The sequence below is a fragment of the Homo sapiens genome, chromosome X (assembly GCF_000001405.40).
Source record: "Homo sapiens chromosome X, GRCh38.p14 Primary Assembly".
Classification (NCBI taxonomy): Eukaryota; Metazoa; Chordata; class Mammalia; order Primates; family Hominidae; genus Homo; species Homo sapiens.
The window spans coordinates 18,124,221-18,387,928 of record NC_000023.11 but is presented as its reverse complement, the minus strand read 5'-3'; the positions used below and the strand labels follow the sequence as shown (position 1 = coordinate 18,387,928).

Below are 263,708 nucleotides of genomic sequence, written 5' to 3'. Positions count from 1 at the left end.
CCTTCAAGATGGCTCTCAATAATCCCTGCCTCTCTCGATAGTTATGCCTTTGCCTAATGTCCTCCCAAATGGTATCAAGCTGGTCTGTGTGACCAGTAGAAGAATAAGGCAATCGTGATTGTGTGTGACTTCTGATGGTAGGTCATAAAAGGCACTGCAAATGCCTCTTGGTCTTTCCCTTGGATCACGCCCTCCGGGGGAAGCCAACTGCCATGCCTTTAGGAGAGATCCATTCATTAAGGCACTGAGGTCTCCTGCTGACAGTGTGGGGGTGAGGCTGGAAGTGGATTCTCCAGCCACAATCAGACCTTCACATGACTATAGTCCCAGCCGACATTTGGATTGCCACCTCAGAACCACCTAGCTAAGCCACTTCCAAATTCCTTATTTATTTATTTGTTTAGAGACGGAGTCTCACTCTGTCACCCAGGCTGGAGTCTAATGGCACAATCTCAGCTCACTGCAATCTCCACCTCCTGGGTTCAAGCGATTCTCCTGCCTCAGCCTCCCCAGTAACTGGGACTATAAGCGCGCACCACCAGGCCTGGCTAATTTTTTTTTTTTTTTTTTTTTTTGAGACAGAGTCTCGCTCTGTCAACCAGGCTGGAGTGCAGTGGCCCAATCTCGGCAACCTCCGCCTCCCAGCTTCAAGCAATTCTTCTGCCTCAGCCTCCCGAGTAGCTGGGACTACAGGCGCCTGCCACCATGCCCAGCTAATTTTTGTATTTTTTGTAGAGACGGGGTTTCACCATATTGGCCAGGCAGGTCTCGAACTCCTGACCTTGTGATTCACCCGCTTCGGCCTCCCAAAGTGCTGGAATTACAGGCATGAGCCACTGCGCCTGGCTTAATTTTTGTATTTTTAGTAGAGACAGGTTTTCACCATGTTGGCCAGGCTGGTCTCAAACCCTTGAGCTCAAGTGATCAGCACGCCTTGGCCTCCCAAAGTGCTGGATTGCAGGCATGAATCACCACACCCAGCCCCAAATTCCTGATTGTTTTGAAATGATGAGATTAAAAAATGTTTGCTATTACAAGCCACTAACTTTGGAGGTCATTGGAGAAGATAGAGTGCTAATATGGGAAAAATGGATATCTTGCTGATCCTTGAAAGGATGCTGGGCAGGCCCAAATAACAGCTGCCCAATACCATCCCTCATGCTGGGAGGAGTTCAGCTGACTGCCAGGGCTACAAACCTGCCAGGTGGGCCTGACACTCGCCGATGAACTGGACCCAGGCTCTAGTTACTGTTACTAATAGAAGAGTAATGATGAAACATACTAAGTTGGCTGGGCATGGTGGGCTCACACCCATAATCCCACACTTTGGATGCCGAGGTGGGAGGATGGCTTGAGCCCAGGATTTCGAGACCAGCCTAGGCAACATAGTGAGATCCCCATCTCCACAAAAACTAAAAATAAATTTAGGGCTGGGCGCAGTGGCTCATACTTGTAATCCCAGCACTTTGGGAGGCCAAGGCGGGTGGATCACTTGAGGTCAGGAGTTCGAGACCAGCCTCACCAACATGGAGAAACACCATCTCTACTAAAAATACAAAAATTAGCCAGGCATGGTGGTAGGTGCCTGTAATCCCAGCTACTTGGGAGGCTGAGGCAGGAGAATCGCTTGAACCTGGGAGGCAGAGGTTGCAGTGAGCCTAGATTGCTCCATTTCACTCCAGCTTGGGCAACAAGAGTGAAACTCTGTCTCAAAAAATAATAATAATAAAATAAATACATTTAGCCAGGTGTGGTGGCACATGCCTGTAGTCCCAGCTCTGGAGGCTGAGGTGGGAGGATCACTTGAGCCCAGGAGGTTGAGGCTGCAGTGAGCTATGATTGCGACTGTACTCCAGCCTGGACGCCAGAGTGAGACTCTGTCTAAACAAACAAACAAACAAAAAAACAAACCCACAAATATACTAAGTTATTCCTGGTCCTAATTTTCCCTATTACCAAGAGATTGGGCATTGGTGCCAGCTATGTAGTAACAGACAAGTTACCTCTCTAAGACTCAGTTTCCTCATCTGTAAAATGGGGTAACAGTTGTATCTACCCGTTAGGGCGATGGTAAAGATGAGATGAATGTACATGCTTAGTCCAGTACTTCCCAGTTGATGAAGCCCAGTGAATGCTGGCTGTTTGGATTATTTACATTCGTAATAAGCTAAATAATGCCCCCGAATATATCAGGTCCAGTCCCTGGAATCTGGGAATGCTACCTTATATGGCAAAGACTTTGCAGATGTGATTAAGCAAAGGAGACTGAGATGGGGAGATTATCCTGGATTATCCAGATTCTCCCTAAATGCAACTAGAAGGGTTCTTTTCTTTTTTTTTTTTTTTGAGATGGAGTTTCACTCTTGTCACCCAGGCCGGAGTGCAATGGCACGATCGCAGCTCACTGCAACCTCCTCCTCCAGGGTTCAAGCGATTCTCCAGCCTCAGCCTCCCAAGTATCTGGGATTACAGACAAGCGCCACCATGCCCAGTTAATTTTTGTATTTTTAGTAGAGATGGGGTTTCGCCATGTTGGCCAGGCTGGTCTCAAACTCCTGACCTCAGGTGATCCGCCCATCTTGGCCTCCCAAAGTGCTGGGATTACAGGCATGAGCCACTGCGCCCGGCCTTAAGGGTTCTTGTGATTTAAGAGGGTGGCAGAAGGAGATTATGCACACGCAGAAGAGGAAAAGGCAATGTGACTGCAAAGGCAGAGATTGGACCGGTGTTGCCCCAAGCCCAGGAATGCCGACAGCCACCAGAAGCTGGAAAAGGCAAGGAATAGATTTTCCTCTAGGACTCCCAGAGAGAGCCACCTTGATTTTAGCCCACTGAAGTGATTTCAAATTTCTGGCCTCCAGAACTGTCAGATAATACATTTCTGGTTTGTTTGTTTTGTTTTTGAGATAGGATCTCGCTGTGTGGCCCAGGTGAGAGTGCAGTGGTGCAATCACCACTCATTGTAGCCTTGAATTCCTGGGCTCCAATAATCCTGCCACCTCAGCCTCCTAAGTAGCTGGGATTACAGGTGTACACCACCACCCCCTGCTAATATTTTTGTTTTTTGTAGACATGGGGGGTCTCACTTTGTTGCCCAGATTGGTCTTAAACTCTTGGCTTCAAGTGATCCTCCTGCCTTGGCCTCCAAAAGCACTGGGATTACAGGCATGAGCCACCATGCCCAGCCACCTTCTTTTGTTAAGCTTGTAGTCATTTGTTTCTGCAGCCATAGGAAACTAATGCAGTATTATTATCTTTTTTGTTTGTTTTTTGTTTTTTTTGAGACAGAGTTTCACTCTTGTTGCCCAGGGTGGAGTGTAATGCTGCAATCTCGGCTCACTGCAACCTCTGCCTCCCACGTTCAAGCGATTCTCCTGCCTCAGCCTCCCGAGTAGCTGGGATTACAGGCTGGGATTACAGGCATGCGACACCACACCTGGCTAATTTTTGTATTTTTAGTAGAGACGGGGTTTCATCATACTGGCCAAGCTGGTCTCGAACTCCTGACCTCAGGTGATCCACCCGCCTTGGCCTCCCAAAGTGCTGGGATTACAGGCATGAGCCACTTCACCCGGCCTAATACAGCATTATTATCTAAAAGCCACCTGCAGCTGTCCATTCCATGGCACGCAATTTAAAAGAAGATGTAGAAATAGATGTGATCTAAGATTTCATGGTGATCCTTTGGGAAAAAAAAAAGAGAGAAATAGAAGTGATTTAGAAATTAGACTTCTTCACTGTTCCTGACCTTTTCTACCAAATATATAGAAATATCCTATATTACATTAATACAGATATTCATTTTTATCTTGCAAGCTAAAGAGATAAGAGAACTCAGCAGAAAATTCAATCTAAAATTCTAAGGAAAGAAGAAGAAATTCAAAAATGGTACTTAATACTTCCTTACTACGGCACCTACTCTCCTGAAAAACAAAAAAATTTTAAATTTTAATTTTTTTTTTTTTTTGAGACGGAGTTTCTCTCTTGTCGCCCAGGCTGGAGTGCAATGGCACGATCTCGGCTCACTGCAACCTCCACCTCCTGGGTTCAAGCGATTCTCCTGCCTCAGCTTCCTGAGTAGCTGGAATTGCAGGTATGTGCCACCACACCTGGCTAATTTTTGTATTTTTAGTAGAGACAGGGTTTCACCATGTTGGTCAGGCTGGTCTCGAACTCCTGACCTCAGGTGATCCACCCGGCTCGGCCTCCCAAAGTGCTGGGATTACAGGTGTGAGCCACTGTGCCCGGCCTTTACATTGTTTTTTAACACACTAGATTTGGATCTCTTTTTTGATGATCATCTATAGAATGCTCCTTTATCCACTTATTGTTATCACCTTCTAATTTTGGTAGACTGAAAATATTGCCGGTAAAGTTTGCCAATGGAGCAAAGATTCATCTAAACCATCTCTTCAAATCCCATTCGCAGGCTTCTATTTCAGGAATGTAATTAAAATCGGCTGCAACAGCTTGAATTCTCACTGGATAAAATCTCTGCAGGCCAATCTCTTTGGTGGATTGCATTTAAATTTTATGTTAATTACAAATTTTGTCTAATTAAAACTCCTACCTTGTGGTCCTACTCTGAACCTTTACGCCTTGATAGTCCAAGGTTGGACCTGATAGTGCTGGCTTTGTATGTTTCTTGTACTTAGGTTTTTTTTCTAGTACTTTCAGGCAGTTCCTCGCTGTAGAATATTAGAATTTGTGTCTTAAAATTCATATTGTCTGGGGGACTCTTTCCAGCAAACATTACTCCCATTGATGGGAGATTTGCAGGTATAATGTTTTAGCTCTCACCAGGCCACCCTATCCTGGGTGCGAGGGCGAAGTATGTTGGAACTGCAGGCCACAGCTGCCTGGGTGTTTACACCGACCAAAACTCAGAGGGTAGAGCCACAGAAACAGCAGCTCCTGCTGCTCATTGAGATTTAATTGTGTGTGGATGCAAAAATAGAAGTGGATTCTACCTTTCCCATTGTGGCTTCCCACTAATGACATAATGATGGCACCAATGTCAAAATTTCCAGAGCTTAAAAATCCCAATTTCACAGTCATTGAGTTCCTTGAAAACTGTCAGGACCATGTGACACAATGACAAAGGAGGTGGTTGCGAGAGGCACAAACCTAGCAGAAGCTACAGCAGACAAAAGAGAGAAGAATGCAGTTGCATGCCCAACACATAGACACCACACAAGGTCGCTGGATAGTAGGCCAAGGAATGTGAGATCTTTTTAAATATCAGATGAGACACCATGATTTCTGGTGTTTGCAGCTTCTGGATCTTGACGCCCTTATCTCATGGATGCTGAAGCTTTATCATGTCTTAAAATCTTGGCCAAATGCATATCGGGCTGAGTGCTATTTATCTTTGGTGGCTGACTCTGCTTTTTGGTTAGTGTTCAGTTTGTTCTAAATGGGAAATCAACTTACATTTAAAGATAACAGACTGGTCAAGGTCAGAGAATTGGTGGATGGCAGGGGAAGGAGAGGTCCTTGAAGCCAACTGGATTCTTCCACTATGCCACACTGCTTGCCCTAGAGGAGAGAAACAGATTTACCATGTAACCCATTACTCACTAGAAAATGCCAGGGCAATACAAGGAGGCAGGTTGTGATCTAATAATTATTTCTTTTCTTTTTCTTTCTTTTTTTTTTTTGAGATGGAGTCTCCCTCTGTTGCCCAGGCTGGAATGATCTCGGCTCACTGCAACCTCCACCTCCCGGGTTCAAGCAATTCTCCTGCCTCAGCTTCCCGGGTAGCTGGGATTACAGGCACACGCCACCACGCCTGGCTAATTTTCATACTTTTAGTAGAGACGGGGTTTCGCCTTGTTGTCCAGGCTGGTCTTGAACTCCTGACCTCAAGTGATCCACCCATCTTGGCCTCCCAAACTGCTGGGATTATAGGCATGAGCCACTGCGCCCCGCCCCACCAAAAACTTAAATTTTTTATTGTTAATCAATCTAACAGATTTGTCCAAAATAATAAGAGCAACAATGTAGTCAATTGTGTGTGCTTACATATATTGCTTATGTATAAGTGAAATGAATGGCAGCAGGGCTATCATGGATGGGAGGACAGGACTAGGATTATTTTGTTATTTTAAGGTACCTGCACTACCTGTAAAGTGGTATAGTGTTAGTTGAAAGTGGACTTGGATTAGTTGTAAATGCATATTGCAAACTCTAGGACAATCACTAAAAAAGTAAAAAGAAATATAATTGATATGCTAACAGAGGAGAGAAAATGGAATCATATAAAATGCCCAATTAAAACCACAAAAAGCAGAAAAAGCATGGAAGACAAAAGTAGAAACAGAGAACAAGGGCAACAAATAGCAGACAGTAACAAATATGGTAGCTATTAATCCAATTAGATAAAGAAAAATCACTTTAGGTTGGGCATGGTGGCTCATGCCTGTAAGCCCAGCACTTTGGGAGGCTGAGGCAGGCAGATCACTTGAGCTCAGGAATTCAAGACCAGCCTGGGCAACATGGCGAAACCCTGTCTCTACAAAAAATAAAAAAAATTAGTTGGGTGTGTTGGTGTGCTCCTGTAGTCCCAGCTACTTGGGAGGCTGAGGAGAGTGGATTGCTTGAGCCCGGGAGGTTGAGGCTGCAGTGAGCTGTGATTGTGCCACTGCACTCCAGCCTGGGTGACAGAGCAAGACCCTGTCTCAAAAAAAAAAAAAAAAAAAAAAAAACCTTGAATATAAATGATCTAAACACATCAAACAAAAGACAGAAATTGTCAAATGGATGATAAAACAAAGGCCAACTATATGTTGTCTACGAGAAATGTACTTTAAATATAAAGACATATATAGATTGAAAGTTAAGGGATAGAGAAAACTATCCAATGCTAACACTCATCAAAAGAAAGCAGGAGTAGCTGTATTAATTTCAGGCAGAGCAGACTTTAGAGCAAGGAAAGTTATCAGGAATAAAGAGGAGCATTACATAATGAAAAAGGAGTCAAAACTATAAGAGGGTATAACAATCTTAATGTGTATATGCCTAACAAAAGAACATCAAAATTACCTTACAACAGACACAAAACTTTTTGTCTCTATAAAAAATTTTTTAAAAAGTAGCTGGGCATGGTGGTGCATGCCTGTGGTCCCAGCTACTCATGAGGCTGAGGTGGGAGGACTGCTTAAGCCCAGGAGGTTAAGGCTGCCGTGAGCCATCGATCATACCAGTTCACTCCAGCCTGGGCAACAGAGTGAAACCCTGCCGCAAAGAAAACCCCCAAATAATATTTACATTAGCACCCCCCAAAAAGGAAATACTTAGGTATAAATCTAACCAAATATGTATGACATCTATATGAGGAAAAGTATAAAACTGATGAAAGAAATCAAATAATAACTCAATAAATGAAGAGATATACCATGTGCATGGACAGGAAAACTCAATATTATCAAGATGTCAGTTCTCCCCAATTTGATCTATAGATTCAACACAATCCTAATCAAATTCCCAGTCAGTTATTGTGTGGATATCAGCAAATTGCTTCTAAAGTTTATACGGAGGGGCAAAAGACCCAGAATAGCCACCACAATACTGAAGATCAGTGTTAGAGGACTGACACTACCTGACTTCAAGATCTACTAAAAAGCTACAGTAATCAAGACAGTGTGGTATTCGCATAAGAATAGACAAATAGATCAATGGAATGGAATAGAGAGCTCAGAAATTGACTCACACAAATATAGTCTACTCTTTTTTTTTTTTTTTTTTGAGACAGAGTCTCACTCTGTCGCCCAGGATGGAGTGCAGTGGTGTGATCTTGGCTCACTGCAACCTCCACCTCCCACGTTCAAGCAATTCTTGTGTCTCAGCCTCCCGAGTAGCTGGGATTACAGGCACGCACCACCACGCTCAGCTAATTTTTGTATTTTTAGTAGAGACAGGGTTTCCCCATGTTGGCCAGACTGGTCTTGAACTCCTTGACCTCAGGTGATCCACCCACCTTCACCTCCCAAAGTGCTGGGATTACAGATGGAGCCACCATGCCCGGCCCCCTAGGTTCTGACAAGTAGTCATCTTTACCTAAAACTCAGTTAACATGATTTGTTTTCATACTATTCATTCCTTTTGAAATTTTATTTAAAAAATTGATATATGATTCACCCCTGTAATCTCACATCTATAATCCCAGCACTTCGTGAGGCTGAGGCAGGTGGATCACCTGAGGTCAGGAGTTTGAGACCAGCCTGGCTAACATGGTGAAACCCCATCTCTACTAAAAATACAAAAATTAGCCTGGCGTGGTGGCAGCCACCTGTAATCCCAGCTACTTGGGAGGCCGAGGCAGGAGAATTGCTTGAACCCGAGAGGCAGAGGTTGCGGTGAGCTGAGATCTCGCCATTGCACTCTAGCCTGGGCAGTAGAGTGAGATTCTGTCTCAAAAAAAACAAAACAAAAAAACCACACAAAAACTTACAAAACATAACCTATGTACAAAAATGCATACTAAACATATGTACTTTTTATTTTAAAGGAAGAAACAATCTAATGTAAGTCACCTATGTCAACAAAACAGAATATTACAGAACTCCCCCACATGTAAGTAACCTCCTGGATCATGACTCTTAACCTCCTCCCCAGAGGTAACTCCTAACTCATAATAAATCCAGTTCTTGTTTTTCACATGTGTTTGTTTTTGTTTTACACTGAGGTGTGCATCCTGGATTTGAGTATTGTATGGATGGGATGGAGTCTTACCCTTTGGATTCGTTCTCTCTCTCTCTCCTTTTGCTGAACATTATGATTTTGAGGTATCATCCATGTCTCAATGTATAGTTGTGTATTTTCATTCTATAGAGTATTCATTCTATTGAACGAGTATGCCACAATTTAATTTGCGTTTTACTATAGATGGACTTCGGGTTTTCCATTTGGGGTTATTATAAATTATGCCGTTATGAAGTTTTTTTTGTTTTTTAGAGACAGGGTCTCGTTCTGTTGCCTAGGTGGGAGTGCAGTTGTGCTATCACAGCTCATTGTGGCCTCAACCTCCTGGGCTCAGGTGATCCTCCCTCAGCCTCCTGAGTAGCTCGGACTACAGGTATGTGACACCACACCCAGTTAATTTTTTGTATTTTTAAAATAGAGACAGAGTCTCCCTATGTTGCCCAGGCTGGTCTCGAACTCCTGGACTCAAGCGATCCACCCACCTTGGCCTCCCAAAGTGCTGGGATTACAGGCATGAGCCACTGCACCTGGAAAGATTCTTAAACACTTACCTTGATGTACAATGTGCATACACATGTTTCTCTGGGGCATAGACATAGGGTAGAACTGCCCACAGGCTATGCTCTCTTCAACTTTATTAGATAATGCCAAACTGAGCTCATATCCAGTTACTTGGGTGTGAGACTTCCAGGCAAAAAAGTTGTTTAAATTTTTTTTTTTTTTTTTTTAGAGACAGAGTGTTGCTCTGTCACTTAGGCTGGAATGCAGTGGCGCAATCTCAGCTTACTACAACCTCTGCCTCCCAGGTTCAAGCAATTCTCCTGCCTCAGCTTCCCAAGTAGCTGGGACTACAGGTGTGTGCCACCACACTCGGCTAATTTTTGTATTTTTTAGCAGAGATGGGGTTTCACTATATGCTGGCCAGGCTGGTCTCGAACTCCTGACCTCAGGTGATTTGCCTGCCTCAGCCTCCCAAAGTGCTGGGATTACAGGCATGAGCCACTGCACCTGGCCTAAAAAGTTGTTTAAAAAAGATAATGCCAAATTGTTTTCCAAAGTAGTTGTACTAATTTACACTCCCACCCGAGGCATATGACAGTTCCTATGCTCCACATTATCAGAACCTGATATTGTCAGTCTTTTCCCTACTTTGTAATACTGGAGCTGCACCTGCGCAACCTACATTTTGTGTTTTGGCAGCCGGCTCCATGTTATACTCTGCCAATAGGGGGCACTGAAGGACTTTTCTGCTTCCTGTTTGCTGCTTTGTTTCTCCTCACTGCTGGGACTCACTTGATGGGCGCAGTGTAGCACTGGCCCCGTGGCATTCCCTGTGCAGGCATCCGGTGAGTTTCCTCCTCACTGTGGTGATGGGTGGTGGCTTCCTGCAGAAGCTGCAAAATTCTTTTCTTTCCTTTTGTTTTTGTTTTGATACAGTCTCTCTCTGTCGCCCAGGCTGGAGTGCAGTGGTTTGATCATGGCTCACTGCAGCCTCGAACTCCTAGACTCAAGTGATCCTCCTGCCTCAACCTCCCAAAGTGCTGGGATTACAGGTGTGAGCCACCACATCCTGCCCAACATTTTTTTTTTTTTTTTTTTTAAGGCAGGGGCTTGCCCAGGCTGGAATGCAGTGGCCGATCATAGCTCACTGCAGCCTTGAACTCCCGGCTCAAGTGATCCTCCTGCCTCAGCCTCCCCAGTAGCTGGGACTGAAGACATGCACCACCACATCCAGCTAATTTTTAAATTTTTTTGCATGATGAGGGCTTACTATTTTGCCCGGGCTGGTCTCGAACTCCTGAGTTCAAGCAATCCTCCTGACTTGGCCCCCCAAGGAGCTGGGATTACAGGTGTGAGCCATCACTTCTGGCCTGCTTAACTCTCTAAATACTTTACCTACACCTGTTCCAGCATCTTATAGTCATATCCCAGTATTTAGTGGGGGCAGAATCAGGTAGTTATAAGTGGCTAGCTAGCCAGGAGGAAAGACTTGGTACTGATCCCTTCCTAGCTTGGGACAACTTTCTTTGGGGAGCTGGAGAGATAGTTTGGCTGGACAAATGAGGGGGCTCAGGGTCTAAGAGCAAATTACAGACAGAAATGGGATAGGTAATCCAGGATGAAGTAGCCAGCATGTCAATCAATCACAGTAGTCCTGTCACTGGAGTTGCCCAGGTTCTTGGCGTTTTGAACAAAGAATTGGACAAAACGCACAAACGAAGCAGTGAAAGAATGAAGCAACAAAAGGACAGATTTACTGAAACGAAAGTATGCTCCAGAATGGCAGCAGGCTCAAGCAAGTGGCTTGAGAGCACTGGTTACAGAATTTTCTGGGGTTTAAATAACCTCTAGAGGTTTCCCATTGGCTACTTGGTTATACCCTATGTAAATGAAGACTTGGCCAACGACTAGTCTGATTGGTCATGGGAGGCGAACAATCAGAGGCTGAAGTGAAGTTACAAAGGCAGTGGCTCACGCCTGTAATTCCAGCACTTTGGGAGGCTGAGGCGGGTGTTCGAGACCAGCCTGGCCAACATGGTGAAACCCCATCTCTACTAAAAATACAAAATTTAGCCAGGCGTGGTAACACGCGCTATAGTCCCAACTACCTGGGAGGCTGCGCTGAGGCAAGAGAATTGCATGAACCTAGGAGGTGGAGGTTGCAGTGAACGGAGATCGCACCACTGCACTATAGCCTGGGCGACAGAGTGAGACCCTGTCTCAAAAAAAAAAAAAAAACAAACAAACAACTTGGCCTGCAATCAGTCTGATTGGTCGCGGGAGGGGACCAATCAGAGGTGCTTTCCATTTTTCATCTGTGACGCAGTGGTAAGGGAGTAGCCGCTGATCCTTTTGTTACTTGGGTGTGGAGAGGTGGGGTTTTCCTTTTGATTCAGTACTAGGAAGTCAGTGTGAATTGGCCTTGGGTTCCCTGCCTCCAGACCCTATTCTCCTGCCTCATTTCCCCACTGAGAGATGTGATCCCCATACATTTTTATGGGAGGCAGAGGGACCAATGGTCTTTCTTATGTGACTGCTTCCAGCTGACTTGGGGTGTAGTCCCTACCATTGGGGATCACAGAACTCTCGCCGCTCTCTGTCTAGTGGAGACAGGGTGGCTTCTTGATGGCCAACAGTAGTGTCTTCAGCTGGAACTGGCTGGAAACCTTGTTGCATGATCATCTGAAGTTTGATGGTCCCTAGGCAAGAAGAAACGAAATTGGTTAAGAGATTTAACAAACATGGTCCAAAAACCAAGACAAGTATAATCATTAATAATTGGCCAGCCAGCAGAAGGAGCCATGAACCCCTACTTAGCATTTTTGGCCAGGAGCCCCATGACTTGGACAGCTGTTGTCGTACCTTAGAGGCCCAATTGGCTAGTTTTCTGGTGTCATCTCTTATTAATCCTGATTGATTGATATAAAAAAGCATTCTTCTAGGAAAAGACATAAGCCACCTTTTTCAGCAGTTAGGAGATCCAGTCCCCTTCTATTTTGTAAAGCAACTGCTGCTAAGGAGTCTATTTGATTGTGTATCTTCCAAGCTGTCTGAAAGCTTGTCTGAGTCATGGGGCTCCTGGTCAAAAATGCTAAGTTCATGGCTCCTTCCTCTGGCTGGCCAATTATTAATTATTACACTTGTCTTGGTTTTGGTTTTTGGACTTTATTTATTTATTTATTTTGGGACGAAGTCTTGCTCTGTTGCCCAGGCTGGAGTGCCATGGCATGATCTCAGCTCACTGTAACCTCCACCTCCCACGTTTAAGCAATTCTCCTGTGTCAGCCTCTGGAGTAGCTGGGATTACAGGCACGTGCCATCATGCCTGGCTAATTTTTGTATTTTTAGTGGAAACAGGGTTTCACCATATCGGCCAGTCTTGTCTCAAATTCCTGACCTCAGGTGATCCGCCCACCTCAGCCTCCCAAAGTGTTGGGATTACAGGCATGAGCCACCGTGCCTGGCCTGGACCATCTTTGTTAAATCTCTTAACCGAATTCATTTCCTCTTGCCTAGAGACCATCAAGCTTCAGATGATCCTGCGACAAGGTTTCCAGCCAGTTCCAGGTGAAGACCCTACCACCGGCCATCAAGAAGCCACCCTCCACTAGACAGAGTGGGGCGAGAGTTCTGTGACCCTTGGACAAGCATTGGTGATAGGACAGGGAAGTTGCAAGCCCACCAACTCCCATTCCTACTCCCGCTGTTATTTCTAGGCTTACCAAAAGGGGTAGGAGTTGGATGGCTCGTTTGTGTCTGGCGGTTGCAGTTAAAGGTATAATGAGGGATTGGTTCTTGGGAGCTATATTGATATCGGAGGCTAAATAAACAAGTGTATAGGTTCCAGTCCAATCAGCTGGTAATTATAAGTAAACTAGTCCCACACAGGAAAAAGGCTCCTTGTTTTTCAAGACAAAAATTGTTTGTTTGCTTTTTGAGCTGGAGTTTTTCTCTGTCGCCCAGGCTGGAGTGCAGTGGCGCAATCTTGGCTCACTGCAACCTCCGCCTCCTGGGTTCAAGTGATTCTCCTGCCTCAGCCTCCCAAGTAGTTGGGATTACAGGTGCCTGCCACCATGCCTGGCTAATTTTTTGTATTTTTAGCATAGACGGGGGTTTCTCCATGTTAGTCAGGCTGGTCTCGAACTCCTGACCTCGTGATCTGCCCGCCTCGGCCTCCCAAAGTGGTGGGATTACAGGTGTGAGCCACCGAGCCCGACAAAGTGTTCTTACTACAAAAGCAAAAACAGGGCTGGGTGTGGTGGCTCACGCCTGTAATCCCAACACTTTGGGAGGCCAAGGCAGGTGGATCACCTGAGGTCAGAAGCTCAAGACCAGCCTGACCAACATGGTGAAACCCCGTCTCTACTAAAAATACAAAAATTAGCCAGGCATGGTGGCAGGTGCCTGTAATCCCAGCTACTTGGGAGGCTGAGGCAGGAGAATCTCTTGAACCCGGGAGGCAGAGGTTGCAGTGAGCCGAGATTGCGCCACTGCACTCCAGCCTGGGCGACAGAGCAAGACTCCATCTCAAAAAAAAAGAAAAAGAAAAAAACAAGGAAACTTTAGCAGGTGTTGGACATGTATATTACCTTGATTGTGGTGATGTTATCAACTAGTGTTTGCATATGTCCAAGCTCATCACATTGTATACATGAAATATGTGCAGTTCTTCTTATGTTGATTATACCTCAATAAAGTTGTTGAGGAGGAGAATGAAGATGAGGAGGACGAAGAAGAAGGTGCCATCTAGTAGCTGCAGTTCCGGGGAAGCTCTCCAGTTCATGCAGGGATCCCAGGTTAAAGAAAAGATAGACTGTGAAAGTTATTAGAACCAAAAATGAGGGACAAAGGCCAAGGTAGAATCCAATGATAAGATCTAGAGCCCCCAGTAGGAGACTGAGATGTTAAGCAAGTTTCCAGAATAGGTACTTGGGGCAGTGACAAAGTAAGAATTCTGGATGTAAGAATTAAGGTCCCATATCAGAATCAAATGATGTGGAAGGGTAGCTGGATGCTTATGTCTGGCCTTCCAGGGGCTGGAGTCTGTTAAATGTCTCTTGCCTTAGGTTAGATCAATCCTGGGATTTGATTCAGTGTTGATTTTATGGGTATGGGCAAAACCTGGCACATTCCTTTCTCCTTGATAATGGTTTCTGCTGTATAAATGTCATCTCCTCCACTGGTCTGCAAGCTCTTGAGGCCAGGGCTTTCTTAGGTTTACCTTCTATTGTAGCTAACTCAGTGCATTGCACAGAGTGAAAGTGGCTGGTATTAAATAAATGTACGTTGAGAGAGGTGAGGAATAGTCCTGGATCTCTGGAGTGAAAAAATAGGGAATGGGGATGTGGTTGTTGGGGATGAAGAGGAAAACTGGCACAGGCAATGATTCAAGATGAGAAGCTGGGACTAGGGAAGAGTGAGTGAGATGCCAGGCTGGGGTGGGGTAAGCTGGGTTGAGCCAATGCAAACCTTACTCTGGCAAGGTCGGGAGAGAAAGGGAGTTGTGGGGCATCCCCTGGATAGCTATTCATATGAGGGAGCCTATCTATATGTGGAGGTCATATATACTATATATAGAGAGGTTGGAGAGTGGCTGAAAATAAAAAAACTTACTAAATATGTAAATTGGAGATCATTACATGTGCAACACAGTGATTATTTGCCTTACAGAAGGGTTCATTATAGGGATGCTATTAAAAACAAAAATAGGCTGGGCATGGTAGCTCACACCTGTAATCCCAGCACTTTGGGAGGCCGAGGCTGGTGGATCACCTGAGGTCTGGAGTTCGAGACCAGCCTGGCCAACATGGTAAAACCCCGTCTCTACTAAAAATACAAAAATTAGCTGGGCGTGGTGGCGTGCACCTGTAGTCTCAGCTCCTCAGGGGACTGAGGTGAGAGGACCGCTTGAACCCAGGAGGCGGAGGCTGCAGTGAGCTGAGATCACACCACTGCACTCCAGCCTGGGCGACAGAGCGAGACTCTGTCTCAAAAAAAAAAAAAAAATTAAGGGTCCACCAAGACATTTGAAATTTGATTCCTGCTCCCACACCTCCACTAGGCAATACTCTAATGCTGACTGTCTGTGGTGGCTCCGCCTGTGAAGCAGAGATTTCTGCCTGGGCCCCCATGCTATCCATAACATCCCTTCTAATCCAGGTGGAGGTAGCCATGCCCCCACAGCTCTTGCATTCGGTGAGCCTGCAGACTTAACACCATGTAGATGCTGTCAAGGTTTACTGCTTGTGCCCTCTGGAGTGGGGGCCCAAGCCATGCCTTGGGACACTTGGGCCACTTGAGACACAGCTGGGATGGCCAAGGGATGCTGCAGTGGAATAAGACCCAAGGCAGGCCTGGGCAGTGAGCCTTCAGGGGGTGCCTCAGGCCTGTTCCCTAAAACCATTCTGCCCTCCTAGAGCTCTGGGCCTCTGATGGGAGAGGCAGCCTCAAAGATCTTTGAAACACCTTTGGGGTAATTTTCCTGTTGTTTTGATGAACAGCACTTGGCTTCCTTCTGCCCATACTAGTCTCTTTAGCAAATGGTTGCTTGGCCACACCCTTAGTATTCTCTTGAGAACATGCTTTCTCACTCTTTACGTGGCCAGGCTGTGAATTTTCCAAATCTTTCTATTCTGCTTCCCTTATCATTATAAATTCTGTCTTTAAGTAGCGTGTTTGCTCTCACATCTCACTGTATGCCATTAAAAGTAGCCACACAGCAGCCGGAATGCTTTGCTGCTTAGATATTTCTTCCACTGGATATCCTAGTTTATCATTCTTATGTTCTACAATCTATAAAGTCCTAGGACGTGGACACAATTCAGCCAAGGCCTTTGCAACTTTATAACAAGGATGGTCTTTACTCTAAGGTAAGTTTCTAACACCTTGTACTCATTTCCATCTGAGACCACATCAAAAAGGCCTTTATTGTACATATTTCTACCCGCATTCTGATCACAATCACTTTTGTAATCTCTAAGAAGGTCCAGACTTTCCCTACAGCTCTTGTAATTTTTTTTTTTTTTTTGAGACAGAGTCTCGCTCTGTTGCCTGGGCTGGAGTGCAGTGGTGCGATCTTGGCTCATGCAACCTCGTCCTCCCAGCTTCAAATGATTCTCATGACTCAACCTCCCTAGTAGCTGGGACTACAGGCATGTGCCACCATGCCCAGCTATTTTTTTTTTTTTTTTGTATTTTTAGTAGCGAAGGGATTTCGCTGTGTTGGCCAGGCTGGTCTTGAACTCCTGGCCTCAAGTGATTCGCCCACCACAGCCTGCTCTTGTCTTCTTCTGAGCCCTCACCAGAATCACCCTTAATGCTCTATTCACAGTAACAGAGGCTTTTTCTAGCCTGCTCCTCCAAATTCTCCCAGCCTCTACGCAGCACCCAGTTCCAAAGCCGCTTCCACATTTTCAGGTATTTAGTACAGCAGCAACCCACTCCTAGTACCAATTTTCTGTTTTAGTCCATTTTCTGTTGTTATAACAGATACCACAGACTGGATAATTTATAAACAACAGAATGCTATTTGGTTCATGGTACTGGAGTCCAGGAAGTCCAAGAGCACAGTGCTAGCATCTGGCCAGGGTCATCCCATGGCAGAAGGCATCACATGGCAAGGGGGCACATGTGCGAGACAGAGAGAAAAAGGAGGACAAACTACTTGTGATAATGAATCCACTCCCGCAGTAACAGCATTCATCCATTCATGACCTAATCGCCTCTCTCTTTTTTATATTTATTTATTTTATTTTTATTTATTTATTTTTGAGACAGAGTCTCACTCTGTTGCCAGGCTGGAGTGCAGTGGCACGATCTTGGCTCACTGCAACCTTTGCCTCCCGGGTTCAAGCAATTCTCCTGCCTCAGCCTCCCCAGTAGCTGGGATTACAGGCAGCTAATTTTGTGTTTTTAGTAGAGACGGGGTTTCACCATGTTGGCCAGGATGGTCTCAGTCTCTTGATCTCGTAATCTACCAGCCTCAGCCTCCCAAAGTGCTGGGATTATAGGCATGAGCCACTGCACCCGGCATCTCTTTTTTATTGAAACAGGGTCTTACTCTGTCACCCAGGCTACAGTGCAGTGGTACAATCAATCCTAGCTCACCACAGGCTCGAACCGCTGGGCTCAAGCAATCCTCCAACCTCAGCCTCCTGAGTAGCTAGAACCACAGGTCCTAATCACCTTTTAAAGGTCCTACCTTTCAGTACCATTAAAATGGCAATTACTTTTTTTTTTTTTTGAGATGGAGTCTCACTCTGTCACCCAGGCTGAAGTGCAGTGGCGCCATCTCAGCTCACTGAAACCTCCTCCTCCCAGGCTCAAGCGATCCTCCCTTCTTAGCCTCCTGAGTAGCTGGGACTACACACCTGCACCACCATGCCTGGCTAATTTTTTTTATTTTTTGTAGAGATGGGATTTTGCCATGTTGGCCAGGCTATTTTCAAACTCCTGGGCTTAAGGGATCTGCCTGCTTCAGCCTCCCAAAATGTTGGGATTATAGGCATGAGCCATTGTGCCTGGCCTAGGTGATTCTTATGATCAAACCAGTCTAGGAAACATTGACTTAGACCAGTGCTTCCCAAACCTTAATATGCATACAAATAGCCTGGGCATTTTGTTAAAATGAAGATTCTAATTCAGTAGGCTTGGTGTGGGGCCTGAGATTCTGCCTTTCTGACAAGCTCCCAGATGACGCTGAAGCTGCTAGTCCACGCTTTGTGTAGCAAGGACTTAGAACAATTCTAATAGAACTTTCTTTGAGATGGAAATGTTCTGCATGGCCCAATATGGCAGCCACTAGCCATGTGTAGTCATATAGCATGTGAAATGAGGCAGATATGACTGAGGAGCTACATTTTAAATTGTATTTCGTTTAGATTAAACTTAAATTCAAATTGAAATAGACACATGTGGCTAGTGGCTACCATATGGAAAGCCAGATTCAGAACCTTCTTCAGGATAACTTGCTGAAGAAAGTGCTCCAGAATCATTCCAGGTTAGTAAGTTATGCTGGTTTTTCAAATCTTTGATTTAGAAATTAGCATTCTCAGGCCAGGCTCAGTGGTTCACGCCTGTAATCCTAGCATTTTGGGAGGCCAAGGAGAGTGGATCACCTGAGGTCAGGAGTTCGAGACCAGCCTGATCAACATGGTGAAACCCCGTCTCTACTAAAATACAAAAAATTAGCTGGGTGTGGTGGTGGGAGCCTGTAATCTCAGCTACTCGGGGGGCTGAGGCAGGAGAATTGCTTGAACCCAGGAGGCGGAGGTTACAGTGAGCCGAGATCGTGCCATTGCACTCCAGCCTGGGCAACAAGAGTGAAACTCTGTCTCAAAAAAAGAAAAAAAAAAAAAAAAGAAAAAGAAACTAGTATTCTCATACAGTAAAGACTGTGGGCGGTGTACTTTATTCCTGGAAGCCTCAATCGAGTCATGTTGTCTGTATAATGTGCTTTCTAGGAAATTTTCTTTATCTCAACTTCTGCTATTTGGTTTCTAAAGTTTGTTTCTCATTTACAAACTTTTCCAAAGTCATCAACATTTAAGAAAGGGAAATAGAGTAACTCATTTATTGAAATCTTTATTATTGAAAAAAATTCACCCTAAAATAATTCTGAATGTCCAATTCAGAAATAGCAAAACATATTTGGGACTGTTGGCAACTCTATTTACCAAGGAGTTGAAATACTTAAGGCTGTTCACGCCAGAAAACATTTGCAGTCATTTCCTTAGAGAGACTGCCAGAAAATTGGCCCATCCTGCCCTGCCAAAACATTTTATGAAAATTTGGAGCTTGCCTGTTATTTGTGGAAACTGTGCTAGCAAATGGGTAGACGACAAGGACTTCATTGTTCATGACACCAAACCTTTAATGTCTTATGTCGTGCTTTGGAAGTTTGCAGGCTTAGGCTTGGTATATTTTTCTTTCTCTATCCTAGCCAACACTACATAATAAAAAAGGTTTGAACACTGTGAGTTTACACAAAGCATCCCACAGAGCCACAGATTTCCATCTTCTTTTCTCAGGCACCTGGGTTGACGGTCCCCACCACTGGAGGGGAGAAGGGAAGCCATTGAGAGTACTGTAGTATTCAGGCCTGCTGGGTCCAGGTCTTTAGACCACGTGGTGGACTGACTCCCTCTCTCTAGATGCCTAGAGGCAAGGTTTGGAAAGACAACTTGCTGAAAATGTGTGAAGCAGAGTGTATTGGAAATTTCCAAAACTCAGGAGCTAAACGACTTCTTTAGGAAAAGGAGGAAAATGTCCTCTGAGTGAATTTCGTGTTAGCTTGTCTAATTTCACTGTGCTCTATACTCAAAGTCTGTAGGATTTTGCATGAAGGACTATTTGTGTTCATTTACATAAACATGTATGAGTCCATTTGCTTAACAAATGAATACCTATTTGTGCCTATGAGAAATGCGAGCAATGCGTTAACTTCATTGATAACTCTGACCATTAAAATTGCTTATTAATTTATCTGGAGATTATGTATGTATCGCAGGACGTGGTGTGTGGTAGGCTTAGTAAATACTTCCTGCCTGAACGTGGAATGAATGTGCGTGATGTTTCATGCAGATGAATTACAATGCTGGATGCTGGCTTTAGCTGGGTGGTCTGAAACAGCTCTGAGAGGGGCTTATGTCTGTGGGCTTTTCCAGTCATTATAGAGTCATGTTGCCCAGGCGGGAGTTCTGGTGCTCTGTTGCCCAGGCTGGAGTTCAATGGCGTGATCAAGGTTCACTGCAACCTCTGCCTCCTGGGTTCAAGAGATTCTTGTGCCTCAGCCTCCTGAGTAGCTGGGATTACAGGTGCCAGCCACCATGCCCGGCTAATTTTTGTATTTTTAGTAGAGACAAGGTTTCACCATTTTGGCCAGGCTGGTCTCGAACTCCTGACCTCAGGTGATCCACCCGCCTCGGCCTCCCAAAGTGCTGGGATTACAGTCGTGAGCCACCGCACCCTGCCTATCCTGTCATTTCTAAAAAGTAATTTGAGATTTTTAATTTTGACTTTTTTTTTTTGAGACAAGATCTCACCACGTTGCCCTGGCTGGTCTTGAATTCCTGGGCTCAAGCAATCCGCCTGCCTTGGCCTCCCAAAGTGCTGGGATTACAGGCATGAGCCACCATACCTGGCACAATTTGAAATATTTTAAAATGGTAAGTCTTTGGTTTTGAGTTTCTCTAATGTGTGTTTGTCACTGAAGTGGTGTTGATTCCATATTTACACCTTTTCAATTACTCACTTAAAAATATGTTTATGCTCCTCTGCCTGCCTCTTTTGAGCATGGTTTTATTTTATTTTGGAGGTTTTCTTACTTTATTTTGCCTAAATCCCTTTATGTAGTGTCAGTCTTAAATGTCACCCTTTGGCAACCGTTGATGAACAGCTTCTCAAACTTTTTTTCTTTTCTTTTTTTTTTTTTTTTTTTTGAGAGACGGTCTTGCTCTGTTGTCTAGGCTGTAGTGCAGTGGCACGATCACATCTCATTGCAGCCTCAAACTCCTGGGCTCAAGCAATCCTCCTACCTCAGCCTCCTGAGTAGCTGGGACTACAGGTGCACACCACCAACCCTAGTTAATTTGTTTAGTTTTTGGTAGAGATGGGGTCTCACTATGTTGCTCAGATTGGTTTTGAATTGCTAGCCTCAAGCTATCCTCCTGCCTCGGCCTCCCAAAGTGCTGTGATTATGGGCATGAGCCACTGTGCCTAGCCCTCAAACTTTAACCTGCATCAGAATTCCCTAGGAGATTTGTTAAAACACAGATTGCTGGACCTACCCCCTTGTTTCTGTTCAGTGAGTTTGAGGCAAAGCCCAAGAAATTTGCATTGCTAATAAGTACCCAGGTGAGACAGATGCTGCCGCTCTGGGGACTGCACTTTGAGAACCGCTGACCTGAGGGATCAAGGCATTGAACATCAACAGCTGCTGATGTCATGAAAGGAGAGACGACCAGGTGTTATGTGCCTCCTGATGAAAAAACACACTACCTACCATCTAGGAAACATTCTTGCCAAAAAAAAAAAAAAAAAGAACTTGAATCTTACCAAACCTCTAAACTACCAATTTGTAGGAAATATAGACAGAGTAACATATGGGGATGCAATTGGCCAAGTCCAGAACATGAGAAACCAGGATTCTTCAAATAACAAATTACAAAAAAAGAAAGAAAGAGAGAGATGGAGGAGGAACCCATAGATTAAAGGAGATTTCAGGCCGGGTGATGTGGCTCATGCTTGTAATCCCAGCACTCTGGGAGGCCAAGGTGGGTGGATCACTTGAGGACAAGACTTTGAGACCAGCCTGGTGAATATGGTGAAACTCCATCTCTACTAAAAATACAAAAGTTAGCCAGGCGTGGTGGTGTGTGCCTGTAGTCCCAGCTACTCAGGAGAGTAGCTTGGCAGGAGAATCGCTTGAACCCGGGAGGCAGAGGTTGAGGTGAGCCGAGATCACGCCACTGCATTCCAGCCTGGGCGACAGAGCGAGACTCTGTCTCAAAAAAAAAAAAAAAGATTTCAAAGGCCTATCAATCAACTGCAACATATGGACCATATTTTCTTCTAAAGCTGTAAAAAAATGTATATACATATATTTTTAAGACAGAGTCTTGCTCTGTCGCCCAGGCTGGAGTACAGTGGCACAATCTCGGCTCACTGCAACCTCCGCCTCCCAGGTTCAAGGGATTCTCCTGCCTCAGCCTCCCGAGTAGCTGGGACTACAGGCGTGTGCCACTATGCCCGGCTAAGTTTTTGTCTTTTTAGTAGAGACGGGGTTTTACCATGTTAGCCAGGATGGTCTCGATCTCCTGACCTCGTGATCCGCCTGCCTCTGCCTCCCAAAGTGCTGGGTTTACAGGCGTGAGCCACTGCGCCAGGCAAAAAATTTGTATTTTTATCAGAAAATTGGAAATTTGAATAGTGAGTGGTATCTTATGATATTAAAAAATTATTTTAAATTATTTAGGTGGCATTATGGTTATGTTGTGTGGTACATAGGATAATAGCTCCCCCGAAGATGTCCACATCCTAATCTCTGGAACCTGTAAATATGTGGCAGAAGGGACTTTGCAGATGTGTTTATGTTAAGGACCTTCTAGTGGGGAATTATCCTGGATTGTCTGGTTGTGTCCAATGTAATCACAGGATCCTTATGAAGGAAAGAAGAGAGTAGGAGAGTCAAAGTCAGAGAAGGGAATGTGACAATGGAAGAAAAGGTCAGAGAGAGTAAGAAAGAGGGCTTTGGGGCCAGGTGCAGTGGCTCGTGGCTGTAATATTGGTGCTTTGGGAGTCTGAGGCGGGAGGATCGCTTGAAGCCAGAAGGTTAAGACCAGCCTGGGCAACATAGTGATACTGCATCTCTATTAAAAGTAAAACAAATTAGCTGGGCATGGTGGCATGCTTCTGTAGTCCCAGTGACATGGGAAGTTGAGGCAGGAGGACTTCTGGAGCCCAGGAGTTGGAGGCTGCAGTGAGCCATGATTGCACCACTGCACTAAAGCCTGGGCAACACAGTGAGACCCTGCCTGTAATTTTTTTTTTTAAAAAGGAGAGAGCTTTGAAGATGTTAGATTGCTGGCTTTGAAGATGGACAAAGGACCACAAGCCAAAGAATGCAGGTGGAAAGGACAAGTTAGAAGTTGGAAGTTAGAAAGGACAAGGAAGTGGATTCTCCCCTAGAGCCTCCAAAAGGAATGCAACTGGGCTGACCCATTCTGGACTTCTGACCTCCAGAACTTTAAGATAAACTTCGGGTTTTTTTTTTTTTTTGAGATGGAGTCTCACTCTGTCACCCAGGCTGGTGGCACAATCTCGGCTCACTGCAACCTCTGCCTCCTGTGTTTAAGCAATTCTCCTGTCTCAGCCTCCTGAGTAGCTGGGACTTCAGGCACACACCACCACACCTGGCTAAGTTTTGTATTTTTGTACTTTTTTTTTTTGAGATGGAGTCTCACTCTGTCGCCCAGGCTGGAGTGCAGTGGCGTGATCTCGGCTCACTGCAACCTCCGCCTCTTGGGTTCAAGCGATTCTCCAGCCTCAGCCTCCCGAGTAGCTGGGATTACAAGCACGTGCCACTAAACCTGGCTAATTTTTGTATTTTTAGTAGAGACGGGGTTTCACCATGTTTGCCAGGCTGGTCTTGAACTCCTGACCTCAGTTGATCCGCCCTCAGGTGATCAGCCTGCCTCAGCCTCCCAAAGTGTTGGGATTACAGGCGTGAGCCACTGCGCCTGGCCTGTAATTTTTTTTAGTAGAGACGAGGTTTCACCATGTTGGCCAGGCTGGTCTCAAACTCTTGACCTCAAGCAATCTGCCTGCCTCGGCCTCCCAAAGTGCTGGGATTACAGGAGTGAGCCACAGCGCCCAGCCAACTTCTGTCATTTTAAGCCACTAAGTTTGTGATAGCAGCAATAGAAAGCTAATACAGTTATGCTATAAAAAGGGTCATCAGCCGGGCATAGTGGCTCATTCCTGTAATCCCAGCAATTTGGGAGGCTGAGGCGGGTGGATCACCTGAGGTCAGGAGTTTGAGACCAGCCTGGCCAATATGGCGAAACACTGTCTCTACTAAAAATACAAATTAAAAAAAAATTAGCCGTGCATGGTGGTGGGCACCTGTAATCCCAGCTACTCGGGAGGCTGAGGCAGGAGACGCGCTTGAACCCGGGAGGCAGAGATTGCAGTGAGCCGAGATCGCATCACTGCACCCCAGCCTGGGCAACAAGAGCGAAACTCTGTCTCAAAAAAAAAAAAAAAAAAAAAGCCATCTTTTAGAGATGCATAATTAAATACTTACAAAATACATGATATGTTGTCTGGAATTTGTTTCAAAATACTATGGCAGTGGGGAGAATAGAGAGAGGTGTGCAGGGGCAGAATTGACCATAATTATTGGGGCTGAGTGATGAGTGCATTCTTTGTGTATTTTAAAAATTGAACACAAATACATACACACGAAAAAGAATAGTTACATCTAAGTGCTATAAACCAAAATACTTCTGAAGACCTAGGTTGGTGAAATCCAAGCTGGTCTCACCTAGGGGTGGTAACACAGCCAAAGTGGGAGTATTATAAGGACTGAAGTGAGAGGGACCATTCTTCAAGTTGGCACTGGAATGGGTGAAGACATAAGGGGCCCAGCCCAGGAAAGACACAGGCTGGAAGGGAAATGAATGATGTGAGGCTCTAGGAAAGTGGAAGAGTTAAATCAGCAAATACATACAGGGAACAGAAAGACAGTGAAATGAACCAGTCAAGGAGAAAAATTGTGCCTTGTTTCATAGAGCCAAATGTTCTACTTGCCCTCTCTTAGGCTCTGGGTCACCTTGGTGTTGAAGAGTAGACAGATGCCCACTTCCATTCACCATTTTGCTTCCTTTTGCCCCCTTTTCCAGTTCTTTTGAACCCATGCTCCCTGAATTATAGCCTTCCCTTTGTCAGATACTGTTGCTTCCTATTTCCATGATTGCCTATTGTATTAGGTCATTCTCACATTGTATACAGAAATACCTGACATTGGACAATTTATAAAGAAAAAAGATTTAATTGGTTCATGGTTCTGCAGGATGTTCAGGAAGCATGGCACTGGCATCGGCTAGGCTTCTGGTGAGGCTTCAGGAAACTTCCAATGACGGTGGAAGGCAAAAGGCGGACTAGTATATCATATGGCAAGAGCAGGAGCAAGAAAGAGAGGGAGGTGCTACACACTTTTAAACAGCCAGATCTCGCGAACTCATTCATCATCGCTAGGACAGCACCAATGGGTTGGTGTAAACATTCATGAGAAATCCACCTCCCACCAGGCCCCATCTCCAACACTAGGGATTACAGTATAACATGAGATTTAAAGAGGGCAACATCTAAACTATATCACCTATATTCATTTGACTTTATGCCTTTCCAATCAATTTTTCTTGGTTGTTTGCTTTATTTTTTTGCTTGTTTTTGGCAAGACAGAGGCAAACAAACAGAATAAAAATGCCCACATAGGTGGTATACATGGAATGCAAAGGGCCTCTAAATATGTTTTTCTTCCCAACCACCACACTGGTTTACAAGTCTGTATTATTTTTATTTTTATTTTTATTTTTTTGAGACGGAGTCTCGCTCTTGTCTCCCAGGCTGGAGTGCAATGGCACGATCTCGGCTCACTGCAATCTCCACCTCCCAGGTTCAAGCGATTCTCCTGCCTTAGCCTCCTGAGTTGCTGGGATTACAGGCGCCCACCACCAAGCCCACCTAATTTTTATATTTTTAGTAGAGACGGGGTTTCACCATGTTGTCCAGGCTGGTCCCGAACTCCTGACCTCAGGTGTTCCACACGCATCAGCCTCCCAAAGTGCTGGGATTACAGGCGTGAGCCACCATGCCCAGGTATTTTTAGTTTTTTGAGATGGATTTTTGCTCTTGTTGCCCAGGCTGGAGTGCAATGGTGCGATCTTGGCTCGCTGCAACCTCTGTGTCCCAGGTTCAAGAGATTCTCCTGCCTCAGCCTCCCGAGTAGCTGGGAATACAGGGGTGTACCGCCACGCCCAATGAATTATTGTATTTTTAGTAGAGACGGGGTTTCTCCATGTTGGCCAGACTGGTCTTGAACACCTGACCTCAGCCTGCCTTGGCCTCCCAAAGTGCTGGGATTACAGGTGTGAGCCACCGCGCCCGGCCTCAAATCTGTATTTAGACCGAGGACTCTAAGGGGAGGAAGGCTCCACAATTTACCTACACAATACCCTGCACAGGTGTAAGGTGAAAACTGCTGTTGGCTGTGAATTAAAGCAAAGTTTTCATTATTAAGATGACTAAGATTTAATATAATTGGAGGCCTTAATGAAAGATAATTCACTGTAAGAAGGAGGAGAAAATAATTGGAAGGCAAATTACAATAGCTTTAACAAAAAAGAAGAGGGGTACAGGGAAGTTGTCTGCAACATTTCCTAAAATGAGGGTGATGCTTTACCAGCAGGGATGAACGTCAAGGACATAATGTTTAGTGAAAGAAGCCAGGCTCAATAGAGGACATATTATGCGAGTCTATTGATAAGATATCCAGGAACAGGCAAAACTAATCTATAGTGATAGAAATCAGAATAATGGTTACCTGAGCAGGAGGCATCATGAGAAGATTTTCTGGGGTAGTCGAAATGATTGTTTGTTTATTTATTTGAGACAGGGTCTCGCTCTGTCACCCAGGCTGGAGTGCAGTGGTGTGATCATAGCTCATTGCAGTATTGCACTCTGGGCTCAAGGGATCCTTCCACCTCAGCCTCTCGAGTAGCTTGGGACTACAGGTATGCTAATTTAATTTTTAAATGAGCTGGCCATGGTGGTGCACACCTGTAGTCCCAAGTATAGTGGGAGATATATTGCCCAGGCTGGTCTCGAATTCCTGGCCTCAAGCGATCCTTCTGCCTCAGCTTCCCAAAGTGTTGGAGTACAGGTGTGAAGCACCGTGCCCAGCCAGAAATGTTTATAACTTGGTGTTGGTGACAACAAGTGGCTGTATGCATATGTAAAAAATTAAGCTGTAGATTTATAATTTCTGCACTTTACTATGTGTAGGTTAAACCTCAACTGAAGAAAAAAAAAAGGATGATACCACACTTGGCCTTGTGGATTGCTAATCCAGCTGGCTCGCTGCCTACTGTGCTGTGCGTCACTCTCCCTGTGACCATGAAACTCAAACTGCCCTGACTGTTCCCAGCCTCTGCCCGCTCCAGCCAGTGGTCCCCTGTCAGTGCTCATCCCATCTCTGGCTGCTCTTGCAGACATCACGTTTCCACTAGGAGAGGTGGGCAGAGCCCTTGGAGTGGTAGCAGCAGCTAGAGGGGTGGTGGGATCTGCAACTGTTTCTACAAGTTTTCTGCTTAATAACCATCAATGGGTCCCCATTCCCCACAGAATGAAGTTCAGACACCTTAGCATAGCACTCCAAGTCCTGTCTAAATTGACCCCTTCTTCTTATTATGATTATTTTTTGAGGCAGGGTCTTACTTTGTCACCCAGGCTGGAGTGTAGTGGCGCGAACTCAGCTCACTGCAACCTCTGCTTTCCAGGCTCAGGCAATTCTCCTGCCTCAGCCTGCTGTGTAGCTGAAACCACAGGCGTTCACCACACGCCTGGCTAATTTTTTGTATTTTTGGTAGAGACGGGGTTTCACCATGTTGCCCAGGCTGGTCTCGAACTTGTGAGCTCAAGCGATTCACTTGCCTCAGCCTCCCAAAGTGCTGGGGTTACAGGCGTGAGCCACCGCGCCTGGCCGCTGCAGTGACTTCTCATTACTTTGTGCACATGCTGTTCTCTATGCACTTCTGTGTCTGTCAAACTGCATTCTTCCCCTCTCAACTCAAATGTCACTTCTTTTACCCTCTTAAAAAATAGGCACATGAGGAACTAACACTTGTGGAGTGTCTGTTATCAACCGGACAGCATTTAGGTGCTTTTCATACCTTATCTTCTTTAACCTTCACTCTAAGACACTTTCTCCAAATCAATTTTATCCACTCGTAGTTCATAGTATTATAGTGCCTTCCATAAAACAGGCTGTGAAATCTTTAAGTGCTATGGACACAGTGCCTCAGGTCTCTACGTTCTCAAACACTTTACAGAAATATTTGAGGCTCCCAGCCCCACAGTTGGTTGGCTTGAAATATGAAAAGAAAACTGTTTCAATAATGGTCCCAGCAGAAACAGAAGATGTAGTTATAAGTGATTTTGAATTTACTGGGTTATTTACAGAGGTGTGGGTAGCTTCCAGGGAACTAGCAAAAGATGCTGAAGGAGCCAGGGACTGGCGGAAGCTGGAAGGTGTACCTGCTTCTCCCCCAACCCCTCACCTTCCTGAAGACGCAGTGAGTACCAAAGTTGTGAAAAGGGGACCCCTGCCAGGAGCTGTCATTGTACTGCCACTGCCACCGTCACTGCCAGGACTGAGGTCCTAGAAGAAAGGGCCATGGGTGAGGGGGAAGGACTCAAATGGAGAATAATCAGAACAAAAGGTGTAAAATAAATTTTTTTTTGTTTGAGACAGGGTCTCACTCTGTCACCCAGGCTGGAATTCAGTGGTGTGATCTTGCTCACTGCAGCCTCGACCTGCCTGGGCTCAAGCCATCCTCCCACCTCAGCCTCCTGAGTAGCTGGGACTACAGGCGTGCACCATCATGCCCAGCTAATTTTTGGATTATGTATGTATGTATGTATTTATTGTGTAGAGACGAGGTTTTGCCATATTGCCCAGGCTGGTCTCAAACTGCTGGGCTCAAGTGATCCACTTGCCTCGGTCTCCCAAAGTGCTAGGATTACAGGCATGAAAATCAAAATGATAAATGTTTTAGTGAAATGTCCAAAAGGCCAGTTGTCAGCTGGTCAACTCTAATTCCATTCATCTAGTTATACAAAAAATATAATATAGGTACATCTAAAAAGGTTCGATATGGGGAAGGGTGTGGTAATAGATCCTAGTTCCTCTGAAGATCTTAAAACATACGTCTATCTATCTCTGTCTCTCCTCTTTGGATGGGGTGTAAACTCCTGGAGTATTCAAACTGTCTTATTCATCCTGGTATTCTCACTTCTGGCAGAGTGGCACATAAGCATTCAATACATCACTGAATGAAGGACTGGCTGAATGTAATAATGGTCAAATGTAGCGTAGTGTTCACTGAGGTTATGTTAGTTTTCACAGCATATAAAACACTTGACTTGGCCAAAGTCAGCTTAGGTGTCATGCACTTTGTTGGTAAAAGGCTAATGTAATTTTACTTTTTTAAATGTGGGGATTTGTTAAGCAAAGACCATGTGGTTTTCTGATAGATTTGACTAGTATTTTCCCCATCTGTGAAGTAAATGTAGCAGATTTTATTATCCCCATTAAAAAAATTAAAACAATCTGAGGCATGGAAAGGTTCTAAAGAAATACAGTTAGTTAGTTGAGATAGACTAATGATAGACTTGAGATTCCAGACGAGAGACAGGGCCGGTCCTCCTTTTGCTAGAATACGATGCCTTCCTGTTAGACTAGCTTCTCTGTCTTCCTATTGCACTTCACTTCTTGATCTTTTTCCAGGGAAGTTACTATTTTGAAGTTAAAAGAAGAGGTTTATTGTAAGCAACCATAACAATACTGAAAACAATTTATATCTTACAGATATGTGCTCTTGGTTTAATGGGGAAAAAAGGGCAAATTGTTAGAAACAGGGATCTGAAGATATTTGTAAAGTCACTATTTTAAACAATCAGTTATTTAATACCCATTCTATGGATTTTTACACTAAGGTAAAAATATGAATAGTGGGTTTACTAGTTACAACTTGGAGCTCCAGTCTCTGCCAGGCTTAGTTAGGCTTCTGTGTTTTAGGGAGAAAGATGCCCATTTAGTAGGAAAACTAGAGGGAGTCTTCACTCATCCTAAAACGTTAACTTTATGTATGCAAATTACATTGTTTCTTTTTTTTTTTTTTCCGAGACGAAGTTTCGTTCTTGTTGCCCAGGCTGGAGTGCAGTGGCACGATCGCGGCTCACTGCAGCCTCCACCTCCCGGGTTCAAGCGATTCTCCTGCCTCAGACTCTCAAGTAGCTAGGATTACAGGCGCCCGCCACGCCACCTGGCTAATTTTTGTATTTTTAGTAGAGACTGGGTTTCGCCATGTTGGCCAGGCTGGTCTCAAACTCCTGACCTCAGGTGATCCACCTGCCTCGGCCTCCCAAAGTGGAGGGATTACAGGTGTGAGCCACCGCGCCTGGCCGATATTGTTTCAACATAAGCATGTGTACTGATGAAGATCTAGATTAAACTTGCTTATCTAGGGAAGATTATCTTTTCACTCTCACTAATATTGAACTCTAAAAAAGGTACAAAAGGAAGCAATAAAACACACTTGAAATACAGGAGTATTTTGCCCTGGACTTGGACTGGGTGGGGTGATGTGTTTTTTTGAAGGTTGTCACAGGTTTGGTGCCAAATCAGGAGAACTATAAGAGCAAATTCACAGGAGCAAATCTGAGGCTTGAAAAATAAATCATGAAAACTTGGATTTTACCAGCTTTAGTTCTTATTCTTTCAGTTCACAGTTTCTTTATTTTCATGTTTTCTAGGCAAAGTTAATCGAACATAATAACAGTAGGTATTCATTTATCCATTTATCTATTCACTCATTCAACAAATATTTACCAAATTCCTACTATGGGCAAGAGACTTACATATAATGTAAGAGAAACGGTGATGTTCCAACCTGTGTTAACATTATGAAAAAACTGTCTCAAATTTATTTTGGCAAAGGTGGAAAAGCAGGGTATAATAAAATAATTATTGAAAAGTTTATATACGTAGTGGATAAAAGCACAATTGATGACAAGGGTGGAAGGAATTATTAGGACATATTTGAATATATTAATATATTCAAAAGCTAACTGCCACTTATTTGCTGTGTATTAATTTATTTTCCTCATCTGTAAAATGGGAATGAGAGTACCTACCTCATAGGAAAGTTGTGAAAGAACATTGCAAATATTGGAAATTTATCTCTAAAGAGACTAGCGTGATTCTCAGCACATGCTCAATAAATGGTAGCTATTGTTATTATCGATAACTCAGATTTAATATAACGAAGAGTCACACATCTATAAATCCTTTGGTGAGGATAGTAACTGAGAAGATGTTCTAGGATAGATAATTCAAATTTCATTTTTAGAATAAGGGCTTCAGTAATTTCATGTTAACAGAAATATGAAAAATAGATTAGGCATCAGTGAGCCAGGCAATTCAGCAATCATAGTAGAATTCCTACAATTTAATAGAATCCATAGACGTAAAAAAGGTATGTGACAAGCCAAAGTAAATCTTTCTTTTTTTTTTGAGATGGAGTCCCAAATAAATCTTTCATACATAGAATGTAGAGATGAATTTCAAATATTTCCATTGCATTGGGATTAGAAGGACAGTGGCCACTAATTAAGAATTTATGTCCTCCTCAGCCCTGCTGGTGCCCATAATAAGGTTTGTTTAGATTAAACCTCTGTTTAATTTCTTTCTGTTAAAGATCTCCTTCTGGCTTTTTTTTTTTTTTTTTTTTTTTGAGACAGAATTTCGCTCTTGTTGCCCAGGCTGGAGTGCAATGGCGCGATCTCGGCTCACGGCAACCTCTGCTTCCCAGGTTCAAGCGATTCTCCTGCCTCAGCCTCCCGAATAGCTGGGATTACAGGCGCGTGCCACCACGCCCGGCTAATATTTTGTACTTTTAGTAGAGACAGGGTTTCTCCATGTTGGTCAGGCTGGTCTCCAACTCCCGACCTCAGGTGATCCACTCGCCTCGGCCTCCCAAAGTGCTGGGATTACAGGCGTGAGCCACCGCGTCCGGCCTCTTTCTGGCTTTTGAAAACATGTTTGGGCCGGGCGTAGTGGCTCACGCGTGTAATCCCAGCACTTTGGGAGGCAGAGGCGGGTGGATCATGAGGTCGGGAGATCGAGACCATCCTGGCTAACACGATGAAACCCCGTCTCTACTAAAAATACAAAAAATTAGCCGGGCCTAGTGGCACGCGACTGTAGTCCCAGCTACTCAGGAGGCTGAGGCAGGAGAATCGCTTGAACCCGGGAGGCGGAGGTTGCAGTGAGCCGAGATCGTGCCACTGCTCTCCAGCCTGGGCGACAAAACGAGACTCTTGTCTCAAAAAACATGCTTGAACCTTCATCTTAGGACACTCCAACATTTTCTCCTATGTGATATACATTATAGAATTGATAGGACCAAATCTCACTTTAATATTTGCATATCATCAACCTAGTCTTTCTATTTTCGCCTTAAAGTTTACTTGAATTTGGCATTAACATTTAGGTTTTCATTTTTAAAGCATTAAATAATAGATCCATTTGATTCTGTGCCACTTGCCAATGTTTAGATATAATAAACACTTTGACTTTTGCTTAATACTGCAGAAGCTGCAACTGGAAAATTCTATCCTGCGTTGTAGACAATGGATATATTCCACAGGAGTTTTTTGTTCTCAGTTTTAAGCTCTGATTTCCAAATCATGATTTAAAAAGTATATCATGCCCTCTGCACTAAGTTAGGTGATCACAGATGCAAAACCTACATCCAGCTTTGGAAAGAGTTCCAGAGAGAGAAGCCCTAGCAATGGTTTGTTTTTGGCTAACATAGCACATTGTATTATTTTTCAAACAAAAGTTTGAAATCAGCTTATACCTAACCTGAGAACGAGGGACAGATGTTTTTCTCCGGCGTTCTGTTTGCTGTAATTTGTGCTGAGAGATTCACTGGTCGTTTTAAAGCTGTTTTTACGCCCCCTCCTTTGTGCGACCTCCACTTGCGCTATGGGCCTTGCCCGGTGGGAAAGGGAGCGTGCAGAAGGGACCCCAAAACGCACTCTCGGGGATGCTCCTGAGTCAGTAAGCAAGTGATTTCCCCCTGCGGGTTCATCTAGTTCCCGTTAGCTCAACCCCGGGTTTAGAGGAAGAACGAAATCCAGAGAGTGAAGCTGGGAGGTGAATGCGTGGCAAAAACTCATGGAAAAAAAAAAAAAAAGCAGTTTCAAGGACTATGCTGCAACCCGCCAAGCAGTGGCTTTCCTCAAGCTGCTGTAACCAGCTGCTTCTCCCTGCTCCTCGAACTTGCTTGAGTTCCGAGGGAAGCGCCTGCTTTTTGGGTGCGTGGCCAGGGTGGGTGGTGGCCAGGATTCGAAGGCGACAGTGAAGGGGAGCGAGTTCCCGGGATGGAACTTGACGTGGAACCCGGGGTCCCATCGAGGGGCTCCCCACGGCCTCGGGTGCTTGGGCTGCGACTGGTTTTTCATTTGGCGTAGGCGTGGGGGGTAGGAGGCAAAGTGCCAAGGGCTTTCCCGGGCTCACAGTGTCTCATGGTCCGCCACTGCCTGCGGTGGCGCTCGGCTTGACCCCGGCTCGGGCCCCGCACGCGGCGGCGGTCAAAGGGCGTGCTCGCGGCAACCGCAGGGCACGCGGGCCGGCCGCGCGGGGGGCGGGGCGGCAGTGGCGGTTGCGGGGCATGCGCGGCTCCGCGCGCGGCTTCTCAAACATGGCGGCGGCGGTGTGAAGCTCGGTGCCGGCTCGCGCGATCGGTGGGACAGAATTTCGTTGTTTTCACCGACGAGACTGGAGGTACGTGGTGATTCCGGGCCCCGTAAGGAATGGAGAGGCGGAGGTGTGTCCCGGACCCCGACCGTTGTCCGTGGGCGGGCGGGTAGAAGCCATCAGCGCGCGTCCCGTGCGAGGAACGCCCCCTTACGATCCCGCCTATGTCCCATCTCAGTTCGGCTTCGCGATAGGGTATCCCGCCCCCGGCGCCTTCCGCGGACGCCCTTCAGCCGATCTCGCGTTTCCCCTCACGCCGCCCCGGGGCCTTTTCGCCGCCGCGGGGTTTGGGCGCCCGGCCGATAGCTTCCACCCGTCCCCTCGCCTGCAGCGCCGACAGCGCCCTCCGGCGCATCCTCCCTGCCGTGGGTAGGGCCGGGCTGGGGCCTGGGGGGCATCACGGTGGGTGGCGGGGCGGAGGAAGGAGGTAGACTTTGCCTGGTCTGGGCTGAGATAACTTTTGGAGTTTGGGAGGGAAACGTCGGCCCGGAAGGATGCGCCTGTGGCGGCGTGCGGGCGCAAATCCTGGTGCCAAGGTGCGCGCCGCCGGGCTCCTGGCGGGGGCTGGGGGCGCCGGTGGCTCACCCTAGCGGTGCAGCGGGACCGGAATGCGCGTCCCGTCCGGGGCTGGCGGGGAGGCGAGGAGGGGCTCTAAGCCTCCTGAGGGGCGGAGAGGCGGCCTCGCGGCCTGACCGAAAAAAAGTTGCTGCCGTCACTTAGAAACAGTCTCGAAATGGTTTCTTACCTTTCTCGCTTTTTCCACCTGTATCGTGCTTGCGCCCCATCCAGGTGTGAAGAGCCGGAGGGAGAATGGGTCTAGGCGAATTTGCTCGATTTTGCGCCTCAAGGTTGTACATAGATAGCTTCCTGGGCCGACTTGTAATTCGGCTCCCCCAAACCCCAAATGTTTGGGCAGCACAAGTATTTACTTACAGGCTCCCATTTGAGACTATTTATTTTTTAAAAAGAGGTTGTTAAACATTTGTCAAGCATCACAAAGTGTGATTGCAACTTGAAATTTGCTTCTTGTTTGTAAATTAGGAGATTAACGTTTATGACTTACTTTAGGTCTTCTCTGGAAAGTTAATGGATCGATTAGTGGGGGTAAACTGAGGCAGGGAAAGTGAATAAGTTGCTTATGATCATATGATTTACAAAAGTATTGGAGATAGTTGTTTTTTTCCCTAAAACAGCTTCAGATGCTGCTACATTTTAATGCCCCCAGAGCTATTCATATTTCTGTTTTGAGGGAAAAGTATTTTAAGATGTACAACATTTATGGAGTACAGCTGCCTATGATGAGCAATTGTTTTATAACAATGGTTCATAAACGCATATTTAATTCTTTTCAATAACAGCGAGGGAAATGTTTTTCAATAATGACGATTTTGCCTTTCTTTTATTTTTCTTAATTACTCATTAAATAAAATATTTCCAATTACGAATGTGCTTTCAGGCTGTTTGTGTGTTTTTTTTTTTTTTTTCTATTTAATGGGAGGAATGTGAAAATAAGCTTTTGGAAATGAATCCAGTGGGATTTTTGAGAAAAGATTGAGTTTATGAGTATTCACCTGATGCCTTGTGTTTAGCTTTATCTATAACCTTTAAAACAGTTTGATAGAATGTAAAGAAAAAACACCATTTAAACTGGCTTTGAAAGTTTTGAATGAACTTTATATATACATCATGCAGCCATATGAACTTCTTAAGGATGTATACTTGTTTACCCCAGAGAACCTGATTTGCTTTGGAATTGGTAGTTGGAAAAAAGATTACTGTAACTCTACTGCATTATATGTGCGGGTGCTTTAAAGTTGATAGTGTCATAACGTTCAAAAATCATTACAGTCAGTCTAAAAAAGGTGTATCAGTTTTTCTCATGAGGTGGTTGATCAGTCCTTTTGATTTATGATTCCATCAACACATCTTTATTAAGCACCTGTGCTGTCTTTACTATGGAGTTCAGTTTATTCAGAGCCCACTACGTGTGCTAATTTCAGGGTGTTTAAGGCTTTCCACCCATAGTTTATTCCTGAAAATTTCAGGGAGTTATAGCTAAAAAAATCAATACGAATGTAGAACAAGTATTCCTTTCATTCAAAGGGCGAACTCGAGAAGTCAGTATTTTTGTCATAATTCTCCAAACAAAATTCTGAGTGTAGCTGCAAACTATTTCTGACTTACGTGATGTTAACTTTGTGATTTTTTGGTTAGGATTATATAAAGCTATATATTTTCATGAGATTATTTTCTGGTTCAAATAGATAACATACTGGTTAAGCTTGAGGGGAAAAATGAGTTGCTGGTATAAATGGAAATCAATATGTGCTCTGAAGATTGGGTATTTTTTAATACTAAGCAATTTCTATTACTAAGTAGTTTAAGCTGTAATTAAGTTTTAACTGGTATTTTAAAGCACTTTGTTTTTTCAAAATGTTGCAGAAATCTCTGAGCTCAGAAATAACAAATAAGGGTTATGATCCTCAGCTATAAGCCAGATGTGACTCTTATTTTCTTTTGGGCTTGTTCCTTTTTAGCTGCCTGCCTGTTCCTCCCAGATGCTTCCTATCACCCCTCTTCCTGCCCCTGTTCCCTTTGCTGTTGGTGTCTGTTTCCGCATCAGTGAAATGGTCAGGGTAATCCTTTGCTGCTTCACTGAGAAATAATTAATGATGGTAAAGTGCCTTGAAAAGGCTGAGTAAATACCAAGTCTTTTGAATTAACTTGATGTAGCCACTTGTTCCATTTAAGGAAGAGCCAAATCCCAATTTTAGTTTGAGCTCTTGGGGGTGCGAGAGAAAAGTTTCACTTGACTATTTTACTGCCTTTCTTTTGGGGTTAATAGCAATGACTTTTGTAACTCTAGTAACTGGAACACGGGTGGATACAGCAGTATCCTCTGCTGTTTGCCTTATTAGTCACCTCTAGTCTTTTTTTTTTTTTTGCCTGGTTATTCTGTCTGCCATTTTTCTCCCTCTATTCTCATTCCACTTGTGAATGGAAATCGGAGGTCCTCTCTATTAGCTACCCTCTCGGGGTGGGGAGGGTAGGTCTCACTGTCTCCTCATAGTCATATTCCTGATTTTTAGGATATACAAGAACAAAGTGGGCTCTGCCAGCTATCAGCCTTAGAGCTATGAGCTGTGGTGCAAAGATTAGTCTGTCATTGCCAGAAGGTGTTTTGTAGTTTGCAGTGGGCAAATCAAGCATCCCTAATAATTTTAGAACCATTATTAATGTCTGAGAATTACTACATAATACCTTAGAATTTGAACTGATTGTTGATTCCAGGAACTAAAAACCTGGACATTTTGAAAATGGCAAATGTTGGTGATGTTTTTTTTTTTTTGAGATGGGCTCTCGCTGTGTTGCCCAGGCTGTAGTGCAGTGGCGTGATCTCAGCCCACTGCAGCTTCTGCTTCCTGCGTTCAAGCAATTTTCCCACCTCAGCCTCCTGAGTAGTTAGGATTACAGGGGTGTGCCACCATGCCCAGCTAATTTTTGCATTTTTAGTAGAGACGGGGTTTCACCTAGTTGGCCAGGCTGGTCTCAAAACTCCTGACCTCAGGTGATCCTCCTGCCTTGGCCTCCCAAAGTGCTGGGATTACAGGTGTGAGCCACCACGCCCGGCCGTGTTGGTAATTTTGAAGGAAGAGTTTATACCCTTCCCTGGCTTTGGGGCTTAATATTCAGGATCTCTTTGTCTTGGGGAAATAGATAAAAGAAACCACTGGCGTTTATCTTAGATTAAAATGGCATAATTTATACCATTATATAAATACTGGTATAATTTAGTGGTAAGTACATTTTTTAGACTCTAAGTACCTTAGGCTTTGGTTACCATTTATAAAAAGAGTTTGTGGTAGTTCTTTTTTTGATACGGAGTCTTGCTCTGTTACCCAGGCTGGAGTGCAGGTGCAATCTCGGCTCATTGCAACCTCTGCCTCCTGGCTTCAAGCAATTCTCCTGCCTCAGCCTTCCCAGTTGCTGGGACTACAGGCATGTACCGCCACACCCAGCTAATTTTTTTTTTTTTTTTTTCCGAGATGGAGTCTCGTTTTGTCACCCAGGCTGGAGTAGAGTGGCACGATCTCAGCTCACTGCAACCTCTGCCTCCCAGGTTCAAGTGATTCTCCTGCCTCAGCCTCCCAAGTAGCTGGGACTACAGGCGTGCGCCACCGAGCCTGGCTAATTTTTGTATTTTTAGTAGAGATGGGGTTTTACCATGTTGGCCAGGCTGGTCTCAAACTCCTGACCTCAGGTAATCCATCCACTTCTGCTGCCTCTCCAAGTGCTGGGATTACAGGCATGAGCCACCGAATCTGGCCTTTGTTTTTTTTGAGAGTCTTGCTCTGTCTGTTGCCCAGGCTGGAGTGCGGTGGTGTGATCTTGGCTCACTACAGCCTCTGCCTCCTGGGTTCAAGCAATTCTTGTGCCTCAGCCCCTGAGTAGCTGGGATTACAGGCGTGCATCACCATGCCCACTAATTTTTGTATTTTTCATAATTTTTGTATTTTTAGTAGAGATGGGGTTTCACCATGTTGGCCAGGCTGTTCTCGAATTCCTGGCCTCAAGTGATCCTCCTGCCTTGGCTTCCTGAAGTTCTGGGATTACAGGCGTGAGCCACCTCGCCCTGCCAATGGTGGTTCTTAAAAATAACTTGAAAAAATTTTAGAAGCTATCAAGATTTGAAATGTGTATGTGTTCTTTGGTTTTCATGAGAAAGGCGATTTTGTTTATTTTGTCATTATGTTGTCTATTTCTAGGGTTACCTTGGCAACCTTAGAAATAATACTGGGTTTTTTTTTGTTTGTTTTTTTTTGAGACGGAGTCTCGCTCTGTTGCCCAGGCTGTAGTGCAGTGGCACAATCCTGGCTCACTGCAACCCCCACCTCCGAGGTTCAAGTGATTCTCTTGCCTCAGCCTCCTGGGGAGCTGGGATTACAGGCGTGCGCAACCATGCCCAGCTAATTTTTTAAAAAATAATTTTAGTAGGGACGGGGTTTCACCATGTTGTTCAGGCTGGTCTCAAACTTCTAACCTCAAGTGATCCACCTGCCTTGGCCTCCCAAAGTGCTGGGATTACAGGCGTGAGCCACCACGCCCAGCCTGGAGAGGTGTTAACATAAGCAATGGAGATATCTTATTGTGTGAAAAGTGAAATATTTGAGGATCCTGTAGCAGTGAATATGATGGTGCTGTTCATCTTAATATCATGATCATTTGACCTAGACTACATGAATTCCTTATTTGAAGAGTTAAAACTTATAGAATAAGCTGTGAGTAAAGACCTGGGAAACTGAAGATAGCATTTGATTACCTACTACTTGTGACCTGTGTTTATGGCTATGGCTCTGCCTCTTCCTAAGTTTATAGGAGCAAATTGTTTTAAGAGGGGAAAGAGAGTGCCCACTTTTAGTGGTAACGTACTGTTGTAAACTTCAGAAGGGACAGATATATTACAATTCTAGGGCATACCTTGAAGATGCTTTCATTTCTCAGAGAAAAGTTTGCGGGGCTCTCTTTGGTTGTGTTTAGAATACACATTTGATTTTTCGCAACCTCTGTTTCTCATAAAGATTAACTGGTGGCGAATTATAGACAAACAGCTCCATTTGTTTGGTATGTACCTTATAGCCTTGACATAGTTTTTTAAGTGTATTGACAAAGTGCTTGTTTTTTTTGGTTAACATTTGGCCACTTTTCCTACCTTTCATCAGTTTTAGCTGGTTTAAGGTTTGATTATATATTTATTTTTAAATGCTGAATCAAATGTGTTTCTTCTTTTCAGTTCTCTTCCTCTTTGAATACATTTGGAAACATGTGCCCTTTGCTATGAACTGTTGCTTTTTTTTCTTTGGAAATATTTTTTAAAATGTTATTTGGAGTATTTTTCTCTTTAATGTTATTTGAAAAGCAATATAGTCAGTATTAATTTTTAACTAACTTGATAGAGTTTCATAAATCTGTTCAAATGAAACACGGCATCTTTGGTCATTAAAAGAATTAATATATAGTAGGCAATAGTAAGTATATTTAGATATTGTTTGGTTTTAGATTACTTTAGAGACTCTGATTTGAGATTTTTTTTGTGTTGAAATTTGAGAAGTTGTAGAAATATTTGAATGGGTAATTTGCTGACACCTGCCTCATGTTTGAGGTATTTTCAAGGATGTTTAGTTTTCTGGTTTCTTCAGATTGTGGTTTATTGCATGCTTTTCTGCAGTCTGTTGTCTAGTGGGGATTGTTGTTGTCATCATTTCCATTATTTCTTGTAGGGCCGGTGTTAGAAACCATAAATCTAGACTGCAGTGATAATAGGAACAGCCTGTAACCAGATCCAGTTCTTTTGTCAAAAAGTTGCACCATTAGCTGCCTGTAGTATATTGACATGCCCTGCCATTAACTCAAGTCCTTCACAAAAGTCAGTGGGTAGCAGGTCTTTGGGCAGTTAGCCTGTAGCTGTGCTTTAAAACCTCAGGAATTTACAACTATAAACTGGGATTTTGGCAACCCTTGACTTATCTTTCGTTTATCTGTTTTCTGACATGACATACTTCTTCACTAAATACATAGCTTTCACATAAATCATTTTGAAATTGCAAGTGATTAACTTACAGGTTTTTTGGGGGGTAACTTAAATTAGAAATTTTTGAAAATAGTTAAGCCTTCTTAGGTTTGTTTTGACACAGAAAAAGATTAATTACTAATTTGTTGGGGTGGACTCTTTACTAAAGCATAATTTAAAATTGCTCCTTTAGAAACCTTAATTTCCTCAAGAAGGCTTGATTTGATAAATTATTGCTACCAAAAATGTTCTTTGATTTTTTTTTACAGATTTCAGAAATATGGAGATGAAAATGTTCTTTTTTTTTTTTTTTTTTTTTTTTTTTTTGAGACGGAGTCTTGCTCTGTCACCCAGGCTGGAGTGCAGTGGCATGATCTCGGTTCACTGCAGCCTCTGCCTCCCAGGTTCAAGCAATTTTCATGCCTCAGCCACCCGGGTAGGTGAGATTATAGGTGTGTACCACCGCAGACGGGGTTTTGCCATGTTGGCCAGGCTGGTCTCGAACTTCAGACCTCAAGTGATCTGCCCACCTCGTATTCCCAGAGTGCGGGGATTACAGGCATGAGCCCCTGCGCCCGGCCTAAAAATGTTCTTTTTTTTTTTTTGAAATGGAATTTTACTCTTGTCACTCAGGCTGGGGTGCAATGGCACTATCTTGGCTCACTGCAACCTCCCCCTCCCAGATTCAAGCGATTCTCCTGTCTCAGCCTGCCAGGTAGCTGGGACTACAGGTGCCCGCCACCACACCCGGCTAATTTTTGTATTTTTGGTAGAGACGGGGTTTTACCATGTTGGCCAGTCTGGTCTCAAACTCTTGACCTCAGGTGATTCACCCGCCTCAGCCTCCCAAAGTGCTGGGATTACAAGCTTGAGCCACCGCACCCGGCTTGTTCTTTCTTAATATTGATTAGTCTTAATTCAGAGATAGAATTTTAGTTTTAAATGTAATTACAGTATTAGAATTTAGTGTTTTTCTGATTACTTTTATAACTATGTCAGAAAATGTGACATTTGATTATTTACTTGAGTGAATTGAATAGATACTTGTGGAATCTTAATGTGATGACTCATGTTCAATTCCACAAAATTATGTATGGTTATACAATGGAATATACACTTTTTCTATCCTGTATTAGGATAATCACTATTACCAGAAACAAAATCTTAGTTGAAAGAGAGAGCTTCTCTTGGTCAAAGAAAAAATACATAACTACAGTGTATTTTAATTAAATCAGTATTTTTTTTTGCATTTAGGCATAAATGTGAAGTACTTCTTGAAACAAAATAATAAACTATTTACAAGTTAAAAACATAAAGGTGTTATTTTATGCAGTTAACTCAGACCTTCCCCTTCACAATAAAGGACAGCGTTTTTGTTTGTTCAAGTCTAAAAGTAGTGTCTTTATAACAAGATAGATTTTAAAAGGAAAAGAACCCTTTCTACCTGTGCTATTTAATTAATCTCTGGTAAATTGTGTATGTATAATAACTTCCGTCACTTATTCCAACATTTTCTTTAAAACACCAGCAAACGTATTTGTGAATCTCTCTTATCCTTGAAACTTCTTATGCTGTTGATAAACTCAAGGGGCTATGATGAAACATTTTTTTCAATAGATTATTTTGTGAATAGGGACTTGGCTTGTTGTTTCTTTTTTTGGTGAATATTGGTTTAAAGCACATGTTTTAGTTATACCTGTTATGTAGTTGGCATTTATAAACTGAATTCTATAATGGTAACTCATACGGAGCCTGACTTTTTGAGACCATGAACATCCTAGAAAGAGATAAAATTCAGAGTAAAAAAAAAAGGCCAATCAACTTCTGGGAAAGAGAGAGATATTGGAGGTGGGGGATTGTCTCAGATCTCACAGAATTTTCTCCTTGGCCCATTGACTTAGACTTGTGTGTAAATTAAGACAGCTGATTTGATATTGCAGGAAAGAACAGAGAACAACAATGATGGCCAAAAGAAAAATCTCGGCCGAGCGCCGTGGCTTACGTGAGCCTGTAATCCCGGCACTTTGGGAGGCTGAGGCAGGAGGATCATTTGAGCTCAGGAGTTTGAGACCAGTATGGGCAACTTAGTGAGCCATCGTCTCTACTAAAATTAAAAAAAAAAAAAAAATTAGTTGCTGAGCTTGTTGGCACATGCCTATAGTCCCAGCTACTTTGTGTGTGTGTGTGTCGGGGGTAGGGGGTGTGCAGGGGGTGTGCTGAGGCAGGACAATCACTTAAGGCCGGGAGGTCAGGCTGCAGTGAGCCCTGATTATGCCACTGAACTCCAGCCTGGGCAACAGAGTGAGACCCTGTCTCAAAACAAAGAATAAAAGAAAAATTTTATCAAAAAATTGTTTTAGTCCATGTGTGGTGGCTTACACCTCTAATTCCAGCACTTTGAGAGGCTGAGGCAAGAGGATTCATTGAGCCCAGGAGTTTGAGACCAGCCTGGGCAACATGGAAAAACTCTGTCACTACAAAAAATACAAAAATTAGCCAGGTATGGTGGTGTGTGCCTGTAGTCCCAGCTACTAGGGAGGGTGAGGTGGGAGGATCACCTGAGCCCGGGGAGGTTGAGGTTGTAGCGAGCTATGATCACTCCACTGCACTCCAGCCTGGGTGACAGAGAGACCCTGTTTCAAAAAAAAAATTGTTTTTAAAAACCACAGTATTCTGGTTCTATATAGTTTAGATACAAGCAGCCTATAGCACAGCAGAGTTTACTCATTCAGCAAACATTTTGGGGACCCTAGTATGTGATAGACACTGTGCTCGTTATTCTGAAGGATATAAAGAAGAACGAGATGTGATACTGCCCCCAGGAGCTTATTGTCTAGCACGGGAGAAAAGGCACTTACACAGTTAAACACAACAAAGGCAGTTTTAGCACAATGGTTAAGCATTCATGAACCTAGATTCAAACCTAGCTGGGTGATCTTGGGCAGGTCTTTGAGCCTCAATATCCTTAACTTTCAAATGAACATTAATGGACATTAATAACAGTATCTACTATGCAGGCTTGTAATAAGCTTTAGATAAGAAAAAATACATATATAAAAGCCTTAGGGTAGGGTACCAGGCATTCATTAATAGCAAGAGCTCAGTAAGTAACAGATCTGAGTAGTAGTATCACCACTGCCAACACCATTATCATTGAATCTCTGGGAACATAACTTTTGTTTTCTCCTGCCCTCATGGATCCGTTTTGTCTAGGGTATCTGGTATATTATAATATCTCCTTGTATTAGTCTGTTTTCACGCTGCCGATAAAGACATACCTGAAACTGGGCAATTTATAAGAAAAAGAGGTTTAATGGACTTACAGTTCTACCTAGCTAGGGAGGCCTCACAATCATGGTGAAAGGCATGTCTTACAGGGCAGCAGATGAGAGAATGAGAGCCAGGTGAAAGGCGTTTCTCTTTATAAAACCATCAGATCTCCTGAGACTTATTCACTACCATGAGAACAGTGTGGGAGAAACCACCCTCATGATTCATTTATCTCCCACCGGTTCCCTCCCACAACATGAGGGAATTATGAGAGCTACAATTGAAGATGAGATTTGGGTAGGGACACCAAACCATATCACTCCTTATTTCTCCCTTTCAAAGCACATACGGTGTATTGGAGCCTTGTCTTTTGGCATTTGACAAACCTCGATTTGAATCATTTTTCTTTCACTACCAGCTTCCTGATCTTGAGGAATCAAAATAACTTGGTAACTGATAAGACAGAAGAGGAGGGGAGTCAAAGATGACTTCTAATTCAGAAAGATTGAGGGTTTGTAATGCTTTTAAAATAAAATGCAGAGGAAGAGGAGCTCATTTTGGATGGCAAGAATTTGGTTATTTATGTATTTATTATTTTATTATTTTTTTTTTAGAGACAGGGTCTCACTATGTTGCCCGGGCTGGTCTTGAACTTCTGGGCTCAAGCGATCCTCCTGCCTTGGCCTCCCAAAGTGCCGGCATTACGGGCATGAGCCACTGCACCTGGTCTTTTAAAAAAATTTTTATTTTTTAAGTTTCCCACAAGTCATAGGGAATGAGAGTTTGGTTTCGTAGTTTTATTTTATTATTTTTTCTTTTCTTTTCTTTTCTTTCTTTCTTTTTTTTTTTTTTTTTTTAAATAGAGGCAGGGTTTCACTGTGTTGTTCAGGCTGGTCTCGAACTCCTGAGCTCAAGCAGTCCTCTTGCCTCAGCCTCCCATAGTGCTGGGATTACAGGTGTGATTGTAATCCGGCCCAGGTTTTTTTTTCCTTTTCTTTTTCTTTTTTTTTTTTTTTTTTTGAGACAGAGTCTCGCTCTGTCGCCCAGGCTGGACTGCAGTGGCGCCATCTCTGCTCACTGCAACCTCCGCCTCCCGGGTACAAGCAGTTCTCCCTGCCTCAACCTCCTGAGTAGCTGGGATTACAGGCGCCCGCCACCACACCTGGCTAATTTTTGTATTTTTTAGTAGAGACGGGGTTTTGCCATGTTGGCCAGGATGGTCTTGATCTCCTGACCTCGTGATCCACCTGCGTTGGCCTCCCAAAATGCTGTGTTACAGGCGTGAACCACTGCACCTGTCCGTATTTTATTGATTCTTATGTTCTCTCAGGTTGAAATTCTACAGTTGTATTCATTTTATAACATCTGACCAATGGCCTAAAGTTGAAACAGGCCTTGGGAAATCTCTCTCTCTCTCTCTTTTTTTTTTCCCTAGTGAAATTGAACTGAACCTGGAACCTGGGATATTTCTTGCTGTCAGATTTATTCAGTTCCTGTCCTTGTCAAAATGTTTACCCTTACTGAAGATCACTACTCTTCAGGTAGTGATCTTTAGAGACTCAAGGTGTAGCTTACCTTATCTTAAAAACAAAACAAAATAAAAAAAAAAGGGAGGTGGGGCACACGAAAGGAAAAAAATAAAAAATAAAAAAGAGAAAAGAAAAAGAAAAAAACTCTCCAAACAAAAAACCCCAGAAAATAAACAAATAATGGAAAGGCCCTATAATCTTAGAATTATAGACCCATTAGTTTGTTAAATAGTACTTTAAAACTGTTTTTCTCAACAGATTGTAGAATTTTCTCCAGAATCAGATAAGAGTAATGGGAGTTTTAGGCTTAATAATTCCACTATTAATCACTGTTTACATTGTTTAATTGTGTTGAGAAAATGGTTTAAAACAAGACTTTTCAAAGCATTTGTTGATCTTTTATCAGCTCTTAATTCTGTAACAAGATACAATCTGCAAAACAAATGGTTGTGTAAAAGATTGCAGATTGTCCATACTTGTTCAGAGCTTCTAGATGCAACTGCTAGATTTAGTATAACTGTAGTCTTTTTTTTTTTTTTTGAGATGGAGTCTTGCTCTGTTGCCCAGGCTGGAGTTCAGTGGCATGATCTCGGCTCACTACAACCTCCACCTCCTGGGTTCAAGCAATTCTACTGCCTCAGCCTCCTGAGTAGCTGAGCTTACAGGCACTCACCACCATGCCTGGCTAAGTTTTGTATTTTTGGTAGAGATGGGGTTTCACCATGTTGGCCAGGCTGGCCTTGAACTCCTGACCTCAGGTGATCTGCCCGCCTTGGTCTCCCAAAGTGCTGGGATTACAGGCGTGAGCCACTGCGCCCGGCCCAACTGTAGTCTTTTGGTAAGTGAAATTTCAATGTCAGGCGCTATGAAATACTATTAACCTAACCTTTTTTTTTTTTTTAAGGCTTACTTACATTTGAATGTTTTTTCACACAGTGGAATTGCTCCTAATATGCATTAAGTGAAGCAACTTCTACTCTTTATGTTGCCAAAAACAAAAACAAAAGCCTGAAGCTTTTAACTTTTTTTAAAACCAAAAATTTTTCTCCCATGTATCAAGGCAAGTTACTTGAGGGTCTTTTTTGAGCCTTTCTTATAATGCTGAAGCAGGTTCAAAGTATATTGAAAGCAAAGATAAGCTTTTTTGCAGTTTTCCTTGCAGACTACCACTGTGGAAATGTGTTTCTAAAAGAACTTCAGGCTTCTAATTTTTCCCAGAAAGAGCTGTGCTGTCTGCATCTATTGCCACCATATTTTTCTATTTGAGACACTCTGAGGATTCAACTAAGAATCCGTTGATGCTATCCAGCATTTACCAATAGATTATAGTACTCTTCTCTTCCCTTTACATCTATAATCTCCATCCTTGTGACTGAAAGACAGGTGAGTTACAGTGTAATGCATTTTAAGAGGGACAATAGAACGTTTTATTTTTTCTCAAGTTATAGTCAAAGATAGTTTCTATTAAATTAGTCAATATTCTTTTACATCAGGATCTTCGCAGATTCTTCCTAGTATTCAGTCCTAGGGAAATGTTTGTCTTTTTTTTTTCTGAATTTGTGTGTATATAACCCAAGTGTTTTCCTTTTTGCTTTTATCTACTAGGAAGCCCAGAGGGAATTACTAAATTTTTCCCAACTAACTAGTACATTTTTATTTTATTTTATTTTTTGCCATGAGCTGTGTTTTCATTATTCACGCAAATAATTTTCTATAATATCCCAGGGCAAACCAGAGAATTTGGCAGTCTGATTGGACCCATAGGGACCCTCAGGCTGGTGGCATCAGCACGGAGTGCCCAGGTTCACGTCACAGTTTGTGGCTTGTGTCCATCTTGTGGTGATTCTTCCTCCACATTACTACTGGGGTCTCGAAGATGACAGGGGTAGGGAATCCTCCAGGCTCTTAGGAAATTTCACCCGCTTCTCCTGCTCAATGGCCTCTTTGGTCAGCAGGGTGTTCTCCTGCATCTCTGTTTTCTTCAGCTTGGCCTTATTGAAGCTGGCGATTTCCCCTATGTCTGGTTTGTCTGCCATTTTCTTAAAACAATCCTAGTGGGCAAACCAAGGCTCTTGGCCTGGGGCTGGGGACCAGTGCTCCCTTCCGCATTCCCTGCCAGTGCCTCTCACCATGGCACTCCTGCTGGCAGCCCCAAGGCCTAGGTATTTGCTCTTATTAATTCGAACAAACAAATAAAACTTTACCCTAAGTGTATTTTTATATTGGGACTGCTAATCCTTTTTTAAAAACAACAAAGTATAAGATACAAAAATTATATAGGAAATGATGAAAAGTTTTGGTGATCAAACATTATCAAAAAGCAGTATTTGATAAATATAGTTATGAACTTAAAAATTATGCTAAGAGTCTAGTAAATAGATTTTCATCTGCCTTATTGTTTATCACATTTTATTTATTTATTTAATTTTTTTTTTTTTTTTTGAGACGGAGTCTTGCTCTGTCACCCAGGCTGGAGTGCAGTGGAATGATCTTGGCTCACTGCAGCCTCTGTCTCCTGGGTTCAAGCAATTCTCCTGCCTCAGCCTCCTGAGTAGCTGGGATTACAGGTGCCTGCCATCACGTCTGGCTAATTTTTGTATTTCTAGTAGAGATGGGGTTTCACCATGTTGGCCAGACTGGTCTTGAACTCCTGACCCCAAGTGATCTGCCCGCCGTGGCCTCCCAAAGTGCTGGGATTACAGGCGTGAGCCACCACATCCGGCCTTGTTTATCACATGTTAGATTGCAAAATAAGCAGTAACTTCTGTCCTGAGCGTCAATCTTAAGAATAGCGGAGATTTTCCTTAAGGAATTAACTTTTTACATTTTATGTATTAATTTTTGAGACAGGGTCTCACTCTGTTGCGCAAGCTGGAGTGCAGTGGTGTGATCTCAGCTTACTGCAACCTCTGCCTCCCAGGCTCAAGCGATCCTCCCAACTTCCTGAGTAGCTGGGAGTGCAGGTGTGTGCCACCATGGCTTGCTAAGTTTTGTATTTTTTTGTAGAGATGGGTTTCACTGTGCCGCCCAGGCTGGTCTGGAACGCCTGAGTTCAAGCAATCCTCCCACCTTGCCTCTCAGAGTGCTGGGATTACAGGTGTGAGCCACTGTGTCCAGCCTTTGGTATGAACTGGCATTTATTATTCATTGTACATTTCATTTTAGCTAAGAAATGTTGGCTTTATGAATTTATTATATAGAGAGAATTTCATTTGAAGATTATCGATATATGGAATTTGGTGGTATATATTTAAAAGTGGTTCAAATATATGTTGTATATGGGTTTACATATATGATTTTTTAAAATTTGAAGGGTGTACACCAGATGGTTAACAACAGGTATTGTTTGGTGGTGGAGTTATAGGTGATTCTTTCCCCCTTCTTTTTGCTTATCTGTGTTCTCATTTATTTTCAATGATGATGAATGTGTAAAAAGAAAAAGAAAATTCTGGTTTCTAGGAGTCCACAAGGATGTTTTGGCTCATAAAGGGCCAAAAGCCACCTTCTCTTCTTTTTAATTTAATTTTTATTTTTAGAGCTGGGGTCTCACTCTGTTGCCTAGGCTGGAGTGAAGTGGTGGTGTGATCATAACTCACTGCAGCCTTGAACTCATGGGCTCAAGTGATCCTCCCTCCTCAGCCTCCCAGGTAGCTGGGACTGTAGGTGTGCTGTACCACGCCCGGCTAATTATTTTATTTTATTTTTCTGTAGTGATGGTGTCTTGCTGTGTTGTCCAGGCTGGTGCCAAATTTCTGGCCTCAAGTGATCCTCCTACTTTGACCTCCTAAAGTGCTGGGATTATGGCATGCACCATGGTGCCCGGCCCAAAAGCTATTTTCAATACTCACCTACCTTAAAGGAAATAATATATTAATGAATAATTACCTAAAAGTCATACAGCATGAGATGATGTCAAGTTTCCTTTGGCTTTAGCTAGAATGTATAACTTTTCTGATAATGCTGATTAGTAGATGACAGCTGCTTTCTTTGATAGTGATATGTCTGGTTGTTATAAATATATACATTTATTTATTTCAGCTTAATATAAGAGCAATTTAATTTAGAGTTCCTGTTTTGTTAAGCAACAACTCTTTGGTCTGTACTTTGGAAGAGTAACCAAGTAATGCTTGGAAATCCAAGTTGGAACATAGTTTCATTTTACAACATGATTAATGTTAAATGTTAATGCTAAAACTCACTAATTTCAGGAAGTTTTCATTAGGACAGATGGAATGGGATAAGGAACAGTCTTTGAGCTTCTACTTGTTTGAGATACTATGCTGGGTGTTCCTACACTGCCTCATTTTCTTTTCTTTCTTTTTTTTTTTTTTTAATGAGACAGGGTCACCACACACTGTCACCTGGGCTGGAGTGCAGTGGCACGATCATGACTCACTGCAGCCTCGACTTCCCAGGCTCAGGTGATTCTCCTACCTCAGCCTCCCAAGTAGCTGGGACTACAGGCATGTGCCACCACACCCAGCTAATTTTTGTATTTTTTTGTAGAGACGGGGTTTTGCCATGTTGCCCAGGCTGGTCTCCAACCCCTGGGCTCAAGCAATCCTCCTGCCTTGGCCTTCCCAAGTGCTGGAATTATAGATGTGAGCCACCACACCCAGCCCCTCCTGTCTAACCTAAACTTTTTACACTTTGACCAACTCCCCATTCCTTGCCCCTTCCTCCCCAGCCTCTGGTAATCATCATTCTGCTCTGTACTTCTGTGAGTTCAACTATTTTAGATTGCACATGTAAATGAGATCATACAGTTTGTGCCTGGATTGTTTTTTTTTTTTCTTTTTTTTTTTTTTAAGACAGAGTCTCCCTTTGTTGCCCAGGCTGGAGTGCACTGGCGCAATCTTGGCTCACTTAAGCCTGTGCCTCCCAGGTTCGAGCAATTCTCCTGCATCAGCCTCCCGAGTACCTGGGACTACAGGCATGTGCCACCATGCCCGGCTAATTTTTGAATTTTTAGTAGAGATGGGGTTTCACCATGTTGGCCAGGCTGGTCTCGAGTTCCTGGCCTCAAATGATCCTACCGCCTTGGCCTCCCAAAGTGCTGGGATTACAGGCGTGAGCCACCGTGCCTGGCCCTTTCATCTTTTCTAATATATGCATTCAATGTTGTAAATTTCCTTCTAAGTACTGCTTTCATTGCAATGGACAAATTTTGATAAGGTGTATTTTCATTTTCATTTAGTTGAATTAAAAAAAATTATCTTGAGCTTTCTTCTTTGACCCATGCATTATTTCAGAGTGTGTTGATTAATCTCCAAATATTTGGGAGTTTTTCAGCTTTCTGTTATTGATTTCTAGTTTAATTCCATTGTGGTCTAAGAACTGAAACATTGTATGGTTTCTATTCTTTTAAGTGTGTTAAGGTGTGTTTTATGGCCCAGAATATGGTCTATCTCAGTGAATGTTCCATGTGAGCTTGAGAGGAATGTGTATTCTGCTCTTGTTGGATGAAGTAGTCTCTAGATGTCAATTATATCCAACTGATGATGTTGAGTTCAACTATGTCCTCGCCGATTTTCTGCCTGCTAGATCTGTCCATTTCTGATAGAGGCTTGTTGAAGTCTCCTACTATAATAGTGGATTTATCTATTTCTTTTTTAGTTCTATCGGTTTCTGCCTCACATATTTTGATGCTCTCTTGTTAGGCATATACACATAAAGGATTGTCATATCTTTTTTGAGTATTGACCCCTTTATCATTATGTAATGCCCGGCTTTATCCTTGATAACTTTCCTTGCTCTCAAGTCTGCTCTGTCCGAAATTAGTATAGCTATTCCTCTATTCCTGCTTTTTTTTGATTAGTATTAGCATGGACTTTCTCCATCCCTTTACTTGTAGTTTATATGTGTCTTTATATTTAAAGTTTTTTTTTTTTTTTTTGTAGCCAACATACAATTGGTTGTTTTTTTTTTTTTTTTTTTTTTTTTTTTGAGACAGAGTCTTGCTCTGTCGCCCAGGCCGGAGTGCAGTGAGTGGCGCGTTCTTGGCTCACTGCAACCTCCACCTCCCATGTTCAAGTGATTCTTCTGTCTCAGCCTCCCAAGTAGCTGTGACTACAGGCACACATCACCACATCTGGCTAAGTTTTGTATTTTTAGTAGAGCTGGGGTTTCACCATGTTGGCCAGGCTGGTCTCGGACTCCTGACCTCAGGTGATCCACCCGCCTTGGCCTCCCAAAGTGCTGGGATTACAGGCACCCAGCCTAAAGTAATTCTTGATATAGTTGGATTAATAACTACTGTATTTATTGCTGTTTTCTGTTTGCCCTTGTTTTTTATTCTTATTTTTGTTTTCTACATTTTCTGCCCTTTGTGGTTTTAGTTGACCATTTAATATGATTCAGTTTTTTCTCCTTTGTAAGCATATTATTCTTTTTTTTCCCACTTTTTTTTAGCGGTTGCCCTAAAATTTGCGATATACATTTACAACGAATCTAAGTCTGCTTTTAAGTAACAGGACCATTCTTTTCTTATTTTATTTTATTTATTATTTTTTTTCGAGACGGAGTCTCGCTCTGTCGCCCAGGCTGGAGTGCAGTGGCGTGATCTTGGCTCACTGCAAACTCCGCCTCCCGGGTTCACATCATTCTCCTGCCTCAGCCTCCAGAGTAGCTGGGACTACAGGCGCCCGCCACCATGCCCGGCTGATTTTTTGTATTTTTTAGTAGAGACGGGGTTTCACCGTTTTAGCTAGGATGGTCTTGTACTCCTGACCTCGTGATCCCCCCGCCTCGGCCTCCAAAAGTGCTGGGATTACAGGCATGAGCTACCGTGCCTGGCCATTTTTTTTTTTTTTTTGAGACCGAGTCTCGCTCTTTCGCCAGGCTGGAGTGCAGTGGCATGATCTCGGCTCATTGCAACCTCCGCCTCCTGGGTTCAAGTGCTCCTCCTGCCTCAGCCTCCCAAGTAGCTGGGACTACAGGTGCATGCCACCACGCCCAGCTAATTTTTGTATTTTTAGTAGAGACGGGGTTTCACCATGTTGGCCAGGATGGTCTCGATCTCTTGACTTCATGATCTGCCTCGGCCTCCCAAAGTGCTGGGATTGCAGGCATGAGCCACCATGCCCGCCAATGGGATCATTCTTTTAAAAATATTTTTCTTTTTCCCATTGGATTACCTTGTTCCCTGAGTTGAAAATCAATTGACCAAATATTTGTGGGTCTATTTCCGGACTGCCTAGCCTGTTTCCACTGATCTAATTTGTATATCCTATGCCAATGTCACACAGTTTTGAATACCGTTGCCTTATACTATGTCTTGAAATAAGATGATGTAAATTCTCCATCTTTGTTCTTTTTGAAGATTGTTTTAGCTATTCTAATCTTCTCCATTTTCAAAAATATAAATTTTAGAATCAGCATATTTCTCTGAAGACCCTATGAGGATTTTGATGATCAGTTTGTTGGTTCTGCAGATTAATTTGGGGAGAATTGACATCTTAAGAATATTGAGTCTTCCAGCTTGTGAATATGGTGATTTATTTAGGTTTTCTTCAAGTATGTATTTTCGATCATCTGTATACGTATTTTCACTCCTTCCAGGATTACAAAAATAACTTATTCAGCCAATGGAAGCAATTGCTACCAGCTGAGTTAAGCATTCAGCTATGGGTTAGATATTTGAGAGAACATGGGAACCTGGTTATATCTTCTGTGTGTGACCCATCCCTCAGTTTATTGGACTGAATTCATTTGTATAGTAATAAGACTATTTATTTATTTATTTTTTTGAGGCAGGGTCTCACTCTGACTCCCAGGGTGGAGTACAGTGGCACAATCACAGCTTACTGCAGCCTGGATTTCCCGGGCTCAGGTGATTTTCCCACCTCAGCCTCCTGAATAGCTGAGACTACAGGCATGTACCACCACACCTGGCTAATTTTTAAATTTTTTGTAGAGATAGAGTTTCACCATGTTGCCCAGGCTGGTCTCGAACCCCTGGGCTCAAGTGATCCACCCACCTCGGCTTCCCAAAGTGCTGGGATTACAGGCATGAGCCACTGTGCCCAGCCTGATAAGACTCATTTTAATGTAATTCACAGGTTTTTGCTCTTTGATGAGAGTCGGTAAGTACCTTCACTTACTACCTGGATTACAGTGCTTTATCATCTGTGTGGATTCAACACCCCGTATATATTTTACTTTCTTGTCTGTTTCTTTAGCCACTGGGCTATAGTCTTTAATTGATCAGTGTCTCTGATGCTGAGTGTCCCAGGCTGATCTTGAACTGCTGGGCTCAAGAAATCCACCCGCCTTGGCCTCCCAAAGTGCTAGGATTACAGGCATGAGCCACTGCACCCAGCCTATGAATGTATTCTTCATAGGTTTACTTTAAGTGCCAGATTACCTTCAGTTATACACATCATCATGTTCTTATTACAGGCACATGGAGTAATGGCGGGATAGATAGCCTTTTGCCATATTAGGTTTATCCATGTACATATTTTTTTATAGCACTTATATTGTGTTTTGTTCATATGCTTATTTCTGACTAGACTGGGGTCTTGGAGGCCAAGGACAGCCTGTTATTTATCTTTGCTGCAGAATGTCTGGCATATTGAGGACATGCAGGAAAAGTTTGAATTAATGAATTATAGCTCAAAATACACAAGGCTTCTAACAAATAATTCTTGTTAGACTTGACTCTTGCAGTTCTTACAGGTTTTCCCAACACGGTCATAATTCTTGTACCTCTTGGCAACATGATGTAGCAGAAGTGGGCTTCCTGGAATAGGCCTCAGTTTGAATCCTAACTTTGCTAACCTACCAACTGTTCTTTTTTACTCAATTAATTTTAAAAATTGAGTCAAAATTTGCATACCATAAAACTCACCCTTTTAAGGTATACAATTCAATGATTTTTAGTATTTTCACAACAAGGCGTATAACCATCACCACTATCTAATTCTAGGACACTTTCATTATCCCACAAAGGAAACTTCATACCCATATTCATGCCCCTTAGCAGTCACTCCTCAATTCCTTCTTCCTCCATTCCCAGGCAACTAGGCATATACAAATCTTATCATTTTTGTTTAAGGGAAACAGATTAAATTGATCTGGCCTTATAACTGACTTCTTATCCTTCAGAAATCTAATATGCTAAAAGGAGGCATTAATTGGTTTTTCTCCTTGTAGGAAACAACACCAAATAGGGATACCATGGGACAAACAGTGAATGAAGGTAAGATTTACTTGTTAAAGGCAATAATGTTTTTAGTTACTCATTTGGAATGAATATCTTCTGGTATACTGAACTTTTGAAATAAAGCCTTTAAAAAATAAATTTATAGGAGATGCTAGGTGCTTAGAATTTGAATTTTAGAACTGAATAGCTATTAAAGGTCATTGTCTTTCCTTGCTAGTTATATAAATGAGAAAACTGAAACTTAGAGAGGTTAAGGTCATACAACAGTTTGTGACAAAGCCAAGATTAGAATCCAAAGAGTGATTAAAAAATGTTTCATCCTGTTTTGCTCTATGAGAAGTCTGCTCACTATTCCATGAATATGCCACACTCATTTGCAGTCAGCTTTGTGTTGTATCTTCCTTCCCATAATACATTCTTTACATATTGGCCTTCCTACATCCTGTTTCTCCTTCAAGCGCTGTATCTCTCATGACTTTTCCTCTGGCTGAATGCTGAGTACTAAATGCTGTTCTCTAATTTTAAGTGTATCAGTTTAGTGTAGTCTCTTGACTAGATTCTTAGCTTCTCTAGAAGCTAAGCATGCCTTTACAGTTTTACTTTGTTTTCTTTTAGAAAAATCCTTCTGTAGAACTATTTAGTAAATACAAATTTGTACGTTCTTTGTACAGATTCAAGTTTGGCTTTTTGGTGAGAGAGGAGAGGATAAGATGACTTCATAAGTGGTGTTGTGTATTTCTCACAGGAGACTCCTAATATCTAGTTATCTCTCTCTGTCTTTTTTTAAATTTTTATTTTTATTTTTTTTTGAGACAGGGTTTTGCTCTGTTGTCCAGGCTGGAGGGCAGTGGCACGATCATGGCTCATTGCAATCTCTGCCTCCTGGGCTTAAGTGATCCTCTTGCCTTAGCCTCCTGAGAGGCTGGGGCCACAGACGTGAGCTACCACACCTGGCTAATTTTTTGTATTTTTAGTAGAGACAGGGTTTTGCCATGTTGGCCAGGCTGCTTTCGAACTCCTGACCTCAAGTGATCTTCCCGCCTCGGCCTCTCAAAGTGCTGGGATTACAGGCATGAACCAACGTGCCTGGCCTTTTTTTAAAAAATATTTTTTTACAGAGATGAAATTACTCAGACTAGAGTGCAGTGGCGTAATCATAGCTTACTGTAACCCCAAACTCCTGGGCTCAAGTGATCCTCCTGCCTTGGCCTCCCAAGCAGGTGAGGCTGCAGATGTGTGCCACCACACCTGGCTAATTTTTTAAAAAAATTTTTGTGGAGACTGGGTCTTGCTGTGTTGCTCAGGTTGGCCTCAAACTCCTGGCCTCAAGTGATCCTCCCTCCTTGGCCTCCCAAAGTGGTGGGATTACAGGTGTGAGCTGTCACATCCAACCTAGTTATCTCTTTTTGTGATGTGAAAAATCACAAAAAGTCATGGATGGCTATTCCCTGGATCCATTCATTTATTAGTAGTTGTAAAATGAAGGTATTCTATCATTCTTTATTGGCCAAAAAATTTCTATATAGAGAAACTACCTTTCTTCAACCACTCAGTTGAAATCATTTAAACAGAAAGCAGCTCATATATCCCTCTCAAGTGTTCACACATCTTGAAGAGTCACTCAGTCATAACTAGTAAGTAGATCTGTTACGTTGAATGGCATCATTCTTAGATCCTTCTTTAAGAAGTTTGTCACTTGACAATTAGAACATCGGTAAGGGTAAAATAGCAACACAAGTATGTTTAAATCCATGAGTTCATAATGATAATAAAAAGCAAAACAAATAAAACTTACTGGTCATCTGTGGAGAATGCTAGAGATCCAGCTCATCACTTTGAAAACTAGAAATACAGGAAAATAATAAAGTGCTGATTGTGATTTCTCTATGTGATCCGTGCCTTAAGGTAACTGAATGGTTGAAGCATGGAAGCTTCTCTCTATAGAAGTTTTCTGGCTAATAAAGAATGATAGAATTAGAATACCTTCATTTTGCAACCATTAATAAACGAAAGGATCTAGGCAATAGCCATCCACGACTGTTCACATCACGAAAAGAGAGATAACTAGATATTAGGAGCCTCCTGTGAGAAATACACAACACCACCTATGAAGTCATCTTATCCTCTCCTCTCCCACCAAAAAGCCAATCTTAAATCTGACCAAACTCTTCTGGATTGAAATATGAATGCCAATTTAAAGAAAATACAAGAAACAGAGGAACCGAACTCTGTGGGGAGGTAGTCAGCAAAATCCAGACTGGAAAACTTGAAAGGACCAACCAACTGGTATTGTCAGCAAAAAAATTGTAAAGGGGAAGAATAAAAACGAGAAGAAAGGAGGAAGACACCTGTAGATCAAAAGAGATGTAAGAGACATATCAACCATTGCTATGTGTGTGGACTTATTTGGGTTCTGAATCAAGCATACACACTAAAAATAGTTAAGACAATTGGGGAACACTGGTTATTTGATGATTTTAAGGAATTATGGTTAATTTTTTTAGATGTAATAGAAATATTATGCTTAAGTTTTTAAAAATGAGTCCTTTTAGAGATACATACTATAATACATGTGGATGAAATGATACATCTTAGATTTGGTGAGGTTACCAGGTCCAGTGTTATTTGAGCTCTTTAGCTTAGCACCAAGAAAATCTCTGCCCAGTCCATTGAATTACAGTGTATTGTAGCTTCTCTGTTATGTTTTGAACTCTCAAAAGCATCTGTTTTATTTCTAGGACATGTTAATTTAAACATTGTAAAGATCAGCTCATTTTGATTTATTGATGCACTGATTTTTTTTTTTTTTTTTTTTTTTTTTTTTTTGAGACGGAGTCTCGCTCTGTCACCCAGGCTGGAGTGCAATGGCACGATCTCAGCTCACTGCAACCTCTGCCTCCCGGGTTCAAGTGATTCTCTTGTCTCAGCTGCCCGAGTAGCTGGGATTACAGGTGCCCGCCACCATGCCTGGCTAATTTTTTCTATTTTTAGGAGAGACAGGGTTTCGCATGTTGGCCTGGCTGGTCTCAAACTCGTGACCTCATGTGATCTGCCTGCCTTGGCCTCCTCAAGTGCTGGAATTACAGGCGTGAGCCACCACGCCTGGCCTGATGCATTGATTTAACAAATGCTTGAGAGTGTTGCGATGCCAGGTCCTGTTTTAGGCGCTTGAGGATACCACAGTGAATGAGATAGACAATAAAATAAATAAATCTCTGCCCTTTTGGAGATTTCATTTGAGTAGAGTGAGACAATAAATGAGCAGATTATAAAATGCATAGTACATTAGAAAATGGTAAGTCCTACATAGAAAATGAAGATATTATAAAACTAAAATTGGCTCTTTAAAGTTTTTTAATTTATATTTTTCTGAGTGCTCTTTCAAGCTGTTGCTGTGGACTCCCAGTATTGCTATTTTCTTTTTTATTAGATTCCATGGATGTCAAGAAGGAGAATCAAGAGAAAACTCCTCAGTCAAGTACATCTTCTGTACAAAGGGGTAGGTTTTAAAGTAATTTAATACAGCATAGTTTTCTTCCTCACTAGTGTTAAAATTAACTTTAAGTGCAAATTTTCTTATTGTTTTGATTTCTTATTGTACAGTCTGTATACTGTAAACTTCTGTAAATACAAAATGTAATAAGAAAGGTCAAAAATTGTATTTTATTTTGAAAATTTTACTTAGAGATAAGTTGACACGGATTAAGTAAAAGGGTAACTTTGTATATTTCAGTGCAAATTTTCCTAAATTATAGGTATCTAGTTATTAATTGCCATGTATTACCAATTTAAAATAATTTGGTTATTAGCAAAAACCCTTCTAACGTTACAGTCAATGTGAAAGCTTTTTTTTCATGGTCAGAAGACAGTTCAGTGGTTAAGAGCTTATAGGCATTGTGGTGAGTCCGACAGATGTGTTCTGGAATTCTGTCCTCACTCCTTACTGGCCATGGTGACCTTGGGCACATTACTCAACAGCTCTTAGACGTTTTTTCTTCTTCTTTCTTTGAGACAGAGTCTCGCTGTGTCACCCAGGCTGGAGTGCAGTGGTGTGATCTTGGCTCACTGCAACCTCCACCTTCCGGGTTCAAGCGATTTTTGTGCCTCAGCCTCCCGAGTAGCTGGGACTACAGGCATGCACCACCACGCCTGGCTAGTTTTTGTATTTTTAGTAGACATGGGGTTTCACTGTGCTGGCTAGGCTGGTCTCAAACCTCTGACCTCAGGTGATCCACTTGCCTCAACCTCCCAAAATGCTGGGATTACAGGCGTGAGCCACTGTGCCCGGCTCTTTTTTCTTCTTTATAACACAGGGATAATGATAGTACTTATCTCATGGCACTACTGGAAATAAATAGAGGAAATGAATTTAAAGCACCTAATATAATGCCTAGGCATATAGTAAGTGTTCAGTAAATGTTAACTTTATTAATTCATGTTCCTTATTATGAACAGTACATGTATAATATTGCATCAGAGACACTCAGGAGATGTAATAGAATCTGATGCATTGGCTTGCTCTTAAATGAGAAAATAAGTCATATGTACACAAAAGGCATTAAAAAATAACGTAGCAAACTATTGTTTTACCAGACATTTCCAGAGATTTCTTGCCCCTTGTGTTTCTGTTGTATCTGCCCTGCCAGCCCCAGTGCAGAGCAGTTCACCCTATGACCTTCTGTTCCTACTTGAAGATTGCCTATAGAGGTAATCCCCACGGAATTGTTGTTCTCTCACTGTAGCTGGGCCCTCAGTGCTCCCTTAACTTTCTTTACCATGGCCTTATTTGTTCTTCAACTCTTCCCTGGGACCCCCAAATCCTCTGAGGAAATGGAGGCCATTGAATTAGACTGTTCCTTATCCCTACAAACTCCTCTCCATCTGTTTTTAAAAATATAACAGCTTTACTGAGTTATAATTCAAATATCATATAATTCACCTATTTAGAGTGCACAATTCAATGGTTTTCAGTATGTTCACAGAGTTGTGCAACCACCACCACAGTCAATTTTAGAACATTTTTATCCCCCTAAAAAGAAATCCTGTACCCATTAACAGTACTCCCCATTTCTCCCTAGTGCCTCCTGTCTCCCCCAGCTCTAGGCAAACACAGGTCTACTTTCTGCCTCTATAGATTTTCCCATTCTAGACATTTAATTAAAAAAATAGATTACTTAAGTTGATAGCCATCTGCAGATACTTCTCAGGCCTGGGCCCTAACATCCTATTTTAGAAATCAGTGAGTGACTACCAGAAGGTAAGCTCCAAGAGAGCCAGGGTTTTAATCTGTTTTATTAACTCATGCATCTGCAGTACCTAGGACAGTGCCTGGCACATGCTGATGACCTGCTATGGGAATCCAGTTACGAACAATATAGACATGATTCCTGCCCTCTTTTATTGACTGACTGATTGAGACAAGGTTTTACTCTGTCATGCAGGCCAGAGTGCAGTGGCATGATCATGGCTCATTGCAGCTTTGACCTTCTGGTCTCAAGTGATCCTCTCACTTCAGCCTCCCGAGTATGTGGGACCACAGGCGTGCACTACCATGCCTGGCAATTTTTAACAATTTTTTGTAGAGACGGGGTCTCTCTGTGTTTCCCAGGCTGGTATTGAACTCCTGGGCTCAAGCGATCTGCCCGCCTCAGCCTCCCAAAGTGCTGGTATTACAGGTGTGAGCCACTGCACCCAGCCTCTTACCCTCTTTGAGCTTAGTGGGCAAGATAGAAATTAACAGATGCCTAATTGTAGTTGTGATAAATGCTGTGAATTAGTGGATGCTGATCATTCAGCTGAGAAACTTCTATCTCTAGGTATTTTGCCCATCTTCACATAGCAAGGGATCCCAAGGATAGCACTGGTGGAAGACATGATTCTGATTTACTCTAGAGAAGACCAGGGGAGCTCATATGGGTTATATTCAGTACAAAAAGATGTTGGAGCTAATGTGTAGACTAGAATAGAGTACAAATAAAAAAAGAAGAGACCATGGGCACATGTGAATAACAATCAGATCACAAGGAGATATATATATAAAATCATATCAGTTCCCAGGCCTCTCTTCTGAGATAGAATACTGCCCCCATCCCCAGTCTGTCAATGAAGACATGATGCAGAGGCAGACTGGGACCTCAGGCTTAACTAAGACTTTCTGACTATTTTGGCTTCTGGTTGGGAATTCCAATGGTGGTATTGACGTAGATGTGTCAAGTCTAAATTAGTAAAGCCTGGAGCTTTGTGTGTTTCCCCTATGTTATGAACACGTGGGCAGCCAAGATGAACAGTTTTATCAAGATGATTAAGAATTTTGCCTTATGGAAAAAGGGGAAAAGAAAACAAACAAAAACCAACGAACCTGAGGCTCCAAATGGCAAATGCTGCATATGGTCATTAACCAGTAATTTGATAGAAAATTATATTGTAGAGCACTAGTATAAAGGATTTGCTAGCTCAGATTGTAGCCCATTCAGACACAAATGGTAATAGAATATTTTAAAAATTTGTGTTATGGAGATGAATTAAGTATTTTCTAATATTACTGAAAAATTTTACAAATGTCATTGGTTTATGGAAGAGTGTTAGTTCTTTGGGTATTCATTTCCTGCTTGTTATTTCTGACTTACACTATTTTCCTCCAGGGTGTCAACTTCTTAATGACATCCATCCATCCCAACTAAATGTTTTGTTTTGTTCTTTTTTTGTTGTTGTTGTTGAGACGGAGTCTCCCCCTGGTTGCCCAGGCTGGAGTGCAGTGGCGCGATCTTGGCTCACTGCAACCTTCGCCTCCACCTTCCGGGTTCAAGCGATTCTCCTGCCTCAGCCTCCCAAGTAGCTGGGAGGCACCCGCCACGATGCCCAGCAATTTTTTTTTTTTTAGTAGAAACGGGGTTTCGCCATGTTGGCCAGGCTGGTCTGGAACTCCTGACCTCAGGTGATCTGCCCACCTCGGCCTCCCAAGTGCTGGGATTACAGGAGTGAGCCACTGCGCCTCGCCCGTTTTGTTCTTTTTTAATGCTCTCCAAGATCATATGGTAGTAGAGCTTCACTTAGAATCTGTAGTGCTAGGGGGCAATCACTGAAACATCTGGTCTGTTTAATTTTGAAGCCGTGGATTTCGGTTTTCACTTTTGACAAAGCTATTCTGTATTAATAAATTTGAGCACAACTATGACTTCTAGTTTTATAACGTGCCATTTATTGAGTGACTTACATATATGCTACTTTATTTAGCTCTCAACATATCTAGTACCATGTACATTACTTTTCCCGTTTTATAAATGAAGGAACTGAGGCTAAGAAAGTGAATGACTTGCTCAGGGTCACATAGCTAGTAAGAGGTAGAGCCATACTGGAAGTAGGCAGATCTGACTCTAAAGCCCACATTCTTTTTTTTTTTTTTTTTTGAGATGGAGTCTTGTTCTGTTGCCCAGGCTGGAGTGCAGTGGTGCGATCTTGGCTCACTGCAACTTCCACCTCCCGAGTTCAAGCAATTCTGCTGCCTCAGCCTCCCAAGTAGTTGGGAATTACAGGTGCCCACCACCACATCCGGCTAATTTTTGTGTTTTTAGTAGAGATGGTGTTTCACCATGTTGGCCAGGTTGGTCTTGAACTCCTGACCTCAGGTGATCTGTTCACCTCAGCCTCCCAAAGTGCTGGGATTACAGAGCCACCGCACCTGGCCCTAAAGCCCACATTCTTAACACTCTCTCTGATGCATGATTTTCAATGCTGGTAGTGCTTGCTTCACATCATCTGGAAGTGGAATCAAACCCAGTATTTTCTTTTAGATGAAACGGTCTCTTAGATCTATTAACCAAAAGCAAGGTGCAAAATGTTACATGTGACATGCTTAATACCACATATAATATGTATACATACATATAGAAATGCATACACACATATGTAATGGTGGTACACTGGAGCTGGCTCACACCGGCTTGGGAGAGCCAATTGTGTACATCTTTTCCCAATTTCATGGTTGGTGGTTTTACCTTGGCACCTTACAGTCAACCATGGTGGTCATATTTACATCACGGAAATCTGCAAACGCTGTCAGTCAGGTTTTTTGTTGTATTTTCCAGAAAGCTGGTTGTTAAACATTATCAGCACTCTGTAGGTTTTTTTGTTTTTTGTTTTCTGCAAGGGGGGAGTCATCTAAGTATAATATCTTTTGAAGGAAATGTAAGAAGCTGGTAAACGTAGATTCTTCCAGGAAAGAGAACTGTCAAACCCAATATTTTTATAGTGAGGAAATTTAGCAAGAGTATAGAAAAGCCTCATGAATGATGAGAATTAAACATCATGTGAATTACTAGTTTGTTCACTACTACTGTCAAGTCTTTTTCTCAGTGTCTTGACAGTCTGGCTGGCACAGTGAAATGATACGTTCAAGCCAGGCAATGTGCTCTGCTTTCTGATCTTCTCTTCTAACATTATAATATGTCATGAAAACTAAGTGAGGAAGGACAGCAAGAGTCTGTAGAAAATGTAGGTCATTAAAATAATCCATATTAGTGACTGTACTGATGACTGGTTTATTGCTTTGTTCTGCCACCATCTTCTTGACACTCTGAATAGAGATCTAATAGTCCATTGAGAAACTACTCTGGTTACCACATTTTTTTCTTTCCATAAAGCATTGCAAGGGTAAAATTCTGTTTGACTGCACACTAAACCTTTAGCTCCCCATGAATAACAAAGAAGTGCCTTCACATTAATGGAATAAAGTGGTGAAAACATATTTATTGAATAAATTTATATTAGAGACAGATGGGTAGACTTCGCTATTACTCTAAAACAATTTCTTTAGTTATTTCTAACGTCCACATTTTTAGAATCACTGTGCTGTAGTCCACATTACAATGAGAGTATCTAGGTTATAATTTATTTCTGAGCCATTATTATCAGGATATCGTCTTATTTTTTATTTTTATGCTGGTCATGAAATGTAGATCAGGATTTTTGAATCTACTCTTTTGGAAGTTTTTTTTTTTTTTCTTTTAAGAGGCATGGAACTAAAACCCATTTTAATCCTGAAAGTTGTATATACTAAAAGTTACATTGTATATGCTTTAAGAAACTATTTTGCACATGTGTTTTTTCCAGATGATTTCCACTGGGAGGAGTATTTGAAAGAGACTGGGTCTATAAGTGCTCCTTCAGAGTGCTTCCGTCAGGTATGCCAAGATTCTGTAGCTGTTAGTTAATGTAAACTATTAACTTGTTGGAGGACGTCTGTGTGATTGTTAGATTCTGGTAGTGTGAGGAGATAGTGGGATTGTGGTAGTGCCTCTTAAGAGCCAGATGGTCTCTTTGCATTCATTAAGAACTTACTCTATGTCAGGTATAATAAGCTTTATGATTGCCCATCTGGCAGGAAAGGCAGACATATAAATAAATAATTATGAGAAGTGTGATAACTCCATACTGGAAGGGCTCACAGGAGCGATGCTATTTGAGATGGTTGGAATGGGAGGAAGGATAGTCCAGGCAGAGAGAACATCCAAAGCCAAGGCACATGGGCATGAAAGAATCTGAGTATTAAGGGATGGCTTGGGGTGGCTGGAGCACAAAGTGGATAGAGGCGATAATGTGGAAATGAGGTTAAAGGTGTGGGGGCATTTAAACTGTGCTGAGGAGTTGGACTTCATTATAGGCAGTGGTGAGCTGCTGGTTGGCTAATTTCAAGGGGAATGGTCTAATCAGATTCTTACTTTAGAAAGCCACTCGGTATATTTTAGAGGCTGTATTTGGGTTGCCTGGAAGTGGGCAGATGAGTGAGAACAGCAGCGGGTAGTGTTTTTATGCTGCATGTCAAGCCAAGGAGAGAATTTTGAAGATCTTTTCCTTGACTCTTACAGCTCTGACCTCACTCATCATCCACTGTGACTGTTATTTAAAATGTTCCTCAGGTATTCTGGTGACATAGCTGTCCATGTGTCTTCTCTTATAGTTGATGCATTTTAACCAAATTTTATTTATATATATAGTCTCAGATTCCACCTGTGAATGATTTCAAAGTTGGTATGAAATTGGAAGCCCGTGACCCTCGCAATGCCACTTCAGTATGTATTGCTACGGTTATTGGAATTACTGGGGCCAGGTTACGGTTACGACTGGATGGTAGTGACAACAGAAATGATTTTTGGAGGCTTGTCGATTCCCCAGACATACAACCTGTTGGGACATGTGAAAAGGAAGGAGACTTACTTCAACCTCCACTAGGTAAGAAGAAAGTTTTAAAAATAGCGTATTCTTTCTAATGTGATATTCAATAGAAATGGCTTTAAGTGGCCTTTTAAAATTTATTTTCTTGGGCATTCTTGCAAATAGATGGTCAGGTGGTTGCTGTGGAGAATGTATGATGAGAGAGGAAATCAGCACCATCTGTTGTGGAGTTTTGCTTAAGTACATATTTGGCATATGTGTGTAGAAGTTTTCTCCACTCCAGGGCAAGACTCATGCTAGGTCTTCAAACTTGAAATGTCAAAACCAGCTCTACTAGATTACATATGCAGATTCAGAACTCCTTCTGGGGAAGAACTTTGTAGCGTTTGATACAAGGCACATGCTCTCTCAATATTGTCCACTGAGCCATTCAGCAATTTTGGTATGGGGATAAGCCTAGGGGAAGGGTATGATTCCACATTCAGGTTCCAGTTTCAAACTCAAGAATTTCATTTCACCTACAGTGGGAAGAAATCAGAGCGAGAGGGACAGGAATTAGTACCTTTAGGTCTTTGAAAAGGAGAAAATGGAGATTTTAGCAAAGATTTTAAGGTACAAAATATGTACTTTAATTTTGGCCACATTTTTGAAAGGTAAAAAGGGTGTAACTAATTTGGGGCAACATTTTTCTTTTTAAAATGTAAGCATACCATGATACTCTGTAGGAAAGAAATGATTTAGTTTATTTAGTTGCTGTTCTATACTTTGAGTGAATGGTGGGCATTTACTTTTATTTGGTTCTTTACAGTGCTGAAAATGAAAATTCCTTGTTGCAAAGCACAATAAAAGAATGGATTTTTTTGTTTTCCTATTAGTGAAAAATTCCTTTTTCACTAATTTAAGTGAAAATTTTTCACAAATTTAAGATATTAACAATAGCCACTCTTTAGTAATATATCTTTATGCTGTCCTTGTTCTATTTGTTCGTTATAACTAATTTGGTTTAAAAAATATTTTTTTTTGAGATGGTTTTCACTCTTGTTGCCCAGGCTGGAGTGCAGTGGTGTGATCTCGGCTCACTGCAACCTCCGCCTCCTGGTTTCAAGCGATTCTCCTGCCTCAGCCTCCCGAGCAGTTGGGATTACAGGTGCCCGCCACCACGCCTGGCTAATTTTTGTATTTTTAGTAGAGACGGGGTCTCACCATGTTGGCCAGGCTGGTCTCAAACTCCTGACCTCAGGTGATCTTCCCACCTCGGCCTCCCAAAGTGCTGGGATTACAGGCGTGAGCCACTGTGCCCGGCTAAAATATTTTTAAAAACTAGTTGGAGATATGTTATTCCAAGAAGATGGTTTGGGGCATGTTTGTTTTTTGCCTTTTGCCTTCTTTCACTCACGTCTTTTGTCGTTTATTTGTTGTTTATAATATTTCTCAAATTACACAGAATTCTATGTGAAAGATAAGTGCAATCCTAGGCTTAGTGCTTCCCTATTTGGATTTTATTTCTCTTGTTGCAATATGGTATGTTTTTGCAGTTTGTTTAAAGGAGATGCTGCTGTTGTAATTGTCAGCATTTCAAATACATAACTAGATTTATGGTCATTCTTTTTAATAAAATTCTTAGACTTTGTTTTATTTAAAAATATGAAATGTATAGAAATATGTGCTGATTAGTATCTGTTTTGGCAGTATATTTAAAAATGCACCATTGGTGCCAGTTTGCTTTTTAGGTACTTTTGAATAGTTTAACTTCCATTTTAATACAACTTATTTAGTTTTCCTTTTAAAAAGATTTATTTGTTTAAACTTTAAAGGTTATTATTAAAAGATTTTATAAAGTTTTAACACACAAACTGAAAGGTGTACAGGTCATAAGTATATAGCTTATAAATGAACACATCTGTAAAGCCATCATCCAAATCAGAAAATAGAACATTATCAGCCCCCCAGAAGACCTGCTCCTGCTGATAACCAGCCATAATCTCTCCTTTCCTAAAGGTACTACCATCTATACTTCCTAACCTTATAGATTAGTTTTATCTCTTTTTAAAGTTTTTATATGTACCTTAATCCAATTTTGGTCTTTTAATCTATGTTTGACTTTAAGCAATTACAGAATTAAGTAAAATGTTACATTTAGGAAAATCTGGGCACATGATGGAATAGGATAATATGGGAGTTGAGAGAGAGGCTTAAGGACCAGAGAATGATTCTTATGCAATACTCTCCACAGAATGGAGAATAATAATGTTGATTTATTATAAGGGAGTATGTAACAAATCTCCCCCCACCCCTGTTTTTTTTTTTTTTTTTTTTTCAACAATTGTGTCTCTGGTCAGATTAAGGGGATTTTGGTACAGGATTATTAGAGGATGACTTTCCATCTTACCTTTTTTGTATGTTTTGTTTTATTGATGGAAAATAGGACAAAACCTGCACCCATTGCCAATGATTCATGTGCCTCCCTGTCTTAATGTATGCATGCATCAGGGGCGCATACCAAGTTCTTTCTAATTCTGGCATTGAGGCAAGCAGGTGTTGCATGAAACAGATTGCCCCCAGAAAGCAGTAAAACTAGCAGAACCCTGCTCCCTGCTGCATATGCCAGATGCTGTGAAGCCATTAGTTGGTGAGATCTCTAGAAAAGACACCTGTTGAGTCTATTTTGATAGCATCTGATACAAATTCTAAAAGAAGATCATTTTTAGTATGTATTAAGATTGCTAAAGTGAGAGCTGTCTTTTTTCTAACACATTTTATGGAGAATTTCAAACATACAGAAAAGGTGAAAAAATTTTACAGTGAGTACCCCCATGTCCAGTTTCTAGTTTCTACCATTATCATTTTATTATATTTACTTTATCACATATCTGTCTATCTATCTGCCCTTCTATTTATTCATCAATCCTTCTTATTTTTTAGTACATTTCAGAGTGAGTTGTTGGTATCAGTGCACGTCCCCTAAATATTTTAGCATATATATCATTAACGAGTCAATATCTATAGGTTTTTTTCTTTTGAGGTAAAATTGCATGCAATGAAATGTACTGTTGTGTGTGTATATGTGCTGAGTTTGACAGAAAACTGTCTTTCTGAAGTGAAAGAAGCCTGGGGCCCTGAGGAAAAGGGGGCTAGAAGTCTTTTACAGCCTTTGCCCTTGCTTGTGTGATTGTTGGTGGTGGAATGGAAGCTCTCCTAGGCTCCAGCTTAGATCACCCCTTGTATTATATACATGTTTGTTTGTGAATTCTAGCTAGTGACTTCTCTTAAAAGGAGAGTTTCTATCCCCACTGTAGCATTGTTGCCAGACAGTACAGTGGGGACACTAGCAATGAGAGGAGGGTACATCTGCTCCTCTTGCCCATGTTCAAAGTTCTTAGATAAGAAAGTCATTCTCTCGAGAAGAATGGTGAATGAAACCTATTTTTTATACCAACTTGTTAATAGTATCACAAGGAGGCTTTTTCATGATACCTAATTTATTTTATAAAACAGGGTACCAGATGAATACATCCTCCTGGCCGATGTTCCTCTTAAAGACACTAAATGGGTCTGAAATGGCATCTGCCACATTATTTAAGAAGGTAAGAAAGATGTTATAAAAAGCTGCCATGTTTTTATTGTTTTAGTGGGAATGCTTAAATGCTTAATCTTCTGTGACATGGAAAAGCAAACATACTTTTAAAATTACTGGATTGGCAAGTGTATTAGTTTGCTAGGGTTGCCATAACAAAGTACCACAGACTGGGTGGCTTAAACAACAGAAATTTATTTTCTCAGTTCTGTAGGCTGTAAGTCCAAGATCAAAGTGCCCTCAGATATGTGCAATGCTCCACCATTAGCATATAGACATGTTTGTATCTCCACACCTTCACTAACATTGAATATTATTCATCTTTTAAAATGTTGGGAATCTTTTTTGTGGGGGAGTGGTGAAGATGAGGATGGTATCCCATTGGTTTCTGGTGAGATCTCTCTTCTTGGCTTCCAGATGGTTGCTTTCTTGCTGTGTCTTCACATGGCCTTTTCTCTATCCATGCACATCCCTAGTGTGTCTTCCTCTTCTTATAGGGACACCAGTCCTATTGGATTAGAGGCCGACCCTTATGACCTCACTTAACCTTTATTACTTCCTTAAAGGCCCTATTTCCAAATACATATATGTTGGGGGTTGGTGCTTCAGCATATGAATTTTGAGATGATACAATTAAATTCGTAACAATAGCTTAAATAATAGAAATATATTTTCTCACAGTTGCGGAGGCTAGAAGTCTGAGATCAAGGTGTCAGCAGGTTTTTTTTTTTTTGTTTTTTTTTTTTGAGACAGAGTCTCACCTGTCACCCAGGCTGGAGTACAGTGGCACGATTTTGGCTCACTGCAACCTCTGCCTCCCAGGTTCAAGCAATTCTGCCTTAGCCTCCCAAGTAGCTGGGACTACAGGCGTGCACCATCATGCCCAGATACTTTTTTTGTATTTTTAGTGAGGTGGGGTTTCACCATATTGGCCAGGCTGGTCTTGAACTCCTTTTTCTTTTTTTTTGAGACTGAGTTTTGCTCTGTCACCCAGGCTGGAGCGCAGTGGTGTGATCTCGGCTTCCCGGGTTAAAGCAATTCTCATGCCTCAGCCTCCTGAGTAGCTGGGATTACAGGCGCGTGCCACTACACCAGGCTAATTTTTGTGTTTTTAGTAGAGACGGGGTCTCGCCATGTTGTCCTGGCTGGTCTTGAACTCCTGGGCTCAGGTAATCTGCCAGCCTTGGCCTCCCAGAGTGCTGGGATTGCAGGCATGAACCACTGCCCCTGGCCAGGTTTGGTTTCTTTTGAGGCCTCTCCTTGGCTTATAGATGGCTGCCTTTTCCCTGTGTTTTCACGTGGTCTGTTTATTCGTGTCCAATTTGTTCCTCTTATAAGGATGTCAGTCATATTGGATTAGGGCCTACCCTAATAACCTTATTTTAACTTAATTACCTCTTTGAAGACCCTGTGTCCAAATACCATCACATTCTGAGGTACTGGGGGTTAGTGCTTCAACATACAAATTTTGGGGGTGACACAATTCAGCCCAGAACAGCAAGTCATAAAAAAGTCTCAATTACAATAACCCACTGGTCCAATTTCATTAGCAGCCTCTTTCTTGACTGTAGATATAAAAAGAGTGCTCTACTGGAAGCAAATATTCATTGCTATTTTTTATTTGCATTCAGAAGTGAAGCTTCCCCTCACTTTACTGTGTTAGTCCCTTTGATATTGGAGAAAAAGATGATGGGCCAAAAAATCACTCGAAAGTTAGTTGGAGAGATTTGGTTTCAGAAGTAATGTTAAAAGCAGTCATCAGAAAGAATTTGTTATGAGGAAATACTTGGTATATAAAAAAAGAGGAAAAATTTCCAAAGTAGTTTATGTTCTTGAGAAAATGTTGAAGAGTATGTTAAGAAACAATAAAAGCCACGTTTTAGTTAAATTATGAGTCAGAATATTTCTTTCTCACCTTTTCTCCTGATTGTTTTTCAATCACTTAACTTTTATTACAACTATACTTGGAATGGTAAGAATTGATTGTTGTTTTAAAAAGCTTTTGAAGAAGATTGAAGGCATAAGGATGTGAAACATCAATTACTATGCCTCCATTGCAAAGAAAAATTCTGTGGGTACGCCTCTGAGTAAGATGAATGCAGAAAGTGGACTTGCCCTACCTGCAAGGGACACAGGCAGCACAGGCCCTTTGGCCAGTGGTAAGCCATGTGTGAGAATAGCCAATTAAAAAATATTTAGCAGAAGTCTTTATTTATTGAACACCTATTAGCTTGGGCTGTGGCTTTAGAAAAGCCATTGGATCTGTTTTACTAGTCAGATTGCTTAATCAGCATGCCACACTTGTCATACACATTATATTTTCAATTTTTTTAATTATAAAAGTAATTCATGTGGTGGGGGGCAGGGGATGGGAATCAAGCTATACTCTTAGCTAGAGTGAAAAATGCATCTCCCTTTGTCCCAACCATTCCTTCATTCCTCTCTTCCCTCCAAATTGAAGTTTTATTTGTTCTCCCAGACCTTTTTCTTTTTTTTTTTTTTTTTTTTGAGACGGAGTCTCGCTCTGTCGCCCAGGCTGGAGTGCAGTGGCGCGATCTCGGCTCACTGCAAGCTCCGCCTCCCGGGTTCACGCCATTCTCCTGCCTCAGCCTCCCGAGTAGCTGGGACTACAGGCGCCTGCTACCACGCCCGGCTAATTTTTTGTATTTTTTTAGTAGAGACGGGGTGTCACCGTGTTAGCCAGGATGGTCTCGATCTCCTGACCTCGTGATCCGCCCGCCTCGGCCTCCCAAAGTGCTGGGATTACAGGCGTGAGCCACCGCGCCCGGCCTTTCTTTACATTTACAAACAAATATGGGCTTTTATTTTCTTAAACATCAGTTGGAATATATTGTACATATTATTCTGTGGTTTACTTTTTCTCCTAACAGTTTTGGAAATCATTCTATTTCATTTCATATATATTTTAGCTTGTATTGTACTCTTGTGTAGTATGGATCATCAGAATTCATTTAACCCTAGAATTGACTTAACTGTAAGGATGGATGATTGGGTCATCTCCACATTCTTGTTTAGATCAGCTCTATAGTGAGCATTCTTTTAAAGAGCTTTGTGTATAAACGTGAACGGTTGCATTCTTGGAACTAGAATTGCTTGTTCAAAGGGATGTATGTTTTGGCTGGGCATGGTGGCTCACACTTTGGGAGGCCAAGGCAGGAGGATCATTTGAGCCCAGGAGTTAAAAACCAGCCTGGGCAACACAGGGAGACCCTGCCTGAAAAAAAATTTTAAAAATTATAAAGAAAAAACAAAGGGGTGTATGTTTTAAATGTTGATATATACTGTGAAATTGCATCCCCAAAGGGTATTCTAAGGCAGCAGTCCCCAACCTTTTTGTCACCAGGGGTCAGTTTCGTGGAAGACAATTTTCCCATGGATGGAGGGGTGGGTGGTTTCGGGATGATTCAAACGCATTGCGTTTATCATTAGATTCTCCTAAGGAGTGTGCAATGTAGATTCCTCGCATGTGCAGTTCACAATAGGGTTTGCACTCGTATGAGAATCTAATGCCTCTCTTGATAGGAGACAGAGCTGAGGTGGTAATGCGAGTGATGGGGAGCAGCTGTAAATACAGATGGAGATTTGCTTGCTTGCCTGCTGCTCACCTCCTGCTGTGCCACCCAGTTCCTAACAGGCCACAGGCCAGTACCAGTCTGGGGGGTTGGGGACCCCTGTTCTAAGCTATGCTCCACCATTAGCCCATAAACATGTTTGTATCTCCACACCTTCACTAACATTGAATATTATCCATTTTAAATTTTCATGACTCTTTTTTTGGAGGGAGTGGTGAAGATGAGGATGGTATCCCATTGTTTTAATTTGCATTGCACTGATTACTAGTGAAATTGTGCTTTTAAGATTTGTTTAATGGCCTTTTGTTTTTCTGTGAATTGTCTGATTATAGCCTTTGCCTATTTTTCTGTTTTGTTTTTGAGACAGAGTCTCACTCTGTCTCCCAGGCTGCAGTGCAGTGGCGTGACCTCAGCTCACTGCAACCTCCGCCTCCCGGGTTCAACTGATTCCTGTGCCTCAGCCTCCCGAGTAGCTGGGATTACAGGCATGTGCCACCACACCCAGTTAATGTTTGTGTTTTTAGTAGAGACAGGGTTTCACCATGTTGGCCAGGCTGGTCTCGAATTCCTGACCTCAGGTGATCTGCCTGCCTTGGCCTCCCAAAGTGCTGGGATTACAGGCGTGAATCACTGTGCTTGGCCCTTTGACTGTTTTTCTATTGGATTTCTTTTCTTCTTAGAATCATCATCTTAAATCCTCACTTTTCCTTGATTTTGGCCTCTGGAGGTCCACTCACTTAGGTTCCTAATTATTTATTTGTCCTGTTTCTTTCTAACCTTACCACCACTGCTCCTTGGGCAGACTGTCAACCTAAAATAACAGCAGAGAAATAGGCTCTCCAAAAAAAAAAAAATAGTCTATTTGGGAACGAATGACAAGGGATTACAATGCAGGATGTTTGTGCTGTGATGGATCATTGGCATATCTGGTGAAGGTAAGGCAAAGGGAAGCTTTTAAAGGCAAAACAAGGAAGGTTACATAAGTTGTTTTGAAACACTTATCCTTGGCCACAAGGATCAATAACAAGAGTGGTATCTGGGGTTGAACGGTTACTGGATAGATGTCCTTGCAGGAGTATTCTTTGTGTGAGGTTGTGGTTTTCAGAGAGTCCTTGTAATAGTTTTTATCATAGGCGTGTGTACATGAGAGCCCCTCCTCTATGGTCCATTTTGTTAGGGTTTGGCATAAGTGACTCCATTTTGATTCTGACAACTTTTATAAGGCTCTCCTCTTGCCTGAACTGTTATGCTAGCCTTTTAACTGCCTCTAATCTTCACCCTTTCACACAGCCGCTAGAAATGTGTATCTTATACAAAAACCTTACCATGTTATTCCCCTGTTTAAAACTCTTTTGAAATTCCTGGTTATACTCAGGAAGAAGTATAAGTTTTTCAATATGGCCTGTTAGGTCCTGTGTGATCAAATTTAGGGATGCCACTCCCTGCTTTGGATGTTATGTTCTTAAATTGCTTGTGAAAGCTTGTAGATACCTGTTTATTTTTAGAGCTCTGTTTTGACTCATGTTGGTTTTTCCTGGTTAGCTCCTACTTTTTAAAGATTCAAGTCAGATGTTAAATCCTCCAAGATAATATCCCTAATTCCCCTTCTCCATTCTTCTACTTTTTTTTTTTTTTTTTTTTTTTTTTGGTGAGACAGAGTCTCCCTCTGTTGCCTAGGCTGGAGTGCAGTGGTACAATTTCACTTCACTGCCGCCTGCAACCTCTGCCCCCTGGGCTTAAGTGATTCTCCTGCCTCAGCCTCCCAAGTAGCTGGGACTACAGGCACCTGCCACCACGCCCGGCTAATTTTTTTTGTAGTTTTAGTAGAGACGGGGTTTCGCCATGTTGGCCAGTCTGGTCTCGAACCCCCAACCTCAAATGATCCACCCACCTTGGCCTCCCAAAGTGCTGGGATTACAGGTGTGAGCCACTGTGTCCGGCCCATTCCTATACTTCTATAGCATTGTATATATCCCAATCTTTGTATGTGTTAGATTATATTATTATTTTTACTGTCTCTCTTCCTGGACTGTGAGTTCCTTTTGAGCAGTTAGCATGTTTTTGTATTGTCAGTGCCTATATTAGTTTCTGGACACATACTTGTTTGTTAAAAGAATGAAGAAAGGATAAAAGAATACAGGAAGATAAATATTTATGGAAGGAACAGATGGGCTTAGTTTTGAACGTGTTGAGGTGTCTCTGGGAAATTTGAGTAGTGATGACTATCAGGCTGTTGAAAGTAAATGGTTTAGAACTTAGGAACAAAGTTTGGCTTGGGCACATGGATTTGGAAATTTTTAGCAGAAATAGTAGTGATAGAAGCTTTGAGCTTAAATGAGCTAGTCCAGAGAATATATAGAAGGAAGAGAGAGGAGTGTCAAGGTGAGAGCCTTGAGAAATACCTACCTACCTTATAGGGTGGGTAAAGGGATAGGAGCAGCTCTAGAAATGGAGGAGGAAAACTAGAATAAGCCAGTGTCATTGAATCCAGTGGGGCAGAGTTGCAAGGATTAGGGAGTGGTTAACAGTCTCAAGTACAGCTTAGAATTACACAGTGCCTGGCCCATATCATGTACTTAAGGAAGGTCATTTATGAGGAAAGCTGATTTTTGACTATTTGGTAGATAGAAAATCATCAGTTACATTAGCAAGAGCTAAAGTCCAGGTGAAAAGTGTCCTCAGCTAAATTTATAATTTTGGGCAGACTATATGGAGATCATTCCTGATGGCTTCAATTTACTATTTCTATAAATAGACCTCAATGATGGGAAGATCACTTGAGTCTGGGAGGTTGAGGCTGCCATGAGCCATGATCTCGCTACTGCATGCTAACCTTTTAGCCTAGGTGACAGAGTGAGACCCTGATTTAAAACAAAACAAAACAACAACAACAAAAAAACAAAACCTCAAATTCCTATTTCTGCAAAGTAGGAAACTGGCAAAGGCTGGAAGAAAATTCATACATACTGGTTGGGGATAAAGTCAGTTAACAAAATAACAAACATATAGTGAGGCTACATCATTTATCTCAAGGAGAATGGTTAAGGTTTGGAACAGCTGCCATACGGGATGGGAGAGGGAATGGTCTAGGGACACATGACAGTATTTTGGAGGGCTTAGCTAAGGATGAAGGGTAAAAATGTGTGTCACTACATGTAATAAGCATGTGGGAGGGACTTTGCTGCAGCAGTGCTCAGCAGCTGTATTAGTCTGTTTTCATGCTGCTGATAAAGACATGCCTAAGACTGGGGAGAAAAAAGTTTAATTGGACTTACAGTTCCACATGGTTGGGGAGGCCTCAGGATCATGGTGGGAGGTGAAAGGCACTTCTTACATGGTGGCGGCAAGAGAAAATGAGGAAGACGCAAAAGTGGAAACCCCTGATAAACTCATCAGATCTTGTGAGACGTATTCACTACCACGAGAATAGCATGGGAAAGACCGGCTTCCATGATTCAATTACCTCCCCCGGGTCCCTCCCACAACAAGTGGGAATTCTGGGAGATACAATTCAAGTTGAGATTTGGTTGGGGACACAGCCAAACCATAGCAGCAGCTAAGTATAAATAGGTGAAGTGGATGGTGATATTGAACTAAGGTTTGGAATAACAGGGCAAAGACAAGGGAATAAGTTGGTTTTGGATGCTGAGAAGAGAGTAGTGAAATGATGCTTTGTAACCTAGATATGAGTGCTGCTTCACATCCTACAATGCACAGAATACACATACACACACACACGCGCACACACACACACACACACACACACACACGCACACCCATTCTGGCTCCAAACGTCAGTAGTGCCAAGGCTGAGAAACCCTAACCTGTATTAATCCCCTGGTGAGCTCATCTAATTATCTGGCTTTAAATACAGTTTATATGCAAATGATTTTCAAATTTGTATTTCTACCCCAGACCTCTTACTCCCAACTCAGATTTGTATATCCAGCTACCTACTCTACATCTCCACTTGGATGTCTGATGGACATCTCAAACAGTTCCACCTGTTAACCTCCCTATCTCAGGGAGGGGAAACTATCTTTCTAGTTGCTCAGGCCTCAAACCTTGGTAATTGTTTCTTTCACACCCTACATCTGGTCCATAAGGAAATCCTATTGACTGTACCTTCAAAATACAGTCAGCTTTCCATATCCTCGGGTTCTGCATCTATGGGTTCAACCAACTGCAGATTGAAAATATTAAAAAAAAACAAACCCAAAATACAGTAAAAAATAGTACAAGTGAAAAAAATATAGTATAACAGCTATTTACATACCATTTATATTCTATTAGGTATCATAAGTAATCTAGAGATTACTTAAATTACTTATAATCTAGAGATTATTTAAAATATATGGGGGGATGTATATAGGCTATATGCAAATACTGTGCCATTTTATATCAGGGACTTGAGTGTCCTTGGATTTTGGTATCTTCAGTGGATCCTGGAACCAGTCCTCTGTGGATTCTGAGGGACAAATGTATATCCAAAATCCAACCACTTCTTGCCGTCTCCATTGTTAACACTCTGGTACAAGCTGTCTTTTTCAATCTCAGTTGGATTACTGCAGTAGCTTCTCACTGGTCTCTGCATTTATAACTTTACAGGCTATCATCAGCACAGCAACCAGAGTATTCCTTTTAAAATGTAAATCACAGCCGGGCATGGTGCCTCACGCCTGTAATCCCAGCACATTGGGAGGCTGAGATGGGTGGATCACTTGAGGTCAGGAGTTCAAGACCAGCCTGGCCAACAGGGTGAAACCCTGTCTCTACTACAAATTGAAAAATTAGCTGGGCATTGTGGTTGCGCACCTGTAATCCCAGCTACTCGGGTGGCTGAAACAGGAGAATTGCTTGAACCCGGGAAGCAGGGATTGCAGTGAGCTGAGATTGCGACACTACACTCCAGTCTGGGCAACAAGAGTGAGACTCCGTCTCAAAAACAAAAACAAAACAAACAAAAAACCCACATAAGTCAAATTATATCACTCCTCTGTTCAAACTCTTCCAGGGGCTTCCTGTTTTACTCAGAGTAAAAGCCAGAATCCTTACAGTGATCTATAAAACTATATATGATATGACCCCTCATTATCTGTCTGACCTCATTTCCTACTGCTCTCCTACTTACATTTTACCCACACTCAACTTCCTTGGTGTTCTTTGAACATTTCAGACACAGCTCCTGCTTTAGGGCCTTGGTTCTGTCCATTTCCCTCCTTCAGATTTCTGCTCACATGTCACCTTCTATATGAGACTTGTTTTAATTTCTCTATTTAAAGTTGTACAACCCCTCCTACATTTCTCTCTGGATTTTTCCTATTGTGCTGTTCTCTCTCTCTCTCTCTCTGCATAGCATTTATCATTTCTAATGTATGTGTTTTACTTTTTAAATTATGTTTATTGTCTCTCCTCACTAGCATGTAAGTGCTGTGAGGGAGGGATTTTGTCTTTTTTGCTTGTTAATATATCCCAAGAACCTTCAGTAGTGTCCGGAATATAGTAGATACTAAGTAAATATTTGTAAATGAATAAATGAAGGTTAAAGGACTAAAATTATTGGTGAGGTCAAATAAGTAGTTGATTAAAAATAAGGAGATAGAAGTTCATGTATTAGTTTGTGGTCAGAGGCAGGTACTGGGAATATAGCAGTAAACAAAGCATAAAATATGCTCTTATGGAGCTTACTTTCTACTTGGGGAAATGTTTAATAGATATGCTAAATAAAGAAAGTGTATCTTATGTTTTATACTCTCACATGTTTAGAAGAGAGGTCGACATTTTAGACAGGTTGGCCAGGAGGGTCTGAGAAGGTACCTTTTGAGTAAAGATCTGAAGGAAGGCAGACAGTGAACCATGAGGCTACAAGAGTAGGATTATTCCCCAGGCAGAGGAGTAATGCAGAGAATGCTGAGACTGGTTTCGGATTTTGTGGGACATGGGAAGAAATAGCCTTTAAGGAGAACCATATTGTAGGTAATCAAGAAGGGAGGTTAAAAGCTGGATGTGGTGGCACGTTCCTGTAGTCTCAGCTACTTGGAAGGCTGAGGCAGGAGGACTGCTTGAGCCCAGGAGATTTGAGTCCAGCCTGGGCAACATAGTGAGGAGACCCTGTCTTTTATAAAAGTAAAAGTAAAATAAAATAAAATAGAAATGAAAAAAAATAAATAAAATAAATATAAAGGCTGGGCGCAGTGGCTCACACCTGTAATCCCAGCACTTTGGGAGGCCGAGGTGGGTGGATCACCTGAGGTCAGGAGTTCGAGACCGGCCTGGCCAACATGGCAAAACCCTATCTCTACTAAAAATACAAAAATTAGCCACGTGTGGTGGCACGCGCCTGTAATCCCAGCTACTCGGGAGGCTGAGGCAGGAGAATTGCTTGAACCCAGGAGGTGGAGGTTGCAGTGAGCCGAGGTCGTGCCACTGCACTCCAGCCTGGGCAACAGAGAGAGACCGTCTCAAAAAAAAAAAAAAAAAAAAAAAAAGGGAGGTGGTTAAAAGAGCATTCTTTGCTAGCCATCTTCTAGAATAGAACCATTTTTGTCTCACCGTAAAAGAGAATTCCTTGTTTATTTTAGCTATTGCTTTTGCAAATTATATTTTTGTGTTCAGGAAGTTATTAAAGAACCGATGATGATGACAAACCAAATTCTTTAAAAGCATTTCACTTAACATAATGACCTCCAGTTCTATCCATGTTGCTGCATTGACAGGATTTCATTTTTATAGTTAAATAATATTCCACTGTGTATATATATCACATTTTCTTTATTCACCTGTTGATGGACACTTGATTTTTTTTGTTTTCTCTCCAACTTTTATTTTAGGTACATGGGGTACGTGTGCAGGTTTGTAATACGGATAGATTATGTGCTGGGGGGCTTTGGGGCACAGATTATTTTATCACCCAGGTAATAAGCATAGTAGCCGATAGGTAGTTTTTTGATCCTCACCCTCCTCCTACCTTCCACCCTCAACTCAAGTAGGCCCTGGTGTTTGTTGTTCACCTCTTTGTGTCCATGTGTACTCACTGTTTAGCTCCCACTTGTAAGTGAGAACATGCAGCATTTGGTTTATCTGTTCCTTTAGGGTAATGGCCTCCAGCTCTCCATCTGTGTTACAGAGGACATGATCTCGTCCTTTTTTATGGCTGCATAGTATTCCATGGTATATATGTACCAAATTTTCTTTATGCAGCCCACCATTGATGGACATCAAGGTTGATTCCACATCTTTGCCATTATAAATAGTGCTGCAATGAACATACGCGAACATGTGTCTATGGTAGAACAATTCATTTTCCTTTGGGTATATACCCAGTAATGGGATTGCTGGGTCGAATGGTAATTCTGTTATAAGTTCTTTGAGAAATCTCCAAACTGCCTTCCTCAGTGGCTGAACTAATTTACATTCCAACCAGTAGTGTATAAGTATTTTCTTTTCTCTGCAACCTCACCAGGATCTGCTGTTTTTTGACTTTTTAATAATGGCCATTCTGACTGGTGTGAGATGGTATCTCATTGTGGGTTTTTTTTTTTTTTTTTTGAGACAGAGTCTCATTCTGTCTCCAAGGCTGAAGTGCAGTGGCCCAATCTCGGCTCACTGCATCCTCTGTCTCCCGGGTTCAAGAGATTCTCATGCCTCAGCCTCTCAAGTAGCTGGGACTAGCCACCATGCCTGGCAAATTTTTTGTATTATTCGTAGAGACAGGGTTTTGCCATGTTGACCAGGCTGGTCTTGAACTCCTGACCTCAGGATATCCACCCACCTCAGCCTCCCAAAGTGCTGGGATTACAGGCATGAGCCACTGCACCAGGCCATCTCATTGTGGTTTTGATTTGCATTTCTCTAATGATTAGTGATACTGAGCATTTTTTTCATACGCTTGTTAGCCACTTGTATGTCTTCTTTTGAGAAGTATCTGTTCATGGATGGACACTTTTGATTCCATATCTGGCTATTGTGAATAGTGTTGCAGTAAACATGGGAGTGCAGATATCTCTTCAATATACTGATTTCCTTTCTTTTGGTTATGTACCCCCAGAAGTGGGATTGCTGGGTCATTTGGTAGTTTTATTTTTTTCTCTATGCTTTCTCACCAACATTTGTTATTTTTTTGGTCTTTTTGATAATAGTCATTCTAACCGGGGTGAGATGGCATCTCATTGTGGTTTTGATTTGCATCTCTTGGCCATTTCTGTGTCTTCTTTTGAGAAATGTCTATTCAGGTCTTTTGCCCATTTTAAAATCAGGTTATTTGTTTTTTGCTATTGAGTTGTTTGAGTTCCCTATATATTCTAGTTATTAATCTCTTGTGATGGATAGTTTGCCAGTATTTTCTTTCTCCCTTTCTGTAGGTTGTCCTTCCCTCCCTCCCTCCCTCCCTCCCTGTCCTTTCCTCCCTCCCTGTCCTTCCCTCCCTCCCTTCCTTCCTCCCTCCCTTCCTCCCTTCCTTCCTTCCTGTTTTTTTTTGTTTTTTTTTTTTTGAGATAGCATCTCACTCCGTTGCCCAGGCTGGAGTGCAGTGGCACCATCTTGGCTCACTCCAACCTCCACCTCCCAGGCTCAAGCAGATCCTCCTGCCTCAGCCCCCTGAGTAGCTGGGACTACAGGCATGCACCACCACACCCAGCTAATTTTTTTTTTTTCTTTTGAGACGAGTCTTGATCTGTCACCCAGGCTGGAGTGCAATGGCATGATCTTGGCTCACCGCAACCTCCGCCTCCTGGATTCAAGCGATTCTCCTGCCTCAGCCTACTGAGTAGCTGGGATTACAGGCATGCACCACCACACCTGGCTAATTTTTGTATTTTTAGTAGAGACGGGGTTCCACCATGTTGGTTAGGCTGGTCTCAACCTCCTGACCTCATGATCCACCCACCTCAGCCTCCCAAAGTTCTGGGATTACAGGTGTGAGCCAATTTTTATACTTTTTTAGAGATAGGGTTTTGCTAAGTTGCCCAGGTGGTCTCTAACTCCTGGGCTCAAATGATCTGCCCACCTCGGCATTCCAAAGTGCTGGGATTACAGGCATGAGCCACCATGCCTGGCCTAGGTTACATATTTGAATCTTAAAATTAGTTCTATTGCATTGCTTATTCCAGTTTTTTAATTGTTTTGTTGCAGAAAATATACATTGCCATTTGAACTTAGTTTGCTTTGCTACAGAAAGTCTCAGTCTGTTATAAGACAGTGTAAGGTCCTGGGATCCTTATGTGTGCCTTGAATGTTTTCTGCATTCTGTGAGCATCTAGCACAAACTTGTCAACTGCCGTGTTTATTCTTTGTTAAATGCAGCTTACCTCCCCACTATTTTCTTCTCATACATAGTAACAGGCAGTTAACCTTTAGCCCTTTCATGTAACACTGCTTCTTACTTACCAGCTATTTATCAAATACTTTGATCTTTAATCATCTACCTTTTGACTTGCCAGCTTTCAGGGTGGATTTTTTTTTTTTGAGGCAGAGTCTCACTCTGTTGCCCAGGCTGGAGTGCAGTGGCAAGAACACGGCTCGCCGCGGCCTGGATGACTTCCGGGGCTCAAGTGATTCTCCTGCCCCAGCCCACTAAGTAGCTGGGACTACAGGTGTGCTGCCACCATGCCCAGCTAATTTTTGTATTTTTTGCAGAGACGAGGTTTCGTCTTGTTGCCCAGGCTGTTGTCAAACTCCTGAGCTCAAGCAATCCACCTGCCTTGGCCTCCCAAAGTGCTGAATTAGGGATTACAGGTTTGAGCCCAGGGTGGTTTTTAAGAATCAAATTAAGATATGTAATTCAGCCTGGCATGGTAGCTCACACCTGTAATCCCAGCAGTTTGAGAGGCTGAGGTGGGAGGATTACTTTAGGCCAGGAGTTCGAGACCAGCCCGGCCAACATAGCGAGGCCCTCATCTCTATAAAAATAAAAATTAAAAAAAGAATATGTAATTAAAAGGACTTTGGAAGCTAATAATTAAGGAGCTTCCAGATCGTAAGGGTGTAAAGAGTAACAATAGAAAAATACAGGGTGATGAGATGGGTTTTAAGGGGGGCATTTGAAAAAGAAACCAACCTACCAGATATATTTTTTAAATTGATGAGAGAATTAGTTGAGAGCTTATTTACTGTTTTGGGGTGATTCCTTGGTTCTCTCATTTAAAAAATTGCTTGCTTTTGGTTATTGTGCTGGAAATAATAATATGAATAGCTGTTTTTAATAATCTCTTAGTCTCATAGAGGAATGAACACATTTCTATAGTGATACTACAATTGAAGATGAGAGTGGCTCAGTTGGAACTGGGCCTAGGAGTGGGCAGGGGTTGGTCAGGGAAGCATTCAAGGAAGCTAGGAGAACTGGGCTTTAAACTGGGTGAATTGGAGTTGTCCAGGCAGATGCTGGGGTAGGGTGCTCCAAGGAGGTGACTCCGAGACAGACTGCCTAGGTTTAAAATCCAGCTCTGATTGGGAGGTTGTGGTTTTTAATTGAATTATGGGTAAGTGAAAGGGATGAATCTAGGGTAGTGGTTCTCAACCTCAAGTGCACCTTAGAATTTCCCTGATAATTAAAATATTGCTGCTTCCCAGGACCCACCATAGATCAATTATTAGCTCTGGTGGTGTGGTCACAGGTGATTGTAATGTTCATTAGGGCAGAAAATCACCAGTCCAGGACTACTTTTTTTTAAATTCTTTTCTTTTCTCTTTTAATTTGAACAAGTGTCAGTAGAATAGGATTACTATTTCCAGTCTTTTGGCTTAGGTGACTGGGTTGCTGTGATGGTGCCATTTAGTAGGATGAAAAGCAGATTGAAAGAAAAGATGTTGCTTTTAACATAACACTTGGGCTTTTTAGCAATCCTGTTAACATTTACGTGCTTTAACCTTTTTGTGACTAATACTTTTAAAATGTTGATTTCTGGATTGGGTATTATAAATGACCCCATACTATATGACTTTCATGTTCTTGTGTCTGTATTTTATACTTACAGTTTCTTTTTTTTTTTTAAATTTTAAGTTATTCATTTTCTTTAGAATTCTTATACTTTGAGTTTCTTTTAGGATATTATCTGATGTCGTTTCTTTTCTTTGGACTTACCACTTTTTGACACACCAATTTACATATTTGTTAGGTTTGTTTGACTGCCTGTTGTAAAATTTCTTGTTGATTGCTTTTCCCTGTCCGCAACCACTACTATCACCAGCATTAGAATGTAAGCTCCACCAGAGCAGGGATGTTTGATATATTTGTTCATCAATGAATCTTAAATTCCTGGTACATAGTAGATAATACATATTTCTTGAATGAATGAACCCGGCTGGTTTTGTTTCTTTCCAGGTTCTTGACTCTGCTCCAGAGAAAATATGAGATGTTGGAGAGCAGAGTTTCAGATCTGTGAGAACTGTTGTCTTCCTGTATTAATTGATAATTAAACATGGAGCTTAATTTTTGGTTGCTAAGGGTTGTGAGAGAATACGCAACTTTTCACTTCGAGCACATGAGTCTTAATACATCTTAACAATGAAATCTTTTTTTTTTTTAATGTTTTGATAGGAACCACCAAAGCCCCCACTAAATAATTTTAAAGTGGGGATGAAACTGGAAGCTATTGACAAAAAGAACCCGTATCTCATCTGTCCTGCGACCATTGGAGATGTTAAAGGGGATGAAGTTCATATCACATTTGATGGCTGGAGTGGAGCTTTTGATTACTGGTGCAAGTATGATTCTCGAGATATTTTCCCAGCTGGGTGGTGTCGCCTGACAGGAGATGTATTACAACCCCCAGGAACTAGTGGTAAGATAATAATTAACTACTTTTTCTTCTACTTTATTGAAGTTAGATGTAACTGTCATTGGTGGCATTGTGATTAGCGTTGGTGGTACCAGGTGGTACATGCCCCAACTGGTGGCAGACAGAACAAAGCGCTGTCCAGGCTAGAGAACTGGAGGTAAAGGAAAGCTATGATTAGAATTCTTGAGGTCACTGCAGCATCATAGTCTGAGTTCCAGTCCACACTGGAGATTATGGACAAAGCTAAAAGTCATATTTGGACCATTGAGGTCTTGTTGCTATAAGCAAGGGGGGTGGTATGTACTCAGCTCCTTTTATAGTTGATATTCAATTAAAAATTATACATGGTATTCCATTGTTCATATCTCAAAGATATTTTTTAAAAGACTGGGCTTAACAACTGTTATAAACATGTCTTACATGATTTTTGTCCTGTTTTTAAGTTAAATTGACACTTTGATAGCCTTAAGTTAAATCTACAGTGAAAATTTTTGACTCTGTGGAAGCCATCATAAATTAGTATGCTATTTTAGTCATGGTAATGTTTATTAGTTGTAACGGTGTTTCCTAAGCTGAGTACTATGATCTTCTAGATATTTTCTTTCAGAGAAAAGCTGTCAACATGTTGATGTTCCTTGGTGACTCTTTCAAGGGCTTAGATATGCCTAACCTGGTCTTCTATGATGGAGTAACTGCTGAGGCTTAAGTGGGGTCTAAGCATAGAACCCAATCATTGGCCTAAGTTAATATAAACTTAGTGGGATTCAATTAGCCGGGCGCGGTGGCGTGTGCCTGGAATCCTAGCTACTCAGGAGGCTGAGGCAGGAGAATAGCTTGAACCTAGAGGGTGGAGGTTGCAGTGAGCTGAGATCGCGCCACTGCACTCCTGCCTGGGCAACGAGAACAAAACTCCGTCTCAAAAAAATAAATAAATGAAAAATCAACTTAGTGGGATTGAATATAAACATACTTAAAAAACTAACGCTACTAAGTATATTTATTTTTATGAGAAAAAAAGATAGATGTAGAAAATAAGTACGCAAAGTGTGCAGAGGAGTATAATGTCTAGGTAAGAGCTTATAGCCATATTATTCTTGCAATGGCTGTTAGAATCATCTGTAATTCGGGACTTTAACACATTCCATTATACTACAGTACTGTATACCACAGTGTCCTTTTTATTAGGTACATCTTTAACCAGTTTCCTGCTTCCATAAGTCTAGGAAGTAGATATTAATGGTTGATTTTGTAAAATTTAGTATGATACAGATCTGTGTGTATATGATATTAAGATAAATAAAACATAGTCTCTACCCTCAAGAAGTTTACCTTCTAATGGAAGAGGGATGCATGGAGGCATAGATTTGTAAAAAGAAGATATAGTATTAGCAATGCAAAAATAGAGATGTATGCTAGATGTGGAGGTGGCCCAAAGTCTTCCAGTCTTGGCTGGAGGGAAAGGTGGTTGCATAAAGGAAAGCATCACAAAAGGTGCATGATGTGAGTATTAGATGAGAAGCAGGAGTTTGCCAGGCAGAATGGAGATAAAAGTAGGATGGATACATAACAAAAGTGCAAAATTCCAGTTTATCCTAAAAACTGACGAGTTCACTTTGGAACACAGTGGGTTTGGAACGTGTGGCTGAGAATGCTGTTGTCCTCCAGTATTTCTTCTCTCTTTTTTTCTTAGTATTACAATTGGCTGCCTAACATACAGACTCCTAGCAGTATGGTATGGCCACGAGACTAAGTCCTGATTGATGGAATAAAAGTACACATAGTGTGTACTTTCTCCAGAAAGTATATTATAGAGAGATGAGCATGTCCTTTCCTTTTCCTTCTTTCTGCTTTTATCCTGCTGTTACGAATGTGGTTTTGACTGGAGCTCCATCTTGGAGCATGAGATGGGGACCATATGCTAGGCACTGTGGAGTGGGTGGAAAGCAGCCAGGAGCCAGAGTCCCTGAGAACTTGGTGGAGCAGAGCTTTCATACTAGCCCATATTATCTGTTTTCAGACAATTGTGAGAAATAAACTTCTATGTTATATAAGTCACTGTTCTTTTAGGTTTTTCTATTACTGCTAGCTGAACTCAATCCTAACTGATTCAGGGTAACTTTGGGACATCCAGGTGCACATGTTCATTGGATAGCTGCACATGCAGATCTGGAGCCTAAAAAAGATAGGTCTTGTTGACAAAGCAGGTTTGAGAGTCATCATGTTCCCTCAGATAAATATTCTTTGTGCCAGGTGGGATTATAGGTGCTTGGGATGGGAGGGTGAGCAGTTTACTTATTTTGTTGATAGCAGCAAGTGGTGGAAGTTTTGAGTGTGTTTTAATTGTGTGTGTATAACAAGTAGAGGTAGAAAAGGACCAGGACAGAACCTTGTGGGTCGACATTTAAAGCAGTAATTATCACTCTTGAATTGCCTGGGGGAGCTTGTTAAAAGGGAGTGCTCGGGAACTCACATCCAGGGGTTTGAATCCGTGGGTTCGAAGTGGGGCTCAGTTGTTTCCAGTGCACATGGTTTGAAGCCTGAACTTTGAGAAGCACAAAAATAAGGAATAGGTAGTAGAAGTCAATCTAGGACACTGGAAAAAAGTATACGTAAATGTAGGAGATCACTAGGTTGGCTTCCATGGCAACAGGAGAGAAAAGATTTTAAGGAGAAAGTACTCAACATTATCAAAGGCAGTGTAAAAGTCAAGCAAGAGGAGAACTCGTTAGCGGTCTTAGTAAAACTGTGGTTACTCGGCTTCTTTAAAAAGCTAGATTTAGAGAGTCAAGGAGTAAATAGGAAATGTACAGTGTTAAAAAGAAAAAAAAAAGAAAAAGAAAAAGTGGTTTCCCAATACTTTGTGAGATCTGCTTCCTCTGTCTTTACCCCAGTTGACATTCACTTTGAGTGAACTTTAGAAATCTTACCTCACTTTATGTCCCTTTACCCTCTATTATATATAATTGTCTTCAATATTGAGAACCACATTAGTATTATAATTTTTGCTTCCACCATCAAACATAACTTAGAAAACTCAAGAGAAGGAAAGTCTGTTGTATTTATTTACATTTTTACCCTTTAAATTGTTCTTAATTCCTGATTTTCAAGATTTCCTTATTTTATCATTTTCTTCCTGTTTAGAGAACTTCTTTTAACCATTCTTTTAGGGTTGGGTGGCAACAAATTCTCTGTTTTTTGGAGACAGAGTTTCGCCGTGACACCCAGGCTGGAGTGCAGTGGTGCAATCATGGCTCACTGCAGCTTCAACTCTCCAGGTGCAAGCAATTGATCCTCTTGCCTCAGCCTCGCCAGTAGCTGGGACTACAGGCACGTGTTACCATCCCAGGCTAATTTTTTAAATTTTTGGTAGAGACGGGGTCTAACTGTATTGTCCGGGCTGGTCTTGAACTATTGGACTCAAGTGATTCTCCCTCTTCAGCCTCTCAAAGTGTTGGGATTATAGGCATGAGCCACCACACCTAGCCCTCCTCTTCATTCTTGAAGGATAGTTGCTGGACATGGAATTCTAGGTTGATAATTCCTTTCATTTTTTTCTTTTTTGATTTTTTTTTTTCCTGAGACGGAGTCTCGCTCTGTCACCCAGCCTGGAGAGCAGTGGTGTGATCTTGGCTCAGTGCAACCTCTGCCTCCTGGGTTCAAGTCATTCTCCTGCCTCAGCCTCCTGAGTAGCTAGGACTACAGGTGCCCACCATCACGCTCAGTTAATTTTTGTAATTTTAGTAAAGACGGGGTTTCACCATATTGGTCAGGCTGGTCTCGAACTCCTGACCTTAGGTGAACCACCTGCCTCGGCCTCCCAACGTGCTAGGATTACAGGTGTGAGCCACCTTGCCTGGCCAATAATTCTTTTCTTTTCACACTTGAAAAGTATTCTGCAACTTCCATCTGGCTTCTGTGGTTTCTGATGAGAAATCTACTGTTATTCAGATTTTTTTTCCCTTACAGACTTCATATAATTATGGATTTGTTTTTTCTTGTATTTCTTTCAGTGTTTGCTTTCTGCTTTATCTATTTTGTGGCTGTATTATCAAGTGTGTACCAGTTTTGAATTATTATAATTTCCTGGTGAACTGAACCTTCCACGGTAACCTGATTTATTTATGGTTTTTCTCCTTTTGCTGGGGAAACCAACCTAATGATTTTTTTTTTCTTTTTTTTTTTTTGAAACGGAGTCTTGCTCCATTGCCCAGGCTGGAGTGCAGTGGTGTGAACTTGGATCACTACAACCTCTGTCTCCTGGGTTCAATTGATTTTCCTGCCTCAGCCTTCTGAGTAGCTGGGATTATAGGCGTCTGCCACAACACCCGGCTAATTTTTGTATTTTTATTAGAGACAGGGTTTCGCCATGTTGGCCAGGCTGGTCTTGAACTCCTGACCTCAGGTGATCCACCTGCCTTGGCCTCCCAAAGTGCTGGGATTACAGGTGTGAGCTACCATGCCTGGCCGATCTTTTTTTTTTTAACCTTAACGTCTGCTTTATCTGATGACCAGATTTTGTGTGGATGATGTTTTTGTTATCTTTTTCTGACTAAGGCTCAAACTTTTTTTTTTTTTGAGACAGGGTCTCACTTTGTCACCCAGGCTGGAGTGCAGTGGTGTGATCTTGGCTCAGTAAAGCCTTGACTTCCTGGGCTCAAGTGATCCTCCTGTCTCAGCTCCCCAAGTAGCTGGGACTACAGGTGCGCACCATCACACCTGGCTAATTTTTGTATTTTTAGTAGAGACCGGGTTTCACCATGTTACCCAGGCTGGTCTCGACCTCCTAGTCTCAAGTGATCTGCCTGCCTCGGTCTCCCAAAGTGCTGGGATTACAAGCGTGAGCCACCACGCCTGGCCAAGAAGTTGCCATACTGTTTTTCATAATGGCTATACTAATTTACATTCCCACCAACAGTGTATAAGAGTTCCCTTTTCTGGCCAGGCATAGTGGCTTACCCTATAATCTCTACACTTTGGGAGGCCGAGGTGGGAGGATTGCTTGAAGCCAGGAGTTTGAGACCAGCCTGGGCAACACAGTGAGACTCTGTCTCTACAAAAAAATAAAAAGGTAAAATGGGCATGGTGATACGTGCCTATAGTCCTAGCTGCTGGGGAGGCTGAGGTGGAAGGATTGCTTGAGCCCTGGGGCTAAGAGATCCCAGTGAGCTATATTCATGTCACTGCACTACAGCCTGGGCAACAAAGCGAGACCTTGTCTCTATTTAAAAAAAAAAAAAAAAGAGTTCCCTTTTCTCTGCATCCTAGCCAGCATCTTTTTTTTTGTCTTTTTAATAGTAGCCATTCTAACTGGAGTAAGATGATAACTCATTGTGGTTTTGATTTCCATTTCTCTGATGATTAGTGATGTTGAGCATTTTTTCATATACTTGTTGGCCATTTGTATGTATTGTTTTGAGAAGTGTCTATTCAGATCCTTTGTCCACTTTTTTTTTTTTTGAGACGGAGTCTCACTCAGTTGCCCAGGCTGGAGTGCAGTGGCGCGATCTCAGCTCACTGCAACCTCTGCCTCCCAGGTTCAAGCAGTTCTCCTGCCTCAGCCTCTCGAGTAGTTGGTACTACAGGCGTGTGCCACTATGCCTGGCTAATTTTTTTTTTTTTATTTTTAGTAGAGATGGGATTTCACCGTATTAGCCAGTATGGTCTCGATCTCCTGACCTCGTGATCCGCCCACCTTGGCCTCCCAAAGTGCTGGGAATACAGGCGTGAGCCACCTTGCCCAGCCCCTTTGTCCACTTTTTAATTAAGGGATTATTAGTTTTTTCTTGCTGTTGAGTTCCTTGTATATTCTGGTTATTAGTCCCTTGTGGGATAAATAGTTTACAAATATTTTCTCCTATTCAAGGGTTGTCTCCACTCTGTTGATTGTTTCCTTTGCAGTGCATAAGCTTTTTAGTTTTATGTAGTCCCACTTGTCTGTTTTTGTTTTTGTGGCCTGTGCTTTTGAGGTCTTAGCCATAAAATCTTTGCTTAGACCAATGTGCTGAACTGTTTCTCCTATGTTTCCTTCTAGTAGTTTCATAGTTTTATAGTTTCGGGCCTTATGTTTAAGTCTTTAATGCATTTTGAGTTGTTTTTTGTATATGGTGAGAGAGAGGGGTCTAGGGGACTAGTTTCTTTTTTTTTTTCTTTTTTGTGAGACACAGTCTCACTCTGTCACCTAGGCTGGAGTGCAGTGCAATCTTGGTGCACTGCAACCTCTGCCTCCTGGGTTCAAGCAGTTCTTCTACCTCAGCCTCCCGAGCAGCTGGGTTACCCATCAGTTAGAGACGGGGTTTCCCCATGTTGGCCAGTCTGGTCTCGAACTCCTGACCTCAGGTGATCTGCCTGCCTTGGCCTCCCAAAGTGCTGGGGTTACAGGCATGAGCCACCACGCCTGGCCTAGTTTCATTCTTTTACATATGGATATCCAGTTTTCCTAGCACTGTTTATTGAAAACGGTGTCCGTGTCCCAATGTACGTTCTTGGCGCCTTTGTCAAAAATCAGTTAGCTGTAAATAGATGGGCTTATTTCTGGGTTTTCTGTTTTATAGGTCAATGTATTTGTTTTTATATTAATACCATGCTGTTTTGGTTACTATAGCCTTGCAATGTATTTTGAAGTCAGGTGGTGTGATACTGCTCTCTTTTTTTTGCTCAGGATTACTTTGGCTATATGGGCTCTTTTTGGTTTCATATAAAATTTAGGATTGTTTTTTCTATTTCTGTGAAGAGTGACATTGGTATTTTGATAAAGATTGCATTGAATCTGTAGCTTGTTTTGGGTAGTGTGTTCATTTTAACAATATTAATTCTTCTGATCCATAAGCATGGGATGTCTTTCCATTTGTTCATGTCCTCATTAGTTTTTTTCATCAGCGTTTTGTAGTTTTTCTTGTAGAGATCTTTCACCTCCTTGGTAAAATTTCTTCCTAAGTGTTTTCTTTCTTCTTCTTCTCTCTTTTTTTTGAGACTGGTTCTTGCTCTGTCACCCAGGGTGGAGTGCAGTGGCATGATCACGGCTCAATACAGCTTCCACCTCCTGGGCTCAAACAATCCTCCCACCTCAGCCTTCTGAGTAGCTGGGACTACAGGCATGTGTCACCATGCCCAGCTAATTAAAAAAATGTTTTTTGTTTTGTTTTGTTTTTTGTGTTTTTTTTTGTAGAGACAGGGTCTCACTGTGTTGCCCAGGCTCCTGGACTCAAGTGATCCTCCTGCCTCAGCCTCCCAAAGTGTTGGGATTACAGGTGTGAGCCACCACACCCAGTGTTTTATTTCTTATGTGGTTATTATAAGTGGAATTTTCTTAATTTCTTTTACAGCTATTTCATTATTGGTGTATAGAAACACTACTGATTTTTGTGTGTTGATTTTGTATCTTGCAACTGTACTGAATTTGTTTATTAGATCTAAGAATTTTTTGGTGGAGTCCTTAGGTTTTTCTAAATACAAGATCATGTCACCTGCAAAGAGGGACAATTTAGTGGTTAGAAAGTCGTGTGAGGAAGTAACCACTTGAGCCAAAGCCAGCCCACGAGGCACAATTTGCCTTCCTTTTTTCCATTTAGATTCCTTTTATCTCTCTTGCCTAATTGCTCTGGCTAGGACTTCCAATACTATGTTGAATAGGAGTGCTGAAAGTGGGCATTCTTGACTTGTTGCAGTTCTTAGAGGAAAGGCTTTCAGCTTTTATTCAGAATGATGTTAGCTGTGGTTTTGTCATATGTAGCCTTTATTATGTTGAGTAGTGTTCCTTCTGTGCCTAGTTTGTTGAGAGTTTTTAATCATGAAGGACGTTAGATTTTATCAAATGCTTTTTCTGCATCTGTTGAGATGTATGGTTTTTGTCCTTCATACTGTTGATATGATGTATCACATTTATTTGTGTATGTTGAACTTATCGTTGCATCCTTGGGACAAATCCTACTTGATCTTGGTGTATTATGTTTGGATTCAGTTTACTAGTGTTTTGTTGAGGATTTTTGCATCTATGTTCGTAGGGAAATTGACCTGTAGTTTTCTTTTTTTTTCCTTGTGTCCTTGTCTGGTTTTGGTATTAGGGTAATGCTGGCCTTGTAGAATGAGTTAAGGAGAATTCTCACCTCTTCAATTTTTTGAAATAGTTTGAGGAGAATTGGTGTTCTTCTTTATAAGTTTGGTAGAATTTAGCAGTGAAGTCATCTGATCCCAGCATCCCAAAGATGTTGGGAGACTTTTTATTACTGATTCAGTCTCATTGCTTGTCAATTGGTCTGTCAAGGTTTTCTATTTCTTCCTTATTCAGTCTCGATAGGTTCTATGTGTCCAGAAATTTATGCATTTCCTCTAGGGTTTCCAATTTGTTAGTGTATAGTTGTTCATAATAGTCTCTGATGATCTTTTGTATTTCTGTAGCTTTTGTTGTGATGTCTCTTTTCGTTTGGGTAGTTTTCAGCTATTTTGCTAAATAGGTTTCTCTGCCTTTGGCCTTCTTTTCATCTTTTGAAACATCCAAAATTTGTATATTTGTTTGCTTTATGGTGTCTCATATGTCATGTAGGCTTTCTTTATTCTTTTTTTTTTGTCTGATGGGGGCTATTTCAAAGGACCTATCTTCCAGTTCTGAGCTTCTTTCTTCTGCTTGCTCTAATCTATTGTGAAGCTCTCAAAGGAATTTTTTATTTAATGCATTGAATTCTTCATTTCTAGGGTTTCTCTTTGGTTCTTTTTATGCTATCTATTTCTCTGGTGAATTTCTCATTCACAACCTGAATTGTTTTTCTCATTTCTTTGTATTATTTATCTGTGTTCTCTTGTATCTCACCGAGCTTCTTTAATATCATTATTTTGAATTCTTTTTCAACTATTTCTTTTTCATTGGAATCTGTTGCTGGAAAATTATCGTGTTCCTTTGGAGGTGTCACATTTCCTTCTTTTTTCATATTTCTTGGGTCTTTACATTGATGTCTGCACATCTAGCATAATAGTTGCCGCTTCTAATTTTTTGGACTGGCTTTTATAGGGGAAATCTTTTTTTTGAAGATGTATTTATGTGTTGGTTGGATAGGATACTTTAGCTTTGATTCTGAGTGCATGAAGTAGTGAAGTTTCTCTATGAGTTATTTGGCTGTAAACAGTGTCATTAGTGTTTGTAATTTCCTCAATGGCTTAGGCTGCAGTTGTTGTTTGAGGCTGTGGTGAGGTTTTGCTGTGGATGAGGACGCCAGGTGGGCCAGTCCTCAGGCCCCAGCGATGGCAGTAGAGGGCCGAGCGTGCCTGTTCTTGGGCCCATGGTCAGTGTATATGGACACCGGTGTCATCTGGTCCAAACTGGCTGAATTTGGGCTTGCAGGTGGCTTGATAGGATATCAGCAGTGGCAGTGGTGGGCTGGGTGGGCGGGTAGGTCCTTGGTTCTCTGGGTGGTGTGTGTGGTGTAGGTGATGGCGCTAATGGTGATAGGACGACTTTTGGGCCCCAAAGCAGCATGTGTTCATGTTAACAGTGCCTGCAACAGGCTGGGTGGGCCAGTCCTCAGGCCCCCAACGGGTATGTGCCAGTGGGTGCTGGCTGAGATGACAGCGGCAGGCTGGCTGGGCCCATCTTCAGGCCTCCAGGAGGAGTGCATAGCAGTGATGGTCAGGGCGGGGCAGTCTCCAAGCTCCCGGGAGGTATACTTGGGCAATGAGAGAGCAGTGCCAGCTAGCCATGCCTGTCCTCAGGTCCCTGGTGGTGTATTTGGGCACTGGCTGTGGTGGGCAGGGTGGGGCAATACCCTGGACCCCTGGTGCAGTGCTTGGGTGGCAGCAGCAGTGGTGAGCAGGCAGAGCAAGTGTGTATGCAAGTGTGCCTCCGTACTGCTGCTTGGGAGAGCTGCAGCCACAGACAGGCAGTTCTCAGGCCCTGGTGGGGGCATGTGCTTTAGCCCCTGGTGGTGGCGGCTGTGGTAGCAGCAGGGAAAACCAGTGTGCAAGTACGCAGAGGTGGCCTTGCTTCTGGGGGTGGGGGGTAATTGCTAGTGGTGCACACTTAGGCCCCCAGTGGCAGCTGCTGTGGGCAGTGTTAGAGTCTGTTCTCAGAGTCTGTGTGAAGGAGCCCTGCTACTGTGGAGGGATTAAGGTTGCTGTCAGTAGTAGTCCTCCCAGGTAGGTGGTTCTTAGACTCTATGGAGCACGTGCTTTGGCTCCCTTTGTCCTGGATCGGGGTGGGCAGCCTCTCCAATGTGCTGCACCATTTGTTCCCCAGGGTGCAGGACACTGTGTATGGTAGAGTGCTGGGGATCTTGCCACTTCGCTGGGTCTAATGGTTGTTGTGCCACTGCAGCCCTCTGGGTGGATGTTGGGAGATGTTGGTGGGGCTCTAGGGATGTGGAGATGTAGGGGTTGTTGGGCTTCAGGGCAGGATGCAGTGTGGTGGGGGCTGAAGTCTCAGAATGGCGCTGTGCTACAGTTGCTTAGGACTTGGGACGTGGGCTCACTTTCTAGAGCAATGATGTTGCATGATCTCTAGGCAGGTCCTTAAGCTGTTCTCAGGGCCTGTGATGGGTTTTTCTGTGGCTAGGGCTGGCGGAGTCCATGGTGGGAATATTGACCACTGTGGATCTCTCACTTACCCTTTCCCCTCACTGAAGAGCCTCTTCGGGCTCTCAGCCAGTCTTGGCCAAACTGGCTGTCTTGCGTTCCTCTCTTTTCATGCCTCGGGTGTTTCCTCTTACTTCTTAGATTCCAGTGTTCCTTCTTAGATGCTCAGTTTGAAGATTATATACTTAATATTTTGGTTCTTCTTTGTGGAGAAGAGGAATATTGGAAGCCTCCAGTCAGCCATCTTGAAGTGATTTACCTATTGTATCTTTAAAAAATCTCATGGACTATTACTATTATTACTTACATAGTCAATGTTTGTTGAGATTTACCCACATATTTAGCATGTTCTTTGCTTTTTATTCTTGACATCTCAGACCTTTCATCTGGGATTACTTTTCTTCTTTCTGAGGTAGATCCTTCAGAATTTCCTTTACTGAAGGTCTGCTAGTGGCATTCTGTCTTGGTTTATGTTCATTTGAATATGTCATTATTTCAGCTTTGTCCTCGAAAGACACTTTCTGTGATGGTAAAATACCAGGTTGGCAGCCATTCTCTTTCAGTACAATGAAGACATTCTTTTGACTTTTGGTTTCCATTATTGCTGTTGAGAATACAGCTGTCAGTATTTCTCCTCTGACTGTAATCTGTCATTTTAAAATCTAGCTACTTTAATCTTTTCATGTCATCTTTGGTGTTTTACAGTGTCACCATGGTAGTTCTGTTTGTAGGTTTTGTTGAATCTTGATGTCTTGGCAAAACCACACATATACAAATACACTGTTTACTTTCATTGTGAGAAATTAAGGATTTCAGATGGCACAAGTAATTCAAGGTTATAAAGCAGTTTTCTTGATAGCCTTTTGAATATTGAGTACAAATAGTCCAAACCATGTTAAAGTAGAATTTGGAAGCAGTTAAGAGTAGAAACAAATGTATGCCCACTGCTGCCACAATCTGTTTTATAAATATTCCCAGAAGTCCCCAGAAGAACTTTGGGATTCTGGGGAAAGTATGGTTAAAAACTTGTAGTTGGCGTTCACCCAAAGATAATGCATGTGTGATTCATTTTGCTTTTTTTCAGGCATCGCTTATTAATTATGGATAGGTTAATAGTGGTTAGTACAGTGAAATACTCTTTTTGAGTAGAGAAAACATTTAGGCAATACACCATTTATTTAGATGTCAGCTATAAAATAAAAGTACAGTTTTTTAGATATAATTTGTATATTCTTGAAAGCAAAATATTTTTCTAATTATTTTTCATTCTAATTTTTAACATAACAATTTTCTTCTAATAGAAAAAGTAAATGCTCAAAGCAAAATATTGGGAAAAGCTTTTGGATACAACTATCGCAAGCAGTGTGGTATTTGGCTTCATACTACTTTTCTTTTCTCTTACACATATAACTTTAGAAAACACACACATGGTCAAATCAGTGGAGAAATGTTGAAATAAGTTATGGTATAGTTGTTCTTTAGAATAATTATAGAATAATTTAGAATGAGAGTGTTTCTAGTTATACTAAGAAGGAAAGCTCTCTAAGATATATTAAGTGAAAAAAGTAAGTCCCCTCAAATATATACAGTGTAATACTGTTATGTCAAAACAAAATAAATATGTATTTCTATATGTACCTTTAGAAATATGTGTGTAAATATGTAAAAAAAATCTGGAAGGCTATATATCAGATCTATAATACTGATTATTTCTGCGAAGGATGTTGAATGGTAAGGGAAGTGGTAATGGGGACTTTTGCTTTTATCTGTGGCTTTTTTTTAAAAAAAACAAGAATATATTTGTATATAGGATTTGTGCTTTAAAGTAAATAAAATGACAATTTTCGTTTGAAAAGGGGTTATTGTGTATATTCTGCTTTCTTGCCTATTTTTTTTCATAATCTGTTGTGACTGTATTCCCATGTAAAATATCTCTATAAATTGAAATTTATGTCTGCACTGCATTCCATTGTATGGCTGTTCCATAATTTACTTAACCCAATCTCTATTTTGTTAAGCATTTAGAATATTTCCAGATTTGTTATTAAACTAGATGATATGATGAATACTTTTATGTATATGTCTTTGTATACCTCTCTGTTTCCATAGATAACTTTGCTAGGTTAAGGGGTATGTTTTTAAGGCTGACAAGTGGTCTTTCAGAAAGGTATACCCATTTCCGCCAACCTCAGAAGTAGGTGAAAGTGTTTTTTTCCTACTCTGGCCAACCTTGGGAATTATTTTTCTTGTTATTTTTTGCTAATTAAAAAAACAATTGTTTTCCAAAATTTCATTTCTTAGATTACTAGTGAGATTGAATCTTTTTCTTTCCATGTTTTTTGGTCATTAATATTCCTTTATAGTTTGCCTGCTAATCACCTTTTCCCATTTTTCTCTTAGCGTGTTTTTTCTTATTGATTTGAGTGCTTCATTTATTGCACATATCAACGCTGTGTCATAAAAGTAAAAACTTTTTTCCAGTAGTTTGCTTTTTAATGTTAAAGTTTTTTTAACTGAGAGAAATATTATTTATTGACTTGAATGTTAAATACTTTAAATGTCTTAGAGTTAAATAATTTCAAAAGGCACACATAATATTAAATTAATTGAATTCCATAAATTAAAAAAATCTGTATTTTTGTTTATTTTGAATGTTTCTATTCTTTTTTTTTAAACACATCATTCAAATGACAATACTTTGAATATTTCTTAAAAACACTGGAAATGTTTGCTCTCAACTTTTATATAACAGCTTTTCCAAAATATTTTAAGGTCGTAGCACTTAAAACTTTATAATTAATAACTAAAGAAATACAGTTGCCTAGTTTCTTAAAAAATGTAACGAGGCATCTATGAATGCTCCTTGATAGGACTTTACATTAAATAAATGTTTATTTAAGCTTTACTGGTTTCCTTTTCAAGGATAGTAATAAAGTTTAATTTACTTTAAAACTTTTTCTAACAATTTTTAAAAACTGTGTAAATACTTCTGTGATCAGAAACAGCAAAAATTTGCATTAGGCTTATTAATGGTAGAAAAAAATCACTGAGAAACTTACTTGGATAGAAAATTCAGCAAGCTGTGTGGCTTTTTCCCTCTTGTTTATTTAAGTTTTCTTTTCTTAGCTCTTGTTATGACCCTACAATCTTTCAAAGCCCTTAGCTTCTGGTTGGTGCTGTCACAGCTCATCAGATTTACTCACGAGACCCGTACAGAGTGTCTGGTGAAAAAGAGGAAAGGAACATATGTGCTGCTGTGTCCTTGGCAACTTGCAGAAGGCTGAATCACGCAAATGAAAACGAGGCCCATTGTAGATTTTCTTCTTGCAAACTTATTTGATCTTGCCGTTTTCCGTTTTCAACGTGCTCCCCCCTCTTCTGTATCTTATATTTTAGTTCTCTCTAAAAAATAATAGAAATTTAGGAATGCCCTGTAAGCTACCGTTTTTTCCCTCATATTGCCATTCCCATGTCTCCAGTGCATATATACTTATAGGAGTATATGGCCAGTCATTTCATTAAAGTCCAAATATTTAATACATGAAAGAGCAAGACAGGATAATCCAGCAACTTAGAATCAGAACTAGGACTACCTTGTTTTGAAGGCTATGTGAAAAATTTTTTTAAAATCTCTTATTTTTCTTGTCTTTTTTGGGGAAAGTTTGTAAACTCATTACTATTTTGTCTCTATAATTTTATTTATTAACATAATAAATAAATACAAATTATTAGTCTTTGGAGAAATTAGTCTTTTGAAAAACTAAGAAGTAAAAGATTCTTTTAAAAGTTTGCCCCCAGTATTAATTGCTTTCATTATTATGGGATGTTCAAAGTTTTTAACTTTAGCTTCAGATTTATGTATCATTGATTGTAACTTAATGACCTACACTGGTCTGAAGTGTCATCTTGTAGCCTAATTCTTTAAGCAATTGTGACCTTACAGACTAGGAAGGAGGGCAAGCAGCAAACTTCCAGATGCCGAGTATAAGGTTGCAGGATCCCAAGGGTATAGAGGAATTCTTCTGGTCCAAAGGGAACCGTGGAGGAGGGGAAAACCTAGAATCAGGAAAGTGTAGCAAAGCATTCCTGTCCTTTGGCATCGTAGGCTGCCAGTGACCATCTTAACTCTTTTTGATAAAACCTTCCCGTTTATTGGGTCTTCTGTCCCCCTACATCTCACAGATACAGCTTTATTTAGAATTGGAACTCAGTGGTAACATGGCATTTCCTTCACAACTTACTTAAATAGACCTTAAAGGTAATTAATTATTTTGGGCAGTGTTAGCTGCTTCTTTGAATGCTGGTTTATTTTATGGGCAAGTATGTGTGTGGTTTAGTTTTTTCTTAATTAAAACTTTAAGGGAGTGGGTTTTAAAAATCTAAACGTTTGATGTTTTAAAAAAATGTAACTGGTCACTTTAGTAGTTTTTTTTTTCTATTTTGAAAAACTCTAATGTTTTCCTTCTTAACTGTTTCAAAGTTTGTCTTTTGGGAATTTTTTTGTTCAGCAAACAAGAAATAGGTCTACTTTCCACACTCCCATCCCATTCTCATTTTTAAGAAAACAAAACTAGAAATTGTGGCTGCTTTTTGCTCTTTGTTCAGGTATGCGCAGAGAGGAGTATGTGGTATCTGTAACTTGTGCTTCATCTCTCTAAATTTTAAAATTAAGATTTTATAGCTTTTAATGCATGTATTCACCAACTTTCTCCCTGTTTTTGTAGGACTGTGTATGTTCAGTTACAGCCACATAAAGCAGCACTTTTTATTTTTCTGTGTAACAGTAGGTCAAAAGTGGCAGAGGTGCATATAACTAAGGTTGTAAAAAGTTCGAGGTGTGTTAGTCCCACTAGAAGGCTTCTGAATAAACACTTGAGTATTTACGTAGATTTTTGCCCTTAATGTAGTTTATAATAAAATATGGACTAATATACTGAGTATATTCAGTACTCTTGTTTGGTATAAATGAAATGGTTAGAAATGCTGTCAACCTAAATGACTGACTCAAAAGCTATGAAATTTAATACAGCTGATATTTTCTTTTTCATATGAACAGCTTGGAACAAATGTTTTGCTTGTGCAAATGAGATGGCTATTATGATGCAAAGAAGCATCTTGGAAAAAAAATTTCCTTTTTCTGTTTTAAGTGTTCCAGCTAAATACTGCAACAATTGCAAGCAGAGTCTGGAGATTTTTCTTTCTTGCTTCTGTTGTATGATATATTTTAGCAAGTTCTCTTGAGACTATTAAAATGTCTTGGTTTTTAGGACATGTGATCAGGTGGGGATAACTTTGTCTATAGATGCAGTGGGTTAGCAGTTAGATTTTGCATGTCTTCTCATTTCTTTCTAGTTTCTCTGACCCCGGGTAACCTTTGGAAGGACCTTTGGTTCTTCTGAAGGCAGGAGTGAAGGAGGTTTGAGCAGGTGACTGATGATCACTGTCTCTACAGTCCACAGACAATATACGAATTACTTTAGCAGTCCCCTTAGTCCCCTCCTCCCACTCCTCCCCCCTTAAACCAACAAATGCAAATAGCTTCATCCCCATTTGCTAGAAATTCAGGCTTGCTCAGGCAACATGGGCTTTGTTGACTTGCTTTCTCCAGAAAGGCAATTTTATTCCTGGTAAGGAGCAAGGCTATCCTATCATTTGGAACCTAAATCACCTTAACGGTAAAAACAGCAACAACTTGTTTCTCTGGAATATTGATAAAGGTACGAATTACTGCAAAAGTTTTTTTATATTGTAATTGAAGTGTGGTTAAAGAAATTCATTGTCTGCTTTGTTAGCTTTTGTATACTAAATATCTCGGTAATTTTGGTTATCTCAAAGATGTCCTCTGTTTTGTTCTAAATATTACTTATTGAAATTGTTGGCACTATTATTTGAATAGTCACTTCTAAAAATTGTTTTATGGTACAGGGAAAAGTAAGCCTTTGGTTATTTCTACCATAAAAATGTTTTTTTTTCTTTTTAAAAAGAATAGTCCTATTGTAAGTCAAGTTTGATCATTTAAATCACCAGTTTGTAATGACACTGTTGTCATTTTTTAAAAAATAGTTTTTAGGGATGTGACAGTAAATGCTTTTTTACTGGTATTACCTGAGATTTATTAAAAGTTTTTTTATGATACAAAAATGTGAATAACATTTTACTAATTAAATATATTAATACATCTGATGTGTTTTTTTGGAAATTGTAGCAGAGACAGCTAAGATTTTTTTTTAACAGTAGCATAATGGAAGTTACTCTGTAGAAATAATTTAGGAAGAAACAAGATACTAAGGTTTAAAAATTGAGTGGCTTTTAAAAGCTCATGTTGCTAGATGAATTATGAATTGACCTAAAACAACTGAAGTTGCTTCTTTTTGTGTGAACTTTCTTCTGAAAATATTAAAAGCTATGGAGATTATCATATTTTTAATAATGTCATTTTGACCAAAATCTTGGTTCTTTTGAAGTAAGCACATATGAGTAGCAATTGTGAAATAAAATAGTCTTCATAAGAAGCATCCCCCATGAGGCTGAAGGGGGGAGTAGTTTACAAATAGTGTCAGTGGTTGATTGGCAAGTAGAAAACAAACATGTTTTAAAAACAAGATTCTTAGAGCCTTTCTAAATTCTAATTGTGATTTCTAGCTTGTTCTTGCATTTTTATGATTTTCTTTCTAGGCTGAATACTTATGGGGATATAATTATATAACAGGGTAGGGAAACGATGTAAATTTTACTAAATTAGATTTTCTTATTTTAATTTAGCATATATGCCAACTTAAAATGGCATTGTCACTTAGGTATGGCGGTAGAGAACAACTTTAGCTGGTCTTTTGTTTCTTAAACAAAATACAGGTTAGAGAACTATCCTTTAATGTCTCATTGGGTTTGGGAAATTTTTCCCAGTAACATTGCAAGATTCCAGTAACCTTAAGATAGAATATTCTATGCAGATTAAGGTATAATGTTTTATAAGATATATGAAGTGTTTCTTCTTCCTTCTTTAATCTGTTTATCTTAGGTCCCCAAGCCCTGTTTTGAAGTGGGGGAGGAGGGAGTGAATCAAAACTATAGATCCTTTCAATATATTTGGTTTTGGTTTAGTTACCCAGACCTAATTTTTAAAAGCTGCTGGAAAAGACGTAACAGCGCTTCCTAATGAGAAGTTCTGTCAGACCCCCAAAGCAATCTAATTTAAACGAAATCTTTACTTTTCTGAGTGAGTGATTTCTTTCTTTTTGTGTCGGAATTGCTTTTTATTATATGTGTTAAACATGTAATTTTTAATACTGTAAAACTGATATCTTTGGTGTTGAGAGGGAAACCTACATGGACCATCAAGGAGACTCAGGAAGGATGGTGAAGGAGCTAAGGCAGCAGATTCTGGGCTTGTTTTAGCTCTTGAACTCTGGCCATGTCATCCATCTCTGCTTGATAGATGAAGAGAACCCTCTGGTTCAAATAGGGAAATTGGTGCAAGGTCCAACAAGGGTTAAAATATGAAAAGGCAGGTACAATTTTTATAAAAACTGGAACAGCTACCACTGAAAATTAAAGACTGTGTTTTCCTTTGTAACTTCATCCCTTTTCCTTGTGGTGATCAGTTGCAAAACAAATCTTTGAAAATGAAGGGAGGGGAACAAAAGGGCCTTTTGTGCTCGTTTTGGGTACAGTAGGAAGTGGGAGAAAGAATGAAAAAGTAGTATCTCAGAGAAGTTTTTAAGTGATGATACAAGGAAGAGTGCTAACCTGTGGGAGGCAAGGTTGAGGTGTGGGAGGGATGTCTGACTAGAACAGAGGATGCCCTGTTACTATGCATGGAGGTAGACACTGTGTGTTTCTGACGGTCAGCTACTTGGGCAACAGAAATGCTTTTACCATTATGTTCTGCTGAGTCAGTTTCTTTGAATGATTACTGCCTGTAGTACTGAGGTGATCTATTCTTTAATTCTGAAATTGCTGGAGACTGAGTTGCAGATTATTGTGTTTTATTTGTGAGGATTCTAAAGGTCACTGCTGGCATGCAGTGAGCCTGCGTGGGTATTTCTAATGTTATTTTTAATAGGTTCACATATGCTAGTCTAAAAATTTTATAGCTGTTTATCTAAATAGAATATTATAATGCTAATGTTAAATCATCATTTTCTTTAGAGACATCTATGTATTTAGAATGGCTGGTTCTATTGTTACTCAAAGAAGTGGCTAAGTTGTTTGTTTTTTTGGGGACATTTTGTATTTTTAATGACAAAATTGGTATGTATTATAGAACATTTAGAAAATAAGTGATAAGAGGAAAATCTGAAAACTACATGTATTCTTGCCATCTGTAGATTATCACTGCTAATATTTTGGTATATAAGGATTAGAATATTTTAATTAAAAATCAAATTTTAATTGCCAGTAGTCATTGAGACCAATTGAGGGCATCTTTTAAAAAGCATATGTTGTATTCTATTCTATGTACACAGAATTGTATTAATTTCATCTCATCTAATTAGGTATTCTTATTCTGTTATTCTGGTAGCTAACAGACTTAAAATGTGGTCCGATTGTAAATATATGAATTAGAGAAATTCCACAGGAAAATTTAAATTGTCAAGAAAGACTATCAGAAGGTACTCCACCAATATTTGGTGCAATAGTTTTTCTTAAAGGTATATTTAGTCAAGAGAATTGAAAAAACTCAATTTTTTTGAGGAAAAAACAAAAAACTAAAGCACCTAAACATGGACTTATTATTTTTAGATTTCAGCTTTTATTTTAGATACAGACGGTACATGTACAGGATTGTTACATGGGTATATTGCATCCAGGTAGTGAGCATAGTACCCAATAATTAATTTTTCAACCTCTCCTCCTCCTCACCCCCCCGTAGTCTGCAATATCTATTGTTCACATGTTTATGTCCATGTGTGCTCAGTGTTTAGCTCTCACGTATAAGTGAGGACATGCAGTATTTGATTTTCTGGTCTTGTGTTTATTTGCTTAGGATTATGGCCTCCAGCTCCATCTATGTTGCTGCAAAGGATATGATTCCATTCTTTTTTATGGCTATCTAGTATTCCATGGTGTATATGTACCACATTTTCTTTGTCTAGTCTACTATTGATGGCCACCTAAATTGATTCCACGTCTTTGCTATTGTGTATAGTGCAGCAATGAACATATGAGTGCATGTGTCTTTTTGGTATAATAATCTGTTTTCCTTTGGGTATATACTCAGTAATGGGATTGCTGGGCCGAATGGTAGTTCTGAGTTCTTTGAGGAATCTCCAAACTATTTTCCACAATGGCTGAACTAATTTATGTCCCCACCAACAATGTATAAGTGTCCCCTTTTCTCTACAGCCTTGCCAACATCTGTTTTTTTTTTTTTTTTTGAGGCGGAGTTGCGCTCTTGTTGCCCAGGCTGGAGTGCAATGGCACGATCTTGGCCCACTGCAACCTCCACCTCCCAGGTTCAAGCGATTCTCCTGCCTCAGCCTCCCGAGTAGCTGGGATTACAGGCATGTGCCACTGTGCCTGCTAATTTTGTATTTTTAGTGCGAGACGGGGTTTTTCCATGTTGGTCAGGCTGGTCTTGAACTCCTGACCTCAGGTGATCCACCCGCCTCAGCCTCCCAAAATGCTGGGATTATAGGCGTGAGCCACCACACCCGGCCACGTCTGTTGTTTTTTGACTTTTTAAATAATAGCCATTCTGACTGGTGTGAGATGGTATGTCATTGTGGTTTTGATTTGCATTTCTCTGATAATTAGTGATGATGAGCATTTTTTCATGTTTGTTGGCCATATGTATGTCTTTTGAGAAGTGTCTGTTCATGTTCTGTGTCCATTTTTAAATGGGGTTATTTATTTTTTGCTTGTTGATTTAAGTTTCTTATAGATTCTGGATATTAGACTTTTGTTGGATGTGTATTTTGTGAATATTTTCTCCCATTCTGTAGGTTGTCTGTTTATTCTGCTGATGGTTTCTTTGGCTGTGCAGAAGCTCCTTTGTTTAATTAGCTCCCACTTGTCAATTTCGTTGCACTGGCTCTTGAGGACTTAGCTAAAAATTCTTTGCTAAGGCCAATGTTGAGAGGGTATTTGCTAGGTTTTCTTCTAGGATTTTTATAGTTTGAGGTCTTACATTTGAATCTTTAATCCATCTTGAGTTAATTTTTGTATATGGTGAAAGGTAAGGGTTTAGTTCCATTCTTCTGCATATGGCTAGCCACTTATCGCAGCACCATTTATTGAATTAGGGAGTCCTTTCTCCATTGTTTGTTTTTGTTGGTCTTGCACAAGATCAGATGGTTGTAGGTATATGGCTTTATTTCTGGGTTTTCTGTTCTGTTCCATTGGTCTGTCTGTTTTTGTACCAGTACCATGCTTATAGTATAGTTTAAAGTTGGGTAGTGTGATACCTCTGGCTTTGTTCTTTTTTGTGTAGGATTGCTTTGGTTATTTGGGCTCTCCTTTGGTTCGGTATGAATTTTAGAATAGTTTTTTTCTAATTTTGTGAAGAATGACACTAATAGTTTGTTAGCAATAGTGTTGAATCTGTAAATTGCCTTACACAGTATGGCTGTTTTAATGATATTGAGTCTTCCAATCCATGAGTATGGGATATTTTTCCATCTATTTGTGTGATCTCTAATTTCTTTCTGCAGTGTTTATAGTTCTTCTTGTAGAAATCTTTCACCTTCTTGGTTACCTGTATCTAGATATTTCATTTTCCTTGTGGTTGTTGTAAATGGGATTGTGTTCTTGATTTGACTCTAAGCCTGGATATTATTGGTATGTAGAAATGTTACTCATTTTTCCGCATGGATTTTTATATCCTGAAACCTTGCTAAAATAATGTATCAGTTCTACTAGCCTTTTGGCAGAGTCTTCGGGGTTTCCTAGGTATAGAACATATCATCACTGAAGAGAGATAGTTTGACTTCTTCTTTTCCTGTTTGGATGCTTTTTATTTCTGACTGTTCTGGCTAGAACTTCCAGTACTATGTTGAATAGAAGTGGTGAGAGTGGGCATCCTTGACTTGTTCCAGTTCTTAAGGGGAATGGTTCCAGCTTTTGCCCATTTAGTATGATGTTGGCTGTGGGTTTGTCATAGATGGCACTTATTATTTTGAGGTATGTTTGTTTGATGCCCAGTCTATTGAGGGTTTTTATTATGAAGAGATGTTGGGTTTTATCGAAAGCTTTTTCTGCACCTATTGAGATGATTGTGTGGTTTTGCTTTTAATTCTGTTTATGTGTTGAATCACATTTATTGATTTGTGTGTGTTGAACCAACCTTGCATCCCAGGAATAAAGCCTGCTTGATCGTGGTGAATTAACTTTTTGATGTGCTGCTGGATTCAGTTTGCTAGTATTTTGTTGAGGATATTTGCCTCTGTATTCATCAGGGATAGTGGCCTGAAGTTTTTTTTTCTTTGTCATGTCTCTGCCAGATTTTGGTATTAGGCTAATGATGCTAGCTTCATAGAATGAGTTCAGGAGGAGTCCTTCCCCCTCAGGTTTTTGGAATAGTTTCAGTAGGATTGGTACCAGCTCTTCTTTGTATGTCTGATGGAATTCGGCTGTGAATTCATTTGTTCTGGGGCTTCTTTTGGTTGGCAGGTTTTTTATTACTGATTCAATTTCAGAGCATGATATTGGTCTAGTCAGGGTTTCAATCTCTTTCTTATTCAATCTTGGGAGATTGTTTGTTTCCAGGAATTTATCCATTTCCTCTAGATTTTCTAATTTGTGTGTGTAGAGTTTTGTTGGTTTTGTTAGTTTGTTTGTTTGAGATAGGGTCTCACTTTGTCACCCAGGCTGGAGTGCAATGGCGTGATCTTGGCTTACTGCCACCTCAACTTCCTGGGCTCAAGTGATCCTCTCGCCTCAGCCCCACAAGTAGCTGGAATTACAGGTGTGTGCTACTATGCTTGGCTAATTTTTGTATTGTTAATAGAGACGGGGTTTTACTATGTTGCCCAGGCTGGTCTCGAACTCCTGGATTCAAGCAATCTACTCACCTCGGCCTCCCAAAGTGCTGGGATTACAAGTGTGAGCCACCGCGCCCGGCCTTGCATAGAGTTGTCCATAGTATTCTCTGAGGATCTTTTATATTTCTGTGGGATCAATTGTAACGTCATCTTTATCATTTCTGATTGTACTTATTTCTATTTTCTCTTTTTTTTTCTTTGTTAACCTAGCTAGTGGTCTATCAATCATGTTTATTTTTGCAAAGAACAAACTCTTGGTTTCCTTGATCTTTTGTATGGATTTTTGCGTCTCAGTTTTGTTTTTGTTTTTTTTGAGACGGAATTTCACTCTTGTTGCCCAGGCTGGAGTGCAGTGGCGCGATCTTGGCTCACTGCAACCTCTGCCTCCTGGGTTCAAGTGATTCCCTTGCCTCAGCCTCCCAAGGAGCTGGGATTACAGGTGCACGCCACCACGCCCAGCTAATTTTGTATTTGTAGTAGAGATGGGGTTTCTCCATGTTGATCAGGCTGGTCTTGAACTCCTGACCTCAGGTGATCCACCCACCTTGGCCTCCCAAAGTGCTGGGATTACAGGCGTGAGCCACAGCGCCCAGCCTATGTCTCACTTTTATTAAATTTGCCTTTAATTTTAGTTATTTCTTTTTTCTGCTAGCTTTGGGGGTTGGTTTTTTTTTTTCTTTCTAGTTCCTTTAGGTGCCAAGTTGGATTTTTTTTTTTTTTTTTTTGAGACAGAGTCTCACTCTATCCCCCAGGCTGGAATGCAGTGGTGCGATCTCAGCTCACTGCAACCTCCGCCTCCCAGGTTCAGGTGATTCTTATGCCTCAGCCTCCCGAGTAGCTGGGATTACAGGTGCCTGCCAGCACGCCCGGCTAATTTTTGTATTTCTAGTAGAGACGGGGTTTTGCCATGTTGGCCAGGCTGGTCTCGACCTCCTGACCTCAGGCAATCCACCTGCCTTGGCCTCGCAAAGTGCTGGGACTACAGGCCGGAGTCACTGTGCTTGGCCCAAAGTTAGATTTTTAATTTGAGATCTTTGTAACTTGTTGATGAAGGCATTTAGGACTATAAACTTTCCTTTTAACACTGTTTTAGCAGCATCCCAGAGATTTCGGTAAGTTGTTTCCTTATTTTTATTAATTTCAAAGAATGCTTTGATTTCAGCCTTAATTTTGGTGTTTACCCAGGAGTTATTCAGGAGCAAGTTGTTTAATTTCCATGTATTTATGTAGTTTTGAGAGATCTTGGTAGTGATTTCTATTTTTATTGCACTGTGGCCCAAGAGTGTGCTTGGTATGATTTCAGTTTTTTTTAGTTTTATTGAGACTTGGCTTTATGACTGAGTGTGTGGTCGATTTTAGAATATGTTCTGTGTGCAGATGAGAAGGATATATATTCTGTGGTTGTTGGGTGGAGTATTCTGTAGATGTCTATTAGGTCCAGTTGGTCAAGTGTTGAGTTTAAGTCTAGAATTTCTTTATTAGTTTTCTGCTTCAGTGATCTAACACTATCAGTGAGGTGTTGAAGTCTCTCAGTATTATTGTGTGGTTGTCTGAGTCTTTTCTTAGGCCAGGAAGAACTTGTTTTATGAATCTGGGTGCTCCAGTGTTGGGTGCATATATATTTAGCATAGTTAAGACTTCTTGTTGGATCATACCCTTTATCATTATATAATTACCTTCATTATCTTATTTTTTATTGGTTTAAAGTCTGTTTTATCTGATATAAGAATAGCGACTCCTGTTCTTTTTTGTTTTCTGTTTGTGTGATAGATCTCCATTCTTTTACTTTGAGCCTATGAGTGTTGTTACATGTAAGATGGGTGTCTTGAGGACAACAGATGGTTAGGTCTTGTCTTTGTATTCAGCTTGCCATTCTGTGTCTTTTAAGTGGAGTGTTTAGCCCATTTACATTCAAGGTTAGTACTGATATGTATGATTTTGATCCTGTCATTGTGTTGTTAGCTGGTTGTTATGTAGACTTAATTGCATACTTGCTTTATAGTGCCTGTGGGCTATGTGCTTAAATGGGTTTTCGTGGTAGCAGGTGTCATTCTTTCAATTTCATGTTTCACACTCCCTTAAGGATCTCTTGTAAGGCTGGTCTAGTTGAAATGCATTCTCTCAGCATTTGCTTGTCTGAGAAGGATTTTATTTCTCCCTCATGTATGAAGCTTCATTTGGTGGCATATGAGATTCTTGGTTGGAATTTCTTTTCTTTAAGGACACTGAAAATAGGCTCCCAATATCTTCTGGCTTGTAAGGTTTCTGCTGAGGGTCTACTGATAGTCTGATGGGATTCCCTCTGTACATGACTTGACCCTTATTTCTGGCTGCCTGTAAAATTTTTTCTTTTGCATTGACCTTGGTGAATCTCATAACTATGTGCTTTGGGGATGGTTGTCTTGACCGTCTAGCTGGTGTTCTCTGTATTTCTTCTGTTTGCATGTCAACCTCTTTAGTGAGATTAGGGAAAATTTCATGGACTGTATCGTCAAATATATTTTCCAAGTTGCTTATTCTCTGTCCTCTCTCAGAAATGCTAGTGAGTCATAGATTTGGTCTCTTTGCATAATCCCATATTTCTCAGAGATTTTGTTCGTTTTTAAAAATCATTTTTTCTTTCTTTTTGCCTGACTGAGTTGATTCAAAGAAGTAGTCTTCGAGCTCTTGAGATTCTTTCCTCAGCTTGGTCTCTTCTACTTGTTAATACTTTTGATTGTATTATGAAATTCTTGTAGTGAGTTTTTCAGTTCTAGAAGTTCAGTTTGGTTCTTTCTTAAAATGGCTATTTTGTCTTTCACCTCTCACATTGTTTTACTGGATTTTTTGGATTGGATTTCAGCTTTCTCTTGAATCTTAATGAGCCTCCTTGCGCATCCGGATTCTGAATTCTGTGTCTGTCATTTCAGACTGATTAAGAACCATTGCTGGGGAGCTAGTAGACTCCTTTGGAGGTAAAGAGGACACTCTGGCTTTTTGAATTGCCAAAGTTCTTGTGCTGATTCTTTCTCATCTAGGAGGGTTGGTGTTCCTTTAACTGTGGTGTAAGTTGAGTATAGTCCATTGGCTTCATTTCTGGATGCTTTCAAGGGGCCAGTGCCCTGTGCAGGATCTTTATGTGTAGGTGAATTCTTACATTTGATTTATAGGTGTATTTATTAGCCCAATAATTTTTCGTTTTGTAGTTTGTGCTGTGATCCAGTAGATGGCACTTGACAGTAATAGCTGTAGGTTGTTAGGTTAGTACCCATCCACGCTTTTGTACTTCCTCGTGTCCACAGGCATGCTCTATAGTGGGGTACAGAGGAAGAGAAGTGGTCCCCTCCCAGGTCTGCTCCTGGGCCTTGGGGGAGCCCCCTCTGATGACTGTTGTGCTTGTGATTCTTTTGTTAGGTTTTCCAGGTTGTGGTGTCCTGTCGGGCAGGGGTTGCAGTGGAGAAATACACCACACCCCTTCTGGACCGGCCCTCCGAGGGAGGCACACCCTGCTCCCGCCCTGGCTCAGGAACCTACATGTCTTGCCCCTCTCAGGGCTCTGAGGGTGGGTACCCCTCCTCTCCTCGAGTGGCAGCCACAGATCTCAGCTGTATACTCCCTAGTTGCAGGCTGCAGCCGTGGAGGAACTGGAACTTTCCGTGGCTCCTGGTCAGGTTCCAGCTGTGCTGGGGGATCTGATGTGCTTCTTGGTTGCTAGGAAAGTAATCAGTTGCAGCAAGGCACTCAGGCTGGGCTGCAGGGGCTGTGCCGTGCACCTGCTCCTGCACAGTAGCTAGGCATTGGGCCTGGGAGGGGCTGGTGGCAGGAGGGCTTGCAGAGCAGGCATGCTCCAGTCCCATGGGGAAGCTGGCCCAGCTCTCTCCTGGCTCAGAGATCAGCTGGGTGTCTGTGGCTGCTCTCTGCCAGAGCTGCCCAGCACATAAAACCTCCTGGGCTCTGCACCATCCAAAGGCCTGTCTCTGCCTCCTTCCCGGGTAGATCCCCCTGCCAATTCACATGTCCATGGGGGATGCAGGGTCCTCTGTAGCTAAAGTCACAGAGGTCCGTGGCCAGAGTGAGTTGTCCTTCAGTTCTTTTACCCCTTTCTCAGGAGCTGTTCAGGGCTGGGAGCTAGCCTTGCATTCGGGTACCCTGTGCAGGGTTCCCAGCTTCCTCCCTCTTCAGCCTTTGCTTCAGTGGTGCCTATCCATTCACTCTTGGTGTTTTCTCCCCAAAGATCTGCCCAAATTATGGTGCTTTAGTTGATAATTTGGTGTCTCTCTTTTATTATTTATTTAATTTCAAAATCGGGTCTCACTCTGTTGCCCAGGCTGGAGTGCAGTGGCATGATCTCAGCTCACTGCAGTCTCTGCCTTCCAGGCTCAAGTGATCCTCTCACCTCAGCCTCCTAAGTAGCTGGGACTACTGGCGTGTGCCACCACATCTGGCTAATTTTTGTAGAGATGGGGTTTTACCATGTTGCCCAGGCTGATGTCGAACTCCCGAGCTCAAGTGATCCTCCCGCCTCGGCTTCCCAAAGTGCTGGGATTACAGGTGTGAGCTACCACACCCAGCTAATTTGGCCTCTCTTGGTGGGAACGGCACTTCCTGCTGTGTCTAGTTGGCCATCTTCTCCCCTATTACACTGGATTATTAAGGAAGGGCATGTCGATATTTGTTTTCTGTACTACTTTGTTCTTTTTTTTTGTGGTTTATGTAAGCTCCCTCAAATTTGAACGTGAAAAACATATTTAACCAAAATATTTAATTCTGTTTTATGTTTAAGTTTATAGAAGAAAATATTTTGATTAAAAGATCTCTTTTCATTTTCCTCCTCATTAATTAAAAATAGTACCCAGTTTAAACAAAGAGCATAAGCTTTTGGGTAAGACAGTTCTGAATTTGAATCCTAGTTCTACCACTTCTAGACTAATGTGTGATACTGGGTTGGGTGGTTACTTATCTTGCTGAGCCTCTGTTTATTCATATTTAAAATAGAGATAACACTTGCTTCACAAAATTGTAAAGACAAATTTTAATACTATATGCAGAGTCTATGGCACATTTGAGGTTTGCAAATTTCCTTCCTGGACCTGGCATGGTGGCTCATGCCTATAATCCCAGCACTTTGGGAGGCCGAGGTGGGTGGATTGCTTGAGGCCAGGAGGTTGAGACCAGCCTGGGCAACATGGTGAAACTCTGTCTCTTCAAAAAATAAAAAAGTTAGCTGGGTGTGGTGGTGCATGCCTGTAGTCCCAGCTACTTGAGAGGCTGAAGTGGGAGGATCTCTTGAGCCTGGGAAGTCGAGGCTGCAGTGAGCCATGATCACACCACTGCACTCCAGCCTGGGTGACAGAGTGAGAACCTTGTCTCAAACAAAAACAGAAACAAATTTTCTTCCTTGTTTTTATTTATCCCAAGGTTGGTTTTTTTGTTTGTTTTTGGTTTTTTTTTTTTAGATGTGGTGAAATTCACATAACATAAAATTAGCCATTTTAAAACGAACAATTCAAGAGCATTTAGTACATTCACTATGTTGTGCAACCATCACCTCCATTTTATTCTGAAACATTTTTATCACCTTAAAAGAAAACCCTGTGCCCATTAAACAGTTGCTCCCCATTTCTTTCTCCCCCTTGCCCTTGTTAATCACCAATCTATATTCTGTCTCTATGGATTTACCTATTCTAGATATTAATAGTTTGTGTAAATGGGATCATACAAGGTGTGACCTTTTGTGTCTTTCACTTAGCATAATGCCTTCAAGGTTTATACATGTTGTAGCATATATCAGTACTTCATTCCTTTTTATGACTGAATACTATTCCTTTGTATGGATATGTCACAATTTGCTTATCCATTTCTCCGTTGATGGACATTTAGGCTTTTTCCACCTTTTGGCTACCGTGAATAGTGCTGCTGTGAACATAGGTGTGTATGTATGTATGTCAATGTATGTATACGTATGTATGTATGTCAATACATACATACACACCCATGTTCATAGCAGCACTACTACCATATGAGCTACCAATTCCACTCACATATATATGAGTACGTCTTTTCAGTTCTTTGGGATCTGTACCTAGGAGTGGAATTGGTAGCTCATATGGTAATTTAATTTTTTTGAAGAACTGCCAAACTGTTTTTTTTTTTTTTTTCTTCTTGAGACTGAGTTTTGCTCTGTCACCCAGGCTGGAGTGCAGTCGTGCAATCTTGGCTCACTGCAACCTCCGCTTCCTGGGTTCAACCAATTGTCGTGCCTCATGCTCCCGAGTAGCGGAACTACAGGTGTGCACCACCACGCCTGGCGGATTTTTGTGTTTTTAGTAGACACGGGGTTTCTGTTGGCCAGGCTGATCTCGAACTCCTGACCTCAGCTGATCTGCCTGCCTTGGCCTCCCAGAGTGCTGGGATTACAGGCGTGAGCCACTGCGCCCGGCTGCTAAACTGTTTTTCACAGCAGCTGCACCACTTTACATTCTCACTAGCAGTGTACAAGGGTCCTGATTTCTCCACATCCTTGCCAACGGTTGTTATTTGTCATCTTTTTTATTATAGCCATCCTAGTGAGTATGAAGTGGTACCTAAATTTGCAGTTCTTCCTTCTGTTTTGAATATATTCTAAAAATTAAGTTGGTCGATGAGTATTTGAAGCTTACTTTTGCCAAGAAAATGGTAAAATGTTACGATCAAGCTATAGTAGTCAATTTAATGCATAAACACCCTGAATTGTTTCTATGAGAACATAAGATCAGAGACAAAACCTGAATTTTAAACAGTCATTAACATTAACAATCAGCAAACATTTATTGGATGCACATTATATGGTAGGCCCTAGACCAGATATTTGAGATATAACAGTGGAACTTAACATAGTTCCTTCTCCTAAGGGAACTCACAGTGTGGTGGGACAGATAGATATATGTAAATAAAGATAAGATGTTATAAGGTCTATGCCAATAGAGATAAATACATACAGTATGTGTGCTGTGTGAGCATCATGGTCCTATGTTTGCCTGGGTAACTTATTGCTAGAATTTTACAGAGCTGGTAGTTGAGCAGAATTTCAAAGAATGTGTAATAGTTTAGCCATTGACAACAAGGAAGGGAAGCCCTTTCCTGAAAGGAGGATCGATCTCTGTGAAGACAGAAAGAGTGAGAATGGAAGCCTGAGCAGATGTTGACGAAAAGTCAAATTCTGTAAAATGTTTGAAGAGGTTTATTCTGAGCCGAATATGAGTGACCCTGGCATGTGACACAGCCCCCAGGAGATCCTGAGAACATGTGCCCAAGGTGGTCAGGGTGCAGCTTGGTTTTATACATTTTAGGGAGACATGAGACTGCAATCAAATACATTTAAGAAAATACATTGGTTTGGTCCAGAAAGGTGGGACAGCTCGAAGGTGGGGGGACTTCCAGGTCATAGAGTTAAAATTTTTCGAATTGGCAATTGGTTGAAAGAGTTATCAGTAGGAAGAAATGTCTGGGTTGTGATATGAGGTTGTAGAGACCAAGTTTTATCATGTAGATGAAACCTGCAGGTAGCAGGCTTCAGAGAGAATAGATCATAAATGTTTCTTATCAGACTAAAGGTCTGTGTTGATATTAATGCTGGAGAGGTATAACGAGGCATATCCGACCCCTGTTTCTCATCAGACCTGAACCAGTCTTTCAGGTTAAATTTTAAAGTGCCCTATCCTAGGGGGAAGTCCATTCCGATGGTTGGGAGTGGGGCTTAGAATTTTATTTTTTGGTTTACACAGATGATTATGGCAGAATCTATAATGACAGCTGGGAAAAAAGATGGGGCTATGAAGATACACAGAGGGCAGATAGTAGAGGGCCTTAGACAGCAGACCAGGGAATTAAGATTTTAGCATGTAGGTAATGTGGCATCACTGAAGAGTTTCAAGTGGAAAAGTGACATAAATTTGTATTTTCTAAAGATCATGCTTATGGGCTAGAGTATGGATCAGAAAGGGCAGCCTGGAATGGCAATTAAGAGGCTAATGTAGCTTATGTGAGAGGTTATTGAAGCAGGATATTTCCCTGACCCCTTCATGGGTGGGAACTGGAGTGCACTAGCTGGCTGCTTTGGTGCCGGCAGGGGCAAACTCCACTCACTTGGACCTGCTACATTCCACCCCTTGTGGGAAGAGGAACATACAGGTGGGCAGGTGCAGGAGCTGGGGCGAGTGCTTTTGGGCGCTGGAAGGAGTGAACTCCATGGGGGCCCCATGGCAGCATCTAGGGGGGTACCTGTGACCCCTGAAGCCCCAGAGGGAGTGTTAACAGTCAGTGTTCTTTTAGCTCTGCCATCCACAGATGGCTTAAGTGTTAACAGCTCAGTGGAGGGTCAGTGTGACAGCCTTTTGCACTCGCACTTGTGGCACCTGAGTTCTTGTCTGGCATCCAGGAGGAATGAGGTTGCATGAGTGAATTTGAAGTATAGTAAATGTGGGGGATTTTATTGCTGATGGAGGTGGCTCTCAGTGGGATGGGGAATTGAAAAGGGGATGGAGTGGGAAGGCAATCCTCCCCTGAAGCTACACTGGCAAGCTGTCCCTCTGAAGTGAAGCCGCTTCTCTGTGATGTCCAACCATAGTCTCTGAGGTCCAGCTACTTCTCCTCACTCTGCCAGCTGAGACTGGGGTTTTTATGGGCACAGGATGGGGGGTAAGGGGGGCCATGGGTGGTTTTGGAAAAGGCAACATTTGAGCAGTAAAACAGAGATGTAAGTTCTCACTTTGGGCCATGGTATCAAGCTTTTTGGCTTGAGGGTAAGGCCCTTGCTGGGAACCCACCCTCCCAGAATTTCTCTGCCTCCTGTTTCTATCATTATGAGGTCCTGAATCAAGTCATTGACAGGCATGAATAACACATCTGGGAAATACTTGGGAGGTAGGCTTGGCTAGACATTTGGAGGGAGGAAGCATACAAGGATGACTTCAAGATTTCTGACTTCAGATAGGTAATGTCGTTCATCAAGATAGAGAATTTAGGATAAACAAAATGAATTCTACTTTTGGAAATGTTGAATTTGGGATGCTTATGTAGATATCTAGTTGGCTATTGAAAACATCTCTGGAACTTGCAAGAGGCCTATGCTAGAGAGAGGGAGAGAGAGTATGCAGGCATGTGCACAAGTATGCATGCACTTGAGCAGGCAAGAGAACGTGAGAGTGAATGATTTGGTAATCATTACTATAGGCAGTAGCTGAAATAATGGGACTGAACTAGAGCACTCAAAACTGAGGTGGGGATGGGGGAGAAGGCAGTCAATCATGAGGAACACTACTGGAAAAGTGACGGAAGTAGGAGGGAACTCAGGAAAGAGTTGCTATGTGAGACTTAAAGAATTTTGAAAAGAAGGCAGAGTGTCTAGTGCTAAAAATCAAGTAAGATCAGGAAGAGGCATCCATTGTCAATGGCTGTTAGGAAGTTGTTGGTGATATTAACACACAAAGGTTCCCTAAAAGGTTGTATCTGTGGAAATGTTGTTATAGCAGGTTAAAAATGAGAAAATCGTAATAATAGTGAACATGGACTAGTCTTTAAAGAAGCTTAGTCTTAAAAGGAAATAGAGAAGGTATTAGCTGGGGAGAGTGTAGGTAAGTAGGATTTCCTTCTTTGGAGGAAACTTTTTTCCTTCCATTTGTCAGGCAGTGGCGGCAAGCCTTCCCCAGTCTCTAATCCATTGATAGAAGAGGGCAAGGAACACCTTTAGGGCCTGGGAAAGGAGGGTAGGAATAGAGACAGGGATGGTGATGTGAGTGTTGCTGCTGTTGATTAAATGTGCCACGTGCAAAATTTAAATAATCTGCCCCAAATCTCATAGGAGGTATTGTGTGGCGAAGCTGGATTTGAACCTAATTAGTATGGAACCAGTGTTCCTACAATAGATAGTGAGAAGCAGGGAAAGGAATAGCTGTAAAGAGCAATTGGTAACAGAGCCCCATGTCCATGTGATCTCTACCCCACCTCTTCTGAGAAAATTCTTAGTGTTCAGCTGGCTTCTGACTTCCAGATGCCTGTTGTGATAAGTACCAGGAACATGCTTCCTTGTTTTCCTTTCCACTGGTATCTACCCCTTGTGGTTTCCTTCTAGAGTTTTCCTCAGCCTTTGAGGTGTTCTTAAAGGGTATTTTGTTGTTGCTGAAAATAAGGAAATAAACATACATTTAAAGGACTTCTATGCTTATGGAGAGGTAAAGTCACTCTTATCTGACAGTAACAGTCCTTGAGTATTCAAAAGGTATTTTCAGAGGAAGAGCAGACTTGGTTGTTACGAATGTTTAATTCCCAAAGCAAGGTTGACCTCTGGGATGGGACGAGTGGCTCTTCTGATACAGGTAGGGGGAAGGGAGAGAAGAAATAGAGCAGTATCTGAAGACACCAGTCAAGGAAGCCAGTGTTATGGTATGGGATGGCAGCAGGAGCAAATGAAGGAAGCTCACGGGGTTTATACCTGACCTACCTCCCCTTTGCTCTTATTGCTGCCCATGATTGATTAGTTTGTGGCAATCTGGGTTCTGTGGGACAGGGAGCAAAGTTCCAAGCAGAGGCATTGGGCAGCACAGCTGAGTGTATATGAACTCTAGGCTTCCTTTAAGTGAAAAGGTGAAAGTTGTTGACTGAATAAGGAAAGACAAAAATCATATGCTTAGGTTGCCAAGGTCTACAGTAAGAACAAAACTTTTATCTATGAAATTGCAAAGAAGGGAAAAAAAATTCGTACATAGTATATATGGAGTCTGATACTATCGGCAGTTTCAGGCATCCACTGGGCAGGGGGGTGGGGGAGCATCTCAGAATGTATCCCCCAGAATATATGGATAACGGGGGGATACTCTGCTTGTTAATATTTTTCCCTATAAACATGCTTTCACATCTGATTTTTTTTTTCTAAACAAGAGTCCCTGTCAGAGAGCACCTGTTGACTATTGACTATATAGTGAAACAGCACATAGGAGTTCACAAGGTTGTCCACTGGGTCATTAAAAAAAAACACACACACACATGCATCTTGACTTGGGAGTGAATTTGATGATGGCCTTTTTGTTGTTGTTGTTGTTGTTACAGGACAGAAAGCAGAGTGGCATATTGGAAAAGGCATGAGCTTAGGAGGCAAACACTCTTAACCACATGGGTGCTCTTGGCTCAGTTACCTAACCTCACAGAGCCTATGTTTCCTCATGTGTAAAGTGAGGAAACAATATCTACCTCATAGGATGTTTGGGAGGATTTCATGCAATAATGGATATTGAAGTGCCTAGCATGTAATGGGTAGCCAGTAAATATTGGCACCTATCTCCTTTCTTTCTCTAGTTTCCCTCATTCCAGGCTTCCAGACCCCCTGTTGGCTTTACTCCTTGCCTTCTAGATTGTTTCCCAAGATTTGTTAATTTCTTTTTCATTTCCACAATTCAATAATTATCATTTCTTGGATGTTTTTCTTACCTGGACATTTTCTGTTCTGTCTGAAGATAAGCTGAAGAACCAGGTAAATTTTGTGTTGGTTGTTTACATAAAAGTTTTATTAAAGATGAGTAGCATATCCTTCTTTATATTTCACATAACTTTTTCAAAAAGATTTTTATTCACTTTGTGACCACTATGAACACACAAAGTTTGTGTGTTCATATACATATGAACATATAAAGTTTTATATATAGTTTTAACCTTATTTAAACAAATCCATTTCCTATTTCAAGTAGTTTAATACTGAATAGAGTTTCAGCATGGTGTGTGTGTGTGTATATATGTATGTATATCTATATGTATGTTATATGATTGCTCCTGGGAGTTTAATTTTGATGTGTAATATATTGAATGGTTACTCTTTCCTTTTTAGTTGAATCGGCTTAAAAAGTATTTTATTCTAGGTGCTGGGGATATGGCAATAAATAAAATCGAGTCCTTAGGAGGCTGAGGTGGGAAGATTACTTGAGCCTAGGAGTTCAAGGCTTCAGTGAGCTATGATCACATCACTTCACTCCTGCATGTCGGCACTGGACGACAGAGTGAAACCTTGTCTCAAACAAAAAATGAAAAACCCCCAAAAAACTGAGTCCTTGACTTTGAAAAGCCTGCTTTCTAAAGTGAAATTTTGTTCATATGTAAAAATTTTTGGCCGGGCGCGGTGGCTTATGCCTGTAATTCCAGCACTTTGGGAGGCCAGGTGGGCGGATTGCCTGAGGTCAGGAGTTTGAGACCAGCCTGACTAACATGGTGAAACCCAGTCGCTACTAAAAATACAAAAATTATCCAGGCATGGTGGCACGCGCCTGTAGTCCTAGCTACTTGGGAGGCTAAAGCAGGAGAATTGCTTGAACCAGGGAGGTGGAGGTTGCAGTGAGCCGAGATCATGCCACTGCACTCCAGCCTGGGTGACACAGTGAGACTCTGTCTCAAAAAAAAAAAAAAAAATTTATAGTACTTTGTTTTTAACTTTGCTCATACATACATATATGCCATACATCAAAAAATTTTTATTATAATATAGAACAAATATATATACTTTAGGGGACTATTTGAAACTATAGCTTCAGTTTTCAAATGCCAAAATAGTTAGATCAAATATTGATTTCATTATAGTTGCCATGTTCTGTAAAGTTACTATTTGCTACAATTTAACTGCTTATTTTATATAGAATATACTAGTTTTGGGGGTATAACATTGACTTGCAGGCTGAAAATATTTTTCATTCGTTCATTCAGTATTTTTTGAGGACCTCCTATATTCCTAGGTTCTGTCTTAAACCAACCTGGCACAGGAATTTGAACCCAGATCTGGAGCTCAATTATTCCTCTTCTTCATTCTATATATTTAGAGTTGGGGACTAGAACTGTAGAGATCAGTAGATTGGTCAAGAGAATGAACATTTTATTTGGGTTTAGTAATTGTGTTAGTCTGTTTTCATACTGCTATAAGGAACTGCCCCAAACTGGATAATTTATAAAGGAGGTTTAATTGACTCACAGTTCAGCATGGCTGGAGAGGCCTCAGGAAACTTACATTCATGGTGGAAGGCAAAGAGGAAGCAAGGCACCTTCTTCACAAAGCAGCAGGAAAGAGAGGTTCCGAGCGAAGTGGGAAGAGCCCCTTATAAAACCATCAGATCTCGTGAGAACTCTCTTACTATCACGAGAACAGCATGGGGGAAACCGCCTCCATGATTCAATTTCCTCCACCTGGTCTCTCCCTTGACATGTGGGGATTATGGAAATTACAATTCAAGATGAGATTTGGGTGGGGACACAAAGCCTAACCATCTCAGTAACTAAAAAGAGGTCACTTAATGACCTTGGAAAATAATTTCTTTAAAATATGTTTGGGGGAAGAAAAGTTTATTACAGGGGCTAAGGAAATGGAATAATAAGGAAATTGAAATGTCAAGTATAGGTAATTCTTCTTGATGTTTTATTCATAGTAGTGAGTGGAAAGAGGGAATTCCCTCAAGGGCTTGAAAGTGTATCAGAAACAGGGAGGTAACTTCAAAATAAGGGATATGTGAAAGTAGTAAGAGACAGCAAGGAGTTGGGGATTGAGTGATCAAATATTGAGGAGAGAAGAGATAATTGAAACCAAAATGTCCCATAGGAACCAAAGCAAGGTGTTGTTAAGGCATAAATAAAAGAAGATTGGACTTCGAAAACTAGAGAGAAAACTTTTCTTTTTTTTTTTATTATTATACTTTAAGTTTTAGGGTACATGTGCACAGTGTGCAGGTTAGTTACATATGTATACATGTGCCATGCTGGTGCGCTGCACCCACTAACTCGTCATCTAGCATTAGGTATATCTCCCAATGCTATCCCTCCTCCCTCCCCCCACCGAGAAAACTTTTCATTTGATGTAAGAGAAAAAGATGAGAATGATTGAAAAAGTATTTTAAGATGGAGAAATGGGATTTTTTTTTTTTTTTGAGATGAAGTTTCACTCTTGTTGTCCAGGCTGGAGTGCAATGGTGCATTCTCGGCTCATTGCAACCTCTGCCTCCCGGGTTCAAGTGATTCTCCTGCCTCAGCCTCCCAAGTAGCTGGGATTACAGGCATGCACCACCATGCCTGGCTAATTTTGTCTATTTAGTAGAAATGGGGTTTCACCATGTTGGTCAAACTGATCTGGAACTCCTGACCTCAGGTGATCCACCTGCCTCAGCCTCACAAAGTGCTGGGATTACATGTGTGAGCCACTGCGCCCAGCCAGAGAAATGGGATTTTTAAGTTTACCCCCAAAGGGGATAGCCTTTAATCTTCTCATAAAGTAGAAGATTGGGTCATTCCCTGAATGGAAGAGAGAAAGGGAGATGGGAACTTAAATAGGGAAAAGCCTTCTACCATGGAAACATACTTGGAAATCAGTGAGTTGCAGCAGTGACTCCTCAGTTGAGGTTAGCATGGATTTTATAGACACCAGTAGCATCTTAATGTTCTAAAGCAAGAGTTGGCAAACAATAGCCTGAGGGCCACATCCAGCTCATGTAGCTTATAAGCTAAGAATTTTTTTAATATTCTTAATTGGTTGTAGAAAAATAAGCAAACAAAGAAACAAAAAAGGGCTGGGCGCAGTGGCTCACACCTGTAATCCCAGCACTCTGGGAGGCTGAGGCAGGTGGATCACGAGGTCAGGAGATTGAGACCATCCTGGCTAACGTGGTGAAACCCCGTCTCTACCACAAAATACAAAAAATTAGCTGGGCGTAGTTGGGCGTAGTGGCGGGCGCCTGTAGTCCCAGCTACTCGGGATGCTGAGGCAGGAGAATGGCATGAACCCGGGAGGCGGAGCTTGCAGTGAGCTGAGATCGCGCCACTGCACTCCAGCCTGGGTGACAGAGCAAGACTCCGTCTCAAAAAAAAAAAAACCCAAACAAAAAAGAATGTACGACAGAGACCTTATGTGGCCTTCAAAGCGTGAGATATTTAGTTTCTGGCCCTTCCTGGAAAAAGATAGCTAACCCTTGTTCTATAGCTCAGGACCAGAGAAAGCAGATGATAGTGTGACTCAGAGATGGGGACTGACATTCTGGACATGATCAAAGATCAAAGGGTGATAAAAGAAGGTATACTAGTTAGGGGTTTTTGGTGGAGGTGGACAGTTGGGTGCAGGTTGAGTAGAGAGTAAAGCAAAGCCAGAAGAAAGCTAATGGATTGCATGAAAATGGAATATGGGCTTGTGGATAGATGTCATAATGAGAATGTAAAGCCTGATCAGTTGGTTTGAAGCAAAGATAACAGGTAAGGAAGTTGGAATTGGAGAAAGGGGACATGGTTGGTTGTCTTGGAGATACAAGAGTTTCAGAAATTGCCAACTACAGCCATTTTAGGAAATAGCTGAACTCTCCAGTGATAAGGTCAGGATGATGAAGCATCCAAGAGTACGATGGTCAGATTCCTTAAGATGAAGACAGGAAGACTATGTATGCAGAAATAATGTGTGTTAGGTTACTGGACTTTTTCAAAAAAGTGGAAGTGAGCCTGGAGTATGAAGTAGATGATGGCAATGAGGTAAAAAGAGGCTGGTGTAAGTAGGCAAACTACTTGTAAATGAGGGGGAAAGTGATGTTGGCAGTGAAGTGGTCCTCTCTTTGCCCTGGCAGCTCAGGATAGGCTGTTCCTTCCTTTTGGTTTGGTAAGTGGTAGAAGGTAGATGAAAAGGCCGTAGGAAAGATGTGGTATTATCTATTGCGGGTCAGATTTACATGTACATAGTCTTTGAGTGTGGGAGGAACAAAGCAGCAGATTGGTTTGGAGTTGTAAAATGAAGCCCTCAAAATAACAGTAGTTGATTTTTGCATAGATGTATAAATGTTTCACTTACATAGTTCTTCCTGTAAAGAATTTTTTTAAGCATTAGTGCTTTTTACTATGTAAAATTCATTTATTTGTAATAATGAAATTATCAAGGAATTAATACTAAACATATCTCTTTTTACTTAAATGTGAACATGGACAAAAGTAACCTGGCAGGTAACCTTTATTTGAATATTGAAACTGTATTGGGCTACAAGGAAACTAGTAGCTACAAATCACTTGGGCCTGATAGTGATCTTTCCATGACAACATTAATGTAAAGTCTCTATTTTAGTATATGAAACTTTATTAGTAGACATACATATAGGGACATAATGTATATCAACCTTAAATATATAATTTTTATTTGCCAATTATACCTCATTAAATCTGAAAAAAGTCAAGAGCAAGGGAGCCCCTGCCCTCTGAAACATGAAGCAGGAGCCCTAGGCAATTGCTTTGCTATGTTTTTCTATGTTGATGTGAGAGATGATTCCTGTATATGACATAATTGGATAGTGTATTCTGAAGGAAAGACTCCTTTTTGTGCTTCCCATAAAAATATGGGAAGTTCCTAATAGGTAAGTTGCTAGGAATTTTTACCATGCTAAGTTGAAGTTACTGATTCCTCTAATAAAAACCGCTTTATTTTTTCTGGAGAATTAAACTATTTTCAAATAATATGAAATCTTAGGATACCTAAAACTTCATTTCAGATGGTACTTTTAGTTTTAAGTGGTTTTCAGTGAATAACCTTTGGAAATGGTTTTAAAGGTCGAGTAAAACTTATTTTGAGTCATGAGGAGACAATGCCTTAATTGTGTCATTTACTTTAATATTTTTTGTATTTTTTTCCTCAGTTCCTATTGTAAAGAATATAGCAAAAACAGAGTCTTCTCCTTCCGAAGCAAGCCAGCATTCAATGCAGTCTCCACAGAAAACTACTCTAATATTACCAACACAGCAGGTCAGGAGATCAAGTCGAATTAAACCACCTGGACCTACTGCAGTCCCCAAAAGGAGCAGTTCTGTTAAAAATATCACACCAAGGAAAAAAGGTCCAAACTCAGGAAAAAAGGTTAGTTGTATGTCCTCCTAATTTGTATTATAGGTTTTTATAGTGCCTTATTATTTATAACATACAATTTAGGAATTTACTAAGAGTATGATGAGGGTCTTTAGAAATGTACTAAGAGTATGTAGGCTTTTGAAAGCCTCACATAACTATCGATAGATTGTTATTTCTTTGCTTGGGCAAACTTAAAACTTTTTATAGTGTTCTACTTCTTCAAAACCACAATGAAAGTACTATTAATACATGGGTGTATTTATGTTCAGACTAGTTAGTTTGAAACTCAGTATACTTTAAAAATCAATGTGAAGTGAATCTTACTGTACATATATTATACCTCAATAAACTGGGGCAGGGAGAGAAGAATCAATCTGATGAATTCAATAATGCTGGAGTCAACTCTAAAACTTAGAAATAATAGAAAAAGCAACAACCTGAAGACACTGAAGAGTGAATGGAAGCAGACAGATTCTGGTGGCAGGGGAAGTACTCACTGGGATAAGGGGTGTTATACAAAGTGAGTTTCCATTGTTGTGGTTTTAAGCCTTAGGTCAAGTACACTTTGTGTACCATGTGAAACAACAGGAGTATTAGTAGAAAAACAACAATTTATCTGGCCTAGGGAAACCAGAAAATAGAAAAGCCAGGAAAACTGTGGCTGTTAAAGGGAATGGAGGGATTTTGGAAGGGAAAGGACCAGAGAGGTTATCTGCAAATTCTGTCTACCAACGTCTCTGACAGACCCCTGATCTGAGCATGTTTGTCTAATACACAACAGGCCGGTGTAGCTAAAGCAAAAGATCTGAACTGAGGCTGGATGAAATTAGGCCCAAGATCAGAATTTAAAGTTCAAGTCCAGCCAAGGTAATTACTAGCTAAACAAAAGAAATAACAATTATCAGAGAAATATAGAATTTAGAATCTGCACAAATTAATATTTGTAACATCTGGAATGTAATTCACAATTACCCAAATACATAGTAAAATGAATAATATTTTCAAGAAAAAAGAAAATCAACTGAGACAGACCCAAGTATAACCCAGATATTAGAACTAGCAAACAAAAATTTTAAAGTGGCTATTCAACTGGTCTTCGATGACATTACACAGACACACACACACACACACACACACACACACACACACACACACACACACAATCGTACTGATTAAAAAGACCATCTTAGTGGAGAAACAAAGGATAAAAAGGAGCCAAATTGAAACTCAAGAACTGAAAAATACAATATCTGAAGTAAAAGATTCACTGGACAAAATTAACCAGAATTGACTGGAGATGACAGGAGAAAGAGTAAATGAACTGGAAGATAGAAGAATAGAAATTATCCAGTGTGAAAAACTCAGACTAAGATTGAGAAAGAAAACGAACCCAGAGACCTTTTAGATAATATCAAAGGTCCAATACAATGTAATTGGAGTCCCAAAAGGAAAAGAAAGAGAAACTGGAGCAGAAAAAATATTTGAAGAAATAAAGTCTCAAAATTTTCCAAATGTCATGAAAGAAATGCATAGACACAATACTCAGCCAAGAGCAAACAGAATAAGCACAAAGACATCTATCTAAGCTGAGGCATATTAGAGTCAAACTGTTGAAAACCAGAGACAGAGCAAATCTTAAAGATAACAATGTAAGAATGAAAAAGTACATGCAGAGAAACAAAAATTTGATTAACAGCTGACATTTCTCATCAAAAGCCATGGAGGCCAGAAGAGAGTAGAACAACATCTTTAAAGGGCTGAAAGGAAAAAAAAAAAAAAAACTATCAACCTGAAATTCTGTATCTATCAAAAATACTCTTCTAGAATGAAGGTGAACTTAGAATATATATAATTTTTGTTTGTCAATTATACCTTAATAAAGTAGAAAAGATTCCTTAGTAGAATTCAATAGTTTTCTTCATATAATTTATACTCTCGTTTATTCTTATTTATTTCTGCATATTTTATGATTCTTGTTGCTATTGTGAAGGAAATCTTTTCCTTATTACTCTTTTCTATGAAACAAAAGATATAAATATTTCTTAAAAAGAATGAAGGTGAGGACATTTTCATTTTCAGATAAAAGCATACTAAGATAAATCATTGTCGAACCAGCACTGCAGGAAATGCTTAAAGGAAAATGAGACCAGATGGAAACCTGGTTTCTCAAAGAGAAAGGAATTGTTTTGAAGATGGTAAATCTTTGGGTAAATGCAAATGACTTATAATAACATGACTATTTATAACTAATTACAATACAGTGTTGCAGAGTTTATATTTAACAGACATGAAACAATTGTAGTATAAAGGCCTGACGTGGGGGATATGGATCCTATATCATTGCAAGATTTCACCATTTTATGTGAAGTGGTACAATATTAACTTTATGTGGCTTGTAGAAAGTTAAGGATGTACATTCTAATCCCCAGGGCATATTGTAAAAAAAAAAAATGCAAAGAATTATAGCTAAAAAGCCAATAGAAAATTAAAATGTAATTCTAAGGAATATTTGAATATTCAAATATATTCATTATAAAATATTCTAAGGAATATAAACTGTTAACAAAAGGAAAGGAGGGGCTGGGTACAGTGGCTCATGCCTGTAATCCCAGCACTTTGGGAGGCCAAGGCAGAAAGATCACTTGAACCCAGGAGTTTGAGACCAGCCTGGGCAACATGGCAAAACCCCATCTCTACACAAAATACACAAATTAGCTGGGTGCAGTGGCACACGCATGTAGCCCCAGCTACATGGGAAGCTGAGGCAGCAGCAGAGTTGCTTGAGCCTAGGAGGTGGAGGTTGCAGTGAGCTGAGATGGTGCCTTTGCACTCCAGCTTGGGTGACAGGAGTGAAACCTTGTCTCAAAGGGGGAAAAAAAAAGGAAAGGAAAAGGAGGAACAGAACCAAACACAGAGGAGACAAATCAAAAACAGGCAATGAAATAGTAGACCCAGCCAGGCGTGGTGGCTCACGCCTGTAATCCCAGCACTTTGGGAGGCTGAGGCTGGTGAATCACCTGAGGTCAGGAGTTCAAGACCAGCCTGGCCAACATGGCGAAACCCCATTTCTACTAAAAATACAAAAATTAGTCAGGCATGCTCACAGGTGCCTGTAATCCCAGCTACTCAGGAAGCTGAGGCACGAGAATCGCTTGAACCCAGGAGGTGGAGGTTGCAGTGAGCCGAGATTTCGCCACTGCACTCTAGCCTGGGCAACAGAGTGAGACTCCATCTCAAAAAAAAAAAAAAAAAAAAAGGTAGACCCAGATCCAAACATACTGGTAATTGCATGAAAAGTTAGTGGATTATCCTTTCTAGTTAAAAAGACAGAGATTATCAACATGGATTTTTTTTTAAAGACCCAAATATGTCCTGTCTACAAGAGATGCACTCTAAATATAAAGACATAGAATCTTTTCAGATCTCTTGTGGCTGACTGAATTAAATGCCAGCAGTATTATCTTACACATTCCTGAGTTCAGCCATCCGATATCAGTATCTATAACATTTCCATTTTGTTTCAACTTATGTTTGCTGTATGGAAAAAAAATAACATTGTGATTTTAAAATATATTGATACTGTTATTTTTCTTTAAAAACACTCAAAATTTACAAAATAAAAATCAAAAGTCAAAGCTAAATATTTCAAAAATATAGTCATGAACATTGAAAAAAATCAGGCAGATTGTTCTAATATAAATGGTAGCAGATGAAATTTTTTAAATGAAAAATAAAAGTAAGAAAAGTTAATAGTGAAATTTAAAGTGAAATAATATTTTAAATGCATTAAAAAATTAACATGTGTGTATATTTTCCAGCTTCTGAAATGTCTTTGTGATTAGTTGGTATAATGGTGAAAATGTAAGATAACACCAAATAGTTTCCTTTGACTCCTTTAGTTTCCAGTTCCAAGCTAATTTGATAATTTTGGAGAGCTCTCTTTGAAAACATTGTTTATTTGATGATGGGGATGGAGAAGGGGCAGGTACTTTAATCTTTTAAAAATTATTTTAAAAGTTTTTTACTTTTTATTATGAATACATAATACTTGTATGTATTTATGGGATCTATGTCATATTTGGATACAAGTTGTCATTTTCTTCCTCCCCTTAAGGGAGGAGTGCAGGAGCACATTTTCTTAATGAATGTACCTTTATTCAATTTGCAGTGTTAATGCAAACATACTATCTTGGTATGTCTCAAGACAAAGGATTCAGATTTCAGATTTTTAAAATAGTGAAAGAATGACATGGTCAACCCAGTAATTATAATTCAGTACTGAAAAATAACATGATTGTGTCCAGGCAGTGGCGCATGCCTATAATCCCAGCACTTTGGGAGGCGGAGGTAGGAGGATCCCTTGAGCCCAGGAGCTCAAATCCAGCCAGGGCAACATAGCAAGACAAAAAAAAAAAAATCACATTTTTTGTTTCTTTAACATTGATAAAGAACACTGTATCAATGTTAAATAAACAAAAAATGTGGTTTACTAGATTACTGTCAACCCAAACGACAGCCATTAATTTAAGCAAATAAATTTCAGCAACATCGAATGTTCTATTTTTTACTCCTTTGTTCCTGCCTTTTAAATGCCCTCTGTTATTACCTTTTCTATGCACAGGAGTCCCTTCTCTTATATTGGAGAGTCATGTTTGAAGGTAGCTCCTGGAAAACCCCAAGAGTTGATGTAAAATAAACAAAATGCTAGTGAAGTTTAACAATGCTCAGGAAACATTGGTTCTTATAGGCAGTAGGCATAATTTTGTATAGACTTTAGCAAGCCATCTGTTGTGATTTTGTCAGAATTATTGTATGTAATATGGAGAACTGTGGGTTAGACACAGCGAAGACTAACTAGATGAGCAACTTCTTTCTGAAAATAAACTCTGTCCTCTGCCTTGCTGAGATTTTTTTTCTATTGGAGGTATTGCTCTGGGTTAGAGATTTACAGACTTTTCTTTAGCAATGTGAAAAAACTTGTCTTACAGGGAACCTCAAAAAATAAAGTATGTTTTATGGAATAATCTAATTTGGCTAAGGTGTGATTAGTTGGAGCAGGGGTAGGACAGGGAATCCCAGCCATTTGGTCTCTTTCTCCCCTACCTGGACAGTTTGTGGTCCTCTGAGAAGCTCAGTTTGGAAAGTTCTGCAGTTCATGACACACACGGGAGTTTCCAACCTGAGGACTTCTGATAACTAATAATTTTATAAACCAATGATATTTATAATTTCTGACTTTCTTATCTAAGAATATATTAATGAGTATTGTATACTTGTGTTTTTTTCCCTTTGTTTTTAACAGGAAAAACCTTTGCCCGTGATATGTTCTACATCTGCAGCTTCTCTAAAATCGCTGACCAGAGACCGTGGCATGTTATATAAAGATGTCGCTTCTGGGCCATGTAAAATAGTGATGTCTACAGGTAAATTCATATTTTAAAAATAGTATAGAATTACTAATCTTTTATCCTGTATTATTTTCAGTGTCTTCGAAGTCCTGGAAATAAAATAATAAGGGAAAAAGATGGTAATATTAAACATTTATCTTTGCATTTTTCATATTAAAGTATTTTGAAATTCTGATTGTTCCATTTTACATTAAGGAAAAAGTCTTTAAATACATGAGTCACTTGAAAATTCAGATACTCTTAAAGTATTTTATCCATTTAAGTAAGATTTATGCAATTTACATTGTCCAATCTATTCTTGTTTTCCCTTTATCTCATTTCAAAATTTGTCTTTTTGTATGGTATGTATTTTCAAAGCTGCCTCAAACCTTTTCTTAATGCCTTTTAAAAATTATCTCCCTTACACTCTCCTATTCCCTGGACTTTTTTTTCCTTTTAATTTTTCTTTCCTGACTAAAAGTAAATTTAGTTTTTTAAAAATAGAAGTCACTTTAAAAATGATTGTTGTAACATATCTCATTTTTTTCAGTTTATTATTTCTGATTTTTAATTAGCAGGAAAGACTAGCTAAATGGATATAACACAAAGGAGATAAAACATTGAAATCCTTGTTTAGCTTCGCTTGTGTTCAGTAGAATTTGTCCATGTCATCAGCACCGTGGGTTGAATTTTTAATAGCTATTTCATTTCTGAAGGATAACAGTCCTTCCTCTGGCTGTTGCCACAAAATTGAATTGTATATTTCAACAGAGCAAAACTGAGATTGATCAGTTTTCTTATACTAAATATAGACTATGTGTGTGTGAAAGTTTTGCAATATTAATTAATGGATTAAAAATAACATGCTTCTTAGGGGGACAATTTATTTTATTTTTGGTAGTGATGTGCCCTCATGTTTTGTTTCTTTGTTGTTTTTTTTTTTTTTGAGACAGTCTCACTTCATCACCCAGGCTGGAGTGCAGTGGCGTGATCTTGGCTAAATGCAACCTCTGCCTCCCGGGTTCAAGTGATTCTTCTGCCTCGCCTCCCAAGTATCTGGGACTACAGGCATGTGCCACCACACCCAGATAATTTTTGTATTTTTAGTAGAGATGGGGTTTCACTATGTTGGCCAGGCTGGTCTCAAACTCTTGACCTGAGTTGATCCGCCCACCTTGGCCTCCCAAAGTGCTGGGATTACAGGCGTGACCAACTGCGCCCAGCTTCCCTCATGTTTTTATAGTGTATATTGATTTGCATTTGTTGATTCTCAGTAAAGAAAATTATTGGAAGTTGGCATTTATGTGATTATAGATGAATTGCTTCTATATCATATGCTTTTATTATACTAAGGAAAGAGTTTATTTTAAAATTTTCTTCCATGAATCTTGGTATATATAGAAGGAACATTTTTATTTTCCTAAAATTAATAAAATATTAATATATATCAATATAACTTGTTATATATATCTTAAATTGTTTGGTTACTTTAGAAAATATAATTGAGGTGCAGTATTGGTGATTTAAAATAAATTCAGTCCAAAAAAGAGCATAGCAAGATGACCCGTTTTGAAAGGAAATTCTTGTACTGTGTATACAATTAAAAGATGAAAATATTCATCTGTCTTTGTGCCATTTTATATAATGTGGGAATGTATGAAGAATTGTTTTTGTGATGTGCCTAAAATGTCTGTAGATTTTATATCATCAGTTTGGACAAGATTCTAAAAAATTGAATAAACATTTTGATTGTTTCTTTGTGGGTTCAGTGTCTTTGCATCAATGTAAAAATATATTTACATATTTTTAGGTAGCAGAAATGATCATTGATATTAACTATATTTAGGTTTTCTGTGAGTGAAGTGGATAGTGGGATATAGTAATTGATTATGTAGTGTTTTCACAAAATTTCTTTTAATCAGTCTCATTGTTATGTATGCATACGCATTTTTTCTCAAGTCTGTGTCTATGTAAACAAACATGGAAACTTTGGCCCTCATCTGGATCCCAAGAGAATCCAGCAGCTGCCTGACCACTTCGGCCCGGGCCCGGTGAATGTGGTGCTTCGCCGGATTGTGCAGGCCTGTGTGGATTGTGCCCTTGAAACTAAAACTGTTTTTGGATACCTGAAGCCAGATAATCGTGGAGGAGAAGTGATAACTGGTATACTTATCTAATACATTGTCTAATTCAGTCCCTTCCCCCTTCCCTTCCCCCTTCCCTTCCCCCTTCCCTTCCCCCTTCCCTTTCCTCTCCCCTTCCCCTTTCCCCTCCCCTTCCCCCTCCCCCGCCCTTTCTTCTTTCTTCCTTCATCTTTTTAGAACAGGGTCTCACTCTGTCACCCAGGCTGGAGTGCAGTGGTGTGATCTTGGCTCACTGCAGCCTCCACCTCCCAGGTTCAAGCGATTCTCCCACCTTAGCCTCCTGAGTAGCTGGGATTATAGGCATGCGCCATCATGCCTGGCTAACTTTTGTATTTTTAGTAGAGACAGGGTTTTGCCATGTTGCCCAGGCTAGTCGTGAACTCCTGGCCTCATGTGATCTGCCCACCTTGGCCTCGCAGAATGCTGGGATTACAGGTGTGAGCCACCGCACCTAGCCTGTAATATTTATTATATTAGTATAATAGAACATTTATAGGAGTTATATGTTTATAGACTTTAAGCCCTGGTTTGAAAAGTTTACTTTTAAAATGGACAAATGATGTCAGAATAATGTAAATTGGGACAAAAGTCACAGATTCTTCGTTTTACATGCTGTGTTAAGCTCACTATAGGCAGAGTACCTTGGCTGATAATATATTTTATCTATAAGAAGCTCTAAATAAATATGTGACTCAAGAAGTCACTAAGCAATAAGATAGTGTTGGTGGCTATGATCAGACACCACAACATTCATACCCATGGAATATTTGGAATAGAAGGAAGTGTTACATAGATCAGTGAGTTTCTGTTGTTGTTGTTGACTTAAGAGTATTTTCAAATGAGGATGTTTTTACCAATACAGGCTATTGTGTTTGAGAGGAGCTTTTATAATATAAGATCATTCCTTTATGAATTACAAAGAACACAAATTAGACTTATAATACCTTTCCTAAGGTGATAGTTTTTTTTTTAATTAGTGTTGTATTTCTCATCTCTCTGAGGTTACTGACATCCTTTTTTTTCCCCCAATAGCCTCCTTTGATGGGGAAACTCATTCCATCCAGCTCCCTCCAGTGAACAGTGCATCATTTGCTCTTCGCTTTCTTGAGAACTTCTGCCACAGTCTGCAGTGTGATAACCTTTTGAGTAGCCAGCCTTTTAGTTCTTCCAGGGGTCATACTCACAGCTCTGCAGAGCATGATAAAAATCAGTCAGGTGAGAGAAAATGTAAACTCTTACACTTCTGTTTCACTTGAGAATCTTGTGTAATTGTTTTTCCTTGTGTTCTCCTCAAAGTAAACATTTTAGCCACAGTGAACTAATTAGAAATGTATAACATATAGTTGTTTTTGTTCATTCAAAATAGGAAAGTAATTTCTTGTATTCATAATGAACTTCAGAATCAAAGCCCATGGCTTACTTATGTTTGGCTTCATTTTGACTACCTCACAGAGTTAAACATTCTCTATTAGACTGAAGTATGGCTTTAAAGTTACTGACTTTTATAATCCTCAGAAGTTAGCAAAGCGTGTTGAGCCTATTGGCTATAAAGATAATTTTGTTGTCATTGAGGTTTGACAAATGATGATACGGTTTTGTTGTTGTTTTTGGAGACAGAGTCTCACTCTGTCACCCCAGGCTGAAGTGTAGTGGCACAATCTCGGCTCACTGCAACCTCCGCCTCCCAGATTCAATCGATCTTCCTGTCTCAGCCTCCCGAGTAGCTGGGATTACAGGCGCCCACCACCATGCCCAGCTAATTTTTGTATTTTTAGTAGAGACAGGGTTTTGCCATGTTGGCCAGGGTGGTCTTGAACTCCTGACCTTAAGTGATCCTCCCGCCTTGGCCTCCCAAAGTGCTGGGATTTACAGGTGTGAGCCTCCACACCCAGCCTGTGATATGCTTGAATTTGACATTTGAACCATGGTTGCTTCTCTTCCATAAGAACCCCAAACCGATGCCTGAATAAAAGGGTAGGTGTAAGATAGCCCTGTAGAACCAAAAGTGGGTTTCTTGCTTCTGATCCCTAAAGCAAGAAAGCTCTTTCAGCTTTTATGCAAGTGCTGTTTGTTTTTTGGGAGTGGTTTGTCTCTTTTTCATGTGACTCATGAAAGCTAACTGTGTTCTATTGATCATGGCAGGATTGTATGTGGGTCTTTTAAGAGTAGCTGAAGTTCTCAGGTGTTATTGCCGCATGGTTTTCTGGCCAGCTGCTGCTGATTCTGGAAATACAGAGTACCATCACAGACTATCTTTTTAAGTCCAGGGATTCTAATTCACGTGCCACTCAAGTGTGAAGCGTGGGTACCACGTCTCTAGCTACTACTTTTTTTTCTGGTCCTCCTGGTTACCCTCACCCTTCTTCATAAAGCTTGTCTCCTCTACTTCAGTGACATCTCTCATATCCATCCCCTTTTTTCCATTTCCTTGTTACTACCCTGCTTCAGACTGTACTAACCCCTTCTCTGGTTTAGTAAAGCAGGCTTCTAACTGGAGTCCTCTTTCCAGTTTCTCCCCTCTGGTGTAGCTGTCCAGTGAGTCCCTTTGAAATAAAGGTATGATACTGTGACATGCTTGCAAAAAGTATACATGGAGAAGCAGTGGCATGGAGAGCACAGGTGTTGGAGTTTGTCAGACCTGGGTTCCAATCCTGGCCTTGTAATCTCTGCTGAAAGAGTATAAAGTCTGACCGGCCTACATTTTAATTCAGTTCCTGCTGTTAACTAGCTATGTGCCCATAGACAAAGTACTGAGCCTCTCTAGTTCTCAGTTTCCTTATCTGCAAAGTGGATACCTCTTTGGTTGTGAAATTGAAAGAAAGTATATGTAAATTCTTAGCCTGCATTATGCCTGGCATGAAGTAGGAGCAATAAAAGGTAGCTGTTAGAACTAGGGGGAAGAGGAAGAGTGAGGTTTCATGTTTTCATGTGATATTATCCTTTTTTTTTCCTTCTTCAGGAGAGGTAGGAGGTCATCCAAAATGGTAGGAAATTTGGAAGATGGCTAGGAAGGGAAGGGCCACCTGTGTGGGAAGAGGGGTGTCTGTGTATTGATAGGTTTTCTGTTTCTAAGAGTAATTTGGGGAAAAATACGAGTTGGAGATGTTGAGAGTACAATTTCCTGATTTCTTTTTTTTTGGACACAGAGTCTCAGTCTGTCACCCAGGTTGGAGTGTAGTGACACCATCTCGGCTCGCTGCAACCTCCGCCTCCTGGGTTCAAGTGATTCTCTTGTGTCAGCCTCCCGAATAGCTGGGATTGCAGGTACCTGCCACCACGCCTGGCTAATTTTTGTATTTTTAGTAGAGGTGGAGTTTCACCTTGTTGACCAGGCTGGTCTCAAACTCCTGGCCTCAAGTGATCCTTCCACCTTGGCCTCCCAAAGTGCTGGGATTACAGGCCTGAGCCACCATGCCAGGCCCAATTTCCTGATTTCTTACACAAAGCATTAAGAATGCCAGTAATTTACAAAGCCTCATTCTTTGAAAGATTTTAAAGAAAATGTAATTCTTCTTTAAATTGAACACAAAATGTTTGAATTTTCAGATTAATCAAATAATCAGAATAGGTAACTATTTGAAAAAATACACTGAATAATCCACATATTTTACATTATTTTAGGGGTTATTAATTTTCTGTCACAGAAAGCTTAATTTAGCCATTTGAAAATGGCTTTGAGTTGGAACTCTTATGTTTTTCTTAAGTCAGCTTGTAGTTAAAGAAGTTGCATATAAATGCTATGAGGTTATTACTAAGATTTCACGTCTAGTATCCCATTTCTCTTACATTTTTTAAAATAAGTGACTCAAAAATAGTTTAAGATAGAGTGCTCTTCTTAGGAGACTTTGATTCTGACAAATCTAGTGTTTGCATATTTTAGCAGTAATTTTGAAGACATTTTACTGAAGTATAGTATACATAGAGAAAATTATACATGGAATGTAGCTTGATTAATTTTCATGCCTGTATAATCAGTCACTGGTTGGAAAAGTAGCTATTACTAGTACCCTAGAAGCACTGCTAATGTGTCAAACCCCCTTTAATCCACTACTACCCCTCACTTCGCACAAGGATACCTACTGTCCTGACTTCTAGTACCATATATTACTTTTGCCTATTTTTGAACTTTATAGAAATGGAATTATACAGCATTTACTCTTGTGCCTAGCTTTTTTGGCCTATCATTATGTTTGTAAGTTTCATCTGTATTGTTGCATATAGTTAGATCATTCATTCTCATTGCTGTATAATATTCTGTTGTATAAATATGCTACCATGGTATGTATCCATTTGAGTGCTTTCTGTTTTGTGCCCTTATAAATAGTGTTATGTTTTGTACTCTTATAAATAGTGTTATCATGAACATTCTATACACGTCTTTCTGTTCCTGTATCTATCTTGGAGGGAATTGCTAGGTCACAGGAAATGCATAGATTAAGCTTTAGTAGATACTGCCAAACAGTTTTTCAAAGTGGTTGCCTCAGTTTACTTTCCTATCAGCTCTCTGCTTTTTTAAATAGATTATAATTCTTAGGTGAAATTTTTTATTCTTTGATCTTTTCTGTCCATTTTTCCTGTTTTCTTGAACATATTCATCAAAATTGCGTTATAGTCTTTGTCTACTGACACCAGTAGTTTTTCTCTCAATAGTTGGTTATATGGTCTTACTTCTTTGCATGTTTACCACTATTTTTTTGTATATGGGACATTGTATATAAAAGATCTGCAGAAGCTCCAGATTTCTACCTTAAAAAGTTTCCTCTTTTTTAAGCAGAAAGAAGGAGGGCTCATTCCATTCAGTGATTGAGCTGGGTTGGGACTGAATAGCAGTTTTAGTAAGACTCAGTCTATCTCCTGATTCCTCGCTATTCTTCAGGTGTTACTTTCCCAGGATTTTGATTGAGAACCTGGGAATTCCCTAGCTCCTTAGCCTTGAAAGACTGGGGAATTGTACTTCCCTTCTTCAGGGGTTTGCTGCTCAGCTCTTTAGCCTTCTTCCTCATGTATTATCACAACTTTGCACCTGTGTTTAGGTGGCTTGTGTGTTTGCCACAAACACACAATAAAATAAAGACCCCCTGGTGGGTCTTTATTTCTTAAGCATCATGAGACTGTGAGAGATTTCAGCGTGCCTTTTAAGAGTTTTCAGCCTAACTCCCCAGCTTCCTGTATAGCTCCAGAACTTGGCAAATATCCCATGGGGGAAAACCAGCTGAGTTTGAGTTTCTGATTTGTCACTCCAGCTGTGTGAAGCTGCTAAATCTTTTTTGATTTATTTTTGCCTAGGTATGGCCCTCTGCCTGTGTCAAGTTCTATTTTCACTGTAGTGCCAAGAATCAGCAGATTCCTACAGGGAAAAAATATGACGAAATCTTCAGTTTAGACTAGAATGGTTCTTCCCTTCTGGAATTGGATTTTATTAGTTCCTATGACTGCTATACTTTGAGGATGCTTTTCTTATAGTAACTTTATTGAGATATAATTCACATACCATAATTTCACCCTTTTAGAAGTATACAATTCAGTATTTTTTAAGTGTATTCACAGAGTTGTGCAGTCATCACCACTGTCTTCATCACCCCCAATAGAAATCCCATACCTATTAACTATCATCCCTCAATGTCTTTTCCCCCTCACCACTGGATACCATTTATTGACTTTCTTCTGTCTTTATAGATTTTCCTATTCTAGACATTTCATATTAATAGAATCATATAATATGCAACCTTTGTGTGTGGCTTCTTTCACTTAGCATAATGTGTTTTGTTGTTTGTTTGTTTTGTTTTTTTGAGACGGAGTCTCGCTCTGTTGCCTAGGCTGGAGTGCAGTGGTGTGATCTTGGCTCGCCACAACCTCTGCCTCCTGGGTTCAAGCTATTCTCCTGCCTCAGCCTCCTGAGTAGCTGGGACTACAGGTGCACACCACCATACACAGCTAATTTTTGTATTTTTAGTAGAGACGTGGTTTCACTATGTCATCCAGGCTGGTCTCGAATTCCTGACCTCAAGTGATCTGCCCATCTTGGCCTCCCAAAATGCTGGGATTACAGGTGTGAGCCACTGTGCCCACCCTATGTTTTCAAGGTTCACCCATGTGGTAGCATGTATCAGTGCTTCATTCCTTTTTATGGCTGAATAATATTCTATTGTATGGCTATATTATGTTTATCCATTTATCAATTGATGTACTTCTGGATTGTTTCCACTTTTTGGCTATTAGGAATGCTGCTGCAATGAACATTTGTATATAAGTTTTTGTGTGGATACGTGTTCTCTCAGGTACAAACCTAGGAGTGGAATTGTTGGGTCATATGGTTAACTCTGTTTAACTTGATGAGGACCTGACAGACTTTTCCAAAGAGGTTATACCATTTTACATTTTCATCAGCAGTGAATGAAAGTTTCAATTTTTCCTTTTAAACACTTGTTATTGTCCATCTTTTTCATTATACCCATTCTAGCAGGTGCGAAATGGTATCTCATTATGGTGTGATTTGCATTTTTCCAGTAGTTGATGATGAGCATCTTTTCTTATGCTTTTTGGCCATTTGTATATCTTCAGAGAAATGTCTGTTCGAATCCTTTGTCCATTTTTAATTGGTTTCATTGTCTTTTTATTGTTGAGTCATAAGAGTTCTTCGTATATTCTGGATACAAGTCCTATATGAGGTATATGCTTTGCATGTATTTTATCCCATTCTTTGGGGTTGTCTTTTCACTTCCTACTTTTTTTTTTTTTTTTTTTTTTTTTTTTGCAATGGAATCTTGCTCTGTTACCCAGGCTGGAGTGCAGTGGTGTGATTTTGGCTCACCGCAACCTCTGCCACCAGTTTCCAGCAGTCCTCCCACCTCAGCCTCCAGAGTGCCAGGACTACAGGTGTGTGCCCCCACACTTGGCTAATTTTTGTATTTTTAGTAGAGATGAGGTGGCATGGTTTGGCTGTGTCCCCACCCAAATCTCATCTTGAATTATAGTTCCCATAATCCCCACAGGTCATGGGAGGGACCCAGTAGGAGGTAATTGAATCATGGGGGCAGTTACCCTCATGCTGTTCTTGTGATAGTGAGTGAGTTCTCATGAGATCTGATGGTTTTATAAGGGGCTTCCCCCCTTTGCTCTGCACTTCCGCCTGCTGCCATGTAAGACGTGCCTTTGCTCCTCCTTTGCCTTCTGCCATGATTGTGAGTCCTCCCCAGCCATGTGGAACTGTGAGTCTATTAAGCCTCTTTTTCTTTATAAATTACCCAGTCTCCAGTATGTCTTTATTAGCAGTCTGAGAACAGACTAATACACCAGCCTTTTTTTTAGTTCTTTAGACATGATTTTCATTTTTTAGGTCCTTGAAAATATTTATAATAGTTGATTTAAAGTATTTGTCTAGGTCGGGTACAGTGGCTCACACCTGTAATCCCAGCACTTTGGGAGGCCGAGGTGGGTGGATCACAAGGCCAGGAGATCGAGACCATCCTGGCTAACACAGTGAAACCCCGTCTCTACTAAAAATACAAAAAAAAATTGCCAGGTGTGGTGGCGGGTGCCTGTAGTCCCAGCTACTCGGGAGGCTGAGGCAGGAGAATGGCATGAACCCGGGAGGCAGAGCTTGCAGTGAGCCGAGATCGCACCACTGCACTCCAGCCTGGGTGACAGAGCGAGCCTCCATCTCAAAAAAAAGAAAAAAAAAAATTAGCCAGGCGTGGTGGCATGTGCCTATAATCCCAGCTACTTGGGAGGCTGAGGCACAAGAATCATTTGAACCTGGGAGGCAGAGGTTGCAGTGAGCTGAGATCATGCCATTGCACTCCAGCATGGGCAACAGAGTGAGACTGTGTCCCAAAATAAAGTATTTGTCTAGTAAGTCCAGTGTCTGGGCTTCCTTAGGGACAGTTTCTGTTTACTGATTTTTTTTTCCTTTGTATGGACCATACTGTTTCTTTGCATGTCTCATTTTTTTTTTGTTGAAAACTGGACATTTAAAAATCATATAATGGCAACTCTGGAAATCAGATTCCCTTCTCCCTAGGGTTTGTTGTTGTTGCTGGTGCTGTTTAGTGACTTTTCCTCGACTAATTCTGTAAAGTCTGTGTTTCTTTGTTAAGAGTGGCCACTGAAGTCTGCTTGGTTAGCTTAATGTGGTTAGCTAATGATTGGGTAGATATTTCCTTAAATGCCTGGAACCAGTGTATCTCCCAGCCTTGGCCAAGGGATTTTCTGTGTGTGTTGGGACATAACTTCAGTGCTCCAAGAGGCAGCTTGTAAGTCAACCTTGTGCAGAGCCTCAAGGTCAGCCAGAGATGAAAGATTAGGGTGTTCTCATGTCTTTCCTGGACATGCATGTATACATCTGTGCATATGCATGTGAACCGTCTAGATTCCCAGGAATATGTTTGTGTTTTTCAAAGTCTCCTAGGGGACATCTTATACCCAGTTTTTCCTTTTAAGCTTTTTGGCCAGCCTGTTGTTAGCCCTGACTGGTAATATTGTCTCAGGCAGCTGCAAAGTTAAACAGTTGCCACCATTTTCCCCCGTCAGATGCCCTGGAGATGGGGTTGTTCACACAGAACAAGCTCTAATTTAGGTCAAAAAAAGACAAACCCTGAAAAGGAGCTTTTCAGTGAGCTTCGAGACTGGTCTAATAGTGATAGTTCTCTGGGCATGGGGCTTTTGGAGAGCTCCAAACCCATTGTGCCCCCTCCAGCGATTATCGCATGGCTGTTTTTCACACCTGCTGTAGTTGTGAAGTGTTGGTTTTCAAGGCTACTGTGAAAATGGGGTGAGGGGGATTATATTAGGGCAAGTTAAAATGCCACAGAATTTGCTGTTTTTTTCTGAGATCCATCCATTTTTCTTAAACACTTTGGATTGTTGCAAGTCTTTAATTTCCAGAGTTTTGAAAAAGATAGTTTTTATAGTTTTTGCCAGTGTTTTCATTGTTTTTATGAAGGAGTAGATTTTTGGAGGTCTTTGATCAGTCATCCTGGAAGTGCTTCTCTGATGATTTAAAAAATACTTTGTAAATTACCTGGCTTTTCCTAGTTATCTCTGTAGGAACACTTTGCTCCCTTAGCTTACTACAATACGCAGAAGCAGAAGTCGAGTCAATTTTATATTTGTTTCAGCCCCAGATAGTAGACCATACCCAGCTTGATAAACTTTTCATAAAGCATGAGTACATTACAAATAAATGATGAAGACTTTTTCTAATCTTGCCGAGATTCTGAGGTAAATAAACATTTATAGAAAACTATATTTTAGAACTCGAATATTCCATATTATTAAATGGGTATGAAAAGCCAGTTATTTCTTTCCTTAGAATTTAATGTCTTAATTGTAGAAATATGAGATATGTTTTGCCTGTTGGTTTTACAGTCCATTATTAAAAATGAAACTAAAGTGGTAAGAGCTCTACTGGACTCATTGGGATTCACTGAGTAACTAGATTGAGCTAAAGGTTGCTCATCATAAGATTTTGAGAAGCATGCCTGGCCCTCAGCCAAAATTTTGAACCAGATGAAGTTTGACTTTGATACTCATTGCAATCTTTCTTCTCTTTTGAGGTCTACTATCAGACTTTTTAGATTTCTCTTACACCTTATTTGTCCTTTTAGTTGGAGGTTAAATCAGGATATTTGTTGATACTTAGGGTATAACTGATAATTAAAGCTGTCTTTACTTTCAGGATCATGCTTTACGGAGTGGTCCTTTAGGTAGAAGTGCATTTGGTTGAATGATAAGTAAGCAGTAGACTTGTTTTAAGGGTAGCTCTAGGCCAGGATTGTTACTTAACAAAATGGATGTTCATTATATTATATCATTTAATTTCTCTGAAGTTTTAACTCCTCTGGCTCATGGGAACAATTTTCTCAGGCCATTTTAGACACATTTTAATGGGTTGCCTCACTGTCTTGTGAGATATTTAGAGAGATCTGATAACCTCAGAATAAAGAAGCCTAGATATGCTCCTTCTGGAAATGCTTTTAACTCTTGAATATTATTTCAGTGAAAATATAAAATAGGATGAAATAGACACATGTTATTCATGAACATCAAATAATTGAGAAGTTCTCAATGAAGGTATTGTAGGCAAATGATGTAGAAACAGAAGTGTTTCATGCTGATGATATGAAAATGCTTGAGTATATTAGTTCGTTATAACAGACAACTGTTTTTTCTTTGAAAACAGCAAAAGAAGATGTAACAGAAAGGCAAAGCACCAAACGATCTCCTCAGCAAACTGTACCATATGTTGTTCCTCTCTCTCCTAAGCTCCCCAAAACAAAGGAGTATGCGTCTGAAGGTAAATAGCATTTACACCTCCCAGGACTGGGAAGAAATGTTTCTCTGCTACCACTTATGTATACTCTTGGGGTGGTAGTATTGGAGGTAGGGAGGTAAATTTGCCCAAACAAGTTTGGCAGTTAGGCTACTACTTGGACAGCTTTGTTGAACCCTTCATTCCCTTCAGAAGTGGACGGCTGTCATTTCTCCATAGATTAAAAAAAAATTGTAATAACCTTTTTCCTTCACTTTTGTATTGCTAAAAACTGGCAGAAAGAAGAATAGAAAAACCTACTGCCTTTCTCCAGAGAATGTAACTGCCCAAGTAGTAAACAAATGTTAGAAACCAACTGTATGATCATATTATAACAAATAGTAATGAAGAACTGCATTTCTAAAAACAAATGCTTCAGTGAGGTGTTTATAGCCTTGGTGGCAAGACTGGCAAATGATAGTAAGTTACTATGAAAAATATAGGTGATATGGAATCACTTTGGACTGTAGGACAATGTCCATTAATATAAATGCCAAGGAACGCCAAGTCGGGTGGATCATCTGAGGTCAGGAGTTCGAGACCAGCCTGGCCAACATGATGAAACCCTGTCTCTACTAAAAAAAACCCAAAAGATTAGCCAGGCATGGTGGCAGGCGCCTGTACTCCCAGCTACTCGGGAGGCTGAGGTAGGAGAATTGCTTGAACCCAGGAGGCGGAGGTTGCAGTGAACCAAGATTGCACCACTGCACCCCAGCCTGGGCAACAAGAGCAAAACTTTGTCTCAATCAATCAGTGTATGCATCCATACCAAGGAGGGGATAGCCATGAACTTTGTGTTAGAGCATTGTGGTTCAGTATAGCACAAGTTAAGTGAACTATTGCTAGGGATGAGATTTTTAACCTTTTAGTAGTATTTGAATTGTAAGTCTATTGAAGATAGCCTCCTTTGTCTTTTTCCCTGTAGGAGAACCATTGTTTGCTGGGGGAAGTGCCATTCCCAAAGAGGAGAATCTTTCAGAAGATTCTAAGAGCTCATCACTAAATTCAGGAAATTATTTGAATCCTGCCTGTAGAAATCCTATGTATATTCATACTTCAGTCTCCCAGGATTTTTCTCGAAGTGTGCCAGGCACCACAAGTTCACCACTAGTTGGGGACATATCCCCCAAGAGCAGTCCCCATGAAGTTAAATTCCAAATGCAGAGGAAAAGTGAAGGTATGTTCAAAAATAGTGACTCTCAATGTGTTTGTCTTTTGCCTTGAGATTTTCATACCTAACAGCATCCCCTGAGAGTATCACATTGGAGAAAGTGCTAAAATTTGGGAGGCTGAGTCCTCTCTTTCACATCACTGTCAGGTCAGACCATTATGGATCCTCCAATCCTCTTGACAGCACAGAACTGTCTCTAGGGATCTGGATCACCAACCATGTCTCTGATAGAGACTTCTCAGATTAGTAGTGCTTGAACAGTTGTAATTTATCATTTCCTTGGGTACCGTCTGGACTCACAAACCTCTCATGACTCTGAGGCCTGGAAAGACAGTCCCTCTCCTTTCTGTTGTACACTTTTCTTCGTCTCTCTTGAGACATTCCTGGCCTCAGCCTGTGTTGACTCCTGGATTCGGGCTGGCATCTTGTTACCACAGCCACACCATTTCCTCACTCTCCACATCCTTCCTCAGACCCACCAGGAAGTCATGACATGTATAAGTAGGGCAATATCCTGTTGCCATTTAGAAAGAGCCAGAACAGGCCAGGCGCGGGGTGGCTCACACCTGTAATCCTAGCACTTTGGGAGGCCGAGGCAGGCAGATCACCCGAAGTCGGGAGTTTGAGACCAGCCTGACCAACGTGGAGAAACCCTGTCTCTACTAAAAATACAAAATTAGCTGAGCATGGTGATGCATGCCTGTAATCCCAGCTACTTGGGAGCCCGAGGCAGGAGAATCACTTGAACCCGGGAGGCAGAGGTTGCAGTGAGCCGAGATTGCGCCATTGCATTCCAGCCTAGGCAACAGGAGTGAAACTCCATCTCAAAAAGAAAGAAGAAAGAAAGAAAGGAGCCAAAACGGCCTTCCATGTGCAAAGAGGGCTAATACCCTGTACCTTTGAAGGATTAAGGGTACAGGAGAGTGAGGGTGGGAATAAGTGTTTTGTCCTTTTTCTCCAGGTAGGCATGCAGGCGAGGTTGAGGAGTGAAGGAAGTGGGAACCCTTGCCTTTGATCATGGGTGTTATCTATGGGCAACCACACTGTGCACACACCATGACACATTTAATGTTGTCAGCCCCATCCCCTCTGGAGATTGTCTCTGCCTTTAGAGTGACATAGCTTGCAGAGTCTAACAATAGATGCTTACTCCATAATGGCTAGTATACCTTGCATTTTAAAGTATTTTCACAAAGTATGACCTTTTGGCGATAGGCTTTCTCAGTATAAGGTTACTTCTAATGGTGAATATCTCACTTTGAAATGTATGTCAAACACTAAGGTAGCCGGTATTGGGGCATCAGACGGCTAGCTTCTGGTCTTCTTAGCAATGTAGAGACTAATAGTAATAACATTGCTTTCTAGTAATTTACTTACTGGTAATAGAAATAATCATCATCTTCATCACTATCTGATGTATGCCAGGGATATAATATTTCATATGGCCTCCTACATTATATTGTTACAACAATTCCTTGAAATGTAGGTGCTGGTAAGCATTTTCAGGTAAGAAATTTGAAGTCATTTGGCTAAGGTTCCTCAGCTAGAAAGTGGCTGGGCCAGTCCTTGAGCTCAAACACTCTGACTCCAGGGTTGTACTCTTAACTTCTGTACTCCTTGCACCTCCCAAGAATAGATACGCATTTCCATTAGAAACTGTCTAGAGGTGTCATTACTATTATTTTTAAGGCATTTGAACTGTTACCTAGAGCTAATTCCACTCCTGACAGCCAGTGATGCTCACACAATTTCCTGTCCTGCCTTGTCCCATTATTTGAATGAAAAATATTGCTGATCTTTATTATAGGAAAGAAATCCAATGATGTCGAGGGGGGGGGATCAGATCACTTTCATACTTTCATTATATTTATTCTAGAAATATTTATTGATATGCCAGTGTATATAAGACAGAGCCGTTCAGGAGAAAAGCATGACTGGACTTTGATTATTTTTCACATGATTAGTTTGTTTCATGTAATTATTTGAATAACAATAATGTAATGCTTGCAAACTTCTCTGATTGTTTTGAAGATGTAGGCCCAATTAAATTATATTTTCATAATAGACTAAAAATAGAAAATCTTATGGTTTTATTTTTAATATAAAATTTTATACCCCAAATCATATCTTTTTACATATAGTTTATTTGCAGTAAACTGTAAAACTAGTTACATGTTATTCAAAACATAAATGTACCAGATTATGATGACAGAAACCAGAAATTCCACAAAAATGTACATTAAATTAGAGATATGATTAGCTTTGCCAATGATTTTTTTCATGTTATGTTGTGTCTTTGTTAAGTTAAAGGAGATGGTGTTTCTGTCTAAATTGTCAGAATGCTAACTTAGGCACAGCATGGTCTACACCATCATCATTTTTACTTGGGTTGATACAGCCTAGCAGAATTTCTCTGTAGATATGACCAACATTTTTTTCTCTGAGTGGAGGGGAGAATATATTTTGGTATAGAGTTTTTATTTCACATCATCGTTGTGATGTTGGAAAGAAATAAAATTCAGAGCTACACACAAAAAATTAACCACTATAAGTTCTTTTATTTTCTGTTTTTCTTTATCCTTCCCCTAGGTAAATATACTTAAAATGCTTCTAAAATGGCCATAGTCCAGAGGATAGGAAAGAAAGGGTACTCCTTTGGCTAATTCACACACAAAAAAACATCAAATTTGTGTTGACAGTCCTTGGTTAGCAAAACAAATCTTCCTAGCTAAGTACAAAATTCACTTCAGTTATCCACACTAACTTTAGGGAGTTAAGGGCTCTGGTTGAGTAAATGAATACTTGTCAGGACACAGATTTTATCACAACTTAGTAAAGAGCACAGCTAAGACCATTTGAGGTATGAGCACTTAAATTGTTTCATGTCTCAGTTATGTATTTTTTTAATGTATAAACCTTCAACCAAAATATCTATTACTATGCAATTAAACATGATAAAGGAGTTAAATTAAATGTTAAAGTTATTTCTGACCTAGCTTAGCAGAAAATAATCTTGTCTTCTTCAAAATTCAGATAAGCATTTAAGCCATGAGAGACAGGAATCTAAAGAGTAAAGTGATGCTAAAAATATTCTTATTGGATACATCAGAGAGATTTGGTAAAAGGACTAATTTGTTTATCAAAAATAATGGGATTATTGAAATTCTTTGATTAAAGTGAACACATTTAAGCAATTAGAAAACTAAATTTAGCCAGGTATGGTGGCTCATGCCTGTAATTCCAGCACTTTGGGGGCCTGAGGTGGGCAGATTGCTTGAGTCCAGGAGTTTGAGACCAGCCTGGGCAACATGGATAAATCCTGTCTCTACAAAAAATATAAAGATTAGCTGCAAGTGGTGGCATGTGTCAGTAGTCCCAGCTACTTGGGAGGCAAGGTGGGAGGATCACTTGAGCCTGGGAGGTCAGCGCTGCAGTGAGCCATGATTGTGCCACTGCACTCCAGCCTGGGTAACAGAGCGAGACCCTGTCTCAAAAAAACCAAAACAACAACAACAACAACAAAACAAAACAAAAACTAACTGTAAATTTGGGGAATTTCCATCGGATTTAGCTAGTAAAATATACCTAGTCTAGACAGATAGAGAGAGATTGAAATTCCTTGAAAGACTTAAAGTAAGAGAGAAGTCATAGGTTAGATTAGATTAACCTAATTTTACCCGAGTAACAGATCTTTTGCTGTATTTGTCTGTGGCCAAAGAGGCTTGGATTGCTTAGTCTGTTTTGTGATCTTTGAAGCTTTAAGGTAACGTCTGAACCTGCTTTTGTTGTTTGGGGGAGGTCAGATGGGATGCTCTTATGTAGCCATCCTCACATCATTTTTGTATAAGCTTTCACAGTTGGAGTCTTGAGACCTTGTTGGGGAACTTAACAAAAGGTTCCAGGAATGAGACCATTATTCCCTACCTAACATCTCTTCTTTCAGGATAATGATCAGGTCAAGTATGATTTGTCTTTTTTCCCCCCCATTGAAGCTCCAAGTTATATAGCTGTACCTGATCCCAGTGTCCTGAAACAAGGCTTCTCTAAGGACCCTTCAACCTGGTCTGTGGATGAAGTGATACAGTTTATGAAACATACAGATCCTCAGATATCAGGCCCCCTCGCCGACCTCTTCAGGCAACATGTAATGTATCTTTTGATCCGGTTTTCCTGCCGTAATGCCTTTGAATGACCTCTGTGCAGGCCCTTCATTTGGATGCTGTGTGGATGGTGGGGGAACCCTATCAACTGATTTTTCCATATGTGAGAGAGGTTATTTTTCCCAAGATTAGTTCCTTAAATGGTAGATTAATGGTCTGTTCTTTAAGTGAGTATCCAGGTGCCTAAAATACAAACTGCTTCAACTTCTCAAGATACGATGATTCAGCATTGCAACTCTCAGGTGTACCTTCCCTTTGTGATGACAGATACAAGGATCCTCCCCGACCTGCTCCCAGCTCAGTGCCAGAACCATGAGTAGGAGGGGTTGACCACAAGCTATTACAGGGTGGCCTTCCTCCAGTGAATCCAGCAACTTTATAAGATTAAGTACATCCTTTTAAACAGGAACTCACAAATACCAAATAATATGCTTCCATGACATAAATTGATTAAGGTAATAAAGAATTTTAGGAGGATGCCTTGTGACTATTAAGTAATATTTTCAGTGTTTTCTAACAAATCAAATGAGTGATCTATTATCTGAGGTACCCTTTTCACTATCGCAAGAAAATCAGTAGTTTTAGCATCTAACCAGCTTCAGACAACTAACTGATTAGCCTTCAACATAATGACAACACTGTATAGCACATTTACAGTTTGCATTGATATTGACATATTCCTGGCCCTTCTCAGAAAGTTATTGATCATCTGAAATTCATTTCTACCATTCATAATTTTTGATCTTTTGTCATAGATATATTTAGTATTTTATTTAACACACAGTATTTAAAGTCAGATTGTTTGATACTTGGGACATTTTTTGAAGATACAAGATTAAATTTTCTTAAAGTTTGAACTAAATTCATAAATTATCAAATGATGCTTCACTGTATAAATTATATTTTTAATAGTTTTCAGGAAATAAAGCATATTCAGAGAATATATATCCGGAGTATACAGCTGCTGTATTTTACATGTTCTTATGTATAAATAATTTGATATGAAAGCATTATTAATGATTATGATTTCCTTCTCTCTGTAGGAAATTGATGGGAAGGCTCTGTTCCTACTCAAGAGTGATGTGATGATGAAGTATATGGGGCTGAAGCTGGGGCCAGCATTAAAGCTGTGTTACTACATTGAAAAGCTTAAAGAAGGAAAATACAGTTAAAAAAATGTGTAAGTTTAGATTGGACATAATTCTCAGGTGTACTGTTAACATTTTAATTTAAAAGTATTTCTCTTAGCAGTTTTTGTTTTGTAGACAGTTCCCATAAAAATATTTTATCAGAATTGCAGAACTGTAGTAACAGTTCAGTCAACTTTGTTTTTTTCCTGGAGTCACCAACCAGCTTTGGGAGACACAGCCGCCACTCCCCCAGTCTACTTCTTTAAAAAGCATTTAACAGGTTAGTATTGGCATATTCAAATTGGCAGTTCTTTATGTCTTTTTAAATTTTCATTGTACAGTTTACAAATATACTTAATGTAGTTAACAGAGAAAAACCTTTGATTTTGGTTAACCTTTATATCTAGAACCAAAACAGCTAAATCCCAAAGGGGAAAATATCAGGGATTGACAACTTCTATAATTAAATCCATGAGAATTTTTCCTCACTAGAGAATTTAAAGGTGCACCTGTAGATATCATCTTTTCTCAGATATTTTGTGTGATACTCTGTGGTGTTCTGTTCATGTTCTATCAGTATATCTAGAAAGGGAATAGCCATATAAATTATTTTCCTTTTATTATTTCTCTGTATGTTGTATTTGATCATATTTAAAGGAAAAAAGCAAGCTTATAAGCTTTCATGAAGTGTTCTTACCAGTTTTTGATAAATTTTTTAAATTATAGGATAGAATTGTCATTTTATGCAGGAGATATTTATACTACGAGGGTTGTTTGGATGGAGTCAGATTAAATTTTTTCAGTGAAATTCCTATTATTTTAAAACTTTCCATATTTTCACTACGCTTGGACATTTAACTAGGCATTCTTTTCTTACATCTCTATATGAAGATACCTGTGTCCAAAATTTTTGAAGATATATATTGTATGTGTTTATTCTTCATATGGTACTTTACCATATTTATATATTGTTTTATACCTGTAGGTTTACACACAAGTAAATCTTTTTTTTCTTGAATTTAATCTGGCACTTTGCACTGCCACAGAGGTGACGATGAACTATGTATATAGTTAGATGTTTTGATTTCGTAAAAAATATATGTCCATCGTTTGCTATCACCAGTACCTCTCAGCTTACTCTTCAGGGGATATGAAACAATCTGTAGATTGGTTTCCATACAGGGAAGTTCTCTGTCCTATGCAATGTTTCTAATTAATTTGCTTAGTTCTGAGCCATTTATTCTGCTACACTTTGAAAGATATATTAGTTCTGACTTATTGTTTGGGGCTTTATTTTATTTTTATTTTTTTGAGATGGAGTTTCACTCTTGTTGCCCAGGCTGGAGTGCAATAGCTCGATCTCGGCTCACTGCAACCTCGCCTCCCTGGTTCAAGCAATTCTCCTGCCTCAGCGATTACAGGAATGCACCACCACGCCCAGCTAATTTTGTAGAGATGGGGTTTCTCCATGTTGGTCAGGCTGGTCTCAAACTCCTGACCTCAGGTGATCCGCCCACCTCGGCCTTGCAAAATGCTGGGATTACAGGCATGAGCCACCATGCCCAGCCATGTTTGGGGCTTTATTTTATAAGTTAGAACTTTGAAGAGGAAATGGTGCTATATGTTTATTGTTATTACTTTGTGTAACTTTGATGTAATGTTTATAAGCTATGAGAATCAGTTATAAAAGTATTAGCCATTTGTTGTAAATGCCAATAAAATATTCACCAGGGGCAAGAATGTACATTTTCTTTTTAGAAAACCAAATGTACTTTAGACATGAATGCAACTATTTAAAGAATAGCTTCATTTATGTTATTCCTTACATGTCATAAGATTCTTACTTAAACTTGGTCTTCTTTCAAGTTGTTTGTATGAAGATGCTGTACCCACTTGAACAGTCCTCAGGTGTTTACATAAATACTATGTTTTACAGTTTTCATATTTTAAAATATTAATAAAGTTAATCGCAACGATTCATTCAAAGCCTCAGATGTGATTTTATTTATCATTAACTGCATTACATTAAAGTGTCTATTTGTTGGAACTGAAACAGAGCCACTCTAGTAAGCTTATGGCTTTCCATGTCCAAATACTTGAGTTTTAAAACCTGCCCAGATTCTACTGCTAAACAGATGCCTAAGAGCCAAGGGCTGATTTCTTACAGGGGTCTTCAATGAGACCCCAGGGGGGCTGTAAGAAGTTCAGTCGATGAGCTGTATCTGTACTCAGAGCCTTTGTTATTTATGATATCATCAGTGATGCGAGAGTGCTAGAAAATGCCCGTGCCCCGAGATATCTCATCCCATCTGAGCCTGTACGCCTGGCTGGCAACTCCAGCTGCTCTTTTACCACTGGGGGCCAGAGGCCGCCTCCTGGATGCACCTGCTCTTGGCCCTCTGCCTTCAGATGGCCCAGCTGCCCCGGTGGGATGCCCTTGGAGGACTGGGGTTACAGTTGCATAGCCTCACTTATCCAACCCCTACCCCCACCCCAGGAGTTGCGGCTCCACCCGAGGAACCCAGAAACCCTCACTACTCTTGCTCCCCAGCAGCGTGTCCTGTGATTCACTGGAGACAATGGGGCCCTGACCGAGGCTCCGGGGGTGATGCTCAGCGGCTGGAATGGGGGTGTCGATTTGAGTGATCTGAGACTTGAGTGATTCGGGGCCCCCTTTTTTCTCCTATCTGGCTTGTAGACTTTTAGTCTATAGACTATCATGCCATATTACCCTTCCTGTGAATTTTCCAGACTTGAAATGATCTTCCTCTAGCTTTGCCTCTCATTCCATCCTTTGATGCTTTGTAGCCTGCAGAATTCTGCATCTTGAGCTCTAAGACCTTCCAGGCACACCTAGCATTTGCTTTGGTCTTTCGTCTGTGTGATTTCTTATTGTTGAAATGTCTTACAGTAAATGTTCTAGAGTGGGATTTCCTGAACTTTTAAACCAAGGCCTCCCTCTGTAGGCATAGAAACACCATGCCCTTCTGTAATATTCAAAAGTAAAAAGTAAATACTGTGAGTAGTGGCAGTGTAATTGGGAGGAAAAGCACTGCTTTTTCAAGCTGCAGAAGGGATTGTCCTCGCAGTTGGCTGAGTACATGAAGTAGGTTAAAATTTCTGGGGCTATAGCTGGATGCTGGGGCTTGCTCACAAAGTCTCCTGAGGCTGATCCAGGCAATGTGGGAGAGCTTTAGGTATGAGAGGATGTGCAAACGAGAGCCCACCGTTGGAATACGTGGCGGACAGTCTTTCCTCTCTTCTGTTTCCTCTCTTCTGTTTGCCCTATTTTGTCAGCAGGTTGATGCCACTAAACCTTAAGAACGACACTCCATAGTTAGCACGTGCTCAAATTGAGCTTGGCCACTCCCCCTGCTCTAACAGAGGCAACTCTAGTGTTATGGGATCACCTTTCTGCCTTTAGGGATACTATCAGCATTGAGGGGAGATCTTTAAGAAAGAAGGGACCTAGCTCCTCCCCTCGAGCTGCCTAGAACATAACAGACAAACCAGCGTTCATGAAAAGGAGAACATCAGGGCACTTATGACAGAGCATATGAGTCAGTGCCAAGTGCCCATAAGTGACGTGTCCTTATGTATCAGTAGTGGTGTGTCCTGTTCTCCTGCCATAGAACTGAAGCACTTAAGCACATGCATTTGTGGAAATAATTCCTCAGGGACAACGGGGCGGCCAGGGCAGGGTTTTGGCCTTGCCAAGCCCTGTTCCTCCTTTGGCCTCACTCTTCCACCTGGCTTTGGCTAGCCTTGGAGGCCCAAGTCCACTAATGTCAGGGGCGAGGTGGGTGCACATATTCCACGGGGGCAGAAATCAGTCCATTGGGAGCAGGACACATATCTTACAACTTCCTTTTATATTCATGTAAGACGAAAAAGATTAAGCTTCTCTGCAGTTAATGTACGGAGTCACTGATGTGTTCCAAAGGGCTGAACATTGTTGGTACTTGCCACCATCCCAGCCCTTCTTGGTTCCTCCCTGTCCTTAGAGGCATAAAGCCTGGACGCGACACTTGCCACACTCCTTTGCCAGTAGACCTGGATTCTTAGATTCTGCCCCAAGAGACCCTGTGCCCTGATTTGGGGAGGAGGGAGGTGAGGAGAAGCTGCTTCCTTCTGGTGGCTGCACACGACAGGCTTTCGAGCATCAGCAGGAGGCAGATGTGGGGTTTGCCAGCAGCCTCTGGATATCACCTTGAGACTCACCCACTTCAGTCGTGCAGGCAGCTGAGACCACTGGGGGCAGGGGAGCTTCCCTGTGACTCTTGCAGTCCTAGGTTTCTAGAAACTTCCTCCCTCACCTTAGCCCCTGCCTTCCAGGAGCCATATAAGCTTCTGATTCTGTATTAAACCACTTCCATTCTGAAGATTCAGAATGGCTCATATGTCCCTGACCAGACCTGGACTTGTCTACCTTCTTCAGCGTATCTGTCCTGTAGAGGTGGCCCACCGTTCAGAAAGAAGAGTAAAACTCCCACAGAAAGTGGCCTTTATATTATCTAGTTTAAATGAACTAGTATATTTCATCAAATCTAAGACCCCGTTGATTGTAAGATGCATCGTTTACCAAATAGTGAAGGAAAATGCTACCTATTAAATCACTCACCATTGATTATAATATGCAAACTGGGCTGGGCGTGGTGGCTCACGCCTGTAATCCCAGCACTTTGGGAGGCCGAGGCGAGCGGGTCACTTGAGGTCAGGGGTTCTAGGCCAGCCTAGCCAACATGGTGAAACCCCGTCTCTACTAAAAATACAAAAATTAGCCGGGTGTGGTGGCACGCGCCTGTAGTTCAGCTACTCTGAAGGCTGAGGCAGGAGAATCGCTTGAACCCGGGAGGCAGAGGCTGCAGTGAGCTGAGATTGTGCCACTGCACTCCAGCCTAGGTGACAGAGTGAGACTCCGCCTCAAAAAAAAAAAATGCAAACTGATTTCATAGATGTTAATGTGAAAAGATGGGTGGCTTAAGACATAAAATGTTAGCTCTTAAAAGCTGAACAGGTGGTTTTATTTATTATTTATTTTTTTATTTTTTTTTTTGAGGCAGAGTCTCTCTCTCTTGCCCAGGCTGGAGTGCAGTTGTGCGATCTCAGCTCACTGCAACCTCCGCCTCTTGGATTCAAGCGATTCTCCTGCCTCAGCCTCCTGAGTAGCTAGGATTACAAGTGCGCACCACCACACCTGGCTAATTTTTCTATTTTTAGTGGAGATGGGGATTCACCACGTGAATTTGTCTTTAGTGGATTTGGGGATTCATTACCATAGCTCAAAAATATGGTGAGATGCAACTGATACATTTCCTGCCACGGTTCATTCATTCATTCACTTTTTTATTTATTTGCATATTGGATGTCTTTCCCCACTAGAATGAACTCTTCATGAGAGCAGTGAGTTTCACCAGTTTTGACTCTTGCCATCAGGAATCAATTACTTGTTGATAGAATCGTAATCCTGGGAATCAGATTGAGGCTGTTTTTAAGTAGCAAACACATACAGAGCCATTCCACAAGTGTCAGTGAATGACTGACATAAGGTGCCATTTGGCCTTCGGATTATTTTCTGATTGGTTTCACTTCTGTGTTTTACATACAGCCAGTCAAGCACTGAAACTATAGGAAGAAAGAGGGAGTTATTGGAGGACGGTGTGGCTCTGAAGAGAATTAAAAACTGTAAAATCCCCAACCAGCCACTGGTTTAACATGACATCTTGCTGGCAGCCATTGAGTCACTCACTCTCGCCTTCTCACTAAATACCTTTTGGAAAAAGAAAATGACCAGAACACAGGGTACCCCTGAAAACTAAGAAGGGCAGGCAAGCTTTTGCCCATCTGGGAAATATTTCTACAACTCTCAGGCCCTTGAAGCTGGATTGAGAAAATACGTACATCATCAATTCTAAGATGTTCTTTTTTTTCCCAGGCATGAACGTGTCTGACATCTGGATGGGTTTTACAATCCATGGCGTCTTCAGATGCCATGTAGTATGGTCATTTGGGATGTGGCCATGCTGCACCCCTTGCGTTGTTCCTTCGGGTTATGTCAATTCCAAAACACTCAGCAAACCCTAGCCAAGGAGGCGGCTGCAACTCCTGGAGCTGGGGCGTGGGTAGCACATGTGGACCCCACAGGCACAGCACTGCAGGTGGAAGCTGAAACAGAAGAGCCCTGATGGGAGCACACACTGCCAAGTGGAGTTTTCAAACCCCGTGTCAAAGAACCAGGAAGTCAGGGAGGAAAATGCCCCATAAAGCACTGCAGACTGGCAGGCAGCTGGGCATGAGAGAGTGCACAGCACAGGCACCATCCCCAGCCTCAGGATGCTCACAGTCTATCTGGGAAGACAGCATGAAACATACAAACACCTACGTAACTCATGAGTGTGCAAAATGCGGCAGGTGGCGTAGCCATGAGAGATCCACCAGGCAGCCTCTACCTGGCTGAGAAGATTGTACAGGGCTTGTGGAGAAAGCATTGTTTCCGCCAAGACCTGAAGGATGATGGGCAGGGGTCAAGGGAGGTGTGTGTTGAAGGCCAAAGACCCTGAGCAGGAGTGAACTTCTGTCAAGATACACCCTCTTCCAGTAGGTCAGTGGCTTTCTTTTCAAGACATCCTCAGTACTTCTGGTGATCATTTGATTGAAAACCTTTATCTTTTCCCCAGGATAAACCAATTGTTCCTACACTTTTCCCAAAGGGTAAATTGATCACCTTTATCACATATTAAATCCTTATAAAATGTTTTAAAAAAATAATGTATTACTTGTGTGGAACAAAATTACCCCCAAACTTAGCAGCTTAAAACAACAAACACTCATGATCTCACGCAGGGTCTGATGATCAGAAATCTGGGCGCCGCTCAGCCACGTGGTTCTGCCCCAGGATCTTGCAGGTCATATACTCACTGTCGGCTGGAACTGCAGTCATCTCAAGGCTTGACTAGGACGGGCCTCTGCTTCCCAGACGGCTCACTCATGTATAGGATGACCAGCTTGTCCCCGGAGTTAGCGCTGAGAGGCTTGTGCCCTGGCTCACCCCGCAGTCCTGGGATGGTTGGTCACCCACACACGTTGACTGGAGCCCTTGACTCCACTGTGGCTTTTGGCAGAAGGCCTCCATTCTCATGGGGCTGCCACCTCAGCCACCTATTCCCTCCGGTACAAGGCTCCCAAGACTGTGGCGGATGGGAGGCAGAAGCGATTCAGGAGAGAGGCAGAGGCATCCGAAGACCTTTCACAAAATTGAGCACAGGTTCAGCAACAAGGAACATGTGAATTACAGGAAACAAATACTGTCTTTTGTAGCCTAGGGTCAGAAGTGACGACTTCTGCTGTCTTCTGTTGGCCCGCAGACCATCCCTGATTCACTGTGGGGTGGATTACACAGGAACGGGACTACCAGGGGGTGGGGATCACTGCAGGTCAACTTGTGGGCTGATACCACACATGAAAAATGTTGAGCTTTGCCAGTGACTAAAGAAACACGAAGTAAAACGGGGTGTGTGTGATTCTTCACCTTTTATAAATTTAGCAAAGTCATGGAGGCCATAATCCTAAGAGAATTAGTGCAGGAACAGAAAACCAAATACTGCATGTTCTCACTTGTAAGTGGGAGCTAAACATTGGGTACTGATGGATATAAAGATGGCAGCAATAAAAGAGTGGGGACTACTAGATGGGGGAGGGAGGGAAGAGAGCAAAGGCTGAAACACTCACTGTTGGGTGCTATGCTCACCACCTGGGTGACGGGATCATTTGTACCCCAAGCCTCAGCGTCACACAATATACCCAGGTAACAAACCTGCGCGTGCACTCCCTGAATCTAAAAGAAAAGTTGAAACAAAATTTAGCAAAGGTCAAAGCAATGTCAAATACTCATGCTAACGGTACGTGAATTTGGTGTAACATGTCCAGAAGGCAGTTAGGCGTCACAGAAAAAGCCTGAAAAAGGCACACACCTATTGATTTAGTAATTTCTCTACTTCCAATGTATCCTGCAGAAGTAACCACGTGCTCAAAGAGTAAGGTATTAGCAAGCCTGTTCATCACAATATTGTTAGCAATGACAAAGGGCTCATAAACAAGTCCACAATAGGGGAACTGTTGAAATTATGTTATACTCATTCAATGGGACACATTTGCAGTCATGAAAAATTATACAGGGGAAAGTCATTTATTCACATGGAAAAATACACGATATGTTGATCAAAGCAGGTCACAGGCAGATTTGTAGCATTCCTTCTCCAGGGGATCCCATTATGTGTTCATACTCAGATCTGTTTATATGTCTAGAAGATGTTGGAAGATACACATCAACCCGTCTATAATGGGTGTGGAGGGGCAGGTGGGATTCTAGCCATGTTCTCTTCGTTTTGCTTATCCTCACTCTCTGATTTCTCTGCAGTATACTGCTGTTATAATAATTGTTCAATTTCAAGAACACAGGCTATATCATGTCCAAATCACTGTAGAAGACAAAAGGCAATAAAACATTGCCATTTAGCAGGCAGCAGAAACAGCCAAATCATAAGGAAAAAACATAACGTATGTCAGAAGACCAACTTAATGTAATGACATTACATAGAAACAGATTAAACGCCCACGTTAAAAAGATTCCAGGATTTATTTTAAAAACAATCTTAGGCTTTTACCTACCTCATCATTTACCTTAAATATTAGAATAAAAGGTCCAGCCGGGCATGGTGGTGCCTGCTGTCATCCCAGCTACTGGGCAGGCTGAGGCGGAAGGGTTGCTTGAGCCCAGGAGTTCGAGACCAGCCTGGGCAACATAGGGAGACCCCTGTCTCTTAAATAAATAAAGGACTGGACAGAAACTCATCAGCAAGCAAACAGAAAGTGCCACCATCATATTACTGATCCAGGTGAGGGAGAATTAGAGGCAAAAAGCAGTCAGTACCTCAGGACTGGCTACCTGGTAAGAGGTTCAAGTGCAGATTATGAACTTGTGTATGATCAATTACACGTAATCAACAGCAGAAAGCAGGACCAGATGAACCTTATGGATAATTTAATAGAAAGGCAACAGGAATGAAAGACTTTGTTCTCAGCTTTTGATAGATGTATGCAAAATTAATGGCAGATATTGGTATCATTGTAAAGGCATTATTAATAGACATCAAATTCAAAAAGGGAACACAGCCTTTTCAGGACTCCATAGAACGTTCACAAAATTGGGTACCTACTACGCTACCAAGAACCCTCTGAATGTCAGAAAGCACAGTACAGGCTATGGTCTGCGGCAGAAAGTTGGAAGTTAATGAGACCCTCTGAGGCACTAACAACAAAATCAACGATCACCACCACCACCACCTTTCTAGGCAAAGCTTCTTTCCTGAACTTTCTCCTTGTGTTCCTGGCCCGTGTATCCAACCGTCAGCTAATGTCTCCACCTCCAAGCCACAGCCATCTCCTGCTCATCATCCCTGAGTCTTTTCCCCTCCTCTTTTTGCCATTCTACCCCTCTCTAGTCCTGCCTGTGTCAATAGCGCCCTCAGGGAAGAGTCATGAGTGTGGGTTTGCCATCTGCTGCTTCACAAACCCTTTTCACCTTGCTTAAACCTTCAGTTTTGCCTCTACTCTTTTAGGTGAAGACAATCTTTAAAACCCTCTGAACTAGACAAAATTACATTCCCTTTAACAAAAGCCATATTCCCATGCTTCCTTCTAATCTTTTACTAAAGAAACATTATACTTTCCTTACACACCTTGTATGTAAAACTGTTTCTCCAGTAGTGTCAATTACATATTACAGTGTTAACTCTTAGCAACTTTTATTTTTTGTGATCTCGGCTCACTGCAACCTCTGCCTCCTGTGTTCAAGTGATTCTCCTGCCTCAGCCTCCCAAGCAGCTGAGATTCCAGGTGTGTGCCACCACGCCCGGCTAATTTTTTTGTATTTTCAGTAGAGATGGGATTTCACCATGTTGGTCAGGCTGGTCTCAAACTCCTGACCTCAAATGATCTGCTGGCCTCTGCCTCCCAAAGTGTTGGGATTACAGGCGTGAGCCACCACACCTCGTTAACCAATAATTTTTAAAACTGTCTTTATTTCCAAAAGATTGCTAAAGTCACATGAACAAAAGGCACTGAAGTTTCTTTTATGTTATTTTTTGTCAGACAAAGTCTTGCTCTGTCACCCAGGCTGGAGTGCAGTGGCGAGATCTTGGCTCACTGCAACCTCTGCCTCCCAGGTTCAAGCCGTTCTCCTGTCTCAGCCTCCCGAGTAGCTGGGATTACACGTGCGCACCACCACGCCCGGCTAATTTTTGTATTTTTAGTAGAGACGGAGTTTTGCCATGTTGGCCAGGCTGGTCTCAAACTCCTGACCTCAAGTGATCTGCCTGCCTCATCCTCCCAAAGTGCTGGGATTACAGGCATGAGCCACCATGCCCAGCCTATGCCTTATTGTATTACACTCAATGCCAACACATGATGTGGCTCTGACCATCTCTTCCTGTCTTCCTTTCATTGGTACTCACACAGGATCTGCCCCCGCCCGTCTCTTCTGTCTTTCTGTGCTCCATCCTCACACCTCTTCTGCTCCTGTCCATGTCTTTCTGTTTTAGTAGGGTCCATATCTACCCGTGATGTGTTTCCTTCCCTTCTCTAGTTGTCTTACTTGATTCTGACCCTTACTGAATATTGGACCCATCCTTCTCTTCTCGGCCACTCTTGTGAAGCTGCCCTGGCCATTTCTCCAAGGCTTCCGCATGTCCAGCTTCCTCCTGAATTCAGGCCTCGCCTTGCAGTGGCTCTTCCTGGGTTTCTCTGTTCCCAGGTGTTGGGGCTTCTTCCTCTTTGAACAATTCATGTCTCAGTTCCAATGTGGCCTCTCAGAGAAGTCTTCTGTGACTGTCCTTCTTGGCACGTCCTCCCTTCCTTGTCATCCCCTTTCACACGCCTTCGGAAAGAATTTTGTTCATTTCTGTTTTCCCTCCCCTTGCTGACCAGAAGGTCAAGGTCAAGGCCTGGTGTGTGCGGCTGCCCGCTCTGTCCCCGCCTCTCTCTGTCCCCGCCTCATGATTGTGCATGGCGCCCTGGAGGTGCTCAGTGAGGATGTGTTCAATGAAGAAGTGAATTCCAGGAGTCAAGACACAGCTCAGCAGGAGTGGCCATGCACGCTGAAATTCACGGGACCCCAAGGCAGAGGAAAGCTGGGAGGAGCCAGTGGATTTGGACTGCAGAAAGCCGGTGGTCGGCTGTGGCTAACTGCGCTTGCAGGACCCACGAGGCGGAAGGTGGTGGAAGGAGGGACTGGGGGGTGGGTTCAGGGAGGAAAAGAAACGTGAGAATTTGAGTGGCTGGAGAAGAAAACACGCGGCCGCAAGCGTGTGAGGCAAGCCTCCGGCCAGGGGCTTGGCTGTCCTTCGGGGTGGGCTGGTCCTGCTGTCGTGTTGCCGTCGGGGGAGGGAGCTGGGGCTCCTGGCCTGTAGACAGGGCTTGGCTTCAGGCACCAGGAGCCGCTGTCTACACGTAAGAGAGGCGCGAAGAGCTCAGGTTGGAAGGGGGTTGTTTAGAGGACACCGTGCCCCGAGGCAGGTTGAGAGGCAGGAGGACTGCTCAGATGGGATTCGCGGGTGAGGGCCGGGGGCTCAGTGAGAGGGCTGGGGAGCTTGATCTCCTGGTGCAGCGGCGGGGCTGGAGAGGGCAGTGAAAATGGAGACCATCAGAGATAGCCCTTGGGCCACGGGGCCGGGGTCCAACAGCAGTTGGCGTCATTTTGCAGGGGGAGGAGTCGTGGAGCCTGGAGGGGAGGTGCAGAGGCTTCTCAAGCCATCCACGGGGGGTGCCAGGGTCAGGGGGCCACAGAGAGCAGAGGCCCAGCACTGGAAGCCAGGGAGGCGGGAGTCCAGGACAGGGTGCCCCTTGGGTGAAGGCAACACACAGACTCCCGTACCAACACGTGCGCGGGTCACCAAACCCACACCAAGTCAGAAATTCCAGTGCACGCAGACGGTCTACCAGTTCCTGCTGGGGGCCTGCGGAGGGCCCATGGGCGCCGCCTGTTCTCAGGGCTGGCTCCCGCTGGCTTGGCCCTGTCCACGGAGGCCCCTCCATGGCGCTTTCCTTGCCTCTCCTTTCAGGGCCCCTCCTCCGTCCAAGAACCTCAGAGCCTTTAAGAAAGGGGTTGGAGAGGGAAAGACCTGCCCAAGGCACTCAGAGCTGGGCCCCCCTCCTCTGCCACCTCTGCCTGTGTGGCTTTGTCACAGGGCTCAGGCAATCCGAGTCTGTTTTCTGCTTGGTCCAATGAGGATCGCCCCTCCCCTGACAGTTCAGGGAGATCAAGAAGGGGAAGTGCCTCATCCCAAAGGGTGCCCACTCTGTCTCTGCCTGTCTCCCTGCCTTTCCCACCCCCACTCCCCTGCTACTCCCTTTTCTACAGCCTGGCCACAGCTCACCCAGCCACACACACAGTGGAACTGCAGCCCCAGGAAACCTTACTATTAAGGAAGACTTTAAATTCCTTCTCCAAATTCTTTTGAGCTTGGGTTCTGGACAGCTGAGCAGGGCCTGGAGCAGGAAGGACCTTGGGTCGGCTTTGAATGGGATCCCAGGAGCTGTGGGAATCAACTGAAGGGTGATCAATGGCGGGAGGCCACACAATCAGATTGGTATTCTGGGAGCTCTGGAGCTCTCAGCCAACAGGAGCTGACCATCTGCTCCGCGCACTACCTAGGATGTGCATCCCAACAGCGTATTTTCCTTGGGGTCCACTCGAATAATTTCTTTCTGCCTTTTCCTGGGCTGTGCTCAGAAGAGCAAGTGTCCCTCTGAGACTAGCCCAAGTTGTTGGGTTAATGACCGCGAGTGAAGCACAACTCCCTTTCTCTTTAAAATGGTAGAGGAAAGTACTTTCAAGCTTGCCTGAGGTCTGAGAAGCTGAGCTTTCTGCAGTGGTCTTAGCGGAAACTTTGACTACAGCGTTCAAAAGGCGTCTTTCCTGTTTGCTTTCTCGGCATGAAAACGTCAAGGTACAGAATCCAGAAAGGTCACTGTAGCCTGGCCCTCTGTGATCTGGATTCGAGGCTGCAGACTCTGTTGAACTGGGCGAGCAGGAAGGCAAAGTGCGCTGGGGCCCAGTCTCCTGGGGCCCTGAAAGGGTAGGATGGTGCAGGCCGGTTCCCCCACCCAAACGCAGGCGCGGGAGGAAGCCACATGGGATTTGCTTCCCCACCAGGAGCTAGGTGAGTGAGAGGTGTGCCCCAGAGTCATGCACCTGGTGGCAATCAGCATGGGCTGATGGGGTCGGAGGAGGTGACAGCTCAGGTTGCGCCTAATTAGGAGGCCTCCTCCAGCTGGAGGTGCTGCCACCTTCCACCACCTCTGGGGCACACCTAAGACTCTGCTACCCGCCCCCCAGGAGGCTGAGTGCTAGACTCAGCCTGGGAGACAGGGTGAAGTTCTCAGGCAAATTTTACTCTACTAAGGTCACCGTTTTGTAGGTAACACAGAAATGGTGAGGTGCTAGCCTGTCACTCTGTCCCATGCTCAGCCTGTCTCCCCTTTTCATCGCCATCTCAACCCCATCCATCTTCCTCCCTCCCTCCTCTCTCTTTTTCTCTCTGACACACGCATGCACACACTCACACACAGACACGTGTCTGTGCCCATGAACACATGGGATCCAGCTTTCACAACCGATGGCCGGAGCTCGGTGCTGCTCTGCAGCTCCTCTGGGCCTTTCCCTGTCCTTACAAAGAACATACCCACTGATGGTTAATATTGAGTTTCAACCTGATTGGATTGAAGGATGCAAAGTATTGTCCCTGGGTGTGTCTGTGAGGGTGTTGCCAAGGAGATTAACATTTGACTTAGTGGACTGGGAGAGGCAGACCTACTCTCAATCTGGGTGGGCACCATCTAATCAGCTGTCAGCACGGCCAGGATAAAAGCAGGCAGAAGAGCATGGAAGGACTAGACTGGCTTAGTGTTCTGGCCTACATCTTTCTACCATGCTGGATGCTTCCTGCTCTCAAACATCGGACTCCAAGTTCTTCAGCTTTTGGACTCTTGGACCTTCGACCACAGACTGAAGGCTGCACTGCTGGCTTCCCTACTTTTGAGGTTTTGGGACTCAGACTGGCTTCCTTGCTCCTCAGCTTGCAGATGGTCTATTGTGGGACTTTACCTTGTGATCGTGTGAGTCAATCCTCCTTAATAAACTCCCCTTTATATATACATCTATCCTATTAGTTCTGTCCCTCTGGAGAACCCTGACTAATACACACTCCTTTGTCAAACCTGCTGCCCTTAGGGCCAAAAACCCACTGCAAACACTGGGGTCAACAAAGCAGCAGGCTCTCAGGGCCTCATGAAAGCATGGCGTTGCACACCTTGGCCAGGCCACTGGAGCTGTGTCCGGGGCTCCAGGCCACGGGTGACGACCACTGTGCCTGGTGAGATGGACCCCCCGGGGTGGCAGGAGTTTGAATGGAGTGGAGTGGAAACAAGTGGAGAGTGGCGCCATGGCCAGCTGGATGCTGCTCTCTGGCCATATTGTCCCCTCTCGTGTCCTGTGGGCTGCATTTAAGTCAACTCTTCCCCTCTTCTTGCAGGCCCAGCAGGCAGGGCAAGGCCTGCTTGCTTCCACTGCACATCAACTAGGTTGATGCTAGGAACCTGCCTCGTTGGTCGGTGTGAGGCTTCAACGTCCTGATCCTGTTGCTGACAGTGCGTGGAGCTGCAAGTAGGTGATCCGGCCTGGCCACCATGAGAGGCGCCTGCAGCTTCTGAACCCCGAGTTGGCTGCCCCCACCAGGCACATGGGCATCTGTGGGCTCAGGCTGGGCATCAGGGGTCTTGACAGTTCCCCTGGTGATCCTGGGGTGCAGCCGGGGTGGGGAACCCGGTGTCTGGCAGAGTGACCAATACAGGCTGTGTTGTGGGAGTGCCCTGGCTTTCCCTCCCCACTTGCTCGAGGGCAGAGGCTGCCAGTCTGGGCCTGCACTCCTGCCACCCCTTCCCTCCTCCAGCTCCCCTGGGGAATGCGTTCCCTCCTTCCATGAGTTGCATTCCAAGATCCCCAGCCTTCACTTGCTCTGTTCCTCTCCTCCCCAGAAACGTCAAGGCCTCTGCTTCAACTCCACACCTTGCAGTGCGCTGTGTCCCCAGCTTTCATTTTAGCCTGCCACTGAAGCTGCCAACTCCCAGGCCAGCGAGCTTCTCTCTTCCCAGCTTTGCTGGGACACGGAGGTTTCCCATGAATGAAGGGTGAGGAGGCTCCCTTCTGAAAACTTGGACCCTCCAGGGTTTTCAGTCTGGGTCCTCCCCCGGGATGTCCCAAGAGGCTCACAGAGCTAGCTTCCTTCAGAGGACTGAGATGGCTAGGCCAGCGCCCATGCCAGGACCACTCTGGCAGGAAGATACCTGTGGTTGTTGGGGAGTGGGGGGTAGGGGGCGGCAGAAGGCCCGTGTCCCCCAGTATAGATGTTTCCATTTCTTCTTTCTCCTGCTGTCTTATCTCCTCCTATATCTGGTTCTATTTCATTTTATGCTGGATATTCTATTTCAAAATTCTTTGTAATGCCCATTATTAAAAACTCAAAAAACAATAAACGTTGGCATGCACATGGTGACAGGGGAACGCTTATAAACACTGCTGGTGGGAACGTAAATTAGTACAAACTCTATGGAAAACAAAGTGGAGATTCCTTAAAGAACTAAAAGTAGAATTACCATTCGACCCAGCAAACCCATCCCACTACTGGAAAATAAGTCATTATATGAAAAAGACACATGTACATGCAGATTTATTTATTTGTTTGTTTATTTATTTAATTTGCGAGACGGAGTTTTGCTCTTGTCACCCAGGCTAGAGTGCAAAGGCGTGATCTCGACTCACCGCAGCCTCTGCCTCCCGGGTTCAAACAATTCTCCTGCCTCAGCCTCCTGAGTAGCTGGGATTACAGGTGCCCACCACCATGCCTGGCTAATTTTTTTGTTTTTTTGTATTTTTAGTAGAGATGGAGTTTCACCATGTTGGCCAGGCTGATCTTGAACTCCTGACCTCAAGTGATTCACCTGCCACACATAGATTTATTACAGCCCAATTCACAATTACGGAGATGTGGAACCAACCTAAGTGCCCATTGACCGATGAGTGGATAAAGAAAATGTGGTATATATACACCATGGAATACTACTCAGCCATAAAAAGGAAAGAAATACTGTCTTTTGCAGCAACTTGGACAGAGCTGAAGGCTATTATTGTAAGTGAAGTAACTCAGGAATGGAAAACCAAATACTGCATGTTCTCACTTATAAGTGGGAGCTAAGCTATGGGTATACAAAGGCATGCAGAGTAGTATAATGGACATTGGAGACTCAGAAAAAGGAGAGTGGGAGGACGGTGTGGAATTAAAAAAACTGCAGTGGCTCACACCTGTAATCCCAGCACTTTGGGATGCTGAAGCTGGCAGATCACCAGAGGTTAGGAGTTCAAAACCAGCCTGGCCAACATAGTGAAACCCTGTCTCTACTAAAAATACAAAAATAAGCCAAACGTGGTGGCGCGCACCTGTAGTCCCAGCTACTCAGGAGGCTGAGGCAGGAGAATCACTTGAACCTGGGAGGCAGAGGTTGCAGTGAGCCGAGACTGTGCTACTGTACTCCAGCCTGGGCAACAGAGTGAGACTCTGCAGATTGGGTACAGTGTACACTACTCGGGTGACGAATGCAGTAACATCTCAGAATTCACCACTATATATTTCATCCCTGTAACAAAAAACTACTTGTACCCCAAAAGCTATTGAAATAAAAAATTTTTAAAAGAATATCTTTGAAAATAAATAAATAAAATAAGTAATTCTTTGTAGAAATAAGTTACCATTATCTTTGCAAGAGAGAATATCTGCTTGCTTTATGCAGGCACCTGGGAGTGCTAAATTCGCAGGTGACATGAGGCTGATCTAGAGACTACGTGGTTAATTTTTGGTTACCTTTACTCTGAAGATTTGTCTCTTTGTGATCCCAGTTTGAGGTGGGAGGTGGTTTGCAAACTCTCCTCCTTTGGTGGGTCCCAGATTCCAACTTTTGTTCCTCAGTCCCACAAAACCACCCAACGTGTAGCTCAGCCTCCTTTGGCCTCTTCTGCATCAGCAAATGTCCAAGAACAAAAGCAATGCTTTCAGTTTCTCACACCTATCTAGGTTTTGGGTCTTTCTCAGATCTTAGCTCAGTAATTGTTAACTTTATGATATTCTTTAATGGTATATATATATATATATATATATATATATATATATATATATATATGCTTTTGTTTTTAAGACAGAGTCTTGCTCTGTCGCCCAGGCTGGAGTGCAGTTTCGTGGTCTCGGCTCACTGCAACCTCCATCTCCCAGGTTCAAGCAATTCCCTGCTTCAGCCTCCCGAGTAGCTGGGACTATAGGCACCTGCCACCACGCCTGGCTAATTTTTGTATTTTTAGTAGAGACCAGGTTTCACCATCTTGGCCAGGCTGGTCTTGAACTCCTGACCTCGTGATCCACCCGCCTCGGCCTCCCAAAGTGCTGGGACTACAGGCGTGAGCCACCGCGCCCGGCCTAATGCTATAATATTTAAAAAACATTGCATCCAGCTTTTTAAAAAGTTGTCTTTCAGAAGATGTTCACCAGTCCACAATTACAGTCTGTGGAACTCCACATTGCCGTGACTGTATTGGCTGTTGACAGAAATACCTGCTCTGTAGCTGCCGTGGTCCAGCTTGCACCTGGGAACAGACAGCTTTGCAGCATCTCCTCTCACTTCTCCCATCGCTGGGAAGCCTCCCTTGCCTGCGGTTCTTCCCTGCTCAGGTTAATGTAGCTTAGGCAGGACAGGAAATGGAAAACCAGTCTTAGGTGTGACAGTAGGAAAGTGTTTCTTCCCTCCCTCCCATCTCCTTCCATGGAGAACAGAGGTCAGGCAAATGAATGGAGAGGACTGACCAGAAATTAAACTGAAGGGGATTACTGAGTATCTGTTGGCTATTCAATTACAGTCCATGAACAAACTTGTGTACCTGTTGAGTACTGTGTGCTAAAAGGAAATCCCAAAAGGTGGGTGCATCCCTCCAGGTCCAATATGAAGAGAAATACCATGCAGTAATTTGAACAGGGAAAGTTTAATGTAAAGAATTATTGGTTGGGTGTGGTGTCTCATGCCTGTAATCCCAACATTTTGGGAGGCCGAGGTGGGAGGATCACTTGAGCCCAGGAGTTTGAGACCAGCCTGGGCAACATCGGGAGACCCCACCTCAACAAAAAAAATTAAAATTAGCTGGGCATGGTGGCGCACGCCTGTAGTCCCAGCTACTCGGGAGGCTGATGTGGGAGGATCGTTTGAACCCGGGAGATCCAGGCTGCAGTGAACCATGATTGAGTCACTGTACTCCAGCCTGGATGACAGAGCCAGACCCTGTCTCAGAAAAAAAAAAAGAAAAATATATTAAATATAAAAGAGGACTGGAGTAATGAGAGATTAGCTAATAAGAAAACTCTAAAATATTCTTTACAAATTACAGGTATAAGAAACAGGCCCTACCCTTAGGGTTGAGACACAGTGTCTAAGACTCACTGAATGGCTGCACTGGTGGACTTTGCTGTAAATCTGTTCTCTGGAATTTGCTGGAAACCCAACCTTGCAACTTCACGAACTTGCTGCAAATATGCCCTCTTTAAAGTACTGGAAATCTGCCCTCTCCTGCAGGAGAAAGCTACACTTTGCATCAATGTCCTCAGAGAGCACAGGTCAACCAGGAGGCAAAAAAACTCTTTCCTCCTACATTCTCCTTTTAGCACCTTCTACTGCCAAAGGCTTAAATTGTGTCACTGGCAAAGGGAAAAATATTTAAAGGGCCCACATCCATTTTCACAGAGTCGGCAAAAGTGGGTGAAGTTGGAGGTGAGAGGTAACACATTGGTAACCAGCACAGTGTATCCATTTCAGCCCTCAGTTTCTCTATGCATCCTCCTACACATATGTACACTCTGGAACGATAGCAAAACAAGTCTGTGTTTCTACCTAACAATATACACCTTTGCTTCTCACAAGTAAAGAAATTCTTACCCTTCCCCCAAATGAGGAGACACACAGTCACAAGAGTCATTGTGTAACTGACACAGTGAAGAAATGGATCCCAAATTCCAGGCACTGGGTGCTTTCTATTTTATAACATTTAATTCTTAGAATCTTGTGAGGGAGGTGGTGTTCAAATATAAATAAGACATGGTGCTGTCCTCCAGGAACTTAGGAGAGAGGCATGTTGACGAGGATTTATAATGTCAGGCAAAGTAATTTAAATACTAATAGGGACGTGAAGATTACCTGCTGTGGGATCCTTCTTACCAGGGGGCTATAGGAAAGTGTCTTGATGGAGGTATTATTCGAACAGATGTAGTACCGAGAGAGGTTTTGAAAGATGTGAAGACAATAGTAAAGACATGGAATCAATCTAGGTGCCCATCAATGGTGGACTGAATAAAGAAAATGTGGTACATATACACCATGGAATACTATGCAGCCATAACAAAGAACAAAACCATGTCCTTTGCAGCAGCATGTACACAGCTGGAGGCCTTTCTCATAAGTGAATTAACACAGAAACAGAAAACCACATACCGAATCTTCTCACTTGTAAGCAGGAGCTTAAAGATCCGGTACACAGGGACACAAAGATGGAAACAATACACTGCAGACTACTAGAGGGGGCAGGAAGGAGGGGAGGGGTTGCTAGGTATTTATTAGGGGCACATTTTCAAAGTTGGCTTGTTTTCGGATTTGTTCCCAAAGCCGGTATCGGATATGAGGAAGCAACCTGGAAAACACTAGAGGGTCTGAACGAGGAGGAAGAGAAACACGTAGGGTGTTGGGAACAGAGGCGGAAGTTGGGAGATCCTGCGAAATCGGAGTCCCTTTGGAGTGGGGGAGGCCATCGAGGTGTGCGAGGGCCCGGCCCCCTTGCCGCGTGGTCGTTAAGAGGAAAGGCCCTGATTTGGCTGGTGGCGGATCGCCTCCCTCCCGGCTCTCCCCGAGTGCGGCAAAGGAAGGGCTGCCTTTGAGAGTCCCGCAGGAAGATTTAGAAAGTCTCTTACATTGGACTTTTTTTTTATGATGTGCGTTTTGGGACGAGCAGAATTACACTGTTGGCTTCCAGTTCATTATCTCTATCTCTATCTCTACTTCTGTATCTATATCTACATATATTCACACACACATATATAGTACAAATATATATATACATACATATGTATATTTTTGTAAAAGGGACTCTTTAAGAAAGTAGGTCAAAAGTGGGGGAGAGGGCGAGGCCCTTTGACCCCCAGGAGTCACGCACGCATGCCAAGCGCTACTGCGCAGCCGCGGAGACGTGGTCCAGGCTCCTGCCCGGGCCTCATTGTGCCTCGGACAACGAGTGTACGCAGTTACCACACAGTTACCAAGCAGTTACCTCAGAGCCGCGGCGCAGACGTAGGCCTCAGGTCTCGGGCCTCAGGTCTCGGGCCTCAGAGCCAGACCCCGCCATCTCACGATGTCAGAGAGGACCCAGGAACAGGGTAAAGTGACCTCGCCTCAACTGGCCCGCTAGCTTGGGCCTCAAGTTCTGTCAAGAGTCTGGATGGCACCCACTTAGGTGGCCATTCAGGGGCGGCAGGATTGGCTAGTCATTGACCGGGGCGTGTCGGGGGGCGGCCTCTGGGTATTGGCCATCTGCCGCCGATTGCTCAGCGCGCCGGTGGGAAATTTGGCGTGGTGGACCGAGATGGCCCAGGGTTCAGGTCGTCTCAGGGGCTCAAGATGTCCCGGAGACGTGAGGTGATCCTGAGGCTCATGGCGTCTCCGTGGCTCTTGGTGGCTCAGGGTTGGGGTGACTTGGGCTTGTGCCGAGAGTGCGTCAAGAGGCTGGGCCTGGTTGCCCTCTGGCCCGCGGTTCTTTCCGGAGCCTCGAGTGGCTGGGAAACAATCTCGGCGCTCGCGACGCCGGGCTCCGGCGATACAGATCTATGCGGCCGCACTTTTTCTTGAATTTATTGGTTTTCCCTGGTGGGCAGCCGCGGAACACAGCCCTGTTCAGCGTTTTGGCATAGCGGCTGGGGCACAGCCTCAAATTCCGGGTGTTCTGAGGGGGTGCTTTGGGTGGTACCCGCCGCCTCTCCCGGGGTGCCCGCGTGGGTTACATTTTGAGATTTCGAAGCTTATTAGATACTTGATGCTGACTTTCTGGGACGAGCTTATCCTTTTTCAGCTGTTCTCTTTTTGGTGAGGCGGGGTATGGGGGGGCGAGGAATGAGGAATGACTCAGACTTTCACAGAGGTTTTTTGTTGTTGTTTTTTGTTTTTGTTTTTGCTTGGTTTTGTTTTGTTTTGTTTTGTTTTCAGACAGAGTCTTGCTCTGGTGCCCAGGTGGGAGTGCAGGGGCGCCATGTCGGCTCACTGCAGCCTCCGCTTCCTGGATTCAAGCGGTCCTCTCACCTCAGCCTCCTGAGGAGCGGAGACTACAGGCGTGCACCACCACGCCCGGCTAATTTTTGTATTTTTTGTTGAGACGGGATTTCGTCATGTTGCCCACACTGGTCTCGAACTCCTGGGCTCAGGCAATGCTCCCGCCTCAGTCTCCCAAAGTGCTAGGATTACTGGCGTGAACCACCCCACTGGGTGAGAGCTTTGAGTCTAAAGAATTGACAAATTCCCGAGTTGATTTCCTGTCAGACATTTTGCGGTTGAGACATAGAGTCTGAGGCTTTGATGGTAACCGAGTTTGATTTAGAGACAGACTGTGCAGCTTCGCTGTTTTATTGTAAATACGTAAATGAGGAGGAAGAGAAACACGTAGGGTGTTGGGAACAGAGGCGGAAGTTGGGAGATCCTGCGAAATCGGAGTCCCTTTGGAGTGGGGGAGGCCGTCGAGGCGTGCGAGGGCCCGGCCCCCTTGCCGCGTGGTCGTTAAGAGGAAAGGCCCTGATTTGGCTGGTGGCGGATCGCGTCCCTCCCGGCTCTCCCCGAGTGCGGCAAACTGGCTTCAGGTTGACTAAAAGCGATTTTTCCAGCAGCTTTGCTGCGCCTTGCTTTCTAAAGCGAGGCGTGGGCTGGGTGCCTTTTTGAGCCTCACTTGTCCGGCCTGTGGCAAGTGCTGGGCGATGGGATACGGTTCTGGCGGCAAAGGAAGGGCTGCCTTTGAGAGTCCCGCAGGAAGGTTTAGAAAGTGGTTGTTCTTAAAACAAACGGAGCGGTCTGGCTGTTGTAATTGGCCCCGTTTTGCTGTGTGTTCCTCAAAGTGGTCCCGGCGTGAAAAGCCGTTTTCAGAACTCATTGTGAGCTGTGCCTCATCTGATGAGTTGATGGCAATTGAAAGCCTTGCGCCTTGGTAGTATAATGTTCAAACAATTTCTTGTTTTTGTTTGTTTGTTTTGTTTTGTTTTTTTGAGGCAGAGTCTCTCTCTGTCGCCCAGGCTGGAGTGCAATGGCGCAATCTCGGCTCACTGCAACCTCCACCTCCCAGGTTCAAGCGATTCTCCGGCCTCAGCCTCCCGAGTAGCTGGGACTACAGGCGCACGCCACCTCGCCCCGCTGATTTCTGTATTGGTAGAGACAGGGTTTCACTGTGTTGGCCAGGCTGGTCTCGAACTCCTGACCCCAAGTGATCCGCCCGCCTCGGCGTCCCAAAGTGCGGGGATTACGAGTGAGAGCCACCACGCCCGGCCATCTTCAAACAATTTCTAAGTGTTAAAATGTCTTTTAAAATTTAATTGGGAAAGTTATGTGTACACCTAAAAGAACTGATTGGACTTTTACATATTTACTGAGAAACCTTAGCGGTGTTGTCAATAGCTTTACTAGCTCTAGTTTGAAAGATCTGTTGATATACAAAAGCTTGTCTTAAAAATACACTTTCAGTTGCCTTGGTTATTTTCTTCTGATGACAGAATCTAAAGTTCCTTGTACAGAATCGACAGAAAAGTCTAATGATAATAAATTTGCTATTCAGTAATAGCCACCTAGATAACCATTGGTATGTTACCTTTGGCTCTCAAAGTTAGGATTATACTGTATTTTTCTGTTTTGAATCCTTTTCTCCCCTTTAACTTTATTTAACTTTATTTCACAAGCATATCTAGTATTAGTACATTTTCTTTGGGAACATGCTTCTTCTTCTTCTTGTTCTTTCTTTCTTTTTTGTTTGAGACAGGGTCTCGTTTTGTCGCCCAGGCTGGAGTGCAGTGGCGGGATCCTGGCTCACTGCAACCTCAGCCTCCCGGGTGCAAGCCATCCTACCTCAGCCTCCCAAGTAGCTGGGACTACAGGCACATGCCACCACTCCCGGCTAATTTTTCTATTATTATTATTATTATTATTATTATTTTTTGGTAGAGACAGGATTTCGCCATGTTGCCCAGGTTGGTCTCGAACTTCTGAGCTCAAGCGATCTGCCCCACTTGGCCTCCCAAAGTTCTGGGATTACAGGCGTTCGCTACCGCGCCCTGCCTGAGAACACACTTCTTATTGGCAATATACCATTCCAGCTCAGGGAAATACCAAAATTTATTTAAGCTTTTGTTTATTTAATACTTTGGTTTAGATAATTAGGTGGTTTCTAATGTTCTATTTTTTTTCCATGAAGACTATTAAGTAGACTTCAGAGTGACTCTTAAAAAAACCCCACTTTTTACGGGTGAGAAAACAGAGGCAAAAGAGTCAATTTATCTGGCCCAACGGTCATACCTCTGGATAATTACAGAGCCTGAATTGGAACCTTCATTCTGTGATTCCTAATTTAGTACCATTTTCAAATCATCACATGCCCCTCACACTAGCTAATTATTTTATTCTCCTGCATTAGTCTATTTGAAATAAATAGAATAAATCCAAGTTATGATGTAGTTTAAATGTGGTCTGTGAGTGAATACTTCAAGCTTAAATGTGTTCTTTTTCAGGCCAGCTTTAAGAAATAAAGCTTATTTTGATCTTGGACATTTTGCATAATGTGTTTTCATATTCATTAAAATGGTTTACCTAGTTGATATTTCACATCTGGTATATTTGTCATTACCTATTTCACATTTTGTGAGATTCAGTTTTAATTCATTTCATAACAACATTTACTTTTGCACTTTATTTCTGCATTATCAGTCATCATAGACATTAATATTAGTTTTTAGAGAACAAATTTAGAACTTCATGGTCACCACAAGTATGTCTACTTAACACCAGTTGCATCGTTTAAGTTAAAAGCATATCATTGAACACTGTGGCATGGGCCAGCTGGCCACATTTCTTAAATGAGAAGAAATTTATTGCTCTACGAAATTGGAAGTACTAGAGATAGTAGTCTATGTGTGTATATGCATACATACATATATACATACTTCAAAACTTCCTACTATTGGTTCATTAACTAACTTGTAATGATTACAGATATAAAAATATGTAATACAAATTTTCAGCTAAAATATGTTTTTTAAACAATCTATAACTTTATAAGGTAGCTTCCTCAAGAAACTGTTTATTTAATGTGATATTGAATCTAATCTTCCTCTTTGCTTATTCTTAGATTTTGTTATTATAACTGTCGACGACAGTGATGATAACAATGATTGCAGTATTGAGATGGTGGAAGTTTCTGAAACAGCAGATAATTCCACTAATGACATAGCAGATGATTCCACTTATGTCACAGCAGATAATCCCACTGATGACACAGCCACACAACCAAATTTTCCAGGCGGCAATGATGGCCATCACCGTCCACTCCAAATGTCATATGGTAATTTTGTTAAATTTCATCCTTGGCAAAATTTTACTCTCTGGTCCCCATTTCCAGTAAATTGCTTAAATATTCCTGTAACCTTTACAGTAATTAGTTATGACCAGAGGGCTTAGCTTCATGGTAATACCACAATGTTTACTTCTGCTTGCATTTTCCCTTCACTTAAGCTTTGCCATGTCTCCTTTGTTCTGTGTGAGACAGTCCCAGGAAGCATTGGGGAGAATATATTCTCTGTCTTTGAACAATTATTTATATCTGGCAACTATAATTGTAACAATTTGGTGGCAATGCAAAAGTAAAAAGCTAAAACTGAACTTCTAGGAATAACAGCTTGAGTCAAGAGTCCATGGAGCAGGTGGCATGATTATCTATGTAGAAAGTCTCAAAGAAGCAACAAAAATCTCCTGGAAGTCATAAGTGATTATAGCAAGGTTGCAGGAAACAGGTTAATATACAAAAGTTAATCACTTTACTACATGCCAACAGTAAACAATTGGAATTTGAAATTTACATTAGCATCCAAGACCCCATGGAAAGTGGAGTCCTGCAACCAGAACTGCTATAGCCACTGGTCCTTTGAATGGCTCTCTAGGAAATGTGAGACCATCCACATCCTCACTTGTACAGAGAGCCATGAGACGTTAACTCCTTGGAATATTTCTTCCTTAGCTGTATGACAATTTGTTCTTTGCCCTTTGCTTAGAGAATTGGATTTTCTTCTCTTTAAAACATGGAAATGTTATTGCCTATGTTGGAGACTGGCAAATTTTTTCTGTAAGGGGCCAGATAATAAATATTTTAGGCTTTGCAGGCCATAAGTTCTCTGCTTTAAGTATTTAACTCTGCCTTTATAGCATGAAAGCAGCTGATATGTAAACAGATGGTTGTGGCTGTGTTTCAATAAAACTTTATGGTCATTGAAATTTGAATTTCCTATAATTTTTCCATTTCATGAAATATTCTCCCCCCCATCATTTACAAATGTAAAAAAAGTCCATAATATCTTAGCTTATGAGCTATACAAGAACAGGTGGCAAAGTGGATTTGGTCCACAGGTGGTGGTTTGCTGATCCCTGATCTGATACCAAAAAAGTCATTTGATACCACTTATCTGTTTTGGTTTTAAAACTATATGCAGGGCTAGCAGGATACTTCTTTAGTGTGTTATAGAACATCTGATATCATAGAGACAGAAAGTAGAATAGAGGTTACCAGGGACTGAGGTGAGGGGGAGTTATTGTGTAATGGGTACAGAGTGTATGTTGGGGATGATAGAAATATTTTGGGTATAGATAGTGAGGATAGTTATACAACTACCTGAATATATTTAATGCCACTGAATTGTATACTTACAAATGATTAAAATGATAAATGTTTGCCTTTCAATGTATACACATCATTATATCAAAATAGTGAAAAATTAGAAGCCATATAAATGTCCCACAGTGGAAAACAGATAACAGAACCTCTGGACATCCATAAAATGGAATATTATGCAGGCATTTAAAAATATTTTTAAAATTATAAATGACACACAAAATTGCTTAAAAATATATGAGTAAGATAAATAAATGTATTTAAAGGTTACAATATTTATTGCTGATGGATTGCTTTCTCTTTTTATTTAGATTCTGAATTATTTGTAATGAGCTGAATTTTTTAGGTGAATTTTTTTTTCTTTCTTTTTTTTTTTTTTTTTTTTTTTTTGAGACAGAGTCTCTCTCTGTCGCCCAGGTTGGAGTGCAGTGGTGTGATCTCGGCTCACTGCAATCTCTGCCTCCCGGGCTCAAGTGACTCTCCTGCCTCAGCTTCCTGAGTAGCTGCCACCACCACGCCTGGCTAATTTTTGTATTTTTAATAGAGAGAGGAGTTCACATTGTTGGCCAGGCTGGTCTTGAACTCCTGGCCTCAAGTGATCCGCCCGCCTCAGCCCCCCAAAGTGCTGGGATTACAGGCATGAGCCACCACGCCCGGCCATAGGTGAACTTTTTATGGAAGTCTATGACATACAAAATATGCACACATCATAAATATACAGCTTAAATAAATTTCAAAGTAATACATGCATATAACCAGCACCCATCCCAAGAAATATAAGGTTATGAGCTCCCTAGAATCCTATCCACCCCCTTTCAGTCACTACTCTTCTTTGTAAGGTAACCACTATCCTGACTTCTCCCACCATAGATTACTTTTTTCTGTTTTTGAGTTTTATACCAATTGAATCATATGCTATACTCTCTTTTATATCTGGCATTTTTTTCAGAGACAGGGTCCCACTGTGTTGCCCATGCTGTACTTGAACTCCGGGGCTCAATTGATCCTCCTGGCTCAGCTCCTGTGTAGCTGGAACTATAGGCACGTGCCACCACACCTGGCTTGTGTCTGGCTTTTTTTACTTCTTGCTATGTGCTGCAATAGTTGGTTTATTCTCACTGCTGTATAGTTCCTTTGTTTGAATACATCAGAATGTAATTACTTATAGCTTGCATTATAGTCAGAAAAAAAAAACAGCTTAAAAAATAGAATTTGGTTGAATTTACAGCTCAGTTTGGAGGTATCTTATTGTATCTTTTATTTTCTTCTTCTTATTATTTTTGAGTCAGGGTCTGGCTCTGTCACCCAGGCTGGAGTGCAGTGGCATGATCACAGCTCACTGCAGCCTCAACCTCTTGGACTCAAGCAATTCTTCCACCTCAGCCTTCCCAGTAGCTGGGATGACAGGCGCACGCCACCATGCCCAGGTATTTATTTTTATTTTTATTTTTAGTAGAGATGATATCTTGCTATGTTGCCCAGGCTGGTCTCCAACTCTTGAGCTCAAGTGATCCTCCTGCCTCAGCCTCCTAAAATGTTGAGATTACAGGTGTGAGCCACCGGGTCTAGCCTGGAGGGATTTTATAACTTGATATTTCTATATAACATTAGTCTGCATTTATCTAACTTGAGAGTTAGTTCTCCCATTTTCTTTATCCCCTTTTGATTTCTCTCTTTTGGGTCCTTGGTCATTAGGATCTCCACTATAGAATGAAAGGAAACAGGAAAGAGATGAAACTTGAATCCCTTAATTGTGCCTCTCATTACTGCCCTGGCTCAGGAAGGTTTAAGTGAAGTAGCTCTTTCATTAAAGTGTCACTCCCAGTAACTGTGATGCAGGCTTTTAAAGCAAATCTCTAGTACAAGATACAATCCAATACTGTTGCAGCCAATGTCTTCTTCTAGTTCCGTAGTTAGGTGACTCAGAGCCATAACCAGATCTTCCTAATTCTAGATTGTTTGGCTTACATTTCACATCCATTTATTTAGGATTAATATAAAATTTAATAAGGCAATCCTAACTTGAAAGCTGAAATGGACCTTAGAGATCATCTCAACTGATGTTAACCTGGCAGATGAGGAGGTGGTGTCTCTAGTGGTCTGCCCAGCTCACATAGCAGTGGGGGTCCGATCTAGAATAGATTCCTGGCTTACATTTTGGACACAATGCCATCTCCTTAGTCAAGGGCCTTTTGGGGGCTCCTTTACAAAAGCAGTTAGCCCTTGCGTTCTCTTGTTCATTTGTTTCCAGCATTTACTATGTAGGCTTTAAGTTATTAAGCAGTCACTTCACAGTTTGTAATTGTGTTTGATTTGATTCTTATTCCTAGTCATAAGTAATATAGCCCTTCAGTTTTAAAATAGTTACTCTAAATTGGTCATGGAAGAATTCTTGTTTTGTCACTCTAAAATTCAACCCAAAGTCCAATTCAATTTGAGTTAGCATTCTGAGAGCATATCCGTATTAAGGTTATTAAGAGAGTAGTGTATGAAATAACTTTTTAATGCATTGCTTCACAGTAGCCCATGGTGACCAAATAGTTTCACAGATAAACCACCCAGTACATTTAAGAAGATACAGTTACAACTCAGAGGAAGTGGATTTTCCAAAAAGAGGAAGATTCTATACTCCAGAGGTAGATATTATGGTTTGTTTATTAAAGTGAAAATCTCTCTTTGTTCTTTTCATTCTGCTGTATTTCTTTTTAAAAAATGGAGTTGAATTTCATGCAGTAAAATGCACAAATCAGTGAGTTTTGATAAATGTGTATACTTACACCCCATGAAGATAATGAACATTTTGGCTGGGCGCAGTGGCTCATGCCTGTAATCCCAGCACTTTGGGAGGCCAAGGCGGGTAGATCACCTGAGGTCAGGAGTTTGAGACCAGCCTGGCCAACGTGGTGAAACCCCATCTCTTCTAAAAATAAAAAAAAAAATTAGCTTGGCGTGGTGGTGCATGCCTGCAATCCTAGCTACTCGGGAGGCTGAGGCAGGAGAATCGCTTGAACCCCGGAGGCGGAGGTTGCAGTGAGCCGAGATTGCGCCACTGCACTCCAGCCTGGGTGACAGAACAATACTCTGTCTCAAAAAAAAAAAAAAAAAAAAGACAGTAATAAACATTTTCATCACCCTAGAAAGTGGCCTGGGACCTCTTCCCAGTAAGTCCCCATCTCCCTTAACTTTGGGGGAAATATATTTTGATTTTTTTTTCCATCCTAGATGAGTTTTGCCTGTTCTAGAACTTCACATAAATAGAACTGTACAGTATGTACTGTTTTGGGTCATAGTCTTTTTTCCTGAGAAGAATGTTTTGGAGATTTGTTTCATAGTATTAATATTTCATTCCTGTTCATTGCTGAGTGGTATTCTGTCATATGAATACTCATAATTTGCTTACCCATTTTTTTTTTTTTCTGAGATGGAGTCTTGCTCTGTCATCCAGGCTGGAGTGCAATGGCACGATCTCGGCTCACCGCAACCTCCACCTCCCGGGTTCAAGCGATTCTCCTACCTCAGCCTCCTGAGTAGTTGGAATTACAGGAGCCCGCCACCACATTCGGCTAATTTTTGGATTTTTAGTAGAGACAGTGTTTCACCATGTTGGCCAGGATGATGTCAAACTCCTGACCTCAGGTGATCTGCCTGCCTCGGCTTCCCAAAGTCCTGGGATTACAGGCGTGAGCCACCGCATCCGGCCTGTCCATTCTTTTGATGGACATTTGGGTTGTTTGCAGTTTTGGGCTATTAGGAGTAAAGTGACTATGAACATGCTTATGGCAGTCTCTTTGTGAACCTATGTTTGCATTTAATTTGGGTAAATACCTGAGAGTGGAAGTTTTAGGTAATGGGGTAGGTGAAAGTTTATGAGAAATTGCCAGTTTTTCTAAGTGGTCATACTGTTTTACATTACCACTATATTCTCCTGTGCTTTTTGACCTCTGAAGTTGAATAAAATAGATTATTAAACTATATATAATTTGGCTTAACAGAAAATGTATTTGTTTACTTACATGAGGATGTGGATATCAGTGCCACATAAGTAGTGTAGGCAATTCTTAACTTCTATCAGCCTCAATATTTTCATTTTTGGGGATAATGCTAATTATCTGCCCAGTGTCATGGTTTTGTACATAATTATCTGAAAGCACTTTGGAAAGCATGAAGCACTATACAAGGGTAAGATGGTAATATTTTGTTTACAATTATTAATATCTATTATAATTTGATATAATTTTGCCATCTAATAAGTTTGTAATGCTGGGCTAATTCGATTAATTTTTTATCATGTATTTTGAAACAAAGAAGTAGGTAACTCCTTGGTATGTTTATATTAAAATTATTTTTATGGCCCACAATTCATCTTTAGAATAATTATACAGAAATATAATGGTTATTTACTGTCTGTTTACTTATTTATACCCTGCCTTACTCCAAAAAATATTTTAAGATGATTTACAGATTAATTTATCAAGAAAAATAGATGGTTAAGTGTTTCTTGTCTTGTCCACAGAGTGTCACTGTTGGTTTATTTGAAAATCAAAAGCCATTTAAGATTTGGTTCTTTGTTCATGGTTAGAAATACTTGCTTTTAAAGCAGTTCTGGTGCTAGAAGACTCGTTTATCTACCACGAAGTATATAAATGGTTAAGCTTGATGAAAATGGTGTCTTAAGTGTAGCTGGGTTAATGAGAACACAATTCTGCAAATATATCTTTTCCTGTAGTTGTAGGATTTGTGATGGGCAAAGGTCCTTTGATATCACAAATAGGCCTTAGGTGCTTCTTGAAAATGAAATGGAAGTTCTGAACTTTTCTTTCTTTCATATGTTCTTTTGGTTTATTAATAATTTTTCCTTAGACAATAACATGAATACTTGATTGTGAAGAAGGTGGAAGTATCATTAATGAATGTATACCAGACTTTGAATCTTTATATAATATTAAATGCTCATTGCCAAATATATTCCAAGAAAGCAATTTGAATTCTTTTTCAGTCTTCATATATACTACAGAATTACTCTGAACTCAGGCTGAAGGAAATATCTCTCTCTCCTGAATCTGTATGCTTCTTTTCATTAGACAATGAGCTCTGAAGCATTTTGTTTCCTTCTTTTCCTTATCTAGTAGGAAATTCACAGCATTTTTGTACCCAGTTTCATTAGCTTTTCTAATTTTTAAAAGAATTATAGATTTACAGAAGAGTTGCAAAAATATTTCAGGGAATTCTCATATATATGCTTGACACAGCTTCCCTTAATGTTAACTTACATGTATAACTTAAAATTATGGTAATTGTAATAATCACAGCACAGTTATCAGAACCAGGAAATGAACATTGGTGTAGTACTATTAGCTAAACTGTGGTCCTTGTTTGAATTTTGCCATTCCTACCCAATCCCATGTCCTTTTTCTGTTCCAGGATAAAATCTAGTATCCCACATTGAATTTAGTTGTGTCTCCTTAGCCTCTTCTAGTCTGTGACAGCTCCTTATTCTTTCCTTGTCTTTCATGACTTTGACACTATTGATGACCACTGCTCAGTTATTTTATAAAATGTCTCGATCTTGGTGTGTCTGATACTTTCTCTTGAATAGATCGAGATTATGCATTTTTGGCAAGAGAGTAACACATGAGTGATGTTATCTCCTCATTGAATCATATTGGGGGATAGGTGGTGTTGATATTTTTTTTATTGGTGATGTTAACATTGATCACTTGGTTAACATGATGTTTTCCAGATTTTTCCACAGTAAAGTTACTATTTTTCCCCATTGCCCACGATAAAGATTTTGGGTGGCAGGGGATTTTGAGACTCTGCTAATATCCTGTTTCTCTTCAACTCACCAAGACAAGTTAGTATCCATGCATGGATTTTACCTGCAGCAGCCATTATTGTGGTGTGTGCCTTATGTTGATTCTCTGTCTCCCTCATTCCTTCTGGATTTATTAATTGGAATGCATTTGCAAGGGAGAGCTGTCCTTTATCTCCTATTTATTTATTCAATTATGTATATTCATATTAATATTGACTCATGGACATTTATTGCATTGTATGAGTTATAATCCAGTATTGTAATTATTTCTTCATTGATCAAATTTTCCAGCTTTGGCTATTGGGAGCTCCTTCAGTTGATTCCCATGGCCTTTTGACTTGTCCCTGCCTTTTTTGTATACTCACTTGTTTTCTGACATCACAAGATAGTCTAGGCTCATCTGTACTTTCCCTGTCTTAGCTCTGGAATTAAACTGTTCTCTAAGGAGCCCCGGTTCCTTTAGTTGGAGACTGGTATTTAGAAACCGAGATCTGGACACTAGGTGTGTTCATTGCTCCTCTTGTGTCATTGATCCTAGGCCTTCTCAGTGGACAGAACTAGGAAATAAATGTAGGTATCCCAATCCATGCACACACATACATCTATATTTCAGTCTCGCTATATATTAAAACTATATGTTCATACTGATATTCAGTAGCTTTTCTTAAACCTAGGTTCTTATATAATAACTTCTTTGCCTACCTCCTTTATTAATCAGCTCTTTTATTCTCATATTCTCTTTTTCTTGGCTTTATAAGACTTCTGAAATCCTCTGGAACATAGGGGAGAAACAAAAAGAATTTAAAAATATAAATATTTAAACTGTTCTTTTTATAGTGCTTACTTTGGCTCCTAGTGATATTAAGACATTGACTACTTATTTTTTATATATATATATTTGAGATGGAATCTCGCTCTATCACCCAGGCTGGAGTGCAGTGGCGCAATCTTGGCTCACTGCAACCTCCTACTCCTGGATTCAAGCCTCAGCCTGCCTCAGCCTCCCGAGTAGCTGGGACTACAGGCACGTGCCACCACGCCCGGCTAATTTTTTGTATTTTTAGTAGAGACAAGGTTTCGCCGTGTTAGCCAGGATGATCTCAATCTTCTGACCTTGTGATCCACCCGCCCCGGCCTCCCAAAGTGCTGGGATTATATGTGTGAGCCACTGCACCTGGCCTATTTTTTAGAATGTTAATAGAACAATGAAGTTTCTTGTGATGAAAATGATAGAAACCATCTTTCTGGATTCCAACACTGTTGTAAAGTATGAAGTTCTGTCTCTCAAATGTAGTTTTCTGAAATACTGAGCCAAAAAAATTTTTAATCACATTTAATACCATTGTACTATTTTTTTTTTTTTTCTGAGACAGAATTTCGCTCTTATTGCCCAGGCTGGAGTGCAGTGGTGTGATCTCAGCTCACTGCAACCTCTGCCTCCCGGGCTTAAGCGATTCTCCTGCCTCAGCCTCCCGAGTAGCTGGGATTACAGGCGTGCGCCACCACACCCGGCTACTTTTTGTATTTTTAGTAGAGACAGGGTTTCGCCATGTTGGCCAGGCTGGCCTCGAACTCCTGACCTCAGGTGATCTGCCCACCTCGGCCTCCCAAAGTGCTGGGCTTACAGGCGTGAGCCACTGTGCCTGACCACCATTGTACTGTTAATAGAAATTTTGCTGTGTCAAGTTCTGTATGATTATCATCTCATTGTGATACATTTTTCAAAAAATTTCTAGTTAGAACAGTATCCCAAGGTGAAAAATTTGAAGTAAAAATAATTTCTATAGCCCCTTTTTTTTTCACAAAAAAGCCCATAACTGATCAAATGTAGTTAAGCCTCTTTCATCTAGATTGTTTCACATTTAATTTCTCCAAAATAATCCTTAAAGGAAATTGGCTGATTTGGATGAAATTTAGTATGTGCTTGAATGTGTATCAAGATGTCTCAATGGAAACAAAATGGCAGCCCATCAAGGTTTTGTAAAGAACCATACCTTAGGTGGTTTTGAGGGGGTGTTGTAAGAATCACCATGTTGGTAAAGATGTGATTACCGGGGATTTTCTGAGTTCTAAGCCAGAGGTAATGAAGGTTTATTAAAAAAAATGTTTCTTACCGTATATAATGTTTCTTGAATGGAATGAGCTAAAATATTTTGGAAAGTAAAATTGTTTGGGCGTTTATCATGATCATGGGGGAGAACAGAAGCGGAGTGCTTCCAAGGGACACATGCAGTCTTGGGGGGAAGTGGGTGCAGAGGCGAGCTGGGAAGGGAGGGAGCAGGTTCTCCCTAGCCTACCTCCCCCTGCACTGCTAGGCCAGGGTCCCCCTCAGCAAGCCTGCACACTGGGGTGGGAGGCAGCATCTGTGGGGGGAGGTGCCTAGGGCCATGGTCAGCCTGAAATGGCCCCAATGGCTCCTCTCCATTGCTCCTAAGGGGCTGGCTTTTTCCTTCCCTGCCCGTTCTAGATCACAGGGGTGGCGCTGCAGCTTGCCTTGTTCTTTCATACCAGTTCCCTCTTGAGTCCACCTCCGTCCTGCTTAGCTGGGAGCAGAGGAGGACGCCCTCAGTTGGCAGTCCCCGGCCTACCTCAGCCCTCTAGTCCTGCCTCTTCACTCCTGGAGACAGTGGAGCGCCTAGGGCAGTCCTCTCCTCCAACTCCTCATATCTGTCCCCACAGCCAACCAACTGCCCCCATCCCCGCCCTTCTTCTGACCCCTTCCCGACTATTCTAGTGGCCTGGGCTGACATCCTTGCTGCTTTCTGCATCTAGTCCCCTCCCCGAACTCAGAGCTGCCCCCAATCGGGCGTCCCTCTGTCTCTCCTCTGGCTCTAGCTCCTGACCCTCCTTCCCCTCTACGTGTTCTCCCACAGCTTGGAGAAGCCACTTCTCTTGCCTCCCATCCCTCCTTTGCTGTCATCCTCACTCTCTCCTTCCCATGACAGCCTCGCTCCTGGAATGTCATTGATACTCGCTGTCTCCACATCTGGCTTCCTGTTTTTCTCTGGGTATTTTTGAACCTGCTGTTTCTTCTATCCTGTAAACCCTTCCATGCATCCTCACCTGGTGAGCTCCTTCTCATGTTTTAATTCTCACCTCAGACCTCACCTCCTCTGAAAAGCTCTCCATGACTGCCAGCCTGGGTTAGGCCCACTCTTCTGTGCATGCTTAGCCTCCTGTTCCTGCCTGTGTCATGGCGCTGGTAATAACAATAGTAACATGAAGAGACCACTGAGCACTGTTGGACTGGGCATAGTGTAGTGTTGTTACCGTTAGTAGTAACCTAATACTATGGCAAGGTTCTTGTCCTCAAGAGAACCCTGAGAGAGATTTTCATCCCGATTCCCTACATGAGGACATTGAAGCACAGAGAGGTTAAGTAACTTGCTCAGGGTCACACAGCCAATAAGTGGCTGGACTCTAGTATTTGACCCCAACCATGTTCCCCTAGAGCCTGCACTGTTTACCTCAGTGCCATAGCCCAGTGGTTCTCACTGGGAGCATCAGAATCACCTGGAGGGCTTGTGAAAACATAGACCACTGCTCCTACTCTCAGAGTTTCCGACTCCAGAGGTCTGGGGTACGGCCTGAAATTTGGCATTTCTAATTTCTTGCAGGTGTTGTTGATACTGCCAGTTTGTGGACCACTTTGCAAACCACTGTTCCAGGCTGCTAATCACTTTGTCTATTGGAATCCTCTCTTTACTTGTCTCTCTCCCAGCTGAGATGGCAGTTCCTCTAGGACAGGAGCTTTTTTTTTTTTTTTTTTTTTTTTTTTTTGAGACAGGGTCTCATTCCATTGCCCAGGCTGGAGTGCAGTGGCACAATCATGGCTCACTGTAGCCTCAACTTCTCAGGCTCAGGTGATTCTCCCACCTCAGGCTCCCAAGTATCTGGGACTACAGGTGCATGCCACCATGCCTGGCTACATTTTTGTATTTTTTTTTTCTAGAGACGGAGTTTTTGTTGTTGTTGTTGTTTTTTGTTAGAGATGGAGTCCTGCTGTATTGCTCAGGCTGGTCTCGAACTTCTGAGCTCAAGTGATCCGCCTGCCTCGGCCTCCCAAAGTGCTGGGATTACAGGCATGAGCCACCGTGCCTGGCTAGGAGCTTTCTTTCAGTCCATGTTTCCAACACATAGCAAAGTAGTTCTGCCAGGTGGAAGGCCGTCAATAAAGGTTTAGTTGAATGAATGAATGAGGAAATGTTTCTGGCCCTTTGTTTAAGCGTATTTTTTTTTTGCCCAAAGTTTCTGTGTATTTCAAGAAGAATTCTCAGATTTTTATCAGTCATATATGCTTGATTGGCACGTAGGGGATGTGTACTCAATGGTTTTGTAAGATTAGTTGTTGACTGCATGATTTTAAAATGTTTGAAGCCAAAAGTCACATCTGTTATATTTGGCTCAATGTTCTTTCTGGAGTGGAACACTCACTGTCTGTATATAATATAGACTTCATATTTGTACATATATGAACATATATGTTACATATGAACATTATAAAGTGAGTATTTGGTCTTTTAGCAGATTTGAGGATTTCTTTCCTAAAATAGCACCTTCCTTGATGTGCAGCGTCTTCATCATCAATGTGCTGGTGTAGAGGCATTGTGGCGCTTTCATTTGCTGGCATTAGAGCATCCTCAGTGCCTGCACGGGGTAGAGCAGCAGAGGGGATGTTGGGGCTCCTGAGCTCAGCCTCTTGGCTCTGTGTCACCTACAGCCAGGCCTCGAATAGGAGCAAGACATTTCTGATGGCTTGAGAACTTTTGTTGTGTCTAGCAGTTAACATTTGACTTAATGGCATTTTCACATATGTTATTTTTCTTTTGAAATATGAGCTACTATTTTTTAAATATAATAGAATTTAGAAGATCTTATTGAAAATACCACTATGCAGGTTGACCGTCTTTGTGGAGCTGTTTCAGAAGTGCAATGTTCTTGGGAGCAACCACCTTTGATGAAATGTGTGTTACAAAAACATTTTTACAACTTTGATAAACCTCTAGCTCCTAAAGACACAAATCAGTTAGAATTGATAGAGAACTAGTAACTCTGAGATTAGCAAGGCTTTTCTCTACTTACTTTAATAGCAGATGGGGGACTACAATTCCCTTGGAAGAATGCTGAAGTTTAGGTCTGACAGATTACAACACTGAGTATTTTTATGTTAGTAGATATCATGTATAAAATGTAGGGTTGAAGAAGAATAAAAATCATATAATCAAAGTACAGCATTTATCCTTAACAATGGAAAATGATGTTGCAAGGAAAATACATAGGAATGCTTATTTTTTTAAATAAACTTTTTAAGCCTCATTTTAAGTTACAGTTGACTTATACTGGGTTGGTGTCATTTTAGAGGTCGTCTGGATTTACACAAAAAAGTTTTGATTGTATGTCTCATGGAGAAATTGAAGTCTAGGAACCGAAGAAAATAACTTTACTCATTCTGTTCTCTTACCCTGGATAGGTACAGTCTAGCATATCACCACCAGCGGAAAGGCAGGAAACCCATGCCTGGGCCAGCCCTGCTGTAACATCTCTTGAGTCAGCAGCATGTCATGAACTGCAGGAAGCAGACCTCAGTGAGAGTTTATCATATCCCAGAATTGTCTCCTCAAGTTCATTACAGCAGTATGTCGCACAAGGTGGCTCATTTCCTTGTTTCGGTATGCCATGGAACTTTATCAGTGGAGGTGCTGAAAGTACCAATGCTGTCATCTCATTTGCCAATGCTACTACAGCAGTACCTATGGCAGTTCTGTCACGAAGAGAATCCAGTCTGGCAAATAACCCTGGTGTGGTGAATTACTCTGCTCTACCAGAAAATGAAAATGTGGGCCCAGGTAGAGCCTTGTCATCTTTCTGCTTCCATCCCAATTTGGGTGAGTTTGAAATGACACATATTACAGATAGCATTCTTCAATCTAGATTTTAAAACACCCTTCATGCAAATTAGTGTTAGTTATTTTTTAAATTAAAAGTTTTATCTTGAAGCCATTATAGATTCATATGTAGTTGTAAGAAATAATACAGAGAGATACCCTTTCCCCAATTTTCCCCAGTGGTAACATCTCATAAGACTGTAGTTTGTATTCATTTGTGTGTCTGACTTTCGGCTTTTTTTTTTAAAACAATTTTATCAGATGAGAAAGTTTGTATGTTCCTACCATAGTCAAGATACAGAACCGTTCTATCACCAGAAAGTTTGCTTGTCTTGCCTTTCTATAACCAAACCCATCCTCCTTTTCCTTCCCCCACTTACCTATTCCTAACCTTTGGCAAGTGTGATCTCTTCTCCATCTCTATAATTTTGTCACTTCAATATTGTTATATAATTGGATGCATATAGTATGTAACCTTTTGGTACTGGCTTTTTTTTACTCAACATAATCCCCTGGAGACTCAACCAAGTTGTGTGTTTCAGTAGTTCCTTTATTGCCAAGTACTATTCCATGGTATAGGTGTGCCATGGTTTAACCATTCATCTATTGAAGGAAATTATTTTTCCAGTTTTTGACTATTAGTAGTAAGGCTGCTATGAAAATTCATATACAAGTTTTTGTGTAAATGGAAGTTTTCATTTCTCTGACATGATTACCCAAGAGTGCAACTGCTGGTTATATATTAATTGCATGTTTAGGTTTTTTTAAAAAAACAAATCTTTATTGAGATATTAATGTCTTGGTCTGTTTGTGTTACTATAACAAAATACCATAGACTGGGTGATTGAAAAAGAACAGAAATGTAGTTTCTCACAGCTCCAGAGGCTGGGAAGTTCAAAAGCAAGGTGCCAGCCGGTTTGTGTGGTGAGGGCTGCATCCTCTGCAAGAGAGGAGCACTGTGTCCTCACATGGCAGAAGGTAGAAGGACAAGATTTCAAAATGCCGTGTGAAGCCTCTTTTATAAGGGCCTCCATCCCATTCATGAGGGAGGAGCCCTCATAGCTTAATCATCTTAAAGGTCCCATTTCTTAATACGATCACATTGGCAACACCTGAATTTTGGAAAGGATACCTTCAAACCATAGTAATTGATAAGTAAAAAACTGCACATATTTATTATACCCAATGTAATGAGTTTGGACATATGCATGTTTAGTTTTATGAGAAACTGCCTAACTATTTTCCAGGGGCGCTGTATCATCTGACATTCTTGCCAGCTATATATGGGTGATCTACTTTCTCTAAATGCATATTTCTGCTCTTTCTTTTGTTCTTTCTTCCTGATGCTCCAAGATTCCTTCTTTCATCATCTTCTTTTTTTGATTGAGGAGTTTTCTTTAACCTTTCTTTAAGGGTAAGTCTGCTGGGGACAAATTCTTTTTGTTTTCCTTTGTGTGTGAATGTCTGTTTCTCTTTCTTTCTTGAAGGATAATTTTGCTTTGTATAGAATTTGTGGGTGAAGTTCTTGTATTACAGCTCTTGAAAACTTTTTATTTACAGAAATGCCAGAAAGACCAGCAAACAGCAGTAAAAACAGCACTGAGACAGCGAATTATCCAACTTTAATGGGAAATTACAATGGCCAAAATACTGCCTCTTTATCTGTCTTCATCCCTCCCTATTTTGGTGAGTTTGAAATGATACATAATGCTGGGCGTGGTGGCTCACACTTGTAATCCCAGCACTTTGGGAGGGTGAGGCGGGTGCATCACCTGACATCAGAAGTTTGAGACCAGCCTGACCAACATGGTGAAAACCCGTCTCTACTAAAAATACAAAAAATTAGCCGGGTGTGGTGGCGGGCACCTGTAATCCCAGCTACTCCGGAGGCCGAGGCAGGAGAATCACTTGAACCCAGAGGCAGAGGTTGCAGTGAGCTGGGATCATGCCACTTAACTCCAGCCTGGGCAACAAGAGCGAAACTCCATCTCAAAATAAATAAATACATAAATACATAAAAAAGAAATGATACATATTGCAAATAGCATTATTTAACCTTGATCCACCAGTTTTTTTTTTTTTGTTTTTTTTTTTTTTTTTTTTTGAGATGGAGTTTTGCTCTTGTTGCCCAGGCTGGAGTACAATGGTGCGATCTCGGCTCACTGCAACCTCCGCCTCCTGGGTTCAAGTGATTCTCCTACCTCAGCCTCCCAAGTAGCTGGGATTATAGGCATGCACCACCACGCCTGGCTAATTTTTTTGTATTTTTAGTAGAGACGAGGTTTCTCCATGTTGGTCAGGCTGGTCTCCAACTCTCAACCTCGGGTGATCTGTCCGCCTCTGCCTCCCAAAGTGCTGGGATTATAGGCGTGAGCCACTGCGCCCAGCCTGATTCACCAGTATTTTTAATGTCAGCTAGTGTGACTCTTTTCAAACTAAACTTTTCGGTTTGAGATAATTTTAGATTCACACACAGTTGTAAGAAATAATGCAGAGAACTGTTTATGCTTTAGCCATTTCCCCCAAAGGATGACATCTTTAAAACTATAGTAAAATATCACATCCAAGGTAGTGGCATTGATACACTCCACAGATCTTACTGAGATGTTCCCAGGTTTACTTGTAATTAATTTGTGTGTGTGTATTTAGTTCTTTGCAGTTTTATCACAAGTAGTTTTAATGTCTACCTCCAGTGAAGACATAGAACGTTTCTATCACTGCAATGATGCCTCATCTTGCCCTTTGATAATCACATTCACTTTCCTCATGTCATCCTTTCCTTCCAACCTGCCCCATCCCTAACACCTGGTAACTACTGATCTGTTCTCTGTTTATAATTTTGTCACTTCAAGAATGTTATATTAAGGGAATGTTACAGTATGTAATTTTGGGGTATTGGTGTTTTTCACTCAGTATAGTTATCTGAAAACTCACCCAGCTTGTTGCATGTATCAAGAGTTCCCTCCTTTCTTTTCTTCTTTTTTTTTTTTTTTTTTTTGAGACAGAGTCTTACTCTGTTGCCCAGGCTGGAATGCAGTGGCGCGATCTTGGCTTACTGCAACTTCTGCCTCCCGGGTTCAAGCAATTCTCATGCCTCAGCCTCCTGAATAGCTAGGATTACAAGTGTGTGCCACCACGCCCAGCTAATTTTTGTATTTTTGGTAGAGACAGGGTTTCACCATGTTGGCCAGGCTGGTCTCAAACTCCTGACCTCAGGTGGCCTGCCTGCCACGGCCTCCCAAAGTGCTGAGACTACAGGCATGAGCCACCACACCCAGCCTACCCTCCTTTTTATTTTTGATTTATATTTCATAGTATGGCTATGCCACAGTTTGTTTAGCCATTCACCCATTGAAAAGGCATCAAATTGTTTTTTTTTCCAGTTTTTGGATATTAGGAGTGAAGCCACTATGAACAGTCATGAACAGGTTTTTCTGTAAATATAAGTTTTCATTTCTCTGTCATGAATGCCAAGAGTGTAATTGCTGAGCCTTATGGTACTAGCATGTTTAGTTTTATAAGAAACTGCCAAATAGTTTTCCAGAGAGTCTGTATTATCTTCCATTTCCACCAGCAATGCATGAGTGATCCAGTTTCTCCACATTCATATTTCTGTTATTTCTATTGTTCTTCCTTCTGGATGCTCTATATTTTCTTTTTTCATCCATTCCTTTCTGTTTGAATACTTTTCTTCAGCCTTTCTTTCAGGTTTCTTTAGTGTTCCTGCATGTGAAAATGTCTTTATTTTCCTTATGTTCTTCAAGGAACATAGTTTTGCTGGGCATAGAATTTGTGGCTGAGAGTTTATTTTCCATCAATATCCTGAATGCAAGTCAGTGGTAGCTCTTTAAAAACAAAAAAAAAAACTAGGCTTTTTATTTTGAGATAATTTTGAATTCACATGTAATTGTAAGAAATTGTACAGAGATCCCATTTATACTTTACCCATTTTCCTCAATGATAACATCTTAAAGAACTATATCCTGCATCCAGGATATTGGCATTGATTAAATCCACATCTCTGTGTGTGTATTTAGTTCTATGAAATTTAATCATGAGTCAGTTTACATGTCCACTATTAGTTACAATACAGAACATTTCCATCATCACTACAAAGATCCTTCATATTGTTCTTTTAAAACCATAGCCACCTCCCCCAATCTCCCTTGCCTCTCATCTTGCCCTGTCTTAACTACTGATAGTCAGCAATCTCACTTTGTTTGCCAGAATTTCATTATTTGAGTATCATTACTTAAATGCAACTAAATGCTGTGTAACCTTTTTATTTATTTATTATTATTATACTTTAAGTTTTAGGGTACATGTGCACAATGTGCAGGTTAGTTACATATGTATACATGTGCCATGCTGGTGTGCTGCACCCATTAACTCGTCATTTAGCATTAGGTATATCTCCTGATGCTATCCCTCCCCCCTCCCCCCACCCCACAACAGTCCCCAGAGTGTGATGTTCCCCTTCCTGTGTCCATGTGTTCTCATTGTTCAATTCCCATCTATGAGTGAGAACATCCGGCGTTTGGTTTTTTGTCCTTGTGATAGTTTACTGAGAATGATGATTTCCAATTTCATCCATGTCCCTACAAAGGACATGAACTCATCATTTTTTATGGCTGCATAGTATTCCATGGTGTATATGTGCCACATTTTCTTAATCCAGTCTATCATTGTTGGACATTTGGGTTGGTTCCAAGTCTTTGCTATTGTGAATAGTGCCACGATAAACATAAGTGTGCATGTGTCTTTATAGCAGCATGATTTATAGTCCTTTGGGTATATACCCAGTAATGGGATGGCTGGGTCAAATGGTATTTCTAGTTCTAAATCCCTGAGGAATCGCCACCCTGACTTCCACAAGGGTTGAACTAGTTTCCAGTCCCACCACCAGTGTAAAAGTGTTTATTTCTCCACATCCTCTCCAGCACCTGTTGTTTCCTGACTTTTTAATGATTGCCATTCTAACTGGTGTGAGATGGTATCTCATTGTGGTTTTGATTTGCATTTCTCTGATGGCCAGTGATGATGAGCATTTTTTCATGTTGTCTGTTGGCTGCATAAATGTCTTCTTTTGAGAAGTGTCTGTTCATATCCTTTGCCTACTTTTTGATGGGGTTGTTTGTTTTTTTCTTGTAAATTTGTTTGAGTTCATTGTAGATTCTGGATATTAGCCCTTTGTCAGATGAGTAGGTTGCGAAAATTTTCTCCCATTCTGTAGGTTGCCTGTTCACTCTGATGGTAGTTTCTTTTGCTGTGCAGAAGCTCTTTAGTTTGATTAGATCCCATTTGTCAATTTTGTCTTTTGTTGCCATTGCTTTTGGTGTTTTAGACATGAAGTCCTTGCCCATGCCTATGTCCTGAATGGTAATGCCTAGGTTTTCTTCTAGGGTTTTTATGGTTTTAGGTCTAACGTTTAAGTCTTTACGCCATCTTGAATTAATTTTTGTATAAGGTGTAAGGAAGGGATCCAGTTTCAGCTTTCTACATATGGCTAGCCAGTTTTCCCAGCACCATTTGTTAAATAGGGAATCCTTTCCCCATTTCTTGTTTTTGTCAGGGGTTTCTGCTTTTGCTTCTATCTCATGAGAGTTATTCACTATCACAAGAATAGCATGGGAAAGACTGGCCCCCATGATTCAGTTACCTCCCCCTAGGTCCCTCCCACAACATGCGGGAATTCTGGGAGATACAATTCAAGTTGAGATTTGGGTGGGGACACAGCCAAACCATATCATTACTCAAGGAGAATTTCACTATGTATAAATTCACGGTTGAGAGTTCTTAAGCACTTGAAAAATGTTCTTTCTGTACGTATGCCGAGAATTGCAGAAACCAGGCTGGAAAACAACCCTCAGACAATGAATTACCCAATTTCTTCGGGAAATGGCAGCGGCCCATGTTCTTCCTCTTCATCTGCCGGCCTCACACCTAATTTTGGTGAATTTCAGATGCTGTATTACAAGTGACACTATTGAATCCGGATCGATCAACATCCTTAATGCAAGCTAGTAGTAGCTCGTTTTTGAAATTAAACTTTTATTTTTATTTTTTTGAGGCGGAGTCTCACTCTGTCACCCAGGCTGGAGTGCAGTGGTGTGGTCTTGGCTCACTGCAACCTCTGCCTCCTGGGTTCAAGAGATTCTCCTGCCTCAGCCTCCCAAGTAGCTGGAACTATAGGGCATGCCACCATGCCTGGCTAATTTTTGTATTTTTAGTAGGGACGGGGTTTCACCATGTTGGCCAGGCTGGTCTCAAACGCCTGACCTTAGGTGATCTACCCTCCTTGGCCTCCCAAAGTGCTGGGATTATAGGCGTGAGCCACCGTGCCCAGCCATTTTTATTTTGAAATAATTTTAGATTCACATGTATTTGTAAGAAATAATAGAAATGATCCCCTTTATGCTTTACCCTTTTCTACCAGCAATATCATCTTACAAAACTATAGTAAATTAACACAACCAGGATATTGACATTGATACAATACACAGATATAACTGAGATAGCCCCAGTTTTACTTATAATAATCTGTGGGTGTATCTGTATTTCTTTCTGTGCAAGTTTTCTTCCACGAATAGGTTTGATTCTCACCACCACAGTCAAGACATAGAACATTTCCATCACCACCAGGCTGCCTCATCTTTGATAACCACCCCCACCTCTCTCAGGTCACCCTTTTCTTCCCCATTGACTGTTCCCTAACCTCTGACAAACGCTGGCCTCTATAATTTTGTCACTTTAAGAGTGTAATATAAAGGGAATCTTATGGCATGTAGGTTTTTTTTTTTTTTTTTCAGTCAGTATGATTCCCTAAAGGCTTATACAGGTTGTTGTGTGTATCAGTTGTTCCTCTTTTTTTTCTGATAATCTTCCATGGTTTGGATATACAATAGTTGTTTTTAACCATTTACCAATTGAAGGCCATTATTTCCCCCCTCCCACTCTTTGGTATTAGGACTAAACTGCTCTGAACATTCCTATACTGGTTTTTGGATAAATATAAGTTTTCATTTGTCTGTCATGAATGTCAAGAGCACAATTGCTGGGTCTTATGGTACTAGCATGTTTAGTTTTATAAGAAACTGCCAAACATTTTTCCAGAAAGGCTTTACATGTATGGGTGATCCAGTTTCTCCATATTTATATTTCTTATCTTTCTTTTTTCTCTTCTTTCCTTTTTTTTTTTTCAATTGAGACAGTCTCGCTCTGTCATCCAGGCTGGAGTGCAGTGGTGTGATCTGGGCTTACTGCAACCTCTACCTCCCAGGTTCAAGCAGTTCTCTTGCCTCAGCCTCCCAAGTAGCTGGGATTACAGGCACCCACCACCACACCCGGCAAATTTTTGTATTTTTAGTAGAAACGGGGTTTCGCCATGTTGGCTAGGCTGGTCTTGAACTCCTGACCTCAGGGGATCCGCCCACCTCGGCCTCCCAAAGTGTTGGGATTACAGGTGGAGCCACTGCTCCCGGCCTATATTGTGGTCTTTCTATCAGTCTTTCTTCCTTCCTGATGCTCCAGGATTTCTTTCATCATACCCTTTCTGTTTTAACATTTCCTTCCCTCCCTCCCTCCCTCCCTCCCTCCCTTCCTCTGTCTCTTTCGTTCTTTCGTTCTTCTTTTGTCTCACTCTGTCATCCAGGCTGGAGTGCAGTGGTGCAATCATGGCTCACTGCAGCCTCCATTTCCCGGGCTCAGGTGACCCTCCCTCAGCCTCCTGACTCAGCTAGGACTACAGGTGCTTGCTATCACTCCTGGCTAGTTTTTAAATTTTTTTGTAGAGGTGGGGTCTCATGTTGTCCAGGCTGGTCTCGAACTTCTGGGCTCAGGCAATCCACTTGTCTCCGCCTCCCAAAGTATTGGGATTGTAGGCATGAGCCACTGCACCAGGCCTGGAGATTTTCCTTTAACCTTTTATATGGATAAGTCGGCTAGGGACAGATTTTTTTAGTTTTCTTTCGTTCGAGAAATGTCTTTACCTTTTTTCCAGAAGGATAGTTTTACCTCATGTAGAATTTATGATTGAGCATTCTTTTTTTTTCCCAATAGCTGAGAAAATTATACTTACTGAAATGCCAGGAACAACAGAAACCAACGTGGAAAATAACTCTCAGACAGTGTATTACCCAGCTTTATCGGGAAATACGAGTGCCCCATATCCAGCCTCTTCATATCTTCCCATCACTTCTAATTTTGGTGAGTTTGAAATAATGGATATCACAAGCAGGCCTCTCATCTAGATTCATCAACATTCTTAATATTAATTCTTAGTGGTAGCTTTTTACAAATTAAACTTTTCATATTGAGGTAGTTCAGAAATCATACACAGGTATAAGAAAGAAGACAGAAAAATCCTGACTACCCTTTACCTAATTTCCCCCAATAATTATATTTAGCAAAAAACAACAAATATTACAACCAGCATATTCACATTTATACAAGCCACAGATCTTATAGAGATGTCCCATTTTACTTGTATTTATTTGTGTGTGTGTGTGTGTGTGTGTGTGTGTGTGTGTTTAGTACTATGCAGCTTTATTCCACAAGTAGGTTTGTGTGCCCACCACCACAGTCAAGGTAGAGATCATTTCCATCAGCATGAGGCACTGTTGTGTTACCTTTGATAACCACACCAACTCTCTCAGGTCACCCTTCCCTAACACTCCATGACCCATCCCTAACACCTGGCTTCCACTGATCTCTTCTTTATCTCTGTAATTTTATCTCTTTCAATTGTTGTATAAGTGGAATCATATTTGGAATTGGATTTTTTTTCACTCAGCTTAGAGACTCGTCCAGGTTGTTTTTTCTATTAATAGTTTATTCCTATTGCTGAATAGTATTGCATGTCTGGATATACTATGTTTTCTTCAACCATTCACCTGCTGAAGGACGTCTGGTGGGTTTTTTGTGTTTTTATTTTATTTTTATTTTTTGTCTATTGGGTGTAAAGCCGCTATGAATTGTCATGTACACATTTTTGTATAAATGTAAGTTTTCATTTCTCAGTAGTTTCTTTCTTTCTATTGATGAATAGTTCCTTCCTTTCCATGGTACAGATAGGAACAGTTTTTTTTTTTTTAAACCATTCACCTATTGAAGGACATCTGGTTTTTTCTTTCAATTTTTGGATAATGCAAGTAAAGCCACTTTGAACATTCATGTACTGTGTACTGGTTTTTGGGAAAATATAAGTTTTCATTTCTCTGTCATGAATGCCAAGAGAACAATTGCTGAGTCTTATGGTACTAGCATGTTTAGTTTTATAAGAAACTGCCAAACAGTTTCCTAGAGAGGCTGTACTATTGTTTATTTCCAACAGCAATGTATGAGTGATCCAATTTCTCCACATCTGTATTTCTGATCTTTCCATCATTCTTTCTTCCTTCCTGATACTCCAAGATTTCTTCTCTTATAGTATCTTTTCTGTTTGAAGGTTTTCGTATAGCCATTTTTTTAAGGGTAAATCTGCGAGGGACAAATTCGTTTAATTTTCCATTTTGTGAGGATGTTTTTATTTTCCCTTCTTTCCTGAGGGACAATTTCACCCAGTATAAAATTCATAGTTGAGAGTTCTTTTCTTTCAGTACTTGAAAGAGTTGCAGAAATGCCAGAAACAGCAGGAACTAACGTAAAAAACAATACTCAGACAGTGAATTACCCACCTTCATCAGGAAGGGGCCGTAGCCAAGGTAACGCCTCTTTATCGCTCTCCATTCCTCCCAAGTTTGGTGAGTTTGAAATGATACATGTTATTAGTAGCACTGTCTAATCTACATCCATCAACGTCCTTAATGTAAAACTAGTGGTAGGTTTTTTTAAACTAAACTTTTAATTTTGTGGTCATTTAAGATATATAGGTAGTTGTAAGAAATAATGCAGAGAAATACCCCTTCCACTTTACCTATTCTTCCCAACAATAGCATCTTGCAAAACTGTAACAGAACATCACAACCAGAATATTGACATCGATATTATCCACACATCTTATTGAGATCTCCCACTTAATTGTATTAATTTGTTTGTGTGCATTTAGTTCTACCTAGTTTTGTCACGAGTAGGTTTGATTCCCACCACCATGACCAAGATACACATTTCCATGATTACCAAGATGTCTCATTTTACTCTTTTTCTTTTCTTTTCTTTTCTTTTCTTTTCTTTTTGTGAGACAGAGTCTCAAAAATCTCTGTCTGTCGCCCAGGCTGGAGTGCAGTGGCGCAGTCTTGGCTCACAGCAACCTCCACCTCTTGGGTTCAAGCGATTCTCGTGCCTCAGCCTCCTAAGTAGCTGGGATTACAGGCATGTGACACCACGCCGAGCTAATTTTTGTATTTTTTGGTAGAGATGGGGTTTCACTGTGTTGGGCAGGCTGGTCTTGAACTCCTGGCCTCAAGTGATCTGCCCACTTCGGCCTCCCAAAGTGCTGGGATTACAGGCATGAGCCACTGCACCCAACTTTGGCTGTTTTGTTTTTTGTTTTTTGTTTTTGTTTTTGTTTTTAATTTTGGAGTTTTTGTAGAGATGGGGTTTCACCATGTTGGCCAGGCTGGCCTCCAACTCCTGGCACCAAGTGATCCACCTGCCTTGGCCTCCTAAAGTGCTGGGATTACAGGCATGAGCCACCACGCCCGGCCCATCTTGCTCTTTAATAACCACACCTGCCTCAGCACATAATTCCCTGAACAGTCATCTGACTGACTGGATGTATGAGTGGTCCTTAATTTTTATTGTGGACACTATTCCATGGTATGGATGTTTCACAGTTGGCTTATTCATTCACCCATTGGAAGATATCTTGGCTGTTTCTAGTTTTTGACTATTACAAGTAAAGTTGCGATGACCACTGATGTACAGATTTTTGTATAAACAGAAGTTTTGATTTCTCTTGGATAAATGTCCAAGAGTGCAAAGGCTTGGTTGTATAGTAATTGCATGTTTAGTGTTATAAGAAACTGCCAAATAGTATTCCAGAGAGACTGTATCATTTTACATTCTCGCCAATTATGTATGAATGATCCGGTTTCTCCATATGCATATTTCTTCTTCTTTCATTGTTTTTTCTTCCTTTTTGATGCTCCAAGATTTGCTTTTTCATCATTCTTTTCTGTTTGATGATTTTCCTTTAGCCGTTCTTTAAGTGTTTGCCAGTTAGTGACAAATACTTCAGTTTTCCCTCATGTGAGAATGTCTTTATCTTCCCTATATTTGAAGGATACTTTTGCCTGATAATAGAATTCATGATTGAGATTTATTGTCTTTCAATATTTGAAATATTTTATTTATAGAAACATTGGGAAAAGCATGAACCAGCCCAGGAAAGAGGTCTGCAAAAACAAATTACAGACCTTTATTAGAAAACAACAGTCACCAGAATGTTTCCTCATTATTTCATAGCGTTCCTTGCAATTTTGGTGAGATTGAAATGATACTTGCTATATGTAGCACTATTTAATCTAGATTCATTAGCATCCGTAGTGCAAGATATTGGTAGCTTTTTCCAATTAAAGTTTTTATTTTCAGAAAAATTTAGCTACACATGCAGTTATAATAAATAATACAGAGAAATATGTGTTTCCATTACCACTTTTCCCAACAGTAACATCTTGCAAAACTATAAGAAATTATCACAAACAGGGTGTTGACGTGATACCTTCTACAGATATTATTGAGATGTCCCCAGTTTTACTTGTATTTATTTGTGTGCATGTGTATGTGTGTGTTTTAGTTCAATTTTTATCATATGTTTAGGTTCATGTATCCTCTACCACAGGCAAGCCCCCAAATGGTTCCTTCTTTTTTATTGCTGAGTGCTATTCCATGGTGTAGATGTACCGTGGTTTGTTTATCTTTTCAGGCATTGAAAGACATCTAGGTTGTTTCCTGGTTTTGGCTATTAGAAGTAAAGCTGCTATGAACACTCATATACCATATAGGCTTTGTGTGAACACAAGCTTTCATTTCTCTGAGATACTGCCCAAGAGTGCTGTTGCTGGGTCCTATGGTAATGGTATGTTTAGTTTTATAAAATACTGCCAAGTTGTTTTCCAGAGTGTCTGTACCATTTTCTACCCCGACCAGCAACATGTGAGTGACCTAGTTTCTCCACGCCCATATTTCTGCTCTTTCTGTTGTTCTTTCTTCCTTCGTGACGGTGCAAGATTCCTTCCTTCATCATATCCTTTCAGTTTGAAGATCTCCTTTAGTTGTTCTTTAAGGGTAAGTCAGCCAGTCACCGTTTTTTAAAGTTTTTCTTTGTCTGAGAATGTCTTTATTTTTCTTTTATTCCTGAAGGATAGTTTCACCTGATCTAAAAAACATGGTTGAGATTTCTTGTCTTTCAGCACTGCAAAATGTTTTACATATTGAAATGTTGTTCAAAACAGAATCTGGCCCACAAATGAGTTATGGGACAATGAGTTACTCAACTGAAATGAAAAATAACTGTGACCAAGATGATGCTTCAGCATCTGCCTGCCTCACTCCCGATTTTGGTGAGTTTGAAATGATATATGTTACAAGTAGCACTCTTTAATCTAGATTGAAAGAATACAGAGAGATCTTGTGTACCTTTACCCAGTTTCCCCCAATAGTACTATTTTACAAAAATATAGTAAAATATCACAACTAGGATTTTGACATTGATGCAATCACCAGATCTACTCAGATGTCCTCTGCTTTTCATGTATTCATTTGTGTGTGAGTGTGTGTGTGTGTGTGTGTGTGTGAGAGAGAGAGAGAGAGAGAGAGAGAGTATATTTAGTTGTCTGGAATTTTATGACATCTACTTTCAGTCATAAATAAACCTAACTGTATCTAGTCATGATACAGACTGTCCCATGACTTCCAGGAACTCTCTTACTGACTTTTTATAACCATATCTACTCCTTCATGTCATTCCCTGCCTGGCCTCATCTTTATTCCATACAACTACTAGTATGTTCTCCCTTTTTATAATTTTGTCATTGTAAGAATGGACTGATATACCATTGGACTGATAAATGGACTGATATACCATTTAACCTTTTGAGATTGCTTTTTTTCCACATAGCATAATTCCCTGGAGATTTATACAAGTTTTTGTGTATATCAGAAATTCCTTCCTGTTTATTGCTGAGTACTATTTCATGGTATGGATTTATCATGGTTTGTCACCCACTGAAGGACATCTAGATTGTTGTTTTTGGCTATTACAAATAAAGCAGCTATGACAACCAGAGTACAGGTTTTTGTGTGAACATAACGTTTTTCATTTTTCTGTGATAAATGCCGAAGAGTGCAATTAACTGCTGGGTGGTATATTAATTGCATGTGTAGTTTTATAAGAAACCGTCAACTATTTCCAGAGTGGCTGTGCCATTTTACATTCCCATCAGCAGTGTATGAGTGATTCAGTTTCTCTGCGTTCTTACCAGCATTTTGTATGTTCGCTTTTTTTTTTTTTTGAGATAGAGTCTCGGTCTGTCACCCAGGCTGGAGTGCAGTGGTGCAATCTCGGCTCACTGCAACCTCTGTCTCCTGGGTTCAAGCGATTCTCCTGCCTCAGCCTCCCGAGTAGCTGGGACTACAGGCATGTGCCACCATGCTCGGCTAATTTTTTGTATTTTTTTAGTAGAGACTGGGTTTCACCATGTTAGCCAGGATGGTCTCGATCTCCTGACCTCATGATCTGCCCAGCACTTAGCCATTCTGATAGGTATATGGTAATATTTCATTGAGGGTTTAATATGCATTGGCCTTTCGAAATGATGTATGGCTCTTCATGTGCTAATTTTCTATCTGCATATCCTCTTTGAAATATCTATTCTTGTCTTATAGTAATGTTTGCTTTTTTATGCTTACATTTTGAGAGTTACTTAATTGAAATGATCATACAATTTTTGTCCTTCATTCTGTTCATATGACATATCACATTGATTAATTTGTGTATGTTGAACCATCCTTGAATCCCTGGGATAAATCCCACTTGGTCATGATGAATGCTCGTTTTGAGACAGTCTCTGTCACCCAGACTGTAGTGCAGTGGCATGATCATGGCTCACTGCTGCCTCGACCCCCTCAGGCTCAAAAGATCCTCCCAACTCAGCCTCCCAAGTAGCTGGGACTACAGGGATGGACAACCATGCCTGGCTAATTTTTAAATTTTTTTTGTAGAGACAAAATCTTGTTGTATTGCTCAGGCTGGTCTCAATCTCCTGGGCTCAAGCAGTCTTCCCGCCTTGGCCTCCCAAAGTACTAGGATTGCAGGCATGAGACCCCATGGCCATCCATGAATGATTTTTTTTTTTTTTTTTTGAGATGGATTCTCTTTCTGTCGCCCAGGCTGGAGTGCAGTGGCACAATCTTGGCCCACTGCAACCTCTGCCTGCCAGGTTCAGGTAATTCTTCTACCTCAGCCTCCTGAGTAGCTGGGACTACAGGCATGCGCCACCATGCCTGGCCAATTTTCTGTATTTTTAGTAGAGATGGGGTTTCACCGTGCTGGCCAGGCTGGTCTCGAACTCCTGACCTCGTAATCCACCCGCCTCGGCCTCCCAAAGTGCTGGGATTACAGGCGTGAGCCACTGCACCCGGCTGATCTTTTTAATGTATTGTTGAATTCTATTTCCTAGTATTTTGTTGAGGGTTTTTGCATCAGTATTTATCAGAGATATTGGCCTGTGGTTTTCTTTTTTTGATGTGTCTTTGTCTAGCTTTGGTATCAGGGTAATACTGACCTCGTATAATGAATTTTGAAGTATTCCTTCCTCCTCTATTTTTGGGAATAGTTTGAGTAGGATTGGTATTAATTCTTTAAATATTTGGTAGAATTCAGCAGTGAAGCCTTTGGGTCTTGAGCTTTTCTTTACTGGGAGAATTCTATTATGGCTTCAGTCTCATTACTTGTTATTTATCTGTTCAGGTTTTGGATTCCTTCACGGTTCAAACTTGGTAGGTGTTATGTGTCTAGGAATTTATACATTTCCTCTAGATTTTCCAGTTTGTTGGCATGCAGTTACTCATGGTAGCCACTAATGATCCCTTTGAATTTCTGCGGTATCAGTTGTAATGTCTCCTTTTTAATCTCTGGTTTTATTTATTTGGATTTTGTCTCTTTTTCTTTTTCTTTTTTTTTATTATACTTTAAGTTCTAGGGTACATGTGCACAACCAACAGACACATGAAAAAATGCTCGTCATCACTGTCTCTTTTTCTTAGTTAGTCTGGCTTAAAGGTTTGCCAATTTTATCTGTCTTTTCAGAAAAGCAACCTTTTCTTTCATTTCATTTTTTGTATTGTTTTCTTCATTTTAAATTCTTTTGCTTCTGCTCTGATCTTTATTATTATTTTCTTCTACTAATTCTGGGTATGGTTTGCTCTTCCTTCCCTAGTTCTTTAAGATACATCATTAGGTTATTTATTTGAAGTTTTTCTTCTTTTTTGATGTAGGCACTTATAGCTATAAATTTCTCTCTTACTACTGCTTTTGCTCTATCCCATAGGTTTTGGTATGTTGTGTTTCCATTACCATTTGTTTCAAGATTTTTTTTTCAATTTCCCTCTTAATTTCTTCATTGACCATTCATTTACCATTGCCCACTGATCATTTAAGAACATATTATTTAATTTTCATGTATAGTTTCCCAAATTCCTCATTACTGATTTCTGGCTTTATTCCATTGTAGTCAGAGAAGATGCTTGAAATTGAATAATTTTCAATTCTTTTGAATATTTTCAGACTTATTTTGTGACTTAACATATGGTCAATCCTTGAGAATGATTCTTGTGCTGAGAAGAAATATTAATAGGTATTTGCAGAACAGCTGCAGAATATACATTTAATATATCCGTGAAATGTTCATATCTATTAGACCCATTTGGTCTATAGTACAGATTAAATCTGATCTTTCTTTGTTAATATTCTGTCTGAATGATCTGTCCAATGCTGAAAGTGAGGTGTTGAAGTCTCTGGCTATTAGTATTGTGGCCTATCTCTCTCTTTAGCTCTAATAATATTTGCTTTATATATGTGGGTACACCAGTGTTGGGTGCATAGAGATTTACAATTGTTATATCCTTTTGCTGAATTGACCCCTTAATCATTATGTGATGGTCTCCTTTGTCTCTTCTTGCAGTTTTTTGTCTTGAAATCTATTTTGTTTGATATAAGTACAGCTACTCCTACTCTTTTTTGGTTTCCATTGGCATGGAATATCTTTTTCCATCCCTTTATTTTCAGCGTATCTTTACAGGTGAAGTGTGCTTCTTGTACACAACAGATCATTGTTTCTTGCTTTTTTATCCATTCAGCCACTCTATCTTTTGATTGGAGAGTTTAGTCCATTTACATTCAATTTTTTTTATTGGTAAGTTGGGACTTTTTCCTGCGATTTTGTTATTTGTTCTCTGGTTGTTTTTCGGTCTTCTCTTCCTTCCTTCTTTCCTTCCTTCCTGTCTTCCTTTTAGTGAAGGTAATTTTTTCTGGTGGCATGATTTAATTTCTTGTTTTTGTGTGTGTGTGTCCATCGTATCTTTTTTTTTTTTTTTCCAGACAGGGTCTTGCTCTGTTGCCCAGGCGGGAGTGCAGTGGTACGATCTTGGCTCACTGTACCCTTGACTTCCCAGGCTCAAGCGATCTTCCCACCTCAGCCTCCAAAGTAGCTTGGACTACAGGCACGTGTCCCCATACCCGGAAAACTTTTTGTATTTTTTGTAGTGATAGGGTTTCGCCATGTTTCCTAGGCTGAACTTTTCTTGAACTCCTAGGCTCAAGTGATCCTCCCACCTCGGCCTCCCAAAGTGCTGGAATTACAGGCATAAACCACCATGCCCAGCCCCATTGTATGTTGTTTGCTTTGAGGTTACCATGAGGTTTGCAAATACTGTCTTATAACCCATTATTGTAAACTAATGACAACTTAACACTGATTGCACAAACCAACCAACAAGCAAAAAGAAAACTAATGAAAACTCTACACTTTAACTTAATTTCCCTTTTTAACTTTTTGTTTCTCTTTATGTCTTATTGTACTATGTCTTTTTTTTTTTTTTTTTTTCCGACGGAGTTTCCTTCTTTTCACCCAGGCTGGAGTGCAATGGCGCAATCTCGGCTCACTGCAACCTCTGCCTCCTGGGTTCAAGCAATTCTCCTGCCCCAGCCTCCTGAGTAGCAGGGATTACTGGCACCCGCCACCACGCCTGGCTACTTTTTGTATTTTTAGTGGAGTCGGGGTTTCACCATGTTGGCCAGGCTGGTGTCAAACTCCTGACCTCAGATGCTCTGCCTGCCTCGGCCTCCCAAAATGCTGGGATTACAGGTGTCAACCACTGCACCTGGCCTGTACTGTCTATGTCTTGAAAAGTTGTTGTAGTTATTATTTTTGATTGGGTCATCATTTAGACTTTCTACTTAAGAGTATTTTATACAGCACAATTACAGTGTTATAATACTCTGTGTGTTGTTATTACCAGTAAGTTTTATACCTTCAGATGATCTGTTATTGGTAATTAATGTCTTTTTCTTTCAGATTGAAGAAGTCTCTTTAGCATTTCTTATAGCATAGGTCTGGTGTTGATGAAATCTGTCAGCTTTTGTTTGTCTGGGAAAGTCTTTATTTCTCCTTCATGTTTGAAGGATATTTTCACCAGATATACTATTCTAGGATAAAATTTTTTTCCTTCAGCACTTTAAATATGTCATGGAACTCTCTCCTGGCCTGCAAGATTTCCACTGAAAAGTCTGCTGCCCGTCGTATTGGAGGTCTTTGTATGTTGTTTGTTTCTTTTCTCTTACTGCTTTTAGGATCCTTTTGTAATCCTTGCCCTTTGAGAGTTTGATTATTAAATGTCTTGAGGTAGTCTTCTTTGGGTGAAATCTGCTTGGTGTTCTATAACCTTGTACTTGGATATTCTTGCTCTAAGTTTGGAAAGTTGTCTGTTATTATTATTATTATTATTATTATTATTATTATTATTATTATTTTTGCGACTGAGTCTCGCTCTGTCACCTAGGCTGGAGTGCAGTGGCGTGATCTCAGCTCACTGCAACTTCCACCTCCCGGGTTCAAGTGATTCTCGTGCCTCAGCCTTCTAAGTAGCTGGGATTATAGGCACGCGCCACCATGCCTGGCTAATTTTTTGTATTTTTTAGTAGAAATGGGGGTTCGTCACGTTGCTCAGGCTGGTCTTGAACTCCTGAGCTCAGGCAGTCTGCCTGCCTTGGCCCCCCAAAGTGTTAGGATTGCAGGCATGAGCCACTGCACCCAGCCAATCTTTCTGAATAAACTTTCTACCCCATCTTTCTCTCGATGTCCTCTTTAAGGCCAATAACTCTTAGATTTGCCATTTTGAGGCTGTTTTCTAGATCTTGTAGACATGCTTCATTCTTTTTTCTTTTGTCTTTTTTGTATTTTCAAATAGCCTGTCTTCAAGCTCACTAATTCTTTCTTCTGCTTGATCAGTTCTGCTATTAAGAGACCCTGATGCATTCTTCAGTATGTCAACCGCATTTTTCAACTCCAGAATTTCTGCTTGATACTTTTTATTTCAATCTCTTTGTTAAATTTATCTGATAGAATTATGAATTCCTTCTTTGTGTTATCTTGAATTTCTTTGAGTTTCCTCAAAACATCTATTTTGAAATCTGTGTTGGAAAGGTCAGATATCTCTGTTTCTCTGGGATTGGTCCCTGGTGCCTTATTTCATTCGTTTGGTGAGGTCATGTTTTCCTGGATGGAGTTGATGCTTGTGGATGTTCGTCTGTCTGGGCATTGAAGAGTTAGATATTTATTGTTGTCTTTGCTGTCTGGGCTTACTTGTGCCATCCTTCTTGGAAAGGCTTTCCAGGTATTCAAAGGGACTTGGGTGTTGTGATCTAAGTTTCTGGTCACTGAAGCCATGTCTGCATCAGGGGACACCCCAAGTCCAGTAATGCAGTGGCTCTTGAAGACTTGTAGAGGTGCCGCCTTGGTGATCTAGGTTAAGATCCAGAAGAATTCTCTGGATTACCAGGCAGAGACTCTTGTTCTTTTTTTGAGACGGAGTCTCATTCTGTTGCCCAGGCTGGAGTGCAGTGGTGTGATCTCTGCTCACTGCAATCTCCACCTCCCGGGCTCAAGAGATTCTCCTGCCTCAGCCTCCCAAGTAGCTGAGATTACAGGTGTGCATCACCATGCCCGGCTAATTTTTGTATTTTTAGTAGAGATGGGGTTTCATCATGTTGGCCAGGCTGGTCTCGAACTCCTGACCTCAGGTGATCTGCCCGCCTCAGCCTCCCAAAGTGCTGGGATTACAGGAATGAGCCACTGCGCCTGGGCTCTTCCCTTACGTCCCCCCAAACAAAGGAGTCTCTGTCTATGGTGAGCTGCATGGAGCTGGGGAAGGGGTGACACAAACACCCCTGTGGACACCACCACTGGGACTGTGCTGGGTCAGACCTGAAGCCAGCAGAGCCCTGAGTCTTGCCCAAGGCTCGCTGTAACCGCTACCTGGCTACAGCGTGTGTTTGCTCAAGGCCCTCAGCCTCTACAATCAGTAGGTGGTGAAGCCAGCCAGGCTTGTGTCCTTCCCTTCAGGGTGGTGAGTTCCCCCCAGCCTTGGGCAGGTCCAGAGATGCCAATCAGAAACCAGGGCCTGGAGCTGGAGACCTCAGGAATCTACCTGGTGCTCTATTCTGCTGAGCTGGCACCCAAGCCACAAGACAAAGTCCTTCCCACTCTTCCCTCCCGTTTCTACAAGCAGAGAAGTCTCTCCTTGTGGCCACCACTGCCGCAGGCCCACAATGGGTACCTCCAGGCCACCACTGCTGTTCACTCAGCTTACGGTGAATGCTGCCAGGCCTGGGACTCACTCTTCAGGGCAGTGGGCTCCCCTCTGGCCCAGGGCAGGCCCAGAAATGCCATCTAAGAGCCAAGGCCTGGAATCAGGGACCCCAAGAGCCCACTTTGTACCCTACCCCACTGTGGCCAAGCTGGGACCTAAGCTGATTTTGGATTTCTTATTAAGGTGCTTTTTTGTGTAGATAGTTGTTAAATTTGGTGTTCTTGAGAACAATCAGTGGAGGCTTCTATTTAGCCATCTAGCTCCGAAGCTGTGTCCTGTGTGTTTTAAAATTTCCTTGGAGACTTCTTTTTGACGTGTGGATTATTTAGGAGTTTGCTGTTTAATTTCCAAGTGTTTATAGATTTTTCTCTTGTCTGTTATTGATTTCTAGTTTGGTTCCACTGTGGTCAGAAAATATACTCTATATGATTTCAATTCTTTTATATTTATTGAGGTTTTTTCCTTTGGCTCAGGCTGTGGTCTGTCTTGGTGAATGGTCCATAGGCATTTGAAAAAAAATGTATATTCTGCTTTTATTAGATGGAATGTTCTATAATGAAAATCCTGTTGGTTGGTTGTGTGTTACTCAGGTCTTCTCTGTCCTTGCTGATGTTCTGTCTGGTTGTTCTTTTTTTTTTTTTTTTTTTTTTTTGGAGACAGAGTCTCGCTCTGTCACCCAGGCTGGAGTGCAATGGCATGATCTTGCCTCACTGCAACCCCTGCCTTCTGGGTTCAAGTGATTCTCGCACCTCAGCCTCCTGAGTAGCTGGAACTATAGGCGTGTACTACCACGCCTGGCTAATTTTTGTATTTTTAGTAGAGACGGGGTTTCACCATGTTGGCCAGGCTGGTCTCTAACTCCTGATCTCCAGATGATCTGCCCATCTCAGCCTCCCAAAGTGCTGGGATTACAGGCATAAGCCCCCCGTGCCCGGCCTCTGTAAGGTTGTCCTGTCAGTTGCTGAGAGGTGGGTGCTGAGGTCCTCAATATAATTGTGGGTTTGTCTATTTTGCCTTTCTACTCTTTCAGTTTTTGCTTTATGTATTTTGAGACACTTTTGATTGGTGTGAACATATTGAGGATCATTATATTTTCCTGGGGGTTAACCCTTTTATTGTTATGTAGTGTTCTTATTTGTCTCTGGTAACTTTCTTTGCTCTGAAGTCTGTTTATTTTATCTGATATCAATATAGCCACTCTGCTTTCTTTTTTTTGGATTAATATTTGCATGGTGCATTAGTCCATTTTCATACTGCTATAAAGAAGTACCTGAGACTGAGAAATTTATGAAGAAACGATGTTTAATTGACTCAGAGTTCCACAGCCTTAACAGGAAGCATGACTGGGAGATCTCAGGAAACTTAAAGTCATGGCAGAAGGTGAAGGGGAAGCAAGCACCTTCTTCACATGGTGGCAGGAGAGACCAAAGGGGGAAGTGCCACACTTTTAAACCATCAGATCTCATGAGAAGTCACTCACTCTCATGAGACCAGCAAGGGGGAAATCTGTGCACATTATCCAGTCACCTCCCACCAGGCCCCTCCTCCAATTTGACATGAAGTTTAGGCAGGGATACAAATCCAAACCATATCACATGGTATATATTTTTCATTCTTTTACTTTTAATCTACTTATGTTATTGAATTTGTAGAGTTTCTAATAAAGAGCATATAGTTGGGTCTTGTTTTTCTTTTCATTTACACTACCTGGCAATCGAGGGTCTTGTTTTTTATCTACTTGGTCAATTGCTGCCACTTAATTGGTATGTTTAGATCATTTACATTTAACGTAATTATTGATACAGGGTTTAAGTCTTCCATTTTATTATTTTTCTGTTTATCTTCTGTTTCTCATTCTCCTTTTCTTTTTCTTGCCTTCCTGTGAGTTACTTGAACATTTTAAGTATTCCATCTTGATTTGTTTGTTTTTGAGTATATTGATTTGTGCAGTTTTCCTAGTGGTTGCTCTGAGTGTTACTGTATACGTATGTGACTTATCACTGCCTGTTGGAATCAGCATTTTACCATTTGGAATGAAGTGTTGAAACTTTAATTCCACTTAGGTTTCGTTTTTCTCCCCACCTTTAAATATCATTGTTATAGGTATCAGATGGTGTTTTCATTTTTGTTTCAGTCATTCCATATGATTTAGAGAACTCATGATGGTTTTGTATCGCCTTTCTTTCTGCTCTTTCTCTTCTTCATTTTTATTGCTGAATAGTATTCTGTGGTATGGATTTACCACAGTTCCTTTAACCATTCACCTCTTGAAGGACACTTGGATTGTTTTCAGGTTTTGGCTATCACAAATAAAGCTGCTAAGGATACTCATGTGAAGGTTTTCATGTCAACATGAGCTCTCATTTCTCTGGGATAAATACCTAAGAGTGAAATTTCCAGCAATTTCACTCTTAGGTGCTTAACCCTAAAAAAACCCCTGCAATTAATTACCTCATTTTAAATTATAATAATAATTACAATGATAGTAATTGTAATTACAAATGTAGTAATTGTTTTCCAGTGTGGCTGTTCCATTTCTCCACATGCATCTTTCTATTCTTTCTTCCTTTCTGATGTGCCACTGTTCCTTCTATCATCATAATCTTTCTGTTTGAAGATCTTCTTTTAGCCATTCTTTAAGAGTAGGTCTCCAGCATTTTGGGAGGCTGAGGCAGGCAGATCACTTGAGGTCAGGAATTCAAGACCAGCCTGGCCAACATGGCGAAACCCCATGTCTATTAAAAATAGAAAAATTAGCCAGGTATGGTGGTGGGTGCGTGTAATTCCAGCTACTCGGAAGGCTAAGGCATGAGAATTGCTTGAACCCAGTGGGCAGAGGTTGTAGTAAGCCAAGATCATGCCATTGCACTCCAGCTTGGGCAACATAGTCTAAAAAAAAAAGAAAGAAAGAAAAAAAAAAAGAGTAGGTCTGCTGGCAACAAATCTTTTTAGTTTTCTTTTGTCTGAGAGTGTATTTCCCCTCTGTACCTGAAAAACAGTTTTGCTGGATATAGAATTGTCAGTTGAGAGTTCTTTTCTTTCAGCACTGTTACCTCTGAATATTTTGGTAAAAGTAGACACCAACACGGAAAACAGCGTCAACACAATGAATCGCTCAACTTTATTGGACAGTGACAGTGGCCAGGATTCTTCCTCATCATCTGTCTGTATCCCTCCCAAGTATGGTGAGTTTGAAATAACACACATTATAAGTGGCACTATTTGAGCTACATTCTTCCACTTCCTTGATGCAAGACAGTGAAAGCTCTGTGTTTCCTATTTTGAGGATAGGTTTTAGGTGATATTCAGAACCATGACTAACATTTATTGAGTGCATATTACGTGCAAGGCACTGTGCTAAACAATTAACATGCCTCTTCTTCACTTATACCCATAATGACTCCATGGTGTTGGCACTTTTATTATCCCCATCCCCAAGGTCACAGAGCTGGTGAGTAGGACTTGAGCTCTGCCCCAGCTTTCTCTGACTTTAAAACTCATGTGTCTTTTTTCTTTTTGAAGTGGAGTCTTGCTCTATTGCCCAGGCTGGAGTGCAGTGGCATGATCTTGGCTCACTGCAACCTCCACCTCCCAGGTTCAAGTGATTCTTCTGCCTTAGCCTCCCAAGTAGCTGGAATTACAAGCACACACCACCACACCCAGCTAGTTTTTGTATTTTTAGTAGAGATGGGGTTTGGCCATTTTGGCCAGGCTGTTATCAAACTCCTAGCCTCAAGTGATCCATCTGCCTCGGCCTCCCAAAGTGCTAGGATTACAGGCATGAGCCACCGTAACTGGCCTAAAGCTCATGTTTCTTACCAGTCCACTGTACTGCCTGCCAAGCCACAGTGGCAGAGATGAGGGGACCCCAAGCTCTGTGGCTTCTAAGGGTAAGCCTTCCAAATATTTTATAGTCAGTTCATTTTTGTCTCAACTTCTAAGCAGCTTATCTCTTATTAATATCCTAGAACAAGGATCAGGAAACCTTTTCTGTGAAGGGCTAGATAGTATTGTCTGTCACAAATACCCACCTTTGCTGTTGTAAGATAAGAGCAGCCTCAGCCCATAGACGAATGAATAGGCGTGGCCATGGCCAGCACACCTTTCACACACATTGGTGGGGGGATGGGCCAGTGGACTGCAGTTTGTTGACTCCCTTCCTAGAGGAGAGCTTATTCCTTTAAACTATTTTGTTACTCAAACTAGAAGAAATTTCAAGAATTGTGGTCTCGGCTGGGCACGGTGGCTCAGGCTTGTTAATCCCAGCAATCTGGGAGGCTGAGGTGGGAAAATCGCTTGAGCCCAAGAGTTTGAGACCAGCATGGGCAACATAGCAAAACCCCATCTCTACAAAAAATACAAAAAATTAGCCAGGCGTGGTGGCATGTGCCTGTAATCCCAGCTACTTGGGAGGCTGAGGTGGGAGGATCACTTGAGCAGCCCGGAAGTTTGAGGCTATAGTGAGCCATGATCATGCCACTATACTCCAGCCAAAAAAAAAAAAAAAAAAAAAAACAGAAACAAAAGTTGATTCTCTGTACTGAAATGGGCACTCTGATACATTGTTAGAAATATACATTGGTACAAACTTTCTGAAAGATAGTTTGTAGAGAAATCCATAAAAACATTTATGGCAGTTGACTGTAATCTCACTTTATCTGAAAGTATAATAAAAATTACATAAAAATTTTGGTCTAGAATGTCCTTTACAGAATGATTGGGAAAAATTGGAAGCAAACAAACAAAAATAAATGATGATAGGGAATTAATCACTTGACTTCTGGTGTATCCACAGCATGTGAGGCAGTAAAGCCTAATGGTTGAGGGCATGAGCTCTCATGTCTGCCTGCTTGATTTCAAATCCCAGCTCTTACTAACCTTATGACCTTCAGCCACTTTCCTAACCTAAATACTAGTTTATTCAGTTGTGAAGTGACAAAAATAATAGTGTCTACTTCATAGAATTGTGAGGATCAAATTGGACAATGCATTTAAAGCTCTTAACACAATGCCTGGGATGTAAGTACAACATAAATGTCACTTGTCAGGAAAATTATGATGACAGGAATGCAGATTAAAAAAAAAAGATGAAAACAGAGAAATGCTCAAAATATAATGTTAACTGAAAAAGCAGGATTTAAACTATACTTAAAGTATGATTTCAATTTTGTCTTTTAAAAAAATAAATAGGAAAAAGAATGGAAGATATTAGTAGAAGATTCATGGTTTAGAGCAGTTAACTCATAAACAGACAGATTTTAAAACTGGTTCTGTAACTAGCAGTGTGACCTTTTCAAATAACTTATCTCCTTTGGGCCTCAGTCTCCTTATTTGGAAATAATGGGGTGGGAATAATGGGGTGGGAGTAATGATAGAGTTGTTAGAATGATGAAACTGAGCTAGTGCACAGATGTAAAATATTTAGCACATGCCTGATATACAGGAACTACTGATAAATGCTAGCTATTTGAAAATTTTCTTAATGATCCCCACCCACGCTTTCAACATTGTCTTCAGGGAACATCCACTTGCCCAGTGGAATGGCTCTGAGTGTACTCTTAGAGCGTGAAATGGAGCAGTGGGAACTCAGGGCAACATGTTTACATATGCACCTGCAGCCTAACAATGACATGTGTTCAAGCTAATGAACAGAGTAGTTCAATACAGCAAGCTCAAGACCAGTAGAAGTGAAGAATGTTGACAGTTTGGCAGATGGTGGCAAAGAGACCCATTTAAGGAAGAGGAAGAGATAAGCATAGAAAAAAAATTCACCCAAGTAGAAATTCATGAATTAGAAATCATTTATCTGCATTTGCCTTATTTGAAGAAAAAGAAGAAATAAATCAGTGTAATTCTCTTGTGTACTTTGAGGGTACCCTTGCATGACAAAACCAAGGATGTTCCTTTTTCTCTTTATTTTTAAAGGCTATCTTGGTGATCCAAAAAGAAATGTCAGAGTACTTAAAATCCATTTGCTGGCCGTACAAAATATGGCCAAACCTAAGCAAGCAGCCTGCTACTTGGTTCGTATTTTGTTCTCCAAGGAAATCCTGATTAGCAGCTCAGTGGATATCCATTTGAAAGACAGCCAATCCCTCGACCCGAACAAAATGGCTGCATTGAGAGGTATGTGTACATAAAGTGATAATGGAATCTTATTTTTAATCATCATTTGGTCATATAATGAATGTTATTGGCAGTTGAAGGAATAACAATAAGTCTGTGTAAATCTTAAAACTATTCATTTTTTTCACCTGTCTGACCCTGATTTTACAACTTAATAATATATAATTGGTAACAATTTCCAAAGAATAAAACTTGTCCATTGACTTGAATGGTTGAATAAGACAAGCCTCATCTACTATAGTTGTTTATGGTTAGTACTAAGTCAATTCTTTAGCCCTGAAACTTGCTACAAAAAAAAAAAAAAAAAAAGGAAAAAGCTCCCTCTGCCAGAAGGTGGTGGGGTGGGGGGCGGGGGGGAATAAAAGACTTGTCAGTGCTAGTGACTAGCAACACAGAAATAGAATTTTATGATTAGTTCTTTTTAGCCTCCTGCCTTCCTGCCTTCCAGACATGTCTATTGAGATCCTAGAACTCATGGATACTAAGGATACCACAATGAATAAGTGTTTCTGCCTATGAGGAGCTCATAGTCTAGAAAGGGACATGTTGATGGAAACAGATACATCCCAGTCCAGTGTGGTAGTGTTGGGGAAGCTCAGAGCAGCTGCTTTGAGGGAGTTGGGGAAGGCTTAGCTAAGGACAGGACATTTGAGCTGGATTCTGAAGGACTCCTTCAGTAGGTAGAAGGAACAGGAGGATGTTCTAGGCAGAGGGAAGAGCTGGGGAAGATAGACAGGATGAGTGAGCCCCTGGTGTAATCATGTTTGCAGTAACACTATTTTCTCTTGATATGTTTCCTTTTAGTTCTGATTTATCCATTGGGTTATTAAATGGTCTGAGCACCCTGAAATAGTCAACATTGGGTTACACACTTAAAATTTTTTTTTTCAGACGCATGGTCTTGCTCTGTCACCCAGGCTGGAGTGCAGTGGTTTGATCATAGCTCGGTGCAGCCTCGAACTCCTGGGCTCAAGCAACCCTTCCTCCCCAGCCTCCTGAGTAGCTAGGCCCACAGGTGCATGCCACCATACCCAGCTAAGTTTTGTATTTTTTATAGAGATGGGGTCTCACTTTGCTGCCCAAGCTGTTCTCAAACTCCTGATCTCAAGCGATCCTCCTGCCTCGACCTCCCAAAACACTGGGGTTACAGACATGAGCCACTGTGCCTGGCCTACACACTTTTTTTTTTTTTTTTTTTTTGAGCACCAAGAGCTCAATATTAGCTTCCTACGTCAGTGTTTTAGGGGATCTCATGGTAGGGGAAATAATTCAGCAAAGCATCCTCATTGGGTGGAATTTCTAAACTCTCAGAAAGAATAAGAGAAAAGGATGAGAAGTAGAAAGAGAAGAAGTCACCAGAGTGCTCACCATTACACAATGTAACCATCTAAAAGTCAGTGTTTAAAGAAAAAAATTTTTCATTAGTTTGTTAATTTTTTTTTCTAATTTTCGTGAATACTTTCTGCTGTTTGCAGAATATCTGGCAACAACTTTTCCCACCTGTGATTTGCATGAACATGGAAAAGACTGGCAGGACTGTATTTCTGGTATCAATTCTATGATCTACTGTTTATGTTCTGAAGGCAAGAGTACTCCAGTAAGTTATTTTTCATCTAAATATGGTAACTGTTACCTGAGTTTGTACTGTGTACAGTTTCAGAACTGATAGCATGAGGCACAGTCTCTTTAGGCCATGTGCTAAAATTCTCATTAACTTAGGGGGCATGGGATGTTCTTTCAAAAGCACACTGCATGTTTATTTTACTTTTTTGATATTTATGCTCTATAAAAATATCCTAAAGATAAATAAAATAAAGTGCTATAATTAGTATATTTGAAGCCAAGGATAATACTAGGAAAATAGTTTCAGCTACAAAGATATTTGGCAAATCTTTTGCAGTATCTCACCGAGCAACACAAAAAGGAGCCAGCTGTGTGCTCCTTGGCTGTTTCAATGGTAGCTGAGGAGGTGCAGGGGAAAATGCAGGCACTTCGTTACTTGTTCACTTTTAGTGATGATGGAACTTGGTGAAATAAACTCATGTCATGACGTTAAACGATTACAGATATTTTACACTCCATATAGTTATGTGGTAACAGAAATCTAGTTTCTCTTTCCTCCAGTCTATCTTCAAAGTACATTAGAGATTTTTGTTTGTTTTACCACAACCGGGCCATTAGGGAAGAGTGTCATATCTGTTGTCTTCTGATGAAACATGTATCTTAATGACAATTCCTAATTTCCACCAACCCCCTTTTCTTCTGGCCACGTCTAGTCGCTCCTGTGTCTCTAGAGTAAGTTTATGGAAACAATTTGCCAAGAATATTTGTAGCTGAGCGTATGTTTCCCTGGTGAACGGGTTGATTTCAGTGATAGCTCAAGCACCATCTGCCTGAAACCAAATCTGCTTATTTTTAACATTCCGTTTTATAGCCTTCAAAAATTGCACCCTAAACAATTTGAATGTAAAATTAAGACACTGCCTGGAAAATGGTAATTTGCATATTTGCTTAGGTGTCAGAAGAGAAGCAGTGTCTGCCAAGTGCCTGCTATGTGCTTGACTAGGAATGGGACAGGTCCTTGCCACTCAGAGTAGGTCCACAGCCCAGCAGCAGCAGACCACTGGCAAGCTTGTGAAAAATGCAGGGTCTTGATTCAGAGGCAAAATTTGCATTTTAGCAAGACCCTCCCCAACCCCCGTCCCCAATGTGATTTGTGTGCACACTAAAGTTCAAGAAGCACTAACCCAGAGCAGTGGTTGTCAACCCTGGGTGCATATTAGAATCACACGAGACACTTTTAAAAATAGTTACTAACGCCTGAGCTCCCCACTCCCATCACCAGAGATTCTGGCTGAATTTGCCTAGGGTGGGGCCCAGCACAACCATTTGTTTTTACAGATCCTGAAGGTCATTCAAATGGGCAGCCAGACTTGAGCTCCACTAGGGAAAAAGAATACAAACAAAACATGAGAAACAAAAAGTGGTCATCCCCAAGAAACTCACTGCTTTGTTTATTTGTGAAATGTTTATTATGTGCCTAATTTGTACCAGCAGTTCTCATTGAGTTCCTTAGACAGAGCTACAAAATCCTCCAAGGAGCAGCAGGTCATGACAGCTTGCGGAAGAAGCCACCCCTTTCCTTCTTTCCAGATAGTATTGCGACACACAGTATTCCTATGGCTTCAGCCCACCTTTTAAAGAGTCAGTTGCTTCCCTAGCAACCTGGTGGGCCTGGTAGGTGGTAGAGCACAGACATATTTTCTTGCTGTGGGACTTTGTTTACGGATATGATTTTGTGTTTCAACAGAAAACTGTTCGCAAAAATAAAAAACGTACCAACCGTGTTGCATCGGCATCTGCAGATAGAAATGACCAAAGGGGCAGAGATGGTGGTGAAGGCTGTTCTTGGATGTTTCAGCCAATGAATAACTCCAAAATGAGAGAAAAGAGGAACTTGCAGCCAAACAGTAATGCTATCCCTGAAGGAATGCGAGAACCTTCCACTGATAATCCAGAGGAACCTGGTGAAGCATGGAGTGAGTTTTTTTAAAAACTTATATTTAAATAAGTTCTCTTGCTGATAAATGTTGAATCTGAGTGATGCATTTATGGGGTTCATTGTACTATTCTCTCTACTTTTATGTGTGTTTGAGAAATTTCATCAGAAAGTGAAATAATTTAATGTCTTTTATTAATGAGTTAATGAAATATATAGACACATGGTTCTAAGACTGATTGTTATTTTTCCTACGGAAAGTGGCTCTTTGCTGACTCACTGGACTGTGTGAGTTCTGATAAGGCACTGTCCTCTGTGGTGAAGGGGAGGGGCTGCAGCTGAGATGCACTTCTTGTTCTCTGTGTGCCTGGCACATTGCAGGTGCGCAGTAGGATTTTTGGCACGAATTCGTGAATCTCATCTCTCAGAACATTGTGCTCCCGCTGCTAAACTGCTGAAGGCACCTCCTGCTTTGATGGGTGTCAAGTGGCAGTGGTTCAGTAGTGACTGTGCCACCTGCCACTTGTGCTTCCCAATGCATCCTCCCAGGGCGCTGGACTTTAGCATCACCCATACCGATGAGTGATATCTGAAGTAGCAAGACTTTATTCTGTCTGTACCCTGCTCCCATGTTAACCCTAAGTAGAATACTACCTGGGATCCTTTTCAAACGAAATTATTGACATGATATAGCTTTATTTCTTCCATTGTAAAAGTAATCTAACTACTGTATTTGTTAAGATTGTACACTACAGACACAGACTGGATAAATTAAACAACACAAGTCACCAGTTGAATACCTCCTGTATTCAAAGAAGCAAAGAACTGAGCGAGCGTCAGGCAGGCAGGAGCTAGAGCAGCCCCAAGACTGTGAGAACTTGGGCCACATATCTCTAACCCTGACTCAGCTATAACGAGGGGACAGGGCGACTAAGCCCACTGTGAGCCAAGCAGTCACTGCAGTGTGTGTGGAGTCTGTTATGCCATTTTATTTGAAAAATTGGAAAATATTTTTAAGAGGGGGAAAAAAGCTCCCACAATCAAAATACTTTAAAAAACTATTGTGGGCATTTTCATTTTCCTTCAGTTTTTTTTTCCTGTGAACATTTTGAAACATTATGATTCCCATATAATTACTCTCCTTCTCTAATATTATAATATGTATCTATTTTTCCTCAAGAATCTACAATCTTCATAATCATTGCTCTTAATAGGATTATAGCATTCCATTAATTAAGTGCACCCCAATTTATTTAATTGCCTCCCACTTTGTTTCTTTTTGCTGTTGTTGTCGTTTTGGTTTGAGGGTTTTTTGGAAGGGAATTATAAATCAGTCTGCAAAAAAACCATCTTCATTCAGAAGATTTTTTTTTTTTGAGATGGAGTCTCGCTCTGTTACCCAGGCTGGAGTGCAATGGCACAATCTCGGCTCACTGCAACCTCCACCTCCCAAGTTCAAGCGATTCTCCTGCCTCAGCCTCCTGAGTAGCTGGGACTACAGATGTGTGCCACCATGCCCGGCTAATTTTTTTGTATTTTTAGTAGAGACAGGGTTTCACCATGTTGGCCTGGCTGATCTTGAACTCCTGACCTCAGGTGATCCACCTGCCTCAGCCTCCCAAAGTGCTGGATTACAGGTGTGAGCCACTGCACCAGCCCATTCAGATAGATTTTTCCATACTTTGGATTATTAGGTTAGGTTCTTAGAAATTGAATTACCAGGTTAAAGAGTATTAACCTTTTTTTCCTGACCCTTGATAAATATTACTAGGTAAATCTCCCAGAGTTAAGTCTTTGGACCCATTAAATGTGTTTCTAAATAATCTCTCCTGCTAAATGTTGAATCTGGATGATTCAACAGTTTTTATTGCCACCCATTAAATGATGGATGTTCTAAGTTGAAGAATATACTTACTGACTTATAATAATTATATTTTTCTAGTATATTTAACAAATAATTATTATATGTAAAATATAATATTTTTCAAATGTAGTTAATTCGAATAGACTATGGACTGAAGAGAGATGATGATGATTAAGCTGTAGAGTTGAGAAATGAAAAGTCTTAAAACTTATTTTTCATTTCAAATAAGATATCTAAGATACAATATGTAAAGTGAACCAGCAGTGTGTTGATTTAAAATGAATTTAATACTAAATAGAAAACCTACATTTTAAAAATTATAAGTATTTCAGGAAGAATCATGGAGCTTATTTTTGAAAAAGTCCTTCTTGTAAGTAGGGAAACAATGCATTAAATTACTTAGAATTTGTTACTAAATGTAATTTTAAAACTTCTTGTATCCTAAAAGGTAACAAACAGTATATTAAATCTTCCTGTTGAACCATGGTAGCATGTGTAATCACAGTGATTTCTACCTCATTTCTCATGCTGTCTCATAATCCACTAAAAACGTAAGGCTTTAGGCTGGGCACGATGGCTTATACCTGTAATCCCAACACTTTGGGAGGCCGAGGCAGGAGGGTCGTTTAAACCTGGAAGTTTGAGACCAGCCTGGGGAACAAAGTGAGACCCTGTCTCTACAAAAGATACAAAAAATTAGCTGGGTGTGGTGGGGTGGGCCTATAGTCCCAGCTACTTGAGTGGCTAAGCTAAGAGCATTACTCAAGCCCTGGGAGGCTGGGGCTGCAGTGAGCCATGATTGTGCTACTGCATTCCAGCCTAGGAGACAAAGCAAGACTCTGTCTTTAAAATAAATAAAAATGTAAGGCCTTAAATTTTTTAACCTCTCAAATTCTTGAGCCTAACAATTGAGAAAAATCAACGTTTCTGTTTCAGCTTTTAAAAAATAATGCAATCTAACATTTGCTATGAAAATTGACATCTTTCTTTTTTGCTTCTAGGCTATTTTGGAAGACCATGGAGAAATATACGGATGCCATGTTCAGTACTGACTTTGGCAAAAACTAAGTCTTGCGCAAGCCTGTCGGCTAGATACCTTATTCAGAAACTCTTCACAAAAGATGTCCTGGTCCAAAGTAACGTCTATGGCAATCTGAAGCATGGCCTGTGTGCCCTTGACCCCAATAAGATTAGTGCTCTCCGAGGTTTGTTACACATAGAGTATGTCTGAATAAATAAAAGCCAATTGTGTTTAAGAGAAGGGTAGAAAGAAGAATCCATTCAGGTTGTGTTTGTTCTGGGGAGAATGGAACTTAGTAATTACTGAGTGCCTCATTAGAGTACAGCAAGGAGCAAGATCATGAATTGTATTTCTCTCTGCATTTGGGTTCTTAGGGCTAATTGCTCTGTCTTGAATGGCTTTACTAGAACAGGAAAGGGGTTATTGACTGTGGCTCCCTGCTATGGACTGCCAGGGGTATGGAAACTCAAAACACCTTCATTGACTGAGGAGCAAGGTCAAAGCTAAAGGGCTTCATCCATTTGCAGAAGTGTCAACAATAGCACAGAAGGTTAATTTGCTAAGTTTCTTTTGTGCACGTTAGCCTAATATAGTCTCTGACATATGCAAATGAAGTAATAAAGCTTCTAAAAATTTCCTGTGAAATCTTAAATTTGGACAAAGCGGAAGCAAAATATTTCTTACTTGTGTCACTGGCACCCAGCAAAGATGTAGCTCTGATCTCAGGTGGTTCCTACCTTCATATCATACATTTTCATAGCCAACAAATTTGAACAGCACTGGTGTTTCAGAATAAAGAAACCTGGTTTTCAGCTAGCAGCTCTTATAAGCATTTGTTATCATCTAACCCAATTGTTTCAAACTTTTTTTTTACTGCAACCCATAATAAGAACTACATTTTACATTGTGACACAGTACATGCCTCTGTGTGAGTGTGACTTTTAAAAACCAAAGCAAAAATTTCACAAACAGTACTTACTCTATGAGTGTTACATTCCAGTGTTTTCTCTTCCATTACATTTCTTTCAAGTACTGCTATCACTGATTTCACAACCTAGTAATTGGTTACAACTTGCAACTTGAACATCACTGAGCTAACCTACTAGGCAAAAAAACTAAACTCAATTTCCCTTACTTTATGGTTAAAAAAAAAGTTTGTAGGCAATTCTGAAATGAATGTATTTATAGAAGAAATAGTGTCTTTCCAATTACCTTTTTTTAATGTGGGGGAAAATAGGTGACTTTTATAGTTCTTTAATATCTGGAAAAGATTACTTCTTTAAAAGTTGATGAAAAATATTTTCCTAAGCCTTTTATCATTTTATCTCTCACTGAATTTTATTAAAATCTGGAAGATGTCTTTTGCAGTAAACAAATATTCAGCATGAGTTTGACGTATTATTCACATAGGGCAGATTTTAACAAATTTCTCCTAAGACTCAAAGTTCTATTGCTTTGTAGAAGGGCAATCATTTGAGTTATTTCAGCAGAGAGAAGACAGTAGAGTCATTGTTGTCCCAAGGGGCAGAGCCAGCCCCAAGGAGTAGAAGCTGACAAGAAAGTCTGTTTCACTTTAATATAAAGATAAAATGAGCTTGGAGAAGGAAGAGTCAGAGCAAAGGCTGGGTGACCAGATATGAGAGAAGAGACCTGCACTTGTGGGAGGACTGGGCTTATGACCCCTAATATGATTTTTGTAAAAGTACTCCTTCATTCGAAATGAGTTCAAACATACAGAAATGTATGGAAAATAATATAATAAATACCTGTCTACCCCCATCACCGATAATAGACATTTCGTGTTTTGTGTTCCAGGTTTTTGTTTTAAAAAAATAATGAAAGCTTCACTGATATAATTAACACTCCAACTCATCATCCCTTTCCCCTCTCCTGCTCCCCAGAAGTAATCACAGTCCTGGAGTTGGATATATCATTCCCATGCATGTTTTATACTTTTGCTACCTATGTTAATAGATCCATAAATAATATATAATATTGTTCTGTATTTTATTTTATTTTATTTTATTTTTTCTTTTTTTTGAGATGGGGTCTTGCTCTGTTGCCCAGGCTGGAGTGCAGTAGTGTGATCGTGGCTCACTGCAACCCTGCACTCCAGTCCCTCAAACTCATGGGCTCAAGCAATCCTCCGATCTTGGCCTCCCAAAGTGCTGGGATTATAGGTGTGTGCCACTGCACTCGGCATCTGGTTGTTTTAATGTACATAAATGGGGATGTACAGTAATCTTTTTGCACATCTTAAAATCACTCAACATTATGTTTTTGAGATCTGTTCATACATTTGAACTACTGATTCATATCCCATTGAATGAATAAACCAATTTATTCTTCTATTCTAGTATAGTTTCTTACCCTAATATTTTGTTATTTGAGGGAAAAGCTTCTGAAAATTAGTAGTCAAAGGTAACTCTGTCCAGGAGCCAAAGGTGTTGATTTCATATAAATAACTATTATCTGATGCTGTCTGATGAGAGTTCAGTATCACTTAAGGGCTCTTAATTGATAGGGAGGAAGTTAGTAGGCAGATTTGCAATTAGCGAACAACCCTCACTCCTTAAACCCCCATCCATGTCTTTATATTGCAGAACTGTCAAATCTTAGCTATAGGAAATACTTTACAGGCCCTCTAATACAACATCCCACCCACAGCAGGAACTCCTATCTCAGCTTTGACAGAGTCACCTCCCCTGGGCTTGAACACTTCCATTGATGAGGCACCCGCTGTCTCAGCTCCAATTCATGGGAAAGTTCTTCCTTCTAGTGACTCAAAATGTACCTTCCCTTGTAAATCATACACTTTTGTCCTGGTTATCCCTTCTCTACCTAAACAGGGTCAATCCAATCACTTTTCAGAGGTTGGGCCTTCAAGCAGTTAATGACAGCTGTCACTTCCTGCTGGAGCATTAGGAGATCATAAAGACACTCCCTTTTAAGTTCAGAACCGAGTGAGAGAGGGCTGCTCCATTCAGGCAGGTGAAGATAAAAATAGCAGCTTTATTCTTCAATCGTACATGTCCCATTCATCCCAACTTTCCAACATAGAGGTCTCTCCACATGGTAACATGAGGGTTGGGGAGGAAATGTTCTACCCAACCTTTTCCCTCTTAAGCCTTATGCTTTTTCAGTGAAATATTAACATTTCCCTCCAGAATTCCTCACATACGTGTTGCCCTGATCCTTCATGATTTGATTCAATGACTACCTTCAGATGTGCTTAAATACACCCAGGATACAATAGTACAACCTATTAGGCTGTTAATGCAGCCGAAAATGTCACATGCCATTTAAACATTTACGGTCAGGTCGGGCACAGTGGCTCATGCCTGTAATCCCAGCCCTTTTGGGAGTCAGAGGCAGGAGGATGCCTTGAGCTCAGGAGTTCCAGACCAGCCTGGGCAACATGGCGAAACCCTGTCTCTACAAAAAATACAAAAATTAGCTGGGCATACACTAGCTACTAGCTACTCCCTAGCTACTTGGGAGGCTGAGGCAGGAGGATCACTTGAGCCTAGAAGGTTGAGGCTGCAGTGAGCTGTGATTGTGCCACTGCACTCAAGCCTGGGTGACAGAGTGAGACCCTGTCTCAATGAAATAAAATAGAAAAAAATAAAATTTATGGTCAACTAAGACCTCTAGATCTTTCTTGCTATAACTGACATTTATCCAGTACTTATTGTTAGTATTCAGGCTGTTACCATTTATACTGCTAGTACCTTTTAATGTTAATGTAGGAAAAATATAAATATAAATATATTTTTTGCTGCATCATATCTTGTCAGTGTAGGTCAGCATTTCCTGAACTGTGTTTCTCCAATTCAGCTAAATGTTAATAGGTGTTTCATGAAATACCTTTTTTCTTTTCTTTTCTTTCTTTCTTTTTTTTTCTTTGAGACAGGGTCTCACTCTTGCCCAGGCTGGAATGCAGTGGCATGATCACAGCTCAATGCAGCCTTGATCTCCCGAGCTCAAATGATCCTCCCACCTCACACTCTCGAGTAGCTGGGACTACAGGCATGTGCCACCACACCTGGCTAATTTTTGTATTTTTTTGTAAAGATGGATTTCACTATGCTGACCAGGCTGGTCTCAAACTCTTGGGTTCAAGCGATTCACCCGCTTCAGCCTCCCAAAGTGCTGGAATTACAAGCATAAGCCACTGTGCCCAGCCTCATGAAATACTTTTAAAGTCAAACGGCTAGGAAAGACCTTAAGCAAGCACTCCAAGGGCCTCAGTCAATAGATGGGTTTCACTTGACTGTCAGTTTCTTTTATTTTGGAGACAGGGTCTCATTCCCGTTGCCCAGGCTGGAGTACAGTGGCTAGATCATGGTTCACTGCAGACTCGACTTCCCGGGCTCAGGTGATTCTCCCACCTCAGCCTCCCGAGTAGCTAGGACTGCAGGCATGCACCACCATGCCTGGCTAATTTTTTTGTATTTTTAGTAGAGACGGGGTTTCACCATTGTTGCCCAGGCTGGTCACAAACTCCTGAGCTCAAGCAATCCGTTCGTCCTGGCCACTGCGCCTGGCCGACTGTCAGTTTCAAAACTGAATGCCTTTACCCATGAAGCCTGCCTAAATCTCCCAGTCCTGACCCCTGACCCTCTGTTGTCCTATGCGCTGCCACCTCCCTCATTTATGCGTTCCACCAACACGGCTGCATCTGTAACATTTCAATCAGCAAAAGGAGGCTCCACTTATCTTTTCTGTGGGATTTTTCAGAACCCTGAATATGCTTGTGTGCAATCTTAAATCCCCAAGTGGTGACTAGCTGCGGAGGGTAGCATTTCCCATTTGCGCAACTAGAACCTTTTCCCCCAAGAAACTTCTTTTATGACTAGTGTTCCAGAGAACACATTTTGGGAAACACCAGCCAATTTAGGCTCCTTGTTGCCACCTGTTGAAAGCTATGCAAGCGCTGTATTTGTCTTCCAGTGTGGTAATTATCCCTCCCAGCTTTGCTGTTGTGAGTAGTTGGGACAAACATTTTTTCCAGAACTCATTTTTGGTTAATAAAATGTTAGCAGGATAGAGTGGGATACTGAATCCAGTGACATACCACAAAAACCTTTTTCCAGGCTACCGCTGATCCATTAATTAATTAGTCCTTTGGGTACGGAAGCCTTTTAACCTTGACACATGCTTTGCTAAAAAATTTGGATATATGTGATGTTTATGGCATTGTCCTCATTTATTAGCCTATTAACCCTATTGAAAAACAAATGAGATTAATGTAGCTAACTAATGCTAACCTGTAGGGATCACCAGATCTTTTTCCAAGGGCTGAAAGGCACTTAGGCCTTTGATTACCTAATGATGTGTCCGAGGGCAGCCCTGCTCTTCTAATAAACACCTCTCTTCCCTACCTTTCTCCTTGTCTGTCTTCTTACTTTCTCTAAGAGTGCTCCTTGAATTATGTTACTCTGTCACCTTCCCTTTCAGAAGTCTTCCTCTAATTGCAAGATCTAAAGACCCTTATTCCTTTTATCAGAGATAAATCCAGCAGTACCAAAAAAGTTAGCAGTTACAGCTTCTTCCCTCTCAAAGTAGGATGACACTGCAGCCTCTTGTTCATTGCAGAGGCTTAGCATGTCTCTATTTGAGCTGATGAGTGACGTGCTAGACGCTTCTTTGATACTTTTGAGAGTAACAAAAGTTGACCTTGGGTACTCAAGGCAGCAGAGGATTTCTATTCTGGTATGTGGCAAGGTCATGGGAGATTGTTGCTTTATTGTGATTTAAGCATGGTGCTGTTTCATATAGTTCTCTTTTTAGATTAAAAGATTTGTCCAGCTAATTTAATAATGATTATAGCCTATGTGTGTTTAATTAAAGTGTTAATGATCCTTTCACAGTCGCAGTAGTAGAATGAAAGTTGAATGAATTGATTTCTCTGAGAAGTGATTTGCAAGTAACTGTTATGTCTTGGGTCTTTACCATCAGAGTTCCTCCAAGAAAACTACCCAATTTGTGATCTCTCGGAAAATGGAAGAGACTGGAAGTCGTGTGTGACCTCCATCAACAGCGGTATCCGTAGCCTTAGACATGACGTCAGAAGGGCTGAAGCCAGGTCTCAGTCGCTTCCAGCAGTGACCCCTCCAGAGCTGGAGCAGGAGTCAAAGCCAGGAGATCCCGACGCCACTGACCCAAGCACCTGAACGGCAGCTGCCAAACTTTTTTTTTTTTTTTAACTGTTAAGACTATTTTGTAAGTTTCTCAAGTTCTAATTCCAAAATCAGCCTGCTGTACTGGCAGAGTAGTTTGCATTGACACCTGTAGTAATCGCCAAACCTCTTTTTCTGCTCATAAAGGAGGTAGAATCACATTAGGAAGATACGTAATGTTTCATCTGTGGATTTGATGACAACCTCTGATTGAGGGAATGGTAGTAAACTCCTCATGGGCTTGTGACCCATGGCTTTGACTTAGATAATTGACATTAATATACTTTGTTTTTTTGATAAGGTAGAGAAAGAAATTCAATAGAAAGTAAGGAGCCACTCAGTCAAATAATATAATTCGTATAAAACTTGACAAGTCTTTTTATTTTTGTGACTTGTGAGATAGTTTAAGATATTTTTATGTGACCAATTTGTAGAATGAATACATATTTTCAAAGTTATCTTTTCAAAATTCAACTTTTAGAGTATTTTAGCAAAATATATGTATAGTTTATAATATAGAAGTATAGCTTTATAAAGATATTAAGGATTTATTTTTTAAAATAATTCTCTGAATAGTTTGCTGTAGTAGTTGCCTTCAGCTTAATAAAACCATAGTACTTCTACATACATCTTTATAAGTTAGGCTATGCCTACAAAGGTCTTAAAAAGTAGATAATTTACCGGGTGTAGTGGCTCACACCTGTAATCCCAGCACTTTGGGAGGCCGAGACGGGTGGATCACCTGAGGTCAGGGGTTCGAGACCAGCCTGGCCAACATGACGAAACCCCATCTCTACTAAAAATACAAAAAAAGTAGCCAGGCATGGTGGCAAGCACCTGTAGTCCCAGTTACTCGGGTGGCTGAGGCAGGAGAATCACTTGAACCTGGGAGGTGGAGACTGCAGTGAGCCGAGATTGTGCCACTGCACTCGAGCCTGGGTGACAGAGTGAGACTCCGTCTCGGGAAAAGAAAAAAAAGAAGTAGATAATTAAAAAAATCTTGCATAAAAAAAAATCTTCCATAAAGGGCAAAAAGGCTTTAACTTCCATTATTCAGATTTAATCCAACTAAGATAGTCTTTGGCTTCATTCACTGTTCAGTTTCACAAGTTTTTTACAACTACTAGTAACAGAGCTAATACAGAATAGTAATCCACATTATAAACATAGATCAAAATACCACATCATACCCCATAAATACATGCAGTTATTATTTGTCAATTAAAAATAAAATTTTTTTAAAAGAAAAGTACAGTTCGACCCTAGGCAAGAAGAAATTTCAAATTGTATATGCATATTTTGAATTTGGTTTATATTTTGTGGTATCTGAAATATTCCCTGGACTAGAAGCAAAACCACAGAAACAAAACTTTACATTTAGAAAAAAATTTCAAGACTTCTATTGCTAACTTTATTACATTAGTGGTTTTTAGAAGTTATTTAGAGCAGTCTTGTCTGATAGAACTTTCCACCATGATGGAAATGTAAATAAATATACCACATTAAAAATATAAATTTGCAATGTCCAATAGGCTCGTATGGCTATTGAGCATTTAAGATGTAATTAATTAGACAGAGGAAGTAAATTTAACATTTTCTCTCATTTTAGCTAATTAGAATTTAAAGTGAAATAGCCACAAGTGGATAGTGGCTACTGTGTTGGATGGCACAGTTCAAAATGCCTCTTATTTATAAAAAAAAGTGTTTAAAAGTGGTTCCCATGGCTTGAAGAGGAATAATATACACATAACTTCTTTAAAATCACATTTTGTTTGAGATGGAGATCTTGCTATATTGCCCAGGCTTATCTGGAACTCCTGGGCTCAAGAGGGAGGATCACATTTGACTGGACAAAATACATTTTATAAAGGTGTTTTGTATTTTATGTTAAAGTGGAATTGTGTCTTCAAAATTGTGTCTTCAAAATTTCACAAGTTAATACTATTACTGTATTAGTCCAATGTTAAACATTTTAAATGCCTGCTCATAAGACTCATTTTTGATAAATAAATGTATCTTTAATGTTTTGTTTCCCAAATAGATACAATAAATAAACATTTAAAATGCCTTAATACAGATGCTCAGGTTGTTCTTTTAATGAACTCATCTTACAGAACTTTTGCTGATGTTACCTACAGTGGTTTATATTAATGTGACACATATTTTTCAGCCAGTTTATTAAATGTGGCACAGCTAGAATGTTGACTTTCTTCCTTGATAAGCAAAACAGAATAGTTTAACCCAGTAACAGTAATTTACCATGGTAGATATAATTATAAGGCTATTGAAAACTTTGGCAGTACTTTGTCCTTCCTGGGTAAAATCTAAGTGTTATTAACACATGCCATTTTTATGCTTTAATACTTATTTAAATATATGGTAATATTTTCATTTTGGCCAGCAAAGCTAAGATTTTCGGCTCTGGCCTTCAGTTTTCCTTATAGCCCATATCCATATCTAGTGGAGTAATTTCTCCATGGAGTTCTGACAATATTAACTCTTCTGCAAGAGTAAAGCACTTGTCACCCCTTCCTTTCATCCTAACTTATTTTAATTCACAATGCATCAAATTTGCAATGACCTTTCTCACTATGCTAAAAAATATGTTCATCTACTTCAACGTAGAATAATTTGTAATCTCAAATAGCTAGTAAAATCAATTTGGAAAACTGATGGGTGAGACAGGTACAAATCTCAGTCCACAAACACAGGAGGGCAGGAAATCTAACTTTATTTTTCTATAACTACTTAATTTCTATTATGAGCAAACTTAATCTTAGTCATTCAAGGCTTTTGACTTTCCTTGGAAGACAAGAAAACAACCCGGGCCACGAACGGAGGTTGTTTGGGAGAATACCAATGAGTGGTGTTTCCGTCATTTTCTCCAGACTTACTTCTAAGTTCTAGGGGTCTTCTACAATTCCAAACTGGGGAAAGGATATCAGAATCAGATTTTTGTTGTTTTCTGTAGCCATCATCAGTTGAGGTGTGTGTCCCTTGTCCCAGTTGGTCTTCAGTCAGTGGTCCACAGCCATTTTATTTAAAAAAATTCTTAAATATTATTAATATATAAAGCTTTTTTTTTTTTTTGAGACAGGGTTTCACTCTGTCACTCAGGCTGGAGTGCAATGGAGTGATCTCTGCTTACTGCAACCTCCGCCTCCCAGGCACAAGCGATCCTCCCACCTCAGCCTCCTAAGTAGCTGGGACTACAGGTGTGCACCCCCACGCCTGGCTAATTTTTGTACTTTTTGTGGAGATGGGGGTCTTGCTATGTTGCACAGGGTGGTCTCAAACTCTTGAGCTCAAGCGGTCTGTCCACCTCGGCCTCCCAGAGTGCTGGGATTACAGGCATGAGCCACTGCACTCAGCCCCACAGCCATTCTTATTCCTGTCCCCAAGTCCCATTCAGATTGAGCAGCTCCTGTCTCCACCCCTTCCAGGACCCTCTCAAGCTCAGGGCAGTCATTTTGCTGCTGCTTCATTGCTTTGCATCCTAGGAAATATTTCGTCCAGTTCTCCATATACTTCCATACAGGACTGGTTACATCATTTGCAGGCCCAGTGCAAAGTGATGAATTCACTCTTGATGCTACTTAGCAGTCTTTTATTTTTAAAGTTTTTATTTGGGGATAATTTTGGACTTACAGAAGAGTTGCAAAAATAGCACAGAGTGTTCCCATATAGCCTCCCCCGAGCATGGTTAACAGCCACATAACTGTGCTACAATGATCAGAACTCAGAAAGGAACATTGGTACAATACTGCCAACTCCAAACTGTCTTCATATTTCACTAGGTTTTCCACTGAAGTTCTTTTTTACTTCCAGGATTCAATCCAAAGTCCCACCTGGCATTTAGTTGTCACATCTTACTTTCCTTCAACCTGTGACAGCTCCTAAGTCCTTCCCTGTTTTTTTCCTGACCTTGACACTTTTGAAGAGTACTGGTCAGTTGTTTTGTAGAATGTCCCTTCCTTTGGGTTTGTCTGATGTTTTCTCCTGATTAGATTGAGGGTATGCATTGCGGGGAAGAAACCCCAGAGCTGATGTGCTCTTCTCAATATTGCAGCCTTCTAGATTTTTCCATAAAATAGTTACAAGAACAGTTCAGTAGTTTGCCCCAAATCATAGAGCTGCTAGCAACAAAGCCAGGACTAGATCTAAAGTCTCACTTTTATGCGAGGGGTGTTATCACTAACCCATAAATCCCTTCATATATTTTCAATACCACTGAATTATCCAGCAGTTGCCTTCCAGGATTGTGACAGCCAATTCTTTGTTTGGCTGTAGAACAATGGAATAGGGGCATGAAGAGGCTGCATGGTGGACAGATATCCTGGAAGAAAAACAGTAATTTCAAACAAAGCAAAAGTTAAGCGCTGGCCCAGCTTCCCTGCTGCTTCATGAATGGTGATGATGATGATCGTCACTGCTTATTAAGCTCTGGCTGAGTGCCAGGCACTGTGCTTTCTATGTGGGTGGGACTGTCCCGCCTCAACTCAGTGTCACCACTGCCCCCCTTCTAGAATCTGTGCTTTCCAGAAGAGACACGGAGAAGCACATTTCCCAGAACTCTTGCCTTAGTACAGTTCCAGTTGAGAGTTTGTCAATGAGAGAAACTTGCATAAAATTTGAAGGCAGAAGAGATCGAGAAGCCATTATTGCCCATGGCCAGACATGTGGGCAGGCATGAGATTTACAGAAGCTTCCTTAAGGAACTCATGAGAATCACACACTTCACAGCAGACAAGGGTGGGACTAGGGGAGGGGATTTCCATTGCTTCTTTAAAACCTCAGCAGCTCCCCAATAATCTTTTTGACAATCTTCCACCTCGGTGCTTTAAGCTGAGGTCTCCAGTGTCTGCTCCCTTTATCTTCGATGACACCTTCTTTGACCTTGTCTTTCCTACCTCTTTTAATAATCCTGTAAACCACTAATTCCTATGTTAAAACCCTTTATACCTGGCGTACATAGCATGGCTTCTGTTTCTCCAACTAACTCCTGATGTAGTATAACATGTTAATGCATTTGATCCTCTCACTATCCCAGGAGTCAGTGCCATTAGAAACAGGGACTCACAATCACTTGTGCCCATACCCACTAGTGAGCAGTTTAATGAATATTTCAGATATTTCTTATCAGTAAAACTGAATATCTTTGTTATTAGGATGTATGCTTTTATTTGAAAAAAACGAAGATCAAAATTTAATTTCTTTTATCTTTCAAATATAAAAGGCTGTTTGCATAAAAAAGCATTTCCAGGCACTCTGGAAGCATTCAGAAACCTGAGGATCAGAGATGGATAAATTCCCTTTCTTCTACTTTGTGGCATTAGAACGCACAGAGTCAGCCTTAACATCACTCACTTGCTTAATTATTTGTCTTCGTCACTAGCCTGAGCTTCCGGCAGGCGAGACTGTGTCTTTGGTGCCTAACACAGAATAGTAGATGCCCAATAAACAAAGGCATTCCTCAGTCACCCTGCCTTAGCATGTCTGAGAGTCCATGATTAGTTTTATTTCTTTAGTTTGAGCCTAATTTGACCTTTTCCCCTGTGAAAATGTAAGTTCTGTCTGTACTCATCCCTTATGCCTTCATTGTTAAATCTACTCCTCAAAGTTGGTTTGATTTCGAGTGTGAAGAGAGCATGAGGACTTCTGAGTCCTGAGAGAGATAAATGTGCACTAAGATAAATATGTAATTAGGGCTGCAATATCCTTTGTGAAAGGAAAAAAATTGGAAAGATGTGCTTTTTTTTTTTAAGTAAAATCATGGCTCTCATACAGATATAAAATGAACATATGCTGGAGATTTTATTGAATCTAGTACTAATGAGGGAACTGGTAAGATGTTACAACCATTTCAAAGGACAATCCAAAGAATGGACACATGAAGACATCAGGAATATGAAAGTGAATGTGCAAATGAAGGCAAAATTGGCTTCTTCCACAGCGAGGGCAGGCAGCCAATTGAATCTCCATCTATAGATGCATTGCTATCAGTTATACACAATTTACAGAATCCGAAAATGGTCCAAAGACAATGAAAGGTGCAGAAGCAGAATCTGAGAACCCAGAAGGATGTGCAATGCTGTTTTCCACCAAAGCACATTTTTCCCCCACTGGGAATGTGAATGTCCATTAATAGAGAACTTGTAGTGTAGATGAAGAAACTCCCACTCCAACGGGAAAATAGGCATCCATTAAAAAGAATGTGGTCAGTATTAACATGAAAGGCAAGACATAGATTAAAAATATTCACAATACGTATGTCTGATAGAGAACTTGGATCCATTATATATTTTAAAATCCTATAAATCAATGATAAAAAGTTGAACAATACAATTTAAAAATGGGCAGGATTCTTGAATGGGCATGTCATAAAAGAAGATATAGAAAAGGCCAATAAGCACATGAAAAAGTGCTCAACATAATCGGTCATCAGATTAATGTAAATTAAAATTGTAATGAGATGCCAGTATCCATCCATCAGAATGGCTTAAATTGTGAAGACTGAAAATACAAAGTGCTGTCATGGGACAACTGGAATGCCATACGCTGTTGGTAGGAGTGTAAGGTGGCATAGCCACTGTATTAGTCATTCTCACAGTGCTATGAAGAAATACCTGAGACTAATTTATAAAGAAAAGAGGTTTAATTGGCTCATGGTTCTGCAAGCTGTACAGGAAGCATGATAGCTTCCGGGGAGGCCTCAGGACACTTTCACTCATGGTAGAAGGCAAAGGGGTAGCAGGCACATCTTACATGGCCTGAGCAGGAGGAAGAGGGAGAGAAGAGGGAGGTGCCACACACTTTTAAACAGCCAGATCTTGTGAGAACTCTAGCACAAGACAGCACTAGGGGGATGGCGCTACACCATCATAAATCACCCCCAGGATCCAGTCACCTCCCGCCAGGCCCCAGCTCCAGCAGTGGGTATTACAATTGAACATGAGATTTTGGTGGGGACCCAGATTCAAACCATATCAGCCACTGCGGGAAAATGTTTGGTAGTTTGTAATAAAATTAAATGGACAGTACCAATGACTCAACAATTGTAAATATATTCCCAAGATAAGTAAGTGCATATATCCACAAAATGACTTCTATGAGAATATTCACAATAACCTTACTCACAAATGCCCCAAAGTGAAAACAACCCGGATTTTGGTGGGAATGCCACTCGGCAGCCACAACAACAAAATCCCAAACTACCAATGCATGCAAAAACATGGATGATGCTCTAGAATATTGTGTTGCACAGAAAAATCCAGACACAGAAGAATACCTGCATGTGAGTCCACGAATGTGATGTTTAACAGGAAAAACTACTGCATGGTGTTGGAAGTCAGTGTAGTCGCCATCTCAATATCTGTGGGGTGATATTGACTGGAAGAGTATGGGGGAGCCTTTCTGGGGTAATAGAAATGTTTTACATCTTGATCTGGGTAGTTGTCACACAGGAATACAGATGGTCCTGACTTATGTGGTTTGACGAATGATTTTCCAACTTTATGATGGTGTGAAAGTCATATGCAACCACAAGGTTTCAGACTTTAAGCACCAGAGACTCTTTGACCAAAGACTCTCAGGCTGCATTTTCAACTTGTCTTTTCAACCTATGACGGGTTCATTGGGACATAATCCCATTGTAAATCAAAGAGCAACTGTAAGTACATGTAAAAAGTCCTCAAAGTCAGTTATGTGCAGTAGACTGTAAATAAATTATACCTCAACAAAGGACTGGTAAAAAAAAGAATGCAATATGAATCTAGATAAAATGATTTGAAAATCATGTCCTAACTTTCAGAGACATATTTCTTAAGTTCAAACAGCAAGTCACAGAAGAGTAAATGAAATGCAATTCCATTTGCATTATTAAAGACCACATGGGTATATATGTGTAATTTGTAAATGCATCACACAAATTAGAGGACAGTTGCTGGATGCATAGTTGGGGTTACTTCTGGGGAGTGGAAAGGAATAAATAGGTGTGGGAGGCATCATTGTTTGTATTCGTCCATTTTCACATTGCTATAAAGACATAACTGAGACTGGGTAATTTATAAAGGAAAGAGGTTTAATTGACTCACAGTTCCACATGGCTGGGGAGGCCTCAGAAAACTCACAATCATGGTGGAAAGCAAATGGGAAACAAGGACCTTCTTCACATGGCAGCAGGAGAGAGAAGTGTGTGTGAACAAAGGAAAAACTACCATTTATAAAACCATCAGATCTCGTGAGAATTCACTCACTATCACAAGAACAGCATGGGGGAAATTACCCCCATAATGCAATCACTTCCTTCCCTTGACATGCGGGGATTTACATGCCCCTCCCTCAACACGTGGGGATTATAATTCGAGATGAGATTTGGGTGGGGGCACAGAGCCAAACCACATCCTTGTTTGTATTGTTTATAATGCAAATGAATGTGTAATTTAAAATAGGCCAATTCTAATTCATGTAACAGTAACAGGAAATGCAACACTTGATCTAGAAGAAGAGTGCTGCAAGGGACAGTTACACAGTTGGGCTGGGGCTGGCACTGAGATCTCAACTGGATATCTTATGAAAAAAATTCCTTTGGTTAAACCATGGAATTTTAGCTCTAAATAAAGCCGTAGCCAAAGGTTTTCTGTGAATCCAGTTGTCTCAGTCCACTTGAGCTGCTATAACAAAGTACCTTAGACCAGAAGTCCAAGGTGAAGGTGCTGGCAGATTTAGTATCTGGTGAGAACCTGTTCATAAATGGCCATCTTCTTGTGTCCTCATGGTGGAAGAGGCGAGGGACGTCTCTGGGGCCTTTTTTATTCATAAGGGCACTACTCCCACTAATAAGGGCTCTGCTCTCATGACCTAATCACCTCTCAAGGACCCCGCTACCCATCACAATAACAGCACTTTGAGCTTTAGGATTTTTTTTTGAGGCAGGTTCTTACTCTGTTACCCAGGCTGCAATGCAGTGGTACAATCACGGCTCACTGAAGCCTCGACCCCCCATGCCCAAGCGATCCTCCCACCTCAGCCTCTTGAGTAGCTGGGACTACAGGCATGCACTACTATGCCTGGCTAATTTTTGTATTTTTTGTAAAGATAAGATTTCATCATGTTGCCCAGGCTGGGGTCTTGAACCTCTGGGCTCAAGTGATCCTTCTGCCTCAGCCTCCCAAAGTGCTGGGATTACAGGCATGAGCCATTTTGCCCTGCTGATTGTTGTTTTTTTAAGCCAAAGTTATTTCATATGTCTGTTTAAAGAAAATGTCACCCTTCAAGATATAGGCAGGGTAGATTTCTTTTCCCCTTTCAAAAACAGGAAGAGTGGTGTGTGTGTGTGTTTGTGTGTGTGTGTGTGTGTGTGTGTTTGTGTGAGAGAGAGAGAGAAGAGAGAGAGAGAGAGAGAGAGAAAGGGAGAAAGAGGAACATATATATGCATATTCATGATCCAATATATTTTGTTTATCCCTAAATGGCCAGCTAAGAGTCCTGCTTTAACTGAGATAGCCATTCAAAATCATTAGAGCCTTTTACTCTGACTTGAACAAGATTGTCCAAGCCCAGCTCCAGGAGGGAATTGTACATTTGCATCTCTAATATACTCCATTCCCAAAGAATGTTGACATTTCAGAATTTTAATGGCACCACTTAAGTGAGTTTCCAAGTAAGTCACTTGCTTGATGTTCCTGAAATAAATTTTACATCTTAGTGGATATCACTTTGTTCTATGAGCGCTTGTGTTTTCAACCTAATTGTTGGTTTACTTAACTGATTAATCCTGTCTGTTTAAGGGAGATATATCACATTGATACATTAAATATTTTTGTGGTGCCTAGCAAGGTAGTATTCTGTACTTATATTCACTTACTGGATTCCAAGAACAATTATTGTTTAAATGCCCTTTTGATCTGCCTAAGAATACCAGCTTAAGAAGAAAAGTTTTTACCCAATTTACAAACTGTGGGCCTGAGAACAGACGTGTTCACATTGGCACACTCACCAGCTTGTCAATTATTAAGAGATATTAACCAATTCATAGACCTGAGGTATGTCTCTGTGTATACAGGTTGGTACTCTAACGTGTGACAGCGGGTTGATACCAAGGTAGCAGGATTCAGCACAGGGATGATGTGAACCCCACAATTACAACAAAGGCCTCAGTCGAACTCATGGGAGCTCTACTTGGATTGCTCTTCCCAGTTGTTTTTTATATTTTTTTTGAGACACAGTATCACTCTGTCACCCAGGCTTGAGTGCAGTGGTGCAATCTTGGCTCACTGCAACCTCTGCCTCCCGGGTTCAAGTGATTCTCCTGCCTCAGCCTTTCAAGTAGCTGGGACTACAGGTGCTCACCATCATGCCCAGCTAATTTTTGTATTTTTAGTAGAGATGGGTTTCGCCATGGGTTTCGCCATGTTGGCCAGGCTGGTCTCGAACTCTTGGACTCAAGCGATCCATCCGCCTTGCTTCCCAAAGCTTTTATATCCCAAAGACAATCAGTTCTTGGGTTGAAAACTGTTATGGGACTGATAATTTCCCAGAACTTTCATCCTGCTGCCCTGCTGACAAAATGAACTTTCTGCTGATAGGTTAGTGATGGGGTAAATGTTACAAAGATGCTATTGGCTATCCAGAATAGCATGCAGCTATTTTTAAGCACAATCTGAGTTTTCTATCATCAAAGAATTTTTATTTTCTGGTGATGGACAAGTGGTAGGTTTCATCTACTTTGGCTTAATGAATAAGAATAATATTACTTTCTTTACTTCACAGGCTTATTGTGAGGATCAAGTGAATTAATACGTGTGAAGGTACAACAGAAATGGAAGGTGGCAGTTGAGATGATTTTGCAGTTTGCCATTGGATAGAAAAATGAACCCAGGAAAAGCAGCAAACTAGACAATAATACAATCACACTCATTTCTTATTTTAATGTCTTTTAAGTGGTTTTGCTTCTGAACCCCCAAATGTAGAGCTTCCAGTGATTTAGTTTAAGTCATGTTTTCTGATTCATCAGAAAACTTTCTTGGAATCTGACATAATCTTAGTTTGGACCAGTTGGCCAGCTGCTTCTGACTTGGCTACTCGGGGCTGGGACTTTCCCAGTCTCTGAACTAAAGAAAGCCAATAGTATTAGTAGATTTCTCTCCACCATGAATGCAAGTTCAGTAACCAGCCCTTGGTTCCCCAGATTTGGACTTGGAGGGATTCTCTTTATAGCCTACTTAGTATGTGGTCAATTTTTATAAATGTTCCATATGATCTCAAAATGAATGTGCATTCTTTATTTGTTGAGTACACTATTCTGTATATAAACATTAGATCAAGCTGTGTTTTCAGTGAAGATTAAATCTTTGCTATTTATATATATATATATATATATAGCCACCTTATCAATAGGTTCTTGAGAAAAGTTAAGTAAAATTTCCTTCTATGATGGTATATCTGTTATAAAAATTTTGCCTTATATATTTTGAAACCAAATTATTATTATTATTATTATTATTATTATTTGAGACAGGATCTTGCTGTGTCACCCAGGCTGGAGTGCAGTGGCACGATCACAGCTCACTGCAGCCTTGACCTCCTGGGATCAATTGATCCTCCCACCCCAGCCTCCTGAGTAGCTGGGACTACAGACTGGGACTACCATCATTCCTGACTAATTTTTTGTATTTTTTGTAGAGACAGGGTTTTGCCATGTTGCCCAGGCTGGTGTTGAACTTCTGACCTCAAGTGATCCTTCTGTCTTAGCCTTCCAAAGTACTGGGATTACAGGCATGAACCATCATGCCCAGTTTGAAACCACATTATTAAGTGCCTACAGGTTCAAAATTGTTATATCTTCTTGGTGTATTGTTCTTTTTGTCATCAAGTGAGGTCTTTCTTTATTCCTACTAAGTTTTTCCTCTAAATTCCATTTTTCCTTCTCTTAATTTTGCTAGGTAGATTTTTGTTATTATTTGTCTAGTACATCTTTTATTTTTGCTTATATATGTCATTATGTTTTAGGTGTGCCTTTTTATAAATAGATTATGCTTGGCTTTTGTTTTTCATCCACCCAATATAAACAAATTTATTTATCTTTTAAAGATAGTGACTGAAACAAAGGTTACTGATATATTTGGGTTCAATTTTTGCTTTGCTGTTGTTCCTGTTTGTGTATTTCATTTTTGTTTTCTTCTTCTAGTTTTGAAGTTATCCATTTTATTTCTTTCTTTATCACCCATCTCATGTTCTCATTTTCTTTTGCCTTTTGACCATTTATATTGCTGATACGATGTTTTCTGCAAGGCTAATTGTCTTTCCTTTGCCAAGAATATAGTAAATGCATGATAAATATTTATCTTGTGGAATAATGTTCACTACATATTTGAGGGTTGTATTAGTCTGTTTTCACCCTGCTGATAAAGACATACCCGAGACTGGGTAATTTACAAAGAAAAAGAGGTTTAATGGACTCAGTTCCACGTGGCTGGGGAGGTCTCACAATCATGGCAGAAGGTGAAAGGCACATCTTATATGGTGGCAGACAAGAGAAAATTGAGAACCAGGTGAAAGGGGTTTCCCCTTATAAAACCATCAGATCTTGTGAGACTTATTCACTACCACGAGAACAGTATGGGGGAAACTGCCCCATGATTCATTTATCTCCCTCTCATAATATGTGGGAATTATGGGAGCTACAATTCAAGATGAGAATTGGGTGGGGACACAGCCAAACCTTATCAAGGGCTGTGTCTGTGCACTTAATGACATATCGTGTATATGTTGCTTTAATCCCTGCTCACAGACAGTAGAGGCAAGCTAGTGAAATCTTCCCAAACTTTAATGTTTTATCCACAAAGCTCAGCTGACCTTCTTCATTTCCCCCTTTCTGTTTTCTCATGATCTGTCACCAGTAACCTTTGAAAAGGAGCCTAAAGAAGTGTTGACCGGAGTTGCAAAAGGTAGCATGAAGGGAGGTTCAGCATATAAAGTCATAAAACCCAAGTTACCCAATTCCGTGAAGTTAATAGCTTTTAAAGGGAACCTCTTTTTTTCCCTATCCATTTGTGTGACTGCTTTGTCCTGTGGCACTTGCACCTTCAGCTGACTTTTGAAAGCCTGCTATTTTAAAGGTCATAATTTTGACTGATGGGTCTATAATTAGTAAGTGCTCATTAAGTACTCTGTCCTGAGTGTTTCTGTGGGGTGGGAGAGAATGTTCTTAAGCAGCTGCCAGGGCTGATAACAGTCCTACAACTTGGAATTACTCCAAAAGTAACCAAATAACTTTATAAAGATTAATAAGCAAGCAAAAAACAAAAAACAAAACAAAACAAAAAAAACAAACACACACACACACACACACACAAACCAAACCAAACCAACAAACAAAAAACAACCAAACAAGCACCCTGCAGTAGCTGTAGCAGCAGCTACAGCAAGGCAGAAAATAGTGTAATGGCCTCCTGATCACCAAATCTAAGCACCTTCTTACCCTTGTTTTCTTCATAGTGAGGGAAGCTCGATATTTTCTCCGTCTTTCTCCCAACCTTTCTCTAGTGGCTGTCTTCCTGCCTCTTAGCTATAGGTGTTTTCCAGGTGTTAATCTGGAGTCTTCTTCTCTCTTCCCTGATCCTCCCCAACAAAGAACATTCCATTCCGATGGCTTCAGATATAAGCCTTATGTTGATGACTCTCAAGTCCATGTTTCTGGCTTCTACACAGACTCCAGGCCCACATTTTTAATTGCCTGCTGAATATTCTTTCTAGATGTCCCCCCGAAGTTTTGACTCAATACACCTGAAGCTAAACTCATACTCTTTTCTTTAAAACCAACTTCAATACCCCGTGATCTAGCAATTTCACTCCCATATATAGCAGCCAAAAGAAATGTGCACACAGCATACCAAAAGACAGGTATAGAAAAGTTCACAGAACATGATACATTGTGACCAAATTAAGTTTGACCCAGGAATGCAAAGGTGACTTAAAATTAGAAAATCAAACAGTGTAATTCATCACATACGAGAGTCAGAAAAAAATTACATCATGGTCCGGGTGTGGTGGCTCATGTCTGTAATTCCAGCACTTTTGGAGGCCAAGGTGGGTGGATCACTTGAGGTCAGGAGTTTGAGACCAGCCTGGCCAACATGGTGAAACCCCGTCCCTAGTAAAAATACAAAAATTAGCCAGGCATGGTGATGTCTGCCTGTATTCCCAGCTACTCGAGAGGCTGAGGCAAGAAAATCGCTTGAACCCGGGAGGCGGAGGTTGCAGTGAGCTGAGATCGTGCCACTGCACTCCAGCCTGGGTGACAGAGTGAGACTCTGTCTCAAAAAAAAAAAATTACATGATTGTTTTAATCGATGTAGAGAATTTATTTGATAGTATTAAACAACCATTTATGATTTAAAAATCCTCTTAGTGAAGTAGGAGTAGAAAAGAACATCTTTAATCTCCAAAAGACTTACTGCAAACATCATATTAAATTACAAAATATTTAAAAATTTATCTTGGAGATCAGGAACAAAACAAGGATGACCCTGATAACCACTGCTGTTCAACACTGTGAACAATGTTCTGACCAGTACATAAGACAAGGAAAAGGAAATAAAGCCATAAGAATTGGAAAGAAAGAAACAGAAAACTTTCTGCATTATTTACAGATGATATGGTTGTATTCATAGAAAATACAAATGACTTGGTTGATAAACTACTGAAATTACTAAGAAAATTTAGCACAGTCTCTGGGTACAAAACCTCAATATCCCCAAATCCAATATATTTCTCCATACCACGAGCAAACAGAAAATGAAATTAATATAAAATATATAGAAATAAATCTAATAAAGAATGTGCAAGATCGTTACAGAATAAAATGATGAAGCCTTATTTTGAAGCATTAAAGAAATGCCACAAAGGGGAGATATACCACAGTACTCTGAGCAAAAAAGATGTCAATTCTCCCTAAATTTATTTCTAAATTCAATGCAATTCCAATAAATGTCTTTGGTGGAACTTGAAAAATTGATTTTAAAATTTATATGCAAATACAAAAGGCCAAGGATAGCCATTACCCTTTTGAAGAAGAAAAAAAACCCACAAAGCAGAAAGACTTGATCCGCTGGATATCAAAACTGTTATAAATCTGTAGTAATGAAGGCAGTATATTATTTTTCAAGGATAGAAAATATAGACTAATGGAATAGAATGGAGAACCCAGAAATTTATCTACACATAAGGTTAATATTTGACATACCTTGCACTGTAGAACAGAGGAGAAATGTCAGTCATTAAAATAAATAGTACTGAGACAATGGGATGACTCAGCCTAGCAAAGAGAGGCATCATCAGACACAGTGAGCAGCTTAGGTCATGCTCTCCAGAAGCAGAGCTGGAGATAGGGATTCCTTGGATGCTGTTTATTGGATGAATGCTTCCAGAAGAAGGGGAGGGAGATAAGAGGAACAGAGCAGGGGAAGGTGCTAAGTAAGGATGTGTTCTTAGTTTCAGCCTGATTCCACAAGGAGTTCTGTAGCATAAACTGCACCACAGAGTTGGTTCCCCTTGAAGCAAGGACGCCAGAATTTTATATCTCCGTGGCATTTAGTATGGGTTGTGCCCCAAAGGCAGAGGTAGGTATAGCTTCCTGGGCAGCAGGGGTTCTCATTCAGCTGGGGGAAGTTCTGCAAAGAAGGGTAATCTCTTAGTAATCAACATGCAACGGCTTGAGGAATGGGTGATTGATTGGTAAAGGGAATCACTGTGGAGCACCAATAGTGTCCTCTGCAGTGGGGGCCTGATTAGCACTCTTGAGTCAACCTTAGTTCTCGTGCAACGTGGACCATATGTTGGAGCCAGGAAGCTGCCCATGAGGCTGCCTGTGACAGGGTGCAGTCATCTGGAGCAGAGGGTGAGGGTAAACTCTGCTCCCAGGGGTTGAGGAGGAGGTTGTAAAAGAGACCCAGAGGGATTTCTAGAGATTAGATTGAAGTTGCCAGAGGGAGAGGGCCAATACTCTTCTAGTATATTGAGCCAATAAACAAAAACAAATCACAAGTTCACCAGCTGCAGTCACTGACCTCAAGACCAGCATGGGACACAGCACCAGAAAATTCAAGACCACCATTTCACATGAATCCCACTTCCCCAAGATCCAAGCTGTAGCCTAGAGAAGACACATGGGCTTAGAAATAAATGCTATTGGGGTCTGTGAAGAATAATATATCAGGTTATGAAGTAGAGAAACTATATTTTTACTGCATATTTGAATTGTGTAAGTGACATTTCAACATCTACTTTAAAACATTTTAAGGGCACTAGATTGCTATATTCAAACAGATAAATGATGTAGTCAAAAGTCTGGCCTTTGACAACAAGATTATAAACCTTTTGAGAGCAGGATGGTGCAAACCACACAGGAGAGTGTTAGATAATTCCATCTCATCTCATATTATTTCTTTTCATGATATTTGAAACTTGTATTGAGATATCTGTTACTAATTTAGAGAAACATCTATTTAGACCCACATCTCACACTACAATACCAAATGAATAAATTATATATAAGAAATTAATTCAAAAGGAAAAACAGTGAACTTTATGAGGTCTCTGGAGTTTGCCATAAGTTTCATAATCTTTAAAGTGATAAAACATCACAATTATTATGACTGAAAAATCTGATTACATAAAAATTAAAATTGTGTACCTAAGAAATTAAACAACACAGGGGAAATATTTTCAACAAATATGAGAAACAGAGGCTTAATGTCTTAACCAAATGAAAAAGAAAAACATTACTACCCTGATAATAAAGAAGAAAAAAGACAGACAATTCCCAATGAGGAACTGTGCTAAATAGACAAATATGTGAGAAAGTGTTAAACCTTTCATTCTGACATTAAACAAATATTTATTGAGTATCTATTAGGGGCCAGACACAGTTCAAGGTACTTTATAGAAGTAGTGCTAGCACGACTACTACCTAATTTTCTAGGTACTAGTCATCAAAGAATATAAGTCAAGTTACTAATCAAGTACAATTAAAATTGAAATTGATGTTTTCATGCACTACTGATGGAAGTGAAATTATACAAACCTACTTGGATTTGGCCATACCTGTATAGTGATATAGCATTGTTCTAGTTCTTTAACTCAGTAATTCTACTTGGAGGAACATATCTACAAAGGAAACAAGATCCTAAGAGGAAAATAAACTTATATACTTGAAAATGTTCATCACATTGTACTTTATAGAGGAAGAAAACATATATATAAGCACTGTAAATATTTAACAATTTAATTCAAAGCTTTCCAAAACTTATTTTACTATAGAATCCATTTTCATGGAATATCTGTTACCTTGCTTGAGAACACACTTTCAGAAAGAAAAAGATCTATAATTTTGGCAATCTTCCTGTTAGGGTCAAAGGGCTAATGAAATGGTTGACATAGTAATAAAATTTTCCTTGGTAACATGTTTGGAACCAGACTCACCTAAGCACCAGCCTCTAACCTAGAAAGGAGAAAGCTCCTAGAACATAGATAATCAAAGAGAATGATGACCTCTGGTTATGTACTTTTCTAGATTTTCTGAGGTGTGACCCTCAGTAAAGCTAGATAAGACAGCCTCCACCTATCTACTGGACATAGACACTGAACTTCTCAGAAAGCATGAGAATGAATCTCTTGTTTCATAGAAATCGAGGCATTCATAGAAAGGACAAGCCCCTTTTATGAACTAGGGAGTTCAGAAAAAAGGGCAAACTACCTGATGGCGTTCTCAGAATAAACATTCTTAGCAATCGTGGGCTAAGAGCTCTCCAGGGTCCTGAATAACTGCTGCTGTCTGTCTCTGGCCTGGTGGAATCTTGCTCTCATTAGTGTCTCTCACCTAGCAGATTCGCTACCCCTGCTTGCCTTGGCTCTTGCCCTCTGGCCTCTGGCTTCTTGACAGCATCTGTCTGTGACATATAACGAGACTTCAGTCACTTCCTGTTCTCTGCATGTACTGGCAGCTTCATTTATCAGGTTCCTTCTAAAGGAAGTCGATTTGAGCCCATCTCAGTAGAAGAGAATATATATTTTATTAACTCTTGATTATACTATCAGGAAGGAAGGGAACTCAGGGGAGATAATTTTCAAATGTAAGTCCTCTTTTTAGATCAGTAAAGCCTGCTATCTGTTATTGTATTTTCTTGTTGCTGGGATACTTGAGGAAGTAACTACTAGAAGAACACGTGGAGAAAGCAGAAGGAGGAGATCATCAGAGAGTTGAGAGATGCAAAGACTTGTCTATCCTTCCAAATCTTTCAGTTACTGGATTATCAATAGTGTACAGCACAGTGCATTACATATGGTTTTTGCTAGTAAACAAATGAATATTAAACTACGCACTAGAAAAACAGAGTTCTAATCCTGGCTTTTTTTTTCTAAATTAAGTAGCTGTATAACACTGGGTAAATAGTTTAACTTCTCTGTATTAATGTATGATAACTGGTGCAGTAATAACCCCAATATTCCAATCATTTAAAACAACATAAGCTTATTTCCCATGCATGTAACAATTCAGTGCATATTTCTGACAGGGTGGATTTTCTGGGTAACTCTCCTCTTAGTTGTGACTCAGCCTTCTTTTATCTTGCAGCTTTGCTATCCTTGCAGTCCTTAGAATCATCTTCATTCAGGTAGTCACTGAGGAAAGGGAATGGGAGGCTTATATACTGGAGGGTTGTGTGGGTCAGGCCATGAAGTGGTATACATCACTTCTACCCATATTCCAGTGGACAGGACCCATCACATGTTCAAATCTAACTGCAGGGGATCCTGGGAAATGTAGTCTTGCTTTGCACCCAAAAGGAAAAGGGACACGGTGTGGTGGACAACTGACCAGCTTCCACCATACTGTCTGAGTTCTGGTTTCCTCAACTGTAAAATGATGCAAATGGTATCTGCCCTTTCCTCTCCGTAGAGTTATTATGAAGCTTAAAGGAGATCATAAACTTGAAAATGCCTTGAAAAGTGTAGAACAACATATATAGATAGGGAATCATTATTGCATGGCTTACCTATTTTTAAATGTTAATTTTAGAACTGAATAAATGTGTCTTTTCTTTGGTAGGACTCCTTATAGTTGGCTCTAGTATATACCAAGTATAAATATATTTAATGGGATAATATAAAATATTTTCATATGGGGTGAAAATAGAGATTGTAAATGGATTTTTGACATTTCGTAATTTGAAGGCTTTGATAAAAATATACCAGGATAAAATTTAAAAAGAAAGTACTATTTTACCTTCAAGCTTAAATTTCTTGCCAAGTTCTTTAAGATGCTTATAACCTCCCAGACAATAAAACCTACCATAGGTTTGATAATAGGTGGTAAGTTCGATTATTTTTGACATTCTTCCCTGGAATGGTTTTTGGAAATGGGAGACTTACTATGATCGTTGTGCATGACATATAATTATTTATGTACAAACACACACACACACACACAGCCCCCTTTTTACTTTTCTGAAACCCTTCAACCCTTAACAGCCAGAAGCCACTGTTTCCTCTGGCTCCCAAAGCAAGCAAACAAAAAAATTTGCCTTTTCCAACTTCTTCTCCTTCTCAGATTTGCCATTAATCAGAGGATCTGATAGAATTTCATTATGCTTACATACCCAGCAACACTCCAGTGATTTCTGAACACTGATCACTCTTTAGTTTCATTATGTTTTGACCTGAAGCTACCATCAGCCATCTGGGAAGGGCTGTTATTTAAGCAAACATCACTCAGCCTATTGTGACTGAGGCACTGGATCATGCTGAACTGAGAGATTTCTTCTAGGGATGAAAGGAAATAATAAGAAATCACAATAGCAAGGGACATACTTTGAGACCCAGCTTAGTTTTCTGAAAGGAGAAAAAGAAAGACATTTGTTTGAAACCCCAAGGCCTTAGAGTAGTTCACTAGAGCACATAAGGCTTAGGAATAATGTCTAATTTATCTTAGAGCAGACTGAACTCTCAGCTTAAAAATTCAAAGGAAAGATTATACATATTGAGTTACTCTCAATATGCATAAAATAATTGAATGTGAACATGACCTAAAGGAAATTAGACTGCACATAATCGTGCATTCTGGTGCACTGTGGCATTAACTGGAAGATATAGTGCCTTGGGTTTTGTGGAAGGAAATAGAAGTTGGGATGTAAAATGAAGCAAAGAAGGAGATGCCCTTGGAAATATGAATTGCTATAAAATGAAAGCAGTGTCTAATCAGATAAGAGCCTTCTACAGAGACAGTATCCCTCACATCTGGGTATCTTGGCTATCTATCTCTTATTAGGAAAAAAAGTGGGTCAGGGAATTATACCAAAGCAGATCCCTTTCAGCTGGGCAAGCTTTGAGAGAATTAAAAAATCTCTTCTAGTGCCTCTCAGTGGACATCCTTTTTTTTTTTTTTTTTTTTTAAATCTCCTTCTATCAGCCATTTGCCGGCTACATTTCTACATGGGTTTCATTCCGGTCTGTGTTCTACTCACCCTCTGTATCTTATGGCACATGGGTGCCAAAGACAAACATGCTGAAAACGCTGGAGTCCTCCAGCGGATTGAGTCCACCACGTATTGGCTGACAGCTTGCATTAGTGAATATCCTCTTCTCATTTTGACAATTAAGCCGGGTTGAAAGTGAAGAGGAGACGGTTTTGCTTCTGGAAGGATCTGAGTATTGAAATGTTGTACTTGGAACAAAATTTACTCCTTGACAAGATAATACATTTGGATCTTTCCAGATTCTGTGAGGAGGGAGACATGAGGGAGTGTAGAGGCAATGTGAGAAGAGTGGAGGAAGAACTGGGGGTCAGTGCTTCAAACCTGGGATCTCGTGATGTCTTTTATTGAAACTGGGAACTTGGCAAGTTGTTGATCACTCTAAGCCTCAATGTTCCTGTTTGCAAAATAATAGTAATAATGGTAATGAACAACTGAGAGTCAGGGTGGCATAGTGCACAGTGTGCACACTCCAGAGACGCATTGCCAGGGTTCCAATGCTGGTTGTGCTGTTATTACCTGCAACACTTCTGTCCCTCAGTTTCCTACTTGTTTTGTTCTTCTGATTTTATATCTAGCTGAATAAGCTTGAACTACATTGCTGGTTGCAGAATATTTCATTGTACTTTTAAAAAATCAATAAACTTTTTTTTTTTAAGAACAGTTTCAGGTTCACAGCAACATTGGGCGGGGAAATACAGAGATTTTCCATATTTCCCCTGGTTCCACACATGCATAGCCTCCCGCACTATCAACATCCCTCACCAGGGTGCTACATTTGTTACAACTGATGAGCCCATACTGACACATTATCAGCCGAAGACCATAGTTCACATTAGGGTTCACTTTTGGTGTTGTATGTTCTATGGGTTTGGACAAATGTATGGTGTGGATCCACCAGAGCAGTGTTGTACAGAGTACAGGCATGCCTCAGAGATATTGTGGATTTGGTTCCAGACCACCACAATAATGTGAATATTGCAATAAAGTGAGTCACATGCATTTTTTGGTGTTCCAGTGCATATAAAAGTTATGTTTACACTATACTGTAGTCAATTATGCGTGCAATAGCATTGTGTCTAAAAGAGCAATGTATGTACCTTAATTAAAAAATACTTCATTGCCAACCATTATTTGAGCCTTTGGCGAGTCATCATCTTTTTGCTGGTGGAGGGTCTTGCCTGCATGTTGAGGGCCTTACTCTGGATTAGGCTTTGGCTTAAAGGAATGTTGTGGCTGGTTTGATCTTCTATCCAGACCACTCCAACTTTCTCCATTTCAGAGATGAGGCTGTTTTGCTTTCTTGTCATTCATGTGTTCACTGGAGTAGACTAATTTCCTTCAAGAACTTTTCCTTTGCATTCACAGCTTGGCCAACTGGTTGGTGCAAGAGGCCTAACTTTTAGCCTGTCTTGGCTTTTGATATATTTTCTTCACTAAGCTTAATCATTTCTAGCTTTTGATTTAAAGTGAGAGATGTGCAACTCTTCATTTCACTTGTACACTTAGAGGCCATTGTAAGGTTATTAATTGGCCTAATTTCAATATTGTTTTGTCTAAGGGAATAGGAAGGCCTGAGGAGAAGGAGAGAGACAGGGGAATGGCTGGCCAGCAGTCCGAACATATGATATTTATCAATTAAGTTTGCTGTCTCATATGGGTGTGGTTTGGTGACCCAAAAATCATTACAACAGTAGCAATAAAGGTCATTGATCACAGATCACCAAAGCAGATATAATAATAATGGAAAAGTTTGAAATATTGCAAGAATTCCCAAAATGTGACACAGAGACACAAAGTGAGCACATGTTGTTGGCAAAACCTTCAATTTGTGAAAAATGCAACATCTGCAAATCACATAAAGCAAACTGCAATAAAACGAGGTATGCCTGCAGTTCCACTGCCCTAAAAATTATCTGTGCTTAATCTATTCATCCCTCACTCCACACAATCCCTGGCAATCACTGATCTTTTTTTACTGTCTCCATAGTTTTACCTTTTCAAGAATGTCATACAGTTGGAACCATACAGTATGTAGGCTTTTTGTATTGACTTCTTTCACTTAGTAATACGCATTTAAGTTTCCTCCATGTCTTTTTATGGCTTGATAGCTCCTTTCTTTTCAGTACTGAATAAAGTCCAATATCTGGATGTACCATAGTTTATTCATCCATTCACTTACTGAAGGACATCTTGGCTGTTTTCAAGTTTTGGCAAATATAAGTAAATCTACTATAAACATCCATGTGCAGGGTTTTATGTGGATATGTTTTCAGTTCATTTGGGTAAATACCAAGTAATGTGATTGCTGGATTTTATGATAAGAGTATGTTTAATTTTGTAAGACACTACCAAACTGCCTTCCAAAGTGGCTGTACCATTTTGCATTCCTACCAGCAATGAATGAGAGTTCCTGTGGCTCCACATTCTTGCCAACATTTAGAGTTCTGAGTGTTTTGGATTAGGGCCATTCTGCTAGGTTTGTGGTGATATGTCATTGCTTTAATTTGCAATTCCCCAATGACATATGATCTTGAACATCTTTTCAATTCTTTACTTGCCATCTGTATATCTTCTTTGAAGAGGTGTCTTTTCAAGTCTTTTGTCCATTTTCTAATTGGGTTTTTTATTTTCTTATTGAGTTTTAAAGGTTTTTTGTTTATTTTGGATAATAGTCTGTGGTGGTTAGTTTTTTTTTTTTAATATACTTTAAGTTCTGGGATACATGTGCAGAATGTGCAGGTTTGTTACATAGGTATACACGTGCCATGGTGGTTTGCTTCAGTTTTGCCGACTTGATTATACTAAGGGATGCCCAGATAGCTGGGAAAACATTATTTCTGGGTGTGTCCGTGAGGGTGTTTCTGGAAGAGATTAGCATTTGAATCAATAGTCTAGCAAAGAAGACCTACCTTCACCAGTGTAGGTGAGCATCATGCAATCTGTTGAGGACTGAAATAGAACAAAAACGCAGAGGAAGGGCAAAGTTGCTCTCTCTTCTTAAGCTGGGATATCCAGCTTTTTCTGCCTTCAGACATTGGAGGTCCTGGTTCTTGGGCCTTTGGGCTCCAGACCCTGGGACTTATGCCAGTGGCACCCCAGTTCTCAGGCCCTTGGACTGAGACTGGTGGTTACATAATTGGCTCCCCTGGTTCTCAGGCCTTCAGACTGGGACTGAATTACATTGATGAATTTTTAAATGTTGAACCAGCCTTGCATATGGGGGATAAATCCCATTTGGTTGAGATGTATACTGTTTAAATACGTTATTGTACTTGATTTGCTAATATTGTGTCAAGAATTTTTGCATCTATGTTTATGAGAGATATTGGTCTATATATACATTTTTCAATTTCTTTAGCTGGCTTTGGTATTAGGGTGATGCTGACTTCATAGAATGAGTTAGGAAGTAGTCCATCTGCTTCTATATTCTGAAAGAAATTGTAGAGGATGGGTGCAATTTCTTTCTTAAATGGTTGGTAGAATTCACAGATGAATCCATCTGGGCCTTTCGGCTTAGGAAGGTTACTAATTATCAATTTGATTTCTGTAATAGATACAGGCCTATTCAGATTGTCTATTTTTCTTATGTGAATTTTGTTAGATTGTGTTTTTCCAAGAATTGGTCCATTTCATCTAGGTTATCAAATTTGTGGGTATAGAGTTATTCATAATGTTCCCTTATTATTCTTTTAATGTCATTGGGGTCTATAAAGATGTCCCCTCTCTCACTTCTGATATTAGTGACTTGCATCTACTATTTTTTTTCTTAGTTAGCCAGGTTAGAAGTTTATTGATTTTATTGATCTTTTTAAAAAATCCAGCTTTTGGTTTTGTTTATTTTCTTCATTGATTTTCTGTTTCTGATTGCACTGATTTTTACTCTAATTTTTATTATTTATTTTCATCTGCTTACTTTGGATTTAATTCGCTCTTCTGGGTTTGTAAGGTGGAAGCTTGGATTACTAATTTTAGTTCTTTTTTTCTAATATATGCATTCAATGCTACACAATTCCCTTTAAATATTGCTTTTGCCAAATTCTGTACTGAACATATTTTGATAAGTTGTATTTTTATTTTCATTTACTTCAAATTAAAAAAAATTTCTCTTGAGATTTCTTCTTTGACCCATGTATTATTTAGAAATGTGTCATCTAATTTCCAAGTATTTGGAGATTTTTCAGATATTTTTCTCCTATTGATTTCTAGTTTAATTCCATTGTGGTCTGAGGGCAGACATTGTATGGTTTCTATTCTTTTAAATTTGTTAAGGTGTGTTTTGTACCTCAGAAAGTGGTCTATTTTGGTCCATGTTCCATGTGAGCTTGAGAAGAACACATACTCTGCTGTTGTCAGGTAAAGTAATCTATAGATATCAATTATATCCAGTTGATTGATGGTGTTGTTTCATTCAACTATGTCCTTACCGATTTTCTGCCTGCTGGATCTGTCCATTTCTGATAGAGGGGTGTTGAAGATTTCAACTATAATAGTGGATTTATCTATTTCTCCTTGCTGTCTTATCAGTTTTTGCCTCACATATTTTGACTCTCTGTTGTTAGGTGCACACACATTAAGAATTGTTATGTCATTTTGGAGTATCAACCCTTTTATCATTTTGAATGCCTCTCTTTATCCCTGATAACTTATTTTGCTCTGAAGCTTTCTCTGTCTGAAATTAATATAGCTACTCTTGTTTTCTTTTGATTAGTGCTAGCATGGTGTTTCTTTCTCCATCCCTTTATTTTAAATCTACTTATGTCTTTATATTTGAAGTGTGTTTCTTGCGGACAACATAGAGTTGGGTCTTCCTTTTTGATCAGGTCTGGCTATCTCTGTGTTTTAATTGGTGCACTTACAACATTAATGTTCAGAGTGATTATTGATACAGTCAGATTAAGTTTTACCATATTTATTACTATTTCCTATTTGTTGCCCTTGTTCTTATTTACTTGACAAATACAAATTGTATATATATAATTTATAACACATTGTTTTGAAATATGTATACATCATGAAATGGCTAAATTGAGCTAATTAACATGCATTGCCCCACATATTTTTTTTTGTGCTGTGATGTTGCCCTTGTTCTTTGTTCTTTTTTGTCTCCCACTCTTCTGTATTTTGTTGTTTTTTTAATGAGCATTTTATGTGACTCAATTTTCTCTCCTTTATTAGCATACCTGCCATACTTCTTAAAAATTTTTTTTTAGTTGGTTGCCCTAGCGTTTGCAATATACATTTACAACTACTCCGATAGTGCAGGTGCCTTCTAATAACATAACAATCTTAACTCTTCCCTCTTACCCCTTGTATCTTTGCTATTATTCATTTTACTTATACATAGCATATATAAACACACACACACATAAACGTATATAATTGAATACATTGTTGATATTCTTATTCTGAGGAAACTGTTATCTGTTAGATCAATTAAGGATAAGAAAAATTAAAATTTTTATTGTATTTTCACTTATTTCTTCTCCAATAGTCTTCCTTTTTTTATGTGGGTCCAAGTTTCTGACCTGTATTATTTCCCTTTTCTCTGAAGAACTTCTTTTAACATTTCTTGCACGGCAGGCCTACTGGTAACAAATTCCCTCAATTTCTGTGCGTCTGAGAAAGTCTATTTCTCCTTCATTAGTGAAGGATAATTTCACAGGGTACAGAATTCTAGTTTGGTGAACTTTTTTTTCTCAATACTTTAAACATTTCATGCCATTTTTCTTATTGGTTGCATGGTTTCTGAGGAGAAGTCAGATGTAATTCTTATGTTTTCTCCTATATAGGTAAGGTTCCTCCCACACCCCTACCCCTCTGGCTTCTTTCAAGATTTTTTCTTTATGTTTGATTTTTGGAAGTTTGAAAATGAAATGCCTAGTTGTTGTTTTTTGGTATTTATCCCACTTGGTGTTCTTGAAGCTTCCTGGATCTGTGGCTTGGTGTCTAACATGCGCCTCAGTTTCTTCATTTGTAAAGTGAGGATTTTAATAGCAGCTACTTAATGAGGTAGTTGTGGAAATTAAAACAAACTCAATACAATACATGATGAGCACTTAGAATAGTATCTGGAATATAGCCAGTGCTATGTAAATGCTAGCCATATTTAACAGACACTTGCCAAGCAACAGGCTAAGAGCTTTTTATACAGAACCTCATTTATTCTCCACAGAAACCTTGTTCTCACAATGTACCTATTATTATCCCATTTTACAGATGGGGAGATCGAGGTTTAAAGAGATTAAGCGTCTTGTCTATAATCACACAGCTAGTCAAGTGGAAGGTCTGAAACTCCTACTCAGGTCAGTCTGACTGCTAAGACCATGCCTTCAATTACCAAGGTAGAGCACCTCAGAAGGGGGTCAGATTCCAGTGAATCTCTGTGGTCCCTCCAGAACTAAAACCCTACTGTATGAAGTCTGAAATAATGTCAGTATAGTACTGTGATAAAGTTCACAGTCTTGGGGGTTGGAAAGATTGCCTTTAAGCAAGTCAGGCACCCTCTCTGCTTCCCCTGCTGTTACATGATATGAATCCAAGTACCTTCCTTATGGAGTTGTTTTGAGGGTTGAATGAGCTATTACATGTGAAATATCTAGCACAGAGCTTTGTAAGTGGTACTAGCACCTTATAGGTACTCAAAAATGTTAGATAATGAAATAATAGTAATTTAGAGGTCTTCTCTAGTAGCTATAGTTTTGGAAGGAGATGTGAAATGCCTTGATTTAGAGGCTCTCCAAGCTTTCCAGGGAGGAGGGCATATGGGAGGAAACTGGTTTGTTTTTTTTCTTTGTTTTTGAGACAGGGTCTTGCTCTGTCACTCAGGCTGGAGTGCAGTAGTGTGATCATGGCTCACTGCAGCCTCGACCTCCCTTGGGCTCAGGTGTTCCTCCCACTTCAGCCTCCTGAGTAGCTGGGACTACAGACATGCACCACCATACCCAGCTAATTTTTTTTTTTTTTATTTTTTTGTAGAGAGGGGGTTTCAACATGTTGCCCAGGTTGGTATTGAACTCCTGGGCTCAAGTTATCCTCCTGCCTCTGCCTTCCAAAGTACTGGGATTACAGGGGTAGGCCACCATGCCCGCCCAAGGGAAGAAACTGTTGGGTTTAGTTATAATAAACCAGACTAACTTACATGATAGGACCCAGCCCTGGGGCTGCACAAGAGCCTCCCTGGGCAGGAAGCTGAGATGTCTCTGGTATGTGGAAGATCTTATTTCTAACACTGGCAATCAGAAGAGAATCAGGACACTCCTGGGCGTCGCGGCAAGGCTCCTATTTATGATCAGTCACAGTCAGAGGAAGAATTCAATGGGAAGGAGTGTTTCCATCATGATTGGTACTGGTTAGATAGGGAGCAGATGGCCTTTAAGCGAGACATCAGCCATGCCAGACAGTGTTAGGACTGCCTGCTTTCTGAGCTTCTCACAGTGAAAGGGCTGCCACCATGATGTGACTTGGGCATAAAATCTCTTGGAACAGGGAGAGGGGAGATCTCTTCTTTGAATCAGAAGTGACAGCTTCTCTGGGGGCCAGACTTAGCGGACATGGTGTCAGGAGCAAAATGCCTCACATTTTGAAGTGTGTATGTGTGCCTACAATTCTGTTACTGCCTTTCCAATTTCAGCGGAAGAAACAGAATGGTTAAGTAGCAATTCTACTCCCTTTCTTTAGCTGCCCAAGCAGCCTTACCTCCAAAACTCTCGATTATAATCTCAAAGCCCCTTGCTAGCCTCCTCCAATCATTCATGCTCATCACACATCACTCACTACAATGGCACTACTTTGGTTTTCAAATCTCTCCCTTCAGTTAATAAGCATGGCTTGTGGGCACACTGTGTACCAGGCACTATCTTATAATTTGCAGATACATAGAAGAATGAGACAAAGTCCTGGCCTGCAGAATTGAGAGTGCTGAGCATGACAGGGACCTTTAAATAAATAGGTATAGCACTATGTAACGACCTATGAGAGAAGGGTTTTAGTTTGGGTTTCTCCCAAAGCAGGCCCTGCAACAAGAGTTTGAATGCAAGTAGTTTATTATTTGGAAGGTGATCCCAGGAAGCACTGGTTAAAGAAATCAGGGGGTTGAGGCAGGGAACAGAAGAAAGTTGGTCAGGGGTACACTTTAAGCTAGCTACTACTATAAGCAACTGGGTATTTCAGTCCTTCCCGGTAACTTCTGGGAGACACTGTAAAAACGAGCCTCAGAGTTGTCCCCACCAGGGGTCACAAAGCTGGAGTGGTTATCCATCAGATCCGTCTTCATTGTTTGAAGGCTGCCTCAAGGGGCATTAACTCCCTAGCATGTACAGTTGGGCCCCTACTTGGGCCAAATGTGCTCTAGTGAGCAGATGTCAAGCCCCCAGGTGGAGCCACGGATGTTCATAGCAAGCTGCCTTCCCTGTAGAGGTGAATTCCAAGAAAATGAGGGTAGGGTGCCAGCAGTATCTGCTAAAAGAAGTGTGTTGACTTTACAGTGGGGGGACAAGGAGAGGATTAGTCAACAAAGACTTCATAGAGAAGAGCTTTCAACAAAGCTCTTCCGGCGTTTGTGCGAGACATCAACCATGCCAGACAGTGTTAGGACTGCCTGCTTGGGTGATCAACAAAGACTTCATAGAGAAGAACTTTCCCAGTAGGAACGAGGCACAGAACATTTGGAAGAATGCAATAAGTTCAACATAGCTGGCACATGAGAGTGGCAAGGAAGAGAGTGTTGAATGTGGCAAAAGTGCTGGCAGGTGGGCCAGTGTCACAGTCACCTCAGGGAGGGCCTGTCTGCCAAGCTGCACTCCAGACTCCACCTCAAGATGCATAGAGAACCACAGGAGGGCTTTACGAAGAGCTGTGACCCAGCTGCATTTGCTTTCTAGAAACATCCGTCTGGCTATGGTACCCAGAACAGGTTGATGCTCCTTCCTGTTTGCTCCCTGTGGCTTTGTGTCTATTTCCTGTTGCTGTGAGCGCTATCCCAGCAGTGGTAATTTGTTCCCGGTTGGCAGTTTCCCCAACATTCCAAGAACCAACCTCATTGTGACTCCTCAGAGATACCAGCACAACCTGGGTGGCATCCCGTCCTCAGGGATCTGGGTTAGAGACCTATAGGGTACCTCCTCCAGGCTTTTAGGTTCTGATAATCCCCACCTCCTCTCTTTTTTTCCCCAGATCCCAGAGGCAGTCACTGGTCTCTAAAGCTCCTAACTCTGTGGCATCTCAGCATCCCCTTGGTCTACCTTTTTAGTCCTCCAACACACTTTAAGCAAGCTAGCCTCAAATGCCCTGCTCATTTCTGGTGAAACAACTGCTGCGCTCTCTCTTTCTGTCTGGTCTCTGACTGATACCAGGAGGGACACACAACAGAGTCTCAGAGGAGCAGGCTTAGATTGGATACCATTTGCAATCCATGAATTTGCAATCCACACGCTTGCTTGATTTTCCCCCAAAGCTCTCAACAGCCAGGACACAGCAATGGAGAAGGCTGAACCAACCTTGGGGGTTTGTAGAGAAAGATGTTTAAGAGGGCACACAAGCATCAGAGGTAGTGAACTAGAAAATAGCAATGGCAGCAGCAGCGATGATCATAATTTTGCGTTTACTGTGTGCCAGGCACTCACTGTTAAGTGCTTTACATATACTGTTAATTAACTTAATTCTCACTACAACCTTGTGAGTCAGGTATTCTCCATTTGACAGACGAGGATACCGAGGCACAAAGAGGCTAAGTCATGTACCCAAGGTCAAATAGCTAGTAAGGGGCAAAATTGCTCTTTGAACCTGGGCAGTCTGTCCCCATGGTTAAGACTCATAATCATTATGAGGGGTGATTTTCTTGCCCTTGGCCTCTGTGGTTCCATAGAAATATGACGGAGTGCCTCCATGACCATCTGAGGCTTGGCTGTATGGTTTCAGAGATGAAGACACATTTCCAAGAAGCCCTCACAGAAAGAGAAAGCTGGCCTTAATCTATGAAGACGAGAAGGAAGAGAAAGGCCGAGAGGGAGGCCAGTAACTCCTGATTTGTACATGCACAGATGGAAATGAGACAGAGGAGTGGAGAGTTTATCATTCTCTGAAAGCTTAATTAGGTCATTGGTGAGGACAGAATATTAAAAAAAAAAATCCTACTAGCTAAAGACCTGTGGGATTTAATTCCCTCATTCCTGCTCTTTAGTCTTAGAATAAATGAAGCCTTTTCCTAGTAACAAAAATGATGTTTGAAAAATGATTGATTCTCCTAATGAGGAAAGAGAACAGCTGCCTGAACAGCAGATGTAACTTTCATAATCATTTCCTCTTCATCGGTTTTCTCCCTAACGACCCCAACACTGATGATAGTATTTAAGAAGGAGGGTGTGTGATGGGCAGAGGCCTGGAATGATCAGGAAGCTTGGGCAAAGAGGGAAACAGTTGGCCGGAGTCCTTCATGATCAGCTGCATTTTTAACAAGCCCAACGTTATGGCTGGTTCATCAGGCTGGATGAAAACGACAGCGTTTGCGGCAACCCAAGGTCCCAGGAGTGAGGGCCAGGCCTGGCAGAAAAAAACACCTTCAGCTACCACATATACTTAGATCTGCTCTGACTTCACCAAGGCTCTAGAGTGAACCGTCATGCAGAGAGGAACAGCCCCACCAGGATACATTTCACAGCAAGTCTGCAAAGAAACTGAAAGCTGGTAGCAGAGGCAGCAGAGCATGGTGGTTAGGAACATAGGCCCTACCAGCAAAGTCTGCATTCAAATACTGAATCTGCCACTTACCAGCTGTGTGACCACGGACAAGTTTGCTAACCTCTCTGTGCCTCAATTTCTAACTGTGTGACCTTGGGCGAGTGTCTCTTCTTGCAGATCTTGTTGCAGATCAGTTTCGTAATCTGCAACAAGAATACCTACTTCACAGAGTTGCTGAGGGAATTAAATAAGTAATTGTTTGTAGGGCACTCAGAACAGTGCCTGGGATACGTCAAGTCTATTGATACATTTCCTAGATATAACATACCTGACCTCCTCTTGGCAAAACTGAATCAGCCAAGTTTTTCTGCCATTGGCAAAAGTGTGATTCAGCAGTTTGTCTCCAATGCCCTCAAAGTTCCTGGACCTCTTTCTCTTCCCCTCACTTCAGTGGCATGGGGGCCCCCACCCTTTTCGTGGTCCCCTCATTGGTCTCTCATTCTGCACAAATCTTTTACACCAATCTTATGAGGGACTGAAGAACCAATGCACGGTGAGATGCTGGGGTGGATGACTTTCATCACGTTCCTCCTCCACTTTAAATCAAGGGGCTCTAGTGGCATTCCAGGCACTGACTAGAAGTGATGGACCTCTTTGTGCTACTTGGTGCCCACTTTTATTGAGACAAGGTCTCGCTCTGTTGCTCAGGCTGGAGTGCAATGGTATGATCATGGCTCACTGCAGCCTCGATCTCCCCGAGCCCAGGTGATCCTCCACCTCAGCCTCCCAAGTAGCTGAGACTACAAGCATCACTACCATGCCTCACTAATTTTGGTATTTTTTTTTTTGTAGACACAGGGTTTTACCATGTTTCTCCGGCTCAACTCCTGGGCTCAAGTGAGGGTTTTTGGGAGGCTTGGCCTCCCAAAGTACTAGGATTATACGCATGAGCCACCGCGCCCAGCTTTGATGCCTATTTTGTGTGGACCCTTCTGGTGTCCCTCACCACAGCTCAGAAATCTTGAGCTGTTCCTCCAGCTGGGATCCTACACCCATACCACCACACCCCTCCCAAAATTGTACCTTCAGAGCTGTTGTCTGTCTGGCTTATTAGCATAGCCATTATGGGTTCAGAAAACGCTGGAGGCCAGACCTGCTTGGTAGTACTCTTGTCCACATATCCAGGCAGCTGTCCCAAATTTGGGTTTGGTTCAAGTAGGTATAACTATCCCAAATGTTAAAGAGTAAGCTTTCTTTTAGTTTTCAAGGCATTTGTCTTCATTTCTTTTATCTCCATTTTGCAAGTGGAAAAAAAATTAGGCATGGTTGCGTGTACTAGAAAACCTATCTTCAAGTGGGTTCGAAAATATGGGAGGTTTATGGGCCCAGATAAAGGAAGAGCCCAGTGGTAGGGCAGTGATCAGCTGTGGTTTTGTGAAGACTCTGACTTCTTTTCCCTTGAGATTCTCTTGACTCTTCTTCCCCATGAATGGCTTGATTCTCAGGCTGATAGAGGGCACTGCAGCACACCTGGGTTCAGAGCCACAACCCAAAACACCTGAGGAACACAGGAACCATCTTTTCTAGTGGCTCTATGTTTTTGAAGTTTCATTTTATTTTAATTTTTTTTTTCTTTTTTTGAGACAGAGTCTTGCCCTGTCACCTAGACTGGAGTGCAGTGCCACCATATTGGCTCACTGCAACCTCCACCATCGAGGCTCAAACCATCTTCCCACTTCAGCCTCCTGAGTAGCTGTGACTACAGGTGTGTGCCACCACTCCTGGCTGATTTTTGTATTTTTTTGTAGCGATGAGGTCTCGCTATGTTTCCCAGGCTGGTCTTGAACTCCTAGGCTCAAACAATTTTCCCACTTCGGCCTCTTAAAGTTCTGGGATCACAGGTGTGAGCCACCATGACTGCCCTTCCTTTTATTTTTAATTGACAGTTAATAATTATATATATTTATGCAGTACAATGTGTTTCTGATACATGTATACATTATGGAATGATCAAATCATGTTAATGAACAAATCCATCACCTCAAATACTTATCATTTCTTTGCAGTGACATTTAAAATCCATTCTCTTAGCTATTGTGAAATAAACATTATTATTAATGAAGTTACCATGAGGTGCAATAGATCACCAGAACTTATTCCTCCTAACTGAAACTTTGTACCCTTTGACCTTTCCTGTTCCACACCCTCGGCCTCTTAGTTCTATAAGTTCGACTTTTTTAGATACCACATATCAGTGAGATCATGTGGTATTTGTCTCTCTGTGCCTGGCTTATTTCACTTAGCACAATGTCTTCTAGGTTCATCTATGTTGTCACAGATGGCAGAATTTCCTGCTTTTTAAAGGTTGAATAGCATTGCATTGTGTATATATACACCACATTTTAAAAATCCACTTGTCTGTTGTTTCTGTGTCTTGGCTATTGTGAATAATGCTGCAAGAAACATGGGAGTGCTATCATCTCTTTGACATAATTATTTCATATCCTTTGGATATATACCCAGAAGTGGGTATATTAAATCAGTATTTTTAGTTTTTTGAAGAACTTCCATACTGTTTTCCAAAATGGCTGTATTAATTTACAATACCAACAGTGTACAAGGGTTCCCTTTTCTCCACATCCTCACCAACACTTGTTACCTTTCATCTTCTTGATAATAGCCATTCTTACAGGTGTGAAGTGATATCTCAGTGTGGTTTTAATTTGCATTTCTCTGATGATTAGTGATGTCGAGCATTTTTTTCAAATACCTGTCGGCCATTTGAATGTTTTCTTTTGAAAAATGTCTATTCAGGTCCTTTGACCATTTTTAAATGAGGTTATTTGTTTTCTTCTTATTGAGTAGTTTGAGTTCCTCATAGATTTTGAATATTAGCCCCTTAACCAATGTATGATTTGCAAATATTTTCTCCCAATCTGCCCGTTGTCTCTTCACTGTGTTAATTGTTTCGTTAACTATGCAGAAGCTTTTTAGTTTGGTGTAATCCCATTTGTCTATTTTTGCTTTTGTTTCCCGTGCTTTTGGGGCTATACCCAGGAAATCACTGCCCAGACCAATGTCAAGAAGATTTCCCCGTGTTTTCTTCTAGTAATCTTACAGTTTTGGTCCTTACATTTAAGTCTTTAACCCATTTCGAGTTGATTCTTGTATAAAGGGTGAGGTAAAGGTCCATTTTCATCCTTCTGCCTGTGAATATCCAGTTTTCCCAACACTATTTATTAAAGAAACTGTCATTTCCGCATTCTTGGCACCTATGTCAAAAATCAACTGAACCTGGTGGCTCTACGTTAATAACCTCCTTGAAAGTGTCCTTTTATGCCTCTTTGGTCTGAATCTTGTCATATGCCAACCCCTGAATGATCCTGGAAGCTGGGAGAATGCCATGTGCTAATTGGCTTAGTCTTGGGGTGTTGATCCTATTATTGTTAAAGGGGCCATTATTACATTTAGTCCAATGAAACCCACCAGTGATGTTGAGGATGGGTCAGCTTCCTTTCACACTGGGGGAGGTGGGAACCATGCCTAAACAAAAGGGCCATCAGCTTCCATGATGGCCTCCAATGATTCCTGCATCCTGGTATTCCCACCTCTCCCACATTGAATAGGGCTGAAATGTCACCAATCATATATTGCTGAAATGACAGTGTGTGACTTCCAAAGTTAGGTTATAAAAAGCATTGCAGCTTCTGCCTTGGATTGCTCCTTCTGGGGGAAGCCAGCCACCATGCTATGAGCACACCTCTGCAGCTCTGTATGGGGTCCCACATAGGAACTGAGACCTAGAGACAACAGCTTGCACCAACTTGCCAGCCATATGCGTGAGTCATCTTGGAACTGATTTTTTGTAGTGACGCCAGTGCCAGGCGAGCCTCAGATGACTGAAGCTCTGACTGACACCTTAACTGCAACCTCGTGAGAGACCCTAAGCCGGAACCACCTAGCTAAGCTTCAGAAAGCCACGAGAGAGGGTAAATGAGTATTGCTTTGAGCCATTAAGCTTTGGAGTGATTTGTTACACAGTATTATGCAACGGGAACAGTGACCCTCAATGGACACTGCACCGATTTCTTTTTTTAGATCCAAGGAGTACTCTCCTCCTTTCCTTTTCTTTCTAAATAATTGGAACTGAAATGAATGCTTTTCAAGGAATCCCCCACCTTTATTCCCCGTTACTTTCACTTCTTCACTGAGTACGCAGCTGCCAACCAAATACATTTTCTGAGAAATCTCACCTGAGTTGTTTAAAAATTCCACACTTCAGGCCACTGGGCATGGTGGTGCGTGCCTGTAGTCCTAGCTACTTGGGAGGCTGAGGCAGGAAGATTGCCTGAGCTCAGGAGCTCGAGATCAGCCTGGGCAACATTAGCAAGACTCTGTCTCAAAAAAAAATTTTTTTCACCCTTTCAAGTTGTGCACAGGCAGGACTGGTATGGAAAACAATGAGCTCGGAAGTTGCCTGAGTAAAAAAGTGGGAGTTTCTAGGGCCCATCCGAATAGCTGACCTGGAGTCAGTCCTTAATGCACACAGGTTCTACCAGGTCTGACAAACACCCTTTCAACTTTACAAATAATCAAGGTAGAATAGAATTTCCCTCTAGCAATATGATTAAGCTGAAAAGGTTTATAACATTTCATTTACTTTTTTCCTGATTATAAAGGTAAAAACTTTTTATTATAGAAAATGTGGGGGAAAACACTGAAAAGAATAAGGAATAAACTAGAAACCACCCATAATTTCACTACCGAGACTGCCATTAACATTTCTTCATTGCTTTCCTCATGCATTTTACTATAAAATTAGGATATGAAATATACAGTTTTATATCTTGCTTTTCCCTTTATATTCTAAAGCATTTTCTCATATGGTTAAATATTCCTTGAAAATATGTTCTTTCATAGATGCTTAAGGTTTTATTAAATAAATGTGCCACTTATTTAGCCATGCCTCTAGGTTATTCCCAAGTTTTTCCATCATAGACAACCTTGTATGTTCATCATTCACAAGTTTCTGATGATTATTCTGATGATAATTCCTAGAGTTAGAATTATTGGGTCAAGTTCATGATGATTTTCTTTTCTTTTTTTATTTTTATTTTTTGAGACAGGGTCTCGCCCAGGCTGGAGTGCAGTGGTGTGGTCTCAGCTCACTGCAACCTCTGCCTCCTGGGGTCAAGCGATCCTCCCACCTTAGCCTCCCAAGTAGCTGGGACCACAGGCCCATGCCACCACACCCGGATAATTTTTTGTATTTTTAGTAGAGCTAGGGACTCGCAATGTTTCTTTGGCTGGTCTTGAACTTGTGAGCTCAAGCAATCTACCTGCCTCGGCCTCCCAATGTGCTGGGATTACAGGCATGAGTCACCGTGCCCCACCAAGTTCATGACGATTTCCTAAGGCCACTGATCCATATTGCCAAATTGTCCTTCAGGAAATCTTACCAATTTATAGTGTTTGGTGAAAGTAATAAGACTATTCATATCACAATATTTGTCAAAACAGAGTAGTCTAATTTCTAAACGTGATTATCAACTTGAAAGGCGAAAACAGTATTGTTTTCATTTGCATTCCTTTCTTAGTTGGAAGTTGAACATTCTCTCTCACACATTTATTAACCATTTGTATTTCTTTTGTTGTCAAGTGTCTATCATATTCTTCAACTATTTTTTCCCATTAGGATTGCATTTTTTAAAAGAAACTAATTTTAAAAATACATAGATGAAAAATATCAAATATAGTGCAAAAATTTTCTCTGGTTGGTCATTTGCCTTTTACTTTTATTTCTGGTGTTTTTAGATGATCATATTTATGTCACTCTCTGCTTTTATACTTAGAAAGTTTGTTACTATGTCAATATGATTTAAGCATTTGTTTAAAATTGTGTTTAACCATTAACACATCAAGAACTTATTTTGTGGAATTGGTGTGAGGTAAGATTCTAAGTTTTGGGCTTCTTTTTCTGATTTAGTCAACCAGTTGCCCTAGGAGAGTGTATTGAACAACCCCACAGGTAATGAATGCCTACAAGTGACAAATTTCCTCAATTTTTGTTTGTCCGAGACAGTCTTTATTTTTCCTTTACTCTTGAAGGTTAATTTTACTGGATACAGTATTTGAGGGTGGTGGTTTTTTTTTTCTTTCAACACTTTAAATGTTTTCCTCTACTTTCTTCTTGCTAGTATGGTTTCTGAAGAGAAATCCGAGATAAATCTATTTACTTGTTCGTAGTCTTCTTGCTTTTCTATAGGTAAGGTATTTCTTTTTTTCTTTCCATTTGTTCTCTTTGTCTTTGATTTTCTACAGTTTGAATATGACATGCCTAGATGTGGACCTTTTGGTATATAACCTACTTGGTGTTACCTGAGCTTCCTGGATCTGTGGTTTGGTGTCTACCATTAATTTTGGAAAATTCTCAGTTGCTATTATTTCAAATATTCCTTCTGCTCTCTTCTCTCTTTTTTTTTTCTAGTATTTCCATTATGTATATGTGACATCTTTTGTAATTGTCTCACAGTGCCTAGATATTTTGTTGTGTCTGTTTCTTTTTTCTCTTTGAATTTCAGTTTTGGAAGTTTCTATTGGCATATCTTCAAGCTTACTGATTCTCAGCTGTGTCCAGTCTATTGCCAAAACCAACATGCAAATGCATTCTTCATTTCTGTTACAGTGTTCTTGATTTTTAGCATTTCCTTTTGGTTGTTTCTTAGAGTTTCCATCTCTCTTCTTACATCACTCATCTGTTCTTTTTTTTTTGCTTTTGAGATGGAGTTTCACTCTTGTTGCCCATGCTAGAGTGCAATGGTGTGATCTTGGCTCACCACAACCTCCGCCTCCCAGGTTCAAGTGATTCTCCTGCCTCAGCCTCCTGAGTAGCTGGGATTACAGGCATGCGCCACCACTCCTGGGTAATTTTGTATTTTTAGTAGAGATGCGGTTTCTCCATGTCAGTCAGGCTGGTCTTGAACTCCCGACCTCAGGTGATCCGCCCAAAGTGCTGGGATTAAAGGTGTGAGCCACTGCGCCTGGCCCATCTGTTCTTTTTGTTTGTTTTTTTTTTTGAGATGGAGTCTCGCTCTGTCACCCAGGCTGGAGTGCAGTGGCACAATCTCAGCTCGCTGCAACCTCCGCCTCCTGGGTTCAAGTGATTCTCATGCCTCAGCCTCCTGAGTAGCTGGGACTACAGGCACGCACTACCATGCCCATCTAATTTTTGTAGTTTTGGTGGAATAGGGTTTCGCTATGTTGGCCAGGCTGGTCTCAAACTCCTGACCACAGGTGATCTGCCCACCTTGGCCTCCCAAAGTGCTGGGATGACAGGTGTGAGCCACAACGCCCGGCCTCAATCATCTGTTCTTATGTGTTGGTGACTTTTTCCATCAGAGCCCTAAACAAATTAATTATAATTGTTTCCAATTTCTGGTTTGATAATTCAAAATTTCTGCTGTATCTGCATCTGGTTCTGATGCTTGGTTTGTCTCTTCAGACTGTGGTTTTTTGTGTTTTAGTATGGCTTGTAGTTTTTTGTTGAAAGCCACACATGATGTACTGGTGAAAACAACCAAGGTAAATAGGCCTTTAATGTAAGGTTTTATGTTTATCTGGCTGGGACTTAGGCTGTCTTTATGGTTTGCTGTAGCAGTAGGTGTTAAAGGCTAAAATTTTCTCTCGTGTTCTTGTTTTTGTCTCCCCTGTTGTCTTTGTGTTTTCTTAGAGGCTTCTTTAATAAGGTCTGAGACATGCAGTTATTTCAGTTGTATTTCTTTGCTGTTATATGGGAGCCCTAGTGATGTGGTGGTAAAGTTTGGGAAGAGGGGAAGTGTTCTGTAGTCCTGTGATTAGGTGTCAGTCTTTCAATGAGCCTATGCCTTTTGGCTGTGACCTCCACAGGTGCTTTTCAACAATGTTCAGTTCTGCATAGTCTCCCTGAGGCTCTAGTGTCTCAGTTAGACACCTAAGACTCAAGGTAGCTATAAGCACACCAGATCTCCCCATAGCCTGAATCTTTTCATATTGACTAGTGTATTCTTTTCCAAGGCAGGAGCCATAAGAAATTTTCCATTTTGGTTGCTTTTCATATAAGTTGAAGAATGTGATTAAGGGATCCACTCAGCCATATGCAGATAATAAACTAACTCTACAAAATGGCAGATGTTTAATGCTTCCCATTAATTAGAATAAAAATCCTGTGGAAAGTGAAGGGTTGGAGGACATTGGGTAAATTAATCCATGGTTTTTCTGATACTCCTTAAGATAATTTGAAGTTGCTGCCTTTAGAAATGCAAACTGCCTTGCACTATTTACATATTTTATGTGGGAAGTGGCAGGTTTTAATTTTAACTGCATACCACCTTTTCAATTGTTCCCTGAACAGAGTAGAAACTTAGAGAAAATTGTATGGAAAAAAAAAAAAGACCACCTGATAGTAAAACTGGGGACTGAAATGAGTTTAAAGTTCAAACAAAGTGCATTCCATAGCTGGCACAGTCTATAATCCATGCACATTTGATCAGGAAAACTATATGGTCTTTTACAGTGTTTTTGACTGCCTGGATTGACTCAAAGCAAGGAAAATTCATTCTTGAAGAAAAAAATGAGTAGACTCATGATATGCACAAAGGGATAGCTCTAGGGTTTTATGAAGTTTTTCCCATCTGATATAAAATTCTTTAAAAAAAGATTGGTTTTATGCTTTGGCTTTTCTTGGTTTTGTGCTTTGGAATCAAACTTACTTTTTATTTAAATCATGCAAAGGGATGTTAAATGACAAATTATAGATAAATTTCAATCTTCAGCCACAAAAAAAGCCTGAAAGGAAGGATATCTTTTTTCCTTTGCATTGGCCAAGTTCCTCTGCCTGAAACTTCATAAATTGAGGTGCTGGACTTTGAGCTGGGGCCATACTCTTGGAAAACCTACCTCATCACTTTAGGGGTTGCTTTCTTTGGGCCACACTTATAGACATTTTACTTCTTCTTCCATTAATCTCTATCACCAGATATTATATGAGTCAAGATAGGATAGACCATACTGCAGCAACAAATAACCCCAATAGCTCAGTGATTTACACAACAAAAGTTTGGTTTTTGCTCACAATCTGATGCAGGTCTGTGAGTTCTCCTTGGCGGTTCTAATTCAACACTTACTGGGATCTGGGTCATTTTCATCTTGCAACCCATCATCTTCGAGTTCGAGTCCTTTATGGACAAGAGAGAGTGGTGAACTCACCACTACAGTTAGTTGCGGTATATATCTTAGGAAGAGCTGGAGATGATGCCTAAGAGGAGGCATAACCAATATCAGAGCATAGAAGCTCACCCACTAAAATTCCCATTCTTTAAGCTTCAATTAGCATGAGTGAATACTTTTCCCCAAACTGCGATTCGTGCTAAGAGCATGAGCAAAAATTCTAGCAGCCACATGTGTCCCTTATTTCTAATGTTGCCATTGGTGCTGGGAGAGAGAAACACGACAGCAAAGGCAATATTGCATGAAATATTACATGAAAAATTACATGAACTAGGAAACTGGGGTGTGTGCACTATCTTAGGAGAATACATTC

At 41.0% G+C, this 263,708-nt stretch overlaps 2 protein-coding genes, 1 long non-coding RNA gene and 1 pseudogene across 12 annotated transcripts, besides 3 other annotated features; 2 read left to right on the top strand and 2 right to left on the bottom strand.

Annotated features, from left to right (window-relative positions):
* LOC124905253 (uncharacterized) lies at positions 29,043-32,748 on the bottom strand. The gene is made up of 2 exons (XR_007068403.1): positions 32,414-32,748; positions 29,043-29,280 (listed from the first exon to the last, which is right to left on the bottom strand). It is a non-coding gene; the product is annotated as an uncharacterized LOC124905253 (long non-coding RNA).
* On the top strand, positions 32,811-148,616 carry SCML2 (Scm polycomb group protein like 2). 6 transcript variants are annotated; one of them, NR_033717.2, is made up of 16 exons: positions 33,241-33,337; positions 53,834-53,879; positions 57,274-57,342; positions 62,952-63,022; positions 63,836-64,070; positions 67,509-67,597; positions 82,714-82,957; positions 122,127-122,344; positions 127,638-127,758; positions 129,682-129,885; positions 130,899-131,081; positions 140,047-140,160; positions 141,101-141,352; positions 145,339-145,490; positions 146,550-146,916; positions 147,976-148,616. NR_033717.2 is itself a non-coding variant. In XM_017029219.2 (15 exons), the coding sequence occupies exons 2-15, from the start codon at positions 53,858-53,860 to the stop codon at positions 146,676-146,678; spliced, it is 2,103 nt and encodes a 700-aa protein (XP_016884708.1). In that variant the 5' UTR covers positions 32,811-32,868; positions 53,834-53,857; the 3' UTR covers positions 146,679-148,616. The 6 variants fall into 6 exon arrangements, 5 of the variants coding, with proteins under 5 accessions (XP_016884708.1, NP_006080.1, XP_006724521.1 ...); XM_017029219.2 differs by lacking the exon at positions 33,241-33,337 and adding an exon at positions 32,811-32,868 and having other exon boundaries at positions 146,550-148,616; NM_006089.3 differs by having other exon boundaries at positions 146,550-148,616.
* TMSB10P2 (thymosin beta 10 pseudogene 2) lies at positions 46,387-46,729 on the bottom strand (annotated as a pseudogene).
* Positions 108,648-109,148: an enhancer, noted in NCBI's record as "H3K4me1 hESC enhancer chrX:18296901-18297401 (GRCh37/hg19 assembly coordinates)". NCBI's record gives its function as "activates a minimal SCP1, AML or CMV promoter by ChIP-STARR-seq in primed H9 embryonic stem cells {active_cell/tissue: H9 hESC(primed)}" and the evidence as "EXISTENCE:reporter gene assay evidence [ECO:0000049][PMID:30033119]".
* Positions 157,549-158,215: an enhancer, noted in NCBI's record as "H3K27ac-H3K4me1 hESC enhancer chrX:18247834-18248500 (GRCh37/hg19 assembly coordinates)". NCBI's record gives its function as "activates a minimal SCP1, AML or CMV promoter by ChIP-STARR-seq in primed H9 embryonic stem cells {active_cell/tissue: H9 hESC(primed)}" and the evidence as "EXISTENCE:reporter gene assay evidence [ECO:0000049][PMID:30033119]".
* Positions 161,353-161,854: an enhancer, noted in NCBI's record as "H3K4me1 hESC enhancer chrX:18244195-18244696 (GRCh37/hg19 assembly coordinates)". NCBI's record gives its function as "activates a minimal SCP1, AML or CMV promoter by ChIP-STARR-seq in naive H9 embryonic stem cells {active_cell/tissue: H9 hESC(naive)}" and the evidence as "EXISTENCE:reporter gene assay evidence [ECO:0000049][PMID:30033119]".
* BEND2 (BEN domain containing 2) lies at positions 167,043-224,998 on the top strand. 5 transcript variants are annotated; one of them, NM_153346.5, is made up of 14 exons: positions 167,043-167,203; positions 171,196-171,408; positions 174,018-174,155; positions 175,249-175,364; positions 184,014-184,428; positions 185,989-186,114; positions 192,487-192,633; positions 196,821-196,928; positions 207,279-207,419; positions 210,160-210,360; positions 211,836-211,957; positions 213,671-213,899; positions 216,725-216,928; positions 222,706-224,998. In NM_153346.5, the coding sequence occupies exons 1-14, from the start codon at positions 167,179-167,181 to the stop codon at positions 222,918-222,920; spliced, it is 2,400 nt and encodes a 799-aa protein (NP_699177.2). In that variant the 5' UTR covers positions 167,043-167,178; the 3' UTR covers positions 222,921-224,998. The 5 variants fall into 5 exon arrangements, with proteins under 5 accessions (NP_699177.2, XP_011543749.1, XP_016884755.1 ...); XM_011545447.2 differs by having other exon boundaries at positions 196,779-196,928; XM_017029266.2 differs by lacking the exon at positions 185,989-186,114 and having other exon boundaries at positions 196,779-196,928.

Coding starts and splice junctions, on each gene's coding strand:
- SCML2 (XM_017029219.2), top strand. CDS start 53,858: ATGGGACAAACAGTGAATGAAG. Junction 53,880..57,273: donor GGGACAAACAGTGAATGAAG/GTAAGATTTACT, acceptor CTTTTTTATTAG/ATTCCATGGATGTCAAGAAG. Junction 57,343..62,951: donor TACATCTTCTGTACAAAGGG/GTAGGTTTTAAA, acceptor TGTTTTTTCCAG/ATGATTTCCACTGGGAGGAG.
- BEND2 (XM_011545447.2), top strand. CDS start 167,179: ATGTCAGAGAGGACCCAGGAACAGG. Junction 207,420..210,159: donor CTGTATCCCTCCCAAGTATG/GTGAGTTTGAAA, acceptor TTATTTTTAAAG/GCTATCTTGGTGATCCAAAA. Junction 210,361..211,835: donor CAAAATGGCTGCATTGAGAG/GTATGTGTACAT, acceptor TGCTGTTTGCAG/AATATCTGGCAACAACTTTT.